Source organism: Pantherophis guttatus, chromosome 5 (genome assembly GCF_059756535.1).
Source record: "Pantherophis guttatus breed Tessera chromosome 5, ASM5975653v1, whole genome shotgun sequence".
NCBI classification, from domain to species: domain Eukaryota; kingdom Metazoa; phylum Chordata; class Lepidosauria; order Squamata; family Colubridae; genus Pantherophis; species Pantherophis guttatus.
Genome location: NC_142067.1, coordinates 56,448,428 through 56,736,785, shown reverse-complemented (window position 1 = coordinate 56,736,785; position 288,358 = coordinate 56,448,428). Strand labels below are relative to the sequence as shown.

Here is a 288,358-nt window from a genome sequence, read left to right as displayed (position 1 = left end):
TTGAATGAATGAATGAATGAATGAATGAATGAATGAATGAATGAATGAATACACCTCAACTTGCCATTAGGAAAGGAAGGCCAAGGAAATCAAATGACAGGAGGTTCATATAGAAAAAAGTGTTCACTCAGATAGATTCAACTTTGGTCATGTAGACCTTTAAATATAATTGGCAGCCTACATATACCTGTCAAGTGAAGTTTCTGGAGCAGACACAAAAGCTGAAAACAGAAAAACTTTCATCTTTCCTCCCCAGTTATAACAGAATAACAGAATAAAGGAGTTGGAAGGGACCTTGGAGGTCTTCTAGTCCAACCCCCTGCTCAGACAGAAAATCTTATACCATTTCAGACAAGTGTTGTCCAACCTCTTCTTTAAAACTTCTGATGTTGGTGCATTCACAACTTCTTGAGGCCAGTTGTTTCACTGATTAATTTTTCTAACTGTTGTAAGCATCAAGGTTTATGTTAAAATGCTACATTGGTTTTTGAACAGGCAAGACTTGAAGAAAAAGACTATAAATACAAAACTGCATTCCTCAAGCTTCTTTAATATATTTATTTCATTGTAGATGGAATAATAATCTTAGACTGTTAGAGCTGTGCAAACCATTTGGAAAGTTGTTTTACTCACCTCCCAAAGCTTCCCTCTAAATGGTTGCACAGCCCTAGTACTACAATTACAGACACTGTACTGTGTGATCAAATTAAAGAGCATAGCGCTATATTCTGTTTTTTAATGCTGTTTTAAGAAATATTTTCTTTGCCAATGTAAGCAATGAGATTCTTGATATTATTCAAAAAAGTCACCATCACTCATTTTAAAAGTTAAATATGATGTAGACATATTTGAAAAGCAAACTTTTACCAGTAAACAGTATGAGTTGAGTATACTTGTTATCCATTCTTATCTTTCTAGAGGGCTGAAAGTAAAATAATTAAGGCAAAACCCAAATAAAAAAGGCTGATGCAGTTATTTTATAACTCTACTTGAGATGTTTTCCTGATACCATGAAAGACTACCACATCTGTGTGTAATTTTAATAATAAAAAAGTAAAAATAAATTGCCAAACCTACAACTCTTACATACAAGAAAAATTAGATTTAACATTAGAAGTGAAAGAGTAGGTGGGCACCCAAAAGAAGACTAAAATAGCTTCTAAATCTACTAAACTGTCTACTTCAAACTACATATTAAACTTTGTGAGACAATTTTTTTAAGCTTAAGAAAGTCTTGACTTACCCAGCAAAATGTAAAGGACAAGTTTCCAAAAATACCTTCATGATTCCATAATTCTGTTGGAGTTCTTTTCAGTACCTGTTTCACTGGTGAGAGTGCCCTGATACTGCTCCTGTTATAAAGTGTGATGCTGTATTGCCGTGTTTCCACCAAAAGTAATTTCTCATGGTATCAGCCACAAAATATACTTTTATGAACAAAAGATAATCTAATCTTCAAACAAAATGCAGACAAAGAGAGATGCACATAAACACACACGCTGAATGACTTTATAATATCAGGGATTTTCTTGTTTAATAATAAACAAGAAAAGTAAACATCAAAGTAAATGATGCAGTGAATGTCCTTTCAGGGTTCTTGGAGTCTGTGGGAGCCTGGACAACAGGTTTAAACAAAGTGATAAAGTGGAATGGCTATGGGTAGGAGATTCCTTTGTATCTGGGGGTTTACCACCTTTGGCTTTGGATGAGGTTGTACTGCCCCAGATGGACCTGCTGGATGATTTGCCAATTAGCATGGAAATCTAAGACAGTGGTGGAATTCAATTTTTTTTACTACCGGTTCTTTTAGGCATGGCTTGGTGGGCATGGTGTGGCTTTGTGGGTGTGGCTTTGTGGGCATCTCAGGGGAAGGATACTTCAAAATCCCCATTCCCTTCCCACTCGTGGGGGAAGGATATTGCAAAATCTCCATTCCCACCTGACAGAACCTGCTGAATTTCACCCCTGATCTAAGAGTATGATACAATCCTGGGGCGGCCTGGGGCTTGAGGGTACTCCTGCTGCCTTGTTAACCTTTTAACCTTTTAGGTTTGAACTTAGTATACATGTTGGGTAACCTCTCATGACTGAGATTGTTTTCTGTTGCTGTCCAATAGCTTTCTCCAGTCTGGTGGCTTCTAAAGATGTTTTCAAGTTAACTCCCATTATCCTATTGGCTGGAGTTGATGAAAATTATAGTCTAAGGAGTCATATGCTCAATATTAATGTGTCCTGTTACTAAGTTTTTTGGCTCTATACATCAAAGCAAAATGAAATCAATCTAAAAGATGACATTTCACATTAGTGTAAATCAGAATAAAATACAATATTCCTTTCTTGAAAGAGACTATGATAAGCCTACTAGTAAAGAGTCATGTAGGATCTTTTAAAACCTTATATGATGTTGACTTTTAAATAATGTTCCAAGAATCCTAGCCATGTACAACTCATCCATAATTATCAAACCTTTTTTGTTCAGTTTGCTTTTTATACATACTGATTGAAGAAAGGTTGCAAATTTGAGTATTAAATAAATATAGACAAGTTCTAAAAAGCTGTTTTATATGTACACATGTAGAAGACATTCTACATGTAGAATCAATAAGAAATACATTCCTCAGTTGATGCTGAAGACTCCAGATAGAGATCCTTACTCAGAGAATTCCATAGAAAGTGGAATATGCATTTCTCTAGAAGTAATGGAGTTTGAATATCATTTCGCTAGAAGCATTCATAACACTTCCCAGTTAATTGTTTGTCACATAGTGGCAGCACAGGGTTGAACTTGGAAAAAGCAGCAGTTAAGATGACAGCTTCTTCTTTTCCAGGCAATGGCAAATGTCCATTGGCTTAGTCATAGGCAAATGCTTGAGCATGAGAAAAATAACACTCTAGAAACACGTGCTATTTTAAAAATGAACCAAAATTCAGAAATGACTAAATCAGCAATGCAAATAATGGACCTTGGGAAAAGATTCAAGTATTACTAATAGTTACAAAATACATTTTTACTGTCTCCTTCATTTTGGCAGACAACAGCATCCAAACTATGCTGCCAGGTATTTTCATTTATTATTAGACAGGGGCAAATTAATGAAAATACAATTGTGGGGTTGGGGGTAGGGGAGGGGTTACTTAAAGCCCTTTCATACAAACTTTTGAATCTAGGAAAATTAACCTCTTAATTGAAGAAGTACAAAAATAATCTAGAAAATAACTGTAAAAATCTCAAATATTTTCTCCACCCACCCACCCAGAAACTTGCAAAATAGCTCTATGCAAAAACTACAGATGAGAATTTTTTTCATTTAAAAAGATGAAAATCTAGGGTATCCCAGAGAAAGTTTTACTTCAATTTCAGTTACACTTATTTTGTTACTTTCAGTTTTCTTCTTCTTTAGTCCTGTCTTTCAGATTTAATTCTAGATTATGGCATTTAAAATAGAGGAGAGGGAGTGGTTCTCTGACAACCACATACTTTTTTTAAGTTAGCCAAATCTGATTTATAGTTCCTTATGTAATACGTAACTCTGTTTTCAAGGCTTTATAATAAAATAAATCACAACAGTTCCAAGAATGAAGTATAAGTGCTATTGGAAGGAAAATTAGATCTGTTGCAAACTGGGTTTGAAAGAACTCAGGCAGTTGCTTGAAGCAGCAGAGAAGTTTATTTCTGAGAGCATGATACAAGCATAATATCAGCTGATATAGAGGTAGCCATTCTTAAATCTTTTCCAAGGTGTCTCTGTATAGGAGTTGCCTTTTTCGCCTATGCTATCATTGTCTCTTTTACTTGTTCCTCCTCCAATTTCATACCCAATAGATAATTATACAATTCCTTTATTGCCCTCTCTTTACAAGGGAACAGCACATTTGCAATTCAGGTATCCTACTGAGCTGTGATTTGTTGATTGCAAACAATGCACTTTTTGCTGAGGTGATGGAGGGAAGCTTTTTCTCTTCTGGATTAAAGAGATCTCAGGTTAGGTCAAATGAAGTTTGCATCCTATTACATTTAGTGTTTCCTGTTGCACTTTGAACTTCACCTAGAGCCTATTTTAATTTGTGATTTGACTTATAGAAGGAAGAATATGTGAAGGGAGGACTCAGTTTCTTTCCCACACTACAGTTTATTTGAACCATAGCTCTGTGATTATGGACATAATTTTTCAAGCGTATTTGCTTATGCTTTAGAATCAGTTTGTTCTAACATGTGACTTGCTAACTCACTGTTGACCATTCAGCTTCCTATAGTCAACATTGAGTCTTATGTAATAAAGTTGTCATACAAGGCTTGGAATCTCAACAGATAATTGTGACCAATTTGCCATTGATGTTGGCCGATAATACAGCCAAATGTCTTCATATTTTCTAAACTACAAGAAGATATATTTTAAAATAAATATTTTACTTCTCTGAGTACAAAAGAGCAATATTTATGCATGAATGATGCATAGTAATGAATAATAATTTGATTTGAGAAGTTTGTATCTTCCTCAATACCTGAAGCAGTAAAAAGGGAAGGAGAGAGAGAGTGAGAGTGAGAAATGCTATATATTGAGTATGCAAGATTTGTAAACTTGATGCCAAATTGTTTTAGGATTTAGTCCTATATAAGACAATAATTTATTAGGACAATCCTCCAAAGTCCATTATCTAATGCAGTATCGGGTTCAAAGAATCAGGACCACACATTAAGTTCCAGTTAAGCTGATTTATTGCTCATGCCTGTACATAAGAATCTCGCCAACTAATGGTCAGCACTAAACTGGCAATAGATGAGAATTAAGGGAATTCAAGGGGGGAAGGTTGATTGTGTATTTGTGGGACCGTAATGCTAATTCCTCTCTTCACTCCACCCCTAGGCTCTTCCTCCTCTTCTTCTATCTACAGGGATTCTCAGCCAGGGTTCCATAACTTATCATCAGGGATTACCTGGGGGATCATGTTTGTTTTAAAAAACCAGACACTAAACAAAACCCCTCCAACCTCCAACATTGGGTGCACCCACCAAAGCTGCACAGATCCAGGCAGAGTGGGGATTGTGCACATATGCAGGTGGGGAGGTAAGCAAATCATAAATTGAGGAATGAGAAATGAAAGAACAGGAGTGAGCTGAGCTGAGGAGGGAGGCAGAGAGGAGGGAGGAGCAGCAAGTGGTGAGAGGGAGAGAGCCCCGGGGGCTTTGTTCTAAGTCTGTCCTTGCCATTGTGCACTTGCCTTTCTGCAGGCACAGTAGTCAAGGAGGGGGTTCTGTCCCAGGGCAAATTCAGGAGATCCAGAGCTGCGGTGGCCCAGCCACCAGTGGCAACAGGTGCACACCTGTCTTTTATTTTTAGCTTAATAATACTGTTAATGCATATATAAACTGTTACACATGAAACAAATATAATTTCGTAGCATTCTAGCCTTTGAATCTTTATGTACAGGGATTCTCCAAGGCTTGAAACATATTTCAAGGGTTCCTCCAAAGTCAAAAGGTTGAGAAAAGGTGATCTAATGCATTCTGTTCTGCTATTAGAACTCATTCATGAACAACAACATGAATGGATACAAAATGTCTATGAGGTACCTTAGTTGTATTTTTTCCTATTCAGTTCCTTCCACTAGAAGAAAAGCTATATATTGTTAAGAATATATTTTGTGCAACTGAATTGATTTAGAAATGTTCTTATTTGGTTTTGTTTTTAAAGACAGTGCAAGATTATACCAACTCTCTGCTTTGGAAGCCAATGCAGAGTTGTTAAGGAAAATACAATAATATAGCTTTCAACCAGTAGAAAAATGACTTCATCTGTGGTCATCAGTTTAGGATTCATTTTGAATGAAAAATGGTACAGTTTCATTCTGCATTTATTCTAGTTTCAGTTACTGGATAGAATGAAGAACTTCATCCTTCAATTTATCTTTGGACTCATCTCAAGAATGATTATCTGTTCCTACTGAACTCTCATAAATATCAGGATCCCTGTTTGTTCAGGAATCTATTTATGTATCTGTATTTAATGCTGTAAAATGTAGGTGGAAATGATTGGGTTGCAGATAAAATTTGGTTTATATATCTTTTTTAAAAAATCCATTTTCAAACAAACTTATATAAATAAAAATAAACAGTTTACCACATATGAAAAAAGGAAAATAAAATGTAATACAATAAATAAGAACAAAAAAGACAAACTAATTACAAATATGATTCAAGTTCACTTGATTTTATAAGTCTTCAAAAGGAGAAACTAAATTTTCAACTATCATAAATCTGTCCAATTTTTCCCCCCAAAGAGAAAGATGTGATGTTTTCTGAATATATGATCTTCTCAAAAATTGTTTTATCATACTTCTGTATAATCCAATGATTTATAGCTGGACCTATTGGTAACCTTTAAGGAACATGGTAAAATGTTATAATATTTCATTTATAGAGTTTACAGAGTTATTGTTATTTCAATAAATATTTACTTTCCATTCCTTTTTATTTTACCATTAATTTAATAATAATAGTGAACAAATTAAAAGATAATACTGTTTTACTGATAATGTGAATACAATTTGTATGCTTTTTTACTATCTTCATAAAAAAAGGAAAAAGAGCAAGACCTATATAGCAATTCTGCATATGCTCATTTCATAAATTTAACTGACAGAGAAAATATTAACATTCACCTGTGAAAACTGAAAGAGCATATCTTATAGATATCACAGATTTCATTTTAGTGCTGGCAAACAGTATCCTGTAATTTTTTGATATTCCTAAAGTTGATTTAAAATACATATTATTTTTAAAGAGAAGAGTATTTCAGTTCTTTCTTTTTATTCCAGTTAAACCTTTATGGATAAGATACTAATTTCTTGAACCAAACAAAGTTACAAGATATCTGAGGGATGTATTTGAATTTGCTCTTTTACTGTGGCGGTTGAGACCCCTAGGCTTATGGTCATGGGGGATTTCAACTGGGATTTCAAATGGTCATGGGGGATTTCAACTTACCATCCGTTGGTGAGGCATCTGAGGTGGCTCGGGAGTTCATGGCTTCCATGACAGCCATGGACAGCCATGGACCTGACCCAGTTAATTCATGGCCCTACCCACACGGGGGGAAACACGCTGGATCTGTTTTTTGTCTCTGGACAGTGGTTGAGTGATCTCGAGATAGGGGATATAGTCACCGAGCCCTTGTCATGGTCTGATCACTCTCTCCTTCGTCTCGACCTTCGAACCGCTACACCCCGCCGCAGGGAGGCGGAGCCGGTAAGATGGTTCCGCCCCAGGCGCCTGATGGAACCTGATAGGTTCCAGATGGAGCTTGGGCCATTCCCTGAGGATCTGGCACACGCCTCGACTGGAGACCTAGTGGCCGCCTGGGATAGGGCGGCCGCTGGAGCTCTGGATCGGGTCGTGCCTTTGCAGCCTCTGACCCGGCGCCGATCTCATTTAGCTCCTTGGTTCACTGAGGAGCTGAGGGAGTTGAAGCGCCGGAAAAGATGCCTAGAGAGTAGTTGGAGGGCCAGTCTTTCTGAATCTGACCGGACACTGGTAAGATCTCATATTAGGAATTACCTAGTGGCGATAAAAGCAGCGAAATGTAGCTATTTTGCTGCTCTTATTGCGTCATCAGATAATCGCCCGGCCGCCCTGTTTAGGGTGACTCGCTCCCTGCTCCACCAGGAAGCACGGGAGGACCCCTTGGAGAGTAGAGCCGAGGATTTTGTTCAATATCTGTATGACAAAATCACTCAGATTCGGGAAGATCTGGACTCCGACTGGGTAGTCTCAGGGGGAGGGACTGGGGCAGGTCTTGAGAATGTTATCTGGATGAGTTTGATCCTGTGACCCCTGAGGACGTGGACAGGATTCTGGGTAGACTGAACGCGACCACTTGTTTATTGGACCCGTGTCCCTCCTGGTTAGTGCTGGCTTCTCGGGAGGTGACACGAGGCTGGTTCCAGGGGATTATAAATGCTTCGTTGGGTGAGGGTGTCTTTCCTGCTGCCTTGAAAGAGGCGGTGGTGAGGCCTCTCCCCAAGAAGCCTTCCCTGGACCTGGCAATGTTGGTAAATTATCGTCCGGTCTCCAACCTTCGTTTTGTGGTGAAGGTTGTTGAGAGTGTGGTTGCGCAACAGCTCCCCCAGCACCTGGATGAAACGACGTATCTGGATCCCTTCCAGTCGGGCTTCAGGCCCGGGTACAGCATGGAAACGGCATTGGTCGCGTTGGTTGATGATCTCTGGAGGGCTCGGGACAGGGGGTGCTCCTCTGTCCTGGTCCTGTTAGATCTCTCAGCAGCTTTTGATACCATCGACCATAGTATCATGCTGCACCGGTTGGAAGAGTTAGGGGTGGGAGGCACTGTGTTGCGGTGGTTCTCCTCCTTTCTCTCTGACTGGTCGCAGTCTGTGTTGACAGGGGGACAGAGGTCGACCCCGAGGCCCCTCATATGTGGGGTGCCGCAAGGGTCGGTCCTCTCGCCTCTCCTGTTCAACATTTATGTGAAGCCGCTGGGCGAGATCATCCGTGGTTTCGGGGTGGAGTACCATCAGTACGCTGACGACACCCAGATGTACATCTCCACCCCGGATCACCCCAACGATGCCCTTGAAGTGATGTCCCGGTGCCTGGAGGCCGTACGGATCTGGATGGGGAGAAACAGGCTCAGGCTCAACCCATCCAAGACCGAGTGGCTGTGGTTTCCGACGTCCCGATATAGTCAGTTGACGCCATCACTGACTATTGGGGGCGAATCATTGGCCCCCACGGAGAGGGCTCGCAACTTGGGCGTCCTCCTGGACTCATGGCTGTCTTTAGAAGAGCACTTGACGACCATGACCGGGAGGATTTTTTATCAGGTTCGCCTGATTCGCCAGTTGTGTTCCTTTCTGGATCGGGACTCGTTACGCACGGTCACTCATGCCCTCGTCACCTCCCGCCTGGACTATTGTAATGCTCTCTACATGGGGCTCCCCTTGAGGAGCACCCGGAGGCTCCAACTGGCGCAGAGTGCGGCCGCGCGGGTGGTAATGGGAGCGACATGGCGCTCCCATGTAACACCTCTCCTGCGCGAGCTGCACTGGCTCCTGGTGGTCTTCCGGGTGCGCTTCAAGGTTTTGGTTACCACCTTTAAAGCGCTCCATGGCTTAGGACCTGGTTATTTACGGGACCGCCTACTACCACCAATAGCCTCCCACCGGCCAGTATGCTCTCATAGAGAGGGACTCCTCCGGGTGCCGTCAGCCAAACAGTGTCAACTGGCGGCCCCTAGGGGGAGAGCCTTCTCTGTGGGGGCACCTACCATCTGGAATGAGCTCCCCCCGGAGATACGGAGGATCCCGGATCTGCGCTCCTTCCGCCGTGCTGTGAAGACCTTTTTATTCCATCAGGCGGGCTTGGCCTAATTTCTTCCCTTTTTAAATATGTAAATTTTAATTCTGTTTTTAAATTATTGGGGTGTTTTAATCTGTCTGGGCCAAAATGATTTAATTTGATTTTATCTGGTTTTTAATTTTTTTGTATTTATGTATTTTATTGTTGGCTGTTCACTGCCCTGAGTCCTTCGGGAGTAGGGCGGTATACAAATCAAATAAACTAAACTAAACTAAACTGTATAACAGTGGTGGGTTGCTCCCGGTTCGGACCAGTTCGCAAGAACCAGTAGTAAAAATTTGTAGTAGTTCAAAGAACCAGTAATAACATTGGCTGGCCACACCCCTGATCCGGTCCCCAGCCCGGTCACCGCTTGCTTACCCCGCCCACCTCATCAGTGGCTTTTTTTTTTTTACTTTTAAAAGCATTTTTTCTACAACCCCTTCAGCCAAAAAAGAAAAATGCTTTTAAAAGTTTTTTTAAAAAAAGCCTCTGATGATCGTGCGGCTCACCTGGAATTGTCAGAGGCTTTTAAAAACATTTTTTTCTGCAACCTCTTCGGCCAAAGAGGTTGTAGGGGAAAAAAGGCCTTTAAAAGCCTCTGACAATCCCAGCTGAGTTGCCTGATCATCAGAGGCTTTTAAAGCATTTTTTTCTGCAACCTCTTATGATTGTAGAAAAAATGCTTTTAAAAGTAAAAAAAAAAAAAAGTTGGCCATGCCCAGCCAGTCTGTTACCTACTTTTAAAAATCTCTGCATTCTAATAATGAGAAGATAATATTTCTATATGGTCTAGATCATTCTGGTTCTCAATGATTCTCAATCAGGGGTCATATTACCCCCCCACCAAGCCACGCCCACAAAATAAGCCATGCCCACAGAACAAGTAGTAAAAATTTTTAGAACCCACCCCTGCTGTATAAGTATCTGTCTTACAGTATGCAGCTCCTCTGTCTTCCCACACTAGTTAAATCAAAGGAGAAATGTGTGAGACAAACTTGGGAATCGTTAAGTTCTTCTTTTTCAGTGTACCATTTGTTTTTTTAAAGTATTTTTAATGCTGAAACAAAAAACTACAGCACCAATACCATAAATGAATGAATCAATGCTATGCAGTGAAGAAAAAAAGCTTAGTTATATATGATGATTAAAATAAACGAAATGTGACCAAATAGAAAGAAACCTAACAGAAAAACAGAGAGAAGATCCATAAATCATCAGTAGCCATACAAGTTAATTCAATCCTTAAGTATATGATTAAAACTAGGCCAGTGCTTCTAAACTTTTTTTTGCCCATGGCTTCTTTCTAACCTTGTTTCTCTCTTATGCCTTCCCTGTCCTGTCCTGTGCCATTAGCAGACACAGGCACAGGACAGTAACTAGTGTGTTTTGGGCATCAAAAAGACAGTAGTTTCAGTTTAATACACTTTGCTTTTCTATGGTGCCATCGGTTACATATTTTCTTTCTGAAGCCATCTTGATATATCCTAGGGTCCTCAGGGACCATATGACCCCTGATTGAGAATCATTGAGAACCAGAATGATCTAGACCATATAGAAATATTATCTTCTCATTATTAGAATGCAGAGATTTTTAAAAGTAGGTAACAGACTCATATCCTGTTTCCTTTTCTTTCTTTCCGTTTATTTAAAATTATTCTCTTTCCTTTGCTCCAGGTTCAAAAGAGCCAAAACTCATCATGAGATGAGAAAATTCAGTGTGTTATTATTCAGTATTATACATTGCATTACATAGTTTTTGAACCAATCTAACAGTATTTTCATGGTTTAAAAAAAGGATAATTCAGGCAAGCTGTTCCACTGGTTAATTGTCCTCACTGTTAGGAAGTTTCTCCTTAATTCCAGGTTGCTTCTCTCCTTGATTAGTTTCCATCCATTTTTTTTTCTTGTCCTGCATTCTTGTGCTTTGGAAAATAAGTTGAAACCCCCCCTTTCTTTGTCTATTTTATGTATGTGGGCAATTTGCATATTCCTTTGGATAATATTGTCTGTTTCCAGATGAACCATGTGTTGTACAATGTTAAAGGTTCATCATGGCAATTTCCTGGAACTGAATATAACTATTATTCTTTAGATCAACCAAGTGTTATTTCTCTTGTGTTCATTTGTCTTTGAATGGTGATAATAATTTAAAACAGAAAAACAAAATAATGATTAAATACTTTCTATAGAGAAGATCCAGTTTCAAAGAAGAAGTGCTGGTGTATATAATGCAAGACAGATAAACAGCTATTTATCCATTAAGAGGCAGTTCCTATATTGCTATAATCTTGAATAATTCATTTTTGCCTAACACCTGAAAGAATTATTGACATTGAAAGGAGACATAACTGTTCCATTGTAGATAGATCTGATTCATGTTAAAAGAGATTACTTCTATCTTCACCGTAAAACCCATAATTTCTAAAGAATGAATATGCATATCTAATATTTCAGAATCAACATGAGTTACAACTTTTTTCACTGAAGGCCTCATTTGGACAAACATGTCAGAAGTTAGCGGTTTAGACTATTCAACTCATTCACACTATTTTTGTCTTTCTTGTATACATAGAACTATGCACCATTACCTCAATATCTGTAATACTCAGATATCACTCATACTAGATATGCTAGCCCAAATACTATTAAGCCAATCTTAGAGAAATAGAGGAAAATAGAATCTTTAATAAATCTATTAAACTAGTTTTCAATAAATGTTTCAAGATCCATCTATTATCTATCACCTATGCCAAATGTTGATGTTTGCAGATGTAAACATAGTATCACCCCAAATTTACGTTGAAACTTCTATTGTGTCTGTTTAGGATTAAGCTAAAATAGATGTCGTCATTGCATTGATCAACTGAAGAATTCTCCCAGATCTTTTGTCTGTACTTACAGTATTTCAAACAATCATTATATTTACCTCATTCATGCTATTTACCTCATTCATGCTATTTTTGTGTTTCTTGCACACAGAGTACTATGCATCCCACTATTATGTCACTATCTATAATATTCAGATATCACCCATACTTGGTATGCTAGCCCAAATACCATTGTCAGCTATAAGCCAATCTTACAGAAATAGAGGAAAATAAAATCTTTAATCAATCCATTAAACTAATTTTCAATAAATGTTTCAAGTTCCATCTGATTATCTAACACCTATGCCAAATGATGATATTTGCAGAGGTAAACAGTATAAACAAATTTACACTGAATTTTTTGCTTATCTGATTAGGATTATGCTGATATGTGTAGTCACCACATTGATAATTCTCCCAGAACCTTTGGCAAACAATCCTTCTGTTGACATTATATTGCACCTTGGACATTAAAAGCTGGTAGGTTCAATTTGAGCAGCCTCTCTTGCTTTGACCTAATTTGCTAAAGAGATTTGCAAGGCAGGAAGTACTTGGTCCTATTTGCCAAGGCAAAGAAGCAATGCAATTTGGTTCACTGAAGCTCTTCATATTGCCCTGAAACCTCTATATGTCACTTGCCAAAATTTTTGGCTTCTCATAAATGCTTGCCAAAATTGGAGTAAGGGTATTGAAAGATATGAAAGGCTCATCCTGCTTCAGGAAATTCACAAAGCTTGACCATATTGAATAGTTCCCAGTATGAACTATTCTTACCAAGTAGCTATACCAACTCTCCTGGGACTCCATACCCCTTAAAAAAAAAAAATCCTGCACAACAGAGGTAATAAATCTATACAACTCCAGAATAGCCAATCAGTTTTGATTCTTCTGAATCTACTCCAGAAGTCAAACTTTGCCAATGTGCCTGTCCAGGCTGGCACTGTACTGAGGTCAGTATTGAAGCATCTCTCATCAGTTCCTGGTTGCTTCCTGCTCTGATTGTGAAGTTCTGTGCAAACAGTGAGGAAAACTGAATTGAATGCAATGGAATGTGTTCAGCAATTCCATTAGACAATGTGTATTTCCTTCTCATGTAGATTGAAATGACATCTAGTAATGTAAGATGAACACAATCATTTAATACCCTAACAAAAAATTGCAGAGCCTAACAACAACAAAAAAAAAAAAACTAACAGAAAGATGGATTAACAAGTTTATCCTCTGTAGGTCTGTGCCATTAATAATGATGTTTAATTAATCTTCAAAAAATCAATGTTGCAAAAAATAATTGAGCCCTAAGAAATGGCTAATAAAAATTGGCTTTGGCAAACTTCTAAGCAAAAAGAAGATATTTTCAGTAACCCAATTTTATATTGCTAAACTCACAATCCTTTTACTAAATTTCTTTGGGATTGAAATAGGAAATATAAAGCCAGACATGTGGCTGGGATTAAGTTTTTGCTGATATAAGATAGATAGATAGATAGATGGATTGATGAATAGATGGATGATAGGTAGACAGATGACACAAGAAGTAGATGATGATGATAGATAGATAGATATAGAAAAGAAAGAAAGAAATAGAAAGACAGACAGGGAGACAGAAAGAAAGAAAGAGAAAGAAAGAAAGAAGAAAGAGAGAAAGAAAGAAAGAAAAAGAAAGAAAGAAAGAAAGAAAATGAGTCGATATGCTACTTTCTTTTTTCTTTCTATTTTCTTCCCCTCGGTTCTCTTTTATTAAAGAAATAGATACATTTTTTATAAAAAAAATTCTTACAATATCTAAAAGTCAATTGATTGAAAACACTAGAAATGGAATACAAGTAGTCCTGGACTTATAACCACAACTGAGCCCAAAATATCTGCTGTTAAGTGAGATATTTGTTAAGTGAGTTTTGCCCCATTTTATGACCTTTGACTCAGTTGTTAAGTGAATCACTGCAGTTGATAAATTAGCAATTTGGTTGTCAAGTAAATCTGGCTTCCCCATTGACTTTGCTTGACAGAAAGTCGCAAAAGATGATCACATGACTTGGGAACACAGCAACTATCATAAATATGAACCAGTTGCCCAGCTTCTGAATTTTGATCATAAAATCATGGAGATGCTGCAAAGGTTGTAACTGTGAAAAATGATCATGTCACTTTTTTCAATGCCGTTATAATTTTGAACAGTCACTAAATGAACTGTTGTAAGTCGAGGACCACCTGTCTAGGGTTTTATATATTAAATGTTGACCTCCGTTTTGCTTAGATCTGTATTTCAAATGCACAGTTATGGAAATCACTCTAATTTTGGTCTGCATCAGGATAGTGTGCAAAATATTAGCCAATTTCACCAAAATATATTTTGAAAGAAAGCTTTGATAATTTTAAAAGTGAAATTATATTCCTCAAGATAACAGAGACCTGTTTTTTAGTCTTGCCTAAATATCTAAAATAATGCCTAATAGCCATTATTTAAATTTTTAAAAACAGTTTCTCAGACAACTTGAAATATCTTGGAATGACATAGGCAAGTCATAAAATGGTAAGCCATCATGTAAGTTGGCAAAGGAAACCTTATTTAAGAAGCGTTCGTTTACTTTTTGACAGTTATCTACTTGTATTATATTTTAAAAAATAAAGATTTATTTTAGAAGGAAACAAAATATAAGCAAAATACCAAGATACACCAAAATAACAAAATTATATGAAACATCCCTTAAGAGGAGATAAAAAAAAAGAAGAAATACAGTTTAATATAAATAAACAAAACAAAACTACTTTATCCCAAAGGTGCTTTTTCAAGAAGCAACCGGACTTTCGGGGTTTTCTTTGAAGTTTTGCTTTTCATCCAAGAAATTTCTTCAGCTCTGACTGGACGGTGGGGAATGGATTGATTTAAAGTCCTTTAAGACAACATTCTATACATTGGAGAAATATCAGAAAAGCTCAAGAGGATGTTCAGCCAACACAACATACGTGCACACTTTAAACCCAATAATACACTATGGCAGAAGCTTGTCCACCCCAAGGATAAAACACCCAGACACAAACTGAGCTACATGCAGAGGTGAGCTGCGAACCAGTAGTTAAGATTCTGTGCAGTTCGGCAAACTGGTAAATCCCACCATTGACTGGCCCCTGCTCGTTTTTTAGCCTGTTTTCCGGACCAAAAATGGCCTGAAAAACGGCCTGAAAAACAGCCAGAAAACAGCCTGAAAAAGGCCTGTTTTTTTGCCATTTTTTGGGTCATTTTTGGCCATGAAAATGACCCGAAAAACAGCCAAAAAAAAACGGCCAAAAAGGGGTGGGGCCAGCCAGCAGTGGGATTAGCCCCAACTGGCTGAATCCTATCTTTGCCTTTGAGGCAAATGGCCAGGAGGCGGGGCTGGGTGTAATGAGTGAAGTCATCCCCCCAGTCACATGACCAACTGGCCACTCCTACCAACCCAAAGAACCAGTTGTTAAGTTATTCAAGTTCAATCACAGCCAACTATAGACTATCAATTTAAATGAACTTTCATTTAATATTTGTATTGGCTGTTGGGATTTTCTGCAAGTGTCAACATATTCTTTCACACTTGTTTAGTTTGGCTAAAAATGCCGTTTTTTCATAGTCTAGAACACTTCTTAATATCCACTGAACACCCTGGATTTACTCCATGTCCTTAACTAATAATAGTTATATTATTATTCACAATATAGGCACAGTAATGTTTTTTCAAAAGCTGTTCCTTTATATAAGAAGGCAATTGATAGCTCATTATAATTTAACTCTATGGAAGTATATGTTTTTTCAAATTAAATCCTAAGTATTAAATGTGCCATGACTAAGTTTTTAGTTATATAATCTAGTGTTCCAATGGCCTAGTCTGGCTAGTAAAATGTGTGAATAAATATAAAAGAATATATCAAACATGTTTGTTGTACTTATTCCAGTAAAACCAAACAACTTTTTATCACTGTATGTCTGGTATTATGTATTAATGGCATTGTGTTGGATTAGATATTCCTTTCTGTCTTTTACAAAAAACATATTTTCAGCTCAAATAATTACAAACTTTTTTTTCAGTAAGCAAAATATTTTAGGCATAGAAAACATTGTAATAAATACAAAGTTTCCATATGTTGTGAGAGAAATAGTGCTCTATACAACCACACATTCTTCTCGTGAAACAAACTTTCTGCATAGTAAAATCATTGACCTTTAACTAGAGCCTATTTTATTGTCCCACAGAGTAACAGTTGATTCTGGTATAGATATTCTTCATAGTGTGCTTCATGTAACAACAATTCAGAATTATGACAGTGATGGAAATATATCTTCGTGACTAATCCTTGCATTTATGACCTTTACACTTCTGTAAAGCAAGGGAAAGCTGAAGTAAGACTTTAAGGACAGTTGTGATTTCACTTAGTGATAACTTCATTTAGAAACCAGCTTGCTGGTCTCAACTGTGGTCAGTAAACAAGGCCTACCTGTATTTCATAACACAATTCAAAAACTGATCTGTTGGATTAAATGTTCATGCTTCAAGTTGACTCAGCCTTCCATCCTTCCAAGGTCAGTAAAATGAGTCTAAGTGCTATTGCTATTTAATATTGGATACAAAAGTCAGAAATCATGCAAATAAATTTTGAGGGTCCAAAAAAGATAAAAATGTATATCTGGGACAATTTATAAAAGAGACATATTTAGGAAGTAAGAAAACCCCCCTTCACCCAAACCCCCCAAAAGCCATTAAGTGAGGGAAAAAGTAACATTAATAGAGGGAGTTCAAATGGCAGCACAAGAAATGTACATTTCTTTGAAATAAATAACTCTTGGTTGCTAATTGTTTTGAGCATTTTTTTAAAAATGGAAAGTTGAAAAAAGAATAATGATATTCTTTTCATACTCATCCTTTACCTAACCTCCACCAGTAAAAAATAAATGTAGATCAAGAATGTTTTTGACAGTGCTGGAACATAGAATATCAGATGTATCACAGTCTCTCAGCCCTATCTACCTCACAGGATTGTTGTTCTAATGAAAAATGGGAGAGAGATCAGTATGTATGCTGCCTCCTGTGCCTGTAAAAAAGGAAAGATATAAATCTAATGTACTGCAAGCAAAGAAGAATTCAGGAAAAGGTCTAAAATCCCATTTGGCATAAAAGAATCTCAGGTTTGAATAACTGAATAATATTTAAAATAAAAGACTGCAAATTAATTTACAAAATGTATTTATTAAAGTAGCAAACATAAAGGTAAGTGTATAGGCTTTGTATATCTAATTGAAGACTGAGGTTTCATTTGGCATATATTGAAAGCAAATTGTTCAGTTTCTCTTTCAGCTTTACCCATTTCACAAATCACCTACAGTAGCAGTAACATCCACTTAATTTTAATATGATATAGAAAGTCAAAAACAATAGCTATAAAAATAGTTCCTCTTTCCTATATGTTTATAAGACAAATAGCATTCTTTGGAATGAAGATTTATAATAAACATACCCAAAATTTAGCAGTTTCTAAAAGCATATCAGCAAATTTTCTGTATTTACTTTTAGCTCTTAGTCTGTCCAAATCAATCTATTTTACAGCAGCAATTTTACTTGCTACAATTACTGCAGTATTAAGCAGTGTACAATTTTTAAAAAGCTGTTCCTTTAGCAAAATTCTAGTAAATTTTGTAGACTCAAAAAACATCCAAAATAATTGAAGATCCAAGTATTATTGTATTACAATCGATTTATACTAGTGTTTTCTGGTTTCTTTCTTTCTCTCTCTCTCTCCCTTCCTTTCTTTGTCTCTCCCTTTTTTCTTTCTCTTCTTCATTTCAAAGACTTCCATTCTAACTATCCAAACAGAAATTGAATGAATAAGTTTTCTGCCAAGTAGATGTGTGAAGTTGAATGTTGGACTAAAAGCTATTGTAAGAATTAGAGATCTGCAGAAGCAACTTCATGGAAACATGAGTTTTAAGAGAGGGATACTTTCCATTGTATGTTTCATTCAGTATTTAAAAATTATGCTAAATATGAGGAAGATTATTATCAAAGAACATGTTCCACTTTTCTCCTGAAATGGCAGAAAAAGCAGAATCTCTTCATCACTTTTAATCCTATGTTAAGTTGGTTTTTCAGATCTTTTTGGAAACATATGTTCAGCTTCGGAATCCTTCTTTTCACAAACTTCTAGCATATTTCACTTATATTCTCTAAAATGTAGACCCCTGCATCAAAATGATGATTGTACAGTCACAGAATAAATATACATATTTATTCAGAATATACACACACAAACACACACACATATACATATACATACACATACACATACACATACATACACGCATGGGCACACACGCACAGAATTTATGCAATTGCTTGGATTACTTTCTTACATAGCTAAAAAATTTCTACCTTTTTAAAAGCAAGTGATATTAATTGTGGAACTGGGAGACAGAGCAAAAATAAATCCAATTACAAAATTACTGGTGAATGTTCTTCCCTCTTGAAATGATGCAAATGGTTTGGAATAGCAACATAAATCTGATAAGAAGTTCTCAGAGGCCCGATAATCTGAGTATCAGCTGCTTTGATTATGTCTTTCACCTCCAGCATTTCATGGACCAGTATATTTATAGAAAGATTCCAGCTAGAATGCCAAGAGAAAATAAGTGCATTTGTTGAGTGACAGGACATCACATTTGCAGTCCACTTATCATTATTCAATCTAGTTGTGCTATCGCTATTAGGTTAATGTAGGAGATGACCAGGCTGAGCCTGAGGGAGGGGTCAAATGTGTCACCAGTCATGAGTCCATTCACGCCCACAAGAGATCTAAGTCCAGCCCATCTTGAATTCCGTTGACTTTTATCTACCGCCAATTTTCCTTCATTGTTAGTAGTTCAGATTCATGTAGAGAGCATTAGCATACAATAAACATACATTCATTTAAACTGCCTGGACTCCTGATTTCCTGCATTTGTTATTTAGGCTGAGAATAAAGCCAGGACCATGGGCTCTAGTCAATTGCAAATCAAAAGAAGGACCAGACTCCTTGTTTTCCCTCAGCCATTTAATAGTAGCTATAAGCCTCTAAATAGTCACTTCAGTGGATTGGGGGGGGGGGCGGTTTAGGAAACTAGCTCTTGAGAAAAATAATTCACTAATTAGCAAAACTTACATGTATTTCAATCATGGAAGGCTCGGTAGTTAAAAAACTCAGTCCTCCTTTTGATGTCATAGGTCCCAGACTTGTGTTTGTATCGGCAGACTAAAAGTCCTGCTATTCCCAGTGCGAGAACAAGTACGCCAATAACAATGAGGACGATATAGCCTACTCTCATACCAGTTTTTTTCTCTTCCTTTAATCCAGCTGAAGCAAAAGAAATTGAAAAAAATTACCATTGCTATAAATTGAATGCTATTATATAAAATTTGATCAGATCATTATAATACTGCCTCACTGCAGGAGTGCAATCATATGCATGGAAATAAACTCATTACAAAGGATTTACTGTAATCTGTACAGTTTAGATAACTGTAGTTTATTTGTAATTTAGAATGATAAATGACACAGAGAAAATTGCAGTCTTAATAAATCTCATATTTTAGAAATATTCTATTTTCTTCTTGTTATGGTCAACAAAGCTGTATTTGTCAAGCTATAAAAAAACCCAAACAATTACAAAGTACATTATGAGGTGTTTTATGTCAAGTTAGACTAGCTTTGAAAGCCAGTTTGATGTAGTGGCTAAGGTATTACATAGACACCAGGAGACCATGAGTCTAGTCCTGTTTAGGCATAAAGTCTTCTGACCTTGGACTAGTCATTTTCTCTCAGCCTTAGGATAGAGGAAATGGAAAACTACTTCTGAAAAACTGCAGGGACTTGTCCAGGCAGTTTCTGAGAATCAGACACAATGGAATGGAATGGAATGGAATGGAATGGAATGGAATGGAATGGAATGGAATGGAAAGGAAAGGAAAGGAAAGGAAAGGAAAGGAAAGGAAAGGAAAGGAAAGGAAAGGAAAGGAAAAACCTAGCTACAAATAATTCCAGGGTAGTTTATTTTGATTGGCAAGAGCTCCCCTAGTTGCTAGGGGAAAGGAGATTTATTTATTTTATTCTACCACTCACGATACCAGAGATTGCCTATGTGGTGTTCTCCATGAATCTCATCTTCACTGCTAGAGTGATTCCAGTTTTTCTTTTGTATGTGTTCTGTATTTTGAAATGAGCTGCTGCTACTGCTGCTAAGAGAGCTAAAATGGACAGAGCCTCCCAGCAGAAAAACAAGAAAAGAAACTGTAACTTTAACCCTGAGATTGATAGAGGACAGGTAGCATCATGAGAGGTTGACTGTGGTGGGTGCCTAGAAGTAAAATATTCCCTACATACGATTATCTCTCTGTAGGATGTTGAAGAAGAATATGACTACCATATTTTGCTGTATTTCGATATATGCTTATTGTTGAAGCTGTATTCAGTTCTGCCATGATTTTAGATAGCAGAAAAATGAAAGAGCATTCATTAAGGACAGTGTAGCACACCGGGCAACTTAACAGCAGCTATATACTACTAAAACTCTTGTTTGTCTGTGTGTAACCTTTAACTGGTTGAAATGGTGCAGCACAGGGCAATCATTTTTCAACCAGGGTATTTCAAATGGGCTAACTCAGTGGTGGGATTCAGCCAGTTCGCACCACTTCGGGAGAACCGGTTGTTAACTTTCTGAGCAGTTTGGCAAACTGGTTGTTGGAAGAAATCATTAGGGCAGAGAACCAGTTGTTAAATTACTTGAATCCCACCACTGGGCTAACTTCAGAATACATCCATAATCCAGAATTGAAAATTCCCATAGAATTGACACTTGGCAAATTTTATAAAGAGCTTTACAATATAAAAGTGATTGTAAACATTTTATGACATAATAATACAAAGTGTCATAAAACATTTTTTTGTGGTCAACTCCTGATGTTTGGCTGTGCTATACAGTACAACACAGGTTATTTTCAAAGCAGATACATCTCTGAATATCTCCCTGAATTTTTAACAAGTTTTCCAGTGAAACAATACATTGATTTTAAGAGCTTTTCCAGGGAAGCAATACAATGAAGCTCTACCATTGTTGAAGGCATTGAGGAACCTGGTAAGGAAATATCTGTGAAATGATGATCCAATGTCACAGGTTGTCCAATTGTAGCTATGAATTCTACTAGATGACTCTCATCAGAGAGCTTGGGCAAGGAGAAAGTGATGTTCTTGTGTTATTAGTATCAGACCTCACTTGGTGATGTGTGCCCCCTACCCCAGATTTGGGATTAGGGAAGAAATTCATTTAGTCCACATTCAAATGCACATTTATTTACTTTCACATTTTTAGCCAACACATCAAATGAAACAGTAAATATTTAAAATTTATAGTTTAAATTTTACAATGCACCTCATCAGTAACAACAGACATAAATCCTAGGCAGAAATCTGGACTAAAAGACTTACATACATAAAAATTATGTTTAAAAAATCAGCATGGAAAATAATTTACAAAAACTGCACATACACAAAATCATAAAGAAAATTGACAGTTCTGAGAAATGTGCAAGATATTTAAACATTTTAATGGAAACTTTTAGAGTAATTATTATATTCAACTAACCAAATGTAACACATTTGAAGAAATGGAAACAAACCAAATTACCCGTATCCCAAACATAATGCATTCCCAATGATGAGGCATTAAGAAGAACTAAGGTGGTCAGATTTGCCCATTCCCATGCTAAGCTTTGTAGTAGAAAGGTTCTGGCTTCTCTTGGTTGGCTCCATGTACGGTTCCACTCACAGGGTGTCCATTTTCAATAATTCTGCACTCTCAACGTTAAATTGTTTACCTGGTGACTTCATACTGAAGCCCTGACTTACCTAGTGGTTTACCACTGAATTTACGAAGAGGACCCCAGGTTGCTTTGGGTGTAGCAATAATTTCACCTGATTTCCAAAAGCGGAAACCCTCACAATTCTGCAAGAATGAAATATATTTATGAAATCATTTTTTTTAGAATAAATGTGCTGTACGTTATGACTACTAAATAATAAACTTCTTAGAGATCCTTTAAAAACACTATTGCCATATAGTCAGATCACATATATAAGTCAAGTTATCAAGTTATAACTGAGAAGGCACTCTTAGATAGAATTTGGGGGGTCTAGTGTATCATAGGATATAGTAACTCCAACTGAGGTGACTTACATCTCTGAGACATCCTGTGCTTCCTTACATCAAAAGGAATAATATTCATGATCCTTTTCTACCTATAAATCTCCTTGCAGTCACAGACTTAGGATACAACCAAAAATGCTAAATTTCTCTATACCTACTATATATTCCCATAGAAGTCAGTAAATTCTAAAAACCACAGCCCTCTGTTTGCTTCAGTGACAGTATTCAAAGTACTTATAGCACTTTTAGCATTTTAAAACATTTATACGTAAATTTGTTTCTTATTTCAAATCTTATACGTAAGATTTGTTACTGAACAGAATTTCTGTGTTGCTGAGCGGAATTTCTGTTGGAGATGGAAGCTTATTTACATTAGAATCTTAAGATGATCTTATTGTAAGATCATTTAAGATTCTGTTGTAGATACGCACCAAAATGGAAATAAAAGCAAATAACATACAACATACACAGCACTTAATATTCTTTTTGATAACTGTTGCATTTCCAGTTTTTGTTGAAGAAAATTACAGATTAAGTTTATCTCTGAGCTCTATACTATTTTGTTTTCATTTCTGAAGTACCATATTCTGGGAAGAGATAAAACAATAGTTCTGTTTCTTTTAAAATCATTTTGTTTTCCAACTGAGCAAGACTCCTTACCGTTCTGCAGGTGCTTTTAGGCATTTCAACACAAATTTTGATTTTGCAATGTAAGTAAACCACTGAACCATTGACAAATGAAAAGATTTTCAGTTTAAATCGGGCTCGGTTGGATATCCCATTTGCAATCATTTTAGTATTTGTATTTGGAACTGGACAACTGAAAAAGAAAGCTCAATTAAACATTTAAAGAAGCATAGAATTTGATCTATATGGATTTACAGTTCTATTTATAATCAGACAAAAATGTGGTAATTTTCCAAAAAGAGAGTATCAAAGTATTGCTGTTCCATTTGCAGCTATTAAATGGCTGATAGTTCTAGTAATGATAGTAAAATATTTCACTAGTCTATAAATCTCTTCTGTTTCATAGAGATTTGATGACATCTAGGAGGGATATGCATCAACAAATTCAAATAAGTAAGTAAGTAAGTAAGTAAGTAAGTAAGTTAAATAGTAGCTTCATAATATTCTTTGAGCATACTTCACAATGTATACAATTGCCCGCTGGAGACTGAAGCCATTATTCTTCCTCCCCTTCTTATTGCAGAAGTAACCAACAAGCAGCTCCCCAAGTTGAGGTACTTCAACTCAGGCATTCAGCCATTGGCCATCTGTCATCTGTTTCCTGACAGGTACTCTCCTCCACCAACACATATAGAAAATTCCCTTGCTGCTACCTCTGCCAACTTCTCACAACAGTGAAGTTTATAAAAGCAAACCTGGCCACTGGTATAACATATACCTCCATTTAATTCACTGAAAGTCTGCAGACATGTATGTTAGAAAGAGGAATGGTTTTTCTCATCTATTTTCATTTCATTCCTACCCTAGCCCTACTTCTTCATGTCTTCGATTTGATTGCTAAAATTATCTATGTGGAATGATGGAACAGCTCAAGCACTAAAGCCAGAAACCAAAAATTCAGAATGCATTTATTCTGAAATGTTTCCCCATTTTATAAATATTATCTAAATAATTTCCATAACCAAGTAGATGAATATAATTAAAACAAATACCTAAGCAGCTAAGAGGCTAAAGCCAAGAAATAATAGCTTGTATTAACTAATAAATTGAAATGTAACCATTACAAAAAAGAGTAGATTTACATTGCTGGTGTTTCAACTTTATAAAAGCTGATATCATTCTATAAATTTTTGTGTTTATTATTCACAAGGTTTGTAATAACATCTTAATACATTGTGTATACTGTACCCGCCATGTATAAAATGAAATGCATGAGGATCCATTGAGTTATTGGTTGGGGTTGCCCAACATTGGCCAACAACCACCCTGAGTTTCTTGCTTCTTGTTTGAACTCCCACCTCAATCATTACATTATCGCTGCCAGAGATGCTGAAATTTGGCGGAATTGGAGAATTGCCAATCAACAATCGGATTTCTGTTAAGAAGTCTCCAGATCCATGTAAATCTTCAAAAATGGTATAAATTCTGAAAGGCAAGGAGCCATTGTTAACATTGGTAGACTAGTTTTGTAAACTATGTCCTGTGTCTGCACAGTAACAGCATTATTTTCACAAAAGAATAAAGTGGCTCCTTGTTCAGTTTTCAGCCAAGGAAATAGAAAGGATACCACTTTTTACTTGTGCAATATCTAGAAAAAAAATTAAACAGTTGCATAAATATTAAGAGTGTGAATAATTAAAATCAAAGATTGTTAGAATTTGATTACTATATCAGTGTCAACAAATTAAAAGCTTTTCGTTTTTTAAAATTCTATTTCACATTACTTTATTAGGACTATCTTATACTATTTTTACTCCTTTCTATAGGGAAATTTTTTAGAAAGACATAATTTGACTGCAAATATTCATAAAACCTGAAATATTTCATGTAAGTAAAGTTTACTCTGTCTTGCAAATAGCAATAGCAATAGCACTTAGATTTATATACCGCTTCATAGTGCTTTATAAGTGGTTTACAGAGTCAGCATATTACTCCCAACAATCTGAGTCCTATTTTACTGACCTTGGAAGAATGGAAGGCTGAGTCAGCCTTGAGCCTGGTGAGACTCAAATGACTGAACTGCTGGCAGTCGGCACATGGCAGTAAGCAGAATTAGCCTGTGGTACTGCATTCTAATTACTGTGCCACCATGGCTCTTTTAGTAATTGGAAATATAACCCTAAGCCTATAATTGCTCCCTATTGCTACTTCCAGACATTAAATGTAAGTAGTACATGAAAAGATAAAAATTGTAGTTGAGTTACCTGTATTTGGATACAGTGTCTAAAAGGAAGGTCAGCTCTGAATATCCCCCTCTCTTTTGCAGAAATTATCCTTTAAATTCTGTATTTTGGACTTCTGCAACAATTATTTGATGTCTAAAATAATGTAGTTGGTTCTTATCTCCTAAGAAGTTACTTACCCTTCTGAAGTATATCCAGATGAAGTTAAGAGATCGTTCTGAAAGATGCAGTGAATTTGACTTGAAATCTTTAAGTGGTGGATAATCCCATGGGAAGAATAATCATTGCGAAGAACAGTTCTTGCAATGGTGTGTGTGGTATTCTGTAAAAGAAATGCAACAGAGAAAGATATATTGAATTTGTATTTTTTTTTTTTTTTAGTTTAAAAGATAGCAAACAGGAGTGGGAAAAAGTAGATACGTGTAGGCTGGGCTATAAAGTAAGTAAAACAGTAAAATGAAGAACCATGCACGACCTGCTGATTATATAAGGATTGTATTCTATTCATTTAGTTGATCTATTCATAATTAGTTTATTTCAACTGAGGAATCTAATATGTAGAAGATCCCTGGAAAAAACAAGAATTACATTACAGTAACAGAAAAGCATGAGAAATACATTTCAGAAACAATTTGTTTAAATTGTGAATCAGCGCCCCAAATCCTGCCCTGCCATGTGGTCTTTATGGATAGCGCCTGCATAATTTATCGTTATTATCATCTTTTTTTCTAAGAAAAAACCTTATTAAGAAAGTGGAATGACATGTAATACTGTATTCAGCATTAATAATTCTAAAAACCTTATATTAATTATTCCAATTTACCTCTTCTTAATGTTTGATTAGAATTGATTTAATTTACTCTCGAGTAAAAGACTTACAGTTTGTATTTCAGTTTCACATTCGTTCCAATCTGTCTGAAGTACCACGTGACTAGAATTACTGGAGGTTACGTTGCAGCGTGGATTCCCTAGGTACAAGGAAGTTTCTGGGATAGATTTCTGGTGCAGAAAGTCCTTCTTAATGGAGATGACAATTTTTTCAAACTCACAGAGTACTTGAACTGCCTCCTTAATTGAACCAGCAGCAGAATTGTTAATCAAGGACAACTTCTGAGATAAATCATAAATGTTTGTTGTTTGATTTATATTTTTCTTATTAATTGTAGTGTTGGCAGTTTCATTCTCCAAGCTTCTGCCACTACTAATAGAAAAGTTATCCTTGGCAGATGAAGGCATGGGGTCTGAAGTATATGGATAGGTCAAGGGTAAAGCTGTGCTGCTCCATTCCTTTGGCCGTTCATCTCCAGAACTAAGGCTGGAAGAAAGTACTATAAAGTAGGGAAAAGATATTGAAAATTGCATTATACAACTCATTTTTCCCGCACAAAGAATTACAGTAAATTTTGAGATCTATCCTTCGAGAAGCCTTCCCATTTGGAAATCATTTGTATGCACTCCAAAACCACCCCTTCCCTCCTCTACTTTGCCCTTCCTATCTGCATAGCATTTTCAGCAGGCTTGTAGGTTTGGAGCTCACAGAGTGCATATTCAGCCAACTATTGCCCAGCCTGAGCTAGCTGAACACAGAGAATGCCAGCCAATGGATGCTCACTATCTCAGCTTCAAACTTGCCCAATCTGTAAATTAACAAAACACTGTCTTCTTTCATAAAATAATTTTCTTTTCCCAATCCCCCAATTTATTCAGAGTTCATGCATTTAGAAACATGTGTTTACATTTGTATGTTGGTCTACAAAATAACGGGAGCTTTACTGACAACTGTAAAAGAATCTTCATCTCTCAATGATGTCAGATCAACCTTGCAAGTGAAATCTGGTTTTCTAGCAAATTTTGAGAATGTTACATAACTGTAAAGTTTCATGCTGCATTTATGAGAGGTCCTTCCCAAGGTGGACAGAATAAAATTTGAAGTGAGGCAGATAAAGCACCCTACCCAACGAGAAAAAGAAATCACTTGAAATAGCAATAGACTTAGATTTATATGCTGCTTCAAAGTGCTTTACAGCCCTTTCTAAGTGGTTAACAGAGTCAGCATGTTTCCCCCAACAATCTGGGTCCTCATTTTACTGACCTCAGAAAGATGGACGGCTGAGTCAACCTTGAGCCGGTGAGAATCAAACTATTGAACTGCTGGCAGCAGGCAGTCAGCAGAACTAGCCTGCAGTACTGCATCCTAACCACTGTGCCACCACGGTTCTTATACCCAATCATTTCACTGGGATGTTTTTTACATGTTTCTAAAGTATTATTTTAATTACTTGAAAGGGATGAAGAAGTACAGTTTTTTTTTAAAAAAAAATAAATCTATTCGAGCTTCATTCAAGGAGGATACTTAATCAGCATTTTATATTATAGCAGTAAGATGTCTAATATTTTATCATTTACCATTTAATTACTTCGGTAGCATTGTTATAATGTTAGAAACTCTGCAGATCATTCTTGAAAAAGACTGCTGACTCTATTAATTCATATAATGACATGTACCTTAGGTTTATGTTTGCTTACAGTTTTCTTTGATAAAGGAATGAGTTGAACCCCTTCCAGGTTGGGAATAAATACAAGCATCCAATACAACCTCTGCTTTTTTAATTTGTTTCTTGTTGTGAAAAGAATCAGGACACAGGCCTAGTTTTGCTCAGCAGGCCAGCCCATCAAAACTCAGACAAAGCCTAACCTCCCCCTTCCCCCTCTCCTTCCTCCTCAAGAGAAACTGGGATCCTGTTTCAATGAAGGAAAGATTGGCTAGAAGATGGACTTACCATCCATCTGCAGCCCCCTCAACACTATTCAGTTCCTATGTCAGTTTTATCAAAGTACCAATGTACAAGAATTTTTAGCTTTACCATCATCTCAAAAAGTTTCCTTTATCAGTCAGCTACAACCGCCTTTTATTTTCCTGGGAAGGAGGATGACACTAAAGAAGAGTGCATCAGTCTCTAACCCAGCCTTCCCCAGTCTTAATCTGATGTGTGGATTTCAAGTTCTAGGATTCTCAGTAATAGCTTTTGTGGGTGGCATCCAATGTCTCCCAATGCCACCCACAATTTTTCTTCCCAAGAAGAGCCATATCAGGTTTAAAAGTAGCCTTAGTGATCAGTAGTGGAGGAGTACTTAAAGTAAAGTCAATACTTCATTAGAAAAGATTTGTGGCTACCTCAATATTGATAGGCAAATCAAGTTGAGGAAACTACAGGTGTTAGAATGGCCTTTTGCAGGGACAGGTTCAGATGACTGGACCTTGCCCACTCCATGAACAAGAGCTTCCGAGAGTGTATGAAATCCTTTGCATGGGGACCACAAGTTTGAAGTAACAATTCCATGGCAATGAGAATAACAGAGTTGGAAAAAAATGAAAATAAATATTGAAACCTTGCCTTCACAGTTTCTCCCAGGTCTCTCAGCATTTACACTGACAAATCCTTCTTTGCATTTGCATTCATAAGACCCATAAATATTGTAGCAGGATGCATTAGGAGAACAATCTGTTTCCTCTCTCTCACATTCATTGTTATCTGTTTTTTTAAAAATATAATAAAAGAGAGCAGTAATACATGAGTTTGTGATTATTGTTTAGCATGCTGGAATACTTTGATATTTCTATACTTAAAATGTCAGTACTTTTGTTCTTTTGAATGAACATCATTTTAATACCACACTACTTACTACAATTCATGATTAACTCACAAACTCCATGAGAAGTAAATACTGTATGCAAATATAATGACTGAAGTAAACATAATTAGAATATCATTTTGGAATTCCACTGCCCTTGGAGAATATTGGTCTGAGTTTTAACTGCTTATGAAATTAATCTATGAAATTAAAAGAAACTATTATTTACCGTATATGGAAAGACTGCTATTATCAACCTCGAAAAGGATGCTGTTTCGAAAAGCTTCAAGAAGAGACCCAGAAACATTCCTTGCATCCATGTCTATTGGAATCAGGAGGCTGAAGTTGACCACAATGCTTCCTGGGGTAATACTTACTATTGAAATGTTAATCATACCAGCATCCATTTTTTGAAGAATATTAGGAGGCAAAGATGTTCGGACCTGTTACCAAAACAGAGTCATGAATTTGTGTATGTATTTGTTCTGAGAATTATTTTGATTGCATGATTTGAAGGATGACATACAGATTTTTTTTAAATTATTTGTTTGTTTGTTTCCCACTTTTATATTTATGCAAATAACTCAAGGTGGCAAACATATCCACACACCTGCCTCCTCCTATTTTCCCCACAACAACAGCCTTGTGAGGTGAGTTGGGCTAAGAGAGTGCCTAGCCAAAGATCACCCAGCTGGCTTTCATGCCTAAGGTAGAACTAGAACTCACAGTTTCCTACTTTCTAGTCTGGTGCCTTAAAACACTTGACCAAACTGACTTACTTATTTACTTAATGGTTGAATAAAACCATATAGAACATTCAGAAGATGGGATGAAGTTGCATCCAACAAGATTTCTCAATAACCAACCAATGTCATTGAACTACCTTTCTAATTATTTAACTGAGGATAGCCATATGCATTCTTAAAAGCAAAATTAAGAAACTAACATATAGAGATAGTAGACTGCAGGTAGTCCTTGGTTTATGACCACAGATAAGCCCAAAATTTCTGTAGCTAAGCAAGACATTTGCTGTGAGTTTTTCCCCACTTTACAATCTTTCTTGCCAGAGTTGTTAAGTGAATCACTGCAGTTGTTAAATTAGTAACATGGTTGTTAAGTGATTCTAGCTTCCCCACTGACTTTGCTACTCGAAAGGTCACAAAAGGGGATCATGTGATCCCAGGACATTGCAACAGTTAAAAATATGAGTCAGTTGCCAAGCGTCTGAATTTTGATCAGGTGACCATGGGAATGTTACAATGGTTATAAGTGTGAAAAACGGCCATTAATCACTTTTTTTAGTGTTGTTGTAACTTTGAACAGTCACTAAATGAACTGTTGTAAATCAAGGACAGCCCATATTTCCATAAGAATATACTTACTTTGTTATTGCAAGTAATATGCAATTTAATTGCATATTCATAGTCTCAATCTGTGTTTTCTAAAGTTTCCTAAAGTAGTCCTAGGACACTTTGGTCTCCCAGGATCATCTCAAGCATCCTCAAAATAAAAATTATTTGCCAGTCTATGTGGAAAAATAATCTAAGACCCCATCAAATAATCATGAGAAGTGGTAGCAGCACCAAATGCATAATTTTAAATGAGGTAATGTTGGTAAACACAAGTAGTCCTTGACTTACAACAGTGACTGTTTAGTAATTGTTCAAAGTTACAATGGCAAAAAAGTGACCATTTTTCACACTTACAACCTTTGTTAGCAGCCCCAATGATCATGTGATCAAAATTCAGATGCTTGGCAGATTTATTTATTTATTTATTTATTTATTTATTTATTTATTTATTTATTTATTTATTTATTTATTTATTTATTTATTTATTTATTTATTTATTTATTTATTTATTTATTTATCTATCATATTTGTATACCGCCCTACTCCCGAAGGACTCAGGGCGGTGAACAGCCAAAATAAAATACAGAGACATACAAAAGTTAAAAAACCATTAAAAACAGATTAAATAATTTAGGCTCAAAAAACAAATTAAAAACATCCAGTTTATCTAAAAAACATTTAAAACCCAATTTAAAAGCCAATTTAAAAGGGAGAGTTAGGCCAGACCAGCCTGTTGGAATAAAAACGTTTTTAGGGCGCGGCGGAAGATGCGTAAGTCTTGGATCCTCCGTATCTCCGGGGGGAGCTCGTTCCAGATGACAGGTGCCCCCACAGAGAAGGCTCTCCCCCTGGGGGCCGCCAGTCGACATTGTTTGGCCGATGGCACCCTGAGGAACCCCTCTCTATGGGAGCGAACTGGTCGGTGAGAGGCTACTGTTGGCAGAAGGCGGTCTCGTAAGTACCCTGGTCCTGAGCCATGGAGCGCTCTAAAGGTGGTAACCAAAACCTTGAAGCGCACCCGGAAGACCACTGGGAGCCAGTGCAGCTCGCGCAGGAGGGGGGTCACATGGGAGCGCCACATCGCTCCCGTCACCACCCGCGCGGCCGCATTCTGGACCAATTGGAGACTCCGGGTGCTCCTCAAGGGGAGCCCCATGTAGAGAGCATTGCAATAATCCAGGCGTGAGGTGACAAGGGCGTGAGTGACCGTGCGTAACGAGTCCCGATCCAGAAAGGGACGCAACTGGCGAATCAGGCGAACCTGATAAAAAGTCCTCCTGGCCACGGCCACCATATGCTCTTCTAAAGACAGCCGCGAGTCCAGGAGGACGCCCAAGTTGCGAACCCCATCTGTGGGGGCCAACGACTCACCCCCAATAGTCAGAGATGGCGCCAACTGACTATATCGGGACGTCGGAAACCACAGCCACTCGGTCTTGGATGGGTTTATTTATTTATTTATTTATTATTCAAATTTCTATACCGCCCTTCTCCTTTCGGACTCAGGGCGGTGAACAGCCAAAATAAAAACATTTATACATAAATACGATTAAAAATAGATTTAAAATAATTAAATTTGGCCCATAGTTTAAAATTTATCAATTTAAAATCCATATCAAAATTTAAAACCAACCATAAAATCATAAAATCAAGAGAGACCGGCTAACTGAAAGAGATGAGTTTTTAGGGCCCGACGAAAGGTCCGGAGGCCGGAGATCACTCGTATCTCTGGGGGTAGATTGTTCCAAAGGGTAGGTGCCACCACAGAGAAGGCTCTCCTCCTGGGGGTCGCCAGCCGGCATTGTCTAGCCAACGGCACCCTGAGGAGGCCCTCTCTGTGGGAGCGAACTGGCCGGTGGGAGGCTATTGGTGGCAGAAGGTGGTCCTGTAAGTACCCTGGCCCTAAGCCATGGAGCGCTTTAAAGGTGATCACCAACACCTTGAAGCGCACCCGGAAGTCCACCGGAAGCCAATGCAGCTCGCGCAGGAGAGGAGTCACATGGGAGCGCCCAGTCGCTCCCATAATCCCCCGCGCGGCCGCATTCTGCACCAGTTGGAGCCTCTGGGTGTACCCCAAGGGGAGCCCCATGTAGAGAGCGTTACAATAGTCCAGACGAGAAGTGACGAGTGCTTGAGTGACTGTGCATAGGGAGTCCCGATCCAGAAAGGGGCGCAACTGGCGTATCAGGCGAACCTGATAGAAAGCCCCCCTGGCCACGGCCGTCATATGCCCTTCTAAGGACAGCCGTGCATCCAGGAGGACGCCCAAGTTGCGGGCCCTTTCCGTGGGGGCCAATGATTCACCCCCAATAACCAGTGATGGCATCAGCTGGCTATACCGGGATGCCGGCAGCCACAGCCACTCGGTCTTGGAAGGGTTGAGTCGAAGCCTGTTTCTCCCCATCCAGACCCGCATGGCCTCCAGGCACTGGGACATCACTTCCAAGGCATCGTTGGGATGGTCTGGGGTGGAGATGTACAGCTGAGTATCATCAGCGTACTGATGGAACTCCACCCCAAAACCACGGATGATCTCACCCAGCGGCTTCACATAAATGTTGAACAGGAGGGGCGAGAGGACCGACCCTTGTGGCACCCCACAAACAAGGTGCCTCGGGGTCGACCGCTGCCCCCCTGTCAACACGGATTGCGACCGGTCGGAGAGATAGGAGGAGAACCACCGCAAAACGGTGCCCCCCACTCCCAGTCCCTCCAGCCGGCGCAACATGATACCATGGTCGATGGTATCAAAAGCCGCTGAGAGGTCTAACAGGACCAGGATAGAGGAGTAACCCCTATCCCGAGCCCTCCAGAGATCATCCACCAACGCGACTAATGCCGTTTCCGTGCTGTACCCAGGTCTGAAACCGGACTGGAGCGGATCCAAATAGACAGCTTCATCCAGGTACTGTGGAAGCTGTCGCACCACCACACTCTCAACAACCTTCGCAATAAAGCGAAGGTTGGAGACTGGACGATAGTTAGCCAAAACAGCCGGATCCAGGGATGGCTTCTTGAGGAGAGGCCTCACCACCGCCTCTTTCAAGGCGGCCGGCAGGACACCCTCACTCAAAGAAGCGTTGATAATTCCCTGGAGCCAGCCTCGTGTAACCTCCCGGGAAGCCAGCACCAACCAGGAGGGACACGGGTCCAATAAACATGTGGTGGCGTTCAGCCGTCCCAAGATCCTGTCCACGTCCTCGGGAGCCACAGGATCGAACTCCTCCCAGATAACATTCTCAAGGCCTGCCTCAGTCATCTCGTCTGAACTAACCCAGTCAGTGGCCAAGTTTTCCCGAATCTGAGTTATTTTATCATCCAGATACTGTACAAAATCCTCAGCTCGGCCCTGCAAGGGGTCCTCCCGCGCTCCCAGATGGAGAAGGGAGCGGGTCACCCTGAACAGGGCGGCTGGGCGGTTATCTGATGACGCGATAAGAGCGGCAAAATAGCTAGATTTCGCCGCTTTTATCGCCACTAGGTAGGTCTTAATATGAGACCTTACCAGTGTCAAGTCGGATTCGGAACGACTGGCCCTCCAACCGCTCTCTAGGCGTCTTTTCCGGCGCTTCATCTCTCTCAGCTCCTCGGAGAACCAAGGAGCTAAGTGAGTTCGGTGCCGGGTCAGAGGCCGCAAAGGCACGACCCGGTCCAAAGCCCCGGCAGCCGCACTATCCCAGGCGGCCACCAGGTCATCAGCCGAGTCGTGAGCTAGAGTTTCAGGAAATGGCCCAAGCTCCATCTGGAACCTATCAGGATCCATCAGGCGCCTGGGGCGGAACCACCTGGTCGGCTCCGCCTCCCTGCGACGGGGTGCGGCGGTCAGGAAGTCAAGTCGAAGGAGCGAGTGGTCAGACCATGACAAGGGTTCAGTATCTATATCCCCTATATCAAGGCCACTCAACCACTGACCAGAGACAAAAACTAAGTCCAGAGTGTGTCCCCCCATGTGAGTAGGGCCGTGAATTACTTGGTCAGGTCCATGGCCGTCATGGAAGCCATGAACTCCCGAGCTACCTCAGAAGTTTCACCAATGGATGGCAAGTTGAAATCCCCCATGACCAGAAGTCTGGGGGTATCAGCCGCCACCTCGGCTATAACATTGAGGAGTTCAGGCAGGGTCGTCGCCACGTGGCAGGGAGCCAGGTACGTGATCAACAGACCCATCTGCACCCCACGACCCCACTTCACGAAAAGGGACTCACATCCGGCTATCTGAGGCACAGTGGTCTCCCTCGGATCAAGACCCTCTCTTATAATGACCGCCACCCCCCCGCCCCTGCCCTGAACTCTCGGCTGATGAAATGCACGGAAGCCTGATGGGCACATCTCCACGAGGGGAACCCCCCCCTCATGGCCCAACCAGGTCTCCGTAATACCTGCCAGGTCCGCTCCCCCCTCCTGAATAAGATCACAAATGAGGGGGGCTTTATTTACTACGGACCTGGCATTACACAACATCAGCCGGAAACTCGGGCCCTGAGACTCTAAGCAGCCTGAGGAACGGGAAGAGCTAAGGGGACCGGGGCACGCAATCGCTCAGAGATAGCGAGCGCGTGCCCCCACCACACGATGCGGCCCCCTGCTCCCGCCATACCTGCCCCTCCCACTCAGCGTATTGATGGAAAAGCCCTCAATAGAGGGCATTCTAACAGTCCCCTTTCCCCCAGAGTCCGTACCCCCTATGGCACCATTAACAGCCAGACTGGCCTCCCTCCCCACCCCCCTCCCCAAACCCCTTAAAAATTTACACAAAGACAATTTTAAAAAACCCCTCAGCCCCCTCTTTGCGGCATGCCACCTCTCAGGATTCCAAAATCCGTCATCAAGGTAGGCCCTCGATAACGTGGGGGGCCAAGCCTGCGAGAGGGGGGAATCTCGCAGACCAAGAAGCTCCGCTGCTGTGTACATCTTGCCACAGGGATGGGGTGACCGTCCCCTAAAGGGTCCATACAGAAAAGTCCGAGGGAGAACATAAAAAGACAGGAGCCACAAAAGGATTCAAGACCCAGTCCACTGTTCTCTCACAACAGAGGCCAAGTCCGTCTCCAGGTCGACACAGTCCAAGGGGGGAGGAAGAATAAATCATACCGCCCTCTCACAGTGGCTTGGCTCGATGGTCTACCCCCTTTACTGGTGAGATGGAAGTAATGGTTCAACTTGCGCACTTGGCACCCATAATATAGGTCCAAAATCCGCCCTCTCACAGCGGATTCGATGATCCGTCCCTCTGCCAGCAAAGTGTAAGTGTAAAGTGCAGGTGCCGAATGATGGTACAACAGAGACAGTACAGCACCCAGGATATAAGTCCCCAATCCGCCCTCTCACAGCGGTTTGTCCGATGGTCATTCCCCTGCCAGCAGGTACAAAGTGCAAAGTGCAAAATAGCTAATGCCATCCCAGCTCAGCCCGTGGGGCTCAGAGCCCAAGTCACTCTCTCACAGTGGTTAGGCTCTTGGCTGGTCCTCTCAGCTGGTGGGATGGAGTCATATACCAGCTCCTGTTCAGATGATATTAGTCCTCCAAACAAATAGGGGAAGGGCTCAGGTGGAATAAGCGAGCTATTTATGTCAGCGAGGTGAAGCCAAAAGAGGGCGCAAGTCCGAGAAGGGCGTGTTCCAAGGGGGGAGAGATGGAAAGAGGGGGGGTTACACTTTAACCCCCCCAGTCCCCGAGGGCACTCTAAAACACCCCAGCGGAGACCCCCCCTCAATAACACACCCAATCCTCGTCTATCCTGGCTCGAAAAGATGGTCCTCGGCCACATTAGCGCCCCTCATCAAGGCCATGGGGCGCTCCTCTCCCCGCCAGAGCCAGCCGGAAGTCTTCACGGTTGTTGCCCTCGTCGCCATCCCCCACTGCCGTAATGAAATCCCGGTAGTGTCCCTGAGATTTTTTAGGGAACTGGCAGCCCCAACAGCCCCGACAGCACCTCAACAAAGCCAGAGCCTGGGGCAGTGTCCACGTGGTAGGCGCCCCCAGCGCAATGCCACCGCCGCCGCTTCCACTCCCAGCGAGCTCCAGCTAGGGGGGAAAAACGCTGCCACGCCGCCTCTCAGCTGTTCCGAGGCTTCCGAGCCTCGCCGACGCTGTGCTCTCTGCTCTCTGCTCTCTACTCCCACCACGATGTTCAAGAGGGAGCAGAAAGCCATCCCCGGAATGGGAGGAAGTTCCCCCAACTGGACCCGGGTCGCCAGGTCTTCAGGGCGACCCTCAGAGGCTCCCAAAAGGTAGGTCAGTGCCCATCCTCACGCCGCGATCTCAGCTAGCGTCGCCATCTTGCGCATGCTATCTTGATCTCAGGTTGAGCCTGAGTCTGTTCCTCCCCATCCAGATCCGTACGGCCTCCAGGCACCGGGACATCACCTCGAGGGCATCATTGGGGTGGTCTGGGGTGGAGATGTACAGCTGGGTGTCATCAGCGTACTGGTGGTACTTCACCCCAAAACCACGGATGATCTCACCCAGCGGCTTCACATAAATGTTGAACAGAAGGGGCTAGAGGACCGATCCTTGTGGCACCCCACATACAAGGGGCCTCGGGGTCGACCTCTGCCCCCCTGTCAACACAGACTGCGACCGGTCGGAGAGAAAGGAGGAGAACCACTGTAAAACAGTGCCCCCCACCCCCCAACCCTTCCAACCGGTGCAGCATGATACCATGGTCGATGGTATCAAAAGCCGTTGAGAGGTCTAATAGGACCAGGACAGAGGAGCAACCCCTGTCCCGAGCCCTCCACTGATCATCAACCAATGTGACCAATGCCGTCTCTGTGCTGTACCCGGGCCTGAAGCCCAACTGGAACGGATCTAGATAAGTCGATTCATCCAGGTACTGAGGCAGCTGTCGTGCAACCACGCTCTCAACAACCTTCGCAACAAAGTGAAGGTTGGAGACAGGACGATAATTTGCTAACACAGCCGGTTCATGCTTATGACCGTTGCCATGTCCCAAGATCATACGATCACCTTTTGCAACCTTTTGATGAGCAAAATCAATGGGGAAGCCAGATTCACTTAACAATCACAGTACTAATTTATCAACTGCAATGATTCACTTACCAACTGTGGCAAAAAATGTCATAAAATGGGGGGAAACTCACTTAATAAATGTCTCACTTAACAACAGAAATTTTCGGCTATTTTTAGTTTTGTAATTTTTATCCCCATTTCAGATTTGCAAGTTGCAACATTGCCATAGAATTATTATTCCACATTATGGACTTATCATGGGACATGATGGACTCTGTATCCTAGATCATACTCGATAAAATAAATATCTGATTATGTCCATTATAGAGCTGTCTCATTTTTAAAAAAGTATCATCATCATCATCATCATCATCATCTTACTTCATTAAGAAACATGTTTGAAAAACGTTGGTGCTTTTCACTTCTTGAGTTACTGAACTCTGAGCTATAGTTCAGATTCACTATCCTAACCGTCCCATTAAACTTCTGGGCAGCTGCAAGATATGAGAAGGTGACCAAAGTTAGACAAGCATTGTTAGTTAAAATATGAGTAATCAGTTTGTGGTCAGGTTCTAGACATCAAATACATTATGCCAACTCACTTTTACACTTCAAATAGAAAATCAAAGGAATATCTTAAAAGCAACTGAAAAGAAGCAACTTTACATTTAGAGACACAAGTGATATTTACCATCTGAGTGTTTTGTCTCTACGATCAAAGATTTGCAGAACAGTTTTTGCTCTTTTGAACAAATAAAATAATTGTGAAAACAACATAGTGATGAAGATTAAAATATCACATTCATCATATACTACCATATGTACAAATATTAGCAAACTAAATCAAATAGTCTGAATTAATAGCTAACAATATTTATCATGCACAATATAATTTTTTTAAAAAGTAGAAAAAACAAAAAAAGAACCCCAAAGTCCTCTTTCTTCGTCCATCTACTACCATTTGTTAAAAAGAAATGTGTTGATGATTAGCATATAGCAACAATTATTACTGCAAATATGATATATTTAGAACACAACTATTATTATGTTATATTCTAATTATTCTGGATATTCACTTACCAACTGCGAATCAATGGATTCAATAATCAATAATTTTGATTACTTTCTTTGTAAATTCCAAAAAACCCAAATATAACCAACGGGAACATTTTGAGAAGTTGCAATTACTCTAAACTTGATTCCGTAAATAGGAAGGATATTTGGAAAGAGAATAGCATGCTAGTATGCTAGACATCTGATGTTACTGACTCTCTGTTCATATTTACTTAGGTTAAACTGGAAAGGTAACACTTTCTGTTATGGACATCTGCAGTAGTAGATGCACGCTATGATATTTTATGTTGCTTTACCTGTCTTAACTTTACGCTGCATGGTTTCACTTTCATTTCCATAAAATACTAGCTTTATTTTAACAGTGTACAAAGTTCCTGCTTTTAGTTCGGAAATATTCAGATGACTGCTTTGGGTTTTAACCTTCTTTATCAGCTGTTCCTCCTCAAAAAAAAGAAAATGGAAAGTAGTATTTGCTGGAAAATGTGTAGTCCAGGAAATCTGAAAGCTAGTATTTGTCACATTGGAAAAAAATATTCTTTCAGCTGGAAATGCTGAAAAGACAAAAGGAAACAATTGAATCCATTCTTAGAATTATCTATCACATTTGTTTTATGAACAATTTGATGGTTTATTAAAAAGAATCTTTGATAGTGTAGAAACCTGTTGCTTGGATTTTTTTTTTCTCAGCCCCAACTAGAGAATGGGTTTAGATCAGGGGTTCCGAATCCTGGTTCCGTGGACCAATACTAGTCCATGGTCTGTTGGGAACTGGGTTGTCCAAGTGGTGGGTGAGCACATTAAACTTCATTCACACAGGTGCAGAATCTAGGTTGTGCATGCAAAATCACCCCCCCCCACTGCCACCACTACTTCCATCATTGTCGCCATTGCTGCAGCCAGTCTATGGGACCAGAAAGGTTGGGGACATTTGGCTTAGATGATACCTATCTGGTTAATCTTTGGACAAGGCTAAAAAAGAACCTAAATAACAACTGATACAATTTTGGAAGAATAGTTAATTGTATGAAAACTTTTCTTCTATTGTGACCCTGCTCATGTAATTAGTGCAAATAATGAACACCTATTTTAGGGGGCGCAGTGGCCTCACTGCTAAGATGCTGGGCTTGTTGACTAGAAAGTTGGCAATTTGAGATCCAAGCACTGTGTGACAGGGTGAGCTACCATTCCTGCTCCAACTCCTGCCATCCTTGCAGTTTGAAAGCACGCAATTGCAAGCAGATAACTAGGTACCACTTTGGTGGGAAGTAACAGTATTGTGTGCACTTCCACATATAGTCATGTTGGCCACGTGACCACAGAAGCCTGCTCGGACAATGCTGACTCCCTCAGCTAGGAAACAGAGATGAGCACCAATCCCTAGAGTCAAACACAACTGGACAGGGGAAACCTTTATCTTTTTATTTTACAAACAAAGGAACTGGTTGGGCTAGGTATTTGTTTAAATCCCATGAAAATATTAGAACTTCAGTGTTCTTTTTTCTTTCTTTCTTATTTATTTAAATGGAACCACTCCTCTGGCTTGTTGCCACTAGCGTCCATTTTCTAAACCACGCTGCCTTTCTCATTGTAATAACCTATTACTTTTAAAGTCAATGCTAAAATAAAGGTATACTCACCACTAAAATTTGTAGCAAGGGAGACGGTCATATTCTCCTTGAAAGAGGATGGTGATGCTGTACTGTTTCTTTCATTAGACCAAGAGTTGTTATTTCCCCCCACATGGCTATCAAGGGTATGGTTCAAAGCATGAAATCTGGGGTTTTCGGTTACATTCATGGCTATAATATTCTCAGAACTTCTTTCAATTGAGAAGCTAGGTGTGCTGGCTTCTACTGTAGTTTCATTTCTCTTAAAAGAATAGGTTTCTATGTTTGAAACTCCAAGTGATGAGGTTATTGAAGAGTTTTGCTGATCTTGGGTGGTCCATCTCTCTTCAGCTACAGTTCCATTTGAGACTGTTACATTGCCCGACCATTTTGGAGCCAAAGTAACTGTTTCTGGGCTATTTAAGCTATCCTTAACTGTTTCTGGGCTATCGCTGAAATTCCCTAATATGTTCATCTTCTGAGATGTTGCCAATGTCTTCTCTGCTGGAAGAGTGCTTGACTCCTGGATGCCACTAGAGGGCAGCACTGTTGCTTCAGTATACTTAATGAAAGGTGACACTTCCTGTATTTCTGCCATTGAGAAAGGTGCGGTAGTTGTATAATCAGTTACATTTGATCCCTGTGTAGTAACAGGATCCACAATTTCACCTGAATAGCAACATTTTGTACATAGTAAGTATAAATGTAATAACACAGAGTGATACTTTCTTTCATTTATGCATGAAAAAAATATTAGCTACAATGAATTAATTATACATATTAATTAAGTTAGCTGCAATGAATTAATTATACAAATGAAACAGTAGCTAGCTCTGTTCATGCATTACTCCATGTAAGTAGGCTCCAAGTTCTAAATAATACAGGACCCATGTTGCATCTCCTTATTTAGCTATACTCCTCAAACTTCATCTGTTGAAAAGATTGAAAAGGGAACTAAACAAGAATGTTCAGGGGAGGTGGGTGCTACAACTACACAATCAAATTCTTGCCCCTTTCTTACATGTGACATGTATGCAACACATGTCAAAAAAATTGTGGGAGTACAAGTGCATAGTTGCAGCCACTATCTTGACTAAGGTGACCAGATTTTAACATTGGTAAAGAGGGACATTGTGGGCGTGGCTTATTTTGTGGGCGTGGCTAGCTGGTCACGTGACTGGGTGGGCGTGGCTAGCTGGTCATGTGACCGGGTGGCCATGGCTATGTGTATAGGGTAAGGTGAACAGATTTTAACATTGGTAAGAAGGACACCATTGTGGGCGTGACTTATTGTGTGGGCGTGGCTTGGAAGCCATGTGACTGGGTGGGCGTGGCTAGCTGGTCATGTGACCGGGTGGCCATGGCTATGTGTATAGGGACTACTCAGAGGGCTGAAAAGTCATTTCTGACAGGTCCTCACACTTATGACCATCCTCACATTTATGCCCGTGCAGTATTCTTGACAACCATGTCACTCATTTCACAACTGCTTCTCTTCACCATGGTGATAAGATAGGGCAAAAACGTAAAATGTGAGGACAGTCGTAAGTTCGAGGACTGGTCAAAAGTGCGAGGACCAGTCAAAAATAACTTTTTCAGCCCTCTGAGTAGTCCATATGCACAAAAGGACTAACCAGAGGGCTGAAAAAAGTCATTTCTGACAGGTCCTCGCACTTTTGAATGGTCCTCACACTTATGACCATCCTCACATTTATGCCCGTGCAGCATTCTTAACAACTATGTCACTCATTTCACAACTGCTTCTCTTCACCATGATGACAAGATAGGGCAAAAATGTAAAATGTGAGGACAGTCGTAAGTTCGAGGACTGGTCAAAAGTGTGAGGACCAGTCAAAAATAACTTTTTCAGCCCTCTGAGTAGTCCATATGCATTAAAGGATACAGCAATAGAGAGGGATGAAGGAATGGAAATTAGAGTAGGAGTGAGGGTAAGAGAGGGAGGAAGAGAGGAGGAGAAGGAGAAAGGAAGAGGAAGTAGGGAGGAGAAAAAGAGGGTGGGGGGAAGAGAAAGTAAGAAGGAAAGAAAAGAGAGTGGTGGTAGGTTTGAGGAGAAAGATTGCTGTACAATAAAAAAGATGAAAGGGAAGAAAACCAACCCCAAGCAAATATAAAGATTAAGATTAAGAATGAATTGTTAAACTTTAAAGAATAAAAGAGAACAAATATGAATAAATAGCAATAATTAGAAACACACATACAAACATACAATGTATTTTCTTTGAACAGAATATTTGGCTGGTTCACAAATTTAAACAGCGTTTAGTCATTTCAATTAAATTTACAATTTCTATATTTCCTTTTTGCCATATTTATTCCTCATCTATTTTTTTAAAAAACCAATATTACCCTTCATCCTCATCTCTAATCTTAATCAAATTCAATTTTTCCCTTCTATTCTATATTATATCCCTTCCCATTGTCATCTATTTTTATATCCATCCTCACATTGGTTAATTATGTAATTATGTAATACAGTTGTTTAATACAAATTCAACATTTTAATATAAATCAATTAGTTATATAACTATCTTTTTTGTATATTAATCAATATGAACATGAATATTCCAATTATTTCCATGCAATCCAATTTCTTACAAATCAATTAATTATATTTACCAATAATAATAAACCAAATAATTTCCCCCATATATTCCTCCAAACCACAACTTAACCATTTCTGCTTTCAACACAATATACAATTATTAATAGTATCTCAATTATTACAATTCCCTAGTTAAATAGAGCTTTTTTTCTTTTGTGTTTTAAAATCTTGAACTCTCCTCTTTTGTCCAAAATTTCCCATTGTTTGCAGTTTTGTACCTACCTTTTTTGGTGAGGAAAAAGAAAAAGAAAAAGAAAGAAATCTCTCTCTGCCTCATTTTGTCACGTTGCAGCTTTACTTTCGCTTTCGCCTTTGTTTTCAGCATAGCTAGGGGGAAAAAAATCTGCTCCAGGAACTTTTTGCAGCTTTTTGCAGCTTTTTGCAGCTAATTAACCTAGCGGAAGCTGTTAACGGGCTGTTTTTTCTATTTTTGCAGGCATGGGTCTACTCTTTTTTTTTTTAACACTGATCAGCTGTAGGTCGGCCCTTTGAAGCCCCGCGGCAAGAGTTTAAACAGTTTTTTTTCCCTCTAGCCATCAGCGGGGATTCAGGAGGCAGCCGGGACTCAGGAGGCAGAATGAAAAATTGGGACTTTTTTAAAACGCCGCGGGACGCGGGACAAATTGCTCAAAAGCGGGACTGTCCCGCCAAAAGCGGGACGTCTGGTCACCTTAATCTTGACCTTTTTTTTTAACAAACTCCCCACGGCCAGATGTAAGCATCCTCTATGTCAAACTCGCCGTGTCACATTGCCGTCACGTGACATTTCATGATGTTTTTCATTCACGGAGCTGGGGTGGGCGTGGCCTGCACGGGACGCATCCAGCCATGGGATATCAGTTTGACACCCCTGCTGTATGTGATCGGAATCTCTGAGTGCATCAGATTCCTAATCAAACAAAATCAGATTATTTTCAGGATTGCTTTTCCCACTATGAAACTGCTTAGTCATTTAGTTCCTTAGGAGAGACTTTTTTGAAGTTGCTTGATTCTCAGGCCTGATGAAATGGGCCTTTTCCTATGTGGCTTCAAGTCTGTGGACAATGCTCCCTAAGGACATTTGTTTTATCATCTCTTTTTGAAGGTGATAAAAATACATCTCTTTTACAAAACTTTATATTATTCATTATTTGAAATGCTTATTTTAATTCTGATTTTGATTTTAATTATATTAACTTTTTATATTTTTAAAAGTTATTGTACATCATCTTGAATGTTGGAAAAAGCTGTATAATAAATTTAATAATTGATTTTTTAAAATAATAAAATCAAAGAACCCTCACAGGTTCTTTCAGATTTTAATGCACCAAAGAAGACACTTTCCTAATTAATGGGAATAAACAAATCCTTCATCAAAGTATAAACCTTAGGGTATTTTTTTACCTTCACAGTTTCTGCCTGGTTGGGCTGGATTGGCACCTGTGTCTGTCTTGCATCTGCATATATATGAACCCACCGTATTTATACACTCTGCAGACATACTGCAATCGTTTTCTGCTCTACATGCACACTCATCCCAATCTGAAGTTCAAAAACCAACATTAAAAAAAAACAAAAATTAGGTTAAATTGGATGATAACAAGAAGCAAAGCATAAGCTCTTACTTTTATCATCCTCAGGAAATCCAGAATATTTGTCTCCGCAATTGTGGTTGCCAAGTCATCAAGAATATTTTTCAAATACATTTTTTATTTTTTGTTCACCTTTGAAATAGTATGCAGCATCCTGAAAATCTAAATCTCACCTTAGGAAACATCAAAGATATTCACTGCTTTCGGAGGTTAGGGTGACATTAACAGGGTTTCCCATTTCTTTCCAAGGCTAAAATAAAACAAGGAATCTTCCAAGCTATTCTTGGTCATTATGAGAATCCACAGAAAATGAACACACATCTATATCCTATCTTAATTGTTACGTGCAAGTCAGGGGTGGGTTCTACTTACCTTTACTACCAGTTCACAGTGGGGCCGCACACACGCTCTTCTGCGCATGTGCAGAAGCATTTTGATGATGTCAGGGTCAGTGAGCGGAGCCCCCTGCCGGTTTTACTACTGGTTCTATAGAACCGGTGCAAACCGGGGGCAACCCACCACTGGTGCAGGTGCTCCCACTGTAATTTTGGTTTTGGAATTACTCACAATATGTCCAAAACTGGCACGATCAATGTCACAATCCAGATTATGCATCCTTTTTTAAAAAGGTGATACCAAGTAAGTGACAGACACATATTTCAGCTAGGTACAACAAGTATCATACATCTGTGGAAATTTGGATGCTTTTGTGATCTGGGAGTCAGAATTTCCTGTTTTAGATGCAGATATTAATTCAATACCAGCATTTCATGAATCATTGTCTATGGTACACTATTGAGAGCTAAACACTTTTGGATATTGTAACAGAGACCTTATTAGATAGTACTATCCAGTGGTGAAATGCTACCGGTTCGCACTGATTCGGGCGAACCGGTAGTGATAAAAGCTACCGGTTCGAGCGAACCAGTAATTTAAAAAAAAGCTATCTGTTCATCCCAACTGGAATTTCCGACGATCAGCTGTGCCATGCAATTTATATTTGTTAGAAAGCTTTCTAGCAAATCTAAATCACGTGGCACAGCTGTTTCCCACCCCCTGTTCTACTTACCTTGTTAAGCCTTCTTTTTCCACGTGAAGCACCTGTTTGGCATGCACTGCGCATGCACATGCGTGCAGCGTGTTTGATGTGCAATGCACTTGCTCGCACACTGTGCTTTTGGCACCCACTGCGCATGCATGGGCAGCAAACCAGTGGCAATCCGCGGAGGATTTCACCACTGGTACTATCACAAGTACTTGTACAAATTTGCTCACAATTTTTCCATTGGAGAAATCCTCATTGTACAGGATAAAAGTCTTGAACCATTGAATATCACACAGCAGGTTATATAAATTATTTAAATATGATTCATGAATGTCTCACAATTGCACTGGTTCCTCTGGAGAACTAGTTAGGTACTTAAAAAAAAGAAAAGGAAGACAGATTGATAGCTTCTTACCCAAATTATTGTGTTTAGGAGGCATCCACTACAATGCCATAATACCAGGGTAGACAGCTACAGGACTGAATTTGATTGGATTGGATTGAATACTTTATTTGGCCAGGTGTAGTTAGACACACAAAGAATTTGTCTCCGGTACAGAAGCATTCAAAGCAGCAGAATAATAGTAATAATAACAATAAAAGAGGGAGTAAAGAAGATAATAAGGATAAATACTACTACAGCCACACTACATGGATTAGTGGACATTAGGCAGCACTGAGAGAATTAAGATGTTTGTGGGCCTCAGAATCTCCTCCAAATCAAACATTTGTGGCCCATTCTCTCATCATTTTTAAGGACATTTTCTTGCCAGAAATCTGTAGGAAATTATATCACCAGTATTTAGATCTCTAATAACACATTTTAGCAGCGATCCCAGTGAGATATAGGAGCCCCCCACAAAAAAGAGATGTAGGTACATAAGACTACCAAATCTTAGATAGCTAACACTGCTTCATAAAATAACTAAACTATAAGCCAGACTTTGAATTAGTTAATATACCTTCCACTGAAGAGCTCTTTGGGTCAATTCCAAGCATAGAACTGTTATGAAGTGATGCAATCATTGAGTCAAATGCAGATAAGTCTTTTGGAAATTTTAGATCTTGTATTATGATTTTAAGCTTCACAATAATACTTCCAGCTTTAATGGAATCCACTTGTACTTTCAGCTTCCTGGATAGGTGTAATGCATTCATACTTGAAGGATATGAATTCTTAATCTGAAAACAGATAAGAAAACTGTTGCTGTTTTAATGCCCTTGTGCATGCATACACACACACACACACACACAACCTCAGACATACACACTGAATTTCCTTCTCCTTGCTGTCATTTTTCTTTATACAGTATTTTCTGCATACTGCAACTAAAAATAAATAAGAAAATCATTGAAGTTGATAGTTGCATTACATAAAATTTATTCTGAGATTTCAAATATATAATGGGTTTTAGCATTACCTCAGCCATCAAAGTTCTAGAAAAATTCTGGTATTCTCTGCTGCTCACATTGAGAAACTGGTCAGTGAAGTTATAGTTCAAGATCCTTAGAGTTAAACCAAATATCAAGGCATCTAAAAGATACAGTATTAGTATACAGTATTAAAACAGTGATACAATGAGAGGTAAAACATATGAGAGCAGACAAATTAATAAAACCCTAATGCTCCCCAAATCCTAATTAGACACTTAAGGCACTTCAGATTTACAGTACTATCAGATCAAATTAGGGAGCTTTTTAAGAGAAAGATTTACATGTTAGAAAAAAAATTTAATTGAATAAAATAGCAGATATAATTGCATACAGTACCTGTTTTCACAATTCTACTGGAGGTAATATTTTTGCCGCAAGCTTCATAGCTGATGTTCATTGTATACATTACACCTGCTTCTAGATTTAACATAGTTAGCTTCATATCTGTGGTTTCCATTCTTTCAACAAGTTCCTTGTCTTTGTACACTTCTGCTCGGAATGAATGGTTCTGCAAAGAATTTATACTCCAAGATGCTTCAAAACTGCTGCTAGTTACATTGAAGATCTTGTGGTTTTTAATAGAAGGAGAATCTGCAACAACAAATGTGTGAGTGCTATCATATTCGAGGGAAATAAAAACCTTCTGCGGTCATATTTTGTGTGGCTAAGGAATGATAGGCATGCACTTTAATTGCATAAAATAGTTTGTTTAGTATTTCCTTTTAGCAATAAATGAAGTCAATGCAGAATTTGATTCATGGGCTGAGGGGCAGAAATTTTTTCTTCAACCTTTAGGGTAGAAATATAAGGTGCTCTATCTTGGCATTCCTTGTCTTTAGAAGGTCAGCCTTTTGTGTGGTTTCTGAAAATTTGTACATTTTTGCCATGGAATGAAATTAAACACTATGCTATTTAGGATTCAAGTTATTGATTTGGAAATTTGGCTGGACCTAAATGGCTTGGGATTTTGTTTTCTATTCCACATTAATATAATAAGTAAGTGGTTGTTCCACTAAGATCATTTGCTACTTGGCAAGTAGTATAGATTTTATTTAGTTATTAAAATTATATGCCACCCATCTTGTTGGAGGTGATACCATGGACAATCTTACAAAATGATGAGGCCTATTCTATTTCTTGCTGTCATTTGGCTGAAGAAGGTGAAGAATGACACTAGTCATTAGAGCTGATTGGAAGTTCAGTCTATCAAATATTAGTCACCATCTCTGGAAAGCAAAAGATCGAATTTTAGTTAGTCTTCCTCTTGGAACCAAAGGAAGTTCACTCAAAGGTACCCACACAGCAGTTTACCTGTTCTGTTATAATCAACTCATCTTACCCTGTTTCCCCCAAAATAAGACATCCCTTGATAATAATCGGGCTTTTGAGCGTATGGCAATAAGGCCAAGCGCTTATTTCAGGGTTCAAAAAAATTAAGACAGGATCTTATTTTCAGGGAAACACGGTATTTTATTTAAGTCTAGCAAATGCACACAAAATTCAAATTTCAGGATTAAACTAAAATAATTCTTTGGCTATAATTTTCCAAGCAGCTCATATCTTCCATTATAAATGTTATGTTCAAATGCTTATCTTTTCCTGCTCCAGAGCTTCCGGTGCATTTCTTTGTGCAGTTGGGACATGTAGAAATGTTCCACTAAATTCAACAGAAAAATGTACATTTGCCTTCACATCAAGGCTATCAAAGTGAAAATGTCATCACATGTGTCCCTCAAGATTCAGGATTGTTTCCACTGAACATGTGGGACTCATGAACTGTTTCTGTTGGCCCCAAGGGTTGAATGGTCAGGTTAAAAGCTGACTCTTCAGATTGTTAGGGGCACAGTGAAGAAAAAGGAAATAAGCGGTTCAGTAATTGTGTCTTTACTTTGAAGCTTAAACTATTTGAAGACTAGTACCATACAGGAGTGAAATACTCCTGGTTCTGACCGGATCACCCGATCCGATAGTGATGACAATGGGTGGTTCAGAGAACCAATAGCAAAAATCCCTGCCCATCCCCCATGCCCAGCTGAGCTGCACGATCATCAGAGGCTTTTTTTTTTACTTTTAAAAGCATTTTTTCTTCGGTCAAAAAAATGCTTTTAAAAGTTTTTTTAAAAGCCTCTGATGATCATGCGGCTCAGCTGGGATCGTCAGAGCCTTTTAAAAGCATTTTTTTACAACCTCTTCAGCCAAAGAGGTTGTAGAAAAAATGCTTTTAAAAGTAAAAAAGAAAAAGAAAAAAAAAGTTGGCCATGCCCACCCAGTCACATTACACCCCCCCCCCCACAATCAGATTTTCTCCAATCTGATCCCTTCTAAATGTATTAAACTGAAATTCCTATTACTGCTGGTCAGGAGATTAAGGAAAGAACCTTTGGCCTTAGGTCTACGGAAGAAACATAATATGAGGTCCACTCCAGGCAGCAAAGCAGCTTGCACAAATACTAATTCTCACAAGACCAAAATGCCCACATTTCCTTTAAAAATCAGACATATACAGATTTAGAAACTGAGTGAAAAAGCACTTTTTATTTATTTTTGAAAGGTACTCTGGGACCTGCAACTGAAATATTGTTCCCAATTGAATGCATAAACAAATTTATTGGATTATAGTTGCACAAATAATTCTCTGGTACTCCAAACAGTAAATCTCATATGCCAAAATTGATAGGAGTCAAATATGTATTCATTTATATAAAAGAATGTGCTTTGATTAAAGCAGTTAAAATATGAAGCAGAATGAGCAATTAAGCAATCATTAACATTCTTTAAGCACCAATGTATGACATCTTATGGTAATCATTAACATTCTTTAAGCAATAATCTATAAAAGATCTCAGCTTCAGCACTTCATTCTATAAATCTAACTTTTTCAAATGATATTAAGATTTTAAGAAAGTCTTCAAGGCAAAAGCTTTCTGATAAACTATACTGAACAGTAATCTATTATTCTGAAATGGTAAGATATACCTACAAACAAAATGTGCCAGTAAGTCCATTAATTTGTTTCATTTACATAAGTATTCATTGGTTCCCTTATATACAGAGAAATGCTAAATAAATGATAGTGTAGACACAATTAAAAGAGAAAACATGCTTAAATAAAGCAGGTCCCAAAGGCCCTAAAGAAAGTAAATTTTAAAAATAAATGAATTTTAAAATATAAAGCAACTTACCACATTCAGAATCTACTGATACATGAATTTCAGGTGATGCAGATCTTGAATTTCTCAGCAAATTAGAAGAATGCATATTTTTAATCAGAATGTTGGGTATATTACGATCACAATCTGGATCAAGGAAAAGAATAATGAAACATGATCACAAGCCAGTAGGTATTCCTAAAAGCTAGCTGCAATATTTAACCAGCTGTGGAATGTAAAGGCAATATAGAGGCAATGTTTTGCTATATAGCATACTTATTTCTGCCTTCTTGTAACATTTACCTATCCTCCTATCACTTCTGGTCTGTTAGTGAAAAATGACAAAAAAAGTGGTTCGACTTGAGATAATATCTTCCTTTGTATCCTTTGATAAATTCTGGAACCTAAAGGATGTTCAGTTGAGTGCTCTGATCTTTGAAAGCAAGGAAAAGGAATAAAAAGAGGAGAGGGTTTTTTTAATGGTTTTTATGTTGAGATCACAACCATTTAAAAAAACCCTCTCCTCTTTTTATTCCTTTTCCTTGCTTTCAAAGATCAGAGCACTCAACTGAAGATAGACAGACAGACAGACAGACAGACAGACAAAAAGGAATCAATTCCAATAATTCCAATTCCATAAACCTCCCCTTCAGACTTATGTTGCTCATGGTAGCAAGCCACCCATGGGACCCCACCAATCTCAATAACATCTGCCCTCTTCCTGGATCAGTTTCTTCTTCCACAATTTTTAGAGAAACTGTCAAAGACTTTTCTCATTAATAAACATTAAGGCGTTGACAAGGAAGGAGAAGGTGCAATAATATGGTCTGCTATTTAATGTTGGGTGGTTGGTTGGTTGGTTGGTTTGGGTTGTTTTTTCAAATTTGTTTGCACTTACTTTAAAGGAATGTTCTTGTGACACTTTGTAGAAAATTGAAAAATTAAAAAAAATGGCCTGACTAGAATTTCCTACCATTCTGTATTTTGTTAATATATGCCATCATTTTTATATTTTAATGTATACATTCACAAACATTTTCTTACTGTGAATTCCCAAGGTGGCACCCACAGGTGTTTGTCTGGCAGTGACACTACCACTTACACCTGCAGGTTCCCTGCCACACCCTCAAATTTATTTTTTATTATTTTGATTAAGAAAACTAAATGGGAAATTAGAATGCTAAAAAAAACCTATGTTGTGGCCAGCCCAATGCTTTAATTGGAAATAACTGGAAATATGTCCAGTTATTCAGAAAAACAAAAGATAAAAGTAAAATGGTAGAGAGCATCATGGGAATAGGAGATAAAGAGGATGGTAGGAAGCAGCTTCACTAGTTTGCCTTTCAGAAATTGTGGGGGTTGTGACTGGCCATACCCTCAATAGCAATCTTTTTGACCCATGATATATATATATATATATAATCAAGCTACAAGTTTTCTCCTTGTCCCCTACAGACAGGAGAGATTTGCCCTAGATAAATACTAGATTGCATGTCTACAGATTAATAATTGCATTTGCTGAAATAAGTTTTAGATTAGTCGTAATACAAGCTTTTGAGGTTTTTTTCTACATTTCCCCCCAGATTCAAGAACAAGTAAAATTAGGCCTTAAGAAACAGCATAGCATTTAACTCTGTGATTGCACTGAAGTGAAAGCAGTTGTTGTATTAAGGTCTTGATGTGGATGTTAATTTTACTCCATGCGGCTAAATGCTGTGGCAAAAGATAGATTTGTATTATGATCTTCAGCTTTCAGTTTGTCACATATGACAAACTGTACTTGAGATTCACATAATGTGTATAAGGGATTTACTCTTTTCTGAAGATTCCCCTCCTCACATCCTAGAAAATGCCTTGTCACACTAGAGACCCTGTTTTCTAATACTGAAAATCCAAACATAAAGTAAAACCAGAAATTTTAAAAATCTGTTTTATAGAGCTGCTCTTCAGTCAAATATATCTGATATAGTAACCTTGTACAACAACGTCAATAACATCATATACTCTGATCACAATTTTCTTCAGCAAAGAAGAAATATTGACCAATGGAACCAGTTGCTGCAGTCCAACCAGGACATGAGACACTAATGTCTCTGCGTAAGTTTCTGACTTGGTTGTCTGGATATGATACACAGAGATGTTCATGGGCCACAATGCTCCAGTAATCTGGAAAAGAGAGAAACTCTTCTTAAACCTTATATAATACCACTGTAGACAAGTATATAGTTTTTCTTTAAATTCTATATATAAAGTGAAAAACAATGCAATCAAAATTAGATCCTTTCTAACACTATAAAAACTATGTTTCAATATTAACTTAACACATGATCTCTATTAAAGAGGCATTATTTTAGTCAGAATTTTATAATTTATTATTTTAATTACATTGAAATATTTAATAAATATTCAGCATTATTCACTTTAAGAACATTTTCATGTTCAAGCAATGTATTTGCCCGTAAACACACCAGAAAAAGGGGGTTTATCTGAAATGTAAGAGGAACAATATGTTCTATAACTTCTTTGTCCAGTAGGTGGCAGTCCAGTGTAGGCTGGGCTTTCTTACATCAAGAGAAATATACAGTACAGTTTATATATTACTATTCTGTTGATTCATACCATAGAGTGCAAAAAACGTGAATGATTCAGAAGCCTTGGAGCTACTTTGCATAATTCACTGAAATCCCTTTTCACAAGGACTGACACATTATACCAGTACTTTGTCACTGTTCGTTCTAGAATTTGAAAGAGAAAACAATCAGGTGGTAGTCAGAACTTTACATTAGTGCATAGATGCTGAACTAATATATTGGTCTTCTCATTTTCAGTGGTCTTGATTAACTGAAACTCACAAGGTGTGACACTATATGCATTTAATCAACCAATCAGAATTATCTATGAGACTAATATATTCTGCATCATAATTGATCTCTTGTGTGTGAAAACCCTGACAGAATTTTGAAACACACCTGAAATATCAGATCAAGGTTGCCTAAGAAGGAAAGACCCACAAATCAGATCTTCTGCATCAACTCCCCTACATCCGAAGAAGAAAAGAATAAGTAGCATGACAGTATTGTACTACTATACCTTCTGGAACAGGATCTGAACAATGGGTTCCCATAGATGTCTTACAGCACTTTTTATATCCTGGACAATCCATGTCAGACACACATGAACTCTTTACTGCTTCCCCTATCTTCATGGGACAGGCACCAGGTCTTGAAGCAAACTCGCTGGATCTGTTTATGGCTATAAAACAGAACATTTTACAATGATGGCCAAGATGCTAGTTTCTTTAGGTACATCTAAGAGCCTAACCATCCTCAATGGAATTTTCTTTTAAATTTATTTTGAACCAAACCTTGCCAATGCTATGAACATCAGATTCCAAAGTTCCTTTCCACAGAATTTTGAAGAAGCAGAAAAAATATTCTTGACTCAATAGGTTCTAGTCCCAGAGTCAATTGTCAGCCATTAGAGCAGAGGTCTTCAAACTTGGCAGCTTTAAGACTTGTGGACTTCTATTTCCAGAATTCAGGGAGTTGAAGTTCACAAGTCTTAAAGCTGCCAAGTTTGAGGACCCCTGCATTAGAGAAACCTGCTAGTGTTCCCTCTCTCTTTAATTGTTGTTACCTTACCTAAGTCATGACTAATGTCAAGGCAAAACATTAAGGCAGGGGTAGAGAGAGAGCAAGAATAAAGTCCATGCTTCCATATCTCTGTCCAGATTGTATTTATATTCCTCTCTGAGAAACCTAAATGTGGATTTAGATCTTTAATTATACAATATCAGAAGCTCTTGGTCTCTTTGATGCAACTCCCTTTATTTCCAGGTTAGGGTAATAAACATTATCTGAAGTTGAATGCCATGCCTGAAACCATTGTTAATTTGAATATTAGTCTGCCTTTAAAATGAAACCAAATATTTTGCTGGTGAAAAAGATAGTCAAGAGAGTTTTGAATTGGCATCAGACACTGTACATAAGTTATGCTGGTCTTTTTTCACACTAGCTTCCAGCTCACTTTGGAACAAAATTTGAAACATGGGTTTTCACCAGGGGTGAAATCCAGCAGGTTCTGACAGGTTCTGGAGAACCGGTAGCAGAAATTTTGAGTAGTTCGGAGAACTGGCAAATACTACCTCTGGCTGGCCCCAGAGTGGGGTGGGAATGGAGATTTTGCAATAACCTTCCCCCAGGAGTGGAGAGGGAATGGAGATTTTGCAGTATCCTTCCCCTGCCATGCCCACCAAGCCATGCCCACAGAACCGGTAGTAAAAAAAATTGGATTTCACCACTGGTTTTCACCTACAGAAGTAGAGAGCTGTACACTATTTGGAAACTTAGTACCTACCCAGTATATTTCTAGTTCTTTACTTTTTATGATTCATTTCTAAACTTTTAAGAAAACTGATTTTGCGGTTTGAAGAGTGGCTCTCTGAGAAAAGGTTTCTACAATGATAATGGAAGGCCTTCTCCAGAGAAGCCTGCTAAACTTCAGACCTGTTTTCATTCTGATAATCAACTTATTTATTGATTGGCACCATCAGTGGTTTTTAAACATGATTGTTATTTTAATCCTTTTAATAGTTTATTAGTTTTAGTGCCTATATGTATTGCTTGATTCTTTTGGCTCTACCTTTTTTAAATATAGTTGACTTTTATATTATACTGAATTATTTTGGATTTTTATAGATTTTATCATATTTTTACATGATTGCAAACAACACATAGAATTACCGTTACTGGTGATTAATAATTATATAATCAGTTTTCAATAATGTGGAAAGTATTATCAACTCTTTCATAATAATAACTATTATAATTTCACCCTATTTATAAGAGTCAGGATAGCAGTGAAATAGCCCATGGAAGGGATTCACTGTAGTATCTCATACAAACTGTTATGGCATAAAAATGATACAGGATGAGTTGTGACATCACAATGCATGCCCAACCTCTTATGCACTTGAATCCAATATGACTTGTGAACTTCAACTTCCAGAATTCAATATGACTTGTAGATTTCAACTCCCAGAATTTTGGGAGTTGAAGTCCACAAGTCATAAAAGGGCCATAGTTCCTTCCTGCTCTGGCATGTCTCTGGGATTGGCCACCACAGTAGCTATTGCAAGCATTTGCTGTGAAATTATAAGTACTTTATAAGGTGATTTACATTATTTCACTGCCATAAAAAAGTAGGGCATAGTGACAATCTGTGTCACTGGAGGGCCCCGATTATACTGATGCTAGTAATATGGTGGAAAGAAAGAACTGATATCAAAGATCAGTCCCATTATTTTAATGCAATTTCCCTGGTTTAATGCAGAAATTTATTTATCAACATAATTGATAAATAATAATAATAAAATAATAAAAGGAGCAATAAATAATGGCAATTATATTTCAACTGTAAGAAAATCTGACTTGATCAGAAACTTTGCAGGCCAGCAACATTTTGTGCAAAAATTAGATGACTAAGGTTTCCAGCAATGCAGAAATCTAAATCCACCTCCAATTTAAGTAATCCTTATATGCCAGCTAAGCAGATGAAAATGTAAGCCAGCCTCTCACATCTGTACCTTTCTGATAACAAGACCTAACAACATTCCAGTACTCTAATCAGAGAAATGTGAATGTCAGCCACTCCCTTGACCTTAATGATGAATAAACAGTCAGTACTTTTCCCCCCTCATTTCAGGAATGATTGCTTTCGCCTAGAGTATATCAATGCCAAGAGATGCTATTTTGTATGAATCCTTCTGCTAGAACGCTTAGCATAGTTATGAGCATTACATTTAAAGTGCATTTAACCACCCAGAAGTGATGCTTTTCCCACCAAAGGTAATTGCACCCAAGGAGGGGAAACATGTGACCCTCCAGTTGTTTCTGAACAAAAATTCCCAGCATCCCTCACTTCTGGCTATATTGAATTGGACTCTTGGGAATTATAGTACAGTACCATCCAGAAAGCCAAAGATTCTCCACGCTTGATTGCTAGAAATAAGCAAGAAATAAAGGATACTTAAAATAGAAAGATAAAAAGCACAAAGCATCCATATGCAAATAATCTAACAAAACTTCAATTAATTCAAAACAAATAGGCTTCAAACTAAATGAATCATACAAAATAAGTGGGAGATAATGCATGTATATCCGCTATTGATAACAAAAAAAAATCAATGCCCAAATAATATTATAATCCTAGTCTAGTGCTTATAGCATAAACCTCTAGCATGTTTCTGAAAAGGCTGTCAAGTTCTCATTATTACAGGAGTCATTTTCAGGGGTGAAGCCAATTCTCAGAGATCCCTGGAAAAATGTTACCTAGTCAATGTCTTCCTTAAGGGAAAAGCCTCCTGAAAACCATGTAATAATAATGGAAATAGAAAGAATTGCTATGGTGCTGCTGCTTTTTTCCAAAAGGTTTTATTTACTGTATTTTATTGTTTATACTCTATTATATTAATTCTGCCAGGTCTGTCATATATTCTGAAAAGTTTTCAAACTAAGAGATTATGGCTGTTGTAAGAGAAATATTCATAAGTAGTCTGATAAGCTAAGATGAGACAAAGACAATTCAGTATGATTCATATTCCCATGACAACTACTGCATGCAGAAAGCCAGTAAATGGCTGGTGCACATTTTATGTGGCTGATTCATTTGTTGCTTGCTAGCAAATCATTTGCAATAAATGTAAAACCTCTTGAGAGGTTCTGTCTCAGAAAATCACAGCCAATCATAATTTGCAAGGGAATATTTTCCTATATGTTAATTAATCAATAAAATTAGTAGTGTCGAGAAAGAGAAAAGCACCCCATAGAAGTAAAAAAATGATAACATGGGGGCTGCATTTCTAAAAGTATGGGGGAGAGCCAGGACAATTCCATTTAACTTAATTTATTTAGTTAATGTTAAATCTAATCGATTAAATTAATATAATTCATCATGTATTTAATATGCTCCTCCTAATTTTACACAAAATAAAGCACATGCATTTCAGTTATGATAGAATAAAGAGAGTCACAGAGTGGCCAAAGTTATCTGCTACTTAAATTGACTTTTGGGTATGCTATAAATATAGCATCCAAAGAATAGACCCTCAAGTGACAGCACCCAGGGAAAATCTAAAGTGCTCTAAACCACTCTCATTTCTAATTATTTAGAATCCAGACATAAGTACTTTAATATCAAGGAAAATATTAAGAATCATTCAGTAACACACTCTTAATTCTGTCCACTGATTAATAAATAATGAAAAGAAAAAGTTGATAAAGAATATGTCTAGATAATACCATTCATAAACATTAGCACTATGAGGTCTGGAAAATGGTTTAACCTTTACTAGGGAAATAAATAAGACAGATCTGTATAACCCCACATATAGAATAATTCGCAAGTTCTCCTGAGCAGAAAGAAGGTAAGTTTACGTTGTTAAATCTATTTTTGGCAACCTTAAGATGCTCTATTATAAGTCATGCTATTTTCCCTAAGAGTTTTTCTCAAGATGGAGATGATTTTGCATGTTTATTATAGAGATTCAGGATATCTCTTCTACCAAGCCTCCCTAATCATTTTCTCCTGAAATTGTATTTGATCACTGTGAAATTATATGTAACATTTACTCAGACATTTCCATAGTCATAGGATAGAATTTTTATAAGATCAAGGAAACTGTTTTTTCTGATTAATATCTATGAACCACATGAATAGGTTACCTAATCTAGCAAATTTTGATCTCAGTTTGGTCTAGTACCATTATATTCTGAATTGCTAGAGTTACTATTAGCATTGACATGTATTCTGAAGAATTACAGAACTACAGTATGTTTATAGCAGTTAAAGAAAATTGGCATGGCTGCATATTGGTGAGCAATGTAATTGAAATATATGAATATTCTAAATGACATTTCCCCCCCTAGTATCGTCCCACAGATGCAGGGTCTGTTTTTCTGATCAACAGAAGGTTGGATGTGACAAGAATTGACTGGTGTCTTAATTACTAGATAAGACTGGCTCTCTCTTCTAAATTACATATTAAACTTTTTAAATCTGAGGTATTATAGATCTACCAAGTATGAAGTAAAAGGAAAAGGCCACAAACTAAATTCATACTTTTGCATTGATTATGCAGTGATTATATGTGTCACTCTCTGCTTTAGGACTGGCTTGTTAGCAATATAATGGAATGACTGATCAATATAATTCCATGAGAGCTAATTTCTACTGTCTTCTGTAACTCAATGGGACATTATGGTCCAGAAAAATGGGGCATAATCAGAGAGATGAAATGAGAAATCATAATGTCTGCACATAATAAATGCCAAAGCAGAAGGAAAGAAAAGGATATCACAGAATATAAAAATTAAAATAGGATGTGCAATATTAGAATTTGATGAATAGTACTTTACAGTTTATTTCAACTAGTCAGTCATAATCACTCAGTGATACAATCTCCTCCTTTAAAATGATTATAAAAATGTATTACATTGGGAATAAAAATTCCCAATTGTAAAATATATGAAATAGGTGAAAATAGTAATCAAGGCAGAATTTGCATCTGGCACTGAAAGGAGGGGGGGGAGCTAAATATAACTTTTTGAATAGTGTTGATCTTTCAAAACACCTCTGAGCACATTTACATAATGGAAGAGTCATTTCTTTTATTAATAAACATTTTGAAAAGATAAAGAAAGGGCAAACACAGTGCCTATAGTCAGACTAATAGAAATATTGTTCTGTGGCTTAGTTATATATCAAAGGGGAATTCTTATGTGCATATTATGTTGTTTACTTAAATGCATGTATTTTAGGCTATAGCTAATGGCTTTTAAATTAATAAGGACTAGCAAATAATAGCAAAATGACCATTGCCTGATTTCAAAACAGTTTTATTTTATCTTATCTTTTTTATCATGAAACTGGAGAAATGGCATATAGGTTTATGTACATCTCAGAGAATAGCTACAGTACTCTTATACTGAATGCATAAAATGCATTCAGGATAATGTAAGAGTTTAAGTAATAATGACAATGTGATATTAGAGCCAGTCTGGTGTAGTGGTTAAGGCACTAGGCTGGAAGTCAGGGGAATGTGAGTTCTAGTCCTGCCTTAAGCACAAAGCCAGTCACTCTCTCCCAACCCTAGGAAGGTAAATGGCATTTCAAAAAATCTCTCCAAATAAAATGCAAGACAGACTCCAGGAGTTAACACTGATTTGAAGTTTCTATTTATTGATTGGTTTACCCTGGAATTTACTATATTTTTCAAAATAATTCAAAATGAATAATTCAAAATGAAGGGAAGGGGTCTTAAAATTGCTGAGCATATAGCTAATGGTCACATACAAGATTTTTATTTTACATTGGAAGGAAGCCACTTAATATTCAGCTTGTCAGCTTGTCAAATATGGCAATTCATTTGACCTTTGAACATATGCTTATAAACCTGAAATAAAATCCATGAGAAAGGTTCACTGAAATGAATATCTGACCTAATCATACTATTCCTGGAAAGGATTACCCATATAAGAGCAAATCTGGACTTCAATATGTTTCTCCACAAGATACATCAACTTTAAGGAACTTCAGGGATTTGCTTCAATGCATAGAAAATTATTTGTATTTTTAAAATATTTTTATCCTGCTTTATTATTATTATAACTCATATAATACTCCTTCCTCCTTTATTATTTTATTTCTTTTATAAATAACCCATTTAATACTCCTTCCTCCTCCTATTTTCCATACAACAAACCCGTGAGGTGAGTTGGGCTGAGAGAGCGAAAATAGCCCAAAGTCACTCAGCTGGTTTTTCATGCCTATGGGAGGACTAGAACTCAGTCTCCTGGTTTCTAGCCTCGAGCTTTAACCAGTACACCAAACTGGCTCTCTAAAAAGTATGTGATTAAAGAGAAAAGTATGTAAGCCAAAAACACTTTTCCTATATTTCAATACCCAAAATATATATCATTTGTTGAGGTGGGCAGCTATAGAAATCAAATCAAATCAAATCAAATCAATCAATCAATCAATCAATCAATCAATCAATACACCAGCCAGCCAACCAGCCAGCCAGCCAGCTATAGTTGTATATGGGCCATATTTACTAAATCTGCTTTATGGAAAAAAAGAAAAGAATAAACACTAGATTATAAATACACAAAAGTCAGTTTATTTGCTGCTATCTAGAAGTCATCCGACATTTGCAAGTGACCTAACTTGCTGACCCTATACTGTAATTAAATATATTATTAGTTCTGCAATTCATAGGCCGTAGTCTTTTCATTGTTTCATACTTACGTAAAGAACAATATAGACCCACTTGTTCATACCCAGCACAACAATCTGTCACATTCACAGCTTCTTGGACCATAATAGGATGATACTCTTCTTTGTAATAAGTTGTGGTGCACATTCTCCAAGGAATCCATCCTCCACATGGTGTTTGTTTCTCATATGATTTTTGATATGCAACTGTTTTGGTCACATTTTTTATCACAGAATAATTGCATAAATGGTAACCAAGCAAAGAGAGATTTTTCTCTAAAATAAAGAAAGCAGAATGATCTATTAGAATGGAATTAGTGATATAGAAGGTACCTTTCCACCAAACTACTTGGAAACAACTAAATGTTGTTCAAGTTGTTAACATAAGATTTTGTTATCCTTGTAGATTCACAATGCTGAAAAAGAAAAGGAAGGAAAAGAGAACGGTGGTAGGATGCAGTTGCAGTGGTAAATGGTATACACCACTAAAAGAACAGAAAGCCCATATTAGGTACAGAGTCATTCAGTGGTAGAGCTGACATTGGTTTGATAGCATGTAATCTTTCAGTCAATATTTTAATGATTTTGAGTATGGTCTGAAGGTCCAGAAGGAAGAACGCAAGATCATGGTTGATCAACAAATGACAAATGTTAGAAGAGACTGTCCAAAAAACAGAGAAACAAGCTCAGACTCAACCCCTCCAAGACCGAGTGGCTGTGGCTTCCGGTGTCCCGGTATAGTCAGCTGGTACCATCACTGACAATAGGGGATGAGATCTTGCTCCCCACAGAGAGGGCCCGCAACTTGGGTGTCCTCCTGGATTCACGGTTATCTTTAGAAGATCATTTGACGGCCGTGGCCAGGGGTGCCTTTTATCAGGTTCGCCTGATCCGCCAGTTGCGTCCCTTTCTGGATCGGGACGCCTTGCGCACGGTCACTCATGCCCTAGTTACCTCCCGTATGGACTACTGTAATGCTCTCTACATGGGGCTCCCCTTGAAAAGCACCCGGAGGCTCCAACTGGTCCAGAACGTAGCCGCACGGGTGATTATGGGCGCAGCTCGTTACGCCCATGTAACACCTCTCCTACGCGAGCTGCACTGGCTCCCGGTGGTCTTCCGGGTGCGATTCAAGGTGTTAGTTATCACCTTTAAAGCGCTCCATGGCTTAGGACCTGGGTACCTACGAGACCGTCTTTTGCCACCAATAGCCTCCCACCGACCAGTTCGTTCTCACAGGGAGGGACTACTCAGGGTACCATCAGTCAAATTATGTCGACTGGCGACTCCCAGGGGGAGGGCCTTCTCTGTGGGGGCTCCAACCCTTTGGAATGAACTGCCCCCGGAGATACGGAATATCCCTGATCTCCGTGCTTTCCGCCGTGCCCTCAAGACCCTGATGTTCCAACAGGCAGGGCTAAACATACAAACATGTGAATGATTTTTTAAATGTTATCTAATTCTGGGTTTTATTTAATTGACCAAACTAAGTAATAATTTTAATTAGCAATTTTATGATGTTTGTGTGTCTATATTTTTCTTGACTGTACACCGCCTTGAGTCCTATGGGAGAAAGGCGGTATAGAAATATAATAATAAATAAATAAATAAATAAATAAATAAATAAATAAATAAATAAATAAATAAAATCTACTCAGAACCTTCAGGAATGGAGCAGGCCAATCCAGAACTGACCTAGTCATTAAGCAGAACATGGTAATCTCCTGAAGCAGATAATTTGATCAAGATTTCCCCCCACACACAATTGAGAAACTTTGGGATGACTTTCACACATGTGAAAGAGTTCTGTGGCATATTCTTCTTGATGCTGGCATGTCTGGCACTCCTAAAACTTTCATGTTAAATCATTTAGGCTTCTCTATTATTACCTGTTGTTTACTACTGATACTCTGATATTCTGTCTATTTTGATTGGAGGCCACATTGTTCAAGCTATTCACAAAACAAATTTGCTTCAGTGCAAATGATATCTGTTCCTAAAACCTTATACTTCTGAATAAATATCAAAGTTAACAATAATTGCTGTCTAAAGTCCTGCTGGCATCAATTAGGATTCAGCAACAAAACCAAGCACAAAAGATACAGTTTAGAGGTTAGGGCCCAGCTCTCAGAAAACTACTGTTCCCCTGGGCAGAATTGCTAAGCAAAATTTGTTTACAAATTAGCATTTTCAGCTGTATAGCTCTTAGTTACAAGACTTAGCTTGCTATTAAGCTAATTTAAAATGTGCTTTGATATGGGTGCATGTGGTGTGAATGTCTTTCAATTATGAGCTGAATTTTCCACTGCAATTACTGGAAATTTATTGGATATTTACAAGGTTTATAATTATTGGCTAATTATAATTTTACCAGCTTATATTTTGTTATGACATTGATACTCCAGGCAAATATTATGGCTTTAAAATATTGACACTTTATATTAATTGGTGGCAAATTGTATTGCTCAAGTAACAGTTTTAAGATTTTTCTTAATTTAAACAATGAAAAACTATGGTTAAATTACTTTTGTAATATACTACATATACAGTATACAATATATTGTGGCTGTAGACTGCTTATCTTTCTTCATTGCTATAATAAAGCCTATTTATTTATTTATTGGTATTCCACCTTTATTATTTTTAGAGATAACTCGAGGTGGCAAACATATCCAACACACCTTCCTCCTCCTGTTTCCCCACAACAACAATCCTATGAGGTGAGGTGACTGAGAGAGTTAGAAGATTGTTGTTTAAAAATCAGGGAATCAAAGGATGTTTTTAAGAAAGGTGAATTCTCCAGTCCTCATACATAGTAGTCCCATCCAAAATAGTGATGAATATATTAAATAATCAGATCCATAATATGAATCCATGAAAGTAATTTGAGGAAGTAAAATCAAATGCAATCCAAATACTGGTAATTGATTCAACAAAATAATTATAAAATATAACCTCAATGATTATTGCAATAATTTGGATTTCATCAGACAGTCCCTTTTACAAAGTTATTAATGGAGAAAAAACAGTGGAGAAAACTTATCACTGCCAAACCATCCAGTAAGAAGAATCTTTTAAAGTTGAAAATAAAGAACTACAACTCCCTATCTCTTAGCCTCTTTTCACCTGTCTTGATATAACAAATTAGGAAGAGAGGCTGAAATGTTTATCTCCTGCAATGTTAATATTTGGGGAAGATAAATTTACAACAAATGAGGCAATGCAAGTATTGGAGGAAAAGAAAATGCATTTTTTTCAAAAAAAAAATCTTAAAATAAGACACTCCACCAGAATTGCTTTGTTCATTCTGCTGTCTCAGGCAGTTCTGTGAAGTGAGAATGTGCTAAGAAGACTCAGAACTACAAACTGTACAGGCAAAGTATTCCAAATAGGGTTCTCATGTATCAGGAGATATGTCCTTTAACATCCTTTGACAACTTATAGGCACCCTAATTTTGTTTGTTAGGTTCTTTTAACTTAAAATAGATTAAATGGGATGCTAGCATGCTTCAAAGCAAAACATCGATCTCAAGCATGATCTTTATTCCAAGAATATTTTTAGGCCCTGGCTATATTCCAGCCAATCTCAGAAAATGAAAATTAACAAGAGATACTGTCTTTCAAAATGTATTTCTTTGGTTTATACATACACAATTAACAAGACATAAGTAAAGGAAGTACAGTTTAATGCCTGGTTTGAAAGTGTGCCTACCAACCCAGCAAACAAAACAAAACAAAAAGAGATGTCAAATGGTCATTGGAGGGCTAAAAGAGATAGCTGAGAGTAAGCTCAGCAGTTTGACTTTGGTTAAACTGGTGATTAGTAACTGGAATAGTCATCTTGGCAGCCATTTTGTGAGAATACCTATAACATGCTCTCAAAACTCTAAATATGTCCCCAGCTCAAAAAAATGGGGATTCCTAAATGATATATACAGAAGTTTCAGCAGCACTAAGACAATCTTCTCCAAGATTTACATAGTTCACCTAAAAATTCTATACAAATTTAGTTGAAACAAAGTCTCACTAAGTTTACAGAAGAAGGAAAAGAATGTGAGAAAAAAGATATTCACATCTCTTTTACAAAATATTATTCTGAAAGTATAGTCCTTGACATCGAAGTGTTTGAAATATTAAATCCATGATTAGCATTGGGTTCTCAGGATGAATGACCAGCTGCATTATATGACAAGCAAAATCTAAAATTATCCCTGAAATGAAACTACTGTAGTACCATTTAGAACTGTAGCATGGTGACTCACCTGTAAAGGTGTTGCTTGCGCTCTCTGCTGAAGTGATACACATGATGAAAACAAACGTTACCAAGACTTTAGCCAATAAAATAAAGGAGTCCCTCATCATTTTTTAATTTGTCTTCGTCCTCTGAAAACAAAAGAGCTGGTAGTATTACATAGAGTTATTAGGATATAAAGGAAAAGATTCACTGCTTTTCTTCTTTGTATACAGGTATACATTGGTCCTGGAACAAAGAGAGAATTCAGCCAGTATCTTGCTTGCATGGGTTTGTTAATGCTTTCCCAAGAGACTGCCTGCATCTAAATTACCCATCCTGGTCCTCAGCAACCTGTTACACTCATGTACAGAATAACAATCTGATGAAAACACTCTTCCATGAACTTAAAAACAAGAAAATGTTTTTGGGAGAGAACCAAACGATGAAACAATGGTTTAGTAAATTAAATCACTGCATTTTCTCTGAAAACTTAAAAGTAATGGAAATTGGGGTTTTAATTTATCTGCATAACAGTAATCTATGATGACATGTTAGGCTGAAGAAGTCAGGGCTCACATTCACTCTGCAAGCAATATGTGTAAACTGGGGTCTCTCCAAGTCCCGCATCTTTATCCCTACATTACACTAATATTGGTTCACTGGACTGGAGGATAGCAGTGCCATTTCCTTCCCCTTATGAAAGAGGACTCATAAACTGGGGGAAAGTCTAGACAGAACTAAGCAGGAGAGGAAAGAAATAAAACATTGAACAAGTGAAAGGCCAAGATTAAAATTAAAAATATGAAAGTTGTGTCGACATATAGTGCAGTTAATATAGTACAGTTTTAAGGAGTACTTCTGATCAAAAACTACTAACAGAATAATTTTATTTGAAAGAGGTTAGTTCCTCTGTGCTGAGTGGCACTTTCTCCCTAGGATTGTAGCCTTAAGGAATGAGTTTGTTCTGCTGGTATTGTATATTTTGTGTGGTCATGATCTCAGTAGCTTTAGGTCTTTCAAATCTATGCAAATATTTTCCACTTGGGACTGTATTTTTGAGAAAGGTTTTTGGGGATCACATATTTTATCAGGCACTTCCTCTCTGCTGTCTTTCCCATGATTATAAAAGTATACAATATAAGGAACTAAGTAGAAAATCAACATCTAAGGAACACCTGACAACATTTTAAAAAAGTTTTGAATTTCAGTTACAGATAGTTTTGACTTGATATTATTAATCCTTCCATTTTTCTTGTTAATCTAATAACACGCAGGACAAATTAATAAAATTTTCTGTTTTTCTTTTGTTTCCATTCTCAGTTCTGGATACATATACAAATTCAGCCTTGTAAAATAATTTTAATTAAGAGATAAAATAAATCTTTAAAGGAATCATATTGGTTGCATTAAAAATAGTTTTTCATATCCCTAGAGGATACTGTGCATTTTATTGCTATGGTAACCATGGTGAATCATCCACCAGTGCCATGGAAACACATCGAGAGTATTCCATTGGGAATTCAAAACAGGTTTTGGAAAACAGTATCTATATATCTATTTTTCAAATATGTTAATATATTCAGTGATTAGGTTGGTGGAGATAAAAATAAGCTGAACTGTAAAAAAAAGAAAGGAAGAGAAAGTATCATCTTGGATCTCTCAAGTGTTATGCTGAATACATATGAACTTCTGTAAATATGAGAACAACCATTGTCCCATTTTACAGAGGATAATACTTGGCTACTTTCTACTCTGATTTAAATATAAGACTGGAGAGCAAAGAAATTCCCCATCAAAAGATAACATTTGGAGGGCAAACTTAGTAGATTCACAATACATCTGATCGTCAGGTCATGGTGTGGTGTTGCAGATTGTCTGTGTTCATGTGGGTTTGTGTCTCTTTTTTCTATATCTATCATCAACTTACCTATGTACCTGCATACTCAAACTCATGAGCAAATATATGACTTCTGTCACAATTTTTTGAGTTGGACACTCCTTTTCTGTTTTGGCAAAATGCACATAACCGATATAGTGAAATCTTTTGAATTGTCTTCTGATCACTTAAGGCTCTAATAAGCCTTATCCTGAGAAACTCCCACAGCACCTTATTAAATTGTTTATTGTTTCTAGCTTCCTGCTTTCGGTTAAAATACATTACATAAACAATTCTTACAAAAACAAAATTAAAGATGTCTTTTTCAAATGAACTATAACTTATGTAGATTTATGGAACGCCCCTGAACCACTTGCTATGTCTTGCATTTGTTTAAAAATTCAAGGACATGTTATTATTTATATATTTATCAATTCATGGAGTTCCTTCCATTTTTAGAAGATTCTTCAAAAGGCAACAAAGAGCCAATTCAATAGGATCCATAAAACCCAATAATCTGAAACTATATTACATTATGTTACATCATTTTTAACTTTATATTGTACAACAGTCATTAATAACTACTCCCCAAGTCATCAGGGCCTTCCAGAACAGCCAACATCTGGAAGGCAATGAGGATGGGAGCTACTCTTATCTCAGGGGGCAAAGCTGAGAACTGTCAAAGAGAACGTCTTGGCTGCCTTACTTCTTGGTAGGTGGAAGCTTTAGTAGGCACTCTCTGTTCACTCAGGCTCGGTGAGTAGAATCAGTTTGGAATATGAGATCTTGTAGACTCCCTAGTTACTTGCCCTAAGCCATTCATAACTGCCTTCAGAAGCAAACCACAAGCTAGAGCAACTCTTCTAGCAAAATTGTTTAGTTACAAGCCAGTAACGGGTCTGTCTCATAAGCAGATGGGGCTCTGCAATTTGTATTATTTGAAGTTTCTGGATGGTCTTCAAAGGCAATCCTGTGAAAATTATAGTAAGCTACATGTGAAATGACATGAACAAATCATTAGTGCCCCCTATTGTACAGGATGCACAATTGAATTTGGGCACAGGCCCTACTGGTCATAGCTTCCATCTTCAGGGTCGTGTGTTAAGAGGATCTCCAAACTGTGAAGTTGCTCTCCATAGGGATGCACAATACCAATAATTTATATCTTATGCTTTGGTATTTCTACTTCATTTGTGTGGTTTCTTTTTTTAAAAGGGGGGCTCCTTTTTCTCCCATTAGTACCGTATTTCTTGGTTCAGATTTTTGTTAGTTTGTCTTTAGTCTTTCATTGTTTCTTTCAGTTTATCTTTTGTATCTTTTTAACAAATATTCATGCTGATGGTATCTTACATTGGATGATCTTTCCCATTGGTTTTATATGATTGTTAAACAAGTTTGGGGGCGAGAACCAAATTTAGAGCACACAATAATGGAAAACATGCAGGCCATACCTCTCCCTCCTCTCATAACTACTAACTGGACCTATTCAGGAAACAGCAGAACTGCTACAAAATGTTCATTACCCCCAGTAAACAACATTTACTGGGCAGGCCCAAATACTATGGATGACACTATAAAAACACCTACAAACTTAATTATTTACTAATGAGGGCAGGAACAATATCTGCCGGGATAGACATGTTTTTTTTTATGTTTAGTGTTATGAATGGGGGAGGGAGGGAGGGGAATGTATGGTTTTTGTTTGTATGTTTAACAATGTTTTTGTCTTGTGTTGATTATAACTTGAAAAAATAAAATTTATTTTAAAAAAAAACACCTGCAAACTTTAGTGCCTATAGAAGGTGGCCATACTTTCTTCACCCTGTCCTACCATGAATCATTCCTGAAAGCAATCAAAGGAGTTTTAGTGAATTTTGTTTGCCAAAGATTTAAATGAACCATTTCTTCCACAGTTCTAATCCCGTCACCTTCCCATTGAGGACATTAGGTATAGCACAGTACTTGTTAATCTTCTTAGTATTTATTGCATGGTGAACTTGTTCTGCACTGTGCTCACCTATCTGCTAATAATGAAACCGAAGCAGGTCCCTTGAGAAGGGCAGTGCCTCTATTGAGGCTGCTGGCACTTTCCCATTTGTCTGCTGCCTGAACCCATCTCCTTGCTTTCTCCTTATAGGCTATAACTAACCATAAGGAAGGAGTTAGCTTGGGTTCCACAGCCTCAAAAAGGTCCAGATAACAGCAAAAGCTTTATCTCATCAGGTTTTATCCACCTGGCTGCTAATCTAGAGCACATATGAGCAATTTTCTCCATTAAAAAGATTAGCAAAACTCGCATTTTAGATCTTATGGCCCATCTCTCCCAAGAACTTTTTCACATCCCTATAAAATATGTATTAACAAATGGAAAACCTGAAGGAATGTAAATAATTTTGAATGGAAGGCTTTCCGTGGAATGAACATTTTTCTACATTTAATTAAGAACGTTGTTCTTAGGGACATTTTTAGATACCATGTATCTTTTAGTTTCCAGTATGTCTAGCTCTAATTCAGTGAATAAGCTGCTATATTATCAGTTTGGTTTTGCTTTTTATGGGGATAGTTATTTTCTTTGTCTTTCATGACACTTATTTTTGCATAGAAGATGTCTTTGAATTCTGTAATTTTCTTTTTTTTAATTTATTAGATTTACAGATACAATCAAAGGAAAACCAAGGGAAAAAATAAAAGGAACAAGAATAGATTTACAGTCATTATAAAATTAATTTAAGAAACTGACATATATTAATCTCATAGTTTTAAATCACTATTAAAATCAGGTTTATTTTTTATTTTTATTTATTTTATTTTTTTATTTATATGCCGCCCTTCTCCTGACACTCAGGGCGGCTTACAATGCGTTAAGCAATAGCCTTCATACTTTTGTATATTTATACAAAGTCAGCTTATTGCCCCCCACAAACTGGGTTCTCAGGTTATTGTGCCATTAGTAACTGTAATTGGTATGCCTCAAATTTTAATTTATAAACCAGAATAAAAAAATTACAATAATTTCGGCCTAAGAATATTGAATATAGTTAAATACAAAACTTCAGCTGATAAATGCCCAACAATTCAAAACCTTGTGAGTTATAGAGCTACTTGGCATTTGTAAGCAATTATGGAAAACAGCAGTGGCCAAGGGACTGGAAAAGATAAATTCATACTCCAATACCAGAAAAGGGCAGTGGTAAAAAAAATTCCAAACATGAAACACTTGCATTTTCATCATAATGGTCAAGATTTTGACTACTGCAGAATGTGGAACAAAAATTGTCAGATACAGAATTTATGTTCAGAAAATGTTTCAGATCACATTGGTAACATGGAAAAAGCAAGATGGTTCTAAAACGGCTAGTTTATTGATTATACAATGGCTTTTGACTGTATAGTCCTTTAAACATGGGTACATCAGACCACTTCATCTTCTCATTAAGGAACATATGAGATGACCCAAAGGGAAAAAAAAATGAAGCAAAATCTAAAGCATACAGTACATGAATCAAAACTGGGAAAGTTAACTTATATAACTGGGAAAGTTAACTGCATATAACTTATATGCAGAATGTACCATGAGAAATTTAACGAGGAGTTCTACATATTGTGGCTGGTTCAGAGCGCTTATGAAATAAAGCTCAACGATAGATTTAATATCTATGTATTTAAAAAGAGGTTAATACTGGTGGGATATTACTAGTAGGGAATCAGATCGCTACTATTATTGTGGAATAAATACCGCAGCGTGGCTTTTTCTCAAAATACGGAATTCAGCAGCTCTGCTACCTTTCAACTGGACTTCTGTTTTTGAGGGCTGTAGGTTGAATCTCCTTTATTTTAGACAAGTACAGATTTCCTAGTTCTTAACCGGTTTTATTCTGTTTTTTTAGACAGGCTATAAACTTTTTCTAAAAAAAGAGGCCGAGGGCTGTCACAAAAAAAACTATAAACTCTCGCCTTTCTCTCCCCCCCCCCCCCCCCAATTTGAAGGCCTGGTCTTGGAAGTTCCTCGGCCTGCCTCCTTCGGGAAAATCGGTCATCTTGGAGCCGAAAACAGTGTGCTTGAAAACTTGCTTCTGCAACCTCGGCCCGACCAAAGCTTCGTCCTCTCCACATCGTTCTTCGGCGCAGGATACCCGGGACCGCCTGCCCCGGTTCTGTCAGCCTCAACGGTAGCGGTCACCCCGCACCGCAATCTCTCGGGCGGCTCTCCCACGACTCGCGTCGTTGTCTCGGCCGCAGCATGGCCCGGCGGCGGTTCCCAAAGGGGAGAGGAAGGGAATCACCGCGCGGGAGCGGAGTCTCCCCTCAGGTCTCCTCGTCGTAAGCCGCGTCCGCCCCCCCCCCCCAACTCCCCAGTCTGAGAATCGGGCGCGTTCTCCCTCCTCCATCCGGCTAACCTCGACCAATCGAAAAGATGCGCACGTGATAAGCGTTCCCAACGATGACTTCATCCCTGGTGTGGGATGACGTCAAATTCAAGATGGATGGAATCACGGCGGTGGCGGCGGCGCGCGCGGGTGAATCGTAAAAGGAGACGGCCGAAGGGGGAAGGAAAAGGGGTGCGCGGAAGGTAAGTAAGAGACCCCAGTTGTTGCTCCTTTAAGGTGGGACTCCTCCTGGACAAAGGTTCGGGTTTCCCGTGCACAAAGGCGTCTTTTCCTGACGTAACTCTGAGGTATATTTTTCCCCTACCGAGTAGGGCTGCGGTCTTAAGCTCCTGTGTGCGCCTGCGCCAGTTACAAAACGAGTTCTTACCCCTTCACAGCGCATGCGTGGGTCCTAATAGACGCGTTCACGCAGTGGCATACGTTCACGTCGTTGCTTTTATTAGTTGCCTAGCGCGCATGTCTGTTGCCCATTTTTAGCTCATGGAGGTTTTCTTTTCTGTGTTGCGCCTGCGCCTTGTCCATATACAATAGTGCTAACCGCCTACGCGGTTAGTTTAGGAATAATAATTTGGGTGGGGTATAATTGAGCGCAATGAGCATGCGCCGAAGATGAATGTGCAGTAATGGGCTTTGAATCGTATGATGTCATTTTGGGCAACACATAATTGGGCCAGGCTCGTTCTCCGCGGAGAGGAAGGGTGGGTGCTGATGTGTTAAGTTTCAGGGTTCGTTAATACTTTATGCTTTTTGTTCCTAACAGTGCAACCATTTCTGAGCCCTCAAGTGTTGAAGTTCAGCTCCTAAAATTCCTAGACAGAATAGGAATTATTTATTATTTTTTTATTCATTTATTATGAATAAATAATTATGAAAGCTAAAGGTCAAAATACATTATAATTTGAGAAAGTTGTGTTAGCCAGAGATAACAAAATTTGAATTGGGAGGTCTTGGGATGCAGCCTGTACAAGTACAAGTACTTCCTTTAAACTTGTCTTCTCTAACTAATATTCTCAAGATGCATTTAATTTATACTGTGATGATTGGGAATTATACAAATAATGTCCTTCTACATTTTAGAAAAGCATCTGTTTGACCTGTATATGGGCTACTTTTCACATTGCAGTTTGCTGAGAAACCACACATGATTAGAAATACTGCTTTCATTAAAGACTTTTGAAAAGGATGTTTGCCTCCTGGTAAAAATCAGTCTGTAGGGGGTTCTGAATTTCAATACAATACAATACAATGCAATTCTTTATTGGCCAAGTGTGATTGGACACATAAGGAATTTGTCTTTGGTGCATATGCTCTCAGTGTATATAAAAAGAAGATACATTCGTTAAGAATCATAAGGTACAGCACTTATGATAGTCATAGGATAGAAATAAGCAATCAAATCAAATCATACTAGGAAACATTATAAAAGGTAAGGATATAGCAACAAGTTACAGTCATACAGTCATAAGTGGGAGGAGATGGGTGATAGGAATGATGAGAAGATTAATAATAATGAGTGATATCATGAAGAGCCTGGTGGTGCAGCAGACTAAATTAACATTAATATCACGCTGTCTGCAATTACTGTAAGTTCAAATCTCACCAGGCTCAAGGTTGACTCAGCCTTCCATCCTTTCTAAGGTAGGTAAAATGAGGACCCAGATTGTGGGGGCAATAAGATGATTTTGTATAAATATACAAAAGTATGAAGGCTATTGCTTAATGCATTGTAAGCCACCCTGAGTCTCCAGAGAAGGGCGGCATATAAATCAAATTTAAAAAAAAAAGTGATAACTGATTATGTTTTTAGTGTCAGTACTACTAAGGGCTGATTAGTTGCAGCTGAGTGTAAAAAAATTCATATTTATATCATCAGCCAATATGTGTTTCTGTAGAAGCCCACTGGATAAAATATAGAGAAGACAAAATCTATTGCGATTAGTGGGAAGGAGAGGGAGCAGAGAGGTATGGGGGAAATTTGTATTTGAACAGTACAGAGACAGTCATCAATCACAGTAGACCAAGGATAGGAAGTCTGCAACTATAATTTCCACAGTCCCTTGTCACTGATCTTGCTGCCTAGGGATCATCATGAGTTTTGCAGTTCAAATTAACTGGCAGACTTTCAGCTCATACTTTTTTTTATCTGGTCTCCAGCAGCAACCCATTGCACAGAGAAGGCAAATTCGGGAAAATAAGATCCACTACAATAGGGGTGTCAAACTTAATTTCATTGAGGGCTGCATTAGCATTATGGTTGCCTTCAAAGGGCCAGTAGTTGAGTCACCATGACTAGGTGGGCGTGGCTGATTGGGCATGGCCTGCTTGACACCTCTCACTAAGCATGGCTGACTCGGGACAACTGGGTTGGGACAGAATAAGTTGCACTGGTTAACTCAATGTGAGGACAATTCAATGCCTCACAAGCTCCTCGCCTTCCCAAACTGCTGGCAGCCACGCATGTGCGCACGCGCACACAATCACACCACATTCTAAGTTTGGGGGCTTCTATCCACAGGGAAAGGAAACAGCCTTCTCCCCAAGCCCAGGCATGATTGGCAGTTTGCAAGCTCAGATATGGATAAAAGTCTTCAAGCTGGGAATGGTGTATGTGTGTGTATGAGTATGTGTATGTTTATGTGTATGTGTATACATAGCACACCAAAGGAGACATTCAATCCAGACATCGTTGGCGTTTCCCTGTCCGGTTCCTCCTTCCAGCAAAGCAGGAGGTGGAGGATGACGCTACTGTGTGTGAAAGCACAGAGGAGAAAGTTTGCAGCAAGCAGTTTCCTCCGAGTCCAACTTCTGCCTTGACAGATCTCTGGAGAGCAAGAGGAGGAGGCAAGGAAGCAGCGTTCCCTGATCCTGCATGAGGGAGGCTGGCCCTTCTCGAAAGGGAATCAATGTTTTTCCAATCATGTATGCTAAGGATACTGGCTTGTTGGGGCAGTCTTCCCTCCCTTCCTCCCTTCCTCTTCCCTTTGGGAAGCGCCACCAGCCCATCCTCCTCTCCAGAGATCTGTGCTTCCATATGCAGCAGCATTGTCCTCCACTTCCTATTGGGGGGAGGGGGGGCAGGCAATGCTGGAAGTGGGGATCGGAGGTCTCTAGTAGAGGAAGATGAGACCAGGGTGAGTGCCAAAGCCTAGTCCACCAGAGGAGCCTCACCATCCCTCTCAGGCCACATGGAGGGCCCCCAGGTGGCAGCAGAGGCCAAGCACCCAGCCCGGCCCTCGAGCTCCCGGGGCACTGGGACCCCACAGCCCAGCCCAGCCCCGCTTACCCAAGGGGGTGCCTAGCTGCTCAAGGCTCCTGTCGCTTTGCTGGCTCTCCTTGGCCAGGTTGCTCATTGTGGATGTGGGAGAGAAAAGTGATGGATTAGAGGGAAGTCCACTGTCTTTCTATGTGAGGAGACCAGGTTTTGTAACCAAAGCATCCTGAGCGATAGAATGGGAGACTACCAGGACAGGACAGGAGGAGGGGGCAAAGGAATGGCGAAAGGGCAGCAGGACTACTGATGGCCAAGTGCTATCAGATGATTCATACCCTGGTCAGTGTCTGTTCGTACTTCTACCATCGGGCAGAAGACATCGAAGCATAGCCAGCCGAACAAATAGGTTTAAAAATAGTTTATCCTTGGGCTGTCAGACTCTTAAAGACAATCACAATTACTCCACGCAGACGTGGAAACGTATGGCTAGTTTTTCTTTTTCTTTTTCTTTTTTCTTCCTAATTATTTGCATAGGGATTATACTTTATATTATTTATGTTGTTTGTATTTTTTGTCATGGATTGCACCAGTATGGCTAAAACCAATTTCATTGTATACATTATGTACAATGACAATAAAGGCTATACTATACTATACTAAGGCAGGACTTCCCTCAGACCCTTCCTCTCATTCCAATCTGCCTCCTTCCTTCCTTCCTTCCTTCCTTCCTTCCTTCCTTCCTTCCTTCCTTCCTTCCTTCCTTCCTTCCTTCCTCCCTCCCTCCCTCCCTCTCTCCCTCCCTCCCTTCCTTCCTTCCCTACCTCCATCTCTCTCATTCCAATCTCCCTCCCTTTCTCCTTCCTTCTCTCCTTTCCTGCTTTCCTCCTCCTCATTCCCATCTCCTTCATTCCTTCCTTTCCTTCCCTGCCTCCCTTCTCATACCATCTCCCTCCTTCCTCCCTCCTTCCCCTGCCTTCCTTCTCATTCCCATCTCCTTCCTCCCTCCCTCCGGCCCAGAAAGGGATGAGGGGAGGGGGAGAGGTTGGCAGCACTGCTAATGACCGTGCCAATGGTGACTGTGGCTTTCCCATGTGGGGGCGGGGGCAATCCCAGTGAAAGGGAAGCGCTTATGGGCCATGGAGGCGCTGGTGGCTTACGCAGCACTGATCTACAACTTTGTGGTAGCCATGTAGGTCGGAACACAGTCAGCCTTAGATCCCCACCCACTGGGCATGCGGATAGGAGGCGGCGAGTATGCAGGACCAGGCATCCCCGATGACTATCTTGCCCCATAGGCTGACCATGTTTTGAGTCCTTCCCTTTCACTGGGATGCCAGGCCCCGAACGTTCGCTGCCTCCTGTCCATGAGCCCACAGTGGGGTGGGCTGAGGCAGCAGGGGCCAGCCACTCGCTGTCTCCAGGGTGGCCCCTTGGGCCAGATCTAACCACATTGCGGGCCAGATGTGGCCCACGGGCCTTGTGTTTGACATGTCTGCACTACAAACTTGAGTTAAATGAGCTCAATTGTCTCCTAATCTGCCTTGCATTTAAGAATATGATCCTACCCTACAATTGCAGTTAGCAATTCTACTTTTAATGCCTCAGTGGCGCTAAGTTGATAGTAAAAATAATTTGAAAACAACATGATACCATTATTTACATATATTAAGCAAAAAAAGTCCAGATGTGTTGGACAATAAACCTCAGATGTTTAATCCAATGCCAAAAAATTGAGAGCTCTTACAGTTTATTTTCAGAGGACCACAATTATCTATCATATTTAGCTAGTCCCAAGGAAAGTTGAGGAGGAATTAGCAAATAAGAAAGAGTTCCAAGATTAAGAGGAAACTCTGTTGGGCAGAGCCGATTCACAGCAGTAATGAAGTCTGTTTGTCAGTGTTGTTTCTTTTAGAAGTACAGATGCAAAATTTGAGTGGGAATTCATACACCTGGCTGGCTCAAACATTAGAAGCTATAGTTGGAAGTGAATCCAATCAGGGTAGTTCTGTTCTGGGATTCACAAACAAGTTCACCTAATTTCAGTGTTCCAGTTAGAACTCCTCAGATGTTGTTTAAATAACATAGACAATCGCTGACTTAGCCCAACTGTCTGTCAAAGGAAAGTCTAAGTGCATACAACCATTTGTGTATGTGCTGAGCCTGAGATTCAAAAGAGCAATTATTTGTAGCAGGTGGGTGAATTATTTCTAATGGGCATAAACTGAGCACTCAGAATACCTAACACATGACTAGGGTTTGTTTACCATTGTATCCAGGGAAAAAAAGCTGACTATAATTTTCTAATTAAATTTGTACAGTATTTTATTTTTTTATTGCTTATTGTGTTCAGTTTGTGTTCTTTTTTATTGATCATGTGCCATCAAGTCAGTTTCATGTCTTAGCAACCACATAGATTCAATTGCAAATCATTTTATATTTTGTATCCTTTGGGGTAGGGGTGGTAAAATACTAGTGTAGATCAAATTGCCTCTGCTCAATGTTCATTGATGCCTTTGTCATTGTCACTACAATGGTCATTTGTCTCCAGCATTTTCCTATATCACTGATGCCCAATATAGGTGCCTTCTTGCTTTAGCTGGACGTGTGAGATGACTTTCATGAAGGGAATATATACATGTACACATACACACATTTACTTGTCATGCATTCCTGGCTTTCTTTAGGAACATACATATACCCTGCCATTATCAGGCACCGTAGCAGAGTTAAGGGCAAGGAATTGTTAGTATAATTAATCATAGGAAAATACAATCAAAACATGAAATAAAAATATCAGTTAAGATATTAGATATATTAAGCAGTAAGTAGCAGTTATCAATTTACATTTCTTTGGGCCAAACTGTGATGTTACTTCAAAAGCTTGTCTGACCAAGAACATATTTTTTACAAGAAGAACATCAAATATTGAATTAGTTTGGCTTCTTTAACCAAGAGTTCCAAAATCTAGAAGCAGTCCCTGAAAAGATTCCTTTCAGGTCCTCAGAAATGTACTGTACTGAGGGTAGGACAGAAAAAGGAGACGATTTTGGAAATTTTTAAATAAATCAGACTCATCTGAGAATGAATCTAATTCCATTGCTTTAAAGAGTTATAAGTTATAACCAACTACTTTGAACTGTTTCCAAAACAGATTGTTTCCTACTGAAATTGCATTCTGAAAAGAGAAGTCCTCAAGAAAACCATTTTTAGTATGGTTATTCTTACATGTTCAAGAAGCAGTAATTACTCAGAAAATTCTTTTGGATGTTAATTTTGTTTTATAATAGACATAATTTCTTTTTTCCCCATAACAGACTACATGATATAAAAACTTCAAAGTCATTGCCAATTAAGGAGTAAATGCAGTCCTGAATCTAAGGTTTCTCTTGTTTGGAAGTGTTTTCAAGAAGAAGAAAAAAGCATTTCTGGTACGTTCTATTTATTTTTAGTAGTATGAATTTAGTATTTCAGTTTGGTATTTCAGTTGTTAAAGAATAAGACCTTTTGCAGATGTAAGAATGAACTATCTTTGAACATTACTGGAGAAAAGCAGTAGTTCCACTTTTCTCTTCCGCATAATTGTGAAGGGAGACTACTTTAAACTATTTAGACTCCCCATTACATCTGAAAATGGGGAAGAGGATTATAACAAATTTGGAGCAGAAAATAGAGACTTGGGGCTATGGTTACAACAGATGAGAAGAAATAGGAAGAATGCTTGTTGCTTACATTCATATAATACTAAACTTGTTCCAGTATTATATCAGGTCAAATGCATTTCTATACATTGTTCCATACTCCTTACATATTGCAACTGAATATGCTCTGTATATCCAATAAAAAAAATCACATGAATCAACTCAGCAATTACAATTAAAGGCAGAAAATAAGATATTAAATAATAAATAAGTATGTTGGATCCCATGTAAACATTTCAGCCAGTGACTAGTGGGAGAATGTTTTTTGAAGGACTGTTTACCAGATCATTATCCAGACAGAGTGATAGTATTTTCACCTTTGATGCAAAATGCAGTTTCTGTATTTTACAGCAAAGAAGGCACTAAGAATTAAGTCTGACAATGCTATAATTGCCCAAATGTGAAATTGGTATACAATTAATTTCTCTAGTATTGAAGCAACTTTGTGTACTTGATTTAGATCACAATATCTACAAAAAGCAGAAGAACTACTAGAAGACAAAGAATCTTACATCCCAGTGAACACTAATGCAACATAAAAACTAGACAATCAGATCAAGAGAACTATCAATGACCTCATTAAGAAAGGCCAAATTACCAAAGATAAACAGTGGCAGATGAGAAGCAGTGGACCCATCCTTTCACGCTTCTACAGATGTCCCAAAATATACAAACCTGACACACCTCTCTGTTCAATCATATCATTAGTGGGGACCCCTACCTACAATATAACAAAAGAATTAACAAAAAAGCTTTGGCACCTCACAAGAGGAAGCAAACATTCCATCAACTTTCCACTACAGTGCCTTCAATCTATCAGAGATGTGACTATAGATGAGGACAAAATCATGGTCTCATTTGATATCACAGCTCTGTTCATGTCCATAGATTCAGAATTAGTCAAAGGATTTATGACAACATTGTTCCACAGCACAGTTGATTTAACCAAATTACATGGAGATTGAAACACCCAGGATTATAGACCTCATAAACCTCTGCCTAACCATATATTCCAATTTGATGGACAAACTTACCAACAAATTAAAGGCACACCTATGGGATCACCACTTTTAGGATTTATAGCAGAAGTCATTATGTAACTCCATGAAGCTATTGCACTTCCACAAATACAACCCAAAATATGGATCACGTATGTAGATGAAATCTCTACCAATAAAAAAAGACTAATTGGAGAACATTCACAGAACCATCAACAACATTTTCAAAGGAATCAAGTTTACCAGAGAAGAAGAAAACAACAAATTGCTGCCCTTGCTGAATATCCTGATCAGCAGAGACCACAACGGCAAATTAGAAACACAAGTGTACAGAAAAACTACCCACACCAACCAAATGCTCTACTACCAAAGCAATAAATCAACCTCCCATAAGAGAAACTGTGTAAGAACTTTATGTAGATGAACACAAACTCACTGCAGCAACCCTGAACAGCAGAAAAAGGAAACAGAGTATTTATGCAACATATTCCAACAAAATGGATATCCATGCAACTTTATCAAAAAGTGCCTGACCCAATACAGCACAACCAACACAAGCCCTAAAAAGAGTAACACTGTCATACATCAACAATGTCTCAGAAATCACCAACAGACTACTGCAACCACATGGAATCAACATAGCACACAAGGCAACTAAAGCCCTTCAAAATGTCCTAAATAAATCAAAATGCCCAGCAGCCCCAGAAGAAAAAACAGTAGTTATCGACAACATACAGTATAATGATTATAACAACCACACATAGGACAAACAGGCAGAAGACTGGCAGAATGCATCCATGAACACCAGCTAGCATTCAAAATACATGATGAAAACTCTTTAAGTTCATAACATATGGACAGAATTAACCATAGTCTCAATTGGGAAACTGTGATCATTCTGGACCTGGACTAAGCCAAGTCCAAAAATGATAGGGAATTTTTAGAAGTTTGGCACTCTGACAAGAGACACATAGACATAAACAATATATACTATGCAAAAGAGACAATCAACAAACCAAAAAGGGAACAAAAAACACCTCCCTACCAGCAATTAGCACTTAGATGAGCATAGATTAACTCCAAGATTAACATCATCAACAATTATCTTAGTTCAGATTCAACCCACAATAAGTATATAGTACCCCTTGTTCCACTTTATTAAATTGGGATTATTTCCTTTGCATTTAGAAATAAATAAGAATTCAAAAGAAGGCTTTAAACATTTGACCAGTTTTACTTTCAATTCAGTCTTTATTTTTGTCAGGTTTGACAGAGATGTAGTGAAAAGCTAAAACTTCTATATTTTGTTTGCTAAATATTTAAATTATCTTATATATGCAGATAAAATCAAAGTGGATTTTTTCTTCTTGATTGTGCATTAGGCTGATTGTACATTGTACTACATTATATATATATATATATATTTGTTTTCTGAGGTTTTCGCGGGTGTTTGTATGTAGGTCTTTGGTTATTCGGGTTTTCTCCCGCGTAAAATTGGAGGTGTCTTGGCAACGTTTCGACGAAGTCTCATTCGTCATCTTCAGGCTGGTGTTCTCGGCTTCGTGCTTCTAGGAGCAATGTGTGTGATCGCAGCTGTTTCTTCCTTTTAACTGCCAGTGGGGGTGTGAACTGATTGGGTGGGAGCTTGGCTGTGTTCTGATTGGGTGGAGGTGTGTTCTGATTGGTTGGGGGGTTGGCTGTGCTCTGATTGGATGGGTGTGTGTTCTGTTTAGGTGGGGGCTTGGTTGTGCTCGGGTTAGTCTTGAATAGCAGGGGGATTTGAGCTGGTGAGCTGTGTTGCTGTTGTTTGGCTTCGTGTTCGTGGCCGTGCCATCTCTTCATGTTGGGTGTCAGTCTGTTTCATGTATGGATTGGAGGGGTTTAAAGTGGCTAATGATGCAGCTGTGGTCAGACTCAAACCCACACTGATGATCAAGCACGACCACGGACCAGAAACCAGACCACAGCTGCATCATTAGCGAAAGACGTTGGCAAGACACTTCCAATTATACGCGGGAGAAAACCCGAATAACCAAAGACATATATATATATAATGTTGATTTAATTGATATAGAATGTTACACATGTTAAAAATCTAAGCAAAATATATTAAGGCCATGTTATGCTTTGGAGATATTATTTTTAAAATGCTCTCTTTTACTTATTTACTTACTCTAAATTATTTTGTGAATGTGAGTCTGTCTTTTTTGTCTTTCAGATAAACTTAATCATGGATGGACTTTTGCATTATATAAATCCCGCACATGCTATTTCTCTTTTAAGTGCTTTAAATGAACAGCGTCTGAAAGGACAACTTTGTGATGTTGTTCTCATAGTAGGAGATCAAAAATTTCGAGCTCATAAAAATGTTCTAGCTGCCAGCAGTGAATACTTCCAGTCTCTCTTCACTAAAAAAGAAAATGAGTCTCAGTCAGTATTTCAACTTGATTTCTGTGAACCAGATACCTTTGATAATGTATTAAACTACATTTATTCATCATCTTTGTTTGTTGAAAAAAGCAGTCTGGCTGGTGTGCAAGAGGTAGGCTACAGTCTTGGAATTTCCTTTCTTACTAACATTGTATCTAGAAGTCCTCAAGTTCCTTTGCCTGCATGTCCGATCAAGAAAATACTATTCCAAGAAGATGATGAAAGTGGCTCCCAGAAAAGAAGTGTCATTGTTTGTCAGAGCAAAAATGAAACACAGGGGGGAAATCTTGGTCAAACCTTCCATGATATAAGCCATAGTTCTAATTTTTTGTCATCAGTTGCTATCAAAACTAAGTGGTCACAACAGTCAACTGAATTTCAACATAGCCTATCACTAAATGAAAAGAGATGGTTGAAAGATAGTTCTTTAAGATACTCAAAGACCCATGAATCTTCAGTTACAATGGATGATCAAAGTAGAATGAAAAGAAATGCAATATTATCACAGAAATCTTTTGTAGAGAAAGAACTGGCAGTTGATGAACTAGGAGAAAGTGATCAACTATTAAGAGGAAAGACAGAGGAAATATCCTTGAAACAGGTTTGTCCACCTGTTGAATCTGTATGCAGTTCATCAGAAGCCACATTTTTGCTGAATGAAAGAAACAAAGGAAGTACTAGTTCAGGTGAAGACAGGAATTTACTATACTATTCAAAATTAGGATTAGTAATCCCATCTAGGATAGCTGGTCCTGAAAACCAAAGTACTGACAGGAGTGGACCACTTGTAAAAAGTCTTCTTCGAAGGTCATTGTCAATGGATAGTCAAGTTCCTATATCTTCACCATCTATTGATTTAAAGCTTTCTCAAGGATCTTCAGTGGGGAACAATGCACAAGGAATAATGTTGAATGTAATATCACGAAAGTCACCCATGAAAGATACTTCAGAAATAGCAGCTTCTGATGATAAGACACAGATAGTGCATCCACATCGTCTCAGATCCTTCAGTGCTTCTCAATCAACAGACAGGGACATGAATTCTCAAGAAGTACAGATTAAAATGGAACCTAGGAGTCCACTTTCAGATCCATCTGAAATTATAAGAATTACAGTGGGAGATACTTTATCATCTATCAACAAAAGTGACTGTTTTAAGACTGAAGATGACCACAGAGAACTCACTAACTCTTTTAAAGCAGAAGATAGTGAGCTCAATAGACTTCCAGCTAAAAGAAGATTTCAAGCAGATAGAAGGCTACCACTAAAAAAAATGAAGGTAGACCAACATGTTTCCCCAGAGTCAGAGGACAATTTTGAAGAGAATTTGAATCCTGTACCCTTTGTTGATTTCCCAGATTCTGATGTCAGCAGAGATGAATGTGGTGAACTGGAGGAAACAAAACCTAACAAAAAATTTAAGTGCAAACACTGTCTTAAGATTTTCAGGTCAACAGCAGGTCTACATCGTCATGTCAATATGTACCACAATCCAGAGAAACCATATGCTTGTGATATTTGCCATAAGAGATTTCACACAAACTTCAAAGTTTGGACCCATTGCCAGACACAACATGGAATTGTAAAGAACCCCTCGCCTGCTTCTAGTTCACATGCTGTCTTAGATGAAAAATTCCAGAGGAAATTAATTGATATTGTAAGAGAACGGGAAATTAAAAAGGCTTTGATTGTTAAATTAAGACGTGGTAAACCAGGGTTTCAGGGACAAGCTAGTTCACAAGCTCAACAAGTCATCAAAAGGAATCTGAGGTCAAGAAATAGAGGAGCTTACATTTGTACCTACTGTGGGAAAGCATATCGCTTCCTGTCACAGTTTAAACAGCATATAAAAATGCACCCAGGAGAAAAACTGGTTGGAGGAAATAAAACTCTTGTTAAGCCAAAAGAAGATAGTCGCATTGAAAACCCGGTGGAAAACAAAAAAGTTTATCAGTGTCGTATTTGTAATGCTAAACTTTCGTCTCTTACTGAACAAGGAAATCATGAGCGGCTGTGCCGGAAAGCAACAGTTTGTGCTTACTGCAGTCTTCTGTTTTCTTCTCCAGAACTGAAGCATGACCATGAAGTCACATGTGAATATAAGAAGCTCACTTGCTTAGAGTGTATGCGAACTTTTAAATCCTCCTTCAGTATTTGGCGCCATCAAGTTGAGGTGCACAATCAAAATACTATGGCTCCAACAGAGAATTTTTCTTTACCAGTTTTGGAGCACAATGGTGAAGTAAGTAATGCTTCAAAACCACATTATCAAGCAGAGCCTAACAAAATTGGCAGCTTTCTTGCAGCTAAAGAAGATGGTGTATTTAGTGATTCCTCAGAGCAAATCAATTTTGATTCAGAAGATTCCTCATGCCTTCCTGAAGACCTTAGTGTTTCCAAACAGTTGAAAGTTCAAATCAAAGAAGAACCTGTGGATGATGTAGAAGAGGAGATCTCTGAAAGCAGCCGGGAACCAAAGGAAGGCATTGCTAATAAGGAGACTGGTTTGTGGCCCTGTGAAAAGTGTGGAAAAATTTTCACCGTACACAAGCAGCTAGAGCGTCATCAAGAGCTTTTATGTTCAGTGAAACCCTTTATTTGCCATGTGTGTAATAAGGCTTTCCGAACCAATTTCCGACTGTGGAGTCATTTCCAGTCCCATATGGCACAAACTTCGGAAGAACCTTTGCGAAAAGAACCTGAGATGTGTTCTTCTGCTAATTCTCCTTCACCACCACCTTTGCCTCCACCCCCTCCGCTTCCCAAAATACAGCCTTTGGAACCTGATAGTCCTACCAGCCTGTCAGAAACCCCTTCAGGTAGTGAGAAATTATTTGTTCCACAGAAGTCTGACACACTTTTTTATCATGCACCACCATTGTCAGCTATCACATTCAAAAGACAGTATATGTGCAAACTTTGCCATAGGACATTCAAAACTGCATTTAGTCTTTGGAGCCATGAACAGACACACAATTAAAGAAAACTTTTAAAAGAGTGCCTAAAGAAAGTTTCAAATATCTGTTTAATTTCTGTGATGTTTCTGAAATTCTATCACTGAAAGTAGATTATATATATATATAATATATATATGGCATACACATGCATAGGGTAAAAAAAAAAACTCAAAATTAAACTTGAAATTTGTGATGCTGTGTTTTGGATATAGAAATGAAAGTAAACTAAATTTATCCTTACTAGAGAAAATTGTGCAAACTTTTTGATATTGTGATTTCAGATTTCCTAGTTATAGAATATTTGCATTCATTAAATCTGAGTATATATTTATCATAATGTTATACTGGTAAACACGGATACATGTAAAAAGAATCAGTGACTTAAGTATTTAGAGTACAGCAAAAATTTCATGCTAGTTGTTTTTACAGAAAATAACTCATGAGCTCCATATATTAGTCATTCATTTGATATTAAGGGAAGAAGTGGATTGAGTGCTTTGCTGTTTTGGCCTTGGTCCTGTTGAACATTAGCAATAATGAATAAAACCTCAATTGAATTAACTTGACCCTTATTGAAAAAAGGTTGCTTATCTTGGAATAATTTCATTACTGGAATTTTCTGAATGAATATTGTACAAGATGTAATCAAAGATTAGCAATATGTGAGCATTTGGATTTTTATACATATACAAGTAGTCCTCAAGTTACGATAATAATTGAGCCTAAAATTTCTGTTACTAAGTGAAACATTTGTTAAGTGAATTTTGCCCCATTTTACCAACTTTCTTACCACAGTTATTAAGTGAATCACTGCAGCTATTAAGTTAGTGACATAGTTAAGTGAAACTGGCTTCCCAATTGACTTAGCTTGTAAAACGATCGCAAAAGGTGATCACATGACCTCAGGATACTGCAGCCATCATAAATATGAGTCATTTGCCAAGGATCTGAATTTTGATCACATGACCATGGGGGATGCTGCAAGAGTTGTAAATGTGAAAAACAGTCATAAGTCACTTCTTTTCAGTACTGCTGTAACTCTGAATGGTAATTAAATGAACTACCTGTACAGTAGGTGTGAACCTTTCTTTGGCTGCCTTAAAAAAGATTCTTAATGTTGGAATACGATACAGTGCTTATCTGATCCTCAGAGGCTGATAGCCTTATATTTTAATACACAGAATTAATGTAAGAAGAAGAAGCAAATTGATATTCCAATGCAAACTATTTCATTTTTGAATGAAATAGCATTTAATAGATATCATAAATTAAATTATTCTTAGCTTCTGATCCATATTGGTGCTTATTTCATTATAGTGAAAAGTATGAATATGAACATTTTAAAAATGAGAAAATTCATTTCCATTACTGAGTAATAGGGTGCCCAGCCAAGGCTGCAAAAAAGTGTTTGGAAAAAAAGTTCAAATGTAAATAATTATGTATGTATAAATGAAAAATGAATAGAAAATTTATATTAACTATGCTTAGGTAAAAGTGCAGGAAGAAATGCAACACCCAAAAGCAATGTATTTCATAAATGAAAATCCACAATGAACTTTTCTATCCAGTATCCTACTTTCAGCACCTTTTTGTTTTGTTTATTTAAGATTAAAGTGATTAGAATATTGAGCCATAATCTAATGCAAATTTAAGCCCACCGATTTTCCTTGGCCAAAATGCCTGTGTACATTCAGCGATAATTAAAATAGTGTTTCCAGATGTGGTGCTCTTCAATTTCATAATTCCCCACCAAATATGGCCAGTTTAGAAACTTTTCAAGCAGTTCATTTTAATGCATGTTTTATTTATTCACATAGACATCTGCACTCATGCACATGTACAGTTGCAGCATAAACAACTTTCCCAAACATGCATGTGTATTCATCAGTAGTAATACAACATCCTTACATAAGAATTCTTGTTCATTGATTTCTTCTTTTGGTATAATACAACCATTGTAGTAGACAAGCTTCCTATATCAGTTGACCTACAATTAAAATGGACTGATACAGTATGATGATGAGTTGTAGCATCCATATATGACTAAGTAGAATAATTAATACAGAATTCTGCCAAGCAATTGGAGTTCTATTTCCTGCTGAAAAATTAACATATAGCCCTGGTTTATTTTAAGTTTGATCTAGTGTCCATATATTAGAATGAATGATAAGAATGTGAGTGCTGTAGATGCATCAACTGACATTTTAGATCGTGATGTAAGAATTTTTTTGGAGCTAGAGTAATCACAAGATTCATTTATTTTATGCTATTTAAAAACATAAAGGGAAACTTGTTGAGTTTCTAGAACAAAAAAGAACAATAGGACACTAATACTAGAATCTAATAGAAATGAAATATGAGCAGTAAATAAAATGTCATTGTCAGTCATGTTATTAGAGCAACTTAAAATTACAATATTTTTTAAAGTTAAAAATCAGATCTATAAAATACATGTGACCTAGTGAGCTCCGTGTAATGCTTATTGGGGTTTTAAAATTTTATTTTCTATAGTCGGCTGATCAAAAGTTGCTGTAGGAAATATGGGTTGTCATATCACTTTTTGATCAAACATGGTAAGTTCTTGAGTGTCCATGATCCAAATATTAAACAATTTAAGAAAGGCAGAAATAAGTTTCACAAGAAAGCTGTATAGCAAATTTTGAGGCCCTTGCATCCAGCTTCTGGTGAAATCATACTTTATTGTGGGAATTGTAAGATATTTCTGGACATCAACAGTTGCTTGGAGCAGTTACTACATTATCGCTGTTGACGTTCTTTTGTACCTGGGCTTTATTGATAATCAGTTGTCTATGCTGATAATTGAGAAGTTTAACCAAGTTTGCATGGTATGTTATCCATACTTAAATGAACTGAGTTCCCAAAATCATATGAGTAAGTTCTTTCACCACAATTGGCTACAATGTAGTTAGTGAGTGGATCAGAGAAAGGCATCTCCAAAACACACGCTATTACAAGAAAGCTATACGATTATATCCACCTGACCACCAAATTCTCCCCAAGATAATTACTCTTCAGTGACTAGTGTGTTGTGAGAAGAAAGCTTTTGTGAATCCTAACTAATGTGATGGACACATTTTTCTCAACCAAAAGTCATTCTTGACCTTTCAGTGGCATGATGGAGGCTATATTCCACGAAGTATTTATGAGGTGTGGGGAAAAAAACTAGATTTTATATTTAATTATATTAAATGTGTTGAAATGATTATTATCCGGGCGTTTATTTTTTTCTATTTTCATAAAAATCAATTTCCTTTTGCCCTGCTGTCAGATAAAGAATTACAATTTAACAAAAGTATTTGAATACAGTAATTTTTGGGGTCTGCATATAAGGCTTTCAGACACCATTTGTAACTGGGCTCTCAGGTTGTGAGCCTATGAAGTTTAATAAAGTTCTTTCAGAAAGATTTATTCAGAAGCAATCTTTATATTATTAAAGAAATTTAGAAATAATTGTCAGAATTAGTTTTGATCAGGCTTTTGTATAGTCTTTTTTTTTTTAAAAAAGAGGGAAACATCTGACTAATTTCCTCAAGCTGTAAGGAAAAAGCAATAATTTAACAGCAAAGTTTACAAATAAATTATCATCTTATTCCCAAACTAAACCATGTACTTTATTTTTATTTTAAATATATAAATGAATGTATAAAAAGCTAATATCTTCAGAACAAGGTTCATACTCACGCAGTTTCTGAACAATGACATTTTTAACTTCAGAATAAAGAACTCTTGATAATTTAAAAAAGTGAATTTACATTCTTCTGCTTATTTAAACTAAATGCAGCCTTTGCTATTTTTATGGCAAACATTGCATACCTAAACTAGACTCTCACAGAATATTTTCTCAGTTCCGCATTTCTCCTGTCATCCCATTATAGTGCCTGCATGGAAAACTTAACATGAACCAGGGATTTAGTCAACCATTTTTTCCATCTATTGCATTACAACAAATATATGCGCTTTTGCCTCTTTCGCTTTGGAGTTAGATATTAACATAGTTTTTCAGAGTTTGTTACTATGTGCTTGAAGGTAGCTGTTGCTACTCCTATATGGGGGGGGAATATGTGAACCAGCTCTGATGATCTCTACTGCCTATACACAAGATTTGCTCATCATTCCCATTACCATAGCACTTACTTTGATTTCTTTTAAAATGTGCACAACACTTTTGAATTACACTTAAACCAGTAACACAAAGGTTGACTTTTATAGATTAGAATTCTCATTTCTTTCAACCACTTAACTATATTTTATTTTAGTAGGGCTTCTGTTAGAAAACCTCCAACTATTGAATGTGTAGCTATCAACTCTGCCAAACAAGCTCCCCCTGCCATTATGTCTAGATTTAGTAGAAATGCTTCTACTAAGTCTTATTTAATAAATATATATTGCTTGTAATAAAAGAAAAATCAACATACATTTTATTTATAACAGTATCATGATTTTTTTCTATTATACAAACAATAAAGACATCAATTTATTGCTCAGATCTACATTTTATTAAATATAGTTCATACATTCTAATTTAGAGCTTAACATGAGATAAAGATTCAAAGTCAAAAATATCACTAAAATATCAATATGCATAGGAGGATACATGTAACTATTTTAGTTATACGTATCTAGTTTAATTACTATTTGCAAATTCATACCATATTTGCAAAAATGACACTTGAAATTAAAGTTCATTAAATAACTGGAATTCTACCCTAGCAAAGATTTATCATTATCTACATATGAATGTAGATCCTAAACAATAAAATTTAAATATTTTATTTAAAACAAGCGCTGTGCTAAACCCTGTTCAAAAATTAATCTTTCTAAAAAGGTATGAAATAAGAGGAAAATTCTAAAAAGAATAATTCTAAACTTGCATGCCTAAATAGCAAATACATATGAACATTGTAGCATTTTAACAAAAAACTTGGTTTTGTTTTTATAAAGTGGAATGGATAACAGTAGCCCAATTGGTTCAGAAACATCTTCAGTTATTTAATTGTGGATACCGGATACTTCAAGTAGCATTTGGTTTAGTGAAAGGTAGCTTTTTATCATCTTTCAATAATGCATATTGAAAACCATATCCCATTTTTCTAAAGGTGCACCTGCTTCTCCCATCTTTCCTAATTATAGCAGCAATGTTCAAATTTTTGTAGGAGAAAGCACTTCTGCCTCTGGCACTGTAAAATAGCTGAATGTATCCAGTAATCCTCATAAAAACACAACCGCCATTGAGCTCAGCAAATCCTAATAAATCCTACCTGCCAATACAGTCAAACAGCCAGTATTTTTTATTGTGAACTACATCACACCCTTTTAATTGTTAAGATTTCATCATAAGATCTTGTTTTGTTTTCTTTGAATGATGTATCTCTTGGATTATATGTAGGCAGAAATAGAGGGGGGAGATGTTAGTGGTTGTTCTGCAGTCATATGTAATTAAATTGAATTTTGAAATTACAAGATATACCAAACCAAGTCCTTTAGAAGCTACCATAGGCAATATGGTCATAAATTGATAGTCAGCTATTAATCTTTAATTAAAATTAATTTAGCCTTAATCTTTTAGCTTGTGCTTATTGTGTTAAAAGAATACTGTTTACATTTTATTGCCTGAATGTTGGATACAATTAAAGCACACTAATTTTCTTCCTCCTGCAATGGCAATTATCTAATCAGTATTAAAACCAAATATATTGCTGACCACAAATGCAACAGGGAGTCATTTTTAAAACCAAATATGTTGCTGACCACAAATGCAACAGGGAGTCATTTTTAATAGAATAGCTGGGTTAGCTTATGTTTCCCAATAATAAAGGAAGATGAACACTCCATAAGGTTCTAAATTTATTAATACTTCATATACTGAAAAAGATATCTAAAATTTTACTTTCCAAGGTTGAATAAAGTTATTTTACTTTTTTAAAAAAAGCCATTGAATTCAGTAGATCCAAATAGTACCCTATTCACAGTTTTAGCACTTGCATGGTAAGCTGTTGAGATATTAAAATTTCCAGATTTTTTTATAGTTCTTGTATAAGAATTGTGTGGAATGCATGAAGTTTGTATTTCTGATGAGGGTTTTTTTAAAAGAACTTTACTCTTTATTGTCCTTAGATGATTACACATACAACCAGTTTCATTTTAAGTGTCTGTAAAGTGATTCTGTATAGCTAATAGATGAAATTTAAATGCTTGGCAAAAATAGATTTTTTTAAAAAAATGAGAAAAGGCCTACTTTTTTATGATATTGCTGTCTAATTTTGGGGACTGCATTAGAAAAGCACGTGGAGTAATCATGTCCAAGAAATAACCAGGAATATATTTAATTTCTATTGAGTTTTTTCTGGTTTTAAAGTAAAGATATGTAACATAAATCTGTTGTTATAATTATGTATATCTTGTATACATTAGTTTACTATCTATGTTAATTTTAAAGTAGAAATCTAACTTTTTTAGAATTGAAAATTCCTAATTTCAAATTCTTTTAATGTACTGTTGCTGTTTTGTATTACTTTTCTACTGTGTTTTAATTATATAGTTCTTTATTAAGAAAATATGGAGTAAAATAAACTTGTTCTAGAGAGTGATTCTGTCTCATATTAAATATCATAGCAATATTCCAGTTCTTAATAACAAAATAAAATTCTTGTTATGTAAGTGTGACTGTCTACAGATCAGGATCTTATATCATCATCACTCCTGATTTGCTCTACCATGGAATTAACATACCATAATGAGAGATAAAGAAATAATTTATAAACCACAATGGCTGGTTTCATGTAAGATGTTATACCAAAATCACTAAACAGCATTATGTTGTGGTGTCATAAAATGTCACCCTGTCCATGGCATGTTTACTTGGGATAAAAACTGCAGAATAACAATTATACACTGCTCAAAAATATAAAGGGAACACAAAACTACTGTATGTAACGAACAAAGTATTTAATAAGGCTATTTCATTCATTCAGATCTCGGATGTCCTCTGCTTGTGTTCCCTTTATATTTTTGAGCAGTATATTTTATTCAGGCTGCTCAGATGTAAACCCTAAAGCAGGAGTGTCAAACTCAAGGCCCAGGTTCCGGATCCGGCCTATGGGGTGCTTAGATCTGGCCCGCGGGGCCACCCTGGAAACAGTAAAGGACTGGCCCAAAATGCCTCTGCCAGTAAAAATGGAGCTCGCGAGGGCTGCGGGCGGCTCTCCCAAGCTCTGTTTTCACTGGCAGAGGGTTGCAGGAGGCCATCGCAGCTCGGGAGCTCGTTTTCTCTGGCAGAGCACTCAGGTCACCACAGGCACTCCTGATACGAATGACGTTGAGCTGGCCAGGCCATCCCTGGCCATGCCCACTCTGACATTCCCCCCCATCCCCGAGAGCAAACACAACCCTAGCCTCAATGAAATAGAGTTTGACAGCCTTGCCCTAGAGAGTTCAGTTAAGCATACTCACAGATAACTATTAGGCTTCATCCCCCATACATAAATGGAGGATTGAAACTTAAAGACTATAAACCATGCACATTTACCTAAATATATCCTACTAAATCTTTTTTCAATTAAATACAGAATCGGAGGATACTTAGCAATTTTTCACATAACCTTAAGTGATAGCTAAATGAGAAAGTAGCACATATAAATTATACCCTTCCAAATAGTTCTTCATAATCACACTACATATTGTTCTTCTACTACTCTTTTGGATTATCAAAGTTATATGATCTGGCATGAGAATCTGAAAGTGATTGCTCAAACTTCAGTTCTCCAACATTTAGCAGTGACTTGACTGCCATCTACTGGCTAATAGTTCAACAAATCAATAATTTAGGATAAGTTATTTAAACATATATCACCATTTCTGATAAGCAATAACTAGAATTTGAAAGCAACAATTAATAATGGTTTCAATTTAGGCTGGTCCTAAGCAGAAATGGTGATTCTGTATTCAGAAAATAGGAAAACTACCAACCATGGTTATGGAATCATGCAGGATAAAAGTAAGGTGTTACAGAAATTTCCATGAATCATCCAGAAAGGCTTAGCATTATTTTATAAATGTAGTCTAGACTCTCTCTCTCTCTCTCTCTCTCTCTCTCTCTCTCTCTCTCTCTCTCTCTCTCTCTCTCTCTAATCTGTATTGTGTGTGGGGTGGGGGGCTGTTTATAAAATAAAGTCAAAAAGTTTTGGTCCCAGGCTCTGGAAAGTTGTGAACTTTTATTGCTCTCGCACTCAACAGGGAGGAGAACTGTCATGCTGGCCTGGAAAGGAAGCTCAGATCCTGAAGATCTGATCTTCCTTTCTCTGGCCTAGCATACCAATCCCCTTCTGTGGTGGGCTGGAAAAATGAAACTTGGATCTTTGGAATCCAAACTTCCTTGGAAGAAGCTTGGATCTTCTTTTCTCTGGCCCTGTGTTCCAGTTCTCTTCCTCACAGACGGGAGGGGAACACCTGCAATAGGCTGAAGAAACAAAACTCGAATTCTAAAGATCCAACTTCAGTTTATCCAGCCCAACAGAGTAATTCCCTTCTGCACGTGGAGAGAACTACCTGCCCTCTTTCAGCAGGCAGATCTTTCACTCCATCCATTTAATGTGGTTGCTAGCGTCTGTATCTTGGAGGGCTGGGATAGCAGTCGTTGAGTGAGGTGGGCACCTCTCTTAATAACCAAAACAATTTACAATCCAAATTCCAGACCCAATTGTGGTCTTAAATCAAGGATTACCTGTGGTCTGACTTCTGTTGAAGGGAATATGCAATCAATTGAACTTTTAAAAAAGTTTTCAAAGTGCTCCAAATAGGCTTCCAGGGACAGACTGGAAATGGTTCTGCAAAAAGCGGAGCCAATGTTTCTGGCTAAGAACAGAGAACCAACAAGTAGATTGGCTTCTTCAACACTCTGGGTAAAAAGAGGATGTAAGATCACCCAAGCTGTGCTCCACAGTTACTTCTTACAAGAAGACTGCAAAGCAGCCATCTCCAGAAGCAAGGGAATTTGCCATATTTGCTCAGCTGCAAATCAAGCCAGAAGGAAGGAAGGAAGGAAGGAAGGAAGGAAGGAAGGAAGGAAGGAAGGAAGGAAGGAAGGAAGGAAGGAAGGAAGGAAGGAAGGAAGGAAGGAAGGAAGAAAGAAAAAAACAAATTCACACTTTTTTGACTGATCACTTTCAGAAATTGCCTATTAATTGCTCTAAAAAAGTTAGATACCTTCAGAAATGTCAAGGCTGAAAACACTGGGTGCCTTCTATCCTTAATATAAGAACATTTAAAAAATTGTAAACTTTGAGAATTTTAATAAATAGAAAATGGAAAATAATTTGACTACAGAAAGTTTAAAATGGGTTAAGGGCTCGGAAAACATTGGATTTTGAATATTAAGACTGTGAAATTAATTTTAAACAATAAATGCATTTTTGTGGGAAAGAAAAACTGTTTTTGATATTGGAGACATAGCAAGGAATTTATGATGGTGTTCAGAATCATTTTTGAGGAACTGCATTAGGATGCTGAATCAATGTCAGCTGTGTTGTGTCTTCTTGGGAACCGTTTGTTTCCAGAAGAAGAGGCTATAGAAAAATATATGCAAGAAAGTCTATCTGAGAATAATATGAACAAGAATTTGAATAAGAATTTGTCACTAGACATAACATTTGTCTAATGACAAACAAAGCTGGGACAGGTTATTTTGGATGGTTCTTTTCAAATTTGCTGACATCTGGACTGGAAAAATATTCTGCATTGGGTTTGCTTACAGTTAACAAAGTGTTTAAGCCTTCTTCCCTGGAGTTTCAGTATCTGTCCTAATCTGAGAGCATTTAAAATGGCTTTGTTTCAAACTGTCCTTTCATTTAAAGTAAGCAATATTTGTGAGCTTGTTCTCTTTAAGGGAGAAATTGTCCCTCTTTGCTTTTGTTCATAATAGGATACCTGAACCACTTTATGCCTTCAAAATGTGCATTTGCTTACAATTAAGAATCAAGATGTGGAATGCTGAGTTCTAGATCTGTTAATCAATGTAATCAATCTATGTTTGGGCTCTGTTTGGACTTTTTGCTGATACCTGGACTGGAGAAGATGTTTCTTATTGGATTTGCCTAAAGTTAAGGATGAGTTATGGGATGAAGAGTTTTATATCTGTTAATTAAAAGGAGATGAAGAGACTACTTGCTTTCTTGGGTTTTTTTTTCTCTTTTTTTTTCTTGTTTTCTTGCATCCTTTTCTTTATTTTTTAATTTTTTATTATTGTAAATACAGCATTTAATAAAATTATTTAAAAAGTACTCCAAACAGAGATCAAAGTCATGTTTTACTTAAATTAAGTTCCAAGCTATGTACTCTCTTAATGCAATCTTCTGAAATTGGGTAACCTCCAGATGTGCTAGGAATGTTGGCTGCGATGCTGGCTGCAAATTCTGGAAATATTTTCCACACATCTGAAGATTACAAGTCCCGAAAATGACACTGGACTAGTTTCCATCAAGGTTACATTTATGTTAGAAATGTTATGCACTACATTACATTGATAAAAACATTGCTTTGAAATGTGACATGTATTATTTAAGAACAAATCTGTTAAGTAAATCTTCTGGCTATTAAATCTTTCCTATGGATTCAAAAGTTAGAACTCTAATTTCTCTATTTGTTGGGTTTATTGAGTAAGATAAGACAATCAAAACAATACTGGAAAGTGCCAACACTTACAATTTACAAGCAAAAATAGGCAGCCTATTGTTCTTTTGAAAGTATAAATACATAAATCATTTCTGCACAATCATTCCAATTGTGCACTGCCCAGAGTCACTTTTGGTGAAATGGGAAGCTATACAAATTTTATTACTAAAATAAATAAATTTCTAAACTAAACCGTCTTGAACTCAAATTGTCCTCTCTTGTGTTGCATGCAAAACAGCTGTGTTGAATCAAGACAAATTATTTCAGTCATTTTGGAGCTGGTTTGAACTCAAGATACACCTGAACTGAGCAAAACAACTGTTTTGAACTTGCAATAGAGCTTGTTTTAATTAGAAATTATTTAAATTCAAAATATGTTATACAACACTATGTTGGAAGGAAAATCCATCTGGTTCAGTTCCAAACTGGAAGAAAGATGCTGGAAATGAAATGGAGGCTGATTGGAAAGAAGGTCCATTTATGAACAGGGCACCAGGGTTTGTGGTTCTGGGGCAGCTGACCAAATGGTTGAATGCGTGGATGGAACTTTATAGGTTTCTGTGACTTTGAAATTTGAACTGTTCTGGGGGTTGTGCAATGAAGGGGCTTACGTTCTGAAAGGATGTTGGGCAATTCCTATTGTAGCTAATGGCTTTCCTCCTGTGTTGGATCTTGGGTGAGGGGCTGCTTGTTCTAATCCTACCATTCTGCTTTCGTTAGCTGTCAAACTTTCCTGTCTTGAATGGGCTTCTGCTGGCAGTGTTTGCTTTGCTTATGAATGGAGCCATCTAGATAATTGGCTTCGTCTTTCAATAAGCTTTTTATCTCCTTAAGTGTTGGCATCTGCTGTGGGCTATTAAGAAAGACTGGGGGCTGCTTTCTGCCTCTAAAAACATATTTCTGCTTTAGGGAAATATAATATTCTGCCTTTTTTAAATATTTCCCAAAACATTTCATTCTTCGGGGGGGGGGGGTCTTCCCACAACTACTTGAAATTCTCTGTCTACACAATTTTACTTTCTGTTACTCTGTCAAAACAAAAATACTAGGCACCAATACGCCTCTTTTCAGCATATACTTTGGCAGAGCAGCGCATCAGTGTCAATATCTTCTTTGTTTTTAACAGTAGTACTGTGGATGATGGAGAAAAGTCTGTTTTGCCTTCTGGCTAATGTGCATTTTTACTGGCGATGTCCATAATGGCAGCCATTTTGTGAACATACATACCTTCATTCATTGGAGTTGTCCATCTAGGCTTTCATAAAACTTAAGCCATATGGAACCTATTTTACCCCTAGATTGTGACCACAATTTTCATTGCAAAACTCATGGATCCATTCCTTCTAGGACCCATTGGCCTTTATGGATGTTATACTGAATTTATTTTAAAACTATAGTGTTTACTTCTGTTGAATTACGCAATGTAGTGTGGCCCCAGTAAAGCAGACACAAATGATAATCTGCCAGCAGATAGCACGTTTAGTGGCCTTAAAGTTCCCTATGCCCCCTTTTTATTTACAAAAAAAAAAAAAAAAAAAAAAACCAGAAAGGTGGGGAGTTGGCAAGTTACAAAGCAAAATCTTTGCATCTGAACCCCAAATGAACCTTATAAGCTTTCTTTGAAAATAAAATTGATGGGTAGCTTCCCTGTTTTGCTGAAAACTAAAGGATCTGTTTTGTTTAGAGGTGAGAAAATCAAGCAGAGACAAGGGCAATAAAAGGGTGAGGTATGGCTTGGCAGGGGCCTTTAGTGCAGTGACTTTGAAAAGTACAGATTCTTTTTGTCATGGAAATAGCAATTCTTTGATACTCCATATGCTGAGAAAATGCATATTTCCAAGACAATGAATAAATTGATATTAAACCTAACAAGTAAAAAGGGGAAAAAATGCTCCTGAGGAAAAATTAGGGTCTATAGAGCATAAAAGGAACATAACATACAGGGCAGGAAATTTCTGGCATTAATTCAGGAAAGGTTCTGGTGATTTTTTTCCCCCATTGGTACATAATGTTGGATCAGTAGGAAAAGACAGAAGTAAAGGCACCATCCATTGCCCTGAAACGTCCTGCAATCAAAACTGTGAGATGTTGCTGAGGCGCAATAAAGCTCAGCTTCAAGATGGCTTGCTTAAGAGTAATGACATGACCTCACACCAGTGTCTTCACCTGAGGACATCTGCCACTAAAGCAGATGCAGGCTGCATCAAAGAAATCCAGAAGGAAAGTAGTTTCTATGAAAAATCAATTCAAGTCCTCCTTTGTGTCAGCATCTGGATTCACAGGGAGGGGAGTGAAGGACCATCCCCTCTCATCTGGCCACAGATGTATCCCCATGGTCATTTCTCCTTTGCCTGCTGGAAACAGCAGAACCTTGTGGGCAGTCAAGTTGTTCTGTTCTCTTTTTGGTTTCACTGAATGCCAACCTTGTGGAAGGTATTCCATGAGGTCAATGTTCTTACCAGACACCTCCAGTGCATCTGCCGGGGGAGGGGGGAGAGTTAGGGATGACAGCCCAATAAAGCAGTGTTGCAGCTTTTCAAATCAAATGCTGCCCCTTTTCCATCTTGTGATCCTGTACATACAAGATGTGGGGTGACACCGCTTTTGCCATTCTTATAAAAGCACCTGAATCTTTCAGAATGCCACTCACTGCCTGTCTTCCACCCAGATATCAGTCTTTACTTCCACCAGTGCTGAAGAGAACTGCTGCTGCCTCCCAGCGTCATGGGAGTGGCAGTGGTGATCCCAAGCAAGCACGCTGGGTGGGGGTGGGGTGGGCTGGGTGGGGGAGCAAGCAACAGGGACTTTTCCTTGTCCTTTGCAGTTGCAACCCTACCCTCCTATGTGGGCACAATTTGGTTGACCTCGTTTTTGAGACACAGCAAAGGGACAGCTGTCGTCCAGTGGAAGGCAAGAAAAGCCCAAGCTAAGGGTGTGGGGAAAGAGCCCTTTGTTTCCAACGCAGGGATTGCAGTCAGCACCTTGAAAGGGCTCTAGGATTCGAGCGGACGTCCAGGAGCTGTGCAATAGAGCGGCCTTAGAGCATAGATAATGACAGAGGAGGAAGGGACCTTGGAGGTCTTCTACTCAACCCACTGCTCGAGCAGGGGACCCTCCCTATGCCATTTCGATTGTCCAGTCTCTTTTTGAAAGCCTCCAGCGATTGTGATAAGCCTCCGGCGAAGCTTAAGGGCCTGAAGAGCCGGAAAAGAGGAGCGCCGCGTCAAGAGCAGGACGTAGCTGACAGCGGGAGAAATCCCCGCCCGGCTCCTCGGGAGGAAGAGGGCGCAAACTGGGTCGCCTCCGCTTTTCCTTTCTGGCCTGGGAATGTTTTCCTTTGGTGACCCGCTTGACCGCTCCTCCCGGCCGTCGCCCGCGGGCGGCGGTGCCGCGCGTCAGTCCTGTGAAAGCTCAGCTCGCGCGCGGGGCCGCTCCCGTGACGTTGCCGTTCCCGCTCGCCGCATCTTGCTGGCTGCGCCTCTCCGACCTCTCAAGCGCGCCCGTTTGGCCGAGGCGGAAGGCGAACACCTGGCCCGAGCCCTTTCGTCATCCGCGCGCTTTCGCTCCCAGCCGAGGCTGTGGACTTAGCCCGGGAGAGGCTTCTCTGAGGGACCGGAGGGAAGGACGCATGCCCGGAGTTTGCCGCGGAGGGAAGGCGCCTTGCCATGCGAAGGGCTTCCCCGCTCTTGAGAGGAAGCGAGCCGGCCCGGTAAATATGGTCAGTCATGTCTTGGCTGGCTTGGTGGCTGGATGAACTCCAGCGGTTCTCGCTGCTCTCCTTGTTTACAGCCGCTTTGGCCGTCCTGACCGTCTACCTGGTGCAATATGGCCTGAGCGTCCTGCGGCAAGGCGGTGGGAAGCCGCCTCCCCGGCCGTCGCGCCCGGGACTCCTGCAAGAGGACGAGGGGGGCTCCCTTTTCACCTGGCTGCTGTCCCTGAATAGCTGGAAGAGCGAGTGGCAGAAAGCCTGGATCGCAGCGCTGAACAAGGAAGCCGGATTGCGGGAGGTGAGTGAATAGCCGGACCCCAGTCCAGCAAGGTTGGGGTTTTTTTTGTTTTTGTTTTTTTTGTGTGTGTGTGTGATGAGACGTCCGTGAGCTCCAGTTAACTTCGGTACTTTTAGCCAGGAGTTTTTCGCATCAGATATAACTAACCCACGGAGGTAAAACTAGAACGCAAAGCTCAGACAGCGCCTTAGTGATAATCGTTGTACTGGGGACCTTCTACTGCTAAAAAATGTGTCTTGATTAGGCGTGTAAAGGTTTGCACTGACCTGTAGGGTTTTGTCTTGTTATGCAATCCTGTTGTGTGGGGGAATGTGGCTAAAAAAAAATCAACAGAACCTGCTTAGTAATGGTTCGATCCTAAACGGAAATTATCTTGAATTCAATGGGGGGGTGTCTCTTTCAGGGGAAAAGGTGATAGATACTCTTCTTCCCTAGCCCTTAAAAGTACAGGTAGTCCTTGATTTACAACAGTTCATTTAGTAACTGTTCAAAGTTACAATGGCACTGAAAAAAATGGCTTATGACCATTTTTCACACTTATAACCATCACAGCATCCCTATGGTCACGTGATCAAAATTCAGATGCTTGGCAATTGGTTCATATTTATGATCGTTGTAGTGTCCTGGGGTCATGTTATCAGCTTTTGCAACCTTCTGACAAGCAAAGTCAGTGGGGAAGCCAGATTCACCCTGTTACTAACTTAACAACTGCAATGATTCATTTAACAACTGTTGCAAGAAAGGTCATAAAATGGAGTGAAACTCACTCAATGTTTCAATTAGCAACATAAATGTTGGGCTCAATTGTGGTCATAACTCGAGGACTACCTGTATTTGCAGGTATAGTCATGGTGACTCCTTCCTAAATTTCTAGAACGTAATAGTTAATAGGATAAAATGATCATTAATTTTCCCCTGCTTATTTTTGAGGAATGGCTGAGAGAATTCATTTATCCTACTTAATGTGACTTTCCAGCCTACTATTGTGTGTGTTCCAGTAATAACTTTTAAAATGGAAAATTAAACAGTAATTTGGGGAAGAGGGTCAAAGAGTAGGAAACAAACTTACTGTAGAAACTCTGATAGGAAATTAACAATACCTTGCATGCGTACATCCTTTCCAAGAAAACAACTGCATCCTCTTCATTTTAGCTCACTGCTTGGCAGACAGTGTTTCTACTTCCTCACTCAGCCTTCCAAATTCAAAACAATGTTGTCATCGCAAAACTGCATTTGTTTTTGCTGCTTCGCCACCATAACAAACAAGCCTTGGAATAAAGGGAACACAGTCCATCACAAAGCACATGCCACAGATGTTACGTTCTTTATTATTGTATTTGGCAATATAGATGACACCTGAGTTCTGTTCTCCACTAGATATTTAAATAAGGTGAACATATTTGTTCCCTCTCCCCTTCATGCTGTTTTCCACTAAAATTATTTCTTATATTTAAACACATTTGGAAATGTAAAGAATAGAGAGCTTGCAGTCATAAATATATTAACTCATTTTATTGCTAAACAACCAAGGGTTTTGTGATGAACATTTATATTTAGTATAGCCTAATTTTATGTACAGAATACCACAGTCTGTGAAATTAGGCCTGACTGTATAATAGGAAAATAGTTCTCTGTGCCTGACTGCCTTTTGTCAGGAACACATTCAAAACACAAATCATTTGGTTTGGCCTCTTAAACTTGATGCCAAAAAAGGTGGGTGGGCAGCCCATGAAGTTACTTAAGGATTGATTTAAATAAAGATGAGGGGCTGAACAGCTTTTTCCAATCTGACACTTTCCAGATTGGACCCAACTCCCATTATCCTTAGTCCACATATCCAGCTACAGTGCTAGTGATGGAAGGATAATCAAATACACTGAATAAATAAAATTGTATGTAGCAGCAACTTCTGAACAAGCTTGATGTTTTGGGCCTTATATTACAACCCTATATAATATTGTCCAATTGGAGGTCATAGTATGATAATATGACAATGAGCAGAGCTTACTCATGTACTCATTCTAAGATAATCAGTATTCATTGTGGAACATGTCCTGGATTCACACATCACATTAAACCTCTATGCAATTTGTTTCTGAACCAAGGCACTGTAATATATAAATTTTGATTTATGGTTTAGTAAATGAATGGAGCTATTTATTTGTTAGCTTACAGGTAGTCCTTGACTTACAATCATTCATTTAGTGACCATTTGAAGTTACACCAGGAAAAAAGTGATTTATGACTGTTTACACTTATGACAGTTGTAGCATTCACATGATCACTTAATCATAATTTGAGTGCTTGACAACTGACATGTATTTATGACAGTTGCACTGTTCCAGGGTCATGTGATCACAATTTGCAACCTTCCCAGCTGACTTCCAACAAGCAAAGTCAAAGGCAGAAGCCAAATTCACTTAATGACCACATGATTCACTTAGCTGCAGTGATTCACTTAACAACTGTGACAAAAAGATCATAAAATGGGACAAAACTCAGTTAACAACTGCCTTGCTGAACAATTGAAATTTTGGGCTCAATTGTAGCCTTAAAACCTCAGTTGTATTCAATGAAACATAATTAAATGATGGTTTAGTGCATTTTGTGAAGCAATCAATGTTTAAATGAAGATGAAAAATTATTGCATTTATTCTAGGGATTATGCCATATTTAATATCTTTTATAGCATACAGTTACATCTCAAAGCAGATTATAACAAAATATTAAATACAATAATATAAAATTAAATTAAAAGGAAGTACATAATCATTAAAGAGGTGAGGGAAAGAACAAAGGAAAGGAAAACCAAAATAAATTCATACTAACAAGACCTAGGTGAAGAGCGAGACCTCCAGAAGGGAGCTAAAGATATTATATAAACAAGCCTATTATAATACACTATATTTCTTGTATTGAGAAAACCAGCCAGAAGTAGGATTTTTATAGGTCCATAGGGATTTTTATACTTAAATTTGATGGCAAAATTGAACATGGACATCCAGCATACCACAGAAAAGGTTTCTTAAGAGTAAATGCAAATATATTTAAACCGGATTAACAAATTGCAGTTAGTTAATTCCCAGTTATTTATTCCCATGGAAGTTTGAAACCAAACAGATATTTACTACACCTTATTTTGGTTCACATGATTTAATTCCTGCGGGTACTGTTGCTTTTTCATAATATTCTTTAATCTAGTGCACCTACCATAGGTAGCACAATAAAGAACTAAGAGTGTACACTCAAAACTTATTTTTAAAACTCTGTGAATCAACACTGATGATAAGAATGATTTGAATTAATTTCACTAAGCAATAGACTGGCAACATAGTGCAGGTGGTTACCAGGGCCTCCCCTAATTAAATACATTAGCAAAACTTTGAAATAGCAGAAGTCTTGATTTATAATGAAGCAGCATTTAATTGAAGATTGGGTTCTTAACTTTATTCCTCAGCATCACAGGCTAAAATCTACATAACATGACATTCTTCTATATAAATTGTTGTAATTTGGCAAAAGCTCAAGGGAAATTGAGGGTTTGCACAGAAAGTGCATTGCCATGCATCTTGTTAATATATTATTTCAAGCACAATTTTCACTAGTTTAGACTTCTCCAGTGTTTGCTGTTTCACTTTTTCAATTTCAGTAATGTTTAGGCCTTTTTAATAGCTTTGGGTATGTCACTTTTTCTCTTTCTTCCTATCTCTTCCAGAACACCTGCTTGTTTACATTTGATGAAGATGCAGCTCATCAGGATCAAGAGCTTGGAGTACAAAGAATAATAAATGTAGTAAAATCTGCTGAAGAAAAGGTGAGGGGTTTTTTTTCTTGACATTCCTTAATTTATAAGGTGGAGCCCCATGTATAAAACTGGTCAGCTGCTTATGTATTTCTTTACCATGAGAGCCGATGCATGGCTCTCTTGAATTAGCATGTACAGGAAAAGGGGAAAATATTTCAAACTGAGGTGGGCATGCCCTCAAAAACTTCAATTTATGTCGTTAGTTGTTTGCTGTTCTGCACTGTTAGGTATATATAATCTATGGATTGTTATCTATGGTATATTAATCCTTACACAAAAAGTGTTTATTAGGTATTAATGCTTAGTAGTAAAGTATTAATAAGGGTAGATTCAGTGGATTGACATTTAGCTGTACAGTAGAATAGTTATAGTGTATCGAAAAAAGAGTTGCATAGAATTGGCAAAATAATAAAATGGATACATTAAAAATTCTTTCTTTAATAAATTTGCTGGTAATTTGGATGCATGGCAGAATCCAATCTAAACGAATTATATGATTTAACTGATTATACATGTTTTGAGTTGTTTGCAGATAATAGTTTTCAGCTTATTATTTTTTCACATTAAAAAAGTAGGCCAAGAATACTGGTTTACCAGTGTCCCATAAAAAGCAGAGATAATTATTTAGTCTTTCTGACATAAAAATAATTCTTATAATATAAAATGAAAGTATAGTTATGAATAAATAGAATATAAGGGGCATTATGGAGTAAATATAGAAGTACAGTCTATTCCTATGTAAATAAGAGTAGGGCGAGATCAGTTGGCAAACAAACCTTTGTATTTATATACTTCTTTATGTAAAATGTTTTACTTTCCTTGGATTGTGGCACACCTTAAGCAAAGTTCATATTGCTTTGATTACTTTATTAAATACATATTTTCTATCTAGAATTGGGCATGCATTTATGTTAATAATTGATTTTTAAAAGTCATCGCAGACTACAAATCAAAAGGTTAGTAATTATTGCTACATTTTATGCCCCTAGTGATACCCCCAGCTAGCTCTCTGTGAGTCTTTACAAATAAGCAAAATATGTTAAAAATCATTTAAACATGTTAACATATTGTTTTCTTGATAATCAGAAATTTAGACTAAACATGAAGTTAGGAATATGGGGCAGGATTTGATAATTAGGGAAGAATACATAGACTTACTCTGGTTTGAAAATGACATTATGTCTGATTATTCAACTTCTCATTTGACCTGTACTGTCTGTTTTTCTAAAACAATAGAAGCATTAATTTCCAGAAAATATAAACACTGACAAGTTCCTTAGTGCTTCTATTATAATCTACTAATAAAACTTTAGAATTGTTCCAAGGTTGGAAAAAACCTGTATTTCATGTATTGAGAAATAGTTAATTGTGCATTTGTTTCCTCCTTTAAAGTTTAACCTGAAACCTGTATTTCCTACTAGATATCATAATGTATTCAAACTTGCCATTCCTCCCACATTCCATTTTAAGAATATAGCTATCATATAGGGTAAATGTCAGATGTAAATGCCTTATTCTCCAATATGTAAATAATGTATATATGGAACATCAGAGGTTAACTTATTCTTTGGACTTTAATGTATTCATAACTTACCACTCCCATTCCTAGCTCCACCCCTTGTATATATAAGGAGCCACCCTCACCATTCTCGTTGCTTCTACCTTGAATATTCAGTGAATATAGAATGCCTATCATAATTAAAAAGAAATATATTTAAAGCTCTAACTCCTATTATCTTTATTGAGTCTGATCCTGAAAATATTGCAACAAGCTGGTAGCAGAGGATGGTTAATTGACTCAATAAGTAATTAAAAATGTCCAAGAAAGATAGGCCCAACACCAGGGCCTACAACAAAGAAATAGAAACTGATCAAGAGATGATCAACGAATCCACCAATGCGATTTCGAGAGAATCCGAAGAATACACCACTGAAGAAGAAGAACTAATGAGTGAAAATAATGACCAGAAAGAAATCGAAATAGAAAATAACGAACTCAGGTCAGAGATATTAAAGATACTAAAAAGCCAAAAGAATGATGAAAGTCTCATCGCGGACCTCCAGGAGATGCTGAAGAACAGCGGAGCAGCGAGAGAGAAAAACGTCATTAAAGAAAAACCCAAAGATCAAAAAACCGTAAGTGAGATGACTACTGAGAAAATAGTTGTTAAAAAGAAAAGATGTGATCCCGCGCGAAATTTTGAATGGCAGCCATCTTGGTTTCAACGAACTTCAAAAGAGAATGGAGCAGAGCCAATCAAAACGCTCAGTTCAAAATTTCTGGCGCGAAAAACACTATCAGACGAAGAAAGTGAGAAAGAAGCCTCAAACTCTTCAGATGATCCAAAATCAGAAAGTGAAGACGATTTAACAAAATCTCAAGTAAAATCAGCAATGAAAACGCTTTTTGCTGCTTTTGGGCCAAGACTGAAAATTACCAAGACATCTACGAAGAAGCAAGAAATCAAACCGGCGACTCAAGACCTGCACGCTCCCATCCTGACTTCGAAAGCGACGACGCCCGAGCCCAGAGAGCCATGCCGATTTCGCCCTACACCACAGACAAAATCGAATACCAACGCACACAAAAAGAAGAAAAGAACCGTCGCCACCACCAGAACCCCAAAAACCGAACCAGAGACCGACTCATCTGAGGAGGAGCGGATCGAGAGAGCTGAAAGGGAGAGAACCTTCCACGACGCCACCAAAGAAGAAATGAGCAACGCGCATGTGCGAAACTACGTAGACGACCCAGAAGGACTTGAACTGGCCAGAGAACCGCGCAGACTCATTGCAAGCATCCCAATGCCGTTCTGTAATTTCCTGCACTTGAGAGATCACGGACTGCCCCAGGTTGTAAGTAATGGACAGAATAATGTAGGTAACTTACCCAGTGACTTCCCAAAACTTAGAATTGATGGCATTAATTTACAAGAGTGGTATCAACAGCTTCAGGTTATTTTCATGAAAGAAAATTTACTATTCTTTATAACTAGCCCTCCAAGAAGACCTTGGACTTTAAAAATAGATTGTTTACATCATAGAGCATTTTTCATAATAATATCTAGCGTGTCTCCTGCAATGTATCATAGCATCAAACCAAACCTAACTGTATCAGAAATAATTCAATGCATGTTTAATCTATTTCACAGCGATAGCGTAGCTACAACCACAAGAATGTCTAAGGATTTCTTTTCCTCTAGAGTAAAACCAGGGGTTTCTATAAGTGAGCATTTGATAAATCTAAACAAAATAAGAGCTGAGCTACAATTGAGGGGGGAAGTGATTTCAGATCAAACAATGAAAAGTGTTATTATCAATTCACTTGATCCATCATGGGATAGCTTTATGTCACACTTAGATACCATTAATTTGGGATATTTATCCATAGAAAGTCTATCTAACAAATTGATAGCAGAAGACAATTCAAGAAAAAATCGATCCAGTAACCAAACAGACCACAAACCTTTTAGGAAAGTAATCTTTCAAGATAAACATAATGAGGCCTTTAGATGCTACAATTGTGGATCCAGGGAACATAGTAGAAGAGGCTGCCCCAAAGTCTCAAGAGAGAGACATAGACCAGAATATAGGAGCAAATATAATTACAGACAATCTTCCACAGATAGACACAAATATAGAAGTCCACCAAATTACAAAGAAGGTAGAAGGGGTAGAGAAAATTCAAAAGAGAGGAAATCTGGGTCACTGAATGGGCTAAATAAACAAGACAGCACCAGAACACAGCAGGATGAGAATAACAATTGGCTTATTGATTCTGGTGCAACAAATCACACCACCAACAACAAAAGTATATTATCTTCATTTATAGAAGATAAGTTTGTGATAAAGGTAGCTAATCAAGAAAAGGTTCAAGTACTAGGCAAAGGAAATGTGACCTTGCCTGGTCTAGGGAAAATAGAGGGGGTATTATTAATCCCAGAAATACCTCACAACATACTAAGTGCCATAAAATTAAGCAGAGAATCTGATATCAATATAGTTTTCTCAAAGGGGAAAGCAACTATAGAAAAGAACAAAACAAATGTAGGTACTGTAATGATAAAAGGAGGTCTACCCTATCTGATAACTAAAGAAAGATGTTTACATAACATTGATTCAAATATGGAAGATTGTATTGAAGCAGATGATGAAAATGTCAGTAACAGTGACAATGATGAGTGTAGAATAACTCATGATCACAAAAATACATACAAGGAAAAGAAACCAAAAATAGGTAAACCAATTCATGATGAGTGTGCTCACATCTTACACAGGAAGTTAGGACATGCAAGCTTTCCAGTAGTACAAAAAATGACTGAACACGCAGAAGGTGTCAAAATAAAAAATTGTGAAAATTATTTGGAATGCTCAGTATGTAAGTCCACCAAACTAAAAACCAGTCCCAGACCAAAAAAATCTAACAGATCAACTAACAATATTTTTGATTTGGTACATATGGACTTAGTTGGTCCATTAAGTCCCTCAATTACCTATAGAAAACGTTACTTCCTAACAATAGTGGATGACTACAGCCGATATGGTTTTGTTTACACATTAAAGCACAAGGATGAAACATTTCAGAAATTTAAGGAATTCTACAAACGTATAGAAACACAACATAATATCAGAATAAAGCAAATTATGACAGATAGGGGATGTGAGTTCATGTCTAAAGAATTCTCCCAATGGTTAAAGGATAGAGGAATGTTACATTTCACGTCCAATCCTTTTTCTGCATTTCAAAATGGAGTTGCAGAGAGGAAAAATTCCACACTACAAACCATGATTAGGTGCACATTAGAAGATGCTGGTTTAGGCAAACAATTTTGGTCAGAGGCATTACATTATTCGAATTACACTCAAAATAGAACCTGGTCCAGTATTGTGAATAAGACACCATATGAGGTGATGTACAATAGAAAACCCAAATTATCACACATGCACATATTTGGAGTCACTGCAGACGTACACATACCTAAACAATTGAGGAGAAAGGGAGAAAACGTATCCAGGAGATTAAGATTCATGGGATACGAAACTGGAACCAAAGGGTACAGATTTATTGATAGTAATAACAAATTTATAGTATCCAGAACAGCTGTGTTCCATGAACAAGCCAATTGGTCAAAATTGCACCTTAATGAAATATTTCCTAATAAATGTAAAGATACGATATCTTGCGAGGAAGGAACAACAGAAAATCAAAATATTAACAAAAGTAAGAACAAAACCAAAACTTGGACTAATAGTCAGCATAAAATAAAGACAGACACATTAACAAAAAAGGAAGCTAGATATTTGCATGATAACCATAGCAAGCCTGAAAGAACTATTAGAAACAATAGAAACCAAATACCAAATAAATACAAAGATTACATAATGCATATGAATGGAGAACAAATAACACCTAATACATATGAAGAAGTATTGAAACTTCCACATGAAGAAAGAGAAAAATGGGAACTAGCTATGGAAAAAGAGATGGAAAGTTTACAAGGATTAAATGTATTCACACCTGCGATCGCACCTAAGGATAAAACAATTATAGGTACCAGGTGGATTTATAAAATTAAGAACTTAGAAGGAGGCAATACCCTATACAAGGCTAGACTAGTTGCACAAGGCTATGCACAAAAATATCCAGAAGACTATACTGATACATATTCACCCACAGTGAGAACAGAGAGTGTCAAAACAGCCCTTGTAGTAGCATCTGCACTCAATCTGGACGTATTCCAATATGACATACAGACCGCATACTTACATGCAAAATTAGATAAGGAAATATATGTAAGAGCACCACACAGTCAATACACTAATAAGAACGAAATTTGGTTATTAAATAAGAGTCTGTACGGATTAAAGCAATCCGGCAAAAGATGGTACGATTGCTTGGTAAAAGTACTTAAGACCATGGATTTCAACGCCACCACTGCTGATAACTGTTTCTTTGTAAAAAAGAGTAATGATCATATTGAATTTGTATTAATTTACGTGGACGATATTTTATACATTGGAAAGCATAAAGAGAGCAGGGAAATCTTTGTAAATAAGTTAAATGAACACTTCTCACTGAAATCTCTGGGTAAAGTGAATAAATACCTTGGTGTGCAAATTAACAAAACAAAAAGGGGATTCAAACTTACACAGAAAGATAAAATCATCGAACTCATAAACAAATGTAACTTAAATAATGCTAAAACCTGTGACACCCCTATGCAAACTGATTTTCTTAGAAACACTGATGAATCTTCCCCTGAGTTTAAAGACAACACATTTTACAGATCAGTTATAGGTTCACTCCTTTATATATCTAATTGGACTAGGCCAGATATTGCATTACCTCTCAATCTATTGTCAAGATATGTTAGTAAACCAACCTTGTATCATTGGGAAGCTGTCAAAAGAATTCTAAGATATCTGAAGGGTACATTAGATTTTTGTTTAATGTTGGAACCCAATAATGACAGAGAACCAAAAATTACTTGTTATGCTGATGCAGATTGGGCTGGTGATACATCATGCAGAAAGAGTACTTCTGGTTATGTTTTTCTATTGAATGATTGTCCAGTTTACTGGTATACTGGTAAACAAGAACTAGTAGCCACTTCTACTACAGAAGCGGAATATGTTTGTTTGTCCAAGGCTGCAAATAACCTTGTATGGTTCAATGATCTGATCACTGATGTTTGGAGGAAACCCACCTTACCATTTATTATGCATGAAGACAATAAAGCGGCCATTGAAATATCCAGATCCGATGCAATTGGACAAAGGTCCAGGCATATTGATATAAAGTTTAAGCATGTGAGACAACTGTCTCAAGACGGATTCATTAAAGCAATACATTGCGATACTTCTGAACAATTAGCTGACATATTAACAAAACCCTTACCTTCTAAACAACACAAATATTTAACTTCTAAATTATATGTATTATATTGTCCTGAATCAGAATGTAATTGGTGTTGTGTAACGAACCGGCATTTAGAGGGGGATTTGTCAGATGTAAATGCCTTATTCTCCAATATGTAAATAATGTATATATGGAACATCAGAGGTTAACTTATTCTTTGGACTTTAATGTATTCATAACTTACCACTCCCATTCCTAGCTCCACCCCTTGTATATATAAGGAGCCACCCTCACCATTCTCGTTGCTTCTACCTTGAATATTCAGTGAATATAGAATGCCTATCATAATTAAAAAGAAATATATTTAAAGCTCTAACTCCTATTATCTTTATTGAGTCTGATCCTGAAAATATTGCAACAGTAAAGTTTCAAGATCAAAGAAGCCTATATTCTTCCTCTCCCACCCCCTTTCTTTTCTTTAACATCCAGGTATCCCCAAAACTTGTTCAGTATTACTATACATGAAATTTTGGTTTCTTGCAAATGGTTACTTGTGAATTTTAGTTATGGAAGGACATGGCTTTGAAACTGGCAGCGCAATCAACAGTCACTCCTTTATCAACCAGCTTTACTTAGCTTTCTATGGGAAGTTACAATATCTCTTCCACAAAGCTGATTTCCACTTGAGCAGCAACTGGCAATAGCAGTCAATTATGTTCTGATTTAAATCACTTTCTAATAGCAGCAGAGTAACTCAAGTTTCTGATTAAAGTCCAAAAGGGTTAAGAGGATAAAGGTAAGCAAGAAAATCATTTATCTGATTAGCGTACAATGGTATGTTTTTAAAGCACTTAGTCTGGTATGGTATGAGTTATATTCAGCCTCTAGTTATTTCTAGTTCTTTTCCCCAGCTTGTTTTTGCAATCTTTTAAACTGTGTAGCAGTCTATACTTCTTAATTCTCTTGTTCTAAGCTTTATAAGCTAGGTTAATTAATTTACACAGCTAAAATATGGTTTACTGCATACATAAGTATGGATAACATTTAAATGCTAATTCTTTGCTGCCATCTAGTGGTAGTCCAGATTTTTGAGCAGTTTAGAATTTAAACTGATTCAGACAACCTTATTGTCAGGATTGTGCCTTCATCAGTTGGAGGTGAATGTAGAGGAAGAAGGAATTTGACAGCATTGAGGAAGAAATAAAGTTTTCATGACAATCCTGGTATTTAAGAAGAATTGTAGATTTTATTCCATTTAGGCTCCCATAAGTGCTGTACATCTTTCAGGTTGTTCCTAATTATTAGGACCAAGGAACACTTGAAAGCTGCATATTTTATACTTACCTAAATAGGTTTCCAGCCTTCAGAAAAAAGAAAAGAAAAGAAAAAGTGTGTATATGTAATTTTTAGGTGAAGAGCAGCCTAAAAGGGAATATTGTAAATAGAGCTTGTGAACTCTCTGTTCACTGCATTTAAAATTGAGTACTGTAAGCTATTTTGGAAAGCATTGTGAGTTACTCTAATTGAAATGGGTTTTGTTTTCAATTTTGCCTTGGCAAACTAATAGCAATGGAATTTAAATTTGAAACATGGTACGAATAAACAATATAATCAAATAAATGTTTAGTTTGTATGCTAACCATAATATATACATTTCTATATATTTTATTGTATATGTAGTAGAAAAAAACCCACTCTTAGTAGCCAATATGCATAGAAGTGTGCAGATTTCCCCCCCCCCTTTTTTTTTCTTCTTAAAAATTGCTTGCTGTACTTACTTGTGAAAGGTCAAACAAAGTTTTGATTGCATTGGTAATCCAACTGCTAAATAGGAATTTGATTCTGAAATCTATCTATACAGTATTAAAACAAAAGTCTTCATGACTTTTAGCTGGACAAAATAACGCATCATAAGGCAACAATTTTTGGACCAAGGTACCTCAAATAGGTAACTTATAGAATGCATCCAAAATCTAAAACCCATGACTCCCGAGGGAATGGAATTTGGGGAAATCATGGCTGCTTCAGTGCTACTGGCTGCTGCTGTGGTCATGTGATCATTTTCAGTATTCTGTGACTATTTCTCAGTCAGTCTCACAATCCCTCCCTCCCTCACCCAGCAGTAGTCACTCACACCCATCAATGTCCTCTGCATGCTTTTCCCAACCTATACCATTCCTGACCAGCACTTCCATGTGTCCCTTTGCTTTCTTTATCACTCAGCAACGGTTTACCTGCCTTGGACCTTAGCATCTTCCTGCTGGCCTCCCCACTGACTTTCTCCTTGCAGCCGAACTACAAACAAAATAAATGGAGAAGCCAGCAGAAAGTCAGAATCATTTCCACTCCCTATTTGCCCACTATTTCTGTTTCTCTGTTTAAGTAAGGAAATAACTCTGAAACATTGATTCAAGAGGGCAAGGGTTGTCCAGTTGGTATGAAATTAACAAAGGACTGACTCCTTCATGGGTTACTTTCCTTTGTTACACAAATTTGTGTCCAATCACACTTGGCCAATAAAGAATTCTATTCTATTCTATTCTATTCTATTCTATTCTATTCTATTCTATTCTATTCTATTCTATTCTATTCTATTCTATTCCATATTCCATATTCCATATTCCATATTCCATATTCCATATTCCATATTCCATTCTATTAACAAACAGTAAATTATTTACAAAGTGCTGCCTGAATGTTTCTGTGTCAAAAACCAGACAGTCACACTGTCCATATTTGAAGCAAAAATGATACCAAGTAGTTAATACGTATCAGTAGACAAACTTGTTCTCAAAGAAGAAGATACCTTGAGACTGAGAAGCAGAAGTGCTGTATGAGATTACAGTAGTCTGATATTAACACTTTCAAAGGTTGTGGGAAAGGGCTTTCTTCCAGGCTCTCAGATAAACCTAAAGATACCTTTTGGTACCCTTAAGCAGAAGCAGATAAAAACGATAGGATTTTTCTATGATTGCTTGATAGTCCTTAAATGCCTAAACCTTAAATTCCTAAATAATAAGTAAAATATTTGTACCTTTTAAGAGAAAAATAAACATCCTGATCTGATAAATTTGGTACAAAACCCTCTGCACTGCATATAGAGTTCTATAGTGTTGGAATGGGATATATAGATGTTGGGTTGGGGAAAGGGCAGTGCAGTGCAGGCTAAAATTTAGGTATATCTTTATCAAATATAATTAAGTATTCCCTAACAGAGGGAATATCCATATGGTAGAATTAATAGGGAGTTTTAGGAGGAGGAAGGTGAAAAAAGCAACCTCCTTTCTTAATGTAGCAGTAATGCAATCATTTTCATATCCAAGACCTAAACATGTAGACAGAGTCTAAATTTAAATAATTTAGATAAGGAACATGAAAAATAATAGCCCCCTCCTCACCAGCCTGCCACTGAACTCCTTCACATACTGCACAAAAGTTTCTATTTTAAACTATTTGGAGCCCAAGTGGGAAGATTTCCTTGGAAGGGTGGGAAGGTTTCAGTCCTGTTATGATGTTACTCAATCCTCTGCCAATATCACTCAAATGATATTGATCTTGAGATACCAACATCCATGCAGTTATATGTGATTTGGCTTTTATATGAGACAGGATCCTGTTAATGCAACATTCTGATTTGTGTGGAATGGATATATATACATACTGTACATATACAGCTGTAAAGGCAAGTACTTTATTTCTTCAGTTTATCATTTTGATGCAGCCATCTACAACATTTTTTGAGAATGCTCTGGATAACAAAGCTTGAAAAATGATCTTACAACATTTCATTACAGGTTCCTGCTAGCTCCTTTTAGTTTGGTTGTAAAATAATAGCAATAGAATTACATCAATGAGCTTTGTTTCCCATGGACAAGATTATATACAAGCTTAATTCACCTAAGAGACAAAAAATAACCTACTTTTCTGGACCAATGCAACTGCCAAAATATGAATTCTGATGTCAAAAAATGGCTATCACTTTAACATTCAAATAAATGCTCAGGATGCTTTCTCCATAAATACAGCTGATAATAAAACTGTATTTTATTATTTTAGGTGGTTTCCTGTAATGTAATTGGAAATTCCTTCCGTTTTCTTGTCAGTGTATCTCAAACTGCACCTCTTACTGGAGAATGTCAGTCTTACAGTGTAAAACTATCTCCACTTCATTTGCAGGTAATGTTTTGAATGTAAATGAACAAATCTTGTAGTAAGATATCTTACATATGTTTTAGTAAGATATCTTACATATGTATTTAGTCACCTTGTACATTCTTGTAAGTCAAGGTACATAACTTCTTCTGGCAGGGGACATATCTAGTCTTTATGTGATTTGTAGGGAGCACTTCTTAAAAATAGTATGGTCTGGATGAAAATTAAATTTGATCTAATTTTATATTTACCAGTACATTGGATTAATATAGTTAATATTTTTATAAACTAGTGACCTATTAATAATTTCTATCTTATTTTTATTAAAAATTATTATTTTAAACATATTTTGAAGGTCTCAGTTTATATATATAAGGCTTTCAGTGCTTTATTCAACCATAGGTGTCAGTTGTACGCTTCATGTAACTAGATTCCTCATGTTCAATATTGTTGTCAACCATAGACTCAGCCATTCCTTTTTTCCATATATTGTTCACTGGATTTACTGCATTATGGTCCAGTTTGGATATTGTATTGAAAACCTACATGGAATCTCCTTATAATTCTGCTCTGCAATTAAGGACACTGCATTTAATTGTAGTTTCCTGCTTGACCCAAATAAGGAAATATATTTAATGACTTTTAAACATTTCAATTTAGAAGCCAAATTTAAACTACAACTTCATATTATGATTTATTTAGAGACAAGTTCACCATTTTGGATATAATGGGAATATATGTTTAAGTAGCTTCTGATTTGTTCTATTGTTTGTATCAAGAGACGAGTGAAGCAGTTATAATATGTGGACGTTGGTAGCTGGTGTATGTTTGGACTTAAAATCTTAGAGCCAGGAAACTTTATTTAAATTTTGAATTCCTAGACAGTAGTATAGACAGAAACAGAAACTTAAAACCTTTATATTTTATTGAGTACTTCATTTATAATTGGTGTAGGACAAGCTGATCAGTAGATGCTTAGCATTTATATTTTAAATTTACTAAATTCTAATGTGTACCCATCAGAAATTATGTCAAAAATGTAAATGCTAAGCACCTATTAATCAGTTGTCCTACAGTAATTATGTAGTTTGTAGTTTTCCCAGTCTGGGGCTCTGGGGAAAGAGATGCTAGGATCAAACTCTCAGAATTTTGTGTCACCAACCAAAGATAGTCCAGTTTGTATGATCAATTATGAAAATTGAGAACTAACTGATCCGGAAGGTGGCCATAGTTCCCTGAACTGTGCATGTACTAGATTGCATTTTGATTACAGAGAGTGAACATACATAACTAGTCAACTTACTGTTCTTCAAGAGTTTTTAACTACATCTTGCATAATTGTTTACTATTGGAATTGCTGGGAATTGAGGCCCAAAATATTGGGAGAGTATATCAAATTTTCTATCTGAATTTATATTCACATTAAAAATTTCAAAGAAGAAAGATTCTGTACCATAAGCTGAACTGCAACTTATATAAAACTGCAACTGGCACCTACTTAATTTTGCAAAATAGAAATAACAATCCTTAATAAACTGTCATTCATCAACAGCTGAAACTTTCAGCAAAATCCGAAGAGGAAGACATCCAAATCAAGTGGTCTTTCATCTACTCCTCTGAAACAAATATTGAAGTCAAACCTACTAATGTGCAAAAAGTAAGTATATTGCCATTTTTTTATATGTAATTCAGTGGTGAAATGTAAAATTTGTTACTACCAGTTCTGTGGGCATAGCTTGGGGGGGGACGGTAGTGTGACTGGGTGGGCATGGCCAACTTTTTTTTTTTTTTTTTTACTTTTAAAAGCATTTTTTCTATAACCTTAAGAGGTTGCAGAAAAAAATGCTTTCAGGAGCCTCTGATGATCAGGCAACTCAGCTGGGATCGCCAGAGGCTTTAAAAGGCATTTTTTTTCCTACAAGCTCTTCGGCACATTAAAAAATTCAACTTTGTTTTAAAAAACCAAAAAAAGTTTTACATAATGTAAATTAAACATCAGCAGATAATTTTAATCTTGGTGAACTCTGAATAGGCACTTTTTAAAAAAGTTATAAGGAGCCCTCTAAAAATAATCAGCCAGTGTGTGTTCATTGAAGTTTGTTAAGTGTACATTACTTATCTTCTGAGCTGACTTTTGAAAAACTTCTGGATTAATTGAATGTAACTGACAATATTTACTCAAAGCATTCTTTAAAATTAGTGTCATGAAGCCAGTCAACCCATTAGTCCAGGAGTCCTCAAGCTTTTTAAACAGGGAGTCAATTCACAGTCGCTCAGACTGTTGGGGGACCAGACCGGCTGGGTGGGTGTGGCTAGTTGGTCATGTAACTGGGTGGGCATGGCCAATTTAGCAGTCCATTAAACAATACACACAAATTAAACTTTAATTTGTTTTGCTCCTGGGAGTGTTTTATTTGCTTTTGTTTCCATGTTGCTCTTTTGGTTGACTTTTCTTTTTACTAGATCATTTTTTAAGTTGTTTAGGAGTCTAGTGGTACACTTCAGGAAACTCAGTTTTGCAGCAATTCCTCTCAGTCCCAAGGAGCTTACAATCAACCAGTCTCTCTCTCTCCCTCTCCCTTCCCCTCCCTTCCCCCCTCTCTCTCCCCCCTGGGGGGAAAGGAACCCCTGAACTGGTGCTGGGTGGTGGGAATCTGAAATCTGGAGGCCGACAAGCGAAGCGCTGAAGACCAGTGGGGAGGCGGGGCAATCCCGCGGTCTCCCCCAAAGTAACACATCTCTTTCGCTTGAAACTTGAACACTAGTCCGGCCGACGGGTGGGTGAGCAGGTGGCCCTCCTCCTCCACTCCAGTCCTCCTACAGTACTCTGCTGGCTGTGCAGAGGCCCCTGCGTGCCCCATTTTTGGCCTCCCCAGCGTCCGGAAGCACTCTGCCGGCCAAAAATGTTGGCCTTACCTTCCAGTTCCAACTCGCAGGGCTCGCAAAAGTAAGTCCTGTGCTCAGCCAAAGGGTGGGGGCCAGCGGGTGGGCGGGGCAGCTTCATGGTCCCATGCAGGTTGGATTAATGGCTTCTGCCAGCTGTATCTAGCTCGCGGGCCATAGTTTGAGGACCCCTGCATTAGTCTCTTTCCCCTAATGATCTCCATCGAAAGAATTGATTCTCTCTCTTCTGTCTGTCTGTCTTTCTGTCTGTCTAAAATAACATAGTTTTAGCCAGATTGACAGTTATACTCACTCGAAGAATGTGCGTAACTAGTATAGAGAATGGAGTGGGTAAAAATATTCCTCAGATACATGTGAAGTGTGAGATCAAGGGATTCAGAATTCTTTCTCTACAAACACAAACTAGCATCTTGAAGGGGAGTGATACAAATTGGACCTCTTATTTTCTGAATAAGAGCTACTGTTCCTTGAATACTTCAATGCTTCAAAAACTTCAATTTGTTTTCACATTTAGTTATTTACATCTCCAGATAATGGTTCCAGGCCTTGGTGACCATTCTGGAATGAAAAATATAAAGGAAAGGAGCAATACAGTTGGGTGTAATCTAATCTACGTACCATTCAACATCTCAATAACCTTCTCAATATTTAAATATAAATTAAATACTCCCGGGTACCAAATTTGATGATTCTTGTAGAAGTCCCATGAAGCAATACCAGTGTTGTGGCCCGCCAGCAGCCAGCAGAGCTGGCAGCAGATTCAGACAGTGAGGGGGTTGGGGAGAAACGTGGGCCAGTCCTAGAGTCTTGGGAAGGCTTGGACGATGGCTCTGAGTCGGAGGCAGAGAGGGGTCCAAGGCCATCTGGTAGTTCTTTGCTGCCTCCGGAGTCTCCGGAGTCTGACATCAGCAAGGCAGAGGAACAGCGTGACCCTGTTCCCAGTGTGCACATGCGCAGAGCTGCCAGGAGACAGGAACAATTAAGGTAACAGGATCGACTTGGGAGTAAGGCTTGGAGATGATTGGCCCCTCCCATAAGACATAAAAGAGAAGCAAACGGGAAGTGAGCTTTTGCAGGAAGCAATTAGTTCATCTGGCCGATTCAAGATTTGAAAATTCTGTTTGTGACTCTGTGCCAAATTTGACCTTGCCCTGTGTCTGGAAATTAGCTCTTTGGCAGCGCTCCACGTGAGATAGGTGGGTGTTGATAACCTTCCTCTGAAAGACTGTTTATCAAGACTTGTGGACTGTAAATGAAAGTAATTTACAGCCGTATAAATTAAAGAGGTTTGCCAGGACTAAGTTTGTGTTGTTTAATTTCTAAGGAAGCCTAGGTCAGAACAACCAGAGGCAATTGCCTAGATATCTCAATTGGACATCTAGTTGTAAGGCCACTGCTGTACCGCCATAAATGTTTTGTATATAATTACGTGGACTGTGTGCATATATTGACTTCTCTTTGTCATGTTCTCATCATAAGCTAAATATATAATAAGTGTTCAATCATTTGCAGTTTGACTTTTTGCTGGCTGGCTTTCATTATGTTTGATGCATTGTCACTGAGGTGCATGCCTGCTTATATGTTCCATATCATAGTCCTCATTTATTATTTATTATTAGTTCAATTTATTTATTAATTCAATTTATATGCCGCCCTCCTCCGAAGACTCAGGGCGGTTTACAATGCATTTATAGCAATAGCCTTCATTCTTTTGTATATACCTGCTTATTAGGGCTTTTGGCCCCCCATAAGCGGTGTTTCTACAAAGTCATCTTATCGCCCCCACAATCCGGGTCCTCAATTTGTCCATTATGCACAAATTAGATACAATACATGAGGGGATCTCACATCTGTATACATTTTTCTACCTCCAGATGTATTATTTGTTTTAATCCAAGCTTATCCTTCTAGAATTGGAAGCAATGTAGAATTTGTAGAGCACATGATGCTGTAGTTTGAATCAATGCGCCAAGCAGCATGCTGAAAACAATCTTGAAGATTTTCTCCTATTATGCTTCTTCAAAGTTTTATAAGCAATTCCACCATTTTTCTCTTTATAGGATCAGACTCTTGGGACATGCACTGTATTAGAAACATTTAAAAATGTGTTGCAGAATATCATCAGTTGCACATCACCTGTTATGATTCTGAGTACAAGATCTACTGATATAAAAGGAATACAGGTATAGCTTTATTTAAACTAATGGATTTGCTCATTGCTGCTGTGGTTCCTTTTTTGTATTTCCTGTTGAAAGATTTTCATAGTTTAATGCCTCGGCTGAGTCTACATAAATGATTCACGGGCCTATGCAATGCTTAATTCAAAATGACGTTGAGATTTAATGTATGAGAACAGCATAATTTATTGCACATTTATCTTTAATGGAGCTATTTATTTTTTGCTTCCTATGTAAAGAATACAGGGGCCATTCCTCAGGGTACTAGTCCTCCTAAGCCTCCAAGGGCTCATGAACTAAAACTGCTCATGAAAAACATCAAAGCAACACTCGCCAATCATAACATTGCAGGTATAATAATTTATACTTTACTGTCCCTGTACCCTCCTGAATTGTATAATATATATTTTGGCTTAATTGCAATGATAGATTAAAACAGGTGCTATAAACAAAGAAAAGGAGGCTTTTTCATCAGTAAATGCATAGCTTTATTGATTGGTTTTAATTTCTGTTCTCTATCTTTTTTCAAGTATCAAAAATGTTTTATAAAGAAATCTTTTTTTATTCTATGTCATCACCTGAAATGTATCTCTTTTTGTTATGATACTGTACTAGAACTATTGGTGTCTGTGGGAGACATTTCATAACATCTTTGCTAAATTCAAATTCATGTCTGGAGGTCTGTTGTTTCAGGAATTAGAGTTTGCCCTTTACAACATTGTGTGACCCAGTTTCCATTGAGAAGTGGTGAATAACGCACATCCAGAGATCCCTATATTTCGCATGGCTTCTTTACTAGATTTATTATAAATTAGAATATACAAAATGTTTGGAATGCAAAACACTCTATTTCAAGTGCAAAAATGCCTCTGACTCAAATATAAAATCACTGTTTTGATTCTAAAGTGGACCATTTCAAATATTTCATTCAAAACAGGGTAATTTGTGTTTGAATCAGTTGGCTGTGAATTCCTATTATAAAAAATTTAATACCATTGCAATTCAAGTGAAATAACTTTTTAACCAGTTCTTAATACTTAATATTTATAGGCAGGAGAAAAAGAAGACATCTGCATACTCTTGTAGGATAAAAACTTTTCATATTCTTTCTCCCCATCTTTTTAATTAGAATTGGCATGTGGTAACTAGTATGATATACAAATCTGCAGTAATATCTTTGCTGTTCTCTTCTAATCATTACATATGGAGGCTCATTAATTCATATGAACACTTGTAGATGTATCTATGTACAATGGACTTTTATGATTTGAATAGGATTATAGGCATAAAGAATGTACTGAGTATACTGTAAATTGGTGAGACAGTTTTGCTAGCCAAGTGCTATCTTGAACATAGATTTGGAAAGTCAAAAATTCAGATTGGTCATCATCGTCAGCCATTTAGTCCTGTCCGACCATTGGCCACTCTATGGATCAGCAGTCTCCATGCCTCTCTGTCTCACACTACTCCTTCAGATCCACCATGGTCACTCCAGTATCATATTTTATAATGTCCAGCCAGGAGGTACAGAAGCGGCCCCTTCTTGCCGCCCCTGTATTGACTTTTGATTGACTTTTTGAGTGAGTCAGCTCTCATGACATGACCACAATATGACCACAGTATGACAAGATCTGTTTGACGACTTGGCTTCAAATAATATTTTTGGTGAGGGTCAGTCTAGGACTTCTTTGTTATTTTTGCAGTCTGTGGGATGCATAATAGTTGCCTCCAGCACTTCAGTTCAAAGACGTCCATCCATTTCCTAACTGCCTTTTTCAGAGTCCAGGTTTCACAGCCATAAGTAACAAATGGAAAAATTATTGCATTAAATAAATCTGCATTTGGTTGTGAGGCTGATGTCTTTATTTTTCCACATGTTACTTAAACCAGACATTGCAGTTCTTCCAAGTGCTATTAAGTGGTCATAACATCAAGTACTATGTCATGCAATATGTGTTTAAAGGGGTGAGTACATAACTTGTCCATCAGGTTTTGTAAGCCTTTACAAGCCTGCGCTTTGCATACTTCCTTCAGGGAATTCAGGGAAGATGAGCATTAAGGAAAACAAGTGGTTTACCCACATTGCTTGAACATTCTTTACTGTGTTTCCCTCCTTTTTAAACTTTGGCCCTGTCTTGACTGAATTAGTCTTTGAACTAGTTTTTGGTTGGTTTGAAATATGGTTTGGCTACTTTTTTTCTTAATGAAGCTGTATATGAGTAATGATGATGTTGACTTCTTAAATAATTTAAAAATATTGAGTTGTATTTTTTTCATTTCATATTTTTTGTCATTAAGATTTTATTCATCAAAGCACTCCCCTGACCATGAAAGAATAAATCAGTCCTTTGCACATAAGAGACATCTCAAATTTTTAATATCTCTACCAGATTACTTCTATTTGGTCATCACATGGATAGTAAACATTACAATATTTATGTGTTTATCCATGTTTACATTCTTCATTTAAAATCTCCCAAGCACAGCAGGAGTTCTTATATGGGTTAGATAGAACCTACATTCCAATAACCCACTGATCTGAAATGCATAAAACCATGTAGTTGCACACTAGTAAGAAACTCTTGTTTTATTTAAGTTGTTTTCCATTTCCCTCATTACAGGTATCATTAACCCCATTTGTGTAGTTCAACTCAATGACCCTTTGCAGAAATTTTGTAGTGCTTTTGCCAATTATCCCATGGACCTTTCTTGGAAAGAGGAATTTATTTTGTAAGTACTCCTTATAATACTTTTACAAACGTGGTAGAAAACACTTCCCTATTTTTTTATCCTCCTAGTGGGAAAAAATTTTATTTGCTTACTAAGGCTGAAAGCCTACATAGAGTAGTACATAGCATAGCATTATAATGAAGAATAAGGAGCATGATCACATCTTTATTGTAGATTGTTCTGGAGTGTCAATTACGTTCAGATCACACACTGGCAAATATTATAGCGTAGGGAAGGGGTGGGATTTTAGGCTTTGTTTTTCTTTTGTCATACTGTATGCTATTTGAACCGTTGCACATTTCCTGGATGAGTACACCTATGTTATAAAACCCCTCAATGAAGCAATCATCTATCAATGTATTTAAAAATAATGATGGATTCCAGCCCCGATTGGACATAACAATAGTTAGAAGACAGCTTGCCACTTGGTAAATAAAACATGGGGTAGTGTAATGTTTGAACCTGTTACGTTCAAACATTACACTACCCCATGTTTTATTTATCAAGTGGCAACAACTTAATTCACAAAAGCCAAAGCCAAAGCCAAAAGTAAATAAAGTATGCTTTGGATCAGCATGAGATATGGATCACACAGAGTCTCTTTAGTTAAAGTTGAACTTTCTGCTTCATTTGGCTGTTTGCTTCCTCTAAAAACATGGCCACACTTTCACTTTACTATTCTACTTTGACCAACCTGGCCTGCTGGAGGTACTGAAATTGTTTTTCTTTGTTCCTTCTTTCACTGCTGTGCCAGAAGACAAAACTGCCTAATAGAAAAGAGAACTTTTCTTTTTATATGGCATGCCTATGATGTTCCCTTGATGGTTATTTCTTAGAGACAGCATAAAAATGGGCAGGGTCATTCTTCTTTTTCTCTCTCCCTCTGTCACTCTGCAATAGTTTCTTGAGTAAGTGACAGTTATTCTTACTAAAAGATACCAAGACTAATTTGCTGCTCCTGTCTGGAATCTATACTGGATTTTAGGATGGGGCTAGAATAATAGAATAATAGCTGTAAGCATAATGAATTATGGCTGAATTTTAGATAGAAAGAATATGCTCTTTGTCTCTATGTACTCCTGTTTGACTGAAGTCTTTTTTAGTAGTTCACATCACTGCAAACCTATTCAGAAGTAAGTTCTACTGAGTTCAGTGATTCTTATTCCTGGATAAGTGGGATGTGATTACAGATTCCAACCACAGAAATAAAAACAGTTGAATACAAAGCTACACTTTCTTTGTAGTTAGCTTAATTCAAATATTACAAATTAAACATTGGTAAACTTACTGAATTAGTGAAACTGAATGCTAGCATTGTTCCAGTAATTCGGTAAGTTCATTGATGATTGTTGATAAAGTTGATTGCGTTTTCTCAAACAAAATAAGGTATGTTCTTGCCAGCATTTGGGAATTTTTTTCCTTCCAAACAGGTGGTTCTGCTTTTAACAACTACTTGGCAAGCATAAATTCCATTATGCAGTTAAGAAACCATGTTTTAAATTATGGAACTATGTATGTATCTGAATGCTTTGCTAACTACAAGTTACGTTTGTCCACAGTGAATTAAATGCCAAATCAAAAGAGCTGCAAATCAACATTACGGAAAATGGGGAGTTGGATGGTAAGTACTGTTGGAGACTCATTCTCTCTAAAGAGGTGCTTTAACTTATCTTCTCTGTTTGTAAAACTGACGAATGCCCAATGAGAAGAAGAGTGCAGCAGGAGAAACTGCTGAACACCATAGAAGCCCAGGTGTTATTTCTCCAGCCATTCTTTCCTCAATGAACTCTAAGCAAACAGTGAAACCCGAGATCTTGTTTAACCATCCAATGACTAAAAGAGAGGAGGACCACCATAAAACTCTGCCCTGAACTCCTAGCTCCATAGGTCAGTTCAGAAGGATACCATATTTAATGATGCTGAAGGCTGCTGAAGGATCAAGGAGGCCTAGTATAGATACACTGCCCCATCCTAAATCTGGAGAGATTATCCATTAAGTGGCTGAGGAATGTGGCTTGAAACACCAATGAAAATAGCCCTGGAAATCTGTTTCTTTCATGTCCCTTTGAAGCTGCAAGCATATCACCATCTCAGTAACTTATACAAAGAAAAGATTGAATACTGGACAAAAATTGTCCAGTACTGTTGAATGGTGTCTTGAGGAGAGGATGAAGCACCACTTTCTTTAACACAGTGGAATGTGTCTCCAAGGTCCCCTTAACCAATTAGGAGGGACATGGGTGCAAATGTAAATGGCAGAACTCAGAGCCCCAATGTCTACTTCCTCAGTGACTTCCTTATGAAGTCACAAATGGTACACTGGAAAATAGAAACTTCTTTTCTGGTTTATATCAAAGATTATAGTAGTTTTTAATAAAATATGTCCCAAAATATGTAAAACTTGTTCTCAACATAATTTTCAGTACTGAAAATTTTAATAAATTAATTCTGTTTTATTCAGGTGACTCTTCCTTTTCTGCTAATGTTCCTTTGGATTTATTCAGGAAACAGCCTTCTGGACTGCAAAGTTTTGCATTGAACAGCCAAATCAGCAATAATAGCTCTGTAGTAGGATCTGTGTCTGCAGAGGTAGAAAGTTTAAAATTACCTGAATTTTCTTTTCTTGAATGTATTCTGACCCTATTCATTTGACTCATTATGCATATAATGGTAAAATGTAGAGATAACAGTAAATTACCCCATCTCAAGCCCATAAGAGGCCATCTGTTTGTACATGATTTTTTTAAAAATGGGTGCAACTGTGTTGACACTTACAGGTTTTTAGAATGATTGATCTATTCCTTTTCCCCACAAAAGCCAGATATATGTTCATCTATCCTTACTTTAAGATGCTGAGTATTCTCTTTCTTTAGTTCTTGTACATAGAACCGTCAGAAACCAAATCACTGCAAGTTCCTGCCAAGATTCCTGTTGCAAAAGTAGAAAAGGATCGAACTGTGATGCCTTGTGGGACTGTGGTCACTACTGTAACTGCTGTGAAAGCCAAGACTTTGGTGGAAGGGAGATCATCTGTTCTGCATTCAGGTGAGAACCCAAGAGGAGGTCTACCTTGTTCCAAGAACCTGACTTTTTAAGACAAAATTCTATGCTAAAGTGTAAGATAGGATACAACTTTGATTGACTCAGAATTTCCCAAACTTATTTGGCCGTGGAACATTCTGGGACTGAAGATATTTACAGATAATATGCAAGCTGGTTCTTAAAAAGGAGGGTATTTAGACTGAAAATAGTGATTAGATTCTTTTAAAAGAATATGTAATTTTAAAAATGTTCAACCTTTGAATCAATTAATAGTAATGAACCTCAAATAGCCCTTCATTTTACCTTGTAACAATTACTTTACTTCTGTATATAAAAGAAGTGATTGATTATTTCTTTCTTTGCACAAAAGATTTTTAATGGGATTAGTGTTTTGGCTTCTGTACTTGCTTCTTTCACACAGTGTGAAAATCCTGTTTCACATAAATGCAGTGAACAAAAAGGAAGAAGCGTGTTTCTTTGTTTTGTTTGTTACTATTATTTCAAAATAATTTAGTGAAATTTCATTACATTTTTGTTCCATTTAAAAGTCAAAAATTAAGTTAGGTTTCACATTCATGGGTTAGGAAGCTGACTGGCTTAATTAGTGGACAGATTTTAAGCCTCAAAACTTTGACGAAAATGTTCTAGGAGAGCAAACTATATAACCACACAGGTGCTATAAATGGCACTGTAAATATCTTTACCTACTGAAGTAATTGGACTATATGATTAACATAATTAAAGGTATGCACAACAAAAAGGATGTTAGGATGCCTAGGGGACTTGCCAACATCAAACATGATTGTTCACTTTATATGCTGGTGTATATATATGTATTCTTTCCTTTAAAAACATAAAAAATAAAGTTTTGGATAACCATATGAGGAAGACTTTGAGTATGTTTTGGGGTTTACAGTACCTTAAGGGTATTTTCTTCTTAAACAGACTGCAAATTTAAAAGAAGCAGCCTTTTTATTTTTCTGCATTGGGATAGGAAGCCCTCTACAAGAAAAGCACTTTTAAAAATAATAATTGTTTTTAAAAAGCCATCAATTTTGTTCGGTCGGTCTATCTGTCTGTCTGTCTGTCTGTCTGTCTGTCTATCATTTTTGTTCTATGGGAACAGAGCTAGTAGACACATACACATTTATTTATTTATTTATTTATTGAATTTATATTTCCACCTATTCGCACGTGGCGACTCAAGGTGGTTTACAGAATATAAAACATCATTTAAAAGAATAAAACTAATAAAAAAGGATAATATAATAAACATATAACATAACATAACATAACATAACATAACATAACATAACATAACATAACATAACATAACATAACATAACATAACATAACAAAACAACATAATCACCCCCCACCCCTCACCCCAGTGACAGCAGATCACATGAGCCATTTAATGGGCTTCATCCCGCTCTGGGTTCCCTAGGCCCGCTGGCAGAACCAGGTCTTCAGCGTCTTCCAGAAGTTAGAGTGGGGGCCATTCTAATCTCTGGGGGAATGATGTTCCAGAGAGTGGGAGCCACCACTGAGAAGGCCTTTCTTCTGGGTCCACCAAGTTTATCTCCCTAGGGGATGGAACCCACAACATTCCCTGCCTCCCTGCTTTGATGGGTTGGGTACAGTGGTGGGTTCCTCCCAGTTCGGCCCGGAGACAAGTCAGAAATTATTCAACAGGGTGGAATCTAGCGATGGCTTCTTAAGAAGAGGGCAAACTACAGCCTCCTTAAAGTGCTGGGGCACTACCCCCTCCTGTAGGGAAGCATTAATCACCATCAGAGTCCACCCGCCTGCCACCTCCCAGGAAGTCTTCGCAAGCCAGGAGGGACATGGGTCTAAAACACAGATGCTTACACGCATACTCCCTGGGATCCTGTTCACTTCCTCAGGAGCAATAGAGTCAAACTGTTCCCACATAACAGGGCAAGAACCTGCCTCAGGGGCTTCCACTGGACCAGCAACCACGCCGGCATCTAACTGGGAACGAAATCGAGTGATTTTGTCTTCCAGAAAATCCCAAATTCCTCAGCATGCCCCTTCAGGTGGACCTCAATCCTCTTCTTCCCCAGGAGGAGGAGGCTCACCTTAAAGAGGGTCGCTGGGGGATTATCTGCAGATGCAATTAGTGTGGAGAAGTATTTACACTTCGCCGCATGAATTGCCACAAGATAGGCCTTAATAGCAGCTCTTACCCATGTTCGATCGGGTTCATCCCGTCTTATATAAAATTAATAGGGTACCTATTAGCTCTGTTCCCATAGAACAAAAGTGCTGGATTGTCTTGATTATTTTACATAAAGCAGCAAGCTTTAGTAGAATTGTAGAATGATCCATAGTTAGTATTCTACTATGACTTCTCCATATTAGTACTATCAAACACATTAGTTTAAAATGTTTTTTAAATTCAGTATCAGTAAAATAATATTCTATTTTCAGAAGTAGTATAAATGAGAGACATATTGTGTACCTATTTGCATAGTCTTGCAAGTTAAACATTGGAAAAGTAGGTTTCAGATGACTAAACAAAATCCAACATCATTCAGTTTCTTTGCTGATATGCTGGCCACTAATTCTGTTTGGGAGAGTTGCCCATCTCCTCAGTCAAATCTTGAAGGCACATGGAAAATTGCAGAAGGAACTAAGATTTTCCTTCCTGCTTCACTAATGATTAACTGTGCAGGTAAAATAGCAATAAATAAAATACGGGACAACAGTAGTCGCTAGTAGTAGTAATAAGCTGGTTTTATTTCTCACACATAAGTCTTTTTTAAAGATCTGTTTAAAATCCCTTCCAAGCATAATACTAAATTAACTATGTTGTTCAGAACAAACAGATGTTGTGTGCTGTACTATGAATGCCGCTTCAAAACAAAAATAAGAGTGAAAAATCTGTGGTATGAGAAAGAAATACAAACAGTAACAGTGTGGTTTGACTGTCTTATAAATAGTTCTCTGTCTCTTGAATTTCTAGACAGTGTATTTTCGTATCCCATAAAGTATTTTTTTTTTTAAAAAAACTAAAATGAAGTAGGTGATAGATTGAAATCATATGTTACAATAATTAATAGTTTGCTTAATGGTTTGCTTAAACCATTGTTTGTTGAATGAATATATATTATGTATATACACTGCTTTAAGCTAAGTCAAAGCAAACGATCAACCAACAGTATGGATTAGTATAGTAAAGGTTTTTTTTAGCTGTCTAAATATCAGATCTATGTATTTAATTTCTTATCCATTTGCCAAAGGTGAATGTTTTGCTGGGTTTGTCCTTTATAATGTATAAATGAAACAATAAACAAGCTATTTTATTTAATAGTTTCCCCAGTGCAAAGTCCTGCTAAACTGAAAGGGATTGAAAAGGATTTATCCATTCAAGCAATCCATTGTCAGAACGTTTCAGTAAGCAAGGCTTTATCTTCCTCAGATACTGGTGAGTTTGCGTTTTCTTTAGAAATGTATGGGACAATCTTCAGACAGTGGTATTTTAATAAACTCATATCAAGCAAACATTCAGCTGGCATTGATGGTTTTTAGGGTCAGTTTATATAACTGATTTTGAATTGGAAGACACTGTGTTATGTTAGCCCCCCCCCCACAGAATAATCATAAGCCTGATTTCTATATATGCCATACGTGCCATGGTGAACAATAATACTTAAACTTAAAAGAGTCACAGAAATTGAGCAATTTGAATTGGAAAGGAATATCTAGTGATTCTCATTCTTGCTTTTATGAAGAAAACACGGTAAAAGTTCATTACATTTTCTACGACATAATCTTCCACTAAAAGAGTTATAGGATAATGCCATAGGAGATATGAAATATCAATGAGCAGCTTCTATGTAGTATTAAGAAAATACTACTACTCAAATCTGCTCCTTTGACAAATAGCTAAAGAGATTCTATTGAATTTCTCCAGAATTTGTCATGTGCTATTTTTTTTTTCTTTTTAAGAAGATTATGCTATGTCATAAACACAGGAACTTCTGCCCCTATTTCTAATTATTTCTTACATATTTTAAGCTACTATCCACATTGAAACCAGGGAATAATGATAAATGCATCCATTATATATATATCCCTTTTTGTCAACGTTTTTAAAAAAGGAAAAACTAGAAAAAAATATGCATTCCATTTTAATCTCTGATATTTAGTTACAAGAAACTGGTTGATAGAACCTGAAAAGCAAATCTGCCTCTGAAATGCTTAGGACTAATTTGCTATGAAGTTGTTTATCATGTAACCTATACTGTTCACATGAGGTATTTTGAGTGCATGTATATTTAAACTTTGAATTGCCTCTATTGATGAAATGCAAACAAAATTCACAGAACTGTTTCTTGAAATACAAAGCAATGGAAAATATTGGTTTAGTTTTTAAAGAATTGAATTTTAATTTATACAAAAGAATACATTTCTATTAAGGCATTTTTGCTTGATCCTGTATTGTGCAGTTGATTATTTTATCTAGTCATTCTCTTATTTATGTATTTATTTTGGCAGAGTTACTGGTGTTGAATGGCACAGATCCTGTGGCTGAAGTAGCCATTCAACAGCTCAGTGAATCTGCAAAGCAAAAGTTCAAATCTCCCAGAAAAAAAAGCACCATCATAATATCAGGGATTTCAAAGGTACAAAATAATCATGATTGTTCTTTTATTTAATGAATTCAAGATCAGGTTTTTTCTACTAAAACTTCTTTTAAAAACTCCCCACTGGATTTATATGCTATTTTGCAGTTGAATTTCTAGACTAAGACATGGTTTCCCAGAGAAGAAAAGACATTTCTTCTGAATACTGCAAGCATCAGAAATATTACACTAATTGTTGCTAAAGTTTTTCATGTCATGCAGTAAAAACAATAATTTGTGCTTCTCTGTACTTAATGGTAAAAAGCATGGTCATTAGAATCAGGCATGTAAATGTAATGAGTTAATTAATTAAAATTTGGCTAGAAGTGAAGAAAAAGTATTTTTTCATGCTTGCACAAGACAACTTCTAATTTTGTTATTGAAATCTGTGATGTAATACGGTACCTATGGCACTTTGGTGATATTAAAGACCCTCCCGGCAGTCATTGGCTGGTACTGTCAAAAATATCCTGGCTTCTGAGAAAATAATGTCTGTAGTAGAATTAGTGTCACCGATGGAAATGAGCACTTCACTACACTTCAGATGCTTCTGGATTGAAAGGATTGGCCAGCTATAAACTGTTGCCCAGGGGACGCCCGAATATGTTACGAACATATATTCTTTGGAGAGGCTGCTTTCATGTCTCCTTTCATGCCATACGTACAGTACAGCTACTCTTTGTGTTCTGATCAGTGTACACTTGAGGACCTCATGGCAGCGTGACAACACAATTAAAGTTGCTAGTTCCTGAGCAAGACTTGTTTAAGTTGTACATATTTTAATCTTGTATTTTATATTTAAAATTTAATGTTGTAGAGTATGCCTCGTTTTAATTGTGATGCTTCTGACACGAATAAACAAAGCAGAATTAGTTCAAACATATCAGGTTTTGCGCTGAATATGAAAGAATAATTTGACCTTGAAAATTTTTCATAGGAGTAGCTACATGAACAGAAGTTAGAAGAGATCCCAAGTTGCACTACACTAAAACATGTAGAACCTGAATATAGATATTTAAAAGAAGAGAATAGGAAGGGAATTCAGAAATGAGTATGTATGACAAAAGATGGGGGGAAGGAGAAAGGGCCATTGAAGAAAGAGAGGAATCGTGCAGCTGAAGCCGAGAACCAAAGGAGCAATGATCTTGGGCAAAAGATTATGTAGGTCCCAGGGCACAAAGTGCCACATGCTGTGGACAAGAAGGAAAAGAACAGGGAAAAATGCTTAAGGAGGCAAGATCCAATTCCTAAGAGATGCTGTACCACTTGATGGTCTTACAGAAGAAGAAATCAAGCAGATTTTAACCACTTCTATTTCAGCCCAATGACTAAGGATCCATGGGTGTATATTTCCAAACAGGCTCCCTGCCCCATTATATATGATTTTATAAAAGAAATATTTGTATTAAATTTTACTTTAAAAGTTATTTTAAACAGTAGGAAGAACATGGGGAAAAATAAGCATGGTTATGAAATTAAAGGAAACTCGCTTTTTATTCCACAGCATGTCCAAGTGTGCATGGTAGAACATTGCCACAAATGTTTTAAGCATATCTAAAAAATCTTTTTTGGTCCTAATTTTATTCAAAACTAATGGTGCTTTGGCTGTGGTATTTGTTTTTCATATTTCAGACTAATTTATCTCAGGACAGCAAAACTGCACTAATGATGGACTATGCAGCAGCCATGGATGGCTCCTGTAACCAAGATGATACTTTTAGTTTTGAAGGGTGTCTTGCACAATCCCCTTCAGATGAAAAAGTATCACTAGCTGCCTCCCAAACGATATCTGCCCTTGAAGAACCCCAGGAACACAGCCATGGTGCCTGGACCTTAGATGACAGTCGCCATCAATGGCACAACAATGCACTACTAGACCAAGACTGTGATAAGATATCAGGGAGTTCTGTAAGCATCTCAGAATCTGAAATTGTGAAGAAGTCCAAAGGTATGAATCTTTCCTATTAAAGGGGTATCAGTGTCATGGCCTTCTCCAGTCAGGTATTTTCTAAACCAGGGGTGGGGAACTATGGCCCTTTTATGACTTGTGGACTTCAACTCCCAGAATGCTGGCTCAGGAATTCTGGGAGTTGAAGTCCACAAGTCCTAAAGGGGGCCATAGTTCCCCATCTCTATTCTAGGCATCTTTGGAATTCCAGTCCAAAACTTTAGAGTGCCAGAAGTGGGAAGCTGTTCTAATTAGTCTTGTATTTAAACCAGGGAAGGCAATATTATTGAGCCTTGGGCACACTTAGAAAATATACAGCATATCATTGGGGGGGGGGGTGCCCTGACCCCACTAGGGTTGTGAATAGGGATTAGAGAAAAGCTGGTGGTATTTCTTGCCACTTCCTCTTATACTTTACTTTTTCCTGGTAATAATTTGGAACAGTCTTCTTAACAGAGCAACCATGTTGCTATTTTGTTTTACTTTCAGATTGTGTCTTTGAAGAAAAACACTTAAAAAGTAAATGTGTGTGTGTAACAAAACCTCTCTATGGTTTTTCAATATTTATGTGTTATTCTAGAACAGGTGGGCAATTAATTTTCCCAAGGGGCCACCATGAGAAACTGGGATTATTATGGAGGGCTGAACCAATAGGTTGAATTTAATTCTGTTCAATATTAATTTTAAATTAATATTAATTTTATTGCTTTATAAAAAAACAGTAATTTCTATGGTTTTATTACTATGAAGGTGCATAAGCACACATAAATTGAAAAAGCAGTCACCTTCAAAATAAGTTGTATTGCATGGATGGCGTACACTTATTTACATTTGATTTCTAATTTCCAATTGACCTCACATGGGACAGACAGACAGGGATAGCCAAAGGGCCAAATATGGCCTGGGGGCCATAAAATGCCCAATTTGTTTAGTGCCTTCTAAAGTGCTAAACAGAGGTTGAACAAATTGGCAACATAAAAGTTTGAATCTTTTTTTGACCCATTTTCCTAAAAGTCCTTTTCCCACAGCCAGGCTGGAAGTTAGAAGTAGGTCCATCTAAAATGAAAAACTTACATAGAGGAAATGCTTCGATTAAAGTAACCTTTCTGATTTGAAAGCCAACCAATTATTTATATACTTCTCCCAAAGTTTGGTAATTCTTGGCATACTTTTGAAAAAAATAGTAACTCTATGTTGTTCAAAATATGCAAATAAGGTTTTTGGGGGGGATAGTAATGCTCATTAAAGCTGTTATTGATTTTCCTCATAGTTTTAATTGTGATTATTTTTTTATTCATTTTGAAGAAAAGTTTGCTCAATATTAAAAATAATATTTGTATATTTAATTTATGAAATCTTTAATTTAAAATCCTTTATATTTGTTGAATATCTATCAGCATATATCTACCGTCACGCACAGGACCATTTGATGTCTTGTTCCTTCTTCCAGTAGCCGAATCCAGTTTCCTTTTCTATTTCTCCTTTGTACTCTCTATTTAGCCTCCCAAAATTAAATATATTTGAATACATTATAGATCTAAAAAAATCTGAAAATATTATTTCTAGACGTAATTGCTACTAAAGTATTAGTTGAGGTTTAATTTAAAATGAGTAATTAGTAAAAACAAACTTAATAAAAATGAGCCAGAATTGCATTTATTTTGTAATAGCAGCAAAAACCTGATGAGCAGGTTTGAAGTAAAACCTATTAATTCAGTTTAGTTGGTTTACTGCAAGAGGGGGGGAGTGGGAGGGAGAGAGAAGGAGCGAGGGAGCGAGGGAAGGAGAGATGCTTTAACTTTTCTTGTTGAATTTTGAGCCAATTCAATGTATTTTCTTTTATCTGGACTTCGTCCATGTTTTTCTATTCATTGATTCAGCAAGTCTATGTTATTTGTTTCTCAAAAGATAACTGAGAAATCTTTACTATTTGAAAACTTATTTTCTCTACGTCAAGGAAATTTCTTATGGAAAACCTCTTTCTTGTTCTGCTTCGTCATCACTAGTCAGAGATGGCTAACAGTTTTAGCACAAAAGTGACAGTTGTAGGAAATCACCAATATAATATATATATATAATTGTGTTTTCAGATGTTTTCTTTCAAACTCCCAACTATCAGAGTCATTTAAGGAGCTATTTAATGCACTTCAATATCAAATATACTTAGAGCTAGATCAACCTCTTGACATGTTTCAGTTTGCTAGTTCTGAGCGAGATCCACAGGCATATGAAATATGATGGTGTATAACTAAAGGTCTTAAGGACACCACTGTTTCAGTCTTAGCTCCTGTTCTCTGAGATTAATGACCTTTTCATTACAGCCTGTGGTTTAGGAAACCCTGAAGATCTGCAAGGTTCATGTGGGTTGTTCCTGGCATTTTGGTACCTAAAATATTTCCATTGGTAAAATGTGTACTGTATATCAGTGTTTCTCAGCCTTGGCAGTTTGAAGATGTGTGGACTTCAACTCCAAGAATTCCCCAGCCAGCTATGCTAATTCTGGAAGTTGAAGTGAATTTGTTATGAATTTGTCATTTTAAGCTCAAAATCTTTACAGTTTCAGGTGGGAGCCTAACATTCTGAGATTTTGGACATTTCTGATTTTTTAAAAAAACACTTACTGTTAAGAAAAGGCGTGTACCATGTCAACAGCTCCTGCCTTTGGTGGTGGTGCTCAGAAACATTAAGTAATTGTCTAAGGGAGGAAAAAATCACAATCCATAAAGTCCACACCAACCCTGACCAGCAGTTATGAAATTGATGGGATCCAGTATAACTGTGAAGCACTTAGTTGCCGTAGTTTAGGGAATTTCAGGTTTTCAGATAAAGTTGATTTGTGAAGCTAACTATATATTTTCATTGTTGCAGGTGGAATATTAAAAAAGAGTGCAAAGTTATTTTTTCTTCGAAGACACCATAAAAAAGACCCAGGAATGAGCCAATCACATAATGATCTTTCCTACCTACAGCAACCCAGATCTGATGGTACTCAAAAGAAAGGAGGAACCTTAACACGAATTCTAAACAAGAAAACTATTTTTAAGAGCAAGACCAAACTAAATGGCTCATCAGTTGGACCACATGCATAAATTCTAGAACCTGCCAAATTGTATCAGCTGCACATGACTAATTGTTTACAGAAAAATGAACTACCATATCCTTTATGAGGTTCACTAGCAAGATGGTTCACAGAAGATAGCAAAGCATAGATAGGGAATGATTGGAGTTAGAACTATGGTTACTAAACTGTAGAGAATAACTCATATTTATTTGGAAATTAGCTAATTTAATTCAGTAGGCCTTAGTCTAAAATATAATTTCTAGAAATTAGGTTTAAAATGCATTTTTGCTTGAAATTCAAGTATAGCTAAGAGTTACAATGAAAAACTTTTGCATTAATACATATCTGTAGTGGTTGCACTTTTAAAGAGCCACAATGCAAATTTTAAATGGGCTATTGTGCCTGTGGGAAAATGGAAAAAACAAGAAATTGTGATAAAGGCTGAATGATTTAAGAAAATTGTAGGAGAGATCTGTATTAGTTCATCCAAAAATCAGATGGAGTCTGGATTCAATCTTGCAGACTAACACATATTATTAATATGCATAAGCTTTCTTGAAGTTGATGAAGGCTGATGAAATAAGATGCAGCTCATGAAAGTGTATACCTTTTAATGAAATCTGAAAATATGCTACCATATTCCTTCAGTTTTATGATCTGTATTTTACTGTACAATTGTATGTTTGTGCACACATGTGTGCATGCACTTGTGTGTATGTATAGGAACAATTCTTGTTATATGCATTGGAATTTAATGTAATCCCAGATAAAAATGCATAAATTTTCAGCCTTAACATGTTTCTGGAAGAAAAATAAAATATTGAATTAGGAAACACGATACAGTAGTTGTTAAACACATGTAGATGTATTGCTTTTGATAGATGCTAGTAATACAAACTGGTAATTTATATAATTACTTAACAGGAATCTAATTTTTTTGTTCTGTAGATATCCTTTTAGTCTAAAATAAAGAACCACAGATTATTTCTTACTTCCACAATACTTGGAAACAACATTGTCAATATTGCAATGTGCCTTGGAAATCCTAAAATAGAGTATATTAATAATTTAATGGCAGCATACTGACAGGTGACATTAGAGCATGCTCACTCTTTTTAAGTTTCAACTATTATGTTTCTGTTTTGACATAGTTTGCGTATTTGAAAAGATAAGGGGAAGTGTTCCCCATTTCTTTCCATTGGATATTATAACTTGTTCATTTAAAAAAAAACATTTCTTAGTGATTCTGCCTCTCTTACCAAACATTATGTATTCTCATTCACTAGGGATTTGCTATGGAATATATGGCTTGATTGTAGATTCTAAAATCAAGTTCTGTTACATTTGTTCAGGGTAAATCTGGTGCCATTTCCATCACTGTGATTTAAATCAATAAATGAAAAGAATTCGTTGAAATAAAGCTGTTCCTCCTATGGATCAGTGATTTGCATAAACTGCAGTAATGATGTTAAAAATACAGCCTAATGAACTCCAACATACAAAACATTATTGAAATGAAACAGAAATTTCTGGAAAGTTGTGGAAATTCTCAATTTTGTAATGACAGTATATTATAGACTGACTGCTACGGGGTTATCTGTATGAAATACTTTATTTCCATAGTAAGTGCAGGTAGTCCTTGCTTAACAACTCTAATTGGGACCAGAATTTCCATTCAGTGTCATCATAACTTCAGTCACTGAGTAAGTGGTTTTAAACAAGGACTACCTATACTATGTTTATCTTAGACACATATGTAAACTTGCTTCCATGTACCTGGAGTTAGAATTGGTTTGCATGACATTTGGTCTTGTCTTTTAAAAAAAATGTATAGCTTTGTGTTTGGCACATGAAATGCCAAATTAAAAACAAAAGAACTTGCTCTGTAACTCTTACAAATACTTGAACACTTTTAAAATTGTTATTTGAATGACTCAAAATTATGTTGCTGGATTTTAAAGAAAAGTACCAAAGGTATGTCATGTGGTTTGTGATTTTTATCTTAATCGTTTTAATAGAAATGAGTAGCAATAACACTTAGACTTATATACCGCTTCGTTGTTCTTTACAGCACTCTCTAAACCAATGTGGGTGAACCTTTTTGGTACCGAGTCCTGAAACAGGAGCAAACTCACACGCACCGGGGGGGGCAGAAACGAGAAGAGCAATTCCCCGGCACACATGTGCATGCCGGGAAGCTGAACTTCTGCTTTCTGGCACACACATGCGCACCGGTCACCTGGTCTTCTGGTTTCTGGCACACATGCGTGTGTGAAAACCAGAAGCTCAGCTTCCCAGCATGCACATGCGTGCCTGAGAGCTGCTCTTCTGGTTTCTGGTGCTCCCATGCGCGCCGGAACTCGGAAGAGTAACAGGCGATGGCTGGCATGCCCAGAAAGATGGCTCTGTGTGCCACTTTTGGCACACGTGCCATAGGTTCACCATCACGGGTATAAGGCAATGGAGGGAAAATCAAGTTGCAGAGTTGGAGGTATTAAGTTGCAAGGACCATAACAGAACTGTTGGAGGAAAGATCCTTCCACACACAAATATATATAAAGTTCTACCAGGCATCACCACCAAGTTATTGTACTATATGGGCCAGTACATGAGCACAATTTGGAAGGGCACTAGAAACAACACCAGAGACTAAAATGCCAGTTGCTCATAAACAGAGAAGTTGCCCAAGACTAAAGGTCTAGACCAGGGGTGTCAAACTCGCATCATCACGGCGTCACATGATGTATTGGACTTTCCCCCCTTTGCTAAATTGGGTGGGGGTGGAACCATCACATGACACATCTGGCCCACAGGACACGAGTTTGACACCCCTGGTCTAGACAGACCAATTTGAGCACAGCCTGGATTGACTACAGGAAAGCTTACGACTCAATGCCACACACATGGATTTACGAAAGCTCAGAAGTATAAAAAGTCAACAGGACACTAAGAGCCTTCCTCAAGAGCTCAATGTGACTGTGGAAAACAACACTGGAAGTCAACTCAAAATAGGTCACACAAGTAGCCATCAAGTGCAACATATGCCACAGTGATACACTATCCCCACTGCTGTTCTCAGCCAGATAATCACAAGGATTAGATATGGATACAAATTCAAGAGTGATAAAACTACTGTATCAGCCACTTCTTGTACATGGTTGACATCTAGTTGTAGACTAAAAATGAATGAGACATCAACTTGTTATTCAGACTAAAGGGTGGGGAGATGATGGTCAACAGAGGGAAAGTAATTAAGATTGATGGGGTGGAATTACCAATAGCCCACATAGCGGGCGCACAGACCAGTTACAAGTACCTTGGTATCCCATAGTCATATGGGAATCATGATAAGGAGGCAAGGAAGAAAAAGAGTTATGCAATTAATGTGTGATCTGCCACTCATCATGTACCATGCCAGTATAATGAGCTGGTCAAAGAAGGACACAGAAGCTGCCGAAGCTCCTCATTATGTATGGAGGTTTTCACCTCAAGGCCAACACCCAGAGACTATACACTACCTAAAAAGAAGGTGGTTGTGGTGTAGTAAGTGTCAAAGCCATTGTCCTGGATGAAACTCAGAGCGCCCAAGAATACATCATTAAGATGGCACCCAAACAAGCTGCTGAGAGAATGTTTGAGGCAAAAGCAGACATGGGAAGAAAATCAAGCAGTGCTATGGCAAGACAAGATCCTGTATGGAATGTGCCATTGACAGATAGCTGAGGTGGCAGATATTGGGAAATCCTGGGTGGAAAGAGCTGAACTAAAAGAGCACTGAGGCACTGGTCATAGCTACACAAGTATAGCCATTAAGCACCAGATTCATACAGTAGACTCATGGATCTACCACACTAGACAAGATCCAAGCTGCAGACTATGCAGAGGCAGTCCAACACATAGTGGCAAGGTGTAAGATGCAGGCAGGAATAGCATACACAATGGCACAACCAAGTAGCTGGCGTTGCATACAGAAACATCAGCACAGAATATGTGCTAGACTGTCCTAAGTCCAGATGGGAGATCCCACAGAAGATCATGGAGATTAAGAAAGCTAAGATACTGTGGGACTTCCAGACCCACACAGAAAAGCAGGTACTAGTCAATCAACCAAATAGTAGATAAGGACCAAAGATAGCAGTGGTGATGGATGCAGCAGTGCCAAGTAACAGCAACATCAGGAAGAAAGAGTGTGAGGAGCTGGAGAAGTACCAGAGCCTGAAGGAGGAACTGAAGAGGATGTGGAAAGCAAAGGCCAAAGTGATCCCAGTAGTGGTAGCAGCATTTTGGGGCTGGGACTCCTAAGATGGGAGAGTAGCTCCAACTGATCCCAGGAACAATATCAGACCTCTGAGTCCCGAAGAGTGTGGTGCTAGGAACAATTAAGATCCTGTGCAGAATTCTCAAAATCCCAGGCCTCTCATGGAGAATTCATAGAGGAAGACACAGACCACCTATAAAGGTAAAAAGGGAAATTAGAGATAGAGACAGAGATAGAAAATGGAAACTGTTATTTCCATTTTCTGTGCATAAGCACAGTCTAGGAAAAAAATTGGAAAACAATCTAAATTGCTTTCTCTTTTCTAATATAGAAATGCTGAAAATGAAACATTATTTTCTGTCTTCTGTGAAAGCCTAGATTCCCTCACTCCATTCAAAAGAAAATGAACTTCCCTCACTCCCTAAGCTAGTCACATCCCTATTTTATGCAAATTAGTTACCAATGTTTCAGTAAAAATAGAATAAGTGATTTGGCTTAAGGAATGGGCAGGGGTCCCAATTGGCAGGGTTTGGTTGGGAATGACAGGAGTTCTTATCTAGTGCATTAGCAGGCCCAAGCTGGAAAGGATTGCAATGAAATCTCTCCCGGCAATTTTCCTCTGTTACAGCAACAGAACAGTTTGAAGATTTTTGTAAAGAGAGAATGATTAGGCTGCAACAACTATGCAGCAGCAACCATACAGTTAACATTATCCTCTTGGGATATTCCTACATCAAACCATATACTCAGTCAGCCAGGTCAGCCTATTCAAAGATAGCCCAGGGTTCTTCCTCATGACTGCATTCATTCCTCCAGGACCTGAGTTGGCAGAAACATTTGCCAGCATAATTTGATCTGCTCTGATGGGCATGCTGTAACCTGCCTCAGCAATGCGGCTTGTGGATGGTCCTATCTATACAGTTTTGCTGAGGAACAATTTAAGGGCAATAATTGGTAGATTCTCCTGGCTTTATTTCTCTATCCAACTAGTGTCATCAGGATGTGTGTGTGTGTGTGTGTGTGTGTGTGTGTGTGTGAGAGAGAGAGAGAGAGAGGGGGGGGATTATTCTTCTTAAAGCATGTAACTTTAAAGTCATAAGTCATGGGAATGCTCCATATCAGGCCTGTCAAATTGGCGGCCTGCAGGGGGGATACGTCATGTGCAGGCCATGCCCAGCCTGGCTCCGCAAAGATAAAAAAAGTCACAATACTCACAATCTGGCCCGTGACATGATCAAGTTTGATCACATGCTCCATATCATTAACCCAGGTTTTTAAAAATATGGATATGAATATTCCACTAGTTTTTGACACGTTGATGGAGCAGAGAATAAGCTAGGGTGAAGCAGGAGAAAGCTGACAAGACACATTGTGAGAACTATCTCTCACTTCATCCTAGCCAGTCTTCTACCCTATCACCCGCTCTGGATAATGTTGGTCCTTCTTGGGCTAGCAGGGGAATTGGCAGAACTCTTGACAGTTTCAACCCAGATCCCAAATATACCAGATTGGTAACCCTGCAGGAAAGTAATGGTGCTGATAATGAATGGCCAGTCAGCAGCACCCAGAAATAGCCCATATAATATGTAAAATGGTGTTTTGCTTTCCAAAGTAATAAAGACAATGCAAAACAGACACGAAAAATTCTTTGTTGAAAGAACAACTTATTTCAGACAAAACCACCAATAGAACTCTCTCCAGCTAAAATTCAACTATAAGTCTTTTCTTAAACATTTATTTTTTGATAGGTCTTAAGGTAGAAGTGCAGGTTAAGTATTATGGGGCAGATGTTTCTGTAGAATCCAGAAGTTGTTTCTTCTGCCAATTGGAATGGACATGAAAGTTGGACCTCGGTGACCAGAGGGCAGGTTCCCCCCTCTCCATTAGCTTCAATTGACCAGTAGGTATTATCAAATATGAGCTTCTGACCATCAATATGAATGATATGCACTGTAGTAGTTGTTCATACATCAAGGATTGTGTCAGAAGAAAATAGAAAAGTCTGATTTAAAATGGGAACAGCTGTGGACAAATTAAGGTTGTCTCCATAATGAACTGGGGATAAAAAGCTGTCTCACTGAGGATCTGTCCTCTAAAAATAGTGGGATGCCTTTGTACTATAGTTAACAGTGATGAAAATGAGCCTTCAGTCTGGAAGTCAGGTATTGCTCCATGGTCATATTGAGACACACAACACATTCGTGAAATAAGAGTTTAATTGGGATTTATTTATTCATTCAATTTATATCCTAATTACAGAAATGGAACTGAAAGCTATAGCTACAGCTCCATTCTGAATGCCACTCGAGTCATATTCTCCTACTTTAAAATCAAGTCTCCAGTGATAGTTGACATTCACTGGCAACTTGAAGGAACTGCATTAACACAAACTAGCTTCATCACATTCATCTGCTTGATCAAAAGTTGGACGTAATCAGTTTTTATTCATTCTACTGTTTTCAGTAATCCACTTCTATTACCAAATCTGTGCCTTCGCATTCTGTTAATGCCGGAATTTCTCCCGGACTTCGATATGGAATGGCTGTAAGCGAACCAGTGCTAATGTCTATACAGCAGCTACTAAGGCAGTAATTCGCTCCTTTCCTTTCTGTGCTGCCAATCAACTTGGCTGACAGTTGTTAGCTTCTCCGTCTATCTGGTTCGAGCAAGTCAACTTTATCCCGCCCCGAACTACAATTCCCATGATGCTTTGCGACGCCACGCGTTAGCTTCCGGTGGCGCGTGGCTTCCGGCTCGGATCGGAACCCGGAGTCCGGACTCGATCCGGGTATCAACATTCCAAAAACAGGTAATGCCAAGCCCCCGCCTTGATCCACGTCTCTCTCTTACTCCCAGGAACTGCTCCTTGCCCCGTGCGCGGGACCCAGTGCCGGTGAGCCCTTTTCCACCCGTGGAGTTTCCCAGGGCGGCGCGGCGGGGTCCCTTCTCCGCCCGTGCTGCCGCCTGCTCCTCCCTCCCCTCCGTCCCGCTCGCGTCCTCCACGCCGCCTGTTCTTTGTTACAGGCAGCAGCCGCCCGCGGCCGCGCGCACTGTGAAAGGGTGAGGCGGGTCCGAGGCAAAACCCGGCGGAGCCGCTCCCGGATCCCCGGCCCGACCCAGGCAAGCCGCTGCCTCCCTGCGTGGAGGTGACGGGCTTGCCTGCTGCTGCTACCGCTGCCGCCGCCGCCCTCGGCTGTCGAGGCTCCTCCGCCCTTTCTCTCCCCCCTCCCCCCCGAATCCCGTGCTAGAACCGGGTGGGATAACCTGGGAGCGAGACTGAGGCACAAAATGAGCCGTCCGGCGAGCGGTGGTGGGATGGGCCTTTGTGGGTGCCACTCGCCTGCCTAGTAAGGGCAAGGGGTTTGGCGTGTGCAGGAGAAGGAGGACGGAGCCGCCTCGGATCCTTCCTTTCCTCCTCCTTTCGCCCGGACTTAAGGCTCGAATCATCGGCCAAGAAAAAAGCCAGGCGCTCTCTAGTCTGGCTGGGTCGGACACAGCGCCCGTCCTCTCGTAGGGCAGCATAAGAACAGAAGCGCACCACATCTGGAATGCAGCGCTTTAACTGCTGCAAAACTCACCTGTTCAATTCTGCGACAGCCTGTTCCAAAATCCACGAAGGGCAATCAGAGGGAAGGGACCACCTCTCTGTCCCTTTTATGCAAAAGTTTATTCTCGAACTTCCTATGAAGGAATTTGATCAAGCGAACGTATCTCATTCTTTTAAGCGCAGTATGCAAAGTAACTCCAAGCAGCTACTGCATGGATAAGCAAAACCATAGAAAGAATACTTGAAACTTTAAGCAAAGCACATATTTTTACCATTTTTCCACTCTTATGATTGAAGAGTAAGAAGTGGAATACTGTACTAATCACTAGTGACTTGATAGTTCTTAACGTGTGGTTAATATTAAACATATGCAGAAATCATCTTTTGCATCTCCTATTCTTCCACGGCAGTAAACATTTCTTCCTCTATAATGGAGTTAGTGATTACGGATTTATTAGCGAGACTGATATATGGAGAAGCAGTGTCTGAATGGCATGTTAAGACAAGTTCAGTATTCAGTGGAACATCTAGTATATGTGTACTGTACTGAATTCCACAATTAATCACCATTAAATCTCACTGATTGTGTTTGGAAATTAAATAATGAAAGATCAGCAGAGATGTTTCCAAGGGGCTGTACTGCATGGACATACATTTTATGCTATTTGCTTGTATTTAGGGTCGTATTTCACTGTTTTCTGTCAAAACTTAATAAATATGCTGTATTACATGTACTTTGGAAGAACCAGAAGAATGACATTTGGACAGGGACACTTTTAATTATAGTTATATGATGTTTTAGCAGAAAATATGCTTTTATTTCAGACTTATTTTTAAGTTTAACTCTGGATTTGCTGTGACATGTTTTCATCTTAAAATGTATAAGACAATATCCTACATTTTCTAGAATTTTTCCTATAGCTCATTTTATTGCAGGATTTTATTTCTGTCTCATTTCTAAAGTACTAATTGCTAAAATCTCATCTAATTACTATTCTGTAAAATAACTAAATTAGAACTTGGAACAAAATTTGTTAACTTGATTTACTTCCAGGTAAGTGAGTATAGTTTTAATTTTCTTTCTTCTACTCAGTTGCACTGATACATTCCACCTACTGGACTCTTGGTATTGGTTATAAATGGGATGACATTTTTATCACTGAAGCAATATTGTCAAACGTGTATTGCATTTTCTTCAATATAAATGGGTAACACAATTTTAGTAACTATCTCTGGAGCCAGTAGGGGTCAGTTGTGTCACATTCATACAAGCAACCAAGGACTACATTTTAAAGGCATTGTTCAGGCTTGAAATTAAGGCAATCTTAAATACTGGAAGAGAGTACTGTAAGACATGAAGTGGATTTGGGACAGGAATCAATTCAAGTATGAATTCATATGTTAATCTGTCATCTCTCACCCATACTTCATCTTATTTTTAATATAAATGAATTAATGATTGGGCAAATAGTTTTATAGTATATGTTTATCTTTTAAATCCTGCATTGTTTAGAGTTGATGTTAAATAGTTCAGATGGCCATCCTTGTCCTCAACAATCATTTATGACATAATTATATGACTCTTCTGATTGTATTTTTATATTTATTAGATTTTTATCTCACTTATCCTGAAGAATAATATACCACTGAACAGAATATGAACTATTTTCACCGACTGAAGGGCTGGCCTCTGACTGGGTATGTCCGGACGGGATGACTGAGGCAGGTCTTGAGAGCGTTATCTGGGAGGAGTTCGATCCTGTGGCTCCCGAGGACATGGACAGGATCCTGGGACAGCTGAACGCGACCACATGTTTATTGGACCCGTGTCCCTCCTGGTTGGTACTGGCTTCCCGGGAGGTTACACGAGGCTGGCTCCAGAGGATTGTTAACGCTTCTCTGAGTGAGGGAGTCCTACTGGCCGCTTTGAAAGAAGTGGTGGTGAGGCCCCTCCTCAAGAAGCCCTCTCTGGATCCGGCTGTTTTGGCTAACTATCGTCCAGTCTCCAATCTTCGCTTCGTTGCAAAGGTTGTTGAGAGTGTGGTGGCTCAGCAGCTTCCTCGGTACCTGGATGAAGCTGTCTATCTAGACCCGCTCCAGTCCGGCTTCCGGCCTGGGCACAGCACGGAAATGGCATTGGTCGCGTTGGTGGATGATCTCTGGAGGGCTCGGGATAGGGATTGCTCCTCTATCCTGGTCCTATTAGATCTCTCAGCGGCTTTTGATACCATTGACCATGGTATCATGTTGCACCGGTTGGAGGGACTGGGGGTGAGGGGCACCGTTCTGCGGTGGTTCCCTCCTACCTCTCTGACCGGTTTCGGGGTAGAGTTCCATCAGTACGCTGACGACACCCAGCTGTACATCTCCACCCCAGGCCACCCCAACGATGCCCTTGAAGTGATGTCCCAGTGCCTGGAGGCCGTGCGGGCCTGGATGAGGAGAAACAGGCTCCGACTCAACCCTTCCAAGACCGAGTGGCTGTGGCTTCCGGCGTCCCGATATAGCCAGCTGGTGCCATCGCTGGCTATTGGGAGCGAATCACTCGCCCCCACGGAGAGAGCTCGCAACTTGGGTGTCCTCCTGGATGCATGGCTGTCTTTAGAAGACCATTTGATGGCTGTGGCCAGGGGGGCTTTTTATCAGGTTCGCCTGATATGCCAGTTGCGCCCCTTTCTAGATCGGGACTCCCTACGCATGGTCACTCAGGCACTCGTCACCTCCCGCCTGGACTACTGCAACGCTCTCTACATGGGGCTCCCCCTGGGGTGCACCCGGAGGCTCCAGCTGGTCCAGAATGCGGCCGCGCGGGGGATTATGGGAACGACGGGGCGCTCCCATGTGACACATCTCCTGCGCGAGCTGCACTAGCTCCCGGTGGTCTTCCGGGTGCGCTTCAAGGTGTTGGTGACCAGCTTTAAAGCACTCCATGGCTTAGGGCCGGGGTATTTACGAGACCGCCTTCTGCCACCAATAGCCTCCCACCGGCCAGTACGCTTGCACAGAGTGGGCCTCCTCAGGGTGCCGTCCGCCAAACAGTGTCGGCTGGCGACCCCCAGGGGGAGAGCCTTCTCTGTGGCGGCACCTGCCCTCTGGAACAACCTCCCCCCAGAGATATGTACAATATCAGACCTCCGGATTTTTCGTCTGGCCCTGAAAACTTATTTATTTCAATAGCCGGGCTGGCTTGATCCCACAGTTTTGGGTTAAGTTTTAATTGATTTTAAATTGGGTTTGTTTTAAATTGTGGCCAAAAATATTTAATTATTTTAAACTGTTTTTAAATTTTGTATGTCTTGTTTTTTATTTTGGCTGTTCACCACCCTGAGTCCTATTGGAGAAGGGCGGTATACAAATTGAAACAAATAAATGTTATTTCTTCAGCTGGTGTCATTATTCATATATATGTATATTATTTTTAAACAACAGCATTGCAGTGACTATAATTACTTTTTATAGTGAATTGGAATTTTGCCTTTTGTCTCTGAAAATAGTATTTTAAATGATAATAGAGAACCATTTTATTCATAGGGACATAAGGGTTTAGGATTTTTTTACAGATATCCTATATCTCAGGATAAAATATATTAATCTTGTTTTTGACATTTTGTTGGTGTATGACTTTATAAGATTGAATAGTAATTTCTTTCCCCTTCATTCTCACAATGTCTGCTATGAAATAAGCAGAGCAATTTTGATCCGTTGCTTACCTCTCTTCCAAAGCTTATAGCAAAGTAAGAATTAAGGAGGTTTGTTTTGAAACTGCAGTTCAACATTCTTTTTGCAATTCTACTGGATGAAGCCTCCGATACAGTTAACTCTATCATTGGAGTCTGAGATTTATTCCTGAGTATTCATGTATCATGGTTTTATGCCACTCAGAGAATGTTTATCTGACTATACAACTAACTTTTAAAACTGTAAGAATTAAATAAGTCCTCATAGGTCTCACCCCCTCCATGTCCTTTTTCCAGTGAAAGCACATCATGATTGCCAATATATAAAACAGTATATATAAAACAGTAAAAGAATATACCTGTCATCCTAATATTAATAAGCAAGCTTCACTGAATTCAGTGATTTTTTTTCAGTTGAGGTGTGTATAGGATTGCACTATGAAAGTTCTAAAAATTAGGCAATACAACTATACATATGTTTTTTCAGAAAAAAATGCTCAGAGTTGTATTCATAATACTATAAAACATGCCTGGGAATCAGCCCTGCTGAAATAATAGAATCCTGTAGAGGTTTATAGTTTAAAAGAAAAAGAAAACCATGTAAACCATGCACTGGAAGGAAGGTAATATTCTTTGTTTTACAATTAGATCCTAGATGCTTAAATCTCATAGAACCAATGTTCTTTTGTTAGGGATTAAAATGGCTTCTGTTTTGCAGAATTGTTACTGGTGGATATAATCCCCCCCCCCCCAAGCTAAATAGATTCTTGAGGTTTCATCCAGCCAAACTAAATCTTTGGACAGAAATGGTAGGAAGTAGTGTATTTTTGTAACACATACAAAGAAGATTCAGGAAAGAGATTGACTACTGTCCCATTGTTTGACTATATTATGTAACTCATCTTCCAATGATAATTCTACAGTAAGCTATCAAACTGGAATAAAGGTAGGCAAAATTTAAGCATTATAGCAAAAACATAGAATTTTACATCAAAAAAGTATTTAAAGAAGCTCACATTTATTTCTAAAAGTAAATGAAACGTGGAACTGTTCCTTTTTGCAAAGCTGTATTTGTTTGAAAAGTGTGGTATGTTTAAAGTGCTGAACTAGGAGGTGGTGGAGACCCATGTTGCAGTCCACTCTCAGCTACAGAAGCTCACTGGGCAACATTGAATGAGTCACTCTTTGTTAACCAAACCTATCTCAGTTGAGTGGTGTACTGTATATATTGCCTTGAGCTCTTGTACAAAAGGTGGTATATAAATCTAATAAACAAGAAACAATTTGTTAATAAGCACTAGAGTTTTATGATTTATTCCTTCTCTTTATTTTATGTGGGGTCTTGGTGCTCTCTGAACCTGGTTGTTTTCTTAGTGCTAATAGCACTGGTGACGTTACCTAGTTTCGGTAATGAAACATCTGCAAGAAAACAAATCAAGCTGAGAAAGCACTCCCTCATTTCAACCCAGAGTGACAAATATTCTCCTTTATTTTTATTTTCTGCATTAAATCATTTTTCTTCGTATGAGTTTTTTTTTTTTTAAATGTACATTTTATGTTTTGTGAAAGGACTGGATTGCACACTTTGAATTGACCTGCATTCTAAAATAATGGCTTATTGACAGGATGCAAATTTCTATCTATCTGGTGATTGCACCACTTTTAGCCACTTGTCTGCTAAATAAATCTGGAAGGGTTTTTTGGTCACTTTAGGGATAGGTGTGGTTCATGGAGTATCCTTTTGTTGCAGCAGAGATAGACGTTACACCCAAGGCTTTGTTTTACACAATATTGTGAAATATACTGCCTTTAAAAAAATAATAATAATAACATGGTTTTAAATGTTATGAAATGTGGTTTTGGAAATGTTCTTGAAAGCTTATGGGGCAGAGAGGGTGCGTTTTTCAGCCAGGTTCCCCGTTATTGACTTTTCCCTATGCAAGAATATATTTCTCAGGAGGATTACCAAATGTTACTACTTTTTCCAAAGTGAAAAGATTCTTCTCTAAATCTCTGTAAGGTTGTCAAATTTGACCTTTTTTTTCATGTGAATCTTTTTTGTAGTATCCTTATAGCAACGTTTTTCAACCTTGTCAACTTGAAGAGGTATGGACTTTAACTTCCAGAATTAAAGTTGCTGGCAGGGGAATTCTGGGAGTTGAAGTCTACACCTCTTCAAGTTGACAAGGTTGAGAAACACTGCCTTACGGTCTTTTTGAGAGGTATGCAGGTAGACATACAGTAACAAAATTGGGAAAGGAGTCCAGCAAGGCTATATACTGCCACCCTGCCTGTTTAACTTATATGCAGAGCACATCATGAGAAAGGCGGGGCTAGATGAATCAAAAGTTGGAATTAAGATTGCCAGGAGAAATATCAACAACCTCAGATATGCATATGATATCACTGTAATGACAGAAAGCCATTTGATGCGGATGAAGAAGGAGAGTACAAAAGTTGGCTTGAAACTCAACATTAAGAAAACTAAACTAAAACTCTCCTGGCAAATAGATGGGGAAGAAATGGAGATAGTGACAGATTTTATTTTCCTGGGCTCCAAGATCACCGCAGATGGGGACTGCAGCCAAGAAATTAAAAGACATTTGCTCCTGGAGAGGAAAGCTATGACAAATTTAGATAGCTTACTAAAAAGCAGAGTCATCACTCTGCCAACAAAAGTGCTTATAGGCAAGGCTATGGTTTTCCCAGTTGCAATGTATGGCTGTGAAAGTTGGACCATAAGAAAGACTGAGCACTAAAGAATTGAGGCCTTTGAACAATGGTACTGAAGAAGACTCCAGCGAGTCCCTTGGACTGCAAAGCGATCAAACCGATCATTCCTATAGGAGATTAACCCTGACTGCTCTTTAGAAGGCCAGATCCTGAAGATGAAACTCAAATACTTTGGCCACCTAATGAGAAGGAAGGGCTCACTGGAGAAGAGCCTAATGCTGGGAAAGATTGAGGGCAAAAGAAGAAGGGGGCCTAGAGAATGAAGTGGCTGGATGGAGTCACTGAAGCAGTAGGTGTGAGCTTAAACTCCAGAGGATGGTAGAGGACAGGAAGGCCTGGAGGAATGTTGTCCATGGGGTTGTGATGGGTCGGACACGACTTCGCAACTAACAAAAACAACAATAATCCTAGTCCATAGCTAAAGCAACTCTTTTTTAAGTGTTTCAGTTTTAAAGTAATATTTTCCCTCTTCTTCAAACACAGCTTTTATCAATCCAGCACACTTCATCAACAATGTGATCAGGCCAAGTATTAGTTGAGCTGCTTTTCTCCACTTTAGGCTACTCTGGATACACATTCTCCCTTTTAGTTACTGGGCGCTATTTTGCCATTCTTACCATTGCCACCATTACCATTTTGGGTTTAGGCTGCAGAAAAGAAGATTGGACACCTTGTTCCATGCAGTCGTCCATGCCTGTTAGTTTGACTGGCAGATCTCAGTTATAGAGCAGGAGCATGGGTTGAAGTGGAGGAAGTGCTCGTGATGGTCACAATCTCTTCTCTGTACACATGAAGCAAAATGTTGTTTCTGAACATGGACTGAGAACTTAAAGAGTGCTAAATCTGAATCTAAAAATAATCTAGTGACATTCCTTATCCCTTACTTTTTCTCCAAGGCATTATTACTCAATAATTAGGAGAACAAATGTCAGCATACTTTTCTGTCAGTTCAAGAATTGGTAGATTGCATCACAAATGCTTAGAAATCTTGGGAGTCAAGAAAAGTCCTTGGAAGACATTAGAAGTCTGAAATTTACATTGCTCTTTATTCATTCATTCATTTCTTTACTTGTTTATTTTATTAAATTTATATGCCATTGTTAAGCAATTTGTATATCCATGAGGAATTTTATAATATTGACCATATCACAACATATTCCTTGTGTGTCTAATCACACTTGACCAAATAAAGCATTCAATTCAATTCAAGATGTGATTTTTAACTAACATGGGTAAAATGGCTGGTAAGTCACATATGGAACTGAGTTTTGTATAATGGACAAAAAATAACGTAAGCATTGGTACATTGGTATACCTAGTGATATACATATATTTTTCTTTCTGGAAACGGTATTTCTTTTGGAATTCTTAGTAATTCAGACAGTCCTTAATATAAACCTATAGATAATAAAAAATCAGATCAGAGATAGTATATCATTGCAGATACTTCATTTTACTCATGGTGTACATTGTTTTTAAGGCAGGAAAATTAGTGAGCTTTAAGATAACTTAGTTTTATGGAAGACATTCTAATGATCTGATTGATATTTCTGTCCTTTTGGTTTTGGCAGATACCAGAAATGGCTGAAGAAGGTGGTGACTTTATATGTAAGTGCTCAAGAAGGAAGAATAAATCATTGCTATGACTTTTTGTGCTGTTAAAACTGAATGTGTCATTTTCTTCTTCTATATTAGTCATTTAATAGAGTAAATGTAAGGAAGGATACTGGGAGTCCTCGACTTTACAAACATATGACCATTGTACATTCGTTTAGTGACCATTCAAAGATACAATGGCACTGAAAAAAGTGACTTATGACCATTTTTCATATGACTGTTGCAGCATCCCATAATCAAATTTGAGAGTAATCAAAATTCAGATGCTTGGCAATTGCTTCATATTTATGACAGTTGCAGGGCCCAAGGTCATGTGATCACCTTTTTAAACCTTCTGACAAACAAATTCAATGGTGAAGCCAGATTCATTTGACAACCGTGTTACTAAGTTAACAACAGCAGTGATTCACTTAACAACTGTGGCAAGAAAGATTGTAAAATGAGGCAAAACTCACTTAACAACTATCATACTTAGCATCATAAATTTTGGGCTCAGTTATGGCCATAAGTCAAGGACTACCTGTTCTCTGTGACAATAAAACAACAATTTTAACTCATTGCCTTTGTATTGTACTATTAATGCTATTTTACACAGGTGCTAGTTTACTTTTTTGGTAGCTACTTTTTCTTCCATGTAGACAAATGAAAGACTCAGCTCTGTTTAATTGGATGGCCTCACTTCTTTCAGCATTATTTTTATTCAGTATTTTTGTTCTTGAAAGCAGAATGCAGGGTGGTGGAAGGAATGCTATCGTGCTATTAGCTCCTTTGAATGTGATATTGTGTCTCCGGTTTCTCTCATTCCCATACAGTAGTTATTTAAATAGTTCTATGTTGTAAACAGAGCCCTTGTCCCCAAATAGCTTTCAAAAGAGAAATTTAATGAAAGTGAGGTCTCTTACATTCAGTGCATTCAGAAATGTTCAGACCCTCCATAATTCTCAGATGGAAGAAGTTTGGCACAACCAGGACTCTTGCAGGAGTTGGTCACCCAGTCAAACTGAGCAATTGGGGGAGAAGGTCCTTAGTAAGAGAGGTGACCAAGAACCTGATGGTCACTCTGACTGAACTCCAAAGAGTTGAGATGGGATAGAGTTCCAGAAGGACAACCACTAATGCCGCCCTCCACTGATCTGGGTTTTATGGCAGAGTGGCTAGATAGAAGCCTCTCCTCAGTGCAAAACACATTATAGTCCATTTGGAGTTTGCCAAAAAGCACCTGAAGGGCTCTCAGACTGTGAGGAATAAGATTCTTTGGTCTTATCAAACCAAGATTGAACTGTTTGGCTTCAATTCTAAACATTATATCTGGAGAAACCAGGCACTGCTCATCACCTGCCCAATATCATCCCAACAGTGAAGAATGATGGTGGTAGCATCATACCATGGGGTGTTTTTCAGCAGCAGGGACTGAAAACTGGGCAGGGTTGAGGGAAAGCTGAATGTACAGGGATATCCTCAATGAAAAGATGTTCCACAGTGCTCAGGACCTCAGACTGGACAGAAGGATCACTTTCCAACATGACAACAATTCTAAGCACACAGCCAAGATAACACAGGAGTGGCTTAGGGACAATTCTGTGAATGTCCTAGAGTGGCCCAGCCAGAGCCCTGACTTGAACCCTATTGAACATCTCTAGAGGGATATGAAAATGGCTGTCCACCGTCGGTCACCATCCAACCTAACTGAGCTTGAGAGGATTTGCAAGGAAGAATGGCAGAAAATCCCCCAATCCAGGTGTGCAAAGCTTGTTGCTTCATACCCAAAAAGACTCAAGGCTGTAATTGCTGCCAAATGTCAGGTGCTTCAACAAAGTACTGAGTGAAGGGTCTGAATACTTAAGCCAATGTGATATTTCAGTTTTTATCTTTTTAATAAATTTAAAGAAATTTCTAAAATTCTGTTTTCACTTTGTCATTATGGGGTAATGAGTGTAGATTAATGAGGAAAAAAATTAATTTCAACAACTGTAGAATCAGAATGCAGCATAACGCACAGGTGATTATGGGGGCGACATGGCGCTCCCATGTAACATCTCCCCTGCGCGAGCTGCTCTGGCTTCCGGTGGTCTTCCGAGTGCACTTCAAGGTTTTGGTTCTCACCTTTAAAGCGCTCCATGGCTTAGGGCCTGGATATCTACAAGACCACCTTCTTCCACCGATAACCTCCCACCGGCCAATACGCTCCCACAGAGAGGGTCTCCTCAGGGTGCTGTCGATCAAGCAATGTCGACTGGAGACCCCCAGGGGGAGAGCCTTTTCTGTGGGGGCACCCGCCCTCTGGAACGAACTACCCCCAGGGATACGACTGATCCCGGACCTCCGTACTTTCCGCTGGGCTTTGAAGACTTTCTTGTTTCAGCAAGCCGGGCTGGCTTAAGATTTTAATTGTTTAATTTTATGGGTAAGGGGTTTTAAAATTAGGAAGCCAAATTGATTTAATTATTTTTTAAATTATTTTAATTTTCATATTGTATGTATTTTAACCTTGGCTGTTCACCGCCCTGAGTCCTTTGGGAGAAGGGCGGTATAAAAATTTAATAAATAAATAAATAAATAAATAAATAAATAAATAAATAAATAAATAAATAAATAAATAAATAAATAAATAAATAAATAAATAAATAAATAATAAAATAACAAAATTGACAAAAGTGAAGGGTCTGAATACTTTCTGAATTCACTGTATGTCTTATGCACATACTTAACATAAAATGTGATTAGGTTACATACACACACACATACACACACACACAGCATTAGCAATAGCACTTAGACTTATATACTGCTTCATAGTGCTTTACAGCCATCTCTAAGCAATTTACAGAGTCAGCATATTGCCCCCAACAATCTGGATCCTCATTTTACTGACTTCAAAAGGATAGAAGGCTGAGTCAACCTTGAGCTGGTGAGAATCAAACTTCTGGCAGTCGGTAGAATTAGCCTGCAATACTGCATTCTAATCACTGCACTATCACAGTTCATAAAAGAATATTAAAGATAAAGTGAGGTTGAGGATGTGTGCCAGAGACAGGTATTTGTTGTGAAGATTAGAGCTTTTCCATAGCATGCATTTGATATAAAAGGTAAAGGTATCCCTTTCTAGTCGTAGGAAGTGGTGCTAATCTCCATTTCTTAGCTAAGGGAGTCAGCATTGTTCGAAGACCTTTCTGTGGCTAGCATGACTATATGCTGAGGCGCACAGAATGCATTTGGTATATGCAGATCTTTCCAGTTCTTTGAAAAACTTGAATCATTTTGGATAATTTTATCTGCTGTGGGAGTTTGTTGTATGCATTAGGGGTGTTAATTTGTAACAAATGACATAGCGATTACCTAAGGCTCCAAACAGCCTTTTTCAACTACTCTTATACTTTACTGTAAGCATGTGATTTGCTGATTTTTAATACAGCTTCAAAACTATATTGAGCTTCATGGATTGTCGAAGGCATAAAGGATCATGCTACAGTAGTCATCGTTTAGTGAGCACATTTGAGACTGGCCACTCGGTCATTAAGTGAAGCAGTTGTATAGTGAAACTGCAATTGTGCCTACAATTTCATTTCAGCTTTCCTTTGCTTTACAGACCTCTGTGAAAGTTGTAAATATGAGGATTGGTCACAAAGTTACTTTTTTATCACCATCGTAACAGCGAACAGTCATTAAATGAAACAGTTGCTAAACAAGGACAACTTGTACACTATTCATTTATTGATTCTGTATTACTGATACTAATGTCAATAGCACTTAGACCTATATACCACCCTGTAGTGCTTTACAGCCCTCTCTGAGCAGTTTACAGCATATTGCCCCTAACAGTCTGGGTCCTCATTTTACCGACCTCAGAAGGATGGAAAACTGAGTCAGCTTTGATAGGTAGAATGCTTATTTAAAAAGAATTTCAACAGCTGGCAAAACTTATTTCAGAAGTTTGCATTTTATCAGCAAGGTAAATAGATATACATGAGACATAATTCATAAATGACAAGACTCTGGGATATACTATTAGGGAGCAGAACTGCCAAAAGCACAACAATGCAAGTCTGGAAAAAAAAAAACATTTCATAATACATATCTTTGATTCAACTGCTAAGCCAAGGTTAACGTCTACTTTGCTAGGCTGCAGTGGTAGTTTTGTTTTGCCTACTCACTTAGTTGTCCTTTAATTGTTTCAATAGTGATAATGAAAAATGTCATAGGTTATAAATATAAAGTAATGTATTTGTGTTGCAAGATTGTAACATTGGGAATAATGCATGGTATTGTTTCCAAATTTTGGTGTGGCAGTTGGGTTGGCAGACATCGCTGCCTCTCCTTATAACAAAATTTCTAAAAGTATCATACAAACAGCTAGCCTGCGATTCCAGCAAAAAGGGGAAACATGCAAAGTCAAATTGATAGATCTGTGAGTAGAGCTGTCCTAAGGAATTCATCCTTGTCTTTGTGATTTTCATGTATATCCCAGAATCCATTCTTTTTAACAAGATTCCTGACTAGGATTTTTGCCAGCCCAGATTCACACACCTGAATTTTGATGCAACCCTATTGATCTAAAATTCTGAAATTATTTTCTCATTTTAATGTAACATGTTTCTTTCCCATGCTTTAGAGTATTCTTAATAAGCTTCATTTGTTACACATTTATTGGAAATGTATTTTTATATGTGATATAGAAATGGTTTATAAATTCAGTATAATTTCACCTAGTGCCTCATTGAAATCAGTTGAAATATGGTTGTTATATTTTTGCTATTAAATGGGCTATTTTAAACTATTAAATGCCACAATTGTTTGAAATAAAGACTTGAAATATTCAATATAGCTACTTGCCAATATGTGAGCAAAGGATACTTTTCTTGTCTCTTCCAGGGTGTGAAGATTGCAATCAGTATCATGATTCAGAATGTCCAGAGCTGGGTCCTGTGGTGACAGTCAAAGACTCTTTTGTGTTAAGTAGAGCAAGGTAACTTTTATAATATTGCATTTTTGAAGTAACCTATTTGGCAACATTTCAAAAGAGAAGGCTCTTTGTGAACTTGCATTTTGCTTTAGGTGTTGCATTTTAAATGGCAAATGTTCTAGGTCTTATGTTGATTTTATCTAATTCTAAATGTCAACTGAAATGAGCGAGCGTGTAGTGATTAAAGAATTGGAAAAGAAGAAACACATGTATAAGGCTACCTTCAGTCATCAAAATGTATAAGGCTACCTTCGGTGATCAAAATTCATTGAGCGGCTTTGGGCCAGCCACTTTCTTTTCAGCCTAGAGTTCCTGAAGGAAAGGTAAGATGGAAACTAATATATAGTCATCATGATCATCATCTGTGCCTTCAGGTTAGCCTCTGGAGTTTTTGAATATCAAAAAGCCAGTAATGGTGTATGAACTACTCAATTTCAGCTAAGTGGAAATTCATGACCTTTTCATAGGGTTAGAGAAGTATCCCAATCTGACGGCCTCCAAATGTGTTGTAGGCTACAGAACACAGCATATAGTATTCTTGAAGTTGTACTTCCTTATTTCAGAAGGTTATCAGGATAGGGATGTTGCATTCATTCTGGTGGGCTTCTCATGATTAGTCCAGATTAGGAAAAACACAAGGACAGGTGTTTCTCGGGATGAGAGAGCCCAGAGCTGACTCCGTCACCCTCTTTTATTATACCAGGGTATAGGGCATATCAGAAGGCATGATTACAGCTATACATTCTCATATTACATCCGTGATACAAAGGATTTTCTCCATATCTGGACATAACTTTCACATCCTACCATATTACAGTAAATCACGTGAATTCTAGGAAAGCGATACTAAAGGTAAAACAAAACTTAACTCTGTCATGTTATCATATTTGGCTTTGTTCCCAGCATCCCATCACCTGCCAACAAAGAGGCCCCGTTCTGCAAGGAGATGTCTCTATGTTCTACAAGGAGATGTCTCTTCTTATGCAGGCACAGCCTATGTTATTAACAAAGAGAGAACGACTAGGGCCCTTCAGAGAGTATCCATATGAACCCGCTTTTCATAGTCAGATTATTTCGGTGCTAAGCTCCATACACGTGTCCAACCAGTTAAACTGGTCTATACATGTACTATGGCCACTGCATTCCCACATTTCCTCTGTTTTTGTTTTTTGCAACAGGGTTCAGCTGTGTTGTTACTATGATGTTCTCTTTATGCCTGGGAAACATACCTATCATCATAGCAAACAAAGCAGGAATATATTGAACACTACAATATACAGAAATAAGCAAAGCAATAATCATGAGTACAGTAGACAATATGTTCTTCAGCCATCTGGTTTCTGCAAATGTTTTTAGCTCACCCATCCTTTTATTACGGTGAACAAAGTTAGTGGAAAAGTGGCCAGGAGATGTCAAATGAGGTAGGCCATCATGTTTCTGAGTTGTATTCCAGTTATACATTTCCACAAATCGCTCACACAAATTGTAAATCCATCCGGTTTCAGGCACCCAAGAAAACCACATGTCAGGAGTTTGTAACCTCTGAGTTATCTTGGAAGCCCTATCTTGCAAGTCCCGAGCACCTTCTCTGACCACACCTGATTTGTTCCTCCAGTTCCAGAAGGGCTTTGGTTTCACTTATCAGGACGTCCTTCCTATTGGAGGGAATAAAACCTTTGCACATTTGCAGAAGGGAGGGGAGACATTGGATGCAGCAACAAAGCAAAACAAGCAGTACAATTATAGGTACAATAGTTGGCATAATTGATTTCAACCAAGAACCATCCGGGAACCATGACCAAAGAGCAGTCCAGATGTCAATGGCGCCAGATCCATTGGATGATAAGGGATTGTTTTTTGATCAAGTTTTCCATATGTTCTATGGTATGAGTGATGTTATACTGATAATCAGATACATAATATCTAAGGCATATCGGTTTTGTAAGACTACCTCCCCGATTTCAGCCAGTTCTTTGTTCATCAGCTTCAGCACCTTGATAGTCTCATTGAACATATGTACTGTCCAGTTATTTAATAAATGAAGATCCCGATAGTTCATTGCCGCCCGAGATTGGGCAAGATGTCTCTGGATATCTGAGTTTTTAATGAGCCACCCAGTGTCAGTGGTGGGTGTGGTTTGAGAAATAGGAGTAGTGGAGTTTGTCCGATTAGCAGCTATTTGAATGTCTTTTATTACTGTCCCATCATGATTGAATATAATTCCAGAATCCGTGATATATAATGTCCTTTATGCAATTGTTACAGAGGCCCATTGTTCTTATTCACTCCCCCCTCAGCTGGAAATGTCAATATGGGAACTTTAGGTGTTGGAGTAGACTTAGGTAGAAAGTAAGGAGCTTGTGCATAGACAATGCGTTTTTGACGGGAGCGTACTTGCCTTACATGGTCACTTGAGAGTCCCAAAGCTAACAATGTCCAAGGTCATAAACAAATCATAGTCACTTATACGTGTGAAACAAAATTACTAGCAAAATTAGAAAAACAATTCTACTAACATTAGTATGTGTAAGAAAGTGTTAAAATGTATATGTACAATGTGAAGGTAGTTTCCTCCTGAATGAATCTTCCGCTGTGCTCAGGGGACTAGCTTCCGGTGTAGTCCTGCAAAGCTGATGGTCACCACCGTGCGTTAAGAGTCTGTTGCCAGGAGGACTCAGCAAGGCTGTTTTCTCCTTAAATCTCAGCACCAGGGGTTTCTCCTTCTTTTTGTTGTAAATGAAATGGTCTTACGTGTCATCTGGGGATCCAAATGATGCGATCATTGTCCTGGACAGCAGCATATCCATGGCCCCAGGTAATAAGGTCAGCAGGCCCTCTCCATGCAGGATCAGGTAGTTGGTGGAAATAGACCATCGGTTTTAGGGCAGCTGATGGATAAGCAGAAAAATGACGGGTCGCAGCCAATGTGGGAGGCTGTCCAGTCAGGTTAAGGAAGTTCAAAGTATATAAGCAAAGATTGAGTTTGTTTTGCATGGCTGGGAGGCCGAGGCATTTTTCCTCTTTCAATTTATAAGCCAAATTTGTGTGTGATGGACCACTTGTTACAAAAGTCTGCTAAGGCAGTACTGGTGCACGCAGGTCCATTGTCAGTTTTAAGTTCAATTGGGCGTCCCATCGATGCAGAAGGTCCGAATACAATGATTTATTACATGTTTGGTTGCTTCCCCCCTTCTTGGGAATGCCATTAATAAATCCTGAATAAATATCCAAGGAAACATGCAAATATTTCCATGGGGCAAAGGAAAGGTATTGAGTCACATCCATTTGCCAAATTTCACAAGCTTTGAGACCTCTAGGGTTTTCACCCATAGGGATAGAATGAGCTTGTTGACTACAGGTAAGACATTGTTGTATGATGGCAGTCGCTTCGGCTGCCGTGAGACCAAATTGTTTCGCTAATGCTTTTTTATTTTGATGAAAATAGGCATGACTGTCCCATGGTGTGATGGAAGATATAACCATGAGCGCAGTTGCAGCTTTGTCATTTCCCTCTTCCAATCTCTGTCTCCGCTACCTACAATATCTATAACCTTCCAATAAACAAATCTCCTTATAACACTAAACATTCAAGTCCTTCTCCCACTGCCATTCTGACTTCCCAGCCAGCTCAAATCTGTGCAAACCAACTTTTCTCTTAAACAATTCAACTCCTTCTCTGCACCAATATCTGATCGTCCTTCTAAATCTCCTTGTAAACAAGCATACTTCCAAAAGTCAACTTTCTGCTTTCCTTCACTAACTCTCTCTTACATTCCCTGTAACACTGGGTTCTTTGCATACCAGTCTTTATACAAAATAGCACAATTATCTATTCACAGCCTACAATATCCAGTCAATCCTAAAAATTTCCTCAACTCTTCAGGTGTTATCTTCTTCCATTAATTAAATGTCCTATGTATTTTATCTCTCTGTCTACATATTGTAATTTGTAACTCATCTCTGTGATAATTCCTAAAAATGGCAGCAGTTTATGCTGCTGACAAACAAACAAATAAACAACAGACAAACAAAGAACAAACATGCCATCTGTTAAGTTTGCAAAATGCACGCAGACATAAAAACATAAAAGTAAGAAAAACAGCTTCAAAAATAAACAAACAATCTAAATGAGATACTTTGAGTCAATACTCTGAAATAGAATTGGGTATGAAAGTATTTGAAACGTCAAAAATTTCCAGAAGGAAAAAGAAGATATTGCATTCTGAGCCAAGACAGTGCTCTGCAAAGGCAGGTATCAGATATCACCCTTTCACTCCCGCCTTTCTCTGGCTGGTTCTCTGAGAGAAAAAAAATTGTTAAAGTAACAAAGAAACCGTAGCCCCCCGCCTCTTTTGTGCCTCTCATCTTCCCAGGGAAAAAAAAAGGAGGGGGTGAGGGAAAGGAAATTTTTTTTTTAAAACAGACCAAGCCTCCCTTCTCCTCGGAAGGCAGGGAGAGAAAAGAAAAAAGGTGCTTATACACAAAATTACATTTCATGTAATCCAATACACACCCATTCACATCTGTACTGCAATCAGACCTTTTGAATAATACGTCCTTCATGCAAATCAGTCATTCAAATTATTTCAATGAACTAATTTATCCCCAAAACAGTGAAAAACACAGGCAGGAGTCATAATCACAAAAGGTGACATGGGCCCATAACCACTGTCCGGTTTTCCACAGTTTCAAGTTCAAACCCAGTCAATTTTTGCTGGCCAGCCAAAAATATCATAATTAAAATTATTTCAACCACATACAATTCCACACACTATCATTATAGATGCACATCGACAAAATATTTTAAACAGAAATCAAGTTGTTTCAGCCTGTCAAACATACTGAGAGTCATAGATCAGATTAAAAGCTTGTTGAGAAAAAGTGTGAAAGCTAAGATAGTCGCAGACAATTAGTGTAAGATTCTTTCCAGATGTCGTCATGAGTATCCTTGTAAGCAATGGCTCCTCTGGAGAAAGTCATTAAGCAAGTAAACCTAGGATCTTTAGGCAAATGATATGAAATACAGCTTACATAGTCAGTTAGAGCACACTGAAGAGATGAATTATTCTGAAGATAAAAGTGAAAGTCAGATTTTGAGATAGAAAGAATAATATTTATTAGATCAGTTCCATTTCTTCGACAGTCTGGCGTACGCCCCAAGGTTATAATTTCAGCAATAGCTTAAATAAAGGGTAAAACATTTTTAGATGGTAATGAGACAAATAAAGCAATGTACTTTTTGCTGTTTTAAAACAGAATTAAATCTCCTGGCTTTTTCTTTTAGTCAATAACTCAAATAATGGGCTAAGTAAATGCATAGGTAAAGAAAAATATGAGCAGTCCCAATTAATAGTACCCAGTAATTGTTGCAAATTTAACTTTGGGTAACTTTAGCCAAAGCAGAAAGAGATTGCACATAGTTTATGCCCTACATACAGATAAGAAGCGTACAGCTGTATTTTTTCTGGGGCAATGTGCACTTCATTTACACATAAATCATTTTGCATTTCAAAAGGCCAATTAGATTGTATTTTTTTGCGCTCCATTTAAAATGTCTTAATACTTTTCCTTAAGGTTTGCTGCCTGATGATAAAGCAGTGCTAACAAATTAGTTTTATACGATGTTCCTATATCCTGACACACCAGAAGAAACTTGCAAAATTGCAGCTGGTAGACACACAGAAAGCATTTCAGCAATTTATTCTATATTCCATCCCCCTTTTTTGTCTAACTGTTTCTTTAAATTCTGCTTAGTGGGGGTGTAACTGACTCCTTCAGAATGAGCTGATGTTTAATTTCATGCCGTGCGTCTGCGTGGGTGATTTAACGCGAGAGCCGCAACTTGTAGTCTCTCAACAAAGTCTGAAAAGGAACTATTAACAGTGTCCTGAAGGCTTTTTTTTTTTTTTTATGTATCATTAAACACTCTATAACTAATCTCCAGAGTGCAAAAATTTTTTCAGGGCTGGGGAGGTTTGTGGAGGCATGTTCCTATCTGCTTCCATTTTCACTTTTAAAGAGCGCTTTTCCGGTTGCCAAAAGTATTTTAGAAGGTAAATCAAATTCTTTTTTATCACGGGCAGGACTTTCCCGTTATCTTTTTTAAAACAATAATATTAGTCTTGGATATCTCACCAAGCTCTTCAGATACTGCGTCTGCTGCTTGGAAAGACCTCCCCCCCATACTCACGAAAGATTGTCGCCGTGTTTCAGGCGAAATCGGGGTGCACAGCTTCTTCCAGGCGGTGAGAACAGGGGTTCCAAGAGACGTATAGCCTCAAGGGTTATCATGTCGGGGTACTTGGCAATTCTGCCCCCATACTCACGATTTATGGGAGGGTGCTTCGTCCGCAGACGACCGGCCCTGGTTTGCAGAGGCTTCTTCCAGCCGAATGAGTATGAGGATGCCAAGAGACATATAGCCGCCAGGGTTATCACGTCGGGGTCACCAGATGTTGCATTCATTCTGGTGGGCTTCTCATGATTAGTCCAGATTAGGAAAAACACAAGGACAGGTGTTTCTCGGGATGAGAGAGCCCAGAGCTGACTCCGTCACCCTCTTTTATTATACCAGGGTATAGGGCGTATCAGAAGGCATGATTACAGCTATACATTCTCATATTACATCTGTGATACAAAGGATTTTCTCCATATCTGGACATAACTTTCACATCCTACCATATTACAGTAAATCACGTGAATTCTAGGAAAGCGATACTAAAGGTAAAACAAAACTTAACTCTGTCATGTTATCATATTTGGCTTTGTTCCCAGCATCCCATCACCTGCCAACAAAGAGGCCCCGTTCTGCAAGGAGATGTCTCTATGTTCTACAAGGAGATGTCTCTTCTTATGCAGGCACAGCCTATGTTATTAACAAAGAGAGAACGACTAGGGCCCTTCAGAGAGTATCCATATGAACCCGCTTTTCATAGTCAGATTATTTCGGTGCTAAGCTCCATACACGTGTCCAACCAGTTAAACTGGTCTATACATGTACTATGGCCACTGCATTCCCACATTTCCTCTGTTTTTGTTTTTTGCAACAGGGTTCAGCTGTGTTGTTACTATGATGTTCTCTTTATGCCTGGGAAACATACCTATCATCATAGCAAACAAAGCAGGAATATATTGAACACTACAATATACAGAAATAAGCAAAGCAATAATCATGAGTACAGTAGACAATATGTTCTTCAGCCATCTGGTTTCTGCAAATGTTTTTAGCTCACCCATCCTTTTATTACGGTGAACAAAGTTAGTGGAAAAGTGGCCAGGAGATGTCAAATGAGGTAGGCCATCATGTTTCTGAGTTGTATTCCAGTTATACATTTCCACAAATCGCTCACACAAATTGTAAATCCATCCGGTTTCAGGCACCCAAGAAAACCACATGTCAGGAGTTTGTAACCTCTGAGTTATCTTGGAAGCCCTATCTTGCAAGTCCCGAGCACCTTCTCTGACCACACCTGATTTGTTCCTCCAGTTCCAGAAGGGCTTTGGTTTCACTTATCAGGACGTCCTTCCTATTGGAGGGAATAAAACCTTTGCACATTTGCAGAAGGGAGGGGAGACATTGGATGCAGCAACAAAGCAAAACAAGCAGTACAATTATAGGTACAATAGTTGGCATAATTGATTTCAACCAAGAACCATCCGGGAACCATGACCAAAGAGCAGTCCAGATGTCAATGGCGCCAGATCCATTGGATGATAAGGGATTGTTTTTTGATCAAGTTTTCCATATGTTCTATGGTATGAGTGATGTTATACTGATAATCAGATACATAATATCTAAGGCATATCGGTTTTGTAAGACTACCTCCCCGATTTCAGCCAGTTCTTTGTTCATCAGCTTCAGCACCTTGATAGTCTCATTGAACATATGTACTGTCCAGTTATTTAATAAATGAAGATCCCGATAGTTCATTGCCGCCCGAGATTGGGCAAGATGTCTCTGGATATCTGAGTTTTTAATGAGCCACCCAGTGTCAGTGGTGGGTGTGGTTTGAGAAATAGGAGTAGTGGAGTTTGTCCGATTAGCAGCTATTTGAATGTCTTTTATTACTGTCCCATCATGATTGAATATAATTCCAGAATCCGTGATATATAATGTCCTTTATGCAATTGTTACAGAGGCCCATTGTTCTTATTCACTCCCCCCTCAGCTGGAAATGTCAATATGGGAACTTTAGGTGTTGGAGTAGACTTAGGTAGAAAGTAAGGAGCTTGTGCATAGACAATGCGTTTTTGACGGGAGCGTACTTGCCTTACATGGTCACTTGAGAGTCCCAAAGCTAACAATGTCCAAGGTCATAAACAAATCATAGTCACTTATACGTGTGAAACAAAATTACTAGCAAAATTAGAAAAACAATTCTACTAACATTAGTATGTGTAAGAAAGTGTTAAAATGTATATGTACAATGTGAAGGTAGTTTCCTCCTGAATGAATCTTCCGCTGTGCTCAGGGGACTAGCTTCCGGTGTAGTCCTGCAAAGCTGATGGTCACCACCGTGCGTTAAGAGTCTGTTGCCAGGAGGACTCAGCAAGGCTGTTTTCTCCTTAAATCTCAGCACCAGGGGTTTCTCCTTCTTTTTGTTGTAAATGAAATGGTCTTACGTGTCATCTGGGGATCCAAATGATGCGATCATTGTCCTGGACAGCAGCATATCCATGGCCCCAGGTAATAAGGTCAGCAGGCCCTCTCCATGCAGGATCAGGTAGTTGGTGGAAATAGACCATCGGTTTTAGGGCAGCTGATGGATAAGCAGAAAAATGACGGGTCGCAGCCAATGTGGGAGGCTGTCCAGTCAGGTTAAGGAAGTTCAAAGTATATAAGCAAAGATTGAGTTTGTTTTGCATGGCTGGGAGGCCGAGGCATTTTTCCTCTTTCAATTTATAAGCCAAATTTGTGTGTGATGGACCACTTGTTACAAAAGTCTGCTAAGGCAGTACTGGTGCACGCAGGTCCATTGTCAGTTTTAAGTTCAATTGGGCGTCCCATCGATGCAGAAGGTCCGAATACAATGATTTATTACATGTTTGGTTGCTTCCCCCCTTCTTGGGAATGCCATTAATAAATCCTGAATAAATATCCAAGGAAACATGCAAATATTTCCATGGGGCAAAGGAAAGGTATTGAGTCACATCCATTTGCCAAATTTCACAAGCTTTGAGACCTCTAGGGTTTTCACCCATAGGGATAGAATGAGCTTGTTGACTACAGGTAAGACATTGTTGTATGATGGCAGTCGCTTCGGCTGCCGTGAGACCAAATTGTTTCGCTAATGCTTTTTTATTTTGATGAAAATAGGCATGACTGTCCCATGGTGTGATGGAAGATATAACCATGAGCGCAGTTGCAGCTTTGTCATTTCCCTCTTCCAATCTCTGTCTCCGCTACCTACAATATCTATAACCTTCCAATAAACAAATCTCCTTATAACACTAAACATTCAAGTCCTTCTCCCACTGCCATTCTGACTTCCCAGCCAGCTCAAATCTGTGCAAACCAACTTTTCTCTTAAACAATTCAACTCCTTCTCTGCACCAATATCTGATCGTCCTTCTAAATCTCCTTGTAAACAAGCATACTTCCAAAAGTCAACTTTCTGCTTTCCTTCACTAACTCTCTCTTACATTCCCTGTAACACTGGGTTCTTTGCATACCAGTCTTTATACAAAATAGCACAATTATCTATTCACAGCCTACAATATCCAGTCAATCCTAAAAATTTCCTCAACTCTTCAGGTGTTATCTTCTTCCATTAATTAAATGTCCTATGTATTTTATCTCTCTGTCTACATATTGTAATTTGTAACTCATCTCTGTGATAATTCCTAAAAATGGCAGCAGTTTATGCTGCTGACAAACAAACAAATAAACAACAGACAAACAAAGAACAAACATGCCATCTGTTAAGTTTGCAAAATGCACGCAGACATAAAAACATAAAAGTAAGAAAAACAGCTTCAAAAATAAACAAACAATCTAAATGAGATACTTTGAGTCAATACTCTGAAATAGAATTGGGTATGAAAGTATTTGAAACGTCAAAAATTTCCAGAAGGAAAAAGAAGATATTGCATTCTGAGCCAAGACAGTGCTCTGCAAAGGCAGGTATCAGATATCACCCTTTCACTCCCGCCTTTCTCTGGCTGGTTCTCTGAGAGAAAAAAAATTGTTAAAGTAACAAAGAAACCGTAGCCCCCCGCCTCTTTTGTGCCTCTCATCTTCCCAGGGAAAAAAAAAGGAGGGGGTGAGGGAAAGGAAATTTTTTTTTTAAAACAGACCAAGCCTCCCTTCTCCTCGGAAGGCAGGGAGAGAAAAGAAAAAAGGTGCTTATACACAAAATTACATTTCATGTAATCCAATACACACCCATTCACATCTGTACTGCAATCAGACCTTTTGAATAATACGTCCTTCATGCAAATCAGTCATTCAAATTATTTCAATGAACTAATTTATCCCCAAAACAGTGAAAAACACAGGCAGGAGTCATAATCACAAAAGGTGACATGGGCCCATAACCACTGTCCGGTTTTCCACAGTTTCAAGTTCAAACCCAGTCAATTTTTGCTGGCCAGCCAAAAATATCATAATTAAAATTATTTCAACCACATACAATTCCACACACTATCATTATAGATGCACATCGACAAAATATTTTAAACAGAAATCAAGTTGTTTCAGCCTGTCAAACATACTGAGAGTCATAGATCAGATTAAAAGCTTGTTGAGAAAAAGTGTGAAAGCTAAGATAGTCGCAGACAATTAGTGTAAGATTCTTTCCAGATGTCGTCATGAGTATCCTTGTAAGCAATGGCTCCTCTGGAGAAAGTCATTAAGCAAGTAAACCTAGGATCTTTAGGCAAATGATATGAAATACAGCTTACATAGTCAGTTAGAGCACACTGAAGAGATGAATTATTCTGAAGATAAAAGTGAAAGTCAGATTTTGAGATAGAAAGAATAATATTTATTAGATCAGTTCCATTTCTTCGACAGTCTGGCGTACGCCCCAAGGTTATAATTTCAGCAATAGCTTAAATAAAGGGTAAAACATTTTTAGATGGTAATGAGACAAATAAAGCAATGTACTTTTTGCTGTTTTAAAACAGAATTAAATCTCCTGGCTTTTTCTTTTAGTCAATAACTCAAATAATGGGCTAAGTAAATGCATAGGTAAAGAAAAATATGAGCAGTCCCAATTAATAGTACCCAGTAATTGTTGCAAATTTAACTTTGGGTAACTTTAGCCAAAGCAGAAAGAGATTGCACATAGTTTATGCCCTACATACAGATAAGAAGCGTACAGCTGTATTTTTTCTGGGGCAATGTGCACTTCATTTACACATAAATCATTTTGCATTTCAAAAGGCCAATTAGATTGTATTTTTTTGCGCTCCATTTAAAATGTCTTAATACTTTTCCTTAAGGTTTGCTGCCTGATGATAAAGCAGTGCTAACAAATTAGTTTTATACGATGTTCCTATATCCTGACACACCAGAAGAAACTTGCAAAATTGCAGCTGGTAGACACACAGAAAGCATTTCAGCAATTTATTCTATATTCCATCCCCCTTTTTTGTCTAACTGTTTCTTTAAATTCTGCTTAGTGGGGGTGTAACTGACTCCTTCAGAATGAGCTGATGTTTAATTTCATGCCGTGCGTCTGCGTGGGTGATTTAACGCGAGAGCCGCAACTTGTAGTCTCTCAACAAAGTCTGAAAAGGAACTATTAACAGTGTCCTGAAGGCTTTTTTTTTTTTTTTATGTATCATTAAACACTCTATAACTAATCTCCAGAGTGCAAAAATTTTTTCAGGGCTGGGGAGGTTTGTGGAGGCATGTTCCTATCTGCTTCCATTTTCACTTTTAAAGAGCGCTTTTCCGGTTGCCAAAAGTATTTTAGAAGGTAAATCAAATTCTTTTTTATCACGGGCAGGACTTTCCCGTTATCTTTTTTAAAACAATAATATTAGTCTTGGATATCTCACCAAGCTCTTCAGATACTGCGTCTGCTGCTTGGAAAGACCTCCCCCCCATACTCACGAAAGATTGTCGCCGTGTTTCAGGCGAAATCGGGGTGCACAGCTTCTTCCAGGCGGTGAGAACAGGGGTTCCAAGAGACGTATAGCCTCAAGGGTTATCATGTCGGGGTACTTGGCAATTCTGCCCCCATACTCACGATTTATGGGAGGGTGCTTCGTCCGCAGACGACCGGCCCTGGTTTGCAGAGGCTTCTTCCAGCCGAATGAGTATGAGGATGCCAAGAGACATATAGCCGCCAGGGTTATCACGTCGGGGTCACCAGATGTTGCATTCATTCTGGTGGGCTTCTCATGATTAGTCCAGATTAGGAAAAACACAAGGACAGGTGTTTCTCGGGATGAGAGAGCCCAGAGCTGACTCCGTCACCCTCTTTTATTATACCAGGGTATAGGGCGTATCAGAAGGCATGATTACAGCTATACATTCTCATATTACATCTGTGATACAAAGGATTTTCTCCATATCTGGACATAACTTTCACATCCTACCATATTACAGTAAATCACGTGAATTCTAGGAAAGCGATACTAAAGGTAAAACAAAACTTAACTCTGTCATGTTATCATATTTGGCTTTGTTCCCAGCATCCCATCACCTGCCAACAAAGAGGCCCCGTTCTGCAAGGAGATGTCTCTATGTTCTACAAGGAGATGTCTCTTCTTATGCAGGCACAGCCTATGTTATTAACAAAGAGAGAACGACTAGGGCCCTTCAGAGAGTATCCATATGAACCCGCTTTTCATAGTCAGATTATTTCGGTGCTAAGCTCCATACACGTGTCCAACCAGTTAAACTGGTCTATACATGTACTATGGCCACTGCATTCCCACATTTCCTCTGTTTTTGTTTTTTGCAACAGGGTTCAGCTGTGTTGTTACTATGATGTTCTCTTTATGCCTGGGAAACATACCTATCATCATAGCAAACAAAGCAGGAATATATTGAACACTACAATATACAGAAATAAGCAAAGCAATAATCATGAGTACAGTAGACAATATGTTCTTCAGCCATCTGGTTTCTGCAAATGTTTTTAGCTCACCCATCCTTTTATTACGGTGAACAAAGTTAGTGGAAAAGTGGCCAGGAGATGTCAAATGAGGTAGGCCATCATGTTTCTGAGTTGTATTCCAGTTATACATTTCCACAAATCGCTCACACAAATTGTAAATCCATCCGGTTTCAGGCACCCAAGAAAACCACATGTCAGGAGTTTGTAACCTCTGAGTTATCTTGGAAGCCCTATCTTGCAAGTCCCGAGCACCTTCTCTGACCACACCTGATTTGTTCCTCCAGTTCCAGAAGGGCTTTGGTTTCACTTATCAGGACGTCCTTCCTATTGGAGGGAATAAAACCTTTGCACATTTGCAGAAGGGAGGGGAGACATTGGATGCAGCAACAAAGCAAAACAAGCAGTACAATTATAGGTACTTTATTTATTTTATTTTATTTTATATTGGATTTCTATACCGCCCTTCTCCCTAAGGACTCAGGGCGGTGTACAGCCAGATTAAAAAAAACATGCAGAACAAATATTAAAAACAATTAAAAGATATATAAATTTGGCCCAATTAAAACTCATTTACCAATTAAAAACGTTTAAAACATTTAAAAACAGTTAAAAATTTCATCTTAAGCCAGCCCGGCTTGTTTAAATAAATGGGTTTTAAGGGCGCGACGGAAGGCACTGAGGTCTTGGATTCTCCTTATCTCTGGGGGGAGCTGATTCCAGAGGGTGGGTGCCCCCACAGAGAAGGCCCTCCCCCTGGGGGTCACCAGCCTGCATTGTTTGGCTGATGGCACCCCGAGGAGGCCCTCTCTGTGGGAGCGCACGGGTCGCTGGGAGGTCGTCGGTAGCAGCAGGCGGTCTCGCAGATAGCTAGGCCCTATGCCATGGAGCGCTTTAAAGGTGATAACCAACACCTTGAAGCGCACCCGGAAGACAACTGGGAGCCAGTGCAGCTCGCGCAGGAGCGGTGTTACATGGGAGCGCCATGCTGCTCCCGTCACTACCCGCGCTGCTGCGTTCTGGACCAGCTGGAGCCTCCGGGTGCTCCTCAAGGGGAGCCCCATGTAGAGAGCGTTGCAGTAGTCAAGGCGAGAGGTGACGAGGGCATGAGTGACTGTGCACAGGGAATCCCGATCAAGAAAGGGCCGCAACTGGCGAATCAGGCGAACCTGACAAAAGGTCCCCCTGGTTACAGCCGTCAGATGTTCCTCCAAGGACAGCTGCATATCCAGGAGGACTCCCAGATTGCGAGCCCTCTCTGTGGGGGCCAATGACTCGCCCCCAATAGTCAGTGATGGAGTCAACTGACTATATCGGGATGCCGGGAGCCACAGCCACTCAGTCTTGGAAGGGTTGAGCTTGAGCCTGTTCCTCCCCATCCAGACCCGTACAGCCTCCAGGCACTGGGACATCACTTCAAGGGCATCGTTGGGGTGGCCTGGGGTGGAGATGTACAGCTGGGTGTCATCAGCGTACTGGTGGTATCTCACCCCAAAGCCACGGATGATCTCACCCAGCGGCTTCACATAAATGTTGAACAGAAGGGGCGAGAGGACCGATCCCTGCGGCACTCCACAAATGAGAGGCCTCGAGGTCGACCTCTGCCCCCCTGCCAACACAAACTGCGACCGGTCGGAGAGAAAGGAGGAGAACCACCGCAACACGGTGCCTCCCACCCCCAACTCTTCCAGCCGGTGCAGCATGATACCATGGTCGATGGTATCAAAAGCCGCTGAGAGGTCTAACAGGACCAGAACAGAGGAACAACCCCTGTCCCGAGCCCTCCAGAGATCATCAACCAACGCGACCAATGCCGTTTCTGTGCTGTGCCCAGACCTGAAACCCGACTGGAACGGATCTAGATAAGATGTTTCCTCCAGGAATTGCGGAAACTGTCGTGCGACCACACTCTCAACAACCTTCGCCATAAAGCGAAGGTTGGAGACAGGACGATAGTTGGCCAATATTGCCGGATCCAGGGACGGCTTCTTGAGGAGAGGCCTCACCACCGCCTCTTTCAAGGCGGTGGGGAAGTAACCCTCACTCAACGAAGCGTTGATAACACCCTGGAGCCAGCCTCGTGTAACCTCCCGGGAAGCCAGTACCAACCAGGAGGGACACGGGTCCAGTAAACATGTGGCCGCACTAAGTCTCCCCAAAATCCTGTCCACATCATCAGGAGTCACAGCATCAAACTCCTCCCAGATAACATTCTCAAGACTATTCCTCGTCACCCTGCCCTGATCTACCCAGTCAGAGTCCAAATCCCCCCGGATCTGGGCGATTTTGTCATACAGGTATTGTCCGAAATCCTCCGCCCTGCCTTCTAAGGGATCCTCCCGCACTCCTGGATGGAGCAGGGCGCGGGTCACCCTAAACAGGGCAGCCGGACGATTCCCTGATGACGCAATAGAGGCGGAAAAGTAGTTAGACTTTGCCGTCTCTATCGCCACTAGGTAGGCCTTAATATGCGACCTTACCAGTGTTCGATCAGATTCAGCGAGACTGGCCCTCCAACCGCTCTCCAGGCGTCTTTTCCGGCGCTTCATTTCCCTCAGCTCCTCAGTAAACCAAGGAGCCGCACGGGATCGGCATCGGGTCAGAGGCCGCAAAGGCACAACTCGGTCCAAGGCCCCACCAGCCGCCCGATCCCAGGCGGCTACCAGGTCCTCGGCCGAGTCATGTGCTAGATCCTCAGGAAATGGCACAAGCTCCGTCTGGAACCTATCAGGATCCATCAGGCGCCTGGGGCGGATCCATCTAATTGGATCCACCTCCCTGCGGCGAGGGGTCGCGGTTCGAAGATCTAGGCGAAGGAGTGAGTGGTCAGACCATGACAAGGGTTCCATGTCTATATCCCCTATAACAAGACCACTCAACCACTGGCCAGAGACAAAAATCAGATCCAGAGTGTGACCTCCCCTGTGAGTAGGGCCATGAACTAACTGGGTCAGGTCCATGGCCGTCATGGAAGCCATGAACTCCCGAGCCACCTCAGACGTTTCACCGACGGATGGCAAGTTGAAATCACCCATGACTAAAAGCCTGGGTGTATCTACTGCCACCGTGGCTATCACGTCGAGTAGCTCAGGTAGGGCTGTTGCCACGCGGCAGGGAGCCAGGTACGTAAGCAACAAGCCCATCTGAACCCCACGGCCCCACCTCACAAGGAGGGACTCACATCCGGCTATCTGAGGCACAGTGGTCTCCCTCGGACCCAGATCCTCGTTAATAATAACCGCCACCCCCCCGCCCCTCCCCTGAGCCCTCGGCTGATGGAATGCTCTGAAGCCTGGTGGGCACATTTCAACCAGAGGGACGCCACCCTCCGGGCCCAACCAGGTCTCCGTAATACCCGCCAGGTCCGCTCCTCCCTCTTGTATAAGATCGTGAATGAGGGGGGCCTTATTGACCACGGACCTGGCATTGCACAGCATCAGCCGAAGGCCCAGCTCCTGAGTATCTAAGCCACCTAGTATCCGAGCAGAGCCTTGGGGACCGGGGCAAGCAATTGCTCTCAGACAGCAAGTGCGAGCCCCCAGCACCTGATGTGGTCCCCTGCTCCCGCCATATCTGCCCCTCCCATTCACCGTGCCGATGGTACAGCCCTCATAGATATCGTCCCCCGTACAATAGTTGGCATAATTGATTTCAACCAAGAACCATCCGGGAACCATGACCAAAGAGCAGTCCAGATGTCAATGGCGCCAGATCCATTGGATGATAAGGGATTGTTTTTTGATCAAGTTTTCCATATGTTCTATGGTATGAGTGATGTTATACTGATAATCAGATACATAATATCTAAGGCATATCGGTTTTGTAAGACTACCTCCCCGATTTCAGCCAGTTCTTTGTTCATCAGCTTCAGCACCTTGATAGTCTCATTGAACATATGTACTGTCCAGTTATTTAATAAATGAAGATCCCGATAGTTCATTGCCGCCCGAGATTGGGCAAGATGTCTCTGGATATCTGAGTTTTTAATGAGCCACCCAGTGTCAGTGGTGGGTGTGGTTTGAGAAATAGGAGTAGTGGAGTTTGTCCGATTAGCAGCTATTTGAATGTCTTTTATTACTGTCCCATCATGATTGAATATAATTCCAGAATCCGTGATATATAATGTCCTTTATGCAATTGTTACAGAGGCCCATTGTTCTTATTCACTCCCCCCTCAGCTGGAAATGTCAATATGGGAACTTTAGGTGTTGGAGTAGACTTAGGTAGAAAGTAAGGAGCTTGTGCATAGACAATGCGTTTTTGACGGGAGCGTACTTGCCTTACATGGTCACTTGAGAGTCCCAAAGCTAACAATGTCCAAGGTCATAAACAAATCATAGTCACTTATACGTGTGAAACAAAATTACTAGCAAAATTAGAAAAACAATTCTACTAACATTAGTATGTGTAAGAAAGTGTTAAAATGTATATGTACAATGTGAAGGTAGTTTCCTCCTGAATGAATCTTCCGCTGTGCTCAGGGGACTAGCTTCCGGTGTAGTCCTGCAAAGCTGATGGTCACCACCGTGCGTTAAGAGTCTGTTGCCAGGAGGACTCAGCAAGGCTGTTTTCTCCTTAAATCTCAGCACCAGGGGTTTCTCCTTCTTTTTGTTGTAAATGAAATGGTCTTACGTGTCATCTGGGGATCCAAATGATGCGATCATTGTCCTGGACAGCAGCATATCCATGGCCCCAGGTAATAAGGTCAGCAGGCCCTCTCCATGCAGGATCAGGTAGTTGGTGGAAATAGACCATCGGTTTTAGGGCAGCTGATGGATAAGCAGAAAAATGACGGGTCGCAGCCAATGTGGGAGGCTGTCCAGTCAGGTTAAGGAAGTTCAAAGTATATAAGCAAAGATTGAGTTTGTTTTGCATGGCTGGGAGGCCGAGGCATTTTTCCTCTTTCAATTTATAAGCCAAATTTGTGTGTGATGGACCACTTGTTACAAAAGTCTGCTAAGGCAGTACTGGTGCACGCAGGTCCATTGTCAGTTTTAAGTTCAATTGGGCGTCCCATCGATGCAGAAGGTCCGAATACAATGATTTATTACATGTTTGGTTGCTTCCCCCCTTCTTGGGAATGCCATTAATAAATCCTGAATAAATATCCAAGGAAACATGCAAATATTTCCATGGGGCAAAGGAAAGGTATTGAGTCACATCCATTTGCCAAATTTCACAAGCTTTGAGACCTCTAGGGTTTTCACCCATAGGGATAGAATGAGCTTGTTGACTACAGGTAAGACATTGTTGTATGATGGCAGTCGCTTCGGCTGCCGTGAGACCAAATTGTTTCGCTAATGCTTTTTTATTTTGATGAAAATAGGCATGACTGTCCCATGGTGTGATGGAAGATATAACCATGAGCGCAGTTGCAGCTTTGTCATTTCCCTCTTCCAATCTCTGTCTCCGCTACCTACAATATCTATAACCTTCCAATAAACAAATCTCCTTATAACACTAAACATTCAAGTCCTTCTCCCACTGCCATTCTGACTTCCCAGCCAGCTCAAATCTGTGCAAACCAACTTTTCTCTTAAACAATTCAACTCCTTCTCTGCACCAATATCTGATCGTCCTTCTAAATCTCCTTGTAAACAAGCATACTTCCAAAAGTCAACTTTCTGCTTTCCTTCACTAACTCTCTCTTACATTCCCTGTAACACTGGGTTCTTTGCATACCAGTCTTTATACAAAATAGCACAATTATCTATTCACAGCCTACAATATCCAGTCAATCCTAAAAATTTCCTCAACTCTTCAGGTGTTATCTTCTTCCATTAATTAAATGTCCTATGTATTTTATCTCTCTGTCTACATATTGTAATTTGTAACTCATCTCTGTGATAATTCCTAAAAATGGCAGCAGTTTATGCTGCTGACAAACAAACAAATAAACAACAGACAAACAAAGAACAAACATGCCATCTGTTAAGTTTGCAAAATGCACGCAGACATAAAAACATAAAAGTAAGAAAAACAGCTTCAAAAATAAACAAACAATCTAAATGAGATACTTTGAGTCAATACTCTGAAATAGAATTGGGTATGAAAGTATTTGAAACGTCAAAAATTTCCAGAAGGAAAAAGAAGATATTGCATTCTGAGCCAAGACAGTGCTCTGCAAAGGCAGGTATCAGATATCACCCTTTCACTCCCGCCTTTCTCTGGCTGGTTCTCTGAGAGAAAAAAAATTGTTAAAGTAACAAAGAAACCGTAGCCCCCCGCCTCTTTTGTGCCTCTCATCTTCCCAGGGAAAAAAAAAGGAGGGGGTGAGGGAAAGGAAATTTTTTTTTTAAAACAGACCAAGCCTCCCTTCTCCTCGGAAGGCAGGGAGAGAAAAGAAAAAAGGTGCTTATACACAAAATTACATTTCATGTAATCCAATACACACCCATTCACATCTGTACTGCAATCAGACCTTTTGAATAATACGTCCTTCATGCAAATCAGTCATTCAAATTATTTCAATGAACTAATTTATCCCCAAAACAGTGAAAAACACAGGCAGGAGTCATAATCACAAAAGGTGACATGGGCCCATAACCACTGTCCGGTTTTCCACAGTTTCAAGTTCAAACCCAGTCAATTTTTGCTGGCCAGCCAAAAATATCATAATTAAAATTATTTCAACCACATACAATTCCACACACTATCATTATAGATGCACATCGACAAAATATTTTAAACAGAAATCAAGTTGTTTCAGCCTGTCAAACATACTGAGAGTCATAGATCAGATTAAAAGCTTGTTGAGAAAAAGTGTGAAAGCTAAGATAGTCGCAGACAATTAGTGTAAGATTCTTTCCAGATGTCGTCATGAGTATCCTTGTAAGCAATGGCTCCTCTGGAGAAAGTCATTAAGCAAGTAAACCTAGGATCTTTAGGCAAATGATATGAAATACAGCTTACATAGTCAGTTAGAGCACACTGAAGAGATGAATTATTCTGAAGATAAAAGTGAAAGTCAGATTTTGAGATAGAAAGAATAATATTTATTAGATCAGTTCCATTTCTTCGACAGTCTGGCGTACGCCCCAAGGTTATAATTTCAGCAATAGCTTAAATAAAGGGTAAAACATTTTTAGATGGTAATGAGACAAATAAAGCAATGTACTTTTTGCTGTTTTAAAACAGAATTAAATCTCCTGGCTTTTTCTTTTAGTCAATAACTCAAATAATGGGCTAAGTAAATGCATAGGTAAAGAAAAATATGAGCAGTCCCAATTAATAGTACCCAGTAATTGTTGCAAATTTAACTTTGGGTAACTTTAGCCAAAGCAGAAAGAGATTGCACATAGTTTATGCCCTACATACAGATAAGAAGCGTACAGCTGTATTTTTTCTGGGGCAATGTGCACTTCATTTACACATAAATCATTTTGCATTTCAAAAGGCCAATTAGATTGTATTTTTTTGCGCTCCATTTAAAATGTCTTAATACTTTTCCTTAAGGTTTGCTGCCTGATGATAAAGCAGTGCTAACAAATTAGTTTTATACGATGTTCCTATATCCTGACACACCAGAAGAAACTTGCAAAATTGCAGCTGGTAGACACACAGAAAGCATTTCAGCAATTTATTCTATATTCCATCCCCCTTTTTTGTCTAACTGTTTCTTTAAATTCTGCTTAGTGGGGGTGTAACTGACTCCTTCAGAATGAGCTGATGTTTAATTTCATGCCGTGCGTCTGCGTGGGTGATTTAACGCGAGAGCCGCAACTTGTAGTCTCTCAACAAAGTCTGAAAAGGAACTATTAACAGTGTCCTGAAGGCTTTTTTTTTTTTTTTATGTATCATTAAACACTCTATAACTAATCTCCAGAGTGCAAAAATTTTTTCAGGGCTGGGGAGGTTTGTGGAGGCATGTTCCTATCTGCTTCCATTTTCACTTTTAAAGAGCGCTTTTCCGGTTGCCAAAAGTATTTTAGAAGGTAAATCAAATTCTTTTTTATCACGGGCAGGACTTTCCCGTTATCTTTTTTAAAACAATAATATTAGTCTTGGATATCTCACCAAGCTCTTCAGATACTGCGTCTGCTGCTTGGAAAGACCTCCCCCCCATACTCACGAAAGATTGTCGCCGTGTTTCAGGCGAAATCGGGGTGCACAGCTTCTTCCAGGCGGTGAGAACAGGGGTTCCAAGAGACGTATAGCCTCAAGGGTTATCATGTCGGGGTACTTGGCAATTCTGCCCCCATACTCACGATTTATGGGAGGGTGCTTCGTCCGCAGACGACCGGCCCTGGTTTGCAGAGGCTTCTTCCAGCCGAATGAGTATGAGGATGCCAAGAGACATATAGCCGCCAGGGTTATCACGTCGGGGTCACCAGATGTTGCATTCATTCTGGTGGGCTTCTCATGATTAGTCCAGATTAGGAAAAACACAAGGACAGGTGTTTCTCGGGATGAGAGAGCCCAGAGCTGACTCCGTCACCCTCTTTTATTATACCAGGGTATAGGGCGTATCAGAAGGCATGATTACAGCTATACATTCTCATATTACATCTGTGATACAAAGGATTTTCTCCATATCTGGACATAACTTTCACATCCTACCATATTACAGTAAATCACGTGAATTCTAGGAAAGCGATACTAAAGGTAAAACAAAACTTAACTCTGTCATGTTATCATATTTGGCTTTGTTCCCAGCATCCCATCACCTGCCAACAAAGAGGCCCCGTTCTGCAAGGAGATGTCTCTATGTTCTACAAGGAGATGTCTCTTCTTATGCAGGCACAGCCTATGTTATTAACAAAGAGAGAACGACTAGGGCCCTTCAGAGAGTATCCATATGAACCCGCTTTTCATAGTCAGATTATTTCGGTGCTAAGCTCCATACACGTGTCCAACCAGTTAAACTGGTCTATACATGTACTATGGCCACTGCATTCCCACATTTCCTCTGTTTTTGTTTTTTGCAACAGGGTTCAGCTGTGTTGTTACTATGATGTTCTCTTTATGCCTGGGAAACATACCTATCATCATAGCAAACAAAGCAGGAATATATTGAACACTACAATATACAGAAATAAGCAAAGCAATAATCATGAGTACAGTAGACAATATGTTCTTCAGCCATCTGGTTTCTGCAAATGTTTTTAGCTCACCCATCCTTTTATTACGGTGAACAAAGTTAGTGGAAAAGTGGCCAGGAGATGTCAAATGAGGTAGGCCATCATGTTTCTGAGTTGTATTCCAGTTATACATTTCCACAAATCGCTCACACAAATTGTAAATCCATCCGGTTTCAGGCACCCAAGAAAACCACATGTCAGGAGTTTGTAACCTCTGAGTTATCTTGGAAGCCCTATCTTGCAAGTCCCGAGCACCTTCTCTGACCACACCTGATTTGTTCCTCCAGTTCCAGAAGGGCTTTGGTTTCACTTATCAGGACGTCCTTCCTATTGGAGGGAATAAAACCTTTGCACATTTGCAGAAGGGAGGGGAGACATTGGATGCAGCAACAAAGCAAAACAAGCAGTACAATTATAGGTACAATAGTTGGCATAATTGATTTCAACCAAGAACCATCCGGGAACCATGACCAAAGAGCAGTCCAGATGTCAATGGCGCCAGATCCATTGGATGATAAGGGATTGTTTTTTGATCAAGTTTTCCATATGTTCTATGGTATGAGTGATGTTATACTGATAATCAGATACATAATATCTAAGGCATATCGGTTTTGTAAGACTACCTCCCCGATTTCAGCCAGTTCTTTGTTCATCAGCTTCAGCACCTTGATAGTCTCATTGAACATATGTACTGTCCAGTTATTTAATAAATGAAGATCCCGATAGTTCATTGCCGCCCGAGATTGGGCAAGATGTCTCTGGATATCTGAGTTTTTAATGAGCCACCCAGTGTCAGTGGTGGGTGTGGTTTGAGAAATAGGAGTAGTGGAGTTTGTCCGATTAGCAGCTATTTGAATGTCTTTTATTACTGTCCCATCATGATTGAATATAATTCCAGAATCCGTGATATATAATGTCCTTTATGCAATTGTTACAGAGGCCCATTGTTCTTATTCACTCCCCCCTCAGCTGGAAATGTCAATATGGGAACTTTAGGTGTTGGAGTAGACTTAGGTAGAAAGTAAGGAGCTTGTGCATAGACAATGCGTTTTTGACGGGAGCGTACTTGCCTTACATGGTCACTTGAGAGTCCCAAAGCTAACAATGTCCAAGGTCATAAACAAATCATAGTCACTTATACGTGTGAAACAAAATTACTAGCAAAATTAGAAAAACAATTCTACTAACATTAGTATGTGTAAGAAAGTGTTAAAATGTATATGTACAATGTGAAGGTAGTTTCCTCCTGAATGAATCTTCCGCTGTGCTCAGGGGACTAGCTTCCGGTGTAGTCCTGCAAAGCTGATGGTCACCACCGTGCGTTAAGAGTCTGTTGCCAGGAGGACTCAGCAAGGCTGTTTTCTCCTTAAATCTCAGCACCAGGGGTTTCTCCTTCTTTTTGTTGTAAATGAAATGGTCTTACGTGTCATCTGGGGATCCAAATGATGCGATCATTGTCCTGGACAGCAGCATATCCATGGCCCCAGGTAATAAGGTCAGCAGGCCCTCTCCATGCAGGATCAGGTAGTTGGTGGAAATAGACCATCGGTTTTAGGGCAGCTGATGGATAAGCAGAAAAATGACGGGTCGCAGCCAATGTGGGAGGCTGTCCAGTCAGGTTAAGGAAGTTCAAAGTATATAAGCAAAGATTGAGTTTGTTTTGCATGGCTGGGAGGCCGAGGCATTTTTCCTCTTTCAATTTATAAGCCAAATTTGTGTGTGATGGACCACTTGTTACAAAAGTCTGCTAAGGCAGTACTGGTGCACGCAGGTCCATTGTCAGTTTTAAGTTCAATTGGGCGTCCCATCGATGCAGAAGGTCCGAATACAATGATTTATTACATGTTTGGTTGCTTCCCCCCTTCTTGGGAATGCCATTAATAAATCCTGAATAAATATCCAAGGAAACATGCAAATATTTCCATGGGGCAAAGGAAAGGTATTGAGTCACATCCATTTGCCAAATTTCACAAGCTTTGAGACCTCTAGGGTTTTCACCCATAGGGATAGAATGAGCTTGTTGACTACAGGTAAGACATTGTTGTATGATGGCAGTCGCTTCGGCTGCCGTGAGACCAAATTGTTTCGCTAATGCTTTTTTATTTTGATGAAAATAGGCATGACTGTCCCATGGTGTGATGGAAGATATAACCATGAGCGCAGTTGCAGCTTTGTCATTTCCCTCTTCCAATCTCTGTCTCCGCTACCTACAATATCTATAACCTTCCAATAAACAAATCTCCTTATAACACTAAACATTCAAGTCCTTCTCCCACTGCCATTCTGACTTCCCAGCCAGCTCAAATCTGTGCAAACCAACTTTTCTCTTAAACAATTCAACTCCTTCTCTGCACCAATATCTGATCGTCCTTCTAAATCTCCTTGTAAACAAGCATACTTCCAAAAGTCAACTTTCTGCTTTCCTTCACTAACTCTCTCTTACATTCCCTGTAACACTGGGTTCTTTGCATACCAGTCTTTATACAAAATAGCACAATTATCTATTCACAGCCTACAATATCCAGTCAATCCTAAAAATTTCCTCAACTCTTCAGGTGTTATCTTCTTCCATTAATTAAATGTCCTATGTATTTTATCTCTCTGTCTACATATTGTAATTTGTAACTCATCTCTGTGATAATTCCTAAAAATGGCAGCAGTTTATGCTGCTGACAAACAAACAAATAAACAACAGACAAACAAAGAACAAACATGCCATCTGTTAAGTTTGCAAAATGCACGCAGACATAAAAACATAAAAGTAAGAAAAACAGCTTCAAAAATAAACAAACAATCTAAATGAGATACTTTGAGTCAATACTCTGAAATAGAATTGGGTATGAAAGTATTTGAAACGTCAAAAATTTCCAGAAGGAAAAAGAAGATATTGCATTCTGAGCCAAGACAGTGCTCTGCAAAGGCAGGTATCAGATATCACCCTTTCACTCCCGCCTTTCTCTGGCTGGTTCTCTGAGAGAAAAAAAATTGTTAAAGTAACAAAGAAACCGTAGCCCCCCGCCTCTTTTGTGCCTCTCATCTTCCCAGGGAAAAAAAAAGGAGGGGGTGAGGGAAAGGAAATTTTTTTTTTAAAACAGACCAAGCCTCCCTTCTCCTCGGAAGGCAGGGAGAGAAAAGAAAAAAGGTGCTTATACACAAAATTACATTTCATGTAATCCAATACACACCCATTCACATCTGTACTGCAATCAGACCTTTTGAATAATACGTCCTTCATGCAAATCAGTCATTCAAATTATTTCAATGAACTAATTTATCCCCAAAACAGTGAAAAACACAGGCAGGAGTCATAATCACAAAAGGTGACATGGGCCCATAACCACTGTCCGGTTTTCCACAGTTTCAAGTTCAAACCCAGTCAATTTTTGCTGGCCAGCCAAAAATATCATAATTAAAATTATTTCAACCACATACAATTCCACACACTATCATTATAGATGCACATCGACAAAATATTTTAAACAGAAATCAAGTTGTTTCAGCCTGTCAAACATACTGAGAGTCATAGATCAGATTAAAAGCTTGTTGAGAAAAAGTGTGAAAGCTAAGATAGTCGCAGACAATTAGTGTAAGATTCTTTCCAGATGTCGTCATGAGTATCCTTGTAAGCAATGGCTCCTCTGGAGAAAGTCATTAAGCAAGTAAACCTAGGATCTTTAGGCAAATGATATGAAATACAGCTTACATAGTCAGTTAGAGCACACTGAAGAGATGAATTATTCTGAAGATAAAAGTGAAAGTCAGATTTTGAGATAGAAAGAATAATATTTATTAGATCAGTTCCATTTCTTCGACAGTCTGGCGTACGCCCCAAGGTTATAATTTCAGCAATAGCTTAAATAAAGGGTAAAACATTTTTAGATGGTAATGAGACAAATAAAGCAATGTACTTTTTGCTGTTTTAAAACAGAATTAAATCTCCTGGCTTTTTCTTTTAGTCAATAACTCAAATAATGGGCTAAGTAAATGCATAGGTAAAGAAAAATATGAGCAGTCCCAATTAATAGTACCCAGTAATTGTTGCAAATTTAACTTTGGGTAACTTTAGCCAAAGCAGAAAGAGATTGCACATAGTTTATGCCCTACATACAGATAAGAAGCGTACAGCTGTATTTTTTCTGGGGCAATGTGCACTTCATTTACACATAAATCATTTTGCATTTCAAAAGGCCAATTAGATTGTATTTTTTTGCGCTCCATTTAAAATGTCTTAATACTTTTCCTTAAGGTTTGCTGCCTGATGATAAAGCAGTGCTAACAAATTAGTTTTATACGATGTTCCTATATCCTGACACACCAGAAGAAACTTGCAAAATTGCAGCTGGTAGACACACAGAAAGCATTTCAGCAATTTATTCTATATTCCATCCCCCTTTTTTGTCTAACTGTTTCTTTAAATTCTGCTTAGTGGGGGTGTAACTGACTCCTTCAGAATGAGCTGATGTTTAATTTCATGCCGTGCGTCTGCGTGGGTGATTTAACGCGAGAGCCGCAACTTGTAGTCTCTCAACAAAGTCTGAAAAGGAACTATTAACAGTGTCCTGAAGGCTTTTTTTTTTTTTTTATGTATCATTAAACACTCTATAACTAATCTCCAGAGTGCAAAAATTTTTTCAGGGCTGGGGAGGTTTGTGGAGGCATGTTCCTATCTGCTTCCATTTTCACTTTTAAAGAGCGCTTTTCCGGTTGCCAAAAGTATTTTAGAAGGTAAATCAAATTCTTTTTTATCACGGGCAGGACTTTCCCGTTATCTTTTTTAAAACAATAATATTAGTCTTGGATATCTCACCAAGCTCTTCAGATACTGCGTCTGCTGCTTGGAAAGACCTCCCCCCCATACTCACGAAAGATTGTCGCCGTGTTTCAGGCGAAATCGGGGTGCACAGCTTCTTCCAGGCGGTGAGAACAGGGGTTCCAAGAGACGTATAGCCTCAAGGGTTATCATGTCGGGGTACTTGGCAATTCTGCCCCCATACTCACGATTTATGGGAGGGTGCTTCGTCCGCAGACGACCGGCCCTGGTTTGCAGAGGCTTCTTCCAGCCGAATGAGTATGAGGATGCCAAGAGACATATAGCCGCCAGGGTTATCACGTCGGGGTCACCAGATGTTGCATTCATTCTGGTGGGCTTCTCATGATTAGTCCAGATTAGGAAAAACACAAGGACAGGTGTTTCTCGGGATGAGAGAGCCCAGAGCTGACTCCGTCACCCTCTTTTATTATACCAGGGTATAGGGCGTATCAGAAGGCATGATTACAGCTATACATTCTCATATTACATCTGTGATACAAAGGATTTTCTCCATATCTGGACATAACTTTCACATCCTACCATATTACAGTAAATCACGTGAATTCTAGGAAAGCGATACTAAAGGTAAAACAAAACTTAACTCTGTCATGTTATCATATTTGGCTTTGTTCCCAGCATCCCATCACCTGCCAACAAAGAGGCCCCGTTCTGCAAGGAGATGTCTCTATGTTCTACAAGGAGATGTCTCTTCTTATGCAGGCACAGCCTATGTTATTAACAAAGAGAGAACGACTAGGGCCCTTCAGAGAGTATCCATATGAACCCGCTTTTCATAGTCAGATTATTTCGGTGCTAAGCTCCATACACGTGTCCAACCAGTTAAACTGGTCTATACATGTACTATGGCCACTGCATTCCCACATTTCCTCTGTTTTTGTTTTTTGCAACAGGGTTCAGCTGTGTTGTTACTATGATGTTCTCTTTATGCCTGGGAAACATACCTATCATCATAGCAAACAAAGCAGGAATATATTGAACACTACAATATACAGAAATAAGCAAAGCAATAATCATGAGTACAGTAGACAATATGTTCTTCAGCCATCTGGTTTCTGCAAATGTTTTTAGCTCACCCATCCTTTTATTACGGTGAACAAAGTTAGTGGAAAAGTGGCCAGGAGATGTCAAATGAGGTAGGCCATCATGTTTCTGAGTTGTATTCCAGTTATACATTTCCACAAATCGCTCACACAAATTGTAAATCCATCCGGTTTCAGGCACCCAAGAAAACCACATGTCAGGAGTTTGTAACCTCTGAGTTATCTTGGAAGCCCTATCTTGCAAGTCCCGAGCACCTTCTCTGACCACACCTGATTTGTTCCTCCAGTTCCAGAAGGGCTTTGGTTTCACTTATCAGGACGTCCTTCCTATTGGAGGGAATAAAACCTTTGCACATTTGCAGAAGGGAGGGGAGACATTGGATGCAGCAACAAAGCAAAACAAGCAGTACAATTATAGGTACAATAGTTGGCATAATTGATTTCAACCAAGAACCATCCGGGAACCATGACCAAAGAGCAGTCCAGATGTCAATGGCGCCAGATCCATTGGATGATAAGGGATTGTTTTTTGATCAAGTTTTCCATATGTTCTATGGTATGAGTGATGTTATACTGATAATCAGATACATAATATCTAAGGCATATCGGTTTTGTAAGACTACCTCCCCGATTTCAGCCAGTTCTTTGTTCATCAGCTTCAGCACCTTGATAGTCTCATTGAACATATGTACTGTCCAGTTATTTAATAAATGAAGATCCCGATAGTTCATTGCCGCCCGAGATTGGGCAAGATGTCTCTGGATATCTGAGTTTTTAATGAGCCACCCAGTGTCAGTGGTGGGTGTGGTTTGAGAAATAGGAGTAGTGGAGTTTGTCCGATTAGCAGCTATTTGAATGTCTTTTATTACTGTCCCATCATGATTGAATATAATTCCAGAATCCGTGATATATAATGTCCTTTATGCAATTGTTACAGAGGCCCATTGTTCTTATTCACTCCCCCCTCAGCTGGAAATGTCAATATGGGAACTTTAGGTGTTGGAGTAGACTTAGGTAGAAAGTAAGGAGCTTGTGCATAGACAATGCGTTTTTGACGGGAGCGTACTTGCCTTACATGGTCACTTGAGAGTCCCAAAGCTAACAATGTCCAAGGTCATAAACAAATCATAGTCACTTATACGTGTGAAACAAAATTACTAGCAAAATTAGAAAAACAATTCTACTAACATTAGTATGTGTAAGAAAGTGTTAAAATGTATATGTACAATGTGAAGGTAGTTTCCTCCTGAATGAATCTTCCGCTGTGCTCAGGGGACTAGCTTCCGGTGTAGTCCTGCAAAGCTGATGGTCACCACCGTGCGTTAAGAGTCTGTTGCCAGGAGGACTCAGCAAGGCTGTTTTCTCCTTAAATCTCAGCACCAGGGGTTTCTCCTTCTTTTTGTTGTAAATGAAATGGTCTTACGTGTCATCTGGGGATCCAAATGATGCGATCATTGTCCTGGACAGCAGCATATCCATGGCCCCAGGTAATAAGGTCAGCAGGCCCTCTCCATGCAGGATCAGGTAGTTGGTGGAAATAGACCATCGGTTTTAGGGCAGCTGATGGATAAGCAGAAAAATGACGGGTCGCAGCCAATGTGGGAGGCTGTCCAGTCAGGTTAAGGAAGTTCAAAGTATATAAGCAAAGATTGAGTTTGTTTTGCATGGCTGGGAGGCCGAGGCATTTTTCCTCTTTCAATTTATAAGCCAAATTTGTGTGTGATGGACCACTTGTTACAAAAGTCTGCTAAGGCAGTACTGGTGCACGCAGGTCCATTGTCAGTTTTAAGTTCAATTGGGCGTCCCATCGATGCAGAAGGTCCGAATACAATGATTTATTACATGTTTGGTTGCTTCCCCCCTTCTTGGGAATGCCATTAATAAATCCTGAATAAATATCCAAGGAAACATGCAAATATTTCCATGGGGCAAAGGAAAGGTATTGAGTCACATCCATTTGCCAAATTTCACAAGCTTTGAGACCTCTAGGGTTTTCACCCATAGGGATAGAATGAGCTTGTTGACTACAGGTAAGACATTGTTGTATGATGGCAGTCGCTTCGGCTGCCGTGAGACCAAATTGTTTCGCTAATGCTTTTTTATTTTGATGAAAATAGGCATGACTGTCCCATGGTGTGATGGAAGATATAACCATGAGCGCAGTTGCAGCTTTGTCATTTCCCTCTTCCAATCTCTGTCTCCGCTACCTACAATATCTATAACCTTCCAATAAACAAATCTCCTTATAACACTAAACATTCAAGTCCTTCTCCCACTGCCATTCTGACTTCCCAGCCAGCTCAAATCTGTGCAAACCAACTTTTCTCTTAAACAATTCAACTCCTTCTCTGCACCAATATCTGATCGTCCTTCTAAATCTCCTTGTAAACAAGCATACTTCCAAAAGTCAACTTTCTGCTTTCCTTCACTAACTCTCTCTTACATTCCCTGTAACACTGGGTTCTTTGCATACCAGTCTTTATACAAAATAGCACAATTATCTATTCACAGCCTACAATATCCAGTCAATCCTAAAAATTTCCTCAACTCTTCAGGTGTTATCTTCTTCCATTAATTAAATGTCCTATGTATTTTATCTCTCTGTCTACATATTGTAATTTGTAACTCATCTCTGTGATAATTCCTAAAAATGGCAGCAGTTTATGCTGCTGACAAACAAACAAATAAACAACAGACAAACAAAGAACAAACATGCCATCTGTTAAGTTTGCAAAATGCACGCAGACATAAAAACATAAAAGTAAGAAAAACAGCTTCAAAAATAAACAAACAATCTAAATGAGATACTTTGAGTCAATACTCTGAAATAGAATTGGGTATGAAAGTATTTGAAACGTCAAAAATTTCCAGAAGGAAAAAGAAGATATTGCATTCTGAGCCAAGACAGTGCTCTGCAAAGGCAGGTATCAGATATCACCCTTTCACTCCCGCCTTTCTCTGGCTGGTTCTCTGAGAGAAAAAAAATTGTTAAAGTAACAAAGAAACCGTAGCCCCCCGCCTCTTTTGTGCCTCTCATCTTCCCAGGGAAAAAAAAAGGAGGGGGTGAGGGAAAGGAAATTTTTTTTTTAAAACAGACCAAGCCTCCCTTCTCCTCGGAAGGCAGGGAGAGAAAAGAAAAAAGGTGCTTATACACAAAATTACATTTCATGTAATCCAATACACACCCATTCACATCTGTACTGCAATCAGACCTTTTGAATAATACGTCCTTCATGCAAATCAGTCATTCAAATTATTTCAATGAACTAATTTATCCCCAAAACAGTGAAAAACACAGGCAGGAGTCATAATCACAAAAGGTGACATGGGCCCATAACCACTGTCCGGTTTTCCACAGTTTCAAGTTCAAACCCAGTCAATTTTTGCTGGCCAGCCAAAAATATCATAATTAAAATTATTTCAACCACATACAATTCCACACACTATCATTATAGATGCACATCGACAAAATATTTTAAACAGAAATCAAGTTGTTTCAGCCTGTCAAACATACTGAGAGTCATAGATCAGATTAAAAGCTTGTTGAGAAAAAGTGTGAAAGCTAAGATAGTCGCAGACAATTAGTGTAAGATTCTTTCCAGATGTCGTCATGAGTATCCTTGTAAGCAATGGCTCCTCTGGAGAAAGTCATTAAGCAAGTAAACCTAGGATCTTTAGGCAAATGATATGAAATACAGCTTACATAGTCAGTTAGAGCACACTGAAGAGATGAATTATTCTGAAGATAAAAGTGAAAGTCAGATTTTGAGATAGAAAGAATAATATTTATTAGATCAGTTCCATTTCTTCGACAGTCTGGCGTACGCCCCAAGGTTATAATTTCAGCAATAGCTTAAATAAAGGGTAAAACATTTTTAGATGGTAATGAGACAAATAAAGCAATGTACTTTTTGCTGTTTTAAAACAGAATTAAATCTCCTGGCTTTTTCTTTTAGTCAATAACTCAAATAATGGGCTAAGTAAATGCATAGGTAAAGAAAAATATGAGCAGTCCCAATTAATAGTACCCAGTAATTGTTGCAAATTTAACTTTGGGTAACTTTAGCCAAAGCAGAAAGAGATTGCACATAGTTTATGCCCTACATACAGATAAGAAGCGTACAGCTGTATTTTTTCTGGGGCAATGTGCACTTCATTTACACATAAATCATTTTGCATTTCAAAAGGCCAATTAGATTGTATTTTTTTGCGCTCCATTTAAAATGTCTTAATACTTTTCCTTAAGGTTTGCTGCCTGATGATAAAGCAGTGCTAACAAATTAGTTTTATACGATGTTCCTATATCCTGACACACCAGAAGAAACTTGCAAAATTGCAGCTGGTAGACACACAGAAAGCATTTCAGCAATTTATTCTATATTCCATCCCCCTTTTTTGTCTAACTGTTTCTTTAAATTCTGCTTAGTGGGGGTGTAACTGACTCCTTCAGAATGAGCTGATGTTTAATTTCATGCCGTGCGTCTGCGTGGGTGATTTAACGCGAGAGCCGCAACTTGTAGTCTCTCAACAAAGTCTGAAAAGGAACTATTAACAGTGTCCTGAAGGCTTTTTTTTTTTTTTTATGTATCATTAAACACTCTATAACTAATCTCCAGAGTGCAAAAATTTTTTCAGGGCTGGGGAGGTTTGTGGAGGCATGTTCCTATCTGCTTCCATTTTCACTTTTAAAGAGCGCTTTTCCGGTTGCCAAAAGTATTTTAGAAGGTAAATCAAATTCTTTTTTATCACGGGCAGGACTTTCCCGTTATCTTTTTTAAAACAATAATATTAGTCTTGGATATCTCACCAAGCTCTTCAGATACTGCGTCTGCTGCTTGGAAAGACCTCCCCCCCATACTCACGAAAGATTGTCGCCGTGTTTCAGGCGAAATCGGGGTGCACAGCTTCTTCCAGGCGGTGAGAACAGGGGTTCCAAGAGACGTATAGCCTCAAGGGTTATCATGTCGGGGTACTTGGCAATTCTGCCCCCATACTCACGATTTATGGGAGGGTGCTTCGTCCGCAGACGACCGGCCCTGGTTTGCAGAGGCTTCTTCCAGCCGAATGAGTATGAGGATGCCAAGAGACATATAGCCGCCAGGGTTATCACGTCGGGGTCACCAGATGTTGCATTCATTCTGGTGGGCTTCTCATGATTAGTCCAGATTAGGAAAAACACAAGGACAGGTGTTTCTCGGGATGAGAGAGCCCAGAGCTGACTCCGTCACCCTCTTTTATTATACCAGGGTATAGGGCGTATCAGAAGGCATGATTACAGCTATACATTCTCATATTACATCTGTGATACAAAGGATTTTCTCCATATCTGGACATAACTTTCACATCCTACCATATTACAGTAAATCACGTGAATTCTAGGAAAGCGATACTAAAGGTAAAACAAAACTTAACTCTGTCATGTTATCATATTTGGCTTTGTTCCCAGCATCCCATCACCTGCCAACAAAGAGGCCCCGTTCTGCAAGGAGATGTCTCTATGTTCTACAAGGAGATGTCTCTTCTTATGCAGGCACAGCCTATGTTATTAACAAAGAGAGAACGAATAGGGCCCTTCAGAGAGTATCCATATGAACCCGCTTTTCATAGTCAGATTATTTCGGTGCTAAGCTCCATACACGTGTCCAACCAGTTAAACTGGTCTATACATGTACTATGGCCACCGCATTCCCACATAGGGAAGCCTCAGAGAGATGGCAACTTTCTAGGATTTACCAGAAAAAGCAGTGTGAGAGGTTTATGAAAATTATACTATATTAGTAGCATAAAATTGGAGCAAAAGAAGCCATGTTTATATAAGGAGGACAGGTAGTCCTTATATAGCAGCTACCTTGGTCAGTGATTGTTTGCAGTTATGATAGTGATGTAAAACTAACTCTGCAACCAATTCTTGTATTTGCAGGTCTGTAAAGCAAAGGAAAGGTGAAATAAGATTCTAAGCATAGTTGTAGTCACTAAACAACAACTACCGATACACATTTGTAAATCCTATTTTGAAAGACCACTATGTTCCAAGAAATGAAATCTGTCTTTACCTACTTAGGTAAAGACAAGCTAAAGCACACATCACTAAGATTAGTTTTCTCTTGTCAGACATAGTAATGCTAAATTTTCAATAAATGTAACTTACAGTGGAGATTTGTTTTAATAAACCATCTAGTCTGTGAGTATTTGAATTCTTATTACCAGATATAATTTGTAATGTGTCAGGAGGTTTTCTGTTTTTGTCTTTGTCACAGCAATGTGTTATAAATGTGCAACTCGAGTCACAACTGAAGAGAATAATACAGAAAAAGGTGTGAAAATAAATAGTTCCCACAAAGGTTTTTCAAGTCTTTCCCAAAATTGTTTCCAATAACATGCTTTTTATAGAGCAGCTTTTGCTATGGGATAGAAAATATTTTTTCTCACTTTCAGTCCCAGTTCATTTCAAATTTCAAATTATCAGATAGCAGGAGATACATGGGACTCCTGTTCATTATCATACAGTAAGGTCAAAGAGTATAACCTGGTTTTTCTTTTATATTAGTTATTGTTTTGCTATGTGTTTTGCTATTGTTTGCTATTTTTGCAGAGAATCTTCCTTATCCATGTTAAGATGCTGGGTTTATTCTATAAGGGTTGAATTCTTTCTTCCATAACTATTGCCAGATACATTTTAGCATCATAATATTCAATTTTTAGATCATCCCTTCCTTCCAACTTGGAGATCAGACAACTTGAAGATGGGACTGAAGGTGTTTTTGCAGTAACTCAACTTGTGAAGCGTACCCAGTTTGGTCCCTTTGAATCCAAGAGAGTTGCCAAACTAGAAAAGGAATTAACATTTCCATTGAAGGTACAGTGATTCCAAATTCAGGTTAATCAATTATAAGGACTTTGAAAATACATCTATCTTTCTCTGATCTGATGCCTTCAATACCGTAGGTATAGAATTTCTAAATGAGCATTGCTATGTTCATTGAGAATTACAGTCCAATACTACATTTGTTTATATATAACTTTCAGATAATGTGGAGAATCAAGACAAAGTTGTTTATAGCTTTGGACAAATTTGATTCTCATAATCTAGATGGAAGTAGTGAATTTAAAAATCTTCCTGCAATGATTCAACGCTTTGATCATTGTAAAAGGCGTCTTTGTATCTTGCCTTTGAGTTTTCTAAGGGAATACTGAGCTAGATAGATTTTTCAATCAGATATAACAAAGCAGACCTTGAATTTGTATTGGGGACAATTAACACTTACTGTCAAATATGTGAAAGATAAAGGAAAGATTCTAGCAGATCTATGAAGAATGAAAAAGAGAATAAGCAAGACATATTAAAATCATGTTAAATAAATTAGTAAATGAATGGCAATAATGTATAAGTAGCTACCAAACACAATTCAGATTATTCAGACCGAGAATTGGAAAGAAAACCAAGATGCTTTTAAGAGTCCAAGCAATTCAGGTTATTGTTTTCCTCATCACTGAAGAATGAAATCTAGTTGTTTCCATTTTTTCTATGCCATTACAGTGCTATCTGGACATAGGGAACACATTGGAATCAGGTCATGCTTGATTCTAGGGGTTCCCCAATTTGAGGGGGACCTTGGGCACATTTTGCATTTTAAAAAGTGTCTTGGCATACAACTATAAAATAGTGTGATATATTTGAAATGGCCAGATGAAAAATGCTGTGGGCACCTTGATCTTTCTTCTGGAGAAAATAGCTTTAATAAAATAAATGAGTCATTGTATGGTTTGTTACTTTATCAAAATGATCATTAGGAGCACATTTGTATTGACGTTCTACATGGGTTTTATATAGGTTTTTCAGAAGGAGGGGTCTCCAGTCTATTTTGATACATCTAATGAAGAAGACTGTAACTGGATGATGATGGTGAGACCTGCCAGTCTATATGAGCATCAAAACCTGACTGCTTTTCAACATGATAATGACATTTACTTCACTACTTCTCGGGACATCCCTCCGGGAACTGAGTTAAGAGTATGGTATGCAGCTTTCTACGCCAAAAAAATGGAAAAGCCTGTTCTAAAGCAATGCATTGTCAATGGTATGTTTGGTTGTTTATGGGGAGGTTCTTTACTACCATATAGCATTTTCTCTGACTCAGTTCTTGTGGATATTTTCCTGGGGTGGGGATATTCATGCAGGCATCTTCTCCACATCAAAATTGATATATTATTTTCTCCGATTCACACGTTATTAGAAGGTGAGGCTGCTAAATTGGATCCAAAGATACACAAATAGAACTTTGCTTCTGATCTCCAAGCCTTTGATGAAGTTCAAGAGTCCTTGTGGAATGGAATGTGATAGGCACAAGTATTTCAATAGTTGGGAGAAAGAAAACAATTTGATAGTAATTTTACCTTGTGCAGGCAAAAGTGTGTTTCTCTTCTTCCAAAATACATTTGAACCCAGCCTATTATATGCAGCCTGTTTTATTCTGTTTGACAGAGACATAGGACACACACACAAAAAGAATAATTGGAAGACTTGAGATCAAGACTTAATAAATCAGTGTCTCAGAGATGTTAATTGATGAGAATTATCCACAGCTAATGTGTAAGTCAGCAACCACATCCAAGGAACATGGAGTTAAAAGCATGATCCACTAAGCATTTCATGCTCCAGATCCTGAGCATTAGCTGGGCTAAACAAACTTGATTTCATTAACTATTTCAGATTCTGCTACTGCTTTACATATTTTTCCTTCCCAGACTTTACTTGGTATTGTTTAGTATTCTATCTATGTGGACTATGTTAAGTCTATCTATGTAGTTACTAGGAATTGAAAATGACTTGATAGCACCTAATCAATCATTAGGATTCTGACTTCCAATCAGGCTGAAGTTGAAGTTGATGTTGGAGTTGTTTTGGACTGATAGGTTATGGATCAGAGTCATAGCTTCAGATTTTATAGAGTTGGAGCTTCTTTAGCCTCCATTACTTATCTGAGCTCTAAAGGGGGTGAAAAAAACCCAGTATCCACATTCCTTTTCCCTGATATCTTCCCCTACTCCATGGAGGAGGAAACCAGGGTGGACATGATTCAGCCTTATGTACCTTTCAGCTGGTTGCTTTAAAACACAAAGCTTCAAAGAATTGTGTTTCAGCAGAAATGCATAGAAAATGGAGGAAGAAAATGCTGCTGTTTAAACCTTGTTTATCATACTATGTTCTGTTAAGAAAGAGAAAATACATACCATGCACGTGTGATATCCTCCAGATCTGGGTTTCTATGCTATGTTTGTACATAATGCTAAGTCAGAATTCTTTAAAACTTTGTTTATTGAACAAACTTTACTTAATTGGTTTACACTTAAGTCAAAATGGGTGTGTTAGATGAGGTTTGATCCCTTCCATCTAATACCCGAAAAACAGTAGTTAGCTCTATATATGAATAATGAACTAGGACTATGTTAGAATGATATTTCTTAGTTACCTACAATCAGGTCCAGAAATATTGGGACATCGACACAATTCTAACATCTTTGGCTCTATACACCACCACAATGGAGTTGGAATGAAACAAACACAATGTGCGTTAACTGCAGACTGTCAGCTTTAATTTGAGGGTATGTACATCCAACTCAGGTGAATGGTGTAGGACTTACAGCAGTTTGCATATGTGCCTCCCACTTGTTAAGGGACCAAAAGTAATGGGACAGAATAATAATCATAAATCAAACTTTCCCTTCTTAATACTTGGTTGCAAATCCTTTGCAGTCAATCACAGTCTGAAGTCTGGAACGCATAGACATCACCAGAAGCTGAGTTTCATCCCTGGTGATGCTCTGCCAGGTCTCTACTGCAACTGTCTTCAGTTCCTGCTTGTTCTTGGGGCATTTTCCCTTCAGTTTTGTCTTCAGAAAGTGAAATGCATGCTCAATGGGATTCAGGTCAGGTGATTGACTTGGCCATTGCATAACATCCACTTCTGTCCCTTCAAAAACTCTTTGGTTGCTTTTGCAGGATGCTTTGGGTCATTGTCCATCTACACTGTGAAGTGCCGTCCAATGAGTTCTGCAGCATTTGGCTGAATGTGAGCAGATAATATTGCCCAAAACACTTCAGAATTCATCCTGCTGCTTTGGTCAGCAGTCACATCATCAATAAATACAAGAGAACCAGTTCCATTGGCAGCCATACATGCCCACGCCATGACACTACCACCACCACGCTTCACTGATGAGGTGGTATGCTTAGGATCATGAGCAATTCCTTTCCTTCTCCATACTCTTCTCTTCCCATCACTCTGGTACAAATTGATCTTGGTCTCATCTGTCCATAGGATCTTGTTCCAGAACTGTGAAGGCTTTGTTAGATGTTGTTTGGCAAACTCTAATCTGGCCTTCCTGTTTTTGAAGCTCACCAATGGTTTACATCTTGTGGTGAACCCTCTGTATTCACTCTGGTGAAGTCTTCTCTTGATTGTTGACTTTGACACACATACACCTACCTCCTGGAGAGTGTTCTTGATCTGGCCAACTGTTGTGAAGGGTGTTTTCTTCACCAGGGAAAGAATTCTTCGGTCGTCCACCACACTTGTTTTCCATGGTCTCCTAGGTCTTTTGGTGTTGCTGAGCTCACCGGTGCATTCCTTCTTTTTGAGAATGTTTCAAACAGTTGTTTTGGCCATGTCTAATGTTCTTGCTATCTCTCTGATGGGTTTGTTTTGTTTCTTCAGCCTAATGATGGCTTGCTTCACTGATAGTGACAGCTCTTTGGATCTCATCTTGAGAGTTGACAGCAACAGATTCCAAATGCAAATAGCACACTTGAAATGAACTCTGGGCCTTTTATCTGCACATTGTAATTGGGGTAATGAGGGAATATCACACACCTGGCCATGGAACAGCTGAGAAGCCAATTGTCCCATTACTTTTGGTCCCTTAACAAGTGGGAGGCACATATATAAACTGCTGTGAGTCCTACACCGTTCACCTGAATTGGATGTACATACCATCAAATTAAAGCTGACAGTCTGCAGTTAACACACATTGTGTTTGTTTCATTCCAACTCCATTGTGGTGGTATATAGAGCCAAAGATGTTAGAATTGTGTCGATGTCCCAATATTTCTGGACCTGACTGTATATTCCTGGCTTGTCTAATTTTTCTGTATGTATGATGTAGTTACTGATTTACAACAGAAATTTCAAATATCCAACAACCCTTTGAAATAAATGATTATAACTGATTCTCATTTTCCTTTCTCTTTCTATGCACACCTTGAAAAATATTGCTAAATTAAATAGAAAAAATGTATACCTTGCCCTTAAATTTCTTGAATTTTATTTTATTTTAATAATTTAAATTTTAAGCATTTGTTAAAATAATAAATGACAAATTACCAGACTGAAGATGGCTTTGGACATTAGTGAAGAACTGTTCATCAATCTGTATGCTCTCTTAGCATTGTTACAGAAATTTGCTAAGTGGGAAAATAAGCTAATAAAAACATGGTCTTTTTAATATGTGTTTAGCTGTGGTGGAATGTGACCAACAACGAAATAAAAGCACTTATCCTGCTGCCTTTTCTTTTGAGAAGCTCAAGAAATTAGCCAAGAATAATCAATCTGCCAGAACTGATCCTTCAGGTATCAACACATTTTCATCTCTGGTGTATGTGTACAATATAAATCTGGAATATTTTGTATTTGTGTATTATCCCATAAAGTAAAATTGCAAATGTAATAATGAGTTATCAAATATAAATTGCTTTGTGGTTATTTTTTTTTTTAGTTCTATATTTTCTCTCAGCCATTTTTCTATGAGATTTCAGCAGAGATTATTTTGAGGCCAGTTATTGACAACTTCATTAAATTTCAAAGAGCTGGTGTATATGATTTAAAAGAAGATCATACAATGGTCATCATGCCTTTAAAAAGATTGTCTGATAGTGAGGATTTGATGATTTATATGATAGTGAGAAAGTTTATAATGTTATGATTGGAGGTGGTAACATTCATGGTCTTTTATATCTTGGGTGGTATTGATATTCCCTCAGCTTTGTGCAAAGGGTGAACATATAATACTATTGACTTCAGAGGGAGATATTAAAATATAGATTTTTAGTTGTTTCTAAAGTTCAACTGGCCACAATCCCCTATGATGCAGATTCTTACTGCTTTTTCCTTGTAGAACATGGGCAGGGTCATTTGGAGCAAGCTAAAACAGTTCCACAGAGCAATCAAAATGATGTTCATCTAGAGAAGGCTGTGGAAGTTACCCATACTGATCAGCCCATCATTATCTGTGAAAGTGCCAATTCCCAAGTGGATATGAAGAAAAAAACTCGACGGGGCAGGAAAGCCAAAGGAGCAAAAGTAGAAACACCTCTTGTGATTGTGGATGATAAAGATTCTACTGGTGAGACTAGGAAAAGTAATCTCCATACTTTATGTTTGATGTTTGATTCAGTAACAATGAAATAATTATTCTAGAATGGCAAGTGTTTAGTAAAGGAGTGAGCCATGGAGAGCTTCATCTTCCACCTTGTGATGTAATTGCATTAGGGAACTCGTGAGAAAGGCAGTGGCAGAAAATGAGGCAATGCATGGAGATGCAGGAGAGAGTCAAAGAGATGCACTGGGGTGAGTGAGTGGCTGGATCAAGTGCAAAAGAGCTGAGGGAGGGTGTGTAGAAGAGGAAGAGTCATCCCAGCAGTTTGTGATCTTCCCTGCTGGCTTCCACATGACCATAGGGCACTTGGTAACAGTTGTTCAGTGTCATTGTAACTTGGAGGAATGTGTAAGTAACTTGGAGGAATAATTGTAGGTTGTTGACTCTCTGGATAGCAAAACTTGTGGATAAATGCAGCTGGCTTAATGTAGGTCTAATAATTGCTCCACCTATCTCAGAATTATCTTTTCTAGCTGATTTTAGCTTTCTAGACTCTTGGTCAAATCAATTTTTTTTTACCAAAACAGGCATGACACTGGCAATCTATAATTATGTATCCTGTCACTTTTTTTCCCACTTCCACATATGAAACAGGTATAATATGCAAGTTCCATAATTTGGAACTTCTGAGTTCCAAAATTTCTGAGTTCAAAGTTTCTTCGGGGATTCTGAAATTCATTTTAAGTGATATCAAGGGATAACATTAAGTTACATTTCTCAAAACCTAAATTGTTTCCAAAACTTGTGGCATTCCCAGCATACTGAATTCCAGCTTGCAGGAATTCACTATAGCACGACTGGTGCCGAAAGTTCTGGTTCAGCTATTTTTAATTTTCATTATTTTAGTTCTCTCACAGAATGTTTGACAATTTGTTCACCTTTTGTACTGTGTAATATAAAATTACTGAATGGATAACTTAACTAACAAAAATAAATATCCTAAAAATGGCTTTGTGCTGTACCTTATTGTCGCATATTTACTATTCATGTTATAGTAATGGAATGTCAGTAATTAAAGGGCTATTATAATGTACAGCCAGATTACACATCGTTAAAAGTAGTCCCTACATTTCTATTTGAATAATGGTCTTATCTGTGTATCAGTTACAAAATGCCACTATGTACAATAGACAAAATAGCATTAAGATTATAATCATGCTTATACTTATTTTCTGAGTAAACATATATATGAATCAGCTTTGAGTTAACTTGGGTATAGATGAACAAATTCAATCAGTTTTTTTAAATAATATGCTTATTTTTTTCATAATTCATTGGTTTTTTTCTTGGTAGCAGTGAACTCAGTGGACCATGTGGCTGAAATTATTACTGAGGTCCCACCTGATGACACAGCGATTCCTTCAGCAGCAGAAGATCAAATTATGGAGCTGATGTTAGCGAAGCTACCCAGTACTGCAAACAACATGAGTTCATTAACAAAGTAAGCTTTCCCTGCAAAGAAAAAAGTCCTGCTTTCTTATGATAACTCTGCTAGATATCAATCACTTATGATGATCATGAAGTGGAGGACATGTGGAAAAAGCTTATTGGAAAAAAGATACCTTGCCATATTAAATATAGTGGAACATGGAAATGAATAAATATCTTGTTATCTATAATGACAATGAATAAATTGGTATACTTATACTGACATTGAATACCAGTAGTCCTTGACTTATGACCACAATTTAGGCCAAAATTTCTGTTGCTAAGTAAGACATTGGTTAAGTGAGTTTTGTCCCATTTTATAAGTTCTCTTGCCATAGCTGTTACAGGAATCACTGCAGTTTTTAAGTTAGGAACATGGTTGTTAAGTGAATCCCCATTGACTTTGCTTGCCAGAAGATCACAAAAGACAATAACATGACTCCAGGACCAGAGGTGGGTTTCAGCAGGTTCTGACCAGTTCTGGAGAACCGGTAGTGGAAATTTTGAGTAGTTCAGAGAACTGGTAGTAAAAATTTTGACTGGCCCCGCCCTCATCCACTCTCTGCCTCCCAAGTCCCAGCTGATCGGGAGGAAATGGGGATTTTACAGTATCCTTCCCCTGGAGTGGGGTGGGAATGGAGATTTTACAGTATCCTTCTCCTGCCATGCCAACCAACCCACGCCCACTAAGCCATGCCACACCCACAAAACCGGTAGTAAAAAATTTTGAAACCCACCACTGCCCAGGACACTGCAATTGTCATAAATATGAGTCAGTTGCCATGGGGATGCTAAAACAATTGTAAGTGTGAAAAACAGTCATTAAACAGTCACTAAATGGACTGTTGTAAATTGAGGACTATCTGCAAATTGGCAATCTGCTTATTTAGGTATATAAATATCAACTTACATTTGTGATAAAAGGTTATCCACAGGGAGACCTAAATAGCTTTTCTCAGTATGGCATCCTGCAGATGTATTGGGAATGAAAAACTAGTTCTAGTTAGCAGTCAGTGCCAATATATGCTGATTTATTTTTATTTTTGCTCATTACTGCTTTCTTTTTAATCTGTTAGGTTTCCTCACCATCAGAGCTCTGTATCCCTTAAGAGAAGCTTAATCCTTTCCAGCCGACACGGGATTCGACGCAAGCTGATCAAGCAGCTTGGGGAACACAAGAGGGTGTATCAGTGTAGTATCTGCAGTAAAATGTTCCAAAATAGTAGCAATCTTAGTCGACATATCCGCTCTCACGGTAAATTTCAATTTAGCTGGATTCTTCTTTTACAAAGCTAATTATTGGTGGAAGAGAAATCTTTAATCCAGCATACAAAAAGCAGAGAACATTTGGAAGCTGAAGCAATAATTATATAGATCAACTGCATGTATACGTGGCTTAGGATAAAGGGATGGTAAAATAATTTGTCAGCTCCCAGGAGGAACACTTGTTTGTTTCAGAGACATTGAGCAAAGGAATTTGCAGGACCTGTATAGATTTTCTAATTTCAGCAATCCTCAATTTCTGCTCTTTTAAGTAATTAGGAATATACCACCGACAATCGGATTTTTAAAACAGTTTACAAAAGCATACTGTTCATAATTAAAGGTTCTCTAATCTCAGGCTAAATATACACTGCTAAATTTTGGAAGCCATTTGAGACCAAGTTGATTTACTTTATCTAACCTAACCATTTCATAATTTTTGGTTTACATGTTATTAACTTTTCCTAAATTTTCCAGCTTTCTAAAAATAATGAGTGTTTTTAATTGGTCCTTTAGGTGACAAACTATTCAAATGTGACGAATGTGGTAAGCTTTTTAGTCGAAAAGAGAGTTTGAAGCAACATGTTTCATACAAACACAGTAGGAATGAGGTTAGTATGGTACTTCTTCATTTATGAAACAGAAACGGATTATGCATAGACATTGGTCAATTTCATACAAAGCCAAGAAAGAAGATAAATTGCAAAAAATAATCCCTTTCCATGCTGACAAGGCAGAAAAATCGCAGTTCTTTTAAAACAATTCTTTTTCCTTTTTTCAAACATTTTATAAGAATGTTTCTTGTTGCTCTTAATGAAAGAGAAATAAAATGTATCTATTGTGTATGTATGTATGTATTTTTAATATTCTTAAATATTAAATCCCTCAGAGAAGGGCTCTGGGCAGTGTACAATATAATCAAAATCAATCATTAAAATCAGAATAATTTAGGATTTTTTTAAAAAAATATAAAACATAAAAATTTCAAAAGGTGAAAAATTCTAAGATGGTGGATTAACAATTGCTAATACAGGCGGGGGTTTCTCATGCGGCCAGCTACCCCATGGTTATGTGGGCTCATGTGTCCCTCATGCAGGGCTACGCAGCCAGGTTTTGACCCCTTTGTGGAAGGCCAGAAGATTGGGGGCTTTCCTTACCTCTGAGGGTAAGATGTTCCACAATGCAGGGACAGCAGCAGAAAAGAGCCTCTTTCTTGACCCCACCAGTCGAAATTCTCTGACTGACGAGGTCGGTAGCATGCCCTTCCCTGCCTGAACAAGTGGGTCAGGGTGATGGGATGGAGCTAAGCTGGTTCTTAGGTAACCTGGCCCATGCCATGTATGGCTTTATAACTAATGACCAACACTTTGAATTGGACCCGTAAGCAAACCAGCACCCAGTGCAATTTACAGAGCAAGAGTGTTATATGTGCTCTTCTTAGGGCACCCAATATGGCTTGTGTGGCCGCACTCTGCACCTGCTGAAGCTTCCAGATTCTTTTCAAGGGTAATTTTATGTAGAGCACATTGCAATTGTCCAATCAGGAGATGACCAGGGCATGAGTGACTGACCGGAGCCCCTCTTTTTTCTCTCTATTCTTAAATCCTTACAGTAGAGAAGCAACTTACATAGGCATTCTCTTTCTGCATGTGGGAGGCTTATGTAGATGGCCCTTCCTCTCTGCTTTTCACTCTCTCTCTCTTTTGACAGGGAGTTCCATTTTATCATCCAGCTATGATATCCTCCCAGGGACCATAGACTAGATGCGTAGTTATTTTGCCTCCATATAAATCTGGGACTTTTACTGTTACAAAAGAGCCTCAAAAATCTTTGTGCAAAGCTTCCTTCTGATTTAAAGGTGTCTGATTTTCCTTGAGATTATTTTTAGGCAAAGTTCTATTATGGAAACAAATTAAAAACCAGTACAAGTAGTCCTTGACTTACAACAGTTCATTTACTGACCATTCAAAGTTACGATGGCACTGAAAAAGTGACTTACGACTGTTTTTCATACTTTGACCTTTGCACCATCCCCATGATCATGTGATCAAAATTCAGATGCTTAGCAACTGGTTCATATTTATGATAGTTGCTGAGTGCCAAGGTCATGTGATCATCTTTTGCGACCTGACAAGCAAAGTCAATGGGGAAGCCAGATTCACTTAACAAACGGGTTACTAACTTATCAACTGCAGTGATTCACTTAGCAACTGTGGCAAGAAAGGTCATAAAATGAGGCAAAACTCACTTAACAAATGTATCACTTAACAACAGAAATGTTGGGGTCAATTGTGGTTGTAAGTCGAGGATTACCTGTATTTTAAAAGAATAAATTATGACATATTTCTTGTGCCGCCTCTAGGTTAACAATGAATACAGATACAGATGTGCTACATGTGAGAAAGCTTTTCGGATAGAAAGTGCATTAAAGTTCCACAACTGCAGGACAGGTATGATAACAATCAGGTAACTCTGATTTATATGAAATTATGTGGTCGTACCGGGATGGCCAGAACTTTGAGGCCCAGTCATAACTCATTCAATGCTGCATAAATTTCAGTGGTTGCTGAACAAGTGTGCTGCCCCATTCACTCACACACACAACTAACTGTGGTTTAGGTGAGTTTGTTAATGTTCCCCAGCAATTCCCTTCACTAAGACTCAGAGCTGTCCCAATTAAGTCCAGCCACAAGCAGGCCAAGATTAGTCCACAAAGCAATGGCCCAAGTCCATAAAGCACTTGAAAGTTGCTCAAACAAATAACTCCACCAAATAAACTTAAATCCACCAGGCAAAACTTAAATCCACATATGAGAGCTCACTTGGCAAGAAAAGTTCAGAGTCCCCAAGGCACAATTCCAAACACCACGTCAATCCAGGGTGAAGCAGGAATCATGACGATCAAACAGACAGCTAGAAAACCAACACTTTGTTCCTAGCAATGCCTCCCTGTGTATGCTGTGATAATGTTGTGGCCCGCCAGCAGCCTGTGCGGATTGTTGCTGATCCCGACGACAAGGAGGCTGGTGTGGTGTTGCACCAGCAGCCTGTGCAGCCGGCACTTGAGTCGGACAGCGAGGAGGCTGAAGAAGATGTGGTGCCAGAGGCAGGGATTCAGTCAGGGCCTTCAGAACCTCCAGAGGCTCCTTTAAGTGAAGAGGTTGAAGAAGAGGAGCCTCTTCTCAATGCACGGGCACGCAGAGCTGCCAAAAGGAAGAAGTGGTTCCTCAGGAGGAGGTCTCCTCGAGAGTAAGGCTTGGGGCTAATTGGCCACTCCCTTTAGAAAGAACGCAGCTTGCAACAAGCTGCAGGAAACAACTTTAGTTCGCTAATCATCGCGTTGGGATTTTGCTGCAACCTTGCTTCTGGGCTTTCTGCCAACTCCAGTAAGACTCTGCCTATCTTATATGTGGAATTCTGGCAGGCTGTTAAGAACGCTTATTAACAGCTGGCATTTGCTAAAACTGTTATTTGAGTAAACTAAGTTTTGTCCAGAGTTTGTGTGTGCTGTGTTCTTTGGGATCCGTAGTTGGGGCAGAACAGATAACCAGCTTTCTGGTATAGCCCATAAAGAGGGGCGGGGCCTTCTCCTCTCGAGTAGCTTGGCTGACCTCCGTTGCTCCTGCCTTTTCTCTGCCCTGCATGTTTTCAAATCAGGTGCAGAAGGCAGTTCCTCCTCCTCTTCGTTTGACTATCTGCCACTGCAAGCTTTCCCCATCTGAAGCCTCCTCCAATTCTCTTTCGGTCAGCCGTTCAGAGACATTAATTAACTCACTTCCTGATATACCAGGAATGGGCTCATCCTCCCTTGAGCTGACCTCTGAAGCGGAATCTGTGGAGTCATCCAAGGAAGACGTCACAACAAGTGTTTGTTAACCAAGAGCTACTTGTGTGTCTTAATTTTCATAGCCAGCTAAAATGTGAATAATCTACAGATAATTTCATCCAAGTGAGATTTCAGATGATGCTTTATTGGTTATATCCTCATTCTGTCTTTTTTTTACTAGCTGAATTATATGTTGTGTTGTTGTTTTCTTTAATTTTAAAATTTTACAGTATGATCACTTTGAATCTGGTTGTTTTATAGCATAAGACAGAGAAAGCTGCTTCCTCTGTTTTAGAAATTGCTCCTGTAGATGTGTACAGATAGTCCTCGACTTACAATAGTTCATTTAATGACCATTCAAAGTTACAACGGTACTGAAAAGTGATTTATGGCCATTTTTCACATTTATGACCATTGCAGAATCCCCATGATCACATGATCAAAATTCAGATGCTTGGCAGCTGACTCATATTTATGAAGGTTGCAGTGTCCCAGGGTCATGTGATCACCTTTTGCAATCTCCTGAGAAGCAAAGACAATGGGAAAGCCAGATTCACATAACAACCATGTTATTCACTTAACAACTGCAGTGATGCACTTAAAAACTGTGGCAGGAAAGGTTGTAAAATGGGGCAAATCTCACTTAACAAATGTCTCACTTGGCAACAGAAATTTTGGGCTCAATTGTGGCTGTAAGTCAAGGACTACCTATGTGATTTTTAAAATCATATAAATTAAATTTAGAATTGTTAATCTCCTTTTCTTTCAGATGATAAGACATTTCAGTGTGAGATGTGTTTCAGATTCTTTTCTACAAACAGCAATCTTTCAAAACATAAAAAGAAACATGGGGACAAAAAATTTGCCTGTGAGATTTGCAATAAATTATTCTACCGAAAGGATGTGATGTTGGATCATCAGAGGCGGCATTTGGAAGGTAAGTACATTTGTGATTAATGTCTTAAGATTAATGTGCTTGAGTCTGTGATTGGGACTTTCCGTACTCAAGTTGTCAATTCAGTTGACAACTACTCAAAAGGTTGGTAGTTTTTGATGTAGTAATGATCTACTATAAAAGATTACAAGAAAGCTGTGAACCATTCAAGGATAACTATTTTCTAAAGCTATTATCTAAGTTACTGATTTGTTGTCTGAGCTTAAAGATTGTTCACAAAATCTCTTTTGATGTTATAATTTATTACATGTGATTGAACTTAGAAAGTTTTTGGGAAATTACTTTTTATTTTTGTTATGCTGGAAACATCCAAACTTATTTTTGTTTATAACCTATAATGTGTTCCCATTGCTTCTTTAATAAGCATAGTGATGTTGAAATAAAATGTGCATATTCTCACACAGATGCTATGATTACACATTCGTATCATGACAGCTGATGTTAGCATGTGTGTTCCAACATTTGCATGATAAAACCACACATTTTCATCTTGCAGACATATATAATTTCTTCTTTTTTTTCTTCATATAAATCCTTAGGGAGGGAAAGACACATCAAGACAAGTGTCTTGATTTAGCACAAGGATTCATCTGTTTGGAAACTCTTTCCAGGGAACTAGCTATCTTAGTAAAACAAGGATTTTATGGACTAGATTGTAGTCCAGTTAATCAGCTTCACAAAAGCTTGTGCTGTGATAATTTCATAATTTGAAATTATTAGTCTTTAAGGCAACTAAAAGACATCTTAGATGTCTGGAAACAACTTGTTTCTCTTCTTGTCATTAAAGCCAGAGTACAATAATTTCTTGAATGCTAAAAGAAAGGAGCAAAATGTTTATTACAAGGCACCACTTTGCTTCTATTACATATTATTTCTATAGCCATTCTGGGTGTGTCTTGGGGAATCACATCATGTTCTCCAATGCTTGAGTCATTGCAAGAGCCTGGAAAAGTCCCTTCATCATTTTTTGTATTGCTGTATAACAAGTGACTGTGAAATTAAGTCAGAAGGAGCTACTTTTCTGCTGAAATCAGTGTTTGAAATAAACCAATTAAAGTTGCACTTTAAAAGTATGGCAAAGATGGTACAGCTGGCTGAGGCAAAAATAGGAATATAAAGATAATTTTTGATTATTCAATAGAAATGTATAGAATTAAATAAAGAGTCAACTATATATATATATATATATATATATATATATATATATATATATATATATATATATATATATATATATATATATATATATACAATCATGTAAATATGTGAATGTAGATATAGATATGAATAGAGAAAAATAAGAGAAATACGAAAATAACCCACCGTTGTAGTAACTTCTAAGAGTCAGTCATGGGACTGAATTGATGTTTGTTCGTTTTGTATGTTGTCTTCATGTATTTATGTTTGTTTGTATTTTTTTTATTATTAATAAAAATCTTTAAAAAAAAAAGAATTTGATACGAACATAACCCTTGTTTACAACATATTGTTTACAATTTGTTCTCCTGGGTAAAAGCTTAGATTATTATCTTCTAATTATTCTAATCAAAAAGGAAAAACAGAAAAACTGATAATACATTTTTAGAATGATTTAAGTGTTTATTACTATTTTAGCTTCTATAATAAAGGTGTAATCCTTGCTTTAGCCAAGAGTGTTTTTCAGTACATGAGTAATTGTTTAAGTAATTTGTTGTTCTAATATAGAGAGTAATGACAATCCAGATCAGGGTGGGCAATTGATTCTCCTCCAGCAAATGAAGAACTGCAGTTTATAACATCTCTTACCACTGGCTTCTTGGATAAAGCTGCTGGAAGTTGTATTCAAATCAGGAAGATAATAGCTTCTGTTCAGCTAGGAAGTTCTATAGGAATTGAACCAATGCACTGCAATGAATAGAGTCAGAATTGTGTGCGGCAGACAAAAATTAAACCATGTCATTTCAGCACATAGTCTTGGGTAAGGCTTTATCTCTCAGTCCAATCTGTGCACAGACAAACAGCACAGCTAAATCAATTATGTAGAGTGTGTTATTTTGTTATTGTTACAGCTTTTATTGTTTGGATCACATTAGTAATATATAGATTGTTAAAGAAAAAATTGGAAATCATGGTTCTGTGTTCTTCTCTTGCTGGGAATTGTTACTTTAAGGAGTGAGACGGGTTAAAAGAGAAGAATTCGAGCACAGTGCAGAGAATATGGTCCGCTACAAGAAAGAGCCTTCCAGATGCCCAGTGTGTGGAAAGGTAGGATTTCCCATTGACCATAATTAGTGTGTGTGGGGAGGGGACGGGTAGATGTTAGAGATAAGTTCATGCAAGGGAGTAACAGCTTTGTTACACTGATTCAGTATTTATGATCATTAAACTGGTACACCAGATGTAGTTGTGCAAAAGCCTCTTGGCCTTAGATTCCATCTACTATTCTAGTCTGAGCCATGTGTCGAAGAACTCCCAGATTGCAAACTATCTCCAAGTGAGGGAGTTCTACTTCTGCCAGATCTAAGGTATAGATTTAGACTATCTCCCGCGTTGTTTCCAAAGCCATTCCCATCTTCCTAAGATTAATCTTAGGCCTGTTTCTCCATCAGATCCCAACAGCTTCTGAGCATCAAGGATTAGCTACCCCTTGTCTTAGCCCAGGATGGTGATGAACAGCAGAGTATCATCTGTTCATTCTTTGCTCTTGGTTGTTAGTTGCTGCATGTAATATTAAATAGTAGCAGGGAAAGGAACAAGATTTATGGTACCTCATAGCAGAGCACCCAAGGAATCTACCTTCCATTATCTCTTTGGGGTCACCTATAAAGACTATCCAGAAACTACAGGTGATCCTGAAGTGTAGTGGCCTCATTTCTAGTAGGTGTAGTGTTTGTAGTACCAATGTCACATCACAGTAGGTTATTTTGATAAAACCCACTACTGTATGTTTTGAGTTATTGGTATTTGTATTGTATTGTATTTAAGATAAATAAGGAGATAGATTTTATTAAATCAATTCTGCTGAATTTTTGGTAATTTATAAATGAAATCATTGAAATAAATTGAGAAAATGTGAATAATTTTTATCAATATTTTTTGTCTCCAGATTTTTTCATGCAGAAGTAATATGAATAAGCATCTTTTGACCCACGGAGATAAGAAATATACATGTGAGATTTGTGGCCGTAAATTTTTCAGAGTCGATGTTCTGAGAGATCATATTCATGTTCATTTTAAGGTACAATATTTAGCTGTGTGTAATAGTTTTATGCCAGGCTGAAGCTCAGCAGGAGTAGGAAGAAGTTCCTCAGAAATACTGCAAATTAGGAGAAGGTTCCTCCCAAAAGTTGTTTTTAGAAGCTTATAAAAACTAACAAACAGGAAGGTAATCTGATCTCCACAGGAAAACTGTTATACAGTCATCATACTGCAACAGAAAAACTGTCTCTTTGCTTTAGCCTCCAATCCTACTGAAAGTTTGAGACTTGCAGTAGTTTCTCCCTGCTAGATATAATTGGTTGGTCTGAAGTCGGTTGAAGACGCTCAACCAGGAAGGACTTTATAGGTCAAAATTAGCACCTCCAATTGGCAACCAATGTAGAATCTGCAAAACTGGTGTTCTGTGCTCCTAATATGAAAGCATATGGACTACTGCATTTTGAACCAGCTGCAACCCAAATAGAGCACATTACCATAGTCCAGCTGGAGACTAGGATGCTGATGTATCAGCAGAAATTCTAACTTGCTAGGGTTCAACTTCAGTCTGTTCTCTCCCATCCAGACCCTGACAGCCTCCAAGCACCAGGAAAGAGAGAACATGATCTCCCCCATGGCCCAGGGTGAGGATGCACAGCTAAGTATCATCAACATATTGATGATACCACACTCCAAAAGATCGCATGACATGTCCCAGCAGCTTGATACAGATGTTTGTTTATTTATTTACCTATCCAATTTATGTTGAAAATCAGGGGAGATAAGACTGATCCTGCAGCACCCCACAAGTCAGGAACTACTAGGCCAATCTTTACTCGCCCACCAATACAGATTGGCCCAGAATCTCCCACTAAAGAAAATAGCTTCAACTCTCAATCCTTGCAGGTGGTCCAAAAAGATACCATAGTCAATCAGCATAAAAGTCAACAAGAGATCTAAGGACTATCTCATCCAGGTCCTGAGACAGGTCATCCAGGAGAATGACCAATGCTGTCTCCATCCCCAAACCAGGCCTAAACCATGACTGAAAAGGGCCCAAATAATCTGCTTTCTCTAGAATAACTATAATTTAACATCAGAGACAAAAATATATGAGGCAACAAAACATGTAAGCTGTTTTTTCAGAGGTTTTATGAAAACATTACAGAGTAATTACAATAGCATAAGCTTCCTTTTGGGGTTGAATAAGACATTTCATTTGAACCATCCTCTATACAGGACATAGCAATAATGGATGACCACCAGAGAGAAGAATTTATTGGCAAAATTGGAATCTCTTCAGAAGAAAATGATGACAACTCAGATGGAAGTGTGGATTCTGAGCCCCACAAGTATAGCTGCAAAAGGTGCCAGGTAGTTTTACTCCTTTCAACATTTTGGGGTGGGATTGGTTGAAAGTGCCATGAAAAGTGTTGAAGATAGTGAAAAAAATATTCCAACATATTTCCTGATCCAGAGGTCTCTACGGTATGTTTTATTGAACACATAGATTTCTTGCACATGCAAGCTTTTGCTTTTCAGTAATGATAGGTCTTTGCATGCAAAAAAGGATACATTTTGCCTCTATTGAAATAAAAAGATGTACTGTAACCAAGAAATCTTTATACATGTATTGTCATCATTGAATTAAAATATCATTGGAATCTTTGTATCTGGTGGCAGGACAACAGATTTGGCCAGTAGACACCCTTAGTGTAGATCGTAAGTTCTCCAACAGAACTTTAAATTGTTTCTCAAATATAAATAGATTGTGAATAGTTTTAACTAAATGTCAACTATATTACTAAAAAGGCATTATTTTAAAAAAGGCATGTTCACAAATCAACAGCAATCCACTCTTAAATAGAATCTTCATTTAATGTCCCTAATTGGGACCAGAATTTCTGTCACTAAACAAAGTGGTTGTTAGACAAAATGTTGCATGATCGTATTGTCATTGCAACAGCCATAACTTTGAGGACTGGTCATGACTACCATTTGTTCAGGGCCATCGTAACTTTGAATGGCCATCAAATGAATGGTGATTAAGTGAAGACTACTTACGTATATATTCCACTTCCATTATATTTTCTGCTATATTTTTAATACGTATTTTTATGGAAGAATTTTTGCAACAACACAAAAAACAAACTAAACAAGTTAGACATGAGAATGTTTTTTTATCATAGTAATTAATATTCCTAGCTTGTAATGATACATATCTCCTTAAGTGTTGTGCATTCACTGCTGTTTCATTTTTCAGTTAACGTTTGGCCGAGGTAAAGAGTACTTGAAACACATCATGGAAGTTCACAAAGAGAAGGGTTATGGTTGTAGCATCTGCAACAGGCGCTTTGCTTTGAAGGCAACTTACCATGCTCATATGGTCATACATCGGGAGAACTTACCAGACCCCAATGTGCAAAAGTAAGCAAAAAAAAATCTAATAGAGCTAAATTAAGTGCACTCTTAACAGCTTTGCCTGGGTAAATGTTGCATGCAAGCAGTTTCATAAACTTAAACTGGTGAAACTTTAACAAGCTAAAGAGAGGGGAATGATGCACTGTAAAACTGGCTTGGTTTTATTTTTACTTAAAGTTATTTATTTATCTCTCAAAAAGAATTTTGCAAATTCCTGGTAGCAACCAGTTTCCTTGTCATAGAAGAGGATATTGTTTGAAAGGTAGTATAATCAGTAAGAGAGCCAATTTGGTGTAGTGGTTAAGGCAACAGACCAAAAACAAGGAGACTGTGAGTTCTAGTCCATCCTTAAGCAGGAAGCCAACTGACTGCCGTTGAGCCAGCCACTCTCTCTCAGTCCTAGAAAACAAGCTATGGCAAACCTCTTCTCAAAGCTTGCCAAGAAAACTGCAGGGACTAATTCAGACTAGAAGGCATAAAAAAACTGTCATAACAATAGCAGCAATATAAAATGGAAAATGCTTCTTCATTTGATTCTGTCAAGACATTGTGACTAGAGTATGCCTCAGAAATAGCCTCGGGAAACGTCTCTATGTGAAGGGAAGGAGAAAAGAATGAGACATAGCCGCAGACATTTCCAGGGCAGGAATCCATGGAGGAACTATATTTTTGAGAGTGCCAAGACAGCCTTTTTCACATCAACATCTTGCTAGATATAGTGGGACTAGAACTCCCAAAGGACATGTGGTGGAAAATATGGGGATTGAGGTCCCTATAAATACTATGTTAAAGAAGGCTGAGTTAGATAGGGAAATTTACTGAAATGCACAGTTCCAAGTGGTATAGTTATAGCCATGGTATAGTTATAATAAGGTATTTTCAATATTTATTTTCAAATAAAAAATTATCCTTAAAAAAATCTTAGAAGTTGATCCTTATTTCCCATTTTAGATATATTCATCCATGTGAAATCTGTGGAAGAATTTTTAACAGCATAGGAAATTTAGAACGACATAAACTTATTCATACAGGTAAACTCATTCTATTTCTTCTTTCTGATAAATATAAATAAATAAATCTATAATTCTATAAATAAATCCTGTAATTGGGAAAAGCCAATGAATATTGATTTTTTTAAAAAATTGAAACTCTTCTGAATACCTACATTTTGCTGGTATGGACTAGAAGGATATTTATACATTAGACAAAGCTCATGCAAATTATAACAGAGGGGCAGTTCAGTCTTTGCTGAATATTATGTTTTGAAGTGGTAACATTCTCCATATTTGTTGCTTTTGTTCTGTTCAAGTCATCCTTGCAAGGTGGAGTGTATGGGTGGGTGGTTCTCAACAGTCCAGAGGAAAAACTGCTGTAGCTGGACAACTGAGAAGAATTGGCTTTCCCTTCTCTAACACCTGTTTCAGTTGAATATTCCATCTGGATTCCATCCAGAATAGAAACCTATTGTGGTCATTTTTCTGCCCTCCAACTTAGTATATTCAACATTTTAAAATATCTTATTTGCTTTAGTCATTCTGATACTGTATTTTTTAATCTTTCCTTCCTCCCCCTCTCATAACGAGTATTCTTTTACTTTCACTTGTATCTTGCCACACCTTAAAATTCTTTCCTCTGTTCAGTTTTGTAACTAATAAAGGACACTTAGATTTCCTTGTATTTGCCTCTGCCTTATTTCACATAATTTTTTTCAATCTTTTTTTTGAGAGAATAGGAAGGATTTTGGTTTTTTTAATTTAAGGGGACATTTTTGTTTGTTTTCTTTTTATTATTAAAGAAATTAAAAATATGATTTTTTTGTGAAGGGGTGAAAAGTCATGCTTGTGAACAATGTGGCAAGTCATTTGCAAGGAAGGACATGTTAAAAGAACACATGAGAGTCCATGATAACATCCGAGAATATCTATGTGCAGAATGTGGTAAAGGTATGGCATGAAAATATGAATTTCCATGGCTATTTAAATTAAATTATTTTTTTTCACAAAATATTAAAATTGATTAAAACTGATGTTGATGCATTCTTGGTTCAGGTCTGCTCTTAATGGAATCTCAGCCACAGAGTTGGCCTTAACATTAGGCAGAGTTAGATGGCCACTTCAGAAAGCTGACATTAGGTATGTGCCAGCTATTAATCATAACAATTAATATCATTGTAGACATACAAGAAAGGAAGCTGTTCCTGTTCCAGGAACAAACCCTCAAAATAGGAAGAGAATCGTAGTATTTAGAAGACTGTCCCTTTTGAAACTAGCATGTTTGCAGGCTATGATTATTATAGTTTTGGACATGTTCCCATTGACCTGTCTCTACTGCAGATTGCAGATGGCTCCCTCTCCGGTTTCAGGATCAGATTCTTAGCAGAACTCACTTGTGTGTAGTACTGCTAAAGAAGATAATTTAAATCCTGTGCTGGTGGTTAGTCCCAGTCAGTCTGGCACTAACCAGGAGGAATAGAAGATGGCCATAAATGCCAGTCTAAAAGTATGGGCAGCTCACTTACAAAACAGGACTCGGCATAGAACAAAGCCTCATTATGAATCATCTGGTCATCTAACTAGACCGAAGAGCAGTACCACTAATCCTAAAATTGGACTTGGGCCAGGTGAAAAAGTACCTCCAACTGGTGTAAAATGGCAAAATTACAACTAGAACCATTGAAATAGTTAGGATGAATCAAGTTGAAGGGCCTTCAGTGTCCATATCAGTGAAATATACAAAACACATTGCTTATCACATCTCCAAATTGGCTAAATCATCAACATCTGTTGCAGAATAGGCTGTCCATCTGATTTTCATGAAACCTCAACAAACAGCAATGTCCCTCTCACTTTGGCCATGACAGTGAGCTCTTCTTAGTCCCAGAGCAAGTGGAGATTGTTATGTTTTTGACGCTCTGGGCAAAAGGATGACTCTGGCCCATTCTCACCTTTTTTAGTTCTCTCCATGGTACAACATAAATTAAACTGCTTGAGGCATCGTAATTATACTTATTTTGATTCACTCCAGTATAGTAGTATTTACTCTTCCTATTTTTCTTAGCAAATCTGATAATAGAGATTTTTAAAAATCATTTTCTAATGTATTATGTCTATTGTGTGTTATGCTATAAGCCACTTGGAGTCATACGTTGAAGAGACATAAAAGCATTTGTCATGCTTACATACATACTGTATAATGAGCTTACATGGAGTTTCAGCAGTCAAGACCATCTTGAGTAACCAGTCACTTGGTACATCTTTGAATGGTCCTACAAAAGGCACGGAATTTGTGGCACTAACAGCAGAAGTCCTTAAGTACCCCCTGCACATTCTTTCCTAGAAATCAGCCCACTGAAAGTCCTAATTTAATCTTTGACACTGGAAAAGTTGGGGAACTCTCAGAGGGATATATGTATATCTCTACAAACAGGAAATCAGGAGAGTTGAAGTTCCCACTCAACAATTTACAGATAGGTTAGAAAATACATTATCACAGCCAGCAAAATGCCACATCCCATTTTCTGTTTCATAGCATTTTCTGTAGAAGGGCAACTGCATCAGGAGCCTTCTTGGCTGACTACTGTTAATAAATACTTATAGAGTAACTCTGGGTTAAAATCACTTTTGTAAAGCATTGTAAAATAGATTCGTTTGTCTTCAGACTCCGATTTTGTCTGCATTGGGTCACAGAGTGCTATAAATTACATGTATCCCATGAATATTGCTCTGAAGGTCTCTTTCTTGCCAGCTCCACCTTCAATGAATGAGAACATCAATTACATATATTATGGAGTACCTTTTTGATCTTCAGAAGATCAGCAGTCCCACCCTATTTAGAAGAGGAAATAGATTAAGACCAGGTGGCCCAAGGATAGAGATAAGTCTAACTGCTGTTTTTCTTGCATGATAGGGTCAAACCCATCCTCAATTGTAGAGTCTTAGTAGATAACTTCAGGACAGTTACTCATTCTTAGCCTAACCTACTTCCCAGGATTGTTCTGGGAAAAAACTGGAGGAGAGGGTGCTATGTAGGCTACCCTGAGCTCTTGGAGGAAGGCAAGATATAAATGTAACAATAAATAAAATATAACTAAATGAGCTTAATATGACTTGCCCGCCATGTTTTAGCATAGAGTTTATTTTTTGCAGGAATGAAAACAAAGCATGCATTGCGACACCACATGAAGCTGCATAAAGGGATAAAGGAGTACGAATGTATGGAATGCCATCGGAAATTTGCACAGAAAGTCAACATGCTTAAACATTATAAAAGGCACACAGGTGAGCCTCATTGATAAGTGCTTCGTGGATCCTGCAGAGAATGAGTCAAATTGCCTGGAAGTTGTTGGGCTTTAAATTAAAATGTCAGTTCATTTTTATGGCACTTATACTCCAGGTATCTTCAGGAGTAGATAGTTGTTCCTAGGAAATGTCCGAAGAGTTTGAGCTGCTATATTTTTGACATGGCTACACACACACACACACACTGTGTGTGTAAAGATTATGGTTAACATTCTTCAGCCAAATATAATTCTACCTAACATATTTTATCTTTCTGGAAATAAATATTTTTATTTTCCACTAGAACATAAGTAAAGTGATGCATTGAAATATACATAATATATTCACACCAAAACACACCAAATAACAAAAACAATAATTAAAGCCAGTTTAAAGTAATACATTTTAGCATATTTGCTAAACTTCAGAGAATAGATTGAAAGAAGTAAAAAAAAGGCTTGCTAACATAAATGGAAGAACCGATTACAAAAAGCTGAAGGATATTTGGATTTTTGAAACATGTTAGAGAATCCTCCCCTCCCCCCTCCGCCCCCCAAAGATTTGTTCCCCTGCCAACAAAACATGGTCCATTCTTTGGAGAAAGAGATCCAGTCTAAAAAGACAAACTGCTTATCTGCAGAAATCATATCCTACAAAGTTGAACTTTGGGTTTATTGTCCTTCATCATGCTAAATTCAACATTGCCAGTTCAGTCCTGAGACTTGTTTCTCGTGAAACAATAAATGAGCAAAAGCAGGCTGTCATCGGTATGGTATTGTTTGGGTCCCAAAGAATCTTTTTTCCAGAACTCTTATTCCTGTTGGATTCTTTTAGTGCTAAAGAAAGGCATATTGTTGTTACATACAATTTTATATTTGATATACAGCTCTATAAGAAACCGTTGTTTTGGTACTTACCATGGTTTCTAATTAGCAGGGATCAAAGACTTCATGTGTGAGCTCTGCGGAAAGACCTTTAGTGAGAGGAACACAATGGAAACCCATAAACTAATTCACACAGGTAAATGTTAGAATATTAATCCTAAAATAAAAATAGGTCTTCCTCATCTCTTACATTGTTCTGCCTTTTTTGATTCCATATTAATCAATTAATAAATGCCTGCTTCGTACATTATTGTAATGTATTTTCTATAATGCCTACATTCCTTCTTCCCTGAACTGATGCTTCTGAGAAGTATTGTATTGCAATGTTCTGCTTTGCTGTTGATTATTCTTTCTAGGATTCCTGCAAGTTTAGTCCCCAAATATCAGGCAAATACCAAGTTGAGGAAGCTGTTCTGCTCCAAAAATGAGGAACTCACTGTCTTCCAGATGGTGTTAAATTAATATTCCCAAAATAACTAATCAGTGCCATTCTAAACTGAAGCTGCTAGGATTTATAATTCAGAATAGTTCACAGAGATTCCCTGTTCCATTTTTTTCACCATAAACTCATTAAACAGTGCTAAAATTGAAGTCCTCAGAAATTGAGCATTAAGAAGTGTGATTACATATTAATACAAAATATTTTGTTTTACTAATAGTGGGGAAGCAGTGGACATGTTCAGTGTGTGATAAAAAGTATGTCACAGATTACATGCTTCAAAAGCATATCCAGCTGACTCATGATAAAGTAGAAGCTCAGAATTGTCAACTCTGTGGGACAAAAGTTTCTACTAGAGCTTCAATGAGTCGTCACATGAGAAGAAAACATCCAGAGGTGAGTATAGTGGCAGATTAACAAATCAGAATTTTTGTTGACTTCCTCTGGGACACATAAGAACTATAGGTTCTTGTGCTGGGGCACTAATAGCAATCCAATAACTCAGGTCTCTTCAACCTTGGCAACTTTACCACTTGTGGACTTCAACTCCCAGAATTCCTCAGCTAGTATAAAGTCTCCAAGTCCACAAGTGGTAAAGTTACCAAGGTTGGAAAGCCCTGCAATAACTCACTTGTTTTCCTGTGGTGCTTATTAAGATGCTTCTCATCTCGACAAGGTTAATACATAATGCAGTGTAACTCTGCCCATAGTTAAAGACCACATGGACCATGGTTTTTAATTTGGGAGAAATAGAAAGCACTAATTCCTAACATTAGCAAGTTAAAATAGAAAGTCATCTTTTTCTGATATAATATTTAGGACACCTTTGTCTAAATATTCTGGTATTTTAAATTTTGTCTTTTTAATAAGAAGAGAAAGAACAACATACTTCAATGGATGTTCAAAATCTTTAAGACATACCTATCAAAAGAACCAACTTAGAGCATTTTTTTTATTTTGCATTTTTACAACCTTCATCCATAAGCTCTGGGACCAAAGGATACAATATTTTGTATCTACTTATAGTTCTATAGCCGACTTGGATGAAAACAATTCAGAGAGGAAAGGACCACAGAAAGTCATTGTGTTAATCAGTGGAAAGACCTTTTCCTCTCTTTTTTTACTACAGAACATTGGAATGGCTGTTAATGTTAGAACAAAGAAGAAATCAGGGCTGTTGGTTTCAGTCACAAAACAGACTGGATCCTTTTTTCTCTATCTTTCCTGTGTCTCCACAGCATTCTTTCTTACTGAGTGACTATCTTTCTACATAACTGCAAAATAATGTTGCTTTGATTATATTTTATTTTCAGGTTCTTTCAGTTAGGATTGATGATTTGGAGCCGCTGTCGGAGACCACAACTGTTGATGCTTCATCTATAGGAATTGTGCAGGTAAAATTCACGTGTAGTCAGATTAGCTGTCTAAAGAGAAAACCCATAGCTTGCAAAAAGAATTATCCAAGCATGCATGCTTGGGGGTTCTCAGGAGCTTAATCAGGAAACCTTTTCAGAATACAGATTTTTATCCTATGGATAGAGATTTTGCAAACTCAGTAGCAAAAACAAAATTCATTGCTTTTATACTAGGCATACATTTGGTGTCATACATTTTACCATTTGTTGAATAAGAATACCTGTATATTGATGCATCTTATGAACAATCATATGTATCTAAATTAAGGTCAATGGATCTGAAATTTCTAGAGATAGAGACTCTCATATTTCTCCATTTTAGATGAGAGACGTAGGCACTTCTTTGATGAGATACATACCGAGTTCAGTCACAGGAAAACCACAAATCTGTTACACTTTAAAAATCAGCAGTGTGTTGTGACTCTGACCCCCGAGCCCGTCTTATCGGAAGGAGTAGGCTCCGAAAGTGAAGGAGAGGAGTTGGCCAGGCCTCCCTCTCCAGGACCCTCCTCTCTGGCAATGCCTCAGGTGTCTCCCGAAGGAGAAGTGTTGGCCAGGAACCAGGTATCTCCGAGCAGTCGCAGTCGGACAGTGACGGAGATAAGTCTTGGCTGGATCCACGCCAGCGTCGGAGAGACAAGCGCACGCAACAGAAAAGGAGGCATGCCAGAGATTAAGCTGAGTCACTGGACCACACCCCACAGGGGATAAAAGGGGGTGTGGTGGCCATTCAGGCTCTGTGACGGACAAAACTAAACAACTAGCGAGTCGCATTGTATCTCTGAAACTACGTTATCTGCCTGCCTTGGATTGAATATGGACTGGACTTGACAATTCTTTGGCTTTGTGTATTTGTTTTGGTTTATCTGATGGAGGAGGAATACCTCCCTCTGTGAGTAAAGTTCTTGGCAAGCAGCTACTGGGTTGCTGCCAATCCTGTTATTGAAGGAATTTATTGTCTGCAAGTTTTATTTAACCCCTGGCTGACTGTTTGTGTGCGTGTGTGAGATGGGGACAGAACACAGTGTTCTGTTACTTCATGGATTAGAGTATATTTACCATCTGCATTAAATATTTCCCTTGGTTAGCAGCTACTATAAATGCTAATTTAAACAAAAAATCTAAACAGTGGGGGCAGAAGGGTAGGAAATGCAACAGGTGTCATTTGTGATATTTTTATTTATTTCTTAGATTGATACTCTGCCTTCCCTTAGGGAGTTCAAGGCGGCAGTCATAACACTCCCTCCAAATTTCCCCCACAACTACCACCACCCTGGAAGGTAGTCTGGGCTGGAAAAACTGACCAGCCCAAAGTCACTCAGTGAGGCTCTATGACTGTGACTGAGGATGGACTTGAACCTTGGTCCAAATCCATCTCTTTAGCTACTACATCATATTGGCTCTCTTTCTATTAAAGTTCTATAATTATGTTTAATAGCTATTTCTATTCAGTCTCAAACATATATAAGATAGTTGAACACGATAATAATTTATAGTGGGGTAATTAGCCAGAATACAATTTTAGTAGCCTTTGTGCTATTTTAGTATGGGCAATGTCTTGGTTGAGTCCTAAACAAATAGAATCAAAGTTACTTATAATTTTCTAATCTTCCCATTTCAAATTAGAGTTTATCATAAGGTTCATTTATTGAAATAAAGTACTGTAAATGAGAAAGGTGATACTGAATTTCATCACAATGTCTTCCTATAGCCAGATCTAGCTCTGGAACAAAGTGAATTACCAGAAGGGAAGCATACAAAGGCTCATAAACGAGGTCATAAACAGAAGCACAAACCTGGCGAAGAAGAGGAAACACAACTTCCTGAAGATTCTGCCTTCACTGAATATACAGAAAAAGAAGTGGAATTTACAGGAAATGTAGGAGATGAAACTAATTCAGCAGTGCAAAGCCTTCAACAGGCGAGTGCCACTTGCAAACCAAAAAATGGGATAGAAACTAAAAAATATGAGACTTATATCAAATATGTTAATGCGTAGCATTTACACAATGATGTTTAAGAATTTACAAATGGATTTGTAAATATGCTTATAAGTAAAAGAAAGGAAGGGGAAATGAATAAAAATTAGGATTGTACGATACCGTGTATAAGTTCCCTTAGTGAATAAATTCACTCCACTCAGAGGAAATAATACATCTTTTGAGGAGGAAAAAAAAGTTTGCCCTCTGCCGAAATAGTCACTCTCGAAAAGGCCACATGCTGGATTTTATGTTCTGCTCAACTAGTTACTTATGTATTGAAATGAAAGATTTCTGTAATTCTGTTGCCACAGACATTCTCTCATTAGTCAGTTTTAGACTGCTGTAAAGCTCTACAGGAGTGGAGGCTATTAAAAATGGTTCTGACCTGGTACCTGATAAGGTTTTATGAATGGACTTGGGAGTTTTCCAGCTCATCTGTCATGATGCTGTTTAAACCCTGGGTAATGTTTGGACTACAGAAATAAGCCAGGTAGTGGACACCATTGTTCCAAAATGGCCTCTTCCTTCTTTCAGAGTTTACTGAACACTTTGGTTTATTAGGTGATGGATAAGAGCAGCCCACATGGTTCTGTGCAGATAGAAGAACTCATGTAACTAATTGAATCAAAACAGAATGAGCCTTTTTTTTAGACTTGTTTGAAATCTTATTCCATGGCAGTGGGTACAGAGAAGAGAGCTTATTTCTCTATTTCCATTGGGTCTGCACAGAAAAAGTTAATGAAGCTTATCCATAGTATGAGGCATTACTTCCATCATGATGTTGGGGGAGGAGAGCCAGAATATCAGTGTCTTGCTGTGAGCAATTTTCATTGTTCTTTACAGACAAATCACTGGATTCATTTCGGATGTCAGTATTGAGCTGAGTGTTGGGGAAGCAGTATATAAATATTTAAATATATAAATATATCTCTATCATCTCTATCTATCTATCTATCTATCTATCTATCTATCTATCTATCTATCTATCTATCTATCTATCTATCCATCCATCCATCCATCCATCCATCCATCCATCCATCCATCCATCCATCCATCCATCCATCCATCCATCCATCCATCCATCCATCCATCCATCCATCCATCTATCTATCTATCTATCTATCTATCTATCTATCTATCTATCTATCGCCTCCCTAACACTCAGCCCAATACTGATATCCAACTGAAATGAATCCAGTCATTTGTCTGTAATTTGCTTATGTGTCCAATTAAAGGTGCTGATTGTCACCTTTAAAGCCCTACATGGCCTGGGGCCAGATTATTTGAAGGACCAAGTTTTCCTAATCATATCTGACTGACCAAAGCAGGGAGGCAGGGGATGTTATGGGTCCCCTCTCTTAAGTAAACCTACCTACTGGAATCAAGCAGAACCATCTCCATGATGGTTCCCTCCCTGCAGAACATAATCCCTGTGGAAATAAGATTGGTCCTCACTTTGACACTCTTTTGAAAAGCCCTGAAGATATGGTTCTGCCAACAGACCTGGGGACTCCAGGTTGATACGGAGCCCATCAAGTAGTTGGTCTGATTGTTACTACCAGGATTGGGGTTTATTGGCTTTTGAATCATCATACATTATTTTTGTAAACCACCCAGAGTCACTGTGAGTAGGACTGTCATATAAATTTTCTTAAATTAAATTAAAAATAGTGCTGGTTTCATAGAATAAAGGAATCCAAAATTAAACAAGTCACATTGAGGCTTTATGTGATGTGTTAATACATTCTCTAACACTTACACTTAACTGTTAACACTTGCAGTTAATTAAAGCTAATACCATATTATCTTATAGCATAATTATAATTTTCTGTAATACTTATAAAATTACCATTGACTCAAAAATAATCAGATCATTTTGGATGAGAAAATGTTTAAATTTCAGCTACAGACAGAAGAGAATTTGTGAAATAGGAAGAGGATCTTATTTCAATATATTAGCATTAGCATGAATTTTGCTTCACATTTTAATCGAAACCTGACTGGCTGAGTCTATTTATGAATTGCTAACATGATGAATATTTCCCAAGGAAATTTGTTTTAAATTTTCATTTTACTAGCATGAAGCATATTGAGTATTCAGTAATGCCTTTAGCCCTTAATGTAGTGATAAAGATCAGTCATAATCACATTTACCCAGTTTTTTGCTTCAGCATTAAATTATTCCATTCTGTCATATAATATGGCTTATATTTCCAATTCTAATAATCACCTTGATAATTTCAGTCCTGTCAGTGCTAATTTTCGTCCCTCTTTTTTCAGGTGGTGGTGGCCCTTGGAGATCCAAATGTGTCAGCTCCTTCTAGTTCTGTTGGTTTGACCAATATTAGTGTTACTCCAATCACTACAGCTGCTGGAACCCAATTTACAAATCTACAACCTGTGGCTGTAGGTCACCTTGCCACGCCTGAACGCCAATTGCAGTTAGACAATTCTATTCTCACAGTGACATTTGATACAGTTACTGGTTCTGCCATGTTGCATGGCAACCGCCAAAATGATATCCAGATACAGTCACAACCTGAGGCAACCAACCCCCCTTCAGTAGCTCATTTTATAAACCTAACAACTCTGGTGAACTCCATTGCTCCACTAGGGAGCCAAATATCAGAACAGCATCCCTTAACATGGAGGGCAGTGCCTCAAACTGACGTCTTACAGACTCAGGCCCAGCCATCCCAACAGACAGGACAACAGCAAGTTCAACCTGAACAGCAGCAGCAAATGTACAGCTACTAACTTTTACTTCAAAGAAGACAACCAACCTCTGAATGGGTTTGCAGAAGCCCATTGGACGCCAAACCTAAATCAATTGCTGGAAACCAAACATGGGGAATAAAAGGCTTACACTATGAGATATATGCTGATGTTAACCCAGAAACTGGAAATGCCAAGCCCTTTACAATTTCACACTCTTAGAGAAATCATTGCTACTTTAGCAAATTATGGGTACTGTTAATAAGCAGCAGGAAATAGATATGAGGCAGGTTTTAGAAGAGCTGAGATCAATTAAGAAAGAGGTGGGGGAAATGCAATTATACTGCTTTTAAAGCAGCAGCAGCAGAATGCTTCAATGTAAAGCTAGGATATGCCTGCCTGGGGTACAAGAGCCTAACTGAGCAAAAAAAAAAAAAAATTTTTTTTTTAAGTTTTGCTTTTGCTTCCATAGACCAATCCATTGCATCTAATGGAACAAAGTGGGTGGAAGTCGGGTGGGGTTAGTCTGTGATGTGATATGTGCTTCGTTTCATGTATCATTTCCATTATACTGATGGAGATACCACTCTACACATAAGACAACATGGTGTGTTACCTGAAATTAGATAGTCTAATGTTAAAGTAATATTTTATGGTCTCTTACATAATAAAATTAAAACCTGAATCCATCTCATGATCTAAATCTGTAATGAGATAATATATTTACAAAACTGCTTGCTAATTAAGTATAATGCTTATCTAATAGATGGAAAGCAGTTCTTCCCATTGAAATTGATTTGCCAGTTGGTCATTAATTCACCAATTTGTCTGTTCTATCATGTCATAAATATTTGGGTCCAGATGGGTGAAAGGTAATTTTTCCGTAATACCCTTCATATTTCATTCTGTGTTCCTGGCAGATATTTGCAAATTGAGGGACCCTTTCCAAACTGACATCATATATCCACTTGTATCATTCATAGCAACTGATAGGACGGTTCTGTTTCTGGAACCAGAAATGCATAGCAGCTTACTACCCAGGTGCAAATTAGAGTATAATATCCATTGCAGGTGATACTGACCACAAAAAGGTAGACTGAACAAAGGCTAAAGAAAAATATTTGTCTTAAGCAAAACATGGAAGAAAATTCATGTTATCCACTCAACTTAAAGGGAACATTTCTGAACCCTTACATGCTGTATCTGCTTGACGTTGTTAAATGCAAGTTCAGTCTATGTCATCTGTGTATGCTCATTAAATAAAAGAGAGTAGCCCAATGGTTGATGGGGAAAAAATTGAATAAACCTTGCCTTTGCCTTTGTGAACAGTACTTTTTTCTAGGCAGGTAGTGAGGAACATATGTTTAAACTATTGCCTACAAATTGACCAATGATTTTCTTAAACCTGTTTCTGATAACAAATGGATTTTGCTATTAACAAGGAATATTTTCTAACGTTAGTATATTAAGTGCTTGGATTATAAAAATTGAGAATCAGTTAAGTCTAAGGAAATACAAATGAAACTGGCAACTAAATATTTATTTTGTGGAGGATCTCTTCAGAATACTTTGTTGTTGTTGTTCAGAATACTTTTGTTTATTTTGTTTCCTGTACCGAGCAGAAGTTAGACTTGATCCATGACTCCTCCTCAGTGATTAGAAAAACCATACATTACATTAATTTCTCAATGGAAACTGGCTAGCACAAAGTTTTATGTAACACCTTTCCAAGAAGGCTGAAAAAAGATGCAGCGAAGCATTTTATATATGTATATAGTCCTAGGTCAGGGGATATGGGCAACAGTATGCTAATTTGCAAGGTGGTCTCTATATTAGCGGTCTTAGCTTGCATAAATTAGGATAAGCTTGAAAGCAGGGCTTTGGCTGCATTTATGGCATAGTGGTCAAAAAGTTGCAGAATTAACCAGAACAGTCCTTAGTGTTAAAAGGAAATACTGTACGTGATACAAATAAAGATAGTAACCTAGGTTGCAGCTTTTTTATCTTACTTAAAAAATTACACAAATGCCTTGATTGATCAAGGTTACATTAAGTAGTGAAACTATTATCTGTAGGTCCCTAACTTACTCATTTATTTCATTCTGCATAATATAAAATGGAATAGCATGAAGGTATGTTTATGTAGACATGTATGCTACAATAAGGTTATAATGCAGTAAGTGATAGCTGGTAACAGAAACCAAAATACATGCCACAAGGCTTTTCCCTTCACAGGACAGTGAGAATCCCTAAGGACCATACGTTGTAAGTTACAATTTTGTCACCAAGCAAACTTCAGTCAGATGCTATTTTAGAAGTCCCATGACTTCTGAGTCCTATGGGAGAAGGGTGGCATATAAATTACATACATACATACATACATACATACATACATACATACATACATAAAGGTTCTGCAAGTTACACCAAATTCTGATTTGATAAATTTATGGAGAACAGCATCAAACAGTGATTCATTAAGAAAATTAATTTGGTCACTTTTCAATTTTCATTTCCATTGGTTAAATAACAATTACTTAAGAAAATATTAAACCAAACTTATTTCACAACTATGAAGAGTGTATCAACATTTGGAATGCATAGTTGCATTCCCTAATGTATCTGATCTCCTGAAATTTATAGCCACTGGATATCAGAAAGCCATTCCTGTTCAGCATCAGAGAGAAATTATTATCTCCATATTATTCATTTATAAAAATTCTATCATAAAGTAATTCCAAGGAATCTTTAATTCCCCAGAAAAAGATAATTTGCACAATAATTTCAAAAAAATTATTGATACAATTTGGTAGATTTAAAATGGCTTTACTCCAAAATTTTATAGTAGTATATTCATATAATGGATTTTGATGCTATAGTTCATGAAACAGGGACCTGCAGTAAATGGTTATTGGCCATTTTGGAAAATGGCTTTCATAGACTTCTGTTTGCCCATCCATTTTTGAAATGCAAAGTGATGTCTTCTGTATTATTTGGAGTGGAAACTATCAGTAATCCATGTGGACGTCTAATACAATAACCAGACAGCCACATTGCTAGTAATGCATTAATAAATGCAATACATTCATGAAAAAGCGAAAGACAATTTAGTTATTCTCTGCTGTGTCTTTGATGGGATTTTCCCCCTAATGAAGGTTAAAAGATAATACATTATTGTCTCACTTGCTGAAGAAATGTGCTTTTAAAAATATATAGCCAACACTCTGGCTTTTCTCTGTTTAAGCTGTGCTTTGTAGTTCTTATGAAAATGATTCTTTCAGAGATAAGTTTTGACAGAGTTTTCTTAGTCCTCTAGCAACATATGTCAGGACCAAATTAAGAGGTAGCCCTTCTAGTCACAGTTCATCTCAGTCATACTTTTGTATATTTATACAAAGTCAGCTTATTGCCCCCACAAACTGGGTCCTCAATTTACCTACCTTAGAAAGGATGGAAGGCTGAGTCAACCTTGAGCCTGGTGAGATTCGAACTTACAGTAATTGCAGACAGCTGGTGTTAATCACAATGCTATCAGTCTGCTGAGCCACCAGGCCCTATTAAAATAGTCTTTATTTTAACTCTGATTGTTGAGCTTATTTCATTACTGAGTATAGATGTAGACCAACCTCCTCCGACCTATCAGGCTATTCATAAAGATAAACTCCAATTGATCACTTCTCCTATCCAAATGCTTACCAAGTCTAACTCTGCTTAGCTTTTGAGATCACCAAAGCTAAGGTTGGCTAGGTCTGCCATCTAGCTACAGAAGAGAATCTTCAGGAATGGTTCCAGCTACAGCTGGTTTAGCAACCCAAGATTGACAAGGCAAGGAAGTTTGACATTGCACAGAATTTTGATTCTGTAATTTCTCTCTCTCTGATAAAAAGAACAGACAGAAAAAATGCATAGGATTGCCAACTCCTGTTGAAACCACTTCTGTAAATTGTTCCATTGCCAGTAAATATATTTGTTAATTCTAGTATGTAATTGTATAACAAACCATTAGGTTTTGATAAAGCCACTACTGTCTCCTAATGCATCTGGTAAATGACCCAATGCTGGCAACCTGAATAGACAGAATTTATATTTTGTTTTTCAGAACAGGCCTTCCATATATCTCTTTTTACCAGTGATGTAACTGATGAAAATTAGGCAACCTATTTCTTGTTGCCTAATTGTTGTTAGGAAGATCAATTTACTGGCCAGACCAGGGGTCCTCAGACTTTTTAAACAGGGGGCCAATTCACGGTCCCTCAGACTGTTGAGGGGCCGGATCGGCTGGGTGGGCGTGGCTAGGTGGTCATGTGACTAGGTGGGCGTGGCCAATTTAACAGTCTATTGAACAATGCACACGAATTAAACTTTAATTTGTTTTGCTCCTGGGGATGTTTTATTTGCTTTTGTTTGCATGTTGCTCTTTTGTTTGCCGTTTCTTTTTACTTAATCATTTTTTCAGTTGTTTATGACTCTAGTGGTCCACTTCAAGAAACTCAGTTTTGCAGCAATTCTTCTCAGCCCCAAGGAGCTTGAGAAATCTCTCTCTGTCTCTCTCTATCTCTTTGTCTCTCTTTGTCTCTCTTTCCTTCTCTCTCTCCTTCTTCTTTTTTTCTCTCTCTTTCTCTCTCTCTTTGTCTCTCTCCCTCTCCCTCCTTCTGTCTCTCTCCCCCTCTCTCTCTTTCTCTCTTTTTCTCTCTCCCCCTCTCTTTCTCTTTCCTTCTCTCCCTCCCTCTCTTTCTGTCTCTCTCTCCCTCTCTGTTTCTTTCTTTCTCTCTCTATCTGTCTGTCTATCTATCTATCATCTATCTATCTATCTATCTATCTATCTATCTATCTATCTATCTATCTATCTATCTATCTATCTATCTATCTTCTGGAGGTGGGGAAGGTGAAAAATGGGCTGTTTTTGCCTGCTTTTCTGCCTCCTTTCACTCCCTTCCACCTCCACAAGCATTCTGCAGGCTAAAACCAGGCAAAAACGGCTCGTTTTTTTGGCCAAAACTGGGCCATTTTTGCCTGTTTCTTTGCCTCCTTCCACCACCACCACCCACCTCCACAAGTATGCTGCAGGCTAAAATTGTTGAGCTTACCTTTCGGTTCCAGGCCGCAGGGCTCCCGAAGGCAAGTCCTGTACTCTGCTGAAGGGTGGGTGGGGCAATGTGGGTGGGGGAACCTTGTGGTGCTCCACAGGCCGGATTAATTGCTTCAGCCATAGTTTGAGGACCCATGATCTAGACTAACCTGGAATTCTTTATGTACAACTGTTGTCTTCCCTCATGTTTCCTTGTATTCACTCTTCCCTAATCAACTTTTTATATTTAGAGTTTGATTGTATTGATTTAATTCAGGAAAAACTATATAATCACACAACTAGCTCTTGTGTTTCTGAATAGGTACAACTTAGTTGTTTTATATTTTTAAGCTTTAGACAGGAAGATCCAAGAGATACCAAGGTATCCTACAGATAGCTTGCTGGGCTAGGTGGCTGCACTCTATACTCAATAACTTTGTATAATCGCTGTCATGCAAATCAGGTGTCTGTGAAGCTACAATGAAAGTGGAGAACCATTTTACTGAAAGAAAAGTTCAATAAAAATTATACAATAAGAGTATAACCAAATACGAAGAGAGCTTCTCTCCATTAGGTCTGCTCAAGCAGAGGCTAAACAGCCTCTGCTTGAGCAGACCTAAGCAGAGAGGCTCTTTGAGGTGCTTTGCCTTGGAGTTCTGCACTGAGCAAGACACTGAACTTGATGGCATAAATGGCTCCTTATAACTTATGATTCTTTAAAGCTGTAAATTATTTTGAATTATACTGTGGTGGCGCAGTAGTTTAGAATGCAGTACTGCAGGCTAACTCTGCCCACTGCCAGGAGTTCAGTCCTGACAGGGTCAGAGTTGACTCATCTTTTCAGCTTTTCAAGGTCAGTAAAATGAGTACCCATATTAGGGGGGGGCAATTGCTGACACTGTAAACCACTTAGTGCTGTAAAATACTATGAAGCTGTATATACATTTAAGTGCTATTGCTATTTTTATGGAGATCCCTTGGAAAAAGTATTCATTAATATATACATTTTTCTAGCTGCTAGCAGAAACAGCAAAAAGGAAACAGGAAACAGGAGAAATATAATGGGAAGGTTGGCAGCATTAGGAAGGAAAAGAGTGAAAAGGAGAAGAATATTGGTGATAAGGCAAAGAAAAAAAAGTACCTAGGAAAAAGAAAAAAGAGGGAAAGCTTGTTTAAATGTTACAAAATGTTAAAAACACCATCAAACAGCACCTCTCAAAAGTAGCTTAAACTCCAGAAGGTGGAATACTTTACAGCCTTAGGGACCTGCTGTCAATTCCTTTGTTTTCAATCATTTCTTCTTGTCTTATCAGCAAATGTAAAATAACACCCTCTACTATTTCAGGAAAAAACATTCTTTCTGTCAAGAAAATATGGTATATATTTATAAGAACCTTCTGTCATACAAGCCAGTTCCTCATTATGAAGTAATGTAGCCCAAAGCAGGAATAGGTAACAGAGACATAGGACCTTCAGTTTCAATAAGCCCCACTCAGCTAGTTCAACTGTAAGGGATGGTTGGGGTATAGTTTGACATATCCAGAGATCTCCATGTTGCACACTACTTTTCCTCCACTCCAACGTGAGGTTTTAATTTGCATAATTTGGATTATGATCTCATATTGTGATTAGACTCACTTGGGAGGAAGGTTCACTGAATTCAGGGAGTCTAAATCAAAATAGAACTGCAGAGGATTGAGCTGTTAGTCATAAACAGGGCAGGCACCCCAGATGACTTTCCAGATACTGCCCACACTTTTCCAAGCATATTGCAGCAAAATAGAATTGATATATCTGTCAGATCCTAGCTAATTTGTCAGCACATAAGTATTGTCATTTCAGCACATACAGTACACACAGACTATATCTAGACAAAGGTTGGAATCTAGGTAATATTAGCCTGCTGGTGCTTTAAGGACCAACTGCTAATAAAGAAAACAGCAATGTGCAAGAAAATATGAATCATTCATGAAACATTTCTTTTTGTTGTTTTGCAGCATACAAAGTCAAAATCTGCTAATTTTAGTTCTAGCCCAGCAAACTTAAAAGAAAGGTTTGTCTGCATGAAGTAGATGGAATCAAGCCCAATGAGCAATGATAAGCTTGGATCCATGTGTATGAAAGCAAGTTAAAACTACCTGCAGAACCAGAAGAAAGAATGGGAAACTTGTTCCTGGAGGCAAATATATCTAATCTTTTCTCCTTCTCCTCCCTCTTCTGCTATTTTCCCATGCTGTGCACACAGATCTCAACATGCTCAAAAATTTCCTGCAGGCATAACTACCCTTTGTGGTTATTTGAGTGAGAAAATGGGTTAAGAGACAGAAATTTTCCAGAAGCAAAGCAAAGCAAAACATAATGAATTGGCTCATGATATATCATAAACTGTTCTAATTGACTGGTAACAAAGGAAATTTCTGAGCAATTGATAGACAGTACTGGTTCGATTCCAATGTACATTGAGCAGCTAGCTTCTTATTTCAGCACCAGGAAAAACACATTAAGTTATTGGCACCTCCATACCAAATTTGTGCCCAATTTGGAACTGGCTCCAGATTGAGCACAACCCATTGTATGCTTTTGGGAGCTGAACTGATTTATTTCTGATCCTGATCCAGGTTATTTGAAACCAGAGCAAAGCTGATAATTCAGCTGAATCATTGTTCGGCAACATGGGGAATCCATTTTCCCCCTGCTGGAAATTATTGTAATCCAGCTCCTGGGCTCCAGACAATATTTATTATCTCCCACCCCCACCCCACCACTGTCTACACAGAGATTTATTATCCTCTTTCTGAGGTTCAATTGTCCAGAGTTGACCAAATAAATATGATCAGTTGTTACAGCTATTGGACTAATGCTTCTAAATACACAGATGAACAGCAGTAAGCATATTTATATTTTTTTCTCAATTAACCTGTCTTCCCACAACTTCCCATTACTAATTTCTTTAAAAAGATGAAACAAATGCAGATACACATAATGAAAAACATGTAGGGTGGGTGCTAACAATTTTTGCATGTTGTTTGCAGGTTGAATGGACGGAAGTGGGTTTTTTTTATTCTATGATTACTGGTAGCTCGAAGGTGGTATCCCAACTGGATGGCTTTCTTGGCACTTCCCCCTTAATTAGCTGGAGGATAAGCACTGTTTGGATCACAGCACTTTCTCTGAAGCTGTTAGTCAGCAGAAGTGAAGAAGATAATAGGCCAGACCCAGACTGTTTTGTGAGGAATATGAAAGAGTATGAGAGGAAGTACTCAGGGTGTACAAGTGTCCCATGAATGTTATTAATAAGTATTAGAAAATAATGTGAAAGTGTTGTATCTTGAATAGCAGGCCCCTAGTGAGGATAGTGAAAATAACAGATTGTTGATAATTCTTTGAATAAACCACAAATATTTCAAAGTACCACTTGTGTCATAATAGCAGCAACAGAATATCTTGTAAAATGTACCACTGAAAATAAGTTTAGGGGCAACCTGGGGTAAATTTTTGTGGGAAGAATTATTATAAGCATGATTGAATCTGGCAGTAAAAACAAATAACTAAGATTTTCCTTTTCCAGCACACTCCACCTCATGGATTTCACAGCTCTAACGGTAGGCAAAATAGATCCCATATCCTAAAAGCCTGAAGTCTGCCCATCTCTGCCTTAAATATATGAGAAAAAAGCATTTCAAGGAATCCATTCAACCGCACTCAACATGTATTCCTTAATGGAACTGCATCTATATGGATGGAAATATGCAGTGGGGTACCTCAAGACTCTGTCTTAGGCCCAATACTCTTCAATATCTTCATAAATGATTTAGATGAGGGGATAGAAGAGAAACTCATTACATTTACAAACAAAACTAAGCTGGTGGGAATAGACAATATTCCAGAAGATAGGCTCAAGATACAGAAGGATCTTGACAGACTTTAACACTGGGCCCTATCTAACCAAATGAAATTCAATGGTGAGAAAAGTAACATTTTACACTTAGGCAAGAAAAACCAAAAGCACAGGCATAGAATGGATGCAGTGGTGGGTTGCTACCGGTTCGCCCCGGATTGGGCAAACCGGTAGCGGTGGTGGCAGGAGGCTCCGCCCATGCGCTCAGATGCTGCGTATGCACAGAAGTGTAGCATGTGTGCCCATGAGCCCACAAGCAAATAGTAGCGACGGGATTTGAAATGCACTACTGAATGGGTGGTACCTGGCTCAATAGCAGCAACTCAAGATGGATCTAGGAGTCCTAGTGGCCAACCATTTAAATATGAGCCAGCAGTGTACTGCAGCTGCCAAAAAAGCCAACAAAGTCCGAGGCTGCATTAACAGAGGGATAGACTCAAGATCTAGTGTTAGTATTAGTACCGCTTTATAGTGCCTTGGCAAGACCTCACCTGGAATACTGCATCCAATTTTGGCCCCTACAATATAAAAAATATGTTGCGATACTAAAAAGACTCTCAAAGAAGATCAACAAAGATGATTAGAGGACTGGAGGCTTAAACATATGAAGAACAGTTGCAGGAATTGGGTATGTCTAGTTTAATGAAAAGAAGGACCAGGGGTTTCATGATAGCAGTGTTCCAATACTTAAGGGGCTTCCAGAAAGAAGGGTGGGGGGCAACCTGTTCTCCAAAGTACCTGAAGGCAGAACAAGAAGGAATGGGTGGAAACTAATCAAGGAGAGACCTAATCTAGAAATCAGGAGAAATTTCTTGACAGCACAATTAATCCATGAAATGGCTTGCCTTTAGAAGTTATGGGTTCTTCGACACTGGAGGATTTTAAGAAGAAATTGGACAACCATTTATTTGAAATGGTATAGGATCCCCTGCTTGAGTAGGAGGCTGGACTAGAAGACCTCCAAGGCAGAGGTGGTATTCAGCAGGTTCTGACCAGTTCTGGAGAACCGGTAGCAGAAATTCTGAGTAGTTCGGAGAACCGGTAAATACCACCTCTGACTGGCCTCGCCCCCATTTATTCTCTGCCTCCTGAGTCCCAGCTGATTGGGATGAAATGGGGATTTTGCAGTAACCTTCCCCTGGAGTAGGGTGGGAATGGAGATTTTACAGTATCCTTCCCTTGCCATGCCCAAGCCACACGCACCAAGCCATGCCCACCAAGCCATACCCACAGAACCGGTAGTAAAAAAAATTGAATCCCACCACTGCTCCAAGGTGCCTTACAACTCTGTTATCCTGTTATCTTTATTTGGTCCTACATTTATGCCAGAATATTGCAGAAGCAAAGGAATAAATTTTTCCACCCTCTTAAGATAGAATGAAGTTCATTGGCAGAACGAATTTACGGAAACACCTTCATGAAACACCTTCATCCAGCATCTCTTTGGAGGATTTGAAAATTTTTGTTCCCCTCCCCTGCCCCCAAATTCAGAGAGCTGGATGGACCAAAGATCTGACTCAGTATAAAACTATGTACCTCGTGTTATTGTATTGTTGGCACTGTAAACATGCCGACTGAGTCAGTCAATCCTTTTGTGAGAATATAAACCAGGGTCAAAGCCAGCACCTGGTGTCCTTGCATAGCTGCCAGAACCTTGGCACTCTAGCAGAATCCAGAGCAACAGGAATGTCAACATGACTTTAGAGAGAGCGCTGATTGTCACACAGAAATATGTTTTCTTTTTCTCAGTAGCTATCAAGGCAGCAAGCATGATGGATCCTTCAAGCATGGATAGTAAAGGAAATAGCTGAAAGAAGTATGCAATATTAGAAAAATAAATGTTCTAATATCCATTTTACAACAGGGAATTGCTGCCACATAATATTTATCAATATTTTAATTAATCTTTTTTCAACAAAAGGTTCATGGGTAAGGACTTTCAAATAATCTGATCAAATTTTCTTATGTCATTTTGTCTGTGATGCAAACTTTCAGATTTGTTTGCTTTAAATGTTCCGTTTATAGGTTATGTTATTGTTAATTCATCTTATATGGTTTTTTAATACTGCTACCACAATAGGTAGATGTGACATTTGTATCTTGTTCATCTTGATATTTACCATTATCATATTATCATCATTAGAATTTGTTTGTTTAGATTCTTAGAAAATGGAAAGACAATCAATGGAAATCCTTGGGCAGTAGGCCAAATAGGAAGCCAAAAACTGTGCCAGAAAGGGGCAATAAAAGTAATCTTTTATATTGTTGCCAAACAAACAATATGGACATGTCCATGAAGTCAGTAGCAGTTAAATTCAATTTGACAGTTTGCCTTAACCCAGGGGTCTCCAACCTTCACAACTTGAAGACTTGTAGACTTGTGGACTTCAACTCCCAGAATTCCCCAGCCAGCACAGCACAGCTAGCAGGGAAATTTTGGGAGTTGATGTCCACAAGTCTTCAAGTTGCTGAGGTTGCAGACCCCTGCTTTAACCTACAGAAGGAACAGAAAATTATCTGCTGATAATTCCAGCAGTAACAGACATCTTCTTAAATACATCTAATGTCATTCTGGGCACTAAATAAATTAAAGCAACGTTTGGCCCAATCCTTTAGGTCTCTCTGAAACACTGACTTTGTCGCCAGCTTATCCTGCAAAATCCTGTTGGACTGGAAGAGGGCCAGAAGAGGACATTTTCCCCATAGTTCTTTAGGAGCAATTCTACTTTTACACTTACTTTTGTGTACACCTCTTTTAGGTACAAAATAATTGGAGTTTAGAACAGTGCCACAGTCATGGCCCCCGTTTCTCCAGGCCCTGAAACTGCAGGCATTTGACTCTTGCAAAAGCAGATCCAAGGAAAAATGAAGCTGTTCAGCAGCTGAAAAATATGTGAAAAGATTGTCAGTGCTCAGAGCGGCAGCTGATTTAAAACACAGCATTGTGAGCAAGTAGTTTGGTGAAAGAATACCTATTGTCTACTGAACAACTAAGTAATTTCTATAGGGTATTTGAGCATTTCCATGGAAACATACTGCAACCATCCTTCACACTGCTAATCTTGATGGGCTGGTAAACACTGCTATCAGTGCTTGGATAACATATGAGGTCATGAAGTCTGAGTCCTCTTGAGTAATAACTGAGCTTAAATCTGGGGAAGGTGTGCCTCAACTATAAACTGTAAACAAAATCCAAGGAGCTAAGTAATTTTCACTGTACTATTCTCCATAATACCTCTGTGGTTATTTTATGAAAAATAAAAATAAAATGTGAAGTAATAACCACTTAAACTAACCTAGAAACTTAAATTCCATGAAGGAAATTTAGAGATATTTCATTCCAAACAGGAAAAACTTCTGACCCAAATCTTTTGATAAAAATCAAGCAATTCAGCTTGTAAACTATGAACTAAATTGCTTGATAATCTCAAATGCTTTAAGCAAGCCCAGACATTGTTTTTTTCCTTCCTCTTCCCCCATGTTTTGGTCTTGCCTTGGATATAAAAGAGGACAAACCTTTAGCAAGGGGAAGAGGGAATTTATCAGATGTAACTTGCATGAGTAACTTTTAAGTTTATACAGCACTTCAAAAGGAAAAAAAAAGAATGCATGCAACTATTCACATAGCACATTGACAGCTTTTTAAAGCAGCTGCAGCCGGAAAAGATTCCAGGAAAAGATGCAGCTGCTTTAAATAGTTACTACAGGTGATGCAATGAGCATCCAATGTACTTTTCCCTTGAATGCAACATGCTGCACATCCCTAATAGCCATTACACAAATAGACTATGTCCTTTTATCAGGCCACTTACAGTTGCATATTAGGGTGTGGGCTTTCAAGTTCCCCATAATTTTTACATCAATCAAAAGAATAAATAAAGAGAGAGAGAGAGAAAGGTGTGGTGGTGGAATCCATATTTAGTTACACTCTTCAGATGGAATGTGGGAGGAGGCTGTAGACATTCAAATTAGGCTTCATTGAGCACTAAGGCTGTTTCAGGTTACAGCTGAGATTTTTCTCAAGGGTTGCTGGGAAGAAATACTCAGATTCTTCAGTAAATGGAAAATAGAATTAGAAAGAAAATCGTTTTTATCTTGATTTTATGTATTATTTATTTATAACCTTTATATGTATATTTATGCAAGGTAATTTTCAACATAAAAACAAATAAACACATATAATAAATACAAGAATATAATTGATGTGACTATGAATTATTCTGTACAGCCTGCCTTTCTGTTTATAGGAGCGTTCAAGCTAAGTTACAATGTTAAAACAAAATACATGATATCTTTGTGATTTACCTGTTTTAGTTAAAAGCAGTTATTTTCTACTACTCAAAGGATAAAGCAGTATATTTCTATGTCAGAGATTCTGTGGTATTTTACAATGATATTTTGTATTGATTATATTGTAGTACCATATGGTATTTATTAGTAAACCAGTGACTATTGATAAGTTGAATATTTTAGGTAGTTTTTTTTCTTCTCCTTTATTTCCTCTTTGTTAATTTATTTGTTTTTAAAATCCTTTTTCTTTTCTCTTTGTTTTTTATGTATTTTTTTCATTACATTTACACATGATCTATAATTTAATTGTATGTGTGGAGGTTGTGTACAATCTTTTTTGTAATTATATATAAATAATATAAAGTTAAAATGCATTTATATGCCCCCCTCTCTCTCCTTCTTTCTCTCTCTTCCTCCCCTCTGTGTGTATATGAGAGAGAGAGAGAGAGAGAGACAGACAGACAGAGAGAAAAGAGGGGGGAGGTAAAATCTATATAACTGCAATTAAAATTAGTATCAATACACTCAATTCAGTTAAAGATTTGGTGATTTAATGTGTTTTTCCATTTTTCCAACCTCTGGGACAGTGGGAGTCTAGCACAGTTTTCTGTAGAGAGGATTCCATAGCTTGGGAACCACAGAGAAGCAACAGCAAAGCTTGAGGGAGTGATAAACATGTCAGAAAAGCGAAGACTGCTAATCTAAGTGGCTGGACAAGTCAATGGTAGGAAAAATAGCCCCTTAGAATGTCCTAAATCAGATCTGAACTATATAGATAATTAAATATGGAGATAATTTTGATGTAATTTGATATTTTTTGTAATTTACAATGCCACTATATGCATGCATACTCACAATCAAACATAATTTGATGGGTCATAATCCCAAATAAGTTTATACTGGGATTGTGGTTAAGATGGTTTTATAAGGGATTGAAACCAATTAACTGGAGAATTGGTGGGCTCATCTTTGTTGGATGTTTTCAAACAGCTTCTTAACAATGAGTGGCTAGGCTGCTTTAATTTGATTCATGTAATGAATATGGGGTAGAATCTGATGACCCAAATAGTATCTTCATATGAGCTGAAAGTATTTAACCACTGTTGCACTACCCTGGCAACTTTAAGTTGCTGGGCAGGGAATTCTGTGAGTTGAAGTCCACAGTGTTGCTCAGGTTGGGAAACACCGATTTAATCAATCTTTGACTAGCTGCATATCAATCGCCTCTCCAAACTGTTTTACCATTAGCATTAGGCTATGTATACATGTGCCAAAAATGGTGTCCTAGAAACTAAAACAACACCTGTCTGGGTTAGGGGAGATCTTGGAAATATTTCCACTGAATCTAGCCCCATCACTCTTGGTTTCCTTGCTATTTCTCTTTGCACAGTTTGCACAGAATACAGCACTTATTCCTGAATCTGGGCTAATACATATGATGTCAGACTGAATCCACAATAAATAAAAAATAAGAGCAAAAAAATGGGAATAATGAAGATTGTGTTAAGAGTAATTGCTATTGCTTTTGACTACAAAAAAATCAGATACACATTTCTAACCTTATAAGAGATCTGTGCAATTCAGCTGTGTGCTGCCTGTCTTTGCCCAGGGATAAAGAAGATTACATGAACTATTTGGAATCTTATTTCTAACATACCTTTCACCTTTAAATAACCCCAAACCCTTTTTAAATAGTGGGCAATAAGTCAAATACTTAATGATTTTAAGTCATTCAAGGCATGCAGAGATTCCTTTGAGCTCAAAAGACCCTTTTTTACTTATGCAAAGTCATTCAGATGCAGATCCTTTTCAGAATCTTTGAGCATATGCATAAAACATCACAAGGAAGTGATTTTAAAGTAAGGCTAAAGCTATAAAATGTGTGATGTATATTGGATATTTTAGGAAATGTTTAATAAAGGCTGGTACTACTACTTTGTGGAGAGACAAACATTTCAGATAGTAGGACATTAAATGTCATGGTCAGAACTTGTCCTATTCTTGTCTGCATACTTGATTGAAATTATTAAAATGAGTTTAGATTTATTTTTTTCATGTGTACCTGTTCTTGGCTATGTCCTACCTGTTGGAGTCTATTAAGATATGAAGAATATATTTTTCTAGCATGTAGTTGGTTATCATGAACTATTGAAAAAGTATTGTACATCTATATCTGATGGATGGTGATGTTATTTTAAAGGTTTGTATTAATGTTTGTTCTTAAACAAAAGGGCAAGAAAAAAGGATTCTGAGCAATATGGTTGATTTCTTTTGATGTTATTCTGTTTAAAACATGATTTCCTGGGTTTCTTTTTTTTTCTAGCTGATAAAGAGTTATTATATAATTTTTTTCTACATCTCTATGTTGCAGGAGCAAACTCACTTATGTATTCATACTGTTTAATATGAATATTGTGGAACTTCCAGATAGTACACACAGTGAGAAGCCACCATTTGAAGTGGATCTTCACTGTATACATTGCAGCCCAACATTTGGTGACATGGACAATATAAAATTACTGTAGATAAATAAATGCAATTTTAAAACTTTCAATGCAAATAGTGGAGAAAAGTCTGACCTGACCTTCCACTCTGAATTCTCATTTAAGCATCCAAGGAATCTTCCTGAGTGTAACTGCAATTAAGCTTTAGAAAAGAAACACTGGGATTTTTCCTATCTAGTTTTTTTTAAAAGGGGAGGTTATTTTTTTAAGTATCATGAACTTACTGTGTAACTATTGGTGTAGGTTGTTGCATGGTATGTACTCAATTTATGTGGCATGGGAAGATGAAAGGCGTGAGTGAAGGCTGATGAGGCTGGTTGTGTGGAGGAGGTTACTTCAAGCCTAACATTTAGAAACTATTATCACTGCTAATTGAGAGGTTCAGCAAAGTAAGAAAATAATTCCCAGCAGAGTTTTAAATAACTTACCCGCCCTGTTTCGATTCCTCCTATATTATAAAGTAAGGGTAAAAAGTCAATTAGGAAGCTTTATTCTGGATTGTTAAGAACAAAATGTTGTAGGTGGATTTCTATGGAAAGAGGTATTGAAAGAACTAGCTATAATTTAGCAGTATGTGTGTGCATCTGTGCATATACGCTGTGAAATGGGTATATTATTGTATTTTGTGAATGAAAATACAGTGACCTTATTTTTACCTTATATTTAGATACATAGGCAAGTTTATTTTTAGCATTACTAGTTTGATTCAGTATTCTGTTAATATGACTGTGTCAATTGTGAGAACCTCAATTGCAACAAGCCCTCAAAATTCCTCCAGTGCCAAAGGGCCCAAAATGGTTGGGAACCCCATGTATCCTGAGGAATATGTGTAACACAACGGTTTAACATATAACAAAAGAATGAAGAACTGCAGGGTAAAACAGAATAGGCACACAGCTTATCCCATAATTCAAAGCACCTGAGAAGCAATGGATGGAAACTAATCAAGGAGAGAAGCAACCTAGAACTAAAGAGAAAATTTCTGACAGTTAGAACAATTAATCAGTAGCTTGCCTCCAGAAGCTGTGAATACTATGCTGGTTTCCTGCCTAGCAGGGGGTTGGACTAGAAGATCTCCAAGATCCCTTCCATCTCTTCTCTTCTTTCTCTTCCCTTTCACTTCTTTCTCTTCTCTTCCCATTCTCTTCCCATTCTCTTCCCACTCTTCTCTTCTCTTCTCTTCTCTTCTCTTCTTCTCTTCTCTTCTCTTCTCTTCTCTTCTCTTCTCTTCTCTTCTCTTCTCTTCTCTTCTCCTCTTCTCTTCTCTTCTCTTCCATTCCATTCCCATTCCCATTCCCATTCCCATTCCCATTCCCTTCCTATTCAAATTCCCATTCTATTCCCATTCTATTCTATTCTTCTATTCATTGTGCTAGTGATGCCTAGTCTACTTTGCTTATATGGCACACTTCAACTATACTTTGCTGCTAAATTAGCAAACTATTTTGGTAATATAAGGCCATAGTAGAAAATAACAAACATTTGATTAAATTAATTGCTGATATTGCCATGCAGGAAAACCAATTCTGAAGATGCAAAAATAGAACTGTAGTGGGAACATTGAACATAAGAACGATGAATATGGAAAAAATGTACTGACAGATGAAATGATTTCACTGCACACTGACCTTTTAGGCATCAGCTAATCTCTCTGTGAATGCAAGATGGAGGGAAGAACAGCTTAGGCTCAAGAAAGGTTGCCTATAGATTGCTTGTAGATTTTCTTTTCTTTTCTTTTTTCCCCTCCTTGAAGAGCAGAGAGATTGGAGAGGAAAGGCTTGCAAAACAGAGGGAGTGGCAGGAAAGAAAAACAAGCAAGAAAGAATACTAAATTGCAATACCTCAGACATCCCTATTAAAGGTACTTTTTAACATTGTTTTGATATGTTAAAGCAGTCTTTCTCAATCTTGGCAACTATACTATGTGTGGACTTCAACTCCCAGATTATGCCAGCAAGAGAATTCTGGGAGTTGAGTTTCACAGATCTTTTAAAAAATGCTATGAGAAACATTGTGTTAAAGGAAAATGTTGTGCAGCATTTTAATTGTTGTGGTCCAACTGCCTCATGTTGTTTGGGGACTATTGGGACTACAGTATTTATTAATACCCAGTTGCCTCCTTTTTCATTTAATACAAAAGAATAGTAATATTAATCATAGTTGTCACTGTCATCTTTGTCTCCGTGGTTTACTCAACTTTATGAAGCTTTTAAAAACCATTTATGTTTAAGATGAATACTGTACATTTTTCTGGTTCCAGTCTAATAAAAGATACATACTTCTTTCAACTGTATTATAATTAATAACGCTACTATATACTTGTAAGGTTTTTTAGGCAATAGCCTTTGGAAAAGTTCAAGCCATTGAAACAACTCTTTCATGTACACTGGGAAAAGTACTTCATAATTTATAATTATTTATTTCTAATAAGTGTTAGTCAATCTAAAGTGAGAGTTCTCACATTGATGTACAATAAAAACATCACTAAAATATGTCCCAAAAGCAAAAGGAATCATTAAACTAACTACTGAAAGCTGCAGAAACCAAACAAATAGGAAATACAAATACCTAAAAGTGATGGAAATGTAGGAAATTCAGAGATCTCGGAGATTAAGATCTTTGCTTAGAATAATAGAAATGGAAAGGACCTTAGAGGTCTTCTAGTCCAACCCCTCCACCCAAGGCAGGAATCCTTATATAATCCTGAACAAATAGTTGTCCAATCTTTCTTTGAAAACCTCCAGTGATGGAGCACCCACACTTCATGGAGGCAAACTGTTCCATTAACTGTTCTCACTGCCAGGAAATTCCTCCTTATTTCCATGTTGGATCTCCCTCTGATGAGGTTCCACCCATTGCTTTTGTCTTGCCTTCAGTTGCTATGGAAAATAAATTGACACCCTCTTCCTCTCAGCCCTTCAAGTATTTAAGACTGCTATCATGTCTCTCTAAGATTCCTGTTTGTTAAACATACCTAGTTCCCCTAGCCCTTCATTATACCGTACGATGTAGCCTCCAGACCCCTTTTCATCTCTGTTGCTCTTCTCTGCACACTTCTTAGGGCCACAGCATCTTTTTTGTATTATGGTGACCAGAACTGAGGAATTGAGGTATTCAGTAACTGAGTAGGTAATTCAGGTAACTGATCTGAAACTAGGTGAAGTTATTCCATACTGATGAGGCCCGGTCCTGAATAATTCCATCCAACATCTTAGCATGTGAACATAGCCAGACACTCAGTGAAAATGTCACACTTCTAGAACAATAACATGGGAAGTGGTGCTTGTTCAAATACTATGGATTTAGATAGCATTACTCTGTACACATGACTTTTAAAATTGTGTTGCCAACCGTTTTCAAGAATGTAAGTACTATTCACTAGAAAATATGTAATATATTTCATCTTTTCCAGCAATACTTGAGATATTTAAGTTACTACTAGGCCCTTTGTTAATAGGGACTAATTTCTGCAAAGCAGAAATATATTGTTTTCTTTCTTGAGAGATAGTGGGAAAAACTTATTTTATGCTTAATTCTTGCTTGACCTACAAAGCTAAAGGCAGGAAAAAGTAAAATCTTAATTCTCTGACCATTTACTAGCATTTTAGACCTTCAGAGATCAATATTCAAATGCTAGCTGAAAGGTGGAATCTTGTCCAAGGCCATTTATTATCTCCTTTCTTTGTTCCTTATCTGTTCTTTTGAAAATAGATGAAGTAGAAAGGATTAATGAGATAAGGTGGGATCATTTTCAACACTGATCTCCTGTCACTTATTTATGCTTTGTCAATTTCTACTAAAACAACACTTTGAACAATTAAGATTTGGTTATCAAAAGGTCAGAACTTCAAAGTGATAGTTTGTTTTTCAACAGTCTGAAATACAAACATATGGTTTTTAGATCAATTGTTACAATTTTTGTGAATAAACCTGAAATAAAAAATGATAATATTCAGAAAATACTGGAAGGATAATCAATCTCATGAAGTTGTTGCTGTGGGAAAAACTGAACAACAGAGTTCTATGCATGCCAGCTTGAGCTCCCAAAAGAAAGGCAAGATACAAAATCTAACAAATCGAAAGGGGGAACAGGATATTGAAATATCAGCTACCATAGTAAATTGAATTATTTAGCCTTTTTAGTTAAGACTTCCCACCAAGAATTGTATTCGTAGTTGGCTAACATGTGTAAGCAAAGTTATATAAAAAGATTTGAGAAATGTTTGCCTGTAGATCTGACACAATAGCTATGCTGATATTATTAGCTCGTCTAACAGCAGGAGATACAATTTATTTTCTCATTTTATTTTATTTATACCTTCCTATATGAGCATAGCTTCAAGCAGCTTACCATATCATTCTTAATAAGAATAATATATTAACAGTTCTGATAAAAACAAAACAGGGGAAGACATGTAAGTGAAATGATTGGTCTTTGTCAGATATTAAAGTATACAAGAGGAGGTATTTTGCCACTATAGGTGGTCACAGAGGTTATTGAGGCTCCTATTACAGCAATGAATCCAGGAACAGTGAAAATGCATTCCATTTATAACAGATAACCTAGCCAGTTCCTATATCCAGAAACCATTCTCCCAACAAAGCCTCTGCTTATCAGGATTTATCCATCCCATTGTTGTGTTTAGACATCCACAGTCTTTCCTGATACAGAAGTTATGCAGAAATTAATCTGAATCTAATTTTGCGTAATGCTGATGATGCTAAGTCCTCAACTCCTAATGACTGATTCCAGTGGCATCCCATGGATAATGCACAGGATTGGAGATTAAAAAAAAAAGTTTTGAGGAATCCTTCAGTATAGCTGCTGGAGTGCAGAGAAAGAGGAAATAGGAATAGAACAGAAACATGCAGTTTCCATTACCCAGATGGTACAGGAAAACATGTTCCTCATGACATAGCTGTAATTATTCAAGGGATCACCTCTGTCTGGTTGTTTCTGTGCATCTGGCAAGATCTGGCAGAGTGGGTTGCTTCAGGTCTCATCAATTAAGTAGAGTCATTTCATAGGACCCAAGTGGTGTGCCTGCTCTGCTTCAGGGCCTGCTTTCTGGAGTGATATCCAGATTTAAATATCTGAAAAACCATGATAGTGTGGTTTATATTATCCTCCAAGTTTATCTAATGAGAAGATTGCAAAACACATTTCCTAGCTTATTTAGTTTTAGTATTTGGCTTAGTTTGCTTTGAAAGAAGGATTCCTTTTTCTCTAATAGAAGCAAAGGCAAATTTTCTAATATATCCCAATACCTTCCATTTTGTATATGTATTTTTTTCATTAGAACACTTTCATAATGCTTTCTCCCAGACGTCTAATGATGGAACTTCTACAGCCAACCTTGTAGTAACAATCATGAATCACAGCTATATTTTCAGTTCTTTGAATTATTTCACTAAATAATAACAGTAAGCATATTTTCTACCTTTATTAAATTTTCTGATATATATATGGGGGTTTTCCAGTAATTTTATCAACTTTTTTTTAAAATTTGATTTATATGCCGCCCTTCTCCAGAGACTCAGGGCGGCTTACAATGCGTTAAGCAATAGCCTTCATTCTTTTGTATATTTTATACAAAGTCAGCTTATTGCCCCCACAAACTGGGTCCTCATTTCACCTACCTTAGAAAGGATGGAAGGCTGAGTCAACCTTGAGCCTTGGAGAGATTCGAACCAGCAGAAATTGCAGGCAGCTGTGTTAATAACAGGGTGCACTAAACCACTGTACTATCAAGGCTCTTAACTTAAATGGGATATAATGAATCAGATGTAGATAAATGCATATCATTACTTTAAATAATTTTCCTGATATTTGCTAATAGCGATCATAATGGAAGTTCTTCCAAAGTGTATCTGAGATATCAATTCTTAAATTTGATTCCCATGTCTCAAAGAAATTGAGATAATATTGAGAGATATTGACCCCACAGTAATGATTTGTTCATATAAACAAAATAATAATAATGTAACATTATTTTCTCTGTGTATTGACCAATTTTGTAACAGAAGACATGTGTTGCAAGTTTTTCCTAATCATAATAAGAGACTTAATATTTAAAATGACTAATTCAGGAGACATCTTAATGCAAATAGTATTTGAGTAGGAAATGCTAAAATATTGTTAATGAAGATCATTTTGATAGGGTAGTAATTTCATTTTCACATTAAGTAATGATTAACTTTTGTGGACAATCAGATTCTTAGGAACAGAAACAGAATGTTTTCTTCTGCCACAGCTTTTCCAAATCTGATGCTTTCAAAAGCGTGAGACTGCAAACTATATCATCCCTAGTCAACTGTAATGTCCAAACAAGAAATGAAGGTAAATTTCCATTGGAAGTCATGGCTGACTCTGTAAACCTCTTAGAGAGGGCTGTAAAACACTGTGCAGCAGTATATACAGTAAGTCTAAATGCTATTGCTAGTGGAATTGATATTTACACTATGAACATAACGAATGATTACACACACACACACACACACACACACACACACATATAATATATGAATATAACATTACGCTATGAATATAATGCTATGAATACTATTAGCATCGACAAAATCACCATCAGTCGATTGTAAAAGGCAGCTTTACTTGGGATAGCTTACATCTTACAATGGTACTTTTAACATCATTGAACAATATCTGCCTCTCTCAGGTCCTTGGGAAGAACTTGATAGGTGAATAAAAATGCCAAATCCAATCAAAATATCTGGCTGACGGTGTGACTAACTATATGAATGGGGAATGTCAATTTTTCAGCAGGACAATTACAAGGAATCAAGTACAATTTAAAGGATTCTTTATCTTTTCCCCAGCACATAGAGAGATGAGATGTGAACTTTTCTAATCACCCACAGCCTATCTAATAGGCAGCTCATAGATGACCTGGGCTATTCCCACCAAAACTAAGCAATGCAGTTGATACTTGGATGCAGAATCTATCTTCCAGGGCTTTAGGCTAGATTGGGAGTAAATAAATTCAAGAGAAAGTAATGGCAAACCAATTCATAGGTACAGTGTGTCTTTAAAGTCATCAGTTCTGGATATTTTGTCTTTCTACCTTTACTCACAAATGTGATGAAAACTATTTTCAATCTTAGCTCTAGTTTAGAGGAAGCAACAAGAAGCCCCAGGATTACATTCAATTGCTAAAAACTTTAGACATGGCTATTACCATATAATTAACAACAAACTAATAATATAAACTATATACTTCATTTTTAAAGATAAATGAAATAAAATCAAATTTAATTCTGGGCTTTACTCACTGCTTTTTAGATTGACATCTATAGAACAGTGGTGAAATCCTCCGTGGATTCCTTCCAGTTCACTGCTCGCGCATGCGCAGTGCACTGAGCTTGTCGATCCGAAAGGTCGATGGTTTGAATCCCTAGTATAGGTCTCCTGCGTGAGCAGGGGGGTTGGACTAGATGACCTCCAAGGTCCCTTCCAACTCTGTTACTGTTACATGTCCAGTGCACACCAAATGCACGCTGCGCGCGTGTGCCAACCATACTCACCAAACACGTGCTTTGCGCAGAAAAAGAAAGCTTAACAAAGTAAGTAGAACAGTGAGGGGGGGAACAGCTGTGCTGCGTGATTTATATATTTCCTGCTTTCTAGTGAATATAAATCACGCGGCCCAGCTGATCATTGGATATACTGGTTCGGATGAACTGGTAGCTTTTTTTTACTATCAGTTCACCCAAACTGGTAGCTTTTATCACTATCGGTTCGCCCGAACTGGTGCGAACCGGTAGCATTTCACCCCTGCTATAGAATTTTCTAAAACCAAGTTTTGGTCCTTCACTTAGAAAAAGTTGTTGGATTCTTGCTCTACTTGGTAATTTTCTATGGGGGCTGTGTTCCTTTTTTAAAAATAAGGAAACCAACAATGTGTCTAGCCTGAGTTGAGCATTAAATCTAGTTTGGTCTTCAAACTAGAATTTGCTTGTTCAGACAACAAGCAAATTCTGACCTGATTTTAGGGGTACTGTACTTTTCCATCTATGTACTTGATCCCAAATAATCTTTTCCTACAGCTTGTATTCTGAAAGCTAGCATTCAGCACTGTAGCTGGGTTTGAAAAGCCCCCTCCCCCCTCAATTTTCTATCTCCATATTCTTAGCATCTTGTAATTATCAAAGCCCCATAAGAACCAGTAGCCTTCAGGGAACAGCTGGTCTTCCTTTGCTTTTGTTTTAAGTACAAAAGCCATTTGTCTCCTCTTTCCTGTTCTGCAGTTTTAAGAGGGCTTGTAATCATCATAAACATGTTGAAACACATAGCAGTTCACCTTAAGACAGTTGTGAGATACAGAACTATGCTTTCTTACTTCCTGGATCAGGCATACCTGTAGGTAAAACAAAGGAACACACAGCTTCGCATTAATAACACAGTGAATTTAGCTTTGAGAGATTATAAATGTACCGTATACATGTTTCTACAGACAATAAGATATTGTACATGAGCCCAAACAAAGCAAATGAAATTTCTGTATTTTCTTACACTGTTGTTTGATATCACTTGCAAATACCTCATTTATTATAAAATTTTGTTTCTTACAAAGAAGTCATATACCATTTAATTAAAAATTAAGAATAAATTCTGGTATTTGCTGATATTGCCTGACATTTCAAGTTTCATTCAAAACATATCTTTAGTCTCTTTAAAAGTAGAAGGAAAGAAATGACCTGTGGGCAATTTAGCAGTTTAATATTTTGATAAAGTAAGGACCATATAATTAATTATCATTATCAATCACTCTGCATTATCCCACACCTCTTAGACTAACTCCAAGTTACAGGCATGGAGCAGGGATATGGGGTAAAACAGCCAGAAACATTCTCAATAGTCCTCACATCCCATCTTCTGATCCTCTGACTTTTCATCAGGATAGTTTTGAGTGAGGGTTTGGTAGTCAAATGTCAGGCAGGCTCCACAATGCCATCATCTTCATGATAGTTCCTTCTTTGTATAATTTTTTGCATTGATGTCCTGTGTCTCAGGTATGTTGCACTTCCTGCTATGGTAATACCCTGTTTCCCTAAAAATAAGACTGGGACTTATTTTTTGGGGGGCCCCAAGACTAGGGCTTATTTTCATGGGTGTCCTATTTTGTGGCCATCTGCCTGGTCCTTCCCACCATCTGCTTGCCTGCGGCCTCAACGGCCTACAGGGTTTCCCAGGGCAGACACACTTTTCATCCGGTGGAGAAATGACAGAGACTCAAAGCGTTGTCTGCTTGCAAATGGGGTGCTTTGAAATGGAGCTAAGCGTGTTGGGATCACCTCAGTGGTGAAATCCAAACCAGTTTGCTTCCAGTTTGTTGGCCGTGCATGTGCACTGCATGCCAAATACACGCGTGTGCATGCGTGCAAAAGGCTTGGGAAGGTAAGTAGAACAGCGAGGGGGGGAAATCAGCTGTGGCGTGCAATTTAGCTTTGCTAGAAAGCAGGATTTCCTAAGGAGAATTGGCTAAGGAGAAGGAAGGGGGGAAAAGACCTCTGAAGAGGATGAAAAGGGTGTGTGTGTGTTGGGATTTGTCACCCTGGGACATCAGCAGTAGCAGCTGCTGAGTGGAAGCAGAGGAAGGACTAAGTGGGGAAAAATATGGGTTCAATGGGGTGGTGAGATAAGAAAGAATTAGCCTGTGTCACACCATTCCCCAGGGGACACCCAAGGGGGCTCTTTTCATGTCCCCGTTATTTTCCCACTGAAAATAAGTGGGAAATGGTACCTATTTATCTACTTTCATTTGCCTACTTTCGACCTGCTAGGTGGATAGGAGCTAGGGAAAATTGACTGGACTCGCTCTCCAGTTTTGAACTGCCAAGCTCTCAACCTCTCAATGGTCTTTTGACTAAGGGTCCTAACTACACAACCCACCGTGGCCCCATTAATAACATAATATTTCTCAGAATAGCGCTGGAAGGGACCTTGGAGAACTTCTAGTCCAGCCTCCTGCTCAAGCAGGAGATCCTATACCATTTCAGGTAAGTGACTGTCCAGTCTCTTCTTAAAACCTTCCAATGATGAAACACCCACAACCTCTGAAGGCAAGCTGTTTCACTGGTTAGTTGTCCTCACTGTTAGGAAGTTTCTCCTTAATTCCAGGTTGCTTCTCTCCTTGATTAGTTTCCAACCATTGTTTCTTGTCCTACCTTCTTGTGTTTTGGAAAATAATTTTACCCCCTCCTCTTTGTGGCAGCCTCTCAAATACTGGAATACTGCTATCATGTCCTTCTTTACTCTAGACTAGCCAAACCCAAATCCTGAAACTGTTCTTCATATATTTTAGTCTCCAGGCCTTTAATCATCTTAGTTGCTCTTCTTTGCACTTTTTCCAAAGTCTCAACATTTTTTTTTGTAATGTGGTGACCAAAACCGGATGCAGTATTCCAGGTGCTGTCTTTCTAAGGATTTATAAAGTGGTATTAATACTTCACATGATTGTGATTCTATCCCTCTGTTTAGGCAACCAAGGATTGTATTAGCTTTTTTGGCTGCTGCTGCACATTGCTGACTCATGTTTAAGTGATCATCCACCAGGACTCCAAGGCCCCTCTCACAGTTACTGTTTTTGAGCCACATTTCACCTAATCTGTACTTGTACCTTTGGTTTTTCCTGCCTTAGTGTAAAATCTTACTTTTCTCCACATTAAATTTTATTTTGTTGGATAGGGCACATTGTTCAAGTCTGTCAAGATCTTTTGGATCCTGAGATTGTCTTCTGGTGCGTTGGTTATTCCTGCCAGTTTAGTGTCATCTGCAAATGTGATGAGTTCCCCTTCTATTCCCTCATCTAAGTCATTTATGATATTATGATATTGAAGAGTATTGGGCCTAAGACGGAACCTTGTGGTACCCCACTGCTTACTTCCCTCCATGTAGATATAGTACCACTAAGGACCACTTGCTGAGTAAGGTTTATCAGCTAGTTATTGTTATCAGTGTAATTAATACCAGTCAAAACACAGGGACAACAAAATAACAATTGGGGGTCTTCTTCTCCAACCCCATAGCAGGAGACGCTATGTCATTCAGATCTCTTTGATTAACACTGGAATAAGGAGAAATTTTATGACAATGAGAACAATCAACCAATGGAACAGCTTGCCTTCAGAAGTTGGGGGAACTTCACCACTGGCAGCTTTCAAGAAGAGACTGAACTGCCATTTGTCAGAAATGGTGTAGGTCGGGTCTCCTGCTTGGGTGGCGGGGTGGGGATGGGGTTTGGACTTGAAGACCTACAAGGTCCCTTCCAACTCTCTTAATCTGTTAAATGAGAATAAAAAAGTGGTCGTTTTTACACTGGAAAGGAATATTTCATTGTAAAAGATTCTCTGTTCAGTCTCATGCCGCTTTCTTTTTCTCCCCCCCTTTTGATAAAAAAGAAGATAAAAGCCCCGGCGCCCCCGCGTTTCCGGGGAAAAACCGTCTTTTATTCCAGCAGGCGATTGTGCAACCGCTGCCTTGTTACAACAGCCACTTCAGCTCCCGGGACTCCTCAGATTACGCTGCCGACGAAGCGGCGAGCAGCGAAGCCCGGAAGTGATGTCATCCTGGGTGCGTGAGTACACCTTGAGTCACCTGGAGAAAAGAGACAGTGGCGAGAAGCGAGGCGGGCAGTGGGTTCGGTGCCTGAGGAGAGAGTCCCGCTGCCACGCTGGGGAGCGCTCCAAGGGCCCCATGGAAACGGAGGGTCGCTCCTCGTGGGCCATGGGGCTGCTGAAAACCTTCGACTCCGGCGAGTTCGTGAGCTGGGAGAAGATCGGCTCCGGGGGCTTCGGGCAGGTTTACAAAGCCCGCCACGTCCAGTGGAAAACATGGCTCGCCATCAAGTGTTCGCCCAGCCTGCATGTGGATGAGAAGTAAGTGCCCACTTTGCGTCCGAAGGAGAAGAGCCGAGTTGGTCGGCGCGCCCCTGGCACGCCGACGCGCCCAAGCCTGCGCTGCAGGAAGCATGAACCGAGTCCCCCAGAGGACAAACTTGCCGGTGACGATGGACTGAGGACACTGCAATGGGGCTGAGACCGTAGATTTGGTGACAGTTCAGTTCGGGGCCGGGAGGGTTTAGAAACTTCCCCCGTGCAATGTTTTAAGAGGACAGCGATACAATCACAGAGAAAAACGGATCGCTTGACTCTGTTGAAATTCCATAGGTGTCAAACGGCTAACCCATTGCAAAGAGCTTGCCGATCTGTCGTCGAATTGTAAGGCAAGCCTAGAAGGTTTCCAAAAGTTAAACCGCTTACACAATAACATCACTGCAACGATTTGGAGCTAGTTAGGGAATTCCCGAAACTCTCGTGTTTTGTCTTTCTTTCTGGTTTAATCTTTACTTGCAGAATTTGGAATACATGCTTTGAGACCTGCTTGCAATTAGTCTTAACGCGCGGCTTTTCTCTGCTAATCTGCGAGCTTTTTTTTTTTTTTTTACAAATTAGTTCCTAGCGAGTTAAAATAGCGATTTCTTGGCGCTGTTAGGAGGCTTCATTGAGCATCCAGGCGGACTAGTGAAAAGGCGCTGCGCCTGCTTGTAGGGCGGGTGTTCTCGTGTGCGCTACAAAGATTATAATGTTGGCTTGCAAAGTAACCGTGAAGAAAGGCAGTGACAGTAACAGAGTTGGAAGGGACCTTGGAGGTCATCTAGTCCAGGGAAAGGAACGGAACGCGAGAAGCGCAGGAAGACGCATCTCAGCTCGACTTAAAGTTCCACAATTCCACTTCATGTTCTTTAACCGTTTGGTTGTATCAAAGCACCCGAGATAGCTTCCCACGGTTCCATTTTTGCAACTCCCACATTACTCGGTGCAGTTCTTGTGCCTCTGGATGTTGCTCCCAGAATGCAAAACGATTATTTTCATTATACGGTGCCGTTTTACATCGGATTACAAAGGACGCGTTTATACACTGAGGGGAATTTGCCTCTAGATTTGCGCTAATGGCTCCTTTGTAATGCGCCCGATAAAAAGAGGCTGTACAAGCAGAGCGAGTTCAGAACTGCCTGGGACGCTGGAAGCGATTGGCGAGTCGCTGCCTGTGTTCTTCTTGCCCTGCTCTTCCTTCGGGTGTGTGTGTGTGTGTGTGTGTGTGCTTCAGAATTACGTGGAGAGGACTAGTTATTCGGCAAAAGAGAGAGGCCGGTGGCGTGCAAAGTGGAAAAGGGACAGGCCTGCGTGGTTTTCTGATATAAAGCTGGGTAGATGGTGGGATTCTGTTCACTGGCTTTACTAAAAGCTGCTCTTCAATTTCTGAGAATAGGGCGGCTAACCCTGAATTGTGTTCTTGTTGTAGTTTGCTTGTGTTTGGCCTAACTTATCTGAATCCAGCTAGTGTGGACTTGAAAGCCATGATTCATACCTTAGCATGGTATGTGAACCTAGTCAATTATTGTTAACTGTAGTTAAACAATGTACTGCATGGTATACTGCAGAGTTTCTCAACCTTAGTGACTTTTTACACTGACCGTAGCACTGGTATAGTGTAATGTGTGAACGTAATCAGTGCCATCTTGGGCTGTCAGAGTGTCTTGGGTTATAGTACTGTTCCATTATCTGCAAATTTTCTGCTCTGCCATTTGGAGGTTGCCAACCAATACTTCTAGAAATATTTTTACAAAGAAGCATTGAGTGTTTTTAATCCTTCACAAGGTGTCACTTGTTCCCTAGATTGCAGTGAGTGTTAGATCATGTGTTTTGGTTAAAAGGATCACAGAGCGATGCTAGAAAAATGTATGCTCAGCCAGAGGACCTTGGAGAGAAACATGTAATATTAGACATTACTGTTAATGTCAAAAAAGGTCTTAATATTAAACACCTGAGAAGAAGCCACATTATGATTTGCTTGTTTTATCTTGTTGACTTGGCACCATAGGTGAAACCACCCAATATGATTCAACATATATGAAAACTAGCTACTATCTAGTAGTTGTAGTTTTCTGGATAGTTTTTTTTTTAAAGCAATCTATTACATAGTTTTCTTTTTGAGCCCAATTCAATGTATTTTTAACCCCATACTATAATTAAAAATCACCTTAATAAATGTACATACGGTCAGATTTCCCTGTGTTCCAAGTCATTTTGGGAATCTGATGTAATTACAGTGTATAACAACTATGTATGCATGGAATAAAACCACCTTTCTCATCAAGTAGAAATCAGTCACCCTATCAAGTATTGTGGGAAGATTCAGGACAGATAAGAGATCATTTGGCTGTGTAGGAACAGATCCATTACCCCCAAATGCAATCATGATATCAGTTTGGATATTCTTCTCTTAAAAACATATATATTTAAAACTCTTAGATTTCTAGGCAGGATAGTTACATAGAAAAAACAGATTAGGTCCATTAAAATCCCGCTCAGTGCAAGAATCCCCTAAAATGGTTTCTCAAACTTGATAATTTTAAGATGTGTGGACTTCAACTCCCAGAATTCCCTAGCCAGAAGCACTGCCCTAAATCATCACCAGCCAATGTGTCTATAACCTTTGCTTGATCTATATGTTATAGGAAGCAGTTGCTGGGGCAGATAAACAGAGAGGTGCCACTGCACTTATTTTCTGCTTATGGGCTTTCTCTTGGCATCTGATTTGGGCATCGTGGGAACAGAATGCTTAGATAGATCCAATTCAGGTTTTATATTTATTTTGGCTTTTGTTTTATGGATCTATATGTACTTTGCTTTATAATTTGAGGTTCTCTCTCGTGGCCAGCTTATTCTCTTAGGGCATTTTTGTAGCCATAAAAAGTTTAACCTGATTGATATCTTCATGCCTGTTTTCTGGGGCCGAGTCTACTGAACAAAGCAATGACAATTTACATATAATCCTGCATGTGATGTACCTATTACCATACCTTTAATACACTCTACAAATATACTCCATGTCCTCTGCAGCCTGTAGGTGGCGAATAATATATGTATAGATTGCAATAGGCATACTGATCTTCTATGTATATTTCTTAGGTATCTTAGTTTGTAGACTTTTGAGATTTAATGTAATACCATTTATCCACATAGGAAATGTTAAAAGCTCTTGTAGAATCAATTTGTCTGCAAGGTATATGTTTTAAAATAACTAATAATTGCTTGTATATGTGAAAATATCAGGTAGTAAACATGGAGCTAAATTTCAGTAATGTGCATATTCTCAAATCTAGTTATAAAGTGCCCTGGTAGAATTTGGTTAAGGACTATTTTGAGAGGCCCTTCATTCACTTTTCTGCCTGTTTTAGGCTATCTGTTCACTGTTTCTTGTAGCTAAACCACGTAATCTTGTGTGTCATTCTGTGTGAAACTATAATTTTATTCTGGTTAAGATAGCTTCAAGAGTTAAATTGTATACTTTATGCAAAATAATATGCAAAAATTGTTCATTTTATATGTAGAAACAATTTCCTAAAACAGATCAAATGGCTCCACACATTTCTGGAGATTTATAACAAGACAGACAATGGCATACACATTACCCAATACTGATAGTCCACAATGTTTGACCACAATTGAGCCCAAAATTTCTACTGTGAAATGAGAGAGTTGTTAAGTGAATTTTGCCGCATTTTACGACCTTTCTTGTCACAGTTGTTAAGTGAATCACTGCAGTTATTAAGTTAGTAACATGGTTGTTATGTGAATCTGGTTTCTCCGTTGACTTTGCTTGTCAGACAATCGCAAAACATGATCATGAGACAATGGGAATGCTGCAACAATCATTAGTATGAAAGCTGGTCATAAGTCACTTTTTTCAGTACCGTTGTAACTTCAAACGGTTACTAAATGAACTGTTGTAAGTTGAGGAGTACCTATATATGCATTTGTCTCCTGTTACAGTGTTTCTTGTAGTATGTTGGGTATAACATTCTATAGTATTCTATAATATTCTAAGCAGCTTTTATCCAATCCAATAACTTGCAAAATAGGGGGAATTATAACTATAATAGTTGGTCGCATAAATTACTCTGGAGTCACATGATATTTCACCATTGTTATAAACTTGATTTGTAGGAAAACAATTGGTCGCTTCTGTTTTGGTAGAAATTCAAACGCTAAAAAAATCCCGAAAACAGTTGTAGAGAAAAAAAGTCACCCAATTGAGTATTATATTGTTGAGAATTTATTATCAGTCTTATTCATGAGGTTTTTGATCTTGTGCATGGAGTCTTTTAAATGTGGTCAGAAATGTTGTTAAATAAATATAAAGCAAAAGCACTTGACATATTAAATAAGGGGGAACATTTTCTTTAAGTGAAGAGTATGAAAATGTGAAAACTGGTACAACACCTAGATCTTGTACTGTGCTCTATTTCAAGACAAACATTTTCTGCCTTTTCTTGTATATATTTGGATGCTAAAGATTGCAGGATGATATTGAAAGTCAGCTCACTCCATGAAGGTAGTTAAGATATGTTTTTCCTATACAGCTTTGTCTAGACAGATCTGGGTATTTAAGCACTAAGTAAACATAAGGAATTTAGGGTAACTAGCTTTTTGGAATGTGATTGTTTCTGTAATAGCATTTGTACTTCAAAGAGGTACAAATGGGTATTTTCTTTCTAAAATTACCTAGCTGTAGAGATTAAGCTACTTTTGGATTGAAATGGAATAGTCTGTTTCAGTAATGAATAAATCAGTAAATAAAGCATTGCATCAGAGCTGCCATGTCACATCAGATTGGCTGCTCTGTTGATCTTCAATGGTCTTTTGCCCAGGGCCAGAAAATATTTCCAAAGAAATAGATGGGGAAAGTTAAGCAGTCCTTCTTAACATTGTCCAGCTGGAGGCGCTGAGGCAGGGCGCCCCACTTTTCCACATCAGTCTCCATCTCAGAATGGATTGTTCCAGCAATTGGAGTTGAGGCAACTATGCAAAACAGAATAGTTTTATGCAGCTCTGCCACAATGTGTCTGGACCTCAGCCATGATTAATAGAAATATCTACCTCATTCATAAATGATGACTAAATATTGTTGTTAAACTTGTTGCTTCCACAGGACATATTGCAATGTCCTGTGCAATATCTAATGCAGAAAAAAAATAAGGGCAACTCCAATGGTATTGCCCATTGCTTACCAATTACTTGGTGGGCCTGTTGGTATTGATTATGAGCACTAACCATTCCAGACAGCTACAAATCACCAGTCGCTTTAGTTAAATAGCAGATCTTCCTGGCTGGGATCCATTCCCAACACATGATCAATTATGTGTTGGTTTGTGCTACTAATCAAACAGTGCCTGCTGCAGCTGTAGAGGTCAGAATATACAGCTCAGAAGCAGGAAATGGCCATATATATTAAAAACAATTTGTGTTATTTGAGGCCTGTATTAAGGCTTCAAGACTGGATATATTGGAGAAATATTTATTGCATAGACCTTATATGTCATTTTTTAAGATTGTTGGTATTGAGATAGAGTAACAGTTCCTGTACTTGTGGGAATATGCTAGGAAGAAAAAAACCCAAATCTTAACTGCACTAATTAATTAATGCATTAATACATTAATTTGCATGGCTAATAATATTCTAATCCAGGAGAGTCTTCAACTACATTTTTAAAAACAACTGTTAATATATATACAGTATTGGAAGTTTTACATAGTGTGAATTGATTTTCCATGGATAGTATTTTAATTCAAGTATCTGTAGATTTTGTTCCTATCTCTGGGAGAGCCTGCAACTGTTTCTTTCTGCTAAGTTTAGTGTTGAAAAATGGAGAGACATAAATCAATGTGTAAAATGTAACTCTTCTAAGAGTTCCTGTGTGTGTTGACAATCTGATGCAATTGAGAGTTCACATCTACATGCTAGAGATTTTTTTGTGATCAGTAAACATTGAGAATAAAACACCAATCTTTCCCCAGTTCTTGACCTCCAAAATCAAGCCCCATCATTCCTAACCAGCCATATGAGTAATAATTAATGGCTTACTAAGAAAATGCTTGATTATGAACCAAATTTTATCTTTGTAGTTCTTTGGAATCTGGGAAACGCAACACAATTCAAAGTATATTTCTTCCATCTTTCATTGAAATTGCTGAAGATAATTGGTAGTTTGCGCCTTGGTGGCACAGCAGACTAAAGTGCTGTTAAATAGCACCAGCTGCCTGCAATTACTGCAAATTCAAATCTCACCAGGCTCAAGGTTGACTCAGTCTTCCATCCTTTCGAGGTAGATAAAATGAGGACCTGGATTGTGGGAGCAATAAGCTGACTTTGTATATATATATATATAAAAAAAGAACACCACTTGGGGGGGGGGGGCGAAAGCCCTACTAAGCAGGTATATACAAAAGTATGAAGGTTATTGCTTAACGCATTGTAAGCTGTCCTGAGTCTCCGGAGAAGGGTGGCATATAAATGGAATAAATAAATAAATAAATCTGGAGGTGACAGAAATATCAGGGAGGGTAAGAGAATCATATTACTGTAATTAGTATTTTTAAGAGTTCTTAATATTGGTAATGCAGACTACTGTATTTGTCTCTGGCACTTATTATTTGGCTTAATTTTTTAGGCTGAGTTGTAAGGATTGTCTGGGGTCAGAATATTTGTATTTCTCTCAAAGTTGTCTGCTTAATTCCAAAATACTTGGCTTAGATTGTGTAGTATGTGAATTGGAATTTTAGGTGTCAACCCAGGGAACAAAGCTGCTGTTTGGGCTCCTTTACTTGTTGGATAAGCACACATTTTCCACAAGTGAGTAATACAGCAAAGCACCTTGGGAGGTAATTATTGTGGCTATTCTCCCTCCCAGTTGTATACTCCCAGGCCTTTTATTACCCTAGTGGAATTGTGGTGGGCAGTGAGAAAATAAAATGTAAAGCAAAACATTAAAATTTTCAACCAGGAAAGAGAAGATGGTGTTTAATTCCTAATAAACTGTTTTCCTTCACTCCCATTTTATTCTCTTGAGCTACTCAAGGATGTCATGTTGAATTCATACAATCTTCTGTTTAGTATTGGACACCACTGGACAGGGAAACCTTTACCTTTAGTATGGCATACATTAGAAACTTTAATTCAGATCAGATTTGTGGTACCATTTATTCACATATCTCCCTCCCCACTGAATCTTTATGGTTCAGTTTGTATCCCCCTCCAATGAAGCAAAATTATTTTGCATTTTATTCATGGCCCTTCATTTCATCTTTCCATGCCCTTTCCCTATCGTTATACTTTAGTACAGTGGTGGTATTCAGCTGGTTCTATCTGGTTCAGGCAAATCAGTAGTGGCTGCTGTGGGAGGCTCCATTTTTGACGCTCTGTACATGCGCAGAAGGTCCTGTGCATGTGCGGAGGTGTCGCATGCAAGCAAAGCACATGCGTGCTCACGTTTGCAAACCCGTAGCAAAGATAAGTGAATACTACCCCTGCTATTTGTTTGTTTGTTTGTTTGTTTATTTATTTATTTATTTATTTATTTATTTATTTATTTATTTATTTAAATTTTTATACTGCCCTTCTCCCGAAGGACTCAGGGCGGTGTACAGCCATACTAAAACAACATATACCCATAAAATTTAAAAACAGTTTAAAATATATTAAAAATTTGGCCCTTATATTAAAAAACTACAGACACCCAATTAAAATTCATTTTCTAAGCCAGCCCAGCCTGTTGGAACAATAGAGTCTTAAGGGCATGGCGAAAGATACGTAGGTCGGGGATCATGCGAATCTCCGGGAGCAATTCATTCCAAAGGGCAGGTGCCCCCCACAGAGAAGGCTCTCCCCCTGGGTGTCGCCAGTCGACATGTTTGACGAACGGCACCCTGAGGAGTCCCTCTCTGTGGGAGCGTATTGGCCGGTGGGAGGCTATCGGTGCAGAAGGTGATCTTGTACGTACACAGGTCCTAAGCCATGGAGCTTACCACCTTTAAAGGTGGTAACCAGCACCTTGAATTGCACCCGGAAGACCGGGTGCAGCTCACGCAGGAGAGGTGTTACATGGGTGTCGCTCCCATAATCACCTGTGTGGCTGCATTCTGGACCAGTTGGAGCCTCAGTGCTCTTCAAAGGGAGCCCCATGTAGAGAGCATTACAGTAGTCCAGACGGGAGGTGACGAGGGCATGAGTGACCATGCGCAAGGCGTACTTTAGTATACTTTATTGCTATACTTTAGTACAGTATATACTGTATGCTTCTTGATATAAGGCATTACTGATTTTCCGTTTCTTAAAGCACCACACATCTTGCTTCTGAGCAGGAGTGTTTTAAACATTATAAAACCGCTATAGGTCACAGCATCTGGTGACACCAGTTGCACTTGAGAAGCCAAGCAGGGTCAGTTCAGATTAGTGCTGGATGGAAGACAACAGGTGTTTCTTGAGGATAGGTCATGATGATGTGTACAATGGCACAATCCAAGACCTAATCTTTTTAAAGTATGAGTCCAGTGCAGTAAAAAGGGATAGGGGCTTCAATTGCATCCACCATATTAACTTTTTTGACACACACACACACACACAGTATGCCCTTGGAGACAGCCATAAAATCCAGGAAGTTGTAGATTAGGTTATGAAGCTAAAAAGCACTTCAGAAGAAGCAGTGGCCAATCACTTCCATTTTGTTCTTACAGAAACAACATGAGTATGGCCATGGGGTCAACAGTAGCTGAGTCCTATTCAGAGAAGAATCTACCTTTTAATGAGGATAAACTAAATTGTAGCTGAGTTAACAATCAATGAAACCTTCCTGATAGTAATTTTCTTTTAACAGAAAATTTGGGTGTCTGCTATGCTGGTATAACTGTTATACAGTAGTCTTCGACTTACAACAGTTTGTTTAGTAACAGTTCAAAATTACAATGGCGCTGAAAAAAAGTGACTTACAACCGTTTTCACACTTAGAACCATTGCAGCAGCCTCATGGTCACATGATTAAAATTCAGACACCTGGCAACTGACTCATATTTATCACGGTTGCAGTATCCTAGGGCCATGTGATCATGTTTTGCGACCTTCTCAGAAGAAAAGTCAATGGGGAGGTCAGATTCACTTAACAACTGAGTTACTAGCTTAACAACTGCAGTGATTCACTAAACAACTAGGGCAAGAAAGGTCATAAAGCGGAGCAAAACTCACTTAACAAATGTCTCACTTAGCAACAGAAATTTTGGGCTCAATTGGGTCGTAAGTTGAGGACTACCTGTAATTGAATCAACAATAAAAACTATAGAAAGATGAACTTTGGCTTGACTGTTATCCAAGCTGCTGAGGATAATTAACATAATGCTTCAAATACAATGACGTTCTGTATCTTGTGAACTTTGAACATGTGTTCTCTGTCTTAATTGAATCTTTTTTTTTTTTGCATTTACTGCAGTTAAGGTAATAAAGGTGCTTATCCCAACATAGAAAAATGGGAAAGCTCAGCCTCAACCTTGTGTGCCATAGAACTCCACCCACTTTGTCTTTCCTTGCACTCAACAATAATCCTTGTTCCTTCACAAATATTAACCATAATATTATTCTGCCTTATTCAGAAGATGTTAGCATTTCTTAAAGGGCCAGTAAATAGACTGCTGTAGCACCCTTCACAAGGTGGTCCAAACCCTTTATAATATCTAAATATTATACTTAATAAAGAAATTCAAAATGCATGTATTTTTCATCTGTTGGCATATGTTCAATGTGCAGTGAAATGTGAAAAATGTAATGCAGGTCATACTGCAATATGAAGAATTAGATCCAGGGAAGAATAGAGGGTGACTGTTTTCAGGTAACAGAAAATAAACCTTTACAGAGTCTTTATTTCTGTGATGACTATGACTATTTTCAAAAGGCTAATCTTGCTACTTGTATTTCTCCCAATATAGTATCGTTTAGTAATTATGAGTAGCATGAACATTTAAATAAAACAGATTGGTCTGATTTTGGAGAAGTACTGGTACATTCACCAGAATGCATCCTAGTTTTTTGTCCATTGTGTGATTTTAATTTTAAAAAGCATTCATTTCTCCAGAGCAATTTCACCAGGTAGCCTAGAGGATGTATATAGCCTAGAGGATGTATATATATATTCACCAGGTAGCCTAGAGATGTACCTACGAGACCACCTTCTGCCACTGATAACCTCCCACCGACCAATACGCTTCCACAGAGAGGGTCTCCTCAGGGTGCCGTCGGTCAAGCAATGTTGACTGGCGACCCCCAGTGGGAGAGCCTTCTCTGTGGGGGCACTCGCCCTCTGGAACGAGCTACCCCTAGGGATACGATTGATCCCGGACCTCCGTACTTTCCGCCGGGCTCTGAAGACCTTCTTCTTTCAGCAAGCCGGGCTGGCTTAAAATTTTTAATTGTTTTATGGGCAAGGGGTTTTAAATTGGGGAAGCCAAATGGATTTAATTATGTTTTAAATTATTTTAATTTTCATATTGTATGTATTTTAATCCTGGCTGTTCACCGCCCTGAGTCCCTCTGGGAGAAGGGCGGTATAAAAATTTAATAAATTCAATTCAATTTAATTCAATTCAATATACGGTCTTATTTTTCTTCCTTTTGATCTCTTTGCTTTAAGTCATAATCAAGAAAAGAGTACAAACCACAAGCACAAACTTTAAGCAGTCTCATGATTTAGTGAATAGTTTGATTTTGTATGGGGTAAATAAAAGTGTCGGTTTCTTCCTACTATGGTAATGTGGTCTAAAATATAAATGAATGAGTATTTTAACAAAAAAGAAGAATATAACTATTTCTCCAAAGCATTTATCATGAGTTGGAGAAACTGCCATACACATTTGCAAGTCTGTTTAACTATCACCTTGGGACTAGTGCTAACTGTTTACTTCAGTTATCAGAGCAAAGTTTATTCATGTTCAGATATTTTTATTCAGAGAATTTAACCCTCTTCTTTCTCAGAAATTTTGCATCACATAGTATGTTGTGTTCTGGCTTGTTGAACACGCTGGATTCCCTTGTGAAGTCAGGCAATATAAATTTGGCCAATTCCTAGATTTTCTCTCCTGTTTTTTAACTGGTTTTGCCTTGCATCTCTCTGCATTGGTTAGGAAATTGGACAGGACATAAAATAACCTTCAAATAAACCAGGGAACCACAAATTAACCATATATAGCAAGAAAGCATTATTCCAGCAGTGGATTACTGCCCTAAAAGAAATCAATGTATTCACAGTCTCCTTTAACTCATCACATAAGTCGGAAAATAAACCACATGATGGTTTTAATCAGATCATGAATGCAATAATTGTCTGTGGGTCTGAGTAACCCTAATTCTGAATATTTGGAAACTATTTTACAATACTTCAGCTTTCATCTAAGTAATCCATGAAATGAAAATAACTATGGGGCCATTATTTATTAGCAAGTGTTTGCTTTTAATAGTAGAGGAAGAATGTGAGGAATAATTAGAATGATTCCTAATTGAACAGATATTAAATAGGGGTGACCATGATCTAAAAAAAGATAACTTTCTCTCTCTAAGGTAGCATGGATAAACAGCAGATAATTTTAAGGCAGTTTGATTTGTCTTTATTAAAAGCTAACTTTCCAATAATTGTTTTGAACATTAAAGTTTTTTCTGACAAAGCAGTGCATAGCTAGCTTCTGAATCGTAGTTCTGGTAATGTCCATATTTCTTAAGATATATCTTTTTAGGTGTTTGAACTTCTGCAGCTGAAAACAAACAAGTGGTGGCATTTAAGCATGGCAAGTAAATTTACCAAGAGAAGCCAGATATTAGAATTATACAGCAATGGGACCTATTCAAAAATACCTCTTGTGCATTTCTCTCTCCAGTGTCAAACTCTGAAGGAACTGGCTCTTGGCAGATGCCTGGTACCTGTGGGGATCATAGTGATCAAGCAACTATGAAACCTGAAATAGCTCTTATCCTCTCTTCACACCGACGTTTGATTTTGCACACTGAGATTCTGTGAAGCTATGGAAATTTTCCACTAAGCAACTTACATGGAGGCAGAAAGTTCGTTTGTCTTATGTTATGGATATTCTGAAGAGCAACCCATGCTTGCTTCTAATTCTAAATCAATAAAATGCTACTATGTAGGCTGGTCAAACATCTGTAGTGAGTGGTTTTCATAGGTTAGCCAATTCTTGCAGCAACATGCACTGTCATGTGAAATCTGAATCTAATTTTTCCACATCTTTAATTTATCTTTTTAATTTAAAAAGCACTTTTAACATTTTGAAAAAATGGCACCAGGATCCTAAAAATGATTGATCTTGATTAATTGGAGTAAATCAGCTTTAAAACTGCCTTATTTTAGCCAATTATAGTTAAGATAAATGATTATTCAAGTTCAACATCTCAGTAAGCTATATTTAAATTTGAAGCATAGGTTTTCATGGCCACATGAAAAGTAGAAAAATGTCTGTCTGAATTCTCCCAGGGCTTGTCTTTCCTAAAGTAAGTCTGTGTATAAAATATGTATAAAGCCACCCCCAAAAGCTATGATTTGTTTTTGCCATGGTTTATTGAATAAACCAATAACAAACTGAAGTTTTTCAAATGAGAAAAGTAATTATAGTTTATTCAGTCAGTCCTGGTTTTTACCATTCTTTTCTGCCAGTACCCAAAAACAAACTGGGAAAATATAAAAATAAACCAGGATTAAATGGGTTCAGCCAAAGCTGTGCTTAAAATAATGAATAGCAACCCATGTTTCTGAATTGTGATTTGTAAAAAAACAAAATGTGTTTCCCTTTTTAAGGATGGATTTGCATATCATACAAAACCAAACTTGATCACATTGTTTTGTAATTCAGTGTTATATGTGAATCAGACCTACCTGCTTACAAATTAGAGCCAATCATGTGTAACTAAGTTTGCAACATGACATTCCAGCAAGTAGACAGTGAATGTTCTTGAAATAAAAGATTGCCAAACAGTAATCTCTTTGAAAAGAAATTAACTGATGGCTTGCTAACCTATATTCTGGTGTTCATGAGAAACATTCAGCATGTTAAGGACTATTATAGAAAGCCTATGGCCATATCACTGAACTACAACATGATATTAGAATCAGTCTTTCTGTGAACTGTGATAACAGGTTGAGAGGAATCTTGTTCTGGTGATTATTATAATTTACTAAAGTTTAACTTAGAGATCAGACCTTTATTTTGTAGCTGAAAGGGAAAAAGTGGATAGCATGGGGCTCTTTCAGTGGTGGGTTGCTCCGGTAGTAAAAAATTTTAATAGTTTGGAGAACCGGTAATAAGATTGGCTGGCCACGCCCCCGAACCAGTTCCTGGCCCAGTCGCCGTTCGCTTACCCCACCACTCCCAATCTATTGCTGCCTCTTTAGTCCCAGCTGATGGCTAGAGGGGAAAAAACTGTTTAAACTCTTGCCCCGGGGCTTCAAAGGGCCGCCCTACAGGATCAGTGTTAAAAGAAAACAAACGAGTAGACCTGTGCCTGCAAAAATAGAAAAAACAGCCCCTTTCAGCTTCAGCATAGGTTAATTAGCACAAGTTGATTAGATCGGCCTCCCGACTCTCAGCTGATTTGCTCTCAGCTGTTTTGGCCAGGGCTCTGTTGCTAGCTGCAAAGAGTGCTGGAGCAGATTTTTTTTCCCCTAGCTATGCTGAAAAAATGAAACTGAAAGTAAAGCAGGATCTTTGCTGCAACCTGACAAAATGAGGCAGAGAGATATTTCTTTTTCTTTTTCCTTACCAAAAAAGGTAGGTGCAAAACTGCAAACAATGGGAAAATTAGGGCAAAAGAGGAGAGTTCAAGATTTTAAAACACAAAAGAAAAAAAGCTCTATTTAACTAGGGAATTGTAATAATTGAGATACTATTAATTGTATATTGTGTTGAAAGCAGAAATGGTTAAGTTGTGGTTTGGAGGAATATATGGGGGAAATTATTTGGTTTATTATTATTGGTAAATATAATTAATTGATTTGTAAGAAATTGGATTGCATGGAAATAATTAGAATATTCATGTTCATATTGATTAATATACAAAAAAGTTAGTTATATAACTAATTGATTTATATTAAAATGTTGAATTTGTATTAAACAACTGTAATATTACATAATTAACCAATGAGGATAGATATAAAAATAGATGACAATGGGAAGGGGTATAATATAGAATAGAAGGGAAAAATTGAATTTGATTAAGATTAGAGATGAGGATGAAAGGTATTATTATTATTATTATTATTATTATTATTATTATTATTATTATTATTATTTATTTATTTATTTATTTATTTATTTATTTATTTATTTATTGAATTTGCATACCGTCTTACTCCCGAAGGACTCAGGGCAGTGAACAGCCAAAAGATAAAATACATATAATACAAATGCTAAAAACCCATTAAAATACAATTAAATAATTTGGCCCAGAAAACAAAATTTAAAACACCCCAAATTTATAAGACAAATATAAAATTTAAAAAAATTAAAACAGTTTAAAAGGGAGGCTAGGCCAGGCCGGCCTGCTGGAATAGGAATGTTTGGAGGGCACGGCGGAAAGCGCGCAGATCCGGGATCCTCCGTATCTCTGGGGGGAGCTCGTTCCAGATGGCGGGTGCCCCCACAGAGAAGGCTCTCCCCCTGCGGGCCGCCAGTCGACACTGTTTGACTGATGGCACCCTAAGAAGCCCCTCTCTATGGGAGCGTACTGGTCAGTGAGAGGCTACTGGTGGCAGAAGGCGGTCTCGTAGATACCCGGTCCTAAGCCATGGAGCGCTCTAAAGGTGGTAATCAAAACTCCCATAACCATCCGCGCGGCCGCATTCTGGACCAGCTGGAGCCTCCTGGTGCTCCTCAAGGGGAGCCCCATATAGAGAGCATTGCAGTAGTCCAGGTGGGAAGTGACGAGGGCGTGAGTGACCATATTTAACGAGTCCCGATCCAGAAAGGGACGCAACTGGCGAATCAGGCGAACCTGATAAAATGCCCTCCCGGCTACAGCCGTCAAATGCTCTTCTAAAGACAGCTGTGAGTCCAGGAGGACACCCAAGTTGCGAGCCCTCTCCATGGGGGCCAACGACTCACCCCCAATAATCAGTGATGGCACCAACTGACTATATCGGGACATCGGAAACCACAGCCACTTGGTCTTGGATGGGTTGAGCCTGAGTCTGTTTCTCCCCATCCAGATCCGTACAGCCTCCAGGCACCGGGACATCACTTCAAGGGCATCATTGGGATGGTCCGGGGTGGAGATGTACAGCTGAGCGTCATCAGCGTACTGGTGGTACTTCACCCCGAAACCACGAATGATCTCACCCAGCGGCTTCACATAAATGTTGAACAGAAGGGTCGAGAGGACCGACTCTTGTGGCACCCCACATATGAGGGGCCTCGGGGTCAACCTCTGCCCCCCTGCCAACACAGACTGCGACCGGTCGGAGAGAAAGGAGGAGAACCACCGCAACACGGTGCCCCCCACCCCTAACTCTTCCAGCCGGTGCAGCATGATACCATGGTCGATGGTATCAAAAGCCGCTGAGAGGTCTAATAGGACCAGGACAGAGGAGCAACCCCTGTCCCGAGCCTTCCAGAGATCATCAACCAATGTGACCAATGCTGTTTCCGTGCTGTACCCAGGCCTGAAGCCCGACTGGAATGGATCCAGATAAGCCGATTCATCCAGGTACTGAGGGAGCTGCCGTGCTACCACACTCTCAACAACCTTCGCAACAAAGCGAAGGTTTGTTTGTTTGTTTTATTAGATTTATATACCGCCCTACTCCCGAAGGATTCAGGGCGGTGAACAGGCACAAAATAAAATACATAAATAGAAAATTTAAAAACAGAAATAAAACCAGATTAAACAATTTAGCTCGAGACAAATTTAAAACATCCCAATAATTTAAAAACAGATTTAAAATTTCCAATTTAAAAGAAAAGGGGAAAAAGGTTAGGCCAGGCCAGCTTGCTGGAATAGGAAGGTTTTAAGAACGCAGCGGAAGGTTGGAGACTGGACGGTAATTAGCCAACACTGCCAGGTCCAGGGAAGGCTTCTTGAGGAGATGTCTCACCACCGCCTCTTTCAAGGCGGCGGGAAAGACACCCTCACTCAAGGAAGCATTTATAATCCCCTGGAGCCAGCCCCGTGTAACCTCCCAAGAGGCCAGCACCAGCCAGGAGGGACACGGGTCCAATAAACATGTGGCAGCATTCAGTCTACTCAGTATCCTGTCCACGTCTTCAGGAGTCACAGAATATATTTGTTTGGGGTTGGCTTTCTTCCGTTTCATCTTTTTTATTGTACAGCAAACTTTCTCCTCAAACCTACCACCTCTCTCTTTTCTTTCCTTCTTACTTTCTCTTCCCCCCCTCTTCTTCTCCTCCCTACTTCGTCTTCCTTTCTCCTTCTCCTCCTCTCTTCCTCCCTCTCTTACCCTCACTCCTACTCTAATTTCCCTTCCCTTCCTTCATCCCTCTCTATTACTGTATCTTTTTATGCATATGGACTACTCAGAGGGCTGAAAAAGTTATTTTTGACTGGTCCTCGCACTTTTGACCAGTCCTCAAACTTACAACTGTCCTCACATTTTACGTTTTTGCCCTATCTTGTCACCATGGTGAAGAGAAGCAGTTGTGAAATGAGTGACACGGTTGTTAAGAATGCTGCACGGGCATAAATGTGAGGATGGTCATAAGTGTGAGGACCAGTCAAAAGTGTGAGGACCTGTCAGAAATGACTTTTTTCAGCCCTCTGAGTAGTCTCTATACACATAGCCATGGTCACCCGGTCACATGACCACCTAGCCACGCCCACCCAATCACATGACCTCCAAGCCACGTCCACAAAATAAGCCACGCCCAAAGAACCGGTAGTAAAAAATTTTAGAACCCACCCCTGGGCTCTTTCATGTGTAGCCCTCTGTCTGGGTGAGATCTGAATTGTTTGATAGTAAGATTAGATTATTAATGATCTGAGAGGAGTTAATGTACAATTGCTCCATCATAAATGCTCAGACTAGTCAACACAAGTCCTTAATTACTTCCTGGAGTCTGTACTGACCTAATACAATACAGTATAGTATTACAGTAACTTCTGAGCTTGACTAAATTAATAACTGACATTGATAGAAGATTTGCCTTATCTGTCATAGATCATTTATTTTAATAGCCTCATAATGGGAAATCAGTGTAAAATATTAAAAGTTTCTAAATCAGAAAACAGTCTTTTCTCTTCCTTCCCCATAAGAAGCCATCATATCTACATTTATAATTTTGACCATATTCCTTTTTTAAGAGAGCAGAAAGTGGTTATACATAGAATCTGAGATTTTAATAGTGTTTTTTTACTTTTTTGTGGTATTTCACTAATTGGACAAATAAGATTTAGTGTCTTAAAATAATTGTACAAAGGAATTTGTGTTTATTATTAGAATATAGAATAGAAATTAAAGCACAGAGTATAAAGCATTTTGTTTGAAATTTGAGAACTGTCCATTCCTGCCAAATAAAGAAATAATAAATAATGGTAATAATTTTTCCACTTAACGTTGGCTTTTATATTGTAAAGGTGAAGTATTCATAGCTAAAGTGGCCTCTTTCAATGAAAATTGTTTAAATAGATATCTAAATTAATGGTTAATTAAATAGATATTTAATTCAGAGTCATTTAATATCTTTTTAATAGCTTGTTCAGAGATTATATTACATATAACACACACACACATACATACACGCACACACTATATATAGATATAAATATAGATATATAGATTTAGTTTACTGCCTTAAGTGTTGTGAGTCACTCAGAGTCACCTTATAGTGAGATGGGCAGCAAACAAATTTAATAAATAAAGTAAAATAAATAAAAATAAATTACGCCAGCTGAATATTTCTGCCACTAAGCTGGCTTTCACCTTCTGCGTGAGCTGTACAGTTGTTCAACTGAATGGTGATAAAGTGTGAGTTAAAAACATAGAACATAGGATAATGGGTTTGGAAAAGACCTTAGAGGTTTTCTAGTCCAACTCTCTGCTCAAGCAGGAGCTCTATACCATTTACTGTAGGACAAATAGCTGTCCAGTCTCTTTAAAACTTCCACTGATGGAGCACCCACAACTTCTGGAGGCAAGCTGTTCCATTGAATTGTTCTCACTGCCAGGAAATTTCTTAATTCTAGGTTAGATCTCTCTTTAATAATCTTCATTACTTCTTGTTCTGCCCTTAGGTAGTTTGGAGAAAAGGTTGACCTTCTCTGTGACAGCCCCTCAAATATTGGTCCCAGTAGTATTGTAACTAATGCACTAGCCAAAGATATACGAACTCTCCTTTGACCACAGCTTCTATCTGATGTTTTAGTAGAAGCCAAGAATCTGAGAGGATCCTGAAGTATTGACCAATTCCTTCAGGGACAGCAAGAGGCCACTGTGAACAACTACCAGGAATGATGTCATTGCATTGCCTGTTTCTTATGAATGGAAATAGCTCCAGTCTGGTAGGATTTAGTCTGGGCTTCTTTCACTTCATCCAGTCTTCACAGTCTCCAGATACCACTTCAGGACTTGTATAGCATCTTTGGCCCAGTCCAGAGTGGCAATATGTAACTGAGTGTCAGCATACTGATAATACCTTACCTTGAACTGATGGATGATCTTCCTAGTGGTTAACACGGGGAAAGCATTGAGTCCTGACAATCCCATGTTAGAAGAAAGTTGTCAAGTGCATACAGGTCAGGGGAGGGATTTTCCAATAGATAGCACAGTATTGTTACAAGAAATTTCAAATTTCCTATTGAAAGAAAATTAGCAATACAACTTTTTAAAGGTTGAATATAACTGTGTAGTATAACTTAATGTTTTTACCAAGGTTAGTGTTGCTAACCAACATTGACCAAGTCCCACAGCTGCATTAGGGGGATCCTGCCACTCTTTTGAAGACTCCCTTATTGTTTCTGCTGTCCTAAGGAAACAAGCAAGAAATGGTAATGATGGCACCCATTGAAGGGTGCATATCCAGAAGGAAGACTGAGCATAAAGCAGATTGGGCAACTTTGAGGTTAAGATTGAAGTAATTTTATCCACAGCTTCCTTAACATTGTGAACTTTGTTTGTGCCTTACAAGAGCTTCTTTTACAACATGATCTTTAGCTTGATGACTTGCTTCATTTTTGTATTAGTTTAGGGGAGTGGCTGGTCTGACCACCTTAGTTAAGCTTCATTTCAGTATCAAAGAAATCAACATCCTGAATCCTAAGGTAGCTGGAGCCTGATGATTTATATGTGCTCAGGGAGAAGAACTGTTGCTCTGTTTATTCAGAGACACTCCCTTTTTTCATATCATGTCAAAGCACTGTAATATTTCTCTTTGAAGACATCTCTTTTAAAGGATACTTGCTTCAGGGCAAAAAAAAAAAAAAAGCAGTCATTGTAAATACTAAAAAAAGAACCCACCATCTGTTCTCATACTTTGTAAAGAACTGGGGTGCGACAAATAATTTTTTAAAAGGGGGGGGGTCTAAGTCTTAAGAAAGCTTGTTTATCAAGTCATTAAGAAGGATATAACTAATCAACACTAAAAACTAGCAGCACTCTACTAGATATTTTCCTTTGAAACATGAACTTGTTAATTACTGTGTACCGTAATTTGAATGACTAATGCTGATTTCACTTATTTCCCATGGAATTCTTTCCTGGGACATGATAATCATTCCCTCCAATTTTTTTTTTGTCTACAAATTCACTATATACTGTAGCAAGAATGATGTAGTATTGCCTCTTAAATGGCCCTATTTTACATGGTATGTTGTAATTCCACCAGTATTGTTAGAAATTGTTATTATGAGCCTGCATACAATAGTCTCTGTATTTATTTTTAAGATCCTATCCCTTGTTTTCTTATTTATTATTTGGCTTGCTCAGTGCTATAACTAAAGTCTCTCAGCTAGATGAAGTGAGGATGTTTTTTCTGCTGTTGTATACCAGGGTAGTACAAATCTTGAAAGGAATGCTTCACTTCAACAAAGATTGAACCAAAGCAGTCTCCCAAGTGCCACTCACCGAAAACTTCCAGGCAGTATGAAATAGTTTATCAAAGGAAATTGCCTTGAATCTTTGCTTTGATATAGAAAATAATATTGCCTGGGTGAAGTGAAATTAATATGCTGTTACATTTCTCATATGTTCATCTCTTTAAGTTGCCTTCCCTTTATTAGGGAAGACTATTTTTTTAGTATTAGTGCCAGAAAAAGCAAGTTACAAATTCTCTACTTGGTTTTGTTTTGTGTATTAGGAAATATACTGTGAGTGCTGCAGGCTAGATTGGGAAATCAAAAAATCTGCTGGAAAAAGCAATGGGAAACCACTTTTGTATTTTTTCCAAGAATACTACATGGATGTGTTTATTAAGTCATCAGGAGTTGAAGCTGCTCAAAAGAAATGTTATCTTTTTGTATCAGTCATTCATACAAGCCTATGTTGCGTTCTTACTTTCAGAAAAGTACCGTAAATACAGTAATTTACAGTAAATAGCTGATTGCTAATTGTGTTTTCCAGTACTCCAGAGTTACATGTTAGTGTTGAAAGAAATACCTGGTCAAGCTCCAAGCCGGGAATAAAATGGAGGTTGCTTAAGAAAAAAATGTTTATTGATGAGCTGAACCAACAACAGCCTGCAGTTCTGGGACAACTGAGAAATTAGTTTGATGAGTGCAAGGATTTTTATACAGTTTACAGTATTTTATAATTTTGAGGTTTGCTTTTGTGCTTTTATTATTTGATTGGTGGTGGGTTAATCCTATTATGTCCTAAAAGTCCTGTCCTGTCTTTCTTAATCCCATCAGCTGGAGCTGAAGGTGTTTTGTTTATGAACAGATTGGCCTGGATTTCTCAATGGGCACAAACTATCCATCGCTAAAGACTTCAGGCATCTCCTGGAGGCTGTTGGGGCTGTTTCTGCATTTTTAAAGATTTTTCTCCATTTCTCCTTTGGGGAAATATAATATTCTGCCTCTTTTAATATTCCTCCAAATAGTTCATTCTTGGGGGGGGGGGGCTTCCCACAATTTCCCCCTTTTGGACTATATATATTTCTGCAATAGAGTAGTTAATGTCTGGAACACTCTACCTGATCCTGTTGTTAGCCTCTCTAATCCCCATACCTTTTACCTTAAACTGTCTACCATGGACCTTTCATGTTTTTTAAAGAGGTCCCTAAGGGGGCGTGCATAAGCGCACCAGCGTGCCTACTGTCCCCATTTATATGTATTCATTCTATGTGTTTATGGCTATGTTTTGCTTGCTTATTTATGTTTACATATATTGCCGAACCTATGCACTATCAGAATGATCTCTGTACTTCCTGTATACCTGGCACATCATGAGGGATATTTGGCTGGCATCCTTCCTTGGATGTTTGTTGACATGGGAGTGATTTTGCAGGCTACTGGGGCAAGGGAAAATAGACTGGTGGCAGTAGCAGAGAAAGATTCCCATTATTATTATGGCAGCGGTCCCCAAAAGGAGAGATTTCTACTCATGAAGGTCTAGCAGTCAGGGCAAAAGTTCTGTTAAATAGAAAAGAAATTTATAGTATCCAATATTCTGTGCCAATTCTTTTTAGATATTTGATGTCACTTCCCTTGAATTTTCAGTCAGGTTGAAGCAAGCACATGTCCCAAAATTCTTCACAACCTTGATAATGAAAGGCTGCCCATTTTCAAGGGTTGCTTCCTGAACCTGCCTTAGCTCTTAGTTTAGTGCATCCAGGGCTTGTGATGTAAAATTGAGGTCAGCCAGTGTGATTTTGAACCCCAGATTTGGTACACCTAATTTTAAGTGATCGCTTATTTTACAGCCAAAGTGTAGTCTCCAAATTTTGAGTTAACTATAATTTATTATTGATATTGAACGTCTTTTTAAAGAAATGAGAGAGGCTTTCTTGTTTGCTTAAATCTCTTCTGCCCTTTCTCAAATTGGAAGAAGTTTTTCCAAATCTAAACATAAATACAGACAAAATGTTTCAGCAGAATGTATTACTGATGAATGGACTTATGGATTTAGTTTGCAGCTAGATTTGAGTTACCAACCATACTTGATATTCTGCTTTTTAAATAATAGCATGAATGAATACGCCTCTGTTTTTGTAGATGAAATTTCCATTAAATTAAAAAACATTTTATTCAAAATATCAAAGCTACTAAAAGCTAAGTACCCCACTGGTAAACTAAATCATGTATTTCACATTTTTTATCTAGGGAGCGTATGGAACTATTGGAGGAAGCAAAGAAAATGGAAATGGCAAAATTTCGTTACATTCTTCCAGTTTATGGCATTTGTAAAGAGCCTGTAGGGTTGGTCATGGAATACATGGAAACGGGATCTTTGGAGAAGCTCCTGGCCTCTGAACCGCTTCCCTGGGAGCTACGTTTTCGAATAATCCACGAAACAGCTGTAGGCATGAACTTCCTTCACTGCATGTCCCCACCTTTACTTCACCTGGATCTTAAGCCAGCCAACATCCTGCTTGATGCCCACTATCATGTTAAGGTACGTCACAGTCTTTCAGAATATGATTCCCCATTTTTTTTACCAATAGGTTCAGGATGAGAGAAAGCATATTCACTTACCACCACCTTTTTAAAAAAATGTATTTATTGCATTTATTGATCAAATTTATACTGTATAAATTTCACTATATAAGTGATTCTGAGCAGCTGACAAGTAAAAATAATAATAAAAATCCTTACAAAATATAAAAAGATGAGAGAACGTTGTCAAATCACCAACCATTCCCAGGGCTGTGTACCACTATTGAATTCCCATGTTAGTTTGACTCTAAGCCAGCTCTTAGTGTTCTTCTGGAAGGCCACAAAAGTGGGGGCCAACCAGGGGTGGGTTCCAAATCCCGTCGCTACTGGTTCACTTGTGCACGCATGCGCACATGCACGGCACTTCTGTGCATGCGCAGAAGTGGGTGGGCGAGTCTCCCACTGTTATCAGTTGCCCTATCAGGTGTGAACTAGTGGCAACCCACAACTGGGGCCAACCTTACCTTCAAAGGCCAGGTGTTTCATAGGACGGGCCAATGGCAGAAAAGGCTCTCCTCCTAGGCCTTGGCAGTCAAAATAGTTTAGCTGATGAGGCCCTTCTTGCTGGCCTGGGTGGAATGGTTCAGTGTGATTGAGATGAGATGGTTCCTCAAGTAATCTGGCCCCATACAATGAAGGGCTTTAAAGGTCATAACCAACACCTTGAATTGGACCTGGAATCAAACCACCACTCAAAGCAGCTTACACAGCAGAAGTCTTATATGTGCAGTCCTAGTGGTGCCCATAACTATGCATGTCCCCAGCTCTGCACCAGCTGAAGCTTCTGGAAACTTTTCAAGAGTAGCTCCAATGTAGAACATATTCCAGTAATCCATGTAGAAGATGACCAGGGCGTAAATGACAAAGAGAAAGGGTTCCCAGTCCAGGAAAGGATGCAACTGACCCACAACTTGAAGGAGTTGTGAGTCCAGGAGGATCCCCAGATTGTGCACTGGGTCCAGCTGGGGCATTGCAACCCCATCCAGGACCAAAGAACTAAAACCCTAGATAGAAAAGAGCCCCGAACCCACAGCAATTCAAGGGTTCAGTTGATGCCTGTTGTTCCCCATCCAGATCCCCACAGCCTCCAGGCACTGTGAAAGAACATCCACAGTTAAATGCCTTAGCCTTTAAATTTTTTGTATATTTACTTACCAGGGACATTGATAAAATTGAAAAATTACATTAATGGGGATATTCATAAATCTGTCATCACATGTGCATTTTGTCTGGCCCTTTTTGGGCTTGTGAAAACTCATTTCAAAACAGAACACAAATGCAAGTAAAAAAAATCAGAAGTATGCATTTACTAGAATGTAATAAAGTTGAAAGAGAAAAAGAAACAGGTGAGATCCTGGATCCAAGTCTATGTCCTATCTCTCATTTGCATCGTTATATCTGGCAACTAAATAAACAGAAATCATAGCAACAGGGCTTAATTTTTAATCAAAGTTTATTATTTGCCAAACAATACTTCCTTCATTATAATTCTATATAAAGAGCCACTAAGATGTACCTGGTATTTCGCAACAGCAATCTTCTAGTTGATGTCTAGAATTGTTAACTACTTCCTCTTTAAGTAAGTTTGGAAGTCTGCTGCATCCATCACAACCAATATCTTTCCTCAGTCAATTTAGCGCTTACCATTGTTATGAATGGCTTGAATTCTGGGCACGAGTTAAATTGCTGTAGTACATTAGATAAATTACTTTGAAAATTATTTTTGAAGGCAGGCTCTGGAATTTGGGCTCTAAATAGATATTCAGATTCCTTTTTCTTGCAGCAATCCAATATGTGGATAGGCACACTCTCCTTAGTTGTTCACAGTCATATTTGCCTTATGTATGTCATAAGAGTATAGTGCTGCTGTTACCAGACGAGCTTCCTATGATTGGATATGTATCCCCAACACACTTAGGGAAGGAGCAGTTAATGTAGGGTTGAAGTCCATTTTCTATCGTCTCTATCTGAGTGACTGAGAGATGATGAGAGAAGCTGGGATTTGTAGTTCAGTAACATTTGGAGGGATGTCTATGAAGATTCTCAGTCACCCATGTCATGGTTATCCCAAAGGTGCTTTTTTCCAAGAGGCAACTGGACTTTCTGGTTCCCCACCATCCAGTCAGAGCTGAAAAAGCTTCTTGGATGAGAAGCAAAACGTCTTCAAAGAAAATCCAGAAAATTCAGTTGCCTCTTGGAAAAAAGCACCTTTGGGACATTTGGAGAGGATATATTGTTCATCCTGAGCTTGTAGAAAACTGACTCGGGCTTTTTTAAAATGATATCTTAGGTAAATACATTAAGAAAGAATCTTAAAAATTATTTTCTGAAGGATTAGTGGTGATGCAGATGCCCTTGTTCTTATATAAAGTTTTATGTGATTGGTTTCCTTCAATTGTATATGAATAATATACCTAGTACATTATCTAGGTTGCATCATCATATTTCTTCCAATAATCTTTTGGTTTAAAACAGGCTATTATTTTGAAAGAATTGTGGTATTGAGTAAAATTTGGAAGTCTTGTATTTTATGTTAAATGCAAAATCTTGAATCACTGTTTTGACCCTGTCCAATTGTAGCCTAACTGAAATTTTGTGTGTGTGAGAGAGAGGGAGGGAGGGAGGGAGGGAGGGAGGGAGGGAGGGAGATGTAGGGATGTCCAACTTGAGCTTGGGGATCCTACGTTACAAGCCTGTGCTTTAAAATATAGATTCATACTAAGAACTGAGAAATGCTCAGTGATTCGTAATGACTTTCCCCAAATATATGAACCATTATAACTGGTTGGTATGCATTCTGTTCTGAGTAGGAATAAAATTTCATGGTGTTTTTGATGATGCAATATTTTTTGCTACTTAACTAGCCAAAAACAGGAAAAAAATTACATTATTTTAAATCCATTATTTTTCTTTCACCAACCAGAAGCAGAATGTAATTTAAATTTCCCTATTTTTTTTCTAATTTTTCCACATCATTTTTTATAATCTAAACTGTACAAAAACAGTGAAGTTAGAATATATTTATACCCATTATCTCTTTCCTTTCTTCCTTTCTGCTCCCACTACTTTTGCTACTTCCTTGTTATTCATTTATAATTAAATGTGTTTTAGTTCCCCAACCCATTGTAAACAGCACTTAATCATAATAATGACCCTTTACCATCTGGCTAACTTTTAAAAATCCACGTGTAAGTGATTTGCAATAATGTATACATAATATTATCTACCCTAACTTTAGAATGATAAATTACAAGTCAAAATAAATAGTCCTTAATTAGCAGGTGCCAGAACATTTTGTTTTTTCTCTTCTCTGACTCTTATTCCCTCCAGATTGCAGTCCATACATATATAGGTAGTCCTTGACCTACAACAATAATGAAGCCAAAAATTTCTGTTGCTAAGCAAGACATTTGTTAAGTGAGTTTTGCCCCATTTTATCATCTTTCTGGCCACAGTTGTTAAGTGAATCACTGCAGTTGTTAAGTTAGTAATATGGTTGTTAAGTGAATATGGCTTCCCCATTGACTTTGCTTGTCAGAAAGTCACAACAGGTGATCACATGACCCTGGGACACTGCAACTGTCATAAATATGCGTCAGTTGCCAAGCATCTGAATTTTGATCATGTGACCATGGGGATGCTGTAAAGGTCATAAGTATGAAAAATGGTAATAAGTCACTTTTATTAGTGTCATTATAACTTTGAATGGTCACAAAATGAACTGCTGTAAGTCGAAGACTACCTATATGTGAAATCAATTGAATTTAATTTGACAGGGTTTCTGAATAGGCATGTTTTCCTGGTATGGCTTCTACTGCATATCATTTTATCCCAAAGATTTAACTATAGTTGAGTCTTATAAGAAGAGCTTTATATCTTTATATACTCAGGAAATAGAAAGCTGTACAAGGTACCAATAGTTGATATGCTGGCATTATATTGTTAGAGTGCTTTAGTAAACAAATTCTTAGGATATAGAGAATGTAAAAGGCAATGTTTCTGCCCAGTGGTTACAGAAGCATGGATGATTAACAGCAGTTATTTTGAGACTGCTAAATTGTTTCTTTTTCACCCTTTTAACAATCTTCTGTATTGGGAACACAGATTATATTTTGGTTTTGAAACCTAAATAAATCAAGTACAAATTTGGAGAAGTATTGCTCATATTTTACAAAATAATTCTCTGACACTGGGCTGGCTATAGAGGGGTAGGAGTTTTTCCTTATAAAACTTTTTCTTTATTCTCTGGACCAACATATTCGCTACCATTTAGGCAAAACATATCCTTCTGAGTTGATCTTTTCATAATCAAACCATTCACTCAGCCTGTTAAAATCTGTCATGTATTTTTGAAATACTTATTGCTTGGAGGGAAAAAGCATTAATTTTTGAGGAAGAGTATAATTGGGAATCTAATTAGAATTAAGCATTTAAGACAAAATAATCTCAGTATTTGATTTCTCCCTTCAAAAAAACTGAAGGGTTTTAATTTTGGCTTGGCTTGTACTGGACAAGATGTGCTTGTTGTGGTAAAAGGGGGAAAAACATTTTTGGTATCACAAGGACAAATTGTATAATGGCCTGAGTCTCTTTGGCTCAAAATCTAGTTTGTCAACTACTTGAAAAGCTACACTGAATAACATATATGTACAATGTTTCTTATACACATGGAAGAAACTGGATGTGTGGAAAATGAAATGCAGAAGGCAATGATAGGTGCCTTTCACAAAACCATTGCACTTTGAAATCACAAACATGCATGCTTGCATTGATGAGCTGATTAACTCATGTAATGTTACATAATAAAATACACACACAACCTTTGTCCCTGTTTGAGAAATTATAGCTCACTTATTTTATGTTGACATTTCTGTTTGGGGTTCCTTTATTTAAGAATAGCAGCAGTACTGAAGTTTAAGTGTACTTCACTTGAGGGAGGGATATTTTCATTTTTGATGGGAGATTAGTATCTCTGCCTTTTTGCCTTATGTGGAAGGCAAAAATGCATTGATGATAAATAACTGAGCATATTGTATTTTAGACTTGAATACATGTGCATCTATACATGTTCAGCATTCTATATGTCTTGGGTTAGCGCTGGGTTAGGGTTGAATACTTGTATATTGTGCTATATTCATAGGAGTTAGCCTTGTAATAAGATGGGAACTATAACATTCCCTATAATTATCAGACGAATTAAAAAAGTGAACACACTAGGAAGTAACCAAAACTATTCTTTTGACAGCATTGGCTTGATTTGAATAGGCTATTTCGATTATTAGTCATCTATTTTGGTTGGTTAGTTGGTTGGTTTTTGCCAATTATGGACGGCATGGGGACAGGTTGGGTTCACATTTTTGCTTTCCAGTTTTACACAGTAGTCTAGGAATGCAAAATAGGAAGATGGAATATTTGGAAAAAAATGAAACCTCTCATTTTTATCAGATTTCAGACTTTGGATTGGCCAAATGCAATGGGCTTTCTCATTCTCATGATCTCAGCATAGATGGACTTTGTGGAACTATTGCATATCTGCCACCAGAACGAATTAAAGAGAAGAATAGATACTTTGATACAAAGCATGACATATATAGGTAAGTCTACAGTATTCTGGGTTTTTTCTTTTCTTTCCTTGTTGTATCTATTTCTTATTGGTAGCTGCTAGCCACAGCCTAGGTATCTTTAATTTATTTATTGATTTATTGATTGATTGATTGATTGATTGATTGGTTCGATTTATATGCCCCCCTTCTCCGGAGACTCAGGGCGGCTTACAATGCGTTAAGCAATAGCCTTCATACTTTTGATTATACCTGCTTAGTAGGACTTTCGGGCCCCCCTAAGCAGTGTTCTTTTTTTATACAAAGTTTATTGCCCCCACAATCCGGGTCCTCATTTTACCTACCTCGAAAGGATGGAAGGCTGAGTCAACCTTGAGCCCGGTGAGATTTGAACTTGCAGTAGTTGCAGGCAGCTGGTGCTACTTAATAGCACTTTAGTCTGCTGCGCCACCAAGGCTCCTATTCAAATTAAATATAACTGTGCTGAATAGACTCTGGGATAATTCAACCTGTAGCAAGCCTGGTGCTATGAAACCTTCAGCAGCTTTGAAGACAGTTGCTTCCAAAAACTGATTTAAAAACTGTGACTAGAATCACAGAATAACAAAGTTACTGCAAAAGTGGATTTCCAGAGCCTCCATTTCATTAGACGTGGCACTTGCAGTCTGGGATTGTAGAGCCATTTGTGAACTGCACACCAGCATGTCATCTTTGATCCAGAAGGACTACCCTACAGACTATTGCCAGAGAATTCTTATGTTCTTGAAATCTTGACGAGTGTTGCCATTTCAGATCTGATAATCAGATGTAATTAGCATTACAGGTTGTAACTGTAAACACAGCATGCTATATGCATTAATGGTTTTATAAAGGTATTAATTATGTCTTTGCAGCTTTTCCATTGTTATCTGGGGAGTTCTGACACAGAAGAAGCCTTTTTCAGGTAAGCAAAACATCTCTTCTTGTTAATCATAAGTGTAAATGACTATGTCAGACAAAATTCTTCCCTGGACAAAATGTGTTTATTGTGATATGGTTACTCTTCAGAATATCCAGCCATAATAACTGATTACATTCATCCATTCCAACTACTAAAATATTGTCCATATCATATGAGAAAGGTTTTCCTGCTATTGTTTCTCTCTTAAAACCTATCCTGGGATGTAAGAAATTCCAGAAAGGAATATTGCATTTAGCATTCATGCTAGTCATGGAGGTATATGAGATGAAGTCTCTAAAGAAAGAGCAGCTGAATTATATGGAGTTGCTTATAATGTGGGATAGCATGTAAAAAAGCCAAATAAATGACTTCTACCACCAATATTAGCTCTAGACCTACTTTAAGGATTATGATTTACAGCTATTGAAAAGAAATGCACAAGGTGCATTTTCCATCTCTGGCTCCAACACTGAGCCTCTGATTCTTTTAATGCATCCATGTATATTGTTCATCTTTTTCTTTCATCCTGTTCAAATAGGGTAAGAAAATTATCCAGAACAGCCCATTTATAGATAGTGTAACATGTACAGCATGTTACTACATGCTGAAGGATTAGATGTTTTAAAAAAAGAATCTCATGGATGGAAAAATGTCTGCCTAACACTAGACCAGGAATCTTAAAAGGAAGCACCTACCAGATATGTATTTTCTGCTTTCTATTCTGTAGAAGAAAATAACATTCTACACATTATGGTGAAAGTGGTTAATGGTCATCGCCCAGAACTGCCACCCGTCTCGAAATCCAGACCTCGTGCATGTAATAACTTGATCAAACTGATGCAAAAGTGCTGGCAAGATGACCCTAGCAAGAGGCCAACATTTAAAGGTAAACTTTGCTTCTAATCAAATTCCCTGGTAAAATAATGAGTCATTTCAGGGTAAAAGCCTGTATTAATCCCCAGTGGAGCCCCACCAAAATCTTGTTAAAAATGATGAATACAAAATATACACAATACAGGGAACATCCTATTACAGGAAAAGGATTACAGGAGAACTTGTCTAAACATGAATAGTTGATTTAGGCATCAGATGTGTACCAATCTAGTCAACTCCCCAAATTGTTGCCTAGGGTGGAACTTTCTAATCTGAATTAGCTTTGCTACAATATATTCAACACAAAGCAAACATATTAGAAGCCCTATTTATGATTCTGGCTTCAGTGGTGTAAATTAGTTCTGGATGTTTAAAAAGCATTGAGATGCCATAGCAGGGCCAACCAAACCTGAGGTGAGATTCTTGCCCCCCAATCTATGTACTTAATTGGCATTTGAGTCTACCTTTTTTCCAATTAAAAAGAGAAGGAGAAGAAGAAGAAGTAGCTACTCAATTGCCTCCTCCATAAAGTGTAGCAACTGTTGCCCAGAGTTATCTTGCAAATATCTTTTGAAGGGGGAGCGGAAATAAGAGCCAGAAAAGTATTGGCAGCTCTTTTTAAAAATGCTTAAAGTTGAAATAAACTTTGATCCTTCTACAATTACTGTTCTCCAATTTGTTGAACAGATTAAAAGATGGGTGTACATTTCTTTTTAAAATGTTGAATTGGCATTCAGTATTTTGCTTCAGTTGAATAAATCAGGATCACATTGTATTATATTGATAGTGCAGAAATTCTTCACAGTTGTGTGTTGAGGGATTTTTTTTTTTAAAGGTGGGAAGGTGTGTATTGAGCTGGTGAGAATGGCTGTTCCTTTGTGATTAATTATGTTGTTGGAGAAGTTAATTGAGCTACTAGGCAAGGCAAAACAACTAACCATTATCTGAATTATCTGTAAAATATCCCTTTAATGAAAAGGGAGACCTATAGCAAGTGTGAAGAAAATAAATTGTATCTTTTTTTTTTAGAAATTACTTCTGAAACGGAAGAGCTCTGTGAAAAACCAGAGTATGAGAATAAGGAAAGAGCAGTTGAGGGGGATGCAAAGGCTTCTCAGACCTATCCTAAGGTATTTATTTGAGCAATGTACGGAAAATTGGGTTTAATTTTAATATGTTCTCTTATCTTTCACTCAACTTATATTTTAATTTGAAGTGTTTCTTTTCCCCATTTCCTATTTTCCAGGAGATGTCCAATATTTCCCAGTTAAAACAAGAACCTGATCCTACATCAGTTAAAGATTACAGCCTGTCTGAATTGTTGTCCCAGCTGGACTCAGGAATTTCACAGACGGAACAGCCCGAGGAGCTCAGTCGCAGTGCATCTGAATCTAGGCTTGCCACCAGTGACAAGAGACTGTCAGGAGTGTCTTCTGTAGACTCCGCCTTTTCTTCACGAGGTTCCTTGTCACTGTCGTTTGAGAGAGAGAATTCTGGAAGTGGTAAGTTTTGTTTGGCAAGATGTAGTCAAATGTATATATTTGAGCTAGGGGCAAAATAAATTCAGAAAGAGATGGTAACTGATGTAATTGAGAGAGCACAAAGCACCCTCTGATGCTTTTACTTTTTTATTTTATTTTTTTGCATGACAGCTGGCTGTATGAATTGCTTGACATGTTGCATATGAATTCCTAAATGCATTTCCTGTCATGTTATGTGGACTATGATCTTGGCAATTAATTAGCTAAATAGGCTGCCTGGATGTTATTCCATTTGCAATTACTAAGGGGTTATAGGAAAAGTGTTTCTATGCAAGGAGAAGTTATATTGATTTAAGTCAAATGTCTTTATATTAGCTTTTAAGAAAACAGGGGTAGTTACCAAAATTTGCTATCTGAATTACTTAATTGAAATACATCACTATGTGAACTTTTATATATGGAAATACCAGTTTGTAGTTCCTTCTTTAGTTTTTGAGAGCAGTGTTGATGATCGATGCAATATATGGGTTTTACAGCTAAGGCTGTAAAAAGACAGTTGAGGCACCAAACACTGAAGAACACATAACTGTGATTAAATGTTTACTTATATTGAACATTTGGGGCCAATTTGGTGTAGTGGTTAAGGCATCAGGCTAGAGACCATAAGTTCTGATTCCACTTTAGGTACAAAGCCAGCTGGGTGACTTTGGGTTAGTCACTTTCTCTCAGCCCTAGGAAGGAAGCAAGGGCAAACCTCTTCTGAAATATCTTGCCAAGAAAACTGCTGGGATTTGTCCCACTAGTTTCTGAGAATTGGATACAATTGAATGAAAAATATTGAATATTAGAATATTACTTATACTTAAATATTTAAGAATGTGTCAAAAAGCTAAACTAACTTTAGTTCTGTGGGTGAGCATGTGCCTTCTTTCATGTGCAAACTAATTTGAGCATATGTAGGTTAACAAGCCAAAAAGATAAATAAATAAATAATAAATACTAATAGCCAGATACCAAAGTATGAATAGCGAGATAAAAGCATGGAAAATTAGCCCAGAATTCAAAAAAGTGTGTGGAGGAGTACAGAATTTCCCAGTTGGAAGTACCAGCAGGGAAACTGTCATATTTTATCTAATGGAACTCTTGGGCCTTTTGTGCTTCTGTGAAAACCGGACTGAAATAGAACATTTTGTTTTTTGCTTCTCCAGACATAGGTGCCACAGATATCCAGAAAAGAAAGCTGGCTGAGGCAATCGTATCTGGAGACACTAGTAAACTGATGAAAATTCTTCAGCCTCAAGATGTAGACCTCATTTTGGATGGGAATGGTGGCCTTCTGCATTTGGCCATTGAATCAGGCCAAGAAGAATGTGTTAAGTGGCTACTACTGAACAATGCCAATCCCAATCTGACCAATAGGAAAAGCTCTACACCCCTCCATATTGCGGTAGAGAAGAAGAACAAAAGCATTATTGAGCTGCTTCTCACAAAGAAAATTAATGTGAATGCCAAAGATGAGGATCAGTGGACAGCTCTTCATTTTGCAGCCCAAAATGGGGATGAACTAATCACAAGAATGTTGCTTGAGAAGAATGCCTTGCTGAATGAAGTGGACTTTGAAGGAAGAGCACCAATCCATGTTGCTTGCCAACATGGTCAAGAGAATGTAGTGCGCATCTTTCTGAGAAAAGGGATTTATGTTGATGTCAGAGGAAAGGATAATTGGGTGCCTTTACATTACGCTGCATGGCAAGGCCATTTATCCATTGTGAAGCTTCTGGCCAAGCAGCCTGGAGTCAATGTGAATGCACAGACTGCAGATGGAAGGACCCCTCTTCATTTGGCAGCCCAGAGAGGACATTACAGAGTTGCTCGAATACTAGTAGAACTGCAGTCAGATGTCAACATAAGAAATGCACTTCTTCACACTGCCCTTCATGTAGCTGCTGAAACTGGACACACTAGCACTTCCAGGCTGCTTCTTAATCGTGGGGCAGATATAGAAGCAACAACAGCAGAAGGCTGCACTGCCCTTCACCTAGCAGCTCGTAATGGCCATTTATCCACAACCAAGCTGTTGATGGAAGAAGGTTCCAATATCCTGGCAAGGGGTCCTTTAAACAGGACAGCACTGCATCTTGCTGCTGAAAATGGACATGATGAGGTAGTAGAGGTCCTTGTCAACCCAGAAAATATAAATGATTCAGACGAGGAAGGGTTGGTGGCTCTGCATCTTGCTGCAAAAGGTGGACACACACAAACAGCTGAAGTTCTATTAAACCATGGTGCCTGCATCAATATGCAGAACTTTGCATTTCAAACCCCACTGCAGTTAGCTAAACAAAATGGGAGCAACACTATTATCACACTGCTCAGCCAGAGATAGGTGTTTGCTTTAAGTGTGGGACAGGCTAATGAGCATAGAACAGGCTAATTATGACCATAGCACGAGTATCTGCTTAAACTTCACATATAAGTCTGACTTCCATGTTAACAGAAGCTGCTTCTTGATGTGGCAATTCAGTCTAACAAACTGAGCAGGCAAGGGAGTAAGAGTCATAAGATTCTGGGTTCGATCTCACAATTCCGTGTAAAGGAGCGCTGAGTAAGCCTTTGGTGAAGACATGATGTTCTTTCCCCATAATTCAACATGGGTGTTGGCTGACTGGAAAGATGATTTGAAGAGATTAAAAAAAGAGAGAAGGTTATCCCTTGTTCTTTTCAGTGTAAAGTCAGTTTCTAATATTTCAATCATTCTTTACGTTCAATGGGTGATGTATCTTTAATTGTCACTCTGGAATGTTTTTTTAAAATTTATTTTTCCTTGACTATTTACAAGATGCATGAATCAATACAAGTATCTGCATTCCTGAAAAAGTACTGCAGGGATAATTGTCCTAAAGCCACGTAGAAATTAAAACCCCAGTTTTATTATTGAAAAAAAAGTAAGTGCCTATTTCAAAACTACACATTTCTAGTTCTCTGATGGTCAGTTTTTCCATGATTGTTATTATCGGCTAATGCTTACAATAACAATTGTGAGCATCCCTGTGTTAATTAGAAAATAATTTCTAATATGCAGTACCAGCTTCTGTATATATACAGTGTATATGCATAATATTTCAACATGTGATTAAATGGAAGAAAGCACAAGTACAATAACATTTGTACAAGTGTGCATAAGCACATGAAAATTTTATTTCATTAAATGTAAGAATAAATTGTGTCTGTATGTTTCTTTTTAAGTTTTGTAAATTACTGAACCACAGGTATAGCAATGTCTCCAAAACAGATTTATCATGTATAATAGACTAATATAAAAATATACTGTGTATATAATTCAGGACATTGCATGCTCTTTTTTCTACAGAAGAAAATGGAGGGTTTTTAGGTCTGGGTATGTTTTAATACACCTTTTGTAATGTTCATTATTTTCAGAAGTTCACAATTGATCTGTTTTACCAATAAAATAAGTTGTAAAATGGCTTTTGAGAAAATACTTGTTGTGCTTTATTTTTAAAGAACAGTTGTGTTTTATAACTTTATTTTTGTTTCCTTACATCATAGACACATCCCTGCCAGAAATATTTTGCCAGGGAATATTCCCTCCTTACAGAATGAGACTTGACTGCCCATTGCAGTTATAATGATCACTTTCAAAAACTGATGCCCCACTAATCAAATACATTTGATTACAATTCTTATTATGCCCTACCAGTATAGCCAATGGTTCAATTGAGATGATTTATTTTATTTAAAACATTTATATAGCCACCCATCTTAAACCAAACTGGGCATTTATACCAAGAGTAGAACGATATATACACAATAAAAGCATGATATCGGTCATAGTCAATATATCTGGAATATATCAGATTAGGAAGGCTGTTCCAAATCAAGTAGAAACAATATAACTACATGGATTCTCATGTTTGGTTTAAAAGGAATTCAATTAGCTGATTGAATAGTGATTTTGAAATGTGAGAATGTTGTTTCTAACAAAACACATTTTATTTTGCCACCAGTAAGAGTCAGCAGGCTAGTGATAGTTTGGATCTTTTCCTAGCTGCTCAAGAATATTAGCTGTAGAAAGCAGCAGACTGTTTGGAGACTGCTCATAATAAACTATGAATTTCAACATCCTCTTAAATAAAATGGTAATTGAAAAAAAGATTATACTTTGTCTTTATTGTTGCTTAGTATAGGATTGGGGAGAGGGTGTTAACATTTAAATTGGGTTTACGGAATGGTGCCATACTGTCAATTATGAAGGATTAAATTTCTCGAGAAAACATTTTTCTAGGTTATCTTTAATAATATCAGGGATGTGCTTCACATATTTCAGTACAATAACTTTAATTTCACCAAGCATCTTGTAATTTCCCAACAGTACACTGAACGTTGTGGTAGGAAAAATACACCAATGTAGAAAGTTCCTATGTAAAGACCTATTCCCTAATTCTCATCACATACATAATTTCCAAGACACATGAAATTTCTGGGCACTCTGCCTTATTCATCTGGTCGATGGCGTCACCAGTTGCTTAAACAAGTTATGCAAGAGTGTTGCTGCTTCAATTGGTGCCAGACAGAGTTGTTATGATACATTGTTGATGCTAATAAACTCATAATTACGGGAGAGGAAGATCTCAGGTAGAGCAAACTGTACCCCAAACATATCAATATAATCTTTTAGTTACAAGAGCAGTGGAACAAAATATAAGTAATAGATTAAGGACAGTACTAATTTAAAAGATAATGCACATAGATATATTAGTTTAGTTTAGATACAGTATATGTCCATATATCCCATAACTTTATTGGTTGCTCATAAGTAGCTCAAAGAATCATTGTAATTCCTAAATATAAAGAAATGTTTAGGAAAGAGAAAAATTTTGTCCTTAAAATATAAAACCAGTTTAACATAAAAAATGTGAAACATCCTTAGTAGGATGATAGAAAAGTTCCTTTGCTTTATATACTTCGAGGAAAATGCTTGTCATTTTAGTAGTTTGTTCAAATGTTGACAAAGGGACTTGTGTTAACTTGAACGAGCTATTGCAAAAGCAATGGGCCACGTTAAAGAAAGCATATTTCCCATTCATTCTTCCCTGGGTAAGTGAGAGCATAAAGAACCCTAATAATTGTTTCCCTTCCTCAATTGTCAACACTGGCTGCTATCTTGCTTTTTGAATGAGTGGCCTTTGCATATTATAGTCTCCACCAACATCTCCAACACGGTATCTTGGTTTTTAAAACAACCTTGCATGAGTCTGGTTTTTCTAGTAAACCTGTCTTGCAGAGTCCAGATTGTGCAACAGAAGGGTTATGAATGAAAGAGTTGAGATTTGCCTACAGGGTTGTTAATAATAAATCAACATTCTTTTTCATTGCCACAGAAAATCTTGAGCATGTTCAAACGGTAAGCTTATTCAGGCATTTTGGGACCTGTAGGAACAAAGGTAATAGCTCTCCATTAGCATAGCTTTTTAATAAAACTGTCAGTGGAAAAGAGTTGCAAAGGCTGATAGTATATCAAGGAACTGTTTGTAAATTAAAGAGGAATGCTTTAAAGCCAGATATGCAGTGTCATGGGAGTATCCCTTTTTCTAGACCAGGGTTTCTCAACCTCAGCAACTTCAGGATGGGGTTGATTTCAACTCCCAGAATTCCCCAGCCAGCAGGATGGTTGAGGAATTCTGGGAATTAAGGTTCACAGGTCTTAAAATTGCTGAAGTTGAGAAACATTGCTGTGGCGACATGGGCATCTGTTGTATTTCATATTTGTTAATGTAGTTATCCCTTCAACTTTAAATATGGCCTGCCTAAGTTCATTTTATGATTAACAGAGGGGAAAAGTAAGACTGAACTCACAGACCATCATTTTTCCTTACCAGCAAATTTCTTAGGAGATTTGCACAATAGGGCAGAAATGTGAAAGGCTGCCCAAGAATAGTTTTTCCCTTAAAGAAGATCTGCCTATATATGGATGAATTATTTATTCATAGACTAAAACTGCCTCCAATTGACCCATCTATGATATTTCATGGATTCCCTAAACCATCTCCTCAGCCCACGTTTTGCCTTTCCCTTTTCCTTCCCTCTCTTGTTTCTCTTTCCAGTAAAGAATCTGACTAATATAGTATTTCCTTCTGAGACATTCTTTTTAAAGGCATAAGCTTTCTGGGATCTATAGCTCACTTTACCAGATAGACAGACTGGCTCGACTAATGTAGGATTGAAATTGAGATGGAGAATGGGAATTCATAGGATGAACTCACATGCATCAAAGATTTCAGGCTCATTCTCCATCAATGCTGCCACTAAAGTTCCATTTTTTTTCAACATTTTGAGATCTGCAATAAATCATTTGAGAGATTGAGATGTTCTGGTATTATTTTGTCCTTATTTTGAGCCATGATCATATTTGTATCCATTCTTAATGAATTTGATGAAGTGAACTGTAGTTCACAAAAGCTTGTGTGTTTTAATAAAATGTGTTGAAAAAGAAGCTAGAAGAAATATTTTGATTTTTTTTTGCTATTGTTGACACACCTCTTCTCCTACAATCTTTAAAGTAAGATTTTTAAAAAACCCAAAGCTGGATGTCCCATCGTATTTCACTTCCATGAATTTGGTGTGTGTGACTTCATAATTGCAGCAATGCTCAATTATTCTCTCTTTCTTGAACATCTCAGTTTTGAGCATGAGTTCAGGGGTGTGTTTTCATAAAGAAATCCAGAATTTCAAAATATGAAATTGAATATTAGTTCTTTGCATCACCTCTTTCAAAGTGTGAGTCATTCATATCCAGTTCTTTTACCCTGCATCTGTCTTCAGAGGAAAAGGCCTTAGAAAACAAGATATCTAAAATAATAGTCAGCTAAACTAACCATCTTGAGACTATTTCCTTCTTAGCTAGAGAGCAAAATTTTAGGGGGAGTGGGTGTCCTTGTGTTTTGAGGATTTGAAAGTGAAACTGATACATTCAACTAACTGGACTTTAGTCATTTAAAAAAATACAAAAATTTATGCCACTACAAGTTATCAATAATTACTTCTCTACTAACGATGATCTTGGATCGTTCAGGAAAGTTGCATGCACTCCACAATTGTTCAGCTTTGCTTTAATTAATCTGATTAATCTGATTTAGTAAATTATCTTACAAAGGTTATATTATTGCTTTTTTGTTTTAAAATAAAAAAAAATACTGATATTAAGTAAGAACATTTAGCCAGATAAATTCCATGATTTTCTTTAAAAAATTGTGGACTTCTAGTTTTTATATTTATATACACAGAAAGAAGTAAGAAGCATCCACACTGTGTTTAGAAGGCTAAAGAGGTCTTGAAGGGAAGGCCTGTCGCAGTTCTACAAAAAGAAAAAAAAAAGCCGATTAAATGAAGGAAATCTTACTTGAACACACTTTAATACATCTGCCATATTAAATTGAAGGGTGGAGGGGTTTACATGCTAAGAAAAGATGGCTGAGTTAAGGTACCATGAGTGAGAAAAATTTGATTGTTGACATTATTTGCTTGTCTGATGTTCTTCTTTTATGCCAAGAAATTGTGTAGCTTCACTAATTGTTGCAGGTGCTACTAGCATGGACCACTGTATACAGGTAGTCCCCAATTTACAACAGTTCATTTAGTGATCATTCCAAGTTACGTCACTGAAAAAAGTTACTTATGACCATTTTACTTATTAATTATTTTAATTAATTAATATTTTAATTATTATTTTAATTAATATTAATAATTAATTAAATAATAATTAATTAAATAATAATTAATTATTAATTAAATAATTAATAATTTAATAATTAATGATGGGATTCCCAGTTATAACTTTAAAAAAGCCAACTATGATCTCATAGACAATGAACTCTCATATCTTGATTGGCAAAATCTATTTTCTGGCTGTAATACTGCTGATGACCATTACAACATTTTCTTGCGCAAAGTTAAAAGAATCATTAAACTTTATGTACCACTAATACCCCACAAAACCAGAAAAAATAAACTACCAATAACAATAAGGAAATTACAATCCAGAAAAAAATATATTTGGCAAAAAAACAAAACAAACTACGTAGTTAACTTCAAAAACTGCTACAAAAACTTATGCTAACAAATAAAGATTGAATGCACCAATTATCACATCAAGCAAGAAGAAAACCTTCTACGCACAAAATCCACCTGTGCCTTCTATAATTTTGTAAACAACAAACTTCGAGATCCATCCCACCCCTACAAGGACCAAACAATGAAGACTGTATTGACGAAACCATTAAAGCCAATCTCTTTAACACATTCTTCGGCTCCATCTTTGTAAACAGCAACAACACACATCCAACATTTCCCAGTCGTACTACAGACAATTACAACAATTACGGTGATCTTATACATATTGATTTTACAGAAGACAATGTTGAAAAGGCACTACACAATCTAAAACCATTTTTATCTATTGGACCTAACGGACTATGTGCATACTTCTTAAAAAAGCTTTCCACTGCAATTGCAGAACCTCTAAGCATAATTTTTGAAAAATCTTTCAGTAGCAGCACCTTGCCCTACCACAGTGGTGAAATATAAAATTTGTTACTACCGGTTCTGTGGGCGTGGCTGGGAGGAGAGGGGGTAATATGACTGAGTGGGCATGGCCACCTTTTTTTTTTTTACTTTTAAAACCATTTTTTCTACAACCTCTTTGGCTGAAGAGGTTGTAAAAAAATGCTTTTAAAGCCTCTGATGATCCCAGCTGACTTGCCTGATCGGCAGAGGCTTTCTTTTTTTTTTAAAGCCTCTGACGATCCCAGCAGACTTGCCTGATCGGCAGAGGCTTTTTTTCCTTTTAAAAACATTTTTTGTATAACCTCTTTGGCCGAAGAGGTTGTAGAAAAAATGCTTTTAAAAGCCTCTGATGATCGCAGCTGAGCCGCGCGATCATCAGAGGCTTTTTTTTTTACTTTTAAAAGCATTTTTTCAGCCAAAGAGGTTGTAGAAAAAATGCTTTTAAAAATAAAAAAAAAGCCTCTGATGATTGCGCGGCTCAGCTGGGCAATTGGGGGGGGGCAGGGATTTTTGCTACCGGTTCTCCGAACCACCCGCCTCCATCGCTACTGGATCAGGCGATCCAGTCCGAACTGGGAGCATTTCACCCCTGCCCTACCAATGGTCACAAGCCAGGGTCATCCCTATCTTCAAAAAGGGAGACCCTAGCCTAGTTGAAAATTACAGACCAATCTCTTTATGTTGCGTCACCTGCAAAGTCATGGAATCAATCATTAGCCAATCTATTACCCTACACCTAGAGACAAACAACCTACTTTCTAACAAACAATTTGGTTTCAGAAAAAAATTATCCTGTAA

At 38.2% G+C, this 288,358-nt stretch overlaps 5 protein-coding genes and 1 long non-coding RNA gene across 19 annotated transcripts; 5 read left to right on the top strand and 1 right to left on the bottom strand.

The window, feature by feature from the left end:
* Positions 1–18,455: 18,455 nt before the first annotated feature.
* On the bottom strand, positions 18,456–64,489 carry UMODL1 (uromodulin like 1). 2 transcript variants are annotated; one of them, XM_034423948.3, is made up of 22 exons: positions 64,285–64,489; positions 60,056–60,298; positions 52,841–53,002; positions 52,370–52,485; positions 51,724–51,916; positions 49,784–49,897; positions 46,938–47,192; positions 46,589–46,701; positions 46,130–46,349; positions 43,935–44,072; positions 39,959–40,597; positions 38,618–38,872; positions 37,629–37,741; positions 29,153–29,366; positions 28,686–28,823; positions 26,170–26,618; positions 25,470–25,612; positions 24,296–24,532; positions 23,081–23,240; positions 22,123–22,219; positions 19,384–19,575; positions 18,456–18,852 (listed from the first exon to the last, which is right to left on the bottom strand). In XM_034423948.3, the coding sequence occupies exons 1-21, from the start codon at positions 64,382–64,384 to the stop codon at positions 19,391–19,393; spliced, it is 4,284 nt and encodes a 1,427-aa protein (XP_034279839.2). In that variant the 5' UTR covers positions 64,385–64,489; the 3' UTR covers positions 18,456–18,852; positions 19,384–19,390. The 2 variants fall into 2 exon arrangements, 1 of the variants encoding a protein (XP_034279839.2); XR_015734480.1 differs by having other exon boundaries at positions 18,619–18,852; positions 24,406–24,532.
* On the top strand, positions 23,630–26,252 carry LOC117669466 (uncharacterized). Its single transcript, XR_004592450.3, has 3 exons — positions 23,630–23,715; positions 24,874–24,934; positions 26,184–26,252. It is a non-coding gene; the product is annotated as an uncharacterized LOC117669466 (long non-coding RNA).
* A 5,678-nt stretch (positions 64,490–70,167) lies between the features above and the next one.
* On the top strand, positions 70,168–83,867 carry ZBTB21 (zinc finger and BTB domain containing 21). Of its 3 annotated transcripts, XM_034423951.3 has the most exons (4): positions 70,168–70,702; positions 77,046–77,159; positions 77,890–78,830; positions 80,646–83,867. In XM_034423951.3, the coding sequence occupies exons 3-4, from the start codon at positions 78,783–78,785 to the stop codon at positions 83,835–83,837; spliced, it is 3,240 nt and encodes a 1,079-aa protein (XP_034279842.2). In that variant the 5' UTR covers positions 70,168–70,702; positions 77,046–77,159; positions 77,890–78,782; the 3' UTR covers positions 83,838–83,867. The 3 variants fall into 3 exon arrangements, with proteins under 3 accessions (XP_034279842.2, XP_034279843.2, XP_087751309.1); XM_034423952.3 differs by lacking the exon at positions 77,890–78,830 and having other exon boundaries at positions 70,395–70,702; XM_087895183.1 differs by lacking the exons at positions 70,168–70,702; positions 77,046–77,159; positions 77,890–78,830 and adding an exon at positions 79,420–79,558.
* A 10,604-nt stretch (positions 83,868–94,471) lies between these two features.
* C2CD2 (C2 calcium dependent domain containing 2) lies at positions 94,472–135,814 on the top strand. Its single transcript, XM_034423955.3, has 14 exons — positions 94,472–98,507; positions 102,223–102,321; positions 113,228–113,347; positions 114,876–114,980; positions 118,288–118,410; positions 118,644–118,755; positions 121,026–121,134; positions 122,694–122,755; positions 123,596–123,723; positions 124,008–124,179; positions 127,514–127,627; positions 128,701–128,828; positions 130,461–130,776; positions 133,645–135,814. The coding sequence occupies exons 1-14, from the start codon at positions 98,226–98,228 to the stop codon at positions 133,863–133,865; spliced, it is 2,091 nt and encodes a 696-aa protein (XP_034279846.1). The 5' UTR covers positions 94,472–98,225; the 3' UTR covers positions 133,866–135,814.
* A 4,989-nt stretch (positions 135,815–140,803) lies between these two features.
* PRDM15 (PR/SET domain 15) lies at positions 140,804–221,166 on the top strand. Of its 11 annotated transcripts, none has more exons than XM_034423956.3 (24): positions 140,804–140,904; positions 149,624–149,660; positions 154,539–154,632; positions 189,353–189,506; positions 190,482–190,728; positions 194,164–194,277; positions 194,822–195,049; positions 196,376–196,523; positions 197,587–197,765; positions 198,290–198,384; positions 200,136–200,223; positions 202,369–202,536; positions 204,704–204,798; positions 205,640–205,771; positions 206,968–207,102; positions 207,992–208,155; positions 209,101–209,180; positions 209,973–210,092; positions 212,295–212,426; positions 213,360–213,446; positions 213,970–214,145; positions 215,063–215,143; positions 216,876–217,085; positions 219,427–221,166. In XM_034423956.3, exons 2-24 carry the CDS (start codon positions 149,633–149,635, stop codon positions 219,901–219,903), a joined length of 3,432 nt encoding a protein of 1,143 aa, XP_034279847.1. In that variant the 5' UTR covers positions 140,804–140,904; positions 149,624–149,632; the 3' UTR covers positions 219,904–221,166. The 11 variants fall into 11 exon arrangements, with proteins under 11 accessions (XP_034279847.1, XP_034279849.1, XP_034279851.1 ...); XM_034423958.3 differs by having other exon boundaries at positions 140,826–140,904; positions 213,363–213,446; XM_087895180.1 differs by having other exon boundaries at positions 140,836–140,904; positions 196,379–196,523; positions 213,363–213,446.
* Positions 221,167–246,863: 25,697 nt separating this feature from the next.
* Positions 246,864–282,466, top strand: RIPK4 (receptor interacting serine/threonine kinase 4). The gene is made up of 8 exons (XM_034423961.3): positions 246,864–247,516; positions 269,793–270,084; positions 275,571–275,719; positions 276,580–276,629; positions 277,354–277,512; positions 278,529–278,629; positions 278,746–279,001; positions 280,189–282,466. Exons 1-8 carry the CDS (start codon positions 247,200–247,202, stop codon positions 281,364–281,366), a joined length of 2,502 nt encoding a protein of 833 aa, XP_034279852.2. The 5' UTR covers positions 246,864–247,199; the 3' UTR covers positions 281,367–282,466.
* Positions 282,467–288,358: the final 5,892 nt, after the last annotated feature.

Coding starts and splice junctions, on each gene's coding strand:
- PRDM15 (XM_034423957.3), top strand. CDS start 140,908: ATGCCAAGCCCCCGCCTTGATCCACGTCTCTCTCTTACTCCCAGGAAC. Junction 149,661..154,538: donor AGAAGGTGGTGACTTTATAT/GTAAGTGCTCAA, acceptor TGTCTCTTCCAG/GGTGTGAAGATTGCAATCAG. Junction 190,729..194,163: donor AAAGCAATGCATTGTCAATG/GTATGTTTGGTT, acceptor ATATGTGTTTAG/CTGTGGTGGAATGTGACCAA.
- C2CD2 (XM_034423955.3), top strand. CDS start 98,226: ATGTCTTGGCTGGCTTGGTGGCTGGATGAACTCCAGCGGTTCTCGCTG. Junction 128,829..130,460: donor TAATATCAGGGATTTCAAAG/GTACAAAATAAT, acceptor TTCATATTTCAG/ACTAATTTATCTCAGGACAG. Junction 130,777..133,644: donor AATTGTGAAGAAGTCCAAAG/GTATGAATCTTT, acceptor TCATTGTTGCAG/GTGGAATATTAAAAAAGAGT.
- ZBTB21 (XM_034423951.3), top strand. CDS start 78,783: ATGCTCTACTACCAAAGCAATAAATCAACCTCCCATAAGAGAAACTGT. Junction 78,831..80,645: donor CCTCCCATAAGAGAAACTGT/GTAAGAACTTTA, acceptor TTTGTCTTTCAG/ATAAACTTAATCATGGATGG.
- RIPK4 (XM_034423961.3), top strand. CDS start 247,200: ATGTCATCCTGGGTGCGTGAGTACACCTTGAGTCACCTGGAGAAAAGA. Junction 247,517..269,792: donor AGCCTGCATGTGGATGAGAA/GTAAGTGCCCAC, acceptor TTTTTTATCTAG/GGAGCGTATGGAACTATTGG. Junction 276,630..277,353: donor ACAGAAGAAGCCTTTTTCAG/GTAAGCAAAACA, acceptor TCTATTCTGTAG/AAGAAAATAACATTCTACAC.
- UMODL1 (XM_034423948.3), bottom strand. CDS start 64,384: ATGATGAGGGACTCCTTTATTTTATTGGCTAAAGTCTTGGTAACGTTT. Junction 38,873..39,958: donor CCTTGCTACAAATTTTAGTG/GTGAGTATACCT, acceptor TTGTCTTTTCAG/CATTTCCAGCTGAAAGAATA. Junction 24,533..25,469: donor TCTGGATATACTTCAGAAGG/GTAAGTAACTTC, acceptor CTTGCCTTTCAG/AATTTATACCATTTTTGAAG.